Source organism: Phalacrocorax carbo, chromosome 2, assembly GCF_963921805.1.
Source record: "Phalacrocorax carbo chromosome 2, bPhaCar2.1, whole genome shotgun sequence".
Taxonomy (NCBI): Eukaryota; Metazoa; Chordata; class Aves; order Suliformes; family Phalacrocoracidae; genus Phalacrocorax; species Phalacrocorax carbo.
Genome location: NC_087514.1, coordinates 149,569,141 through 149,788,676, shown reverse-complemented (window position 1 = coordinate 149,788,676; position 219,536 = coordinate 149,569,141). Strand labels below are relative to the sequence as shown.

The following is a 219,536-nucleotide window of genomic DNA, read 5'->3' as shown; positions in this document are numbered from 1 at the left end:
TTATTTTTGTGCTCTCCAGCAGCTCAGGCTGCCTAGCAATGCCTGGCTGGCGTGTGCTGGCTCTGCTGCACAGAGCTTGCCGGCTGCCTAGCAACTGGCAGGGGGGTGCGATGGAGTCCCCGGACCAGGCTGGAGATGCAGCCCTACCCCAAACACCCCTGCTCCCGTGGAGAGCCGGGAGGGAGTATCTCCAGTTGTTACAACTGTGATGAAAACCTTAAAAATATTAATTGGAAAAAAAGGCACGCAGTGGTGCCCACAAGAGCACAGAGAGCTTGACAAATTGTCTTTGAGAAGTGGGAACAGACCCATTCATCTCTGCAGTACTCAGGCACCCCATGATGATAACTGAAATATCAATATGGTTAATTATTCTGGTTCTCAAGCAAGGGCTAGATCTCTGTGGATTAGATCTAAAGCACAAGAAGGCAAACCAACACAGCTAGGTAGCTTCTTGGGTGGCTACTTCTAATTTGGTACAGGAAATAGCAAAAAGGTGACTTTTGCTCCCAGAAAAAAAAAAAAAAAGCATTAAATATTCACACAGGATTGTCCCAGTACAGCCACACCTTTGTAAATATATTGCTGTAATCAACAAAAATCTTCTTACAAGAGCATGAGACTTGGCATTTGGCAGAGAGCTGATGGGCTGATCTGAACAGCCCCTATGTCCTCTGTGTTTCCAGCTGCCCCCTCAGATCCCTCATCAACCTTTCCATTGCACCGTCAAAAATGCTTGTGCGGCTAAACAACTGAATCAGGAACTGATCCTGCTGAGAAACAGTCCCACAAAAAATAATGGGTTATTTTGCAATCGACACTACCGAAGCAAGTAATGTTCCCAAGGGAAAATAAAAGACATTTTTCAATCCATGGCCTAGAAAAGGGAATAGTCAGTTACAGAGCTACAGAAATTACAGTGCAGGACAAGTTGCTTTGATGCTGCTACTTTTATGCTGTTCTAAACAGGTGCATTTAGAATATAGTCATGTTTTTCTCTTCTGGTCAAAAATGGGCTATGTCCCAGAAGGACAGTATTGCCCCTGGAGAGCATCATACCTCACTGAGGAGGAGCAAATCTCAGACAGACAGTTGAGGCACTGAGAGGTGTACAAGCATGTTTTACCCTGGATTTTTTTTCATTCAGGTGGTCTTCTGGGTGAAGCTTGAAGAGCATTACTACATTTTTCTCCTCTACCAGTTCAGCTGCCCCAGCCAGGAAAATTTTCATTCCCAGCTCTCTTGTACACTTGGAGTGTCTTAAGTTAGTTAACTTTTCTTATTAATCAGCAGTTTATTGTCTGGTGCAATGGGGAAGTGTGAGAATTAAAAAAAAACCCCAAAACACCAGAATAAAACAGTTTCTGAAGAAAACCCCAATGAATGCAGTTCAGATGCACACTAGTGTGTTCAGCAAAGGTCAGTTTAAGTCCAAGTTTTATTGGCTCTGGCTCAGTGCTGATTCTGCTAGATTTGGCCAGCACTTGCACAGCTACCCGAATGTCTCTGTGCTTTCAGGTGCTTTGGAATCGCTTGGTGTACACACCACGCACACTAATGGAGCCAGCTTGGGTCTATTGCATCTGAATCAATAAACTCTCCAAGAACCTCAGACACAAGGAACACACTGCAAAGACACTCAAGTGACCCTGCAGAGAGTCATTATGAAAGCAGGAGGGCTACCGTGCAGTAGGAGCTAATAAGGCCTGCTGATCTAACTAGTTGAGCATGTCTGCAGCACAATTCCCAGCGCATCTTGCATTGCTTTGCCCTTGCAGCAGCACTGCCCTGGTTGGATGGCACTAAGTGAAAAAGTCCTGCTGGAGCTGACCAGTGTGGGTGTTTCTGTGTCTACAACAGGACAATCTACCAGGTATGGGGATAACGCCCGGCTGCGGCAGGAAGGCTGAAGAAAAGTCACAACGCAGATGTCACAAGGTGGCGCTCTTTGACGCGGGCTTCCAAGGTCTTCTTGCGTTGGAAGCGCATTTTGACGTGGAGTTGGTAGGTGTTTTGGCTTGTGCAAGGCCTTTTGGGTTGAGATCCCGTGGCGGGAAAGGGGCTGTAAGCCCTCCTGGAGCATCTGCTCTACTGCCTGAGGTAGGTGGGTTTCCTGGGAGCCAGCACTGTCCCGCTCAGTTGCTGTCCTGCCATCTGCTTGTAGGACAAGGTTGCTGGCCAAAGTGAAGCACAATACATTTAGCAAAACACACACCACTGATTTTTCTCATAATGGAAAAAGGTGACATGCAAGGCCCCACACATTTGCTGTCTCTTGGTACAGGGGCAGCAATAACATTTTAAGAAGAGTTGACCACTGTTGTGCTACATTTGAGGAGGTTAACAGCTTCCAGGAATCACACAGAATCACAGGTTGGAAGGGACCTCAGGGATCACCTACTCTAACCTTTCTGGGAAGAGCAGAGTCTAAACAAGATGGCCCAGCACCCTGTCCAGACGACTCTTAAAGGTGTTGTCCAGTGTGGAAGTCAGTCTGTGATCTGTGGACAATTACAAACTCATCCAAGCCAATGGGTGTTAAGCAGTTTGCAGCCAAACTGAAGAAATCAAATTTGGCTTTGTATTACAACAGCTGGAAACAAGGAGAAGCCAGTGCTCAAGATGGTTTCTGATCACACTTGCCCTGGGACACATTAAAACCTTGTCTATACATCAATACTGTTGCAGATCAAATTTAATTATTTTACATTAAAGGGGTACTTGGAATCCAAAACAAAACGTTATATTGGAAATTACATGCTATCCTAAAGAGAGTTATTGAAGCCACTTTGGAAATGATTTTGCTAAGCTGCCAAATGAATTAACCATCAGAAGACAGCAACGTAGATGCATTTCTAACCCACAGCAAGCGCTGCGAATGTACCAGCTCTTTCCTCTGCTGTCCCACAGCACTCAAATGTCTCTCTCAGCACCTGCCTAGCTGTTCCCAGGCAGAGGACAGTTTTTTGTAGCTCCAGCCACAAAGACCTTCCCAGGCCCACCAGTCCCAGGCTCCTTACCGTTCACCCTCATTTCCATGGTTCTAGACCAAGATGCTGGACTTTGCTGACCTCAGAGAGGGAGAGAGATCTATTTTTTCTCTCTGCACTTTGATTTAGAGACATCAGCAGCTATTCCAAAGGATCCTGACCAGAACGGTTGCCAGTGCTGCAAACATAAGACAGACTCCAGAGGACATGCAAAATACCACATTAACATGCAGAGATGAGGCAGTCTGCTCTTACTATAATGTGCTTGAGAATATTTTTTTCTGAAATGCACAGACTTTTCACCGCTGTGGGTTTCTCTGGAACAACTACTAAAATGCAAGGACTAATACCAGTTGCATTTGTAACTGCGTACACACAGCACACAAAGCCAAGGCATGAGTAACGGGCCTTGGAAACAGCTTCGTCTGGGCTTGTTACTCATTGGACCGGCAGGCTTGGACATCCCAGCATAGAAGCCACCTGCTGTTATTGGCTTTTCTTCTGGTATGATCACAGAAAACAGGATTTTGCTTACAAAAAACAACACATGCAAGAAAGATTGTACTAAATAATCACCAGACCCTTATCTTCCATACCTTTGCAACAACCAGAGGAGGCCCTGAACGACGATTAACAACTGAGGTAAAAGAGTGGCAGGTATAATGTATTTACCTCAGCCAAATATTTAAGTTCTTCTTACAAAACTCTAACTAGAAAAATGCTAATTGTCAATTATTTTCCTGGGCAGGACTTCACAAAGATCTACACAGCTTAGATTCAGTGTTTCTCCCTCGGGATAACCCGATGGGAAGGAACTAATTGCCCCTAATAACAATGCTCCTGTCGTTTTACCAATTTTGTTGTCATCTTACAAATTTCTAGCCTGACAGGAGGCTGGATAACCAGGCCAGCCCTTCCCCCCCACACCCTCTGGGCGTCTCCTGAAGAGAGGCGCTGCCTCAGGGCAGCACTGGTGGGGCTGGGACTACTTTTTGAGGGGGGGCGGGTGAAGGTCACAAGCGTTTCCCCTCGCCTTCAGGCGCCCAGAAGGCCGGTCCGACAGCCCTCCCGCTACTCTCAGCAGCGCCCGAGCAGGGCGGGCAGCCCCGGGCACCGCCATCTCCCCGCGGCGGCTGTCGGGCGGCGGCCACACCCAGCGCCCGCCTCGCCCCGCGCATGCGCCCTGCACGGCGCGGCGCTGCCTACAGCTCCCGGCTTGCTTTGCGAAGCGGGGGCGGTTTTACTTTTTTCTTTTTTTTTTTTCCCTTTTTTTTTTTTTTTTTTCCCTCCCCTCGGAGGGGGAAGGATGGGTGGGGAAAGCGCGAGCTCACGAAAGCGAGGCGAGGAGGAATCCCACAATACCAGGCGGGCTGCGAGTCCGGCGCTGCCGCTGTCTCTTTAATGCAAGAGGAAGCGATGCGGAGGGGTGGAAAATGGCAGAGTTGCAGATGTTGCTAGAGGAGGAAATCCCTTCTGGCAAGCGGGCTCTGCTCGAGAGCTACCAGAACCTCACTCGAGTCGCCGACTACTGCGAAAACAATTACATCCAGGTGAGGGGTGGCGGGGCAGCGCACTGGGGCCGGCGGTGGGGCGGGGTGGCCGGGCTCGGCTCGGCTCGGCTGGGCTCGGCTCTCCGGTGCGGGCGGCGGGGCCGGAGCCTCCCGAGGGTCAGCGCGGCGTCCGCCTGCCCCGGCCGCCGCCCCCCGCCCCGCCGCCGTTCCCCTGGCTTTGCCTTTTCTTTCAACTTTTCCAGCCGAACAACCGGGCTTCCCTCCCCCCGCTCCGGAGGGGAAGGGAGGGGGTAATTATGTCAGTCCGGCTCGGAGGGTGTGTCTTTTTCTTTTTTTCTCTCTTTATTTATTATGAGTCACATCCCGGAGACCTCTCTGGGCTGGGGTGGGGGGTGAGCGGGGCGTGAGGGCCGTCTCGCAGCCGGCGCCTCAGGTTTCCCCCGGCTCCCTCCGGGGCAGCCGGTAGCCCCGGGGCGGCGGTCGGTGGCGGCTGCTGAGGCGGGCAGGGCAGCGCCGCGCCTCACGTGGAGCGCGGTGCCGGGCGGCCCCTCCGCCGGGGCCGCCATCCGCAGCGTTTGGGAGCGGAAGGGGCCCCGCACACGGGTGACATCACGTAATTCGGTCATCCGGGGGGGGATCCACGGTGGGGACCGTGCGGCGGTTCCGCGGCGCCCGCCGCTCGGCCAGGCCGAGGCAGCGGCGCTCCTGGCGCGGCGCGCCGAGGGGCCGCAGCGCCGCAGCGGGCGGGGGCGGGCGGCTGCCCCCGTGCAGGCACCGATGTGCGGGCCTGAGGTGCCGCTCCAAAATGGCAATCGGTGCCTCTCGCAGGCTTCAGGCACCCTGCAGCAGTCGTTTCAGAGCGGGGCTCCGGTGCTGGAGGAGGCTCCGTGGACGGTAGCGTGCCTCCGCCAGTCGCTGTGGATGGGGTGTTTTTCCCCCTAGATTGCCAGTGCTTCTTGGCTTTCCTTTAAGTCTTATTTTTGTGAAGCTACTTTAAACACAATTTACTATTATTATTTTTTCAGGATTTGTAGCACATCACTCCGCAAGTCTGTACGTTTAGTCATGCTGATGTGGATACAGAGCCATCTGCAGATGCTTAAATTCAACTTTATTTGCTTTTCCCCTTCATTTTTTTAACTGAAAAAATAAAACTCTTCTCTTTTTACTAGACAGTTTATAAAGCGAACTTGTTGCATCTAATACTAGACTACCTGTGATGAGTATTTAATACAGGTTATAAAATCTCTGGTATCCATCGTTGTTGGTAAGCTGTCTTACTGCTTTTAGTAATGGAGCAGCAAATTTGAAAACACAGCCTTAATAGTATGAAGTGAAATAACTTTTTTAAAATGAGCTACTTGGATTAAAACTGCGCTAACAAGCCATATTTTTAAGAATTTTTTTTAATGCTTTGTGAGGTAGTATGAGTTAATGTCTATTTACTCTTCCGAGTTGTTGACTCCACCCAAAGAAAGCTGCTGATATAAATGCTTCTGAGAGGCGAGGTTCATTTGGTTTTACTCATGGGAAATATGACAAATCTATGAGCATGGTAATTACGCCACAAGTTTTGACCTGTCTCCTGCTCCTGACTTTTTCCCTATGTCAGAAAGTTACAGAGAATCTTCAGTTACATCACTTTCTTCAGAGTCCCAAATCTTGTCATTTCTTTCTTCAAGCAAACAAACCAAAAAACCCAACACTTGAGCTAGTTCCCATCCAGTCATTTGGGGAGGTGGGTTTTTGTTTGTTTGTTTTTTTTTTTCTCTTTTATTTGGTAGCTTAGTTTCACCTCAAGGATCAAGGTCAGCTGGATGTAAGATTGGTATGGTCTGTTTTATCTGTGTACACTGTGTTTACCCCCTTTGAAAGGAAGTCAGAGTTCTAAAATTCCTAATGAGGACTTGCACAGTAACTTTGAAAAATGTATATCTTACTTGTATTGTACGTGCATTGTACACTTTGTAAAAATGGCAAATATATTGATAAAATTACAGGTATTTTTTTAATGTATGATGGAGGTGGGTTTTTAAATCAGCACTTTATACACAAAGCCATCTGCTCTCCAGTTGGACTACTGAACAGATTATACTTCCAGTGCCTGTGGTGGGGCTGCTGCAGGATTAGGCAGTATGACACAGGGCAGTGGGTTATGAGATCTGAGAGTGTGTGTGTGTTGTGGGATGGGAAGGGGGGAAAGGAGAGGAAGAGGCTTAACCGCTGCATAATATGAAGGGTTTGTATTTGATGTAATTGAGCATTTTATTAAAAAGGCAGGCCAGAACAGAGAACCTGGCTGTGAGGTGAGTGTTCAAATAGTTCAGAAGTGGCTACTCATTGTGACTTATCCTGTAGCATGTAATAGATTCAGTCTGGCCTCTTTGAGTGTGAATAGCTTTGAATTTGGAGAGTGTTCCCTCTCTCTGTGCAAAGGCTATGTGCTCCTTAGTAGAATTTACTGTGTGTTGTCAGCCACTCTGTGTTGTGGCATTGAGGTGGAACAAGTTTGCCTGACTATTCTGAGTGCTGGTGCTAACAATTTATAGTAATTGTAATAGCACTCAGATATTTATTTAGAACTCTTGATGTTCTCAGTCTTGTTTTGTGTTCTTTGCTCACTTAAGCAGGAAAGTAATTTCCCACCCCGAGTATTGTTGTATGCAAACTATCTGTATTTTTGGATGTGAAAACACGAAACTTGTATTGTCTCTTTCACTTAGTCTGGGAATAATTCCGGCAAAATTTCTGTTGTGCTAATTTTTTGAAGAGAACTTGTCTTCAATGTCTTTAGGCATTCCTCAAAAAAACCAAACCTGACCAAAAAGAAAGGGGTGGGGGGAAGAACTCACCTGGGTGGAACTTGGCTCCCTAACAGTGAATATAGTTCTATTGACAGTAAGCATCCTTTTACTAAAGCATTTAGGAAAGGTTACTACCTTTGTGACTCTTGCATGGAAAACTGCTGTTCTTAGGAAAGTGGGAGGTGGTTTCTTGCTAAGGCAAATTGTGAATAAATCAGAATGCCAGGCAGTAACATGTTTGCCCTCCAGACCATGTGTATTCTGGTTATCTGTAAGGTTTATCTGATAGGAAGGGAAAAGAATTTGGGAGAAGCAGAGCAAATAAATTTCTAAGGAAGGTCTGCAGTGTTAAAATGAAAGTACAGTCTGGCTGCAGTCTGGGGGGGATGGGAGGGAGAGGGGAGACAGAAAAAAGGGAAAGGAAACCAAACATAGAAATAGTAATTGAAGGAAGTTGTGATGTTATTGGTGGGGATTTTGGCTTTGACTAGAAAGAAAAATGCATTTTAAATACGTTACTCTATTTAATATGTGACAGGATTTAAAACCTGTTAAGTTTCTGTTTGGAAGCTTCAGCAACAAGCAGGTAGAAAATTAAATTCCTATTTTCTTTTAGGTCAGAGACTTAAACTCTGAACAGTTTTAAGAACAGGTTTTGAACCTTGCATCTTTAACTGGAAGCATGTTTTTGTCTCCTGCAGTAAGCTTTCTCAAATATTAAGAAAATGTAATTTCTCTATATTTTTCTAATTTTTTTTTGGCACTCTTTAGGATACTGGTATGACTCTGCTCTCTTATGATGGAGACATTTGCTTGTGAGTTGGCATAACTTTGTAATAATGTACAGGGAAATTAAGTGAGGAAGGAGTGGTGAAACTGTCTTATGATGGAAAAAAATGAAACCTCTTCCTAGATGCCATATAAGTTCCATTGCCTGATGCCTTCCCCAAATCCTTCTGCCCACAAATAAAATCTGCATCTAGCATCTTTCAGTGTGCATGCAACTGTGAAAGATAATCTGAAAATCTGTAGCATAAAGCTGAACATAGTATTGAGGAATTTCATCAGTATCCTAAACAGTACCAACTTTATCAGTACTTATACAGAAATAACATACGGACTTAAAGCACTTAACAGTTGTCATTATGATTCTTCAGCTGAAGGTATTAACTTCCAGAGAGATTCTCCAGTCACTTTCCTGGCTGGATCAAATTATATTCAGTTTTTAATGAACTTATTTACAGTAACTAGCTTATGAAGTGTTAGAATGACACAGGAAACCAGTGTCTCCAGTGTTACTTCACTGATGACTTCCTTTTGAACAACTTCAGTTGACTGGTGTAGCACAGAGAGGCCTCTCTGCTATAAAACACTGCTGACAACTCTCCCCTACTGTCTATATTGGATGTTTCTTGTAGTTTTGTTTATGCATAAGCAGATACAGTTTTTGTCAGTCTCTTTACCTCTAGACCACTTCAGAAGATCCATTTGTAATATTTTTTAAAGATCAAGTATGATTTTAATATCTCTGAGAACCCCTAAATGAATAGCTTGGAATATGTACTACTTGTGTAAATTCTGATCTTGATGGTCTCTAGTGGGTAGAACCAGCAGCTTTAGAAAATAAAGTGAAAGACCTTTTAAGGAAGTAAGGGCTGTGTTGCCTAAATGTGTGGGGTTTTTTGTTGTCATGTTATTTCCTTCTGTAGCTTCCAAATAGTATGTGGAAACTGAACAGTGAGTTAACAAGCGGTTCTGGGTAAGACAGAGAAAAGTAGGGACAGACTTCAGTTTGACTTCTATTACAGAAAATTTAATGTGTCTTTCCAGTTGGTGGAAAACCAGATGTGTGAGGTAGAGCAGAAGCATTGCATGCAAGAAGCTTCACAAATCCTGATGATGTCTTTCAGTATGCATATGGGAATCCTTTCTGCTTGATAGATTGCATGTTCTATGCTTCCTATACAGTAGATGGTATGTATAGGAAAGGAAATAACTTTTTTTTTTTAGTGTTGTTTCTTTTTCCTTAAATGTTGGTAACTGATCTAATGCTCAGTTTTCTTGCCTGGTGTACAGAAAGTGGCTTAGCTTAGTTCAGTACAAAGAAGTTCACTCAGAATGTCTAATTCAGGAAATGATCTGCTTTAAAAGGATAAACTTCTTAAATTGTCACTAACAAATCTTTTACATGCTGTGAGATCTTGCACGCTTTTATGTTCATAGGTTAATGAGTTTGTATTGAGAGTAAATACAGTGTGGTTTTTTTTTTTCTGGTTTCATTGCTAAACTTGGAACATTTTACCAAAAAAAAACCCCAACACCCAGATTTAGCCAGTTCACTTACTGTAACACCAAAATATAATTCAAAATTAGAGAGCTTGAGAGCAATGGGAAAACGTGGATGTAGCATCCACTACCCTTTGTAGGTTTAAATCATATTATTTAAGAAAAGGTTTTAGCGTATACTTTTAAACACTGTTCTTTTTTTAAGGTAGTTTAAGCAAATGCTTGCCATCAGTATAAAAGGCACTGGCTGTTAAGTGTGTGTGTTTTTTTTCTATAAAGAATAATTTGGGTGCAAGTTAGTGGGCTAGGCTTGTAGCTCTTCTGTGCCTTGTGTAGGTCTTCTGTGCCAGTGCATTGTCTGTGTTTTGGAAAATACAGCTGTATATTTAGTTCAAAACCAGCAATGAGACAATAGTGTAACTTCACTGAATCAGCAAGCAATTACCCCGCATATACAGGAAACAAATCCTAGAGTGTTCTATGTCTGTTTTGTGTCCAAAGGAGGTAGATAATACAAGACCAGCTTTTTCAAATGTGAAATGTTTCCATTAATTTCTGTAGATTTGGTTTAAGAAGCCAGCAATATGTCAGCTGCTCTCCCTGCTCCATTTTTCATTAGTATTTCAGCAGATATGTCAGCACTGTGCTGCCTTAATCAGGTGGAGTAAAGTGGATTGGGATAACCTTTTACAGGTGCATACTGCTTCTTCCATGAAGGAAGTGCTGTCCGCTGCCTTCCGTTTGCACATACGTTGGAAGGAAGAAGCTTGCGGGTTGTCTGTTTTCAGTGTTTGTGAAGTGTGATCCTTGCTCTCTGTGTTGCACTCACTGTGCCCAGCCCTGTGGAATTGCTGGAAGGGAGGAAGAAGGCATGAGTAGGAGGGGCAACTGTCTAATACTTACCACCTCTGGATCTCTGGGAGCTTGTTGCAGTAAATAGCTCGTATGGTAAAGAAAAAATATATAGGCCTTGAGGAGGGCTCATAAAGTGGATCGCACTGTAATGAAGGTGAGAGTACAGGAGCAGGCTATGTACAAGTAGGAAGCAATGTACCTCTGAGGGCAAAGTTCCTGTTAGTATCTGTGCTAGTGATCTAAGTTCAACAACTAAAAACCCCAGACTCTGAAACAAAAAAGCTGATGCAACTTCCCAATATCTTTGTTTAGTATTTTGAACTGTCTTAATTTTGCAGAAGCATAAATGGAGGCATAGAATTTATAACTGACTCGTGGAAGGTCATATAGGGACGTGCTGTCAGTTTGGGAACAGAACCTGATTGTTTGGATTTCCAGTGCTGTGCACAAGGGTTTCCCCCACCCTTCCCGAATTGCCTCTGTTTTACTACAACGCAGCAAAAAGTGTGTATTTGCAGAAATGCAGAGACAGTGCAATGAACCTTTTGGGAAAAGGTGCACCTGAAACCATCATTGAACTCATTAGTAGCAATTACTTTAAGAGTTTTACATATGTCCTTTCATAAGAACCTTGAGATTCTAATTTTTGGCTTTGCAAACTTCTGGAGTTACATAATGCTCGTGGTACTCTCTGTCTGCATGTTGGTGGGTCTCTCGGTCTTGGCAGAGGCACTAGAAGATACCGTTCTCTTTCTCGTTAGTGAAAGCAGTCTGTGTTTGGCAGTTCTGGTGACTGAAATCTTATTTATCTGCAGAACAACAGGGTGGCAGCTGTGTGGATGAAGTGTCAGTTCTGGTGTAGCAAGACATCCTTGATGGATAAGAGGGTATCTTGCTCTTTCTGTGCCTGTGTTGGGTCCTTAATTAGTAACTTGGCATCAAAAAGAGCATGGTGTGGTTTTTATTTGTTGTTACTCAGTAGGAAGTTGCTTGTGGGCCCTCGGTTACTCAGTGTCCAGGCTTGTTCATAATTATCTAAGTGTTCTTGCTCTCTTTAGTATTTGTGCTGCCCAGAGCAGTGTTCTTCTGATGCTATTCCTTCCGCCACCACCCCTCACAATCTGGTCCCCCCTCCCTTCCCCCCCACCGCCCCCCCCCCCCCCCCCCCCCAAAAAAAAAATAAAAAAAAAATCTGAGCACTGGTGACAGAGGCAGGTGGGCTTGGTCACAGGGATCCTCCCTTCCCTCCATCCCTAAGTAAACGGAAGTAACTGCTGAATTTGTAATAGTAGATACTGTGCCTCAATGTGGTTCCTCCCTTTTCCTGACCTTGCTGGTGAGGCAGCTGTTGCAGACAGTGCCTTGATCTCTCCTGTGGGTTGTAGAAGTAACCCGTTGCAGCTCAAAACTTGCACAGAGGCCTTGGGGGCCATGACCAGGGTGCTGTGGAGCTTAACTGACAATGTGCTCCTGAACAGAGCTCTGTAAGCATGATGGTATCTGCAGGTGCCTTTCCACCTTCACCCTCAGCATGTCAGCATGCCCCTCTGACTGGAGGGACTTAGTCAAGTGTTTCACCGGCTTAGGGCCAGGTAGTGAACTAAAAGATACAGCACTTCTAACAGGTGGGTTCTTTGAGGAATCCATTTATTGTACAGCAAATGAAAGGCAAATTCCAAACTCCTTGTCTTGGTATTAGAGGGAATGCCTTTTTTTCCTTGGATTATTCAATAAGAGTGTAGATCCCACCTTTGCCTGAAACTGTTCAAATAGCGTTACTCATTACTTATGTAGGCTCTTACTGCTGTTGACAGGAGCTGTGTTTGCTTTGCAAAGTATAGGTTTATTACTATGATGCTGATAGTTTAGAAGAAAATGGGCAGGGGGGACAATCTGTAGGAGAATTTCAGCTTGGAATGAAACATGAGTGCAGCATTTTTAGATATAACTTGTTAATAGTGATCACTGAACTTTACACGAGATTAAATGGGTAGCCAACCTGCTGGCTAAGCTGACAAAACAAATTAGTTTTAATCTGAAGATCGACTGCTTACATAAGGTGAGCTTATTTTTAATAATATTGTTGTCTAAGATTCCAGATCAAATATGTTTAGTTTAGTTTTAGTTGGTAAATGTTGGGTTTGGCAAACTGAAAAAAGGCTCTGAAATTCAACACTTCTCTTGGTTTAGGCCTCTCCTACGATGAAGTCTCTTCATAACAGATGCAGATGATGTGTGCCATACTGTATCTTCTGCCATGGTAGAATATTCTGAAAGAATAGTAAAGGTTGTCTAATCTGCAATGAGATACAGCTTTCTTATGTTTCTTATGTTAAGATGGCAAGATATATTTGTGATAGTGTCTTCCCTCCCTCTTCCTTCCTCCCTTCCTCTCTGAAGAGCCCAAAACAATCAACTCTGTACTCTTTCAACAGCAGAAGTTAAAGAGCAAGCATGCTGCTCTGCCTGTGAGGAGGCTCTGGTACTGTACTGATGAGCAGTTGAAGAACTCATGGGGAAGAGACTCTGCATTGCTTTCCTAATTATATTGTAACCTGAAGGACAAATAGGAGTAAAATGTGGTAGTGTTCCTACTTCTGCTAAGAAAGCAGGGAGGCCTCTCGGAACCCGGGCAGAGGAGGCTTACTAAAACAAATGCTGGTTTGACATCCTTAGAGTTGAATGTAATGTTCTTGCTGGGTGGTCTTAAGGTTATAAATAGTTCCAAGCAAAAAAGAAATTGTTTGTTTACTACTTGAAACATAGCAATTCTTTGATATTATTGGAAAAAAAAAAAAAGATTAAGTGTAGACTCTTCTGGCTACTTTCACACCAGTGTTTCACAAGATAATGTTTTTTGTAAGCTGTACTTTATCAAGCAAGCATGGGGTTTTTTGTTGGCTGGTTTTTTTTCCAGCTAATCTTTCATCAGATGCATATCTTCACTTTCATCCTCTGATCTCCTTGTTGTACTTTGGGGTCAGCAAATCCGCCAACCAGTATTTGTCCTGCAGCAATGATTGTCAGTTTAGCATCTTATTTGACTTTATTGTAGCAGGTGTGCTACAAATTAATACTTGAACTGTGGGCCGCGTGCAATAATCGTGTTCTCTGGAGTCCAAGATAAGAAAATGTCTGCATTAAACAAACAGACGAGAAGAGCAAGGTGTCCAGGCAGTTGCATCAGACTACGGCAGTAACATCTGAGCTGCAGAACGCCATGCCATGGCTTCTGTTTTCACATTTGTACGCCTAATCAAGTTAGTCACTATTATGTTACTAGTGACGTTTTTCTCTTTCTAGGTGCTTCTCCTAGCCTGTGATCTTGATGTGAATTTGCTGATTTCTCTTTCGTTGTTGAAGTCTCCTGTCTGCTTGCTGCAGGCCGTTTCCTAGACTGGTTGTCTCACTCTTGTCCTGCTGCCAAATACTGTGGACTTTCTCTTTTGCTGCCATTGACTGCAGGAGTGCTCTCATCACAGCATCTGCCTCTGAAACACTCACGTGCTCACACTCCACCTCATTGACTTTCAGTCTCATTTCAGATCTCATCTGAAAACCTCTTCTCCCTTGCCTATTTATTTTAATTAATCTCTTTCTATTATTTAACTGCATATTTTATTGCCTTGTAGCTTAAATTATGCAGCGTTTTTTCATTATACCTTTCAGACAAACAGCTTCTACTAGCATGGATTTCAATAATTTGAAACCTGCAGCTACTGAAGGCATTTATATGCACTTCTTTTTTAGATTATCTTTATTGGCACAGAGTTGAGGCTAAGGCCTTGGCTGTGAAGTGGTCTGTAACCACTTAGGGCAGCCATGATGCGCAGTATATAGAAGAAACAGAAGGCAGATGAGGAGGGGTGGTATGCAGTGGGACTGACATGATTGTGTCTACTAGTAAAACTCTTAAGAGGCCTCTCAGATATATGCAGCCAGGCCTTTCCTTTATGAGAAATCTGTCCTGTTTAGGAGGCTGGTCCTCTTGTTACTCTTGAGACCAAGGAGTAGAAAGGGCTTAATAAAAGGTCTCTGCTTTGGTGGGCTTTGGATCTCTTAACAGTGAGGGAAAGGTGGACCTGTCGGGGAAATGGTGTTCTGTTAACATATGTTAGTAGGTATGCATCCACAAAGCAAAGCTGGACCTGATCCTGAAGGGGTTTTATAAAATATGATTATAGCCTCCAGGATTCTCACTGTGATGCCTTGTGACAGGTGGCTTGGATGATGTTTCAGTCAAAGTCCAGAGAGTATCAGACTAACAAATAGAGATGCGGTGGATCAGTGCACTTATGTTGGCAAGATCCTTGGAGACCTAGCTGGGGACTGTTTGGCTTCTGATTTGCTGGCTGACTTGCAGGATTTCTAAATCTCTGGGAGGAGCTATTGTTTCTGTGATGTAAATTCCTGGCTTTAGCTGTGTAGATAAAATGTGTGTCTGGTTTGGAAGTGCTTGGCTCTGCAAGGACTCTCTTCAAATACCGTGGGCGTGTTTCCTGCTGCAACATACTGTATGTTCTCCCAGCACTGAAATGATCTGGTTGCTGCAGGAGTCCTGAGACTTGTCTGGGAGCATTGCAAGTACATGTTGTCTTAAATGGCAACATATTTTGTATCTGATTTCTAAGGCGTCTGTAGCTTTGAATGTTAGAGGAAAATGTTGTTGCCATAGATATAATTGAAGCTTGGGCTCATAGAATGCTGCTTACTTTGTAAGAAGTCCTGGATCACTTGAGTAGTGACTGTGTCACTTCTTAGTGTGTACTTCTTTCCTCTTTAGCAGTCTGTCCTTTAAACCAATGGAAAAGGATAACGGTCAATGGAAAGCTTTCTAGCACACGTTCCCTGCTTGGAAACCTACTGTCCATGAACAAGAACTGTAAAATTGGCTCCTGTCAGTACTCTGCAGTGAATATTGACCATTCAGAGACCAAGGGAAATGTTGTAATTATGAGAGGCTCATTTACTGGGGATAGGAGCCAAGTATGCAGGGGTATGTTACCTGTGGGCTGCTACCCCTCTGCTGAGGGAAGAGAAGTTGCTGGTTTTGGTCCTGAATGTGGGATGTGTGGGGGATTTGAGCATGTTCCTCAGGTATGGAAAGGGCTTAAGAGTTGATTAAAAAAAAATAAATCTCTGCCTTGCTGACAGAAAATGGGAATGGTTTGAAGGATGATTGAAGAGCAAGCTGAGGGTCTTGAGCAACTCTAAGTTTCTGATAGGAATAAAAGCACAGGAGGAATGAGGGAGAGTGTGTGACCCTCCTTCACTGTGTGCCTCTCTTCAGCCACTCTTGCTAACTGTGATGTGGTAGAAGGACAACATTAAAAGTAAATATTATTTGCTTCCTACCTACAGCAGACAGCTAAAGAGAGAGCTTTACTTTTTCTCCAGATTGCTGTAAGGGGTTACTGCAACAGCACTGGGAGTGGGGGAGTATGAACTGAAGCAGGTACTTACTGGCTGTGTAGCATCCCACGAGGCCTGGGGGAATGAATGTGGGGAATACTGTGAGTCACGCTTGTCAGTCTCATAAAGCAGGAGGCTTTTTAAAATTGGCCTTGGAGGGGAAGAGGTGTTTAATGGAGCAGTTGTGAAGGAGTTATGCAAATAGAGAACACAAATAATGAGCAAAAGACACTCATTTAAGCTTCTTGCCTCCTCAGAAAATTACTAAAGGCAAACTAACCACTGCGAAAGCTAAGAAAAATGCATCATCGTTAAGTATAATGGGTAAAAAAATGTGGCCATTCATAATGGTAAGAAAAGTGTCTTTTTGTGACTAGGAAAATGAATTTCTCTGGTGGTTGAACAGAAAAGTTTTGTTGTTTTTTTTTCTTTCCAATTTCCTTTTAAAAAAAAAAAGACTAGGTGGGAAGCTGGAAAGCAATTCTTCTTGTAAGAGCTGGTTAGGAGCGGAGGTGGTAAAAAGACCAGTCTCCAGTTTTGCTTTGGACATATCTTTAGTGTTTAGGCTGTTTTTGTATAAAGAAGTCCTTCCTTTTCCATCCCCTTATTCATGCAGGACTTTATTTGCTTGTAAATACTGTATATTCTTTGGTAAAAATGAGAGCCTGTTTGTAGGGTATAACTTTTTTGCTACTGACACAGCCACTTCTTGCTGGTTTAAATTAGAGTTTCAAACAGAGCTTGTGAAATGTAATTGTTCCAGTCTTGGGCTTGATTGCATCTGCTTGCATCACAGTAGGAATCTTATCTCTGGTAGCTAAGCCTTGCCAGCAGACTTAATTGGCATATAATTTGCTTGGACTACTGCTTCTGTGTCTCTTGCAGCATAGAGAGGCCATCCCAAGCTTTGAAGCAGTTGGATATGCCAGATATGCTGTCCCACATGCCACTCCATGGTTGTGTGAGTCCTCCCTCGGCCTCCCGTGTTTTAACTAGATAGGGGCAGGTGATCAGCCTCCTCTGGGGTGCACAGATATGCAGATAGACAGCAGTGTGGGTATGGGTGGATGCCCAATAGTGCCTGACTCGTTCCTGTTGTGAAAGGACTGTTTCTCAAAACACAGCTCCTCTGTGGTTGTAATAAGGCCAGTCATCTGTCAAGCTGATTGCAGCTGAGATAGTAGCAAGGTGTCCTGGTGGCTCTACTACAAGTGCTGAAATAGAATAGTTCATGGGTTGTGTTACTACTGGGGACGGGGAGTGATGTGGATGTGACTATTCTTATGCGTCTGGTTTTATGGAAGTGCAAGCATTGCTGTCACCTGTATGCCTCACTGCACCTCCTGCATCTGCCTAAAGCTGCCCTCCTCAACATTGTACATGAAAGGGATGCAGTCTTTAAAATCATGTGAAGGAGCAGCATCAAAACACCAGCAGAACTTCAACATGCATTAGAAAACTTAGTTGTAATTGTGTCCTCCAGGGGCATTGCAGCTGTATTTCTAGGTGCTTCATTTGAACTACTGTTGAGCTAACTAACACCACAGGAACAGTGTCTCCAAGGGCTTTGTTTAAAAAAAACAAAACAACCCACTCACTCCTGAGTTTGACACTCTATTTCCTATTAAAGAACTTGCTTTCTCTCATCTGCTGGTTTGTGTAAGTTAAGTTTTATCTGTTGGTGGATGTGGAGATTACCATATTTATTTACTTTTTGTTACCTACTGTCCTGTTCACTTTTTTGGGGGGAAAGAAACAATGGTATATTATTGCTTGCCATTCCTCTCTCCCTCTCCTCCATTCTCCTGAGCCGTCTGTCTTGTCCTGTTGTGTGTGTTTGGTTTTTTGAGGAGCTGAATTCCTACTTGCTGCAGTTGAAATAACCCAGCATTCAAATGAGCTTATGTATGTACTATTTTGGAATGCTGTTGCTAACTATAGGCTCAAATTTTAACATAATAAAAAGTAATTATTTAAAAAAACCTGGATGTAGTGTGCTTACAACCACTACCAGATAAAAATTTTACAGTTGGGTCCAGGAGTACGTAAAAGTCTAAGCAATATTAGCACCTGTTTATGTGATCACAGAAACTAGGCAGATTTTCTTCACTTACATGCAAGTTCTTTTAAAAACAATCAGTCCTTGTATTGCAGTCCATTACTTTATTGCCACGAGATCACTGCGTAGTCTGAGTGCCATGTGAGAGTATGCCTTGTGCTGGGAAGCAAGCGATTACAAAACTGGGAACCACTGATTTCTGGTCTAAGTGTGTTCCACCAGTGTTGTGAGATACATGCAAGCCCTTGGATGGTTTCCTGGTGGAGTGAGTATATCGATCTTTAAGATGCTAACTAGTCAGTAGTGTAGTGCTACATGGTATGAGAAAAGAATTTGACCCTGTAATGGCCATTTTCGTCATCTTTGCTTTAAAAATACTGCGATGTTTGGGAGCTGCCTGAACTGTAAAATCTGGGCAGCGGCTGTGTGTTGGAAGTAACTTTCCTAAACATGAGAACTCTTCCTGAATTCAGAACATTTGCAGTCCAGATATTTGCTGGATGTCAAAAGGCCCGTGTAACTCTTGGCTCTACATTTTCATGCCTTGAGAATCTTCCTGGGGCTGGACAGGGCTCCTTCCCCACTTCCCTCCCTGCTTTGCTGTCCTGTGACATCTCTGACGTCTCCATGTGGAGAAAGCTGTTGCAGTGCAGAGCATAGCTTTGGGCCTCCTTGCTTTTGGACCAACCCTTTTGCAGATGCTGACATTCAGCGTGCAGCTGTCTTGCAAACAGCAGTTGAGGTTACCCCATCCTATGGTATCAGAGCACTGTTGACATGTAATCTGTCATACCAGGACATGCTGAGGTGACACTGTAATTTGATCATTTATGCTAAATCTTGTTGTCTTAATCTTACTTGCTCAATGCTGTCTGGTATGATTCTAGGCCTGCCTAGAGAGGGTAGGGAGGGCTAGAGAGTAAGCATCTGGAAAGAAAGGTAGTCTTGGAAGCTCACCTATAAAAGGTCATCAAATTTTAGCATGTTGCTTGTCTTTAGATGTAGGACTATTGTAGTATTCTGGGCTTATTCCTTCAGTTTGATTTGTCAACAATTAGATTAAAAAAACCATTTGACTGTGTGAGCACTCACCAGTCCTTGAGAGTAGACTGAAGAGGTAAATAAAATCCATAGAAGGACCCATTGTTACTGATGTTATGAAAATAAACTTTTTCATACAGTATGAGCTGAAGACCTTTGCCCCAAAATAGGTACTCTGAGCTGTCTCGATTCAAAGGCTTGTATGGCATGAAAATCTACCCAGTTCCAGATTTTCACTCCAGTTAGGTTCTGTGTTACTGCCACTGTATTACGAAGAGCATTTATTAGTTACCTTAATATCCTAAAGTGTCTCCTTCCTATTACCACAAAAAAAAAGGTGTAGTCTGTGACTTATCAGTGAGAATGTCCTTCCTAGATCAGCTAAAATTTGTGGGTGGGTGCTGGCACTTCAGAAAGTAAGCAGAAAGCCGTTTTAATTTCAAGCCCCATTACAAACAGAAAGCAAAAGATCAATATTTGAGACACAGCATATAAAGAAACAAATGGAATGTGGGTTCTCTAATTCCCTATTTTCTGCTGTCTAGCGTGCTGAAATAGTCATATGCACCAAAGCCTTGGGTAGCTTTCTTAGTATTGAAGAATGAAGACTGTTGTGGAAGTGTCAAGGGTTTCTTTTCCTGGCTGACAGTCTGAGGGTGGCATTAGTCTGTATTTGGAGCTCTGGCTGATGTCTCTGATGCCAGAGCCTGCTTTGTGTCAGCTCTGAAGAAATTTGTGTGTTTGATGTCATAAGGCAAATCATAGGCACCGCAAGGAAGTTAAAAGTAATTTTGAAGCAACTGTACCTGCTAATACTGTGCAATACTTTACAGGAATGGAAGATGTGGTTTCTGTCCGGGAGCTTGTGTTGTCTAAATCACATTAATCACAGAAAATATCTTGGGCCAAATTTCTTAACATCTGTGCATATGCAGTCTTGAAGTCTTACTAATTCAGTGTACAAGGGTTCTATGAAAATGACATGTGGGCATGTCTGCTTCTGTCACCTTAGTTCAATGTCGCATGTTATTTTGGTTGTATACACAGGCTATAACAACTGACACTAACAATGTATTGTGCCAACATATATGTTTGCTGTGACATCTCTGTTGGATTTGGCAGCAGAACTGAAAATTGTGCTTTCAACAATATTTATATATATTTTGTTTTTTAATAAGGGGAGTGGTCTAGTCTAGAGCCAACATGAATGCTGTTTGCTCCATTGGGCAGAAAATGCTGCTAACAGAGCAGCTGGCGCTATCTTCCCAGGCTCCATCTGTCAGTGTCGGCATTGCTTTGTAAATCACTCTCCTATTGGATAGATTTGTTTCTTGCTATAATGTTCACAGCCTGGATTAAAATGGAATTCCAAAGTTTGTGCTTTTATTTTTTGTCATTTACTTTTTTTTTTTTTAAAAAAGGTGGTTTTATAGGCTACCTCTGCCCTCCTTTACAGACCTGTTAAAGTCTGTGTCAGAGTGGTGTGAATGCTACATCTTGTGGACTTGTCTTAGCTTAAGTAACAAACATGTATGAGTGTAAGGTAGTTATTGGAAGCTTAAACTCAAAGACATGGTTCTCTGCTGTGTACACAGGTTGGAACAGGATGGCACCTGATGATAACCTGTATCAGTGTATCTGAGAAAGGGAATCTTTTTTTAAGAAACATCAATATGCATATTCGTCTTGCATTTTTTGTTATCAAGACTCATACACTTTTACTGCTCTTGGGTGTGTATATGTGTGTGTATTTATATAAATGTAGGCATGTCCCTTAAACTCGCCTTTGGAATTAATTTCTCCCCTTAATGAAGAAACCTTGCTCCTTCTGCCTTCTCCAAAAGATATAACTATTAGGAAAACTGAAACTCTTAATCAACAGAATGAACAGCAACTTTCAAGTAAAAGAAAATCTGCAAGGACGCAGGCAGATTGGCTAAATTGGTCTTGGCCCATAGAAATGCTAATATGCTATCAAAGCTATTCAGGACTGGTCAGGGGAATCTTATTGATGGAAATGAAGGATTTGCTTCTAGCTGATTGTCTAACATGTACAGGATTTGGGGGAAGGGCCTGCTGGAAACAGAGCTTGTGAATTATAGGCAGTGCTTGTTATGCTGTCCTATGTGTTTTGTTAAACTACAGTAATCTGGTACGTGTCTTGCTCCCTGAGACAGAACAGTCAGTGATTTTTGTCAAGATAGTGTTTCTAAAAAGAAACAGACTGAAATCTTGCTTGTGGGCTGTGGTGTGGTGGTTGCTGTGGTGGTGATCACCTTATCTGGTGCCTTGAATGAATGCCAGCTTTATTGTGCAAGGTCTTTACCTGGGGAGAAGAGATTTCAAGTTCTACCTGTTCCTCTGCATTTAGTATAGCTGAGTTACTGTACCTTATCTTGGAGAAACTCAACAGACATGGTATTATTTCATACCAATGGGCCTTTTTGTTGTGGATGCTGGAAGGAAGTTCACTTGAGTTGAATTGCAGATGCTAGCCTGGCTGTGTTCGTTGAGGATTTCTGCCTAAGTAGATGGGGAGAATTACTATTTACTGCATGGGCTTGAAAGAATGTCATCATCCCAGTTTTAATTTGGTGTTAATGTAGTGAGAGGGATCTTGGGTTTTAGAACTATTCTGAATGGTTAGGCATCCCTTTGTGCCTCCCCCATCTTTAAATTCCTTCATGCTCCTGGATCAACCAGTTATTTAAGTGGTTCAGAGCTTTGATACTTCTATTTGACACCACCTCTCACTGTGTAGAGAGAGGTGTGTTGGATAGTCTGTAGTATTTCTTGTTTTCATTGTCAGTGAGGGCTCGACTGCCAGTCCCCTGGAGGGAAGGCCTTGGACAGGAGGTGGACATGTTCAGTGACTGCAATATGTTGCTATTAATAGCTCGTAAGCTATTGGGTAGTTAAAATCTTGAGCTTTCAACCTCCCACACAAATTCAGCAATGGTAGAAGAGTACAACAAAATGACAGGTTATGGCAACTCACTTCAGTAAAACACGAACATTTTTCTACGGCGCATATTGTAGTACTGATCTTTGTGATGCAGAATTTTAGTTGAGATTTGCCTGTGCTCTGGAACTTGTGGGTTTTTGGCTTTACCTCCCCTTAGTATGGAGGCTGGGTTTGCCCTGTTTTCAGGCTGTGCTTGTACTAGGTCCCTTCCTGTTCCTTGTCCCCAGGTAAATGCTTTCTTTTTAAATTTCCCACAGTTGTTTTTACCGATGATGGTAAGGATATGAATGGTAAAGCAGGTGGTTCCAGTAACAGGAATGCTGCTGGGGGCTGATCTGGGGCTGATGGGGCAGAAGACAGACATTAGATGAAGTGTACTGGTGACCCTCTGAAGTTTTATCTGTGGTGCTATGGGAGCACTTAAACTACTGAACTAACTTTCCCGATGGCTTACTTTGCTTTCCAGTGGGGGGATTGAGGTGCTGATCAGCAAGGAACAGTCTGTAACTGATAGGCAGGTAAATACCAGGCCGAGTATAGCTCTGTGGATGTTGGGAAATACTCAGTGCATCATTCTCTTGAAGTAAACTCTAGCCTAATGCATTGCAGAGAGAGTTTCTTCAATTCGATTACGGTATGGCATGAGCATGGTAAGCCTGTTCCAGGAGAAAGTTGACAATTCTGATTCATACTCTGTCCTTACCTGGGTGGCATATGTAGTGTAAGCAACCCCTATTTGTAAATTTTGAAGCCTTGGCTTCCCCTGCCACTCTGGAATGATACATATCCCTTAAGGCTGTATCTGTGTTGAGAGAAATCCTGAATGCTCCTTGCTGAACACCTGCTAGTAATAACCACAGTCTGTTTAGATCTCCTTGGATGGCTTCCAGGTAGGTAGTTGGCTCCTGAAACTTCTTCAGAATATAGGAACTTGTGGCACTTACTGCTGTGACTTGCCAGTTTTACTTTCTTCTCTCATTTAGAACTGATATTCTGATGTAATAAGTATCAGTAACAGCCAAGGAGTCTACCATGGTGCAGCGTGTTTATAAAGCAGTCTAACAAGCTTCATGAGCTATGCATAAGGGGGAATCTGTATCCATGGGCTACCTACTTATTTCAGTACATAGCTCCTTAGTTATTTACAGTGATCTCAGATTTACTGTTCTTGATATTCAATGTAAATTAGACTTTTGGCTTAGTAGGTGAACATTATCTAGCATGTATGGCATATTTAAACCATTGAAACACACTACTGTGGCTTGGATGTGGAATACTTGGTCTAAGCTGAACAGACATTGTGAATAGTTTAGAAATGCCCAAGCCTTTTGCCATTAGCAGTCAGAAGTAACAAATAAGCCCTTAAGACCAGGTTTGAGTTTTTAAAAGCCTTATCAGATCAGTGAACCAGCAATTTCAAGCTTGTCCAGAAGTTCCACATAATGTTACAAGCTCTTGCTTTAGGGAGGTTTGAGTGCTCCTGTTTCCTGAGTGGGGAAGCCACTTCTCAGAAATCTGTTCTTTCCATCTTGGAGAGTCCCTAGCTAGTTCTCAGGGAGATTGAGTGCTGATACCTAGGAGTCTCCAAGCCACTGCCTGGATGTACATCTTCAGCATTCTATAAAAGTATTTCCAGTTGACTTGAAAAAGGAGGTGCTGTAGATAGTGGCAAACTTAAGCTGAGTTTTGGATGAGTGTTTTTTGTTTGGGGTTTTTGTTGTTGTTGGGTGGTTTGGGGTTTTTGGTGGTGTGGGTTTTTTTAGGTTGGTGTGGGTTTTTTTGTTTTTACATTTCATTTCTGAGTTTGGGACCAGATCTCTGAGCTGAAATAGCAAGACCTTAGTGAAGGAGGCAGAACTTCGAAACCTAAGATGTAGTGTCTGTCTTATCAGGAAGTATGCATTCTGTAAATATCAAAGATAGGTAAATGACAACATGAACAAAAGAGAATACAAATGGATGTATTGATGACTTTGGCATAGTTGCATTCTCTGGTGATATGTGATAGAGATTGCTAAATCTAATTGGCAACTGATTGTAGTAACCCTCATTTTCTTTTTAACCAATTAATGAAAGGTGGAAGTCTTTTTCGAAAAGACAACCAAGATGTAAAACTAAACAATTATCTTGTGTTTATTTGTGAAGCAAACATAAATGTTGAATTTATTAAATGTGCATTAGCAGTAACACCAAAGGCGTATAAAACTGAGTGTAAAGCTGTTCCTGTAGCTTGATTGCTGAGAGTGATCAAGCCCTTGAACAGAATGCCAAGCATCTGAACAGGTATTGGACACTGAATAATTAACAGCTCTGTTTAGCTTAGTGATTATTGGGATCCTTTAGGACAGTGCTCTGTTGGTAGTTTATCCTGGGTGGGTTTTTCTGTGCTTGACTTTACAAATATTCCAACAGCTGAAGATGAAAAATGTGGAGCAACATACTGAAGAGGCAAATTAATTTGTTTCTGCTAGACCAGCCAGTCTTGGTGTGATCTGATGAGCTGCTTTCTGACCTTTGTCAAATGGAGCCAGTTCTGGTGGGGCATTTATCTTACAGGGAGTGTCAAGCACAGTGAATGGAACTGAAGTGGAAAGAGGGAGAACAGGTAATAAGGGTATGGATTGGTGTGCTTGCAACAGAAGGTTTGCCTTCCAAAGATGCTTTGCAGTGTGAGCTGATGTGGTTTTTGGAGGAAGGTTGTATGTGTAATTGCATGCTGTATGAACCAGAAGATTTTTGGAAATGAGCTGAGAGAGAGAAAGCTGGGAGAGCAGATGGCTTGAACACTGCACAGACCCTGTTGTGAGGGTGTGCCTATGCGGGTGACAGTTTGCAGAGGTAAAGAAAAAGATGATTGACTGCAACTTGTAAAGATCAGCTGCCAAGTGATGGACAGGTTTCTCATCATTTGACCTTGGCATGTTACTGAACTGAAGAATCAGTAAATAAGCTCCTACTCTCTTTTTACTGTGGCAGTTGCTTGGGTGATGAATCAATTTTGACTTAACTATAATAATTATGTATAATAAAGCTTCCTTAAAAAGTTTACAAGTTTGCATTTGACAAAAGTACATGATACTTAGTGTGGAATACCATGCAAGTTTAACTTTCTCTTTATGTATCCTCTAGGATTATAGGAGCAGTTTTCTTTTTTTAGTATTAAACCTAGTTATGCGAAAGCAATTTTGAACTGCAGTTTTGCCATAGTAACATGACTGTTAAGGGTGAACTGGAAATACAGGTGGGAGCTTACTTTGATAGTGAAACTTCAAAAGCTGTGATGTTCTGGATTTAAAGAATATTCACTTTGCTACTAAAGGACACTCAAACTTCCATGTATATCAAGAACTACTAGAGAAACAACAGTATCTTTGAAGCTTTTAATATGAGATCATAAAGTAATTCTGAACTCTTAGGAAAACAATTCTGTTGAGAGCCTTCGTGTTGTCTTTTAAACTTGAATAGTTAACAGGTGCTCATGTATTATACTAAAGTATGCGAAGGTATGTTAACATGTGCATTATCTTCTACACTGCTTTTAGGTTTTGTTTAGAGGGAGATGAAAGTAACAGTTGAAGAACATTGGAAATCCCTGCTTCCTCCTGTTGCTGCTACATAGCTCTTGGCTTGCTCTTGGCTTCTCTCCTCTCCCTCTTTTGCTGGCTATGAAGCCTTTAGCTTATACCTTGAAGATGCCAGCAGGTCTGATTAAAAAATGCAAAAGGCTATATGTCAAGTTAGTTCTAATCTAAACTGTTAAACTGAAATTGCCTGGATTGTCTGCAAAGCTTGAAAATGTTTGTAACCTTGTTTTGCTAGGAAATAAATACATTCCACATCACAACTATGGTAATCTAATCCTGCTGCCAAACTAGTCATATGAGCAAATAACTAAAATGTTAGGTGCTTAAGAAAATGAGGGCAAGGCATTTGGTCAACAAATCATTAGAGAAGAAGCGTTTTATACACTGAAGTTTTCTCATTTGACAACACTATTACTGAGTGCTGTGGCCTTGTAACCTGTTAGTGTTCAGTCTAACATTATTTAGTTGGAACTTTGTCATAAGAAAACTGCTTGAGTAAAGACTACAGATCTACACTTGCGTTTACATATAGTTAGAATTGTGTTGACTGCTGCTTTATTGGCTGTGTCTAGTTCAGTAAAACTTTTATTTCAGATATCACTGAAGTGGCTACCTTAATTTTCACCATTGTCCAGAGTGGTAGAAGTTCAAGTATAAATCATCAGTTGTTTTCTTTAAGCTCCAGCTCAGTAGGACAGTATTTTTAAAGTCACTGCTAGTGATGGTTTGAAGTTTAAAATGCCTCTTTGGAAAGCCAGGATGCTTTTGGAAACTTGCTTCTTGAACGTTTAGTAGTTGTTTTACACATCTTCTACCACTAAAGTTTGTTTTCTGAAGAAGCAAAATGTCTCTTACTAATGTTTTCTGACAGCTAGAAATGTCAATATTCTTTTTAGGTGAAAGGTAGCTTTGTTTGCATTTGGAAATACTAAAAAGTGGAGTCTTGCATTGTGTGGCCGTAGCACATGCAATAGCTGTTTTACCTTTTAGCAACAGATTGCGTTAAACTGTTCTTGCTGCTTCGCATTATAGAAGGCATCTGTATGTGAATCCGCTTGAAGGATGGCATCAACCAAGTGTTCTAGTAAGTGTCAAAACACTGCTAGGAACACTATTCATACATATGAACATCTTTCCTGGACTGGGGGGAATTCACCTTTGTTTAAAAAAATCTGTAATTAAAAGGTAGCCTAGCATAGCTTGTGTTGCAGTGTTTAGGTCATACTGCAACTTTATGATGTATATGAATAGCTTGCTCTTTGGTTTTCTCCTTAATGAAAGAGACACAAGAAGGATTCATTACTAGCGGTTACATCTTTTTGTACTTTAACTCAGGTAGATTTAACACTTGTGAATGTTAAACTAAAATATTGAGGTGAAGAAATAAGAGGTGGGATTTAAGAATGAATGAATGCATGGAAACTGGAAAACACAGGGCTCAGTTGAATGCTAATGGAATTTCTTTGTTTCCTGACTCTGTGTTTAATATTTTAACTGCTGTATATGCAATGTGTGTCAAGTGTTATTCCAAGAAACTAACAACAAAAACAGACAGAGGTCTAGTGGGAAGGGACTACTAATATGAACCTTTCCTTTTGGTTGTGGAGATCAACTGACCATTCCACAAATAAATAAAATGAGGAAGAAACTATGCCAGCACTGAGTCATCATGTACTGCAAATCCTTATGCAGTGCACCTTTCCTACAAAGGGAAGAAAAGAGAATTCTGGATAGCTGCACGTTGCAAGTTGGGTAATATATGAAGTACATGGCCTCCACTGCCAGCTCCTGAGCTGTGATACAGAGAGCCCTTCAGGGTGGGGTGCATGTGTGTTTTCCAGGTGGAGGTGGTGTTGGTACCTCCCATCCTGCCAGTGAGAAGGGACTTATTTGGGCCATGCGATTCAAGTCATGTAAGCGCTTGCTGATCTTGGACAGTAACCTGCCCTCTGACTAGGCAGCAGTGCCTCAGGGCAGATTGAGGACTTTACCACAGCAAAGTGTGATTTCAGTAGGAAAGCGATCCTTTCGTTATATTTTTGCCCTTCAGTGGGGTAGAAGCTGTGCTCCTTTCTGACACCTCAAAATATGTGTCTTCTCAGTCAATGATGAACTTTCTCAGCTGTCAAGGAAAGTTTATTAAGATTTTGTATGAGACGGGATAATTTCAGAAACACTCCAGTATGCAGGAGGAGCCCTCTGTGCATGCCATCCTGATGCTCTACTCGCCCTTCTCCTGGGCTGTGGGAGTAGTAGTCAGCGTAGCAGGAGGGTTGGCTTTGTAGGTGGCATGTGCAGTAGAGGATGCCCAACTGTGGGAAAATACTTTTTCTGTCTTTAATTGGCCTGTGCTGTATGACCTCCTAAGAGATGGCAAAAGCTGTGTTTCAGTGTTTCTGGGGAACTGGAAGCTTTTTCGGAAATGAAGGATTGGACAGGCTTTAGGAACTCCAACGAATCACAATAGTGTAGGTTTTTCTACTGAATGAATTGTTTCTTGGCATGTAACTTTATTATGGTTGAATATTTTTCAAGTTCTTTATCTGTTCCTTATTACTGAGAAATTTTTAAACGTAAATGCAGATCGAGTACTTTGACTGCACAGTCAAATCTTCTTGACTACAGATTCTTGTGAATATAGGTTTGTGGGGTTTTTTTTGTTGTTCCTGTCTTTCTCCCACCCCCACTCTTTACCTGGCCATAAGAAAATGTCTTGTTCTTTTGCTTTACAGGCTCCAGATAAAAGGAAAGCATTAGAAGAGACCAAAGCCTACACAACTCAATCTCTAGCCAGTGTTGCTTACCAGATCAATGCACTGGCCAACAATGTCTTACAACTGCTGGACATCCAAGCATCCCAGCTACGGAGGATGGAGTCCTCCATCAACCATATCTCCCAGGTAATCTTTTTTTATCTTTTTAAAATAGAGGACTGACAACATCGGAAGAAACATTATCTTGTCTCTTATATTATTGAGCTGGATAGTTTATGTTGAGCTCTTGGAATTCTCTGAGTAATGTTATAGAAAATGGTAATGCTTTTTCCTTTTAATATTTATGAAAGCTACTTTATGATGGAGGTTATGACTGAAATAAAACAATTCCTTTATCAAGAAGTGCTGGGATTATGTTTGGTTTCAAGCAAGAGTTAATTATTAAGATTCCAAGATCTGAAGCTGCAGTTCAGGGAGGGGTAGAGAGGAGGATTCTGTTTCTGAAGGAAATCCAGATGGAAGTACTGTATGAGCAGTGGTATTTTATTTAACTTTGCAACAAATGCAGTAATGTCACTTGATTTCATACCCTTGCAGGACGTAATTTCGTGAGCTGTGTGGAGAGGGAGAGGGGTTCACGTGCTGCCAAACTTGCTCAAGCCAAACTCTTTCCAAGCCAAGGCAGTTGTATGACTGAGCTGACCTAACTTGTACTGTGACTGCAGTATTGCTAGAGTTGGTGCAGGGAGGACATGGAAATAGATGATGGGAAAGAACAGGCCTGTTCCTGTCAGTGGCAGCCTGTGTTCCTTGGCTGAAGCTTCAAATTAGCTGGCTGCTGCTGAGGGGGGGAAAGTTGTTGCTGCTGCCTGCCTTGTATCTGATCTGGGGCTGGTCTGATTGTGTGGTAACTCAGCCAAAAAATGTCTTCTGTGTTGAACCTGGAAGTGGCTTATTGCATAATCAGCTGTGTGCCATAGTAGTGCCAAGGAAGGGAGGGACAGAATCCAGTCAGTTATTTCACCCTTACATTGCTGTTCTGAAGTAGGCTTGAGGGAGTTGTTGAGGTCCCAGTGCCTGCTCTGTCATGTGCTCCTATTGAAATTCAGTTGGATCTTTGCTGGGCTTTATGTCCTATGCCTGAGACATTTCATAAACAAATTTCAGAGGGTTCAACCCCAAATGTTCTTCAGTGCAGCTGGTGAATCTGAAACCTTAATTAGTCAGCCAGTACCCTGTTAGTAGTACACCTTAGACCAAATACTTGAAAGAAAATGCTTCTCGTGGCCTCTGCTGTCTGTCTCCCTCTAGGCCCTGCTGACCCCTGTTTACTGTTCTTTCAGAGTAATTATGGCTTCTAAAATCTTTCTGTTAAAGGGCAGCACAGTGTTTCACTGAAAGCATGTCAGCAGGGGGAAGATTCCAGTGCATGTGAAAGAGCCCTCCTAGTAACAAACCTTTCGAAAAGGCTTGACAAGTTAGTATGTGCTTAGAGCTGCATAGCGTTAAAAGCTGTATCAAATATTTAAAAAGTACCTGCCACTGGAACAGGAAAGTAGGAGGAAGTGCAATTGCTGTAGATAAGTTTCTTGTTCTGTCAAGTATTCGGAGGTTTCTTGATGCTAGAATTATGATACCTCTGAAGAAATGACTGGATAAAGGACTGAACCTACAGGCTTTCTCAAGCATTGGATGCCCTTTTGCACTGAGCACATCTTTCCTTATGTGTTTGAGAGCTGCAGTGTGTGTGAAGCAATTATTAAATTATCATTGGCCCACTGATATAACCATGGAAAAAGCCAAATTTTTTGATACTAGCACAAAAGGTGTTAACCCTCTGTACTACTTTGCTGCTTGAATTGAAGGCACTATGCTGAAAGCTGTTGAGTCACCTGATACATGAACTGTTTGCTAAAGACCGTGAACAATCAGTGCTTTGTAGAGCTTTTGAGGAGTGTTTAGCAAGGTCAGTTGCTTGTAGTTTCTATCCTGGTTGGTCTTCCCTGAAACTAATCCTTGCTTCTAAATGAACCTCTGCAGACTAATTTTGTAGAGTTAAACTGGATACAGGTAATGCGCACACACCAGCTTAGCTATTTGCTTTGAAATGTTTCAGTTCAAATGCTTCAGCTGTGTATCTTAAATCTGCTGTGCAGTTGCTTTGATAGGCTGTTTCTAAATTCTCTGAGGTCTCCAGAGTGTCTTTCCCTATGCTTGTATCAGTCATGAATATTTTCATGCCACTAAAGCATGAAGATGAACATATTCTCAGAATGGAATTCCTCTCCATGAAATAAATATTGCCTAGAAAACAGACCTGAGGCATTGCCAGTCAATTACTCAATTCGGGGTTTTGCAACGTAGAACAGATATCTGTGAAATAAGGTACAATTTGATAGTTTTTCTGGTTAAAACACCTTTCTTTATGGAAGAAAGTCCTGTGAGTTTTCTGATCTGCAGACAGTGTCTGTTCCCTTACTGTGTTTCAGTTCTCTGTGCATGTTTTCCAGAATGACTCTAGGCTAAATAGCTGGATAGCTAATCTTGATTAGTAGCCACTCAGTATTTTTCCTAGCTGTGTACCTTCTTCACTGGAAAAAGCACTTATGAAAAGTTAAGTGATGGAGTGGAGTGTTATATTCTTGTACTGGAGCTTAATTTTGCAGATGCAAAGTTTGCTTGCTTTTATAGGAAAAAATTAATTCAACTTTGGTTCCTTCTTGAGAGCAGAGAGGCTTCACATGAGTAATCACACACTGTGGTGAGGGAGCACTGCTCTGAGCACACGGAGGCAGTGAGCAGCTCCAGGAATGGCTTTTACATAGCAGCCAGAGCAAAAACCTGCCCAGCTGCATCTATATTTTCTACAGTCATAGCTGTCTTTCAGCTCTAATTTGTGGGTCTGGAGTGACCTGCCACATAATTGTTTACCACACTCCAGAGCTGTCCACATACAGCTCAGCTTTTTGACTTAAACCCTTGATATTGACTTTGAGTTTTGCCTAGCTGACTTGACCTTTCCAAGCTTCTCTGACATGGCAGAGCGGAGACTTGACACTGTTCTGGAGAAGTTTGCAAACCCTTCCAGAATAAGAGATCCTATTCGTCCTCTTAGTCAAGATCTGGGGGGGAAGATAAGTCTATACTTTGGACCAACACGAGTGTCAAGGTTTCACTAAAGGCATTAAGGTTCACAAATGTGATGCCCATCTACAAGAAGGGCCAGGAGGAGGATCAAGGGAACTACAGGCCTGTCAGTCTGACCTCAGTGCCAGGGAAGGTTATGGAGCCGATCATCCTGAGTGTCATCACATGGCACATACAGGACAACCAGGTGATCAGGCCCAGTCACCATGGGTTTATGAAAGGCAGGTCCTGCTTGACTAACCTGATCTCCTCCTATGACAAGGTGACCTGCCTGGTGGATGAGGAAGAGGCTGTGGATGTTGTCTACCTAGACTTTAGTAAAGCCTTTGACACTGTCTCCCACAGCATTGTCCTAGAGAAACTGGCTTGCACGTGGCTTGGACAGGCGTGCTTTTCACTGGGTAAAAAACTGGCTAGGCGGCTGGGCCCAGAGAGTGGTGGTGATTGGAGTTAAGTTCAGTTGGTGGCCAGTCACAAGTGGTGTTCCCCAGGGCTCACTGTTGGGGCTGATTCTGCTTAATATCATTCAGTGATCTGGACAAGGGGATCGAGTGCACCCTCCGTAAGTTTGTAGATGATGCCAAGTTGGGCGGGAGTGTTGATCTGCTTGACGGTAGGAAGGTTCTGCAGAGGGACCTGGACAGGCTGGTTCGATGGGCCAAGGCCAATTGTATGAGGTTCAACAAGGCCAAGTACCGGCTCCTGCACTTGGGCCACAACAACCCCATGCAACATCTCAAGCTTGGGGAAAAGTGGCTGGAACCTGCCTGACAGAAAAGGACCTGGAGGTGTTGGTAGACAGCTGGCTGAACATGAGCCGTCAGTGTACCCACGTGGCCAAGAAGGCCAAAAGCATCTTGGCTTGTATCAGAAATAGTGTGGCCAGCAGGAGTGGGGAAGTGATCGTGCCCTTGTACTCGAGGTGCGGCCTCGCCAGTGCCAAGTACTGTGTTCAGTTTTGGGCCCTTCACTGCAAGAAGGACACGAAGTTGCTGAAGTGCATCCGGAGAAGAGCAACAAATTTGGTGAAGGGTCTAGAGAACAAGTCTTCTGAGGAGCAGTTGAGGGAACTGGAATTGTTTAGTCTGGAGAAAAGGAGGCTGAGGGGAGACTTCATCGCTCTCTATAACTGCCTGGAAAGAGGTTGTGGCAAAGTGGGTGTTGGTCTCTTCTCCTTGGTCACTAGTAATTGGACAAGAGGAAATCACCTCAAGCTGCATCAGGGGGATTTAGATTGGATATTAGGAAAAAATTCTTCACCACCAGGGTTGTCAAGCATTGGAACAGGCTTCCTGGGAAAGTGGTTGAGTGACCATCCCTTGAGGTATTTAAGACATGCAGTCATGGCACTTAGGGATATAGTTTAGTGGTGGATTTGGCAGTGTTAAGTTGGACTTGATCTTAGAGGTCTTTTCCAACCTAAATGATTCTATATATACCTCTAGACTCCCTACTACAAACTTTCTCTGGCAGTCATAGTTATATTGCATATTTCTGTCAGTTCCTATTCGGTGCTTTAGTTTGTTTTTTTATTTGCCTTGAGAATGGCCATACTTAGAAGGGAAATTGCAGGTAGGAGTTGAGTTAGTTTTGACGTAAGGTGTGAAAGCAGCCGGCCCAAGTGCCGTGCTGTTACGGTGTGCCATCTCAACTTTCCTTATGGGACACTGGTGTAAAAAGGCAATGGAGGAAGGACTTGAGCCACATGTGGTTCCTAGCGATCACTGCTGACTTGTCCATCCACAAATGCGAGGTAGCAGCAGAGCAGCAGTTCTGCTATAGTATAGATTGCCTTCGATTGCAGTGACCAAAAAGAAATTTTCCTTGAAGAAGACTAAACAGCAATAGCCAGGTGTTTTGCTTTCTTCATAGCATATGAAGGCTAAGGTGCCTGGAATATGTAGTATTTTCTTTTGTAGCAATTTTAGGGAAGACAACTAAATCCATGGACTGGGCAGTGAAAGGGGAAAGGAGAAGCTGAGGGTCAGCCTGCAATGTGAGCCACCAGGAAGGACCTTGCATGTTGAGGAGGGGAAGGAATGAAGACCTTAAAATTCAGCATCTGTAAAGGTGTGCTGCAACAAAATAAACTCAGGATTTTTTTTTGTGTGCCCTGATGACAAAGCAAGACATTGTATATTTGTGCTCTGAATGCAGTTTATGCTTCATTATGTTTCTTTCCTGTGTGTATTAAATGAAATTCTAGTTTGCTGTTTAAACTCCTGTTGTTCATTTGTATCATTCTTGCATGGCTCCCTGAGCCAATGAGTTAATTCTTTAAAAAATAAAATTAAAAAATCTTCTCATATACCTCCCTTCATTCTGAAAACCAGTGTCTTTTAGCAGAGAAGTTAAAAATTCAGCTCTTCATAGCTTGAATATTTGACAAGAGAAAACTGCTTCTCTAGAAATTTGGGCCTATGTTATTTTGCTCTTTTGACAAACTGTTTCTCGGTTGTTCTCCCCTCTTTCCCTCCTCCTCTTGGAAATGAGCATACTTAAACATGTACTTTAAGATAATTTTTTTTGCTGCTTCACTCCCACAAATTTCAAGAGAGTGAAGATGGGACAGCCAGATTCGTCAGAGGAGAGAGAGGTCGACAGGGACATTCTTGTTTACTGTGTCAAAACTGAAAAATGTAGCAGATCAGGGCTCACATTAATGTCAGAGCAGCTGCAGTACTGGGTGTAGCAACTACTTTTTTTTTCCCTAGGCATAAACAGTTTTTAAATAGCTCAGTATTTAAATCCATGACTCTTGAGGCATGGAGCAAGCAATAGACTCCTTTTTAAGAAACGATGACTTGCACCAGGAAACACTGCACCCCTTAAACATTCAGTGTTAAGGTATTCTTCTGCATCTGAAGCTCTCCTCTAATGCGAAATAGGGAGTAGTACAAAATTGTGTTCTGAAAGCATAACCCTCAGCAAAACAAAGTGCATCTTTTGTCACCATTAAAAGTTAGAAACTTCTAGAACTAAAAAAAAAATAATCCATGAATTAGTTTGGAAGAATCTTGCTTGTCACCATCCATGTCTAATTCATTGCATGTGTAATTCAAATACTGCATGCAAGCAGAAAGCCAAATGCCTTCTGTTTCTATGGTGTGGTTGTCTAGCTAAAGTCAGGGGAAATAATGAAATAAACAGATGTTATCTTTTCTTGTAGGACTTGAAACTTACAGCTGTAGCCTGTATTGAATCTCACACACACACCACCCCCATCCCCAAATACTGAGGCCTCTTCATCTGGGTGAGCAACTAGTCAGGGCTGATGTGGATTAGATTTCAGAGAAGCTCTGCTGAAGATGTTATGTGGTTTGAAGGGACGAGCTCCTAAGTAGTAGCAAGCTGAGGACACAATATCTGGTGTTTGGTGCCAGGGAAGAAGAGCACAGAGCTGTTAGGTGCTCAGCAGGTCTCTGATGTTTGAAGAGTCATAAGGCAGTGCACATACAGTGGGGACTCTGTGTTTGAGTTTGTGGGAAAGAGCTTTCTCTGAGTGTGTGTGTGTGTACCGTCCTTTGAATTAATGTGATATTGCATTCATGGATTGTGGTATATGGTCACAATACAGTTCAGATAAATGTTTGAAAGCCAAGAAGTAGAAAGAGGGTAGAAAATGTGACAAATCACCTGCTGATCAATGTGGGTGGTCATGCCTAGGAACAAGCAATTATGTGAAGGACTTTATTACACTTACAGATGGGAGCGAAAGACTTATCCAGATGCTCTTAGTGATGACTGTGCTTCCAAAGGACAGCTGTCCAGGTGTCTCTACTCTGAATTTCCCTCTTTAAAAAGAAGAGGATGCTTAAAACTCTGATCTTGTTCTCTGACATGAAGAACATATGGGCTGGACAAAAGGACTGTTAACTGGAAAGAAAATCAGCCAGAACTAGCAAATGGTTGATGGCTGCTAATAAACAAGGTCGATACTAGAGCCCACGCTGTTCAGAATATTCTTTGGTGACCGTCAGGGCATAAAGCATGTCCTCAGCAAATCTGGGAGTAACTCTAAATTAGGAAAGATGGTTCATATACTGAATTGCAGAGCTTCAGTGCAGAGGAACCTTGGGAAACACAAGGATTGAGCCAGCAAAAACCTTGGGAAACCGGGCAAGGTGCAAGGCCCTACACTTGAGGTGGGATAACCCCATGCATTTTTATGTGCCGGGGGGTGACTGTGAGTAGCTGTCCTGCTGAAAAGGAGCTGGTGTGCTGGTGGATGCTGTGCAGAGCATGAGCCAACAACACAAGGCCATCTGAATAAGAGAAACAGCGTGGCAGGGCTGCGTTGGGAAGGGTGTGGCTGGCAGATGAAGGGCAGTGATTATCATCTGCTCTGCAGTGATGAGGCTTCACCTGGAGTGATGTCCTTTTTTTTTTTTTTAAATTTGTGTCACCCCTGCTTTGTTCAAGAGTGATTTAGGAAAACTGGAGATAGTCCAGTAGAGGGATGCTGACATGCTCAGTGGCATGGAGCATGCAGCCCATGAGGAGAGGTTGAAGGAGTTGTGCTTGTTTAGTCTGATAAAGAGGAAGCAAAGCAGTGGTGTAATGGTAGCCTACAAATACTTAAGTCTGGCTCTGTCATCTTTGCAGTTAGTCTTTCTCTTGGTGTAGTGACAGTGTGATGTTGAATAGTTAGCCACAAATTGAAGCTGTACAGGTTAGTGCATGGAGTTGGGAAACTCCTTTTTATTTTGGAGTGTGGTGCAGCACTGGAATGGGTTACCCTCTGGCATGACTCTTCTCAGTGTTACACTGCAGTAGCTGGATATATCCTAAAACCTGACTTTGTATCCTTGCAAGGTACATCATAAGCTATAGGAACTAAATGGTGAGGGGGTGACAATTACAAAGTCAGGGGAGAAACCGCCACTCCATGCCTACAAATCCTTGTAAACTCCACTTCCGTAGAAACTTTCCTTTCTGTATGTCCACAAGTGTGTGAAGAGATGAAGTATTTCTGCAGGAGCTAGAGCATCCATCTAATGTTATATATGTTAGAAAGATAATGTCTTCTCTCTGGTTCTCTTGGAATGCCCTTGCTTATCAGCAGACGCAAATATTCTACATATGGTGAAGTAACTTATACCTTTTGTTTAGATTAACCTTGCCTTGGGGATGGTCCCTCTCCTAATAAAGTGCTGACAGTTATCTCTGTGGCCTTTGCTTCACATCCTGTTCTTCCTGTACTTTCTGTGATAGAAGCCAAGGCTCCAAGAAGTCGTACTGTGCTTGCTCTGGTTATCTATCTGCTTATTAAAATTGTTTTTATCTTTGTGCATATAAGCTTCTACATGATATGTGTAAATTGCTCAGGATGTAGTATAATGTGTAAGGGTTACCTTGTCAGCTGTTCTGTTGAGAAACTCCCTTCAGGACCACAAATGAATAGACATAGGATCTGTCTGCAATTCCTGTACAGTTCAGCTGATGTAGTCAAAAAAACCCAATGCATGGCCAACAAAAAAACCCCCTATGATAATTATGTACACCTATGAGAGAGCAACCACAGCTGTCAGCCTTTCTGTGATGGGGAAGGTCAGTTGCTTTGATGGAGAAGAAGGAACTGAGCAAGAAACTTTTTTCCTGCCATTCTTTATTCCCACTTCTTTTTTGTGAATGCAGGGTTTGAACAGGTTTTGGGGGAATGGGTGAAGTTGGTAACTTTAATAGTTGCTGACTGTAATGAGTTCCTTCAGCTGCTGATTCCCATTCCACGGTCTGGTGGAAGGGCAGTCTGAATGCATGTTTGTCAATGTGTTTTAGATCATTAAAACCTCCTTTCTGCTGAATGTGTATTTGGCCATAAGCTCTAGATACCTCATTAAATACTAAATTAAGAGGCCTGATACAGTCTCTTGTTTTCTGAAATCAAAGCCAAAAATCCCAGAACTGTGAACATTACTCTGGAAGGCCTTTTTGATAATTTTGTGCAACAAAGGAGTCAGGGATGTTTGTGCAAACTTTCTTTTTTAATGAAAACATCTCATATCTGGAAGATATAACGCATAAATGAAATGCATTACTAACCTGCTTGAAAGTCACATATTGGACTTTTCAAGGAGTCTTTTAAAATTATTATTTATTTCAGATATATCTGATTAGATTGCCTGAAATTAAATTTTCCTTCTGTTTCAAGTCTCAGTAAACCAGCAGTCTTCACATCTGAATAGCTCCTGTTTGACATGGACAGAGATAAGAAAACCCTAATTCAATGTTTTAGTGGCATAAGGGCAAAGCAAAAAGGAAATGCAGTGTATGAGGTGGTGGTTGTAAGAATATTGTGTCTGGTATAGCAGCAGGTAAGAAGCTACCAAAGCTTTAAGTCAGTCACCTTGTCAGTGCCATCCATTGCAGCTATTTGGGATGTCGGTTTTCATCATAGCTGGGTAGTGTTATGCTTGAGTTGACTATATTTAGGGAAAAAGAGGGGAAAAGCAAGTATAAGAAGCTTATTGCGGAGCAGAGGAGTCTTGGTTGTACTGCATCACTGAAGCTACCCCTCTTCACGATGTACCACTCAAACGCATGAGCATGTGCTGCTGGGTGCTTGTGGCTGGACTTCTTGTACTGTTCACAAGGGAAATGCGTGGTGCTTTCTGCTGGCTCGTTTTATTGGGGGGCACATAAGTTTTGATCTGCAGATGAAAAACCCAGTAATGATTGACAGGAGTGTTTTATAAGCCAGCAGCAACATTCTGCCACTCTGTATACTGCTGCTGGTTTGACTTTAGTCTCTGGCTAGCAACCTTTTGGTATGTTATGCTGGTCTTGTAAAAGCCACCTTACAGTTATATATGTGTAGTGAATGATCTTTTTTATTAGTTCATGGGAGGTATATGAATGACTTATTAGTTATTCTTCTAAAGCTGGGACAACTTCTGTTTTTATTTAGCTTTGAAAAAGTGTGTACAAAGTGTGGAAATCTACCCAACCGTGTTAATCTATCAAACACTTGTCAAGTGGCTGCTGTGCCCCAGTGTGTATTCTTTTCCCAACATCACCTGGGACAGTGTGACCTCTGCATCACTGGGGCAGTTGCAGAGCACAAAGTGAAAAGTTTCCCTTCACTGTAAGGGAAAAATGTGTGTGAAACTGTATCAATTGATATAACTTATGGCTAAACACCTAAATAGAAATAGGTTACAATTAATATTATTTTTTCAGAATTACGTATTCCACTGGAGAATATTCCTGATTCTTAACTGATCCTGCTGCTAGTGCCATCACAGAAGGGGCATTGTGGTGGTAGTGGAAATAAAATAGTACATTTGTTTGGTTAAAAGCTGTACTGTATGTAAGGGTTTTTCTTTTTTTGAGAAAAATCGGAATATATTTTGGACTAGCACAGTTTCAGCAACAGCTAGTGAGGGCCGTGATTTGCTTTTTCAGCAATTCCCATTTGGACCACGGGCTGTGCATGTGGAAGTAACCACCATCAAAGTATGTCTGCCTCTTACTCAATTTCAAAAAATAGATTACTAAAGCTGTCATTTTCCTTTCTAATGTTCTTTCCTGGTTCCAGCAAGTAGCTATATTACTAAATAATTTTGCCTAATATTGTGCCTAGTTATATCTTATGGGCATGAAAATATGAATAGTACATGACCGTAGAATCACAGATCTTATACTTTGCTTCCTCTTTTAGAATTTGTTAAATAGCTATGACTTCTTCCTGAATGTACCCTTGTATTAATGCTAATGTGCAGTGATTTTGTAGCTTCACCTGTTCATGCCTAAAAGCACTTGCTTTTTCCCCCTCACATGTTGCCCTGAGATGGTTATTTACAATGGATCCTTCAGTACAATTCAGTGTGGTGCCATGTGAGGATTGAAGCATAGCTTGTTGTTTTTCTAACAGGCTTCTCTGTTCCTTGCTTGCGAGAGAAAAATAATGTCTTGTCAACCTTATCTTATCACGCTATCTCAAATACCTGTATGTGGCAAAACCAGGAGCAACAAGGGTGTGATTAAAAGCTATCAGGCTTCTATACAAAGTGAGAACAAGTAGGATGGGGACCTTAGAATTAAGAGGGGTCACGATGGAAATAGTAAAACATATCATTGCTTCAGGAAAGGTCAGTTGGGCCATCTTTTGAAAATAGAAGAACAAGGAAATGTTTAATGATGACTGAAAGGCTTGTTTTCATCATCAGAAATTCTGCTTTCTTGTTGAACTTGGTGTTTTATGGGATTGCTTTTTATTTAAGTTATATTTTTGAACTGTGTTCAAAACTAGGCTGTATAAGATTGCAGGATAAGCCTTCAAACCGCAAATCAACCTTTATCTGACCAAAAAGGGGATAAATGTTGTCTTTGGGATGCTGATCCTTCTTTGTCCATTTATAGGATTTTCTTACGTGTGTTGTTAAATCAAATATTGGGCGAGATGCAGCAAGGCCAGATGTAGTACGGGACTAAAACAGATGAGTTGTACTGTGGATAGGGCTTGTCTCCTAAACTAGGTTGGAAAAGGTGTTACTGAAGTTTTTGAGCAGTGTACATATTTTTGCTCTCTAATAGCTGATAAGTAGTGTATGGTAAGCTAATAATATGCCAGCTCATGTGGGCCAGCAAATTTTTATTCCTCTTAATTAGCAGAAATTAAATTACTATTTAAACCTGGATTTTTATTTTTTTAAAAATAAATTTAGTTTGAAATTATGCAGTTGACCTGCATGTGTGTCTTGGCAGATGAAACATGGCATTTGAGAGTGGTGACCAGTAGAAATATTGTGTTTTACCAGTGCTCCAACTTGGCACTTTTTGCCTCCTGTGGTGACGAGAGAGACATTGAAGCAGCTGAGGATGATCTCCATTTAGGAGGTGAAACCTGTAAATCATTCCAGAAATGTGCTACCTTCATGTAATTATGGGTCATTAAGGTAGAGAGAGAAGTCAAATCAAACAGCCTGAAACGAGTTAGACTTTCTCAACTCTGTAATGTCTGACCTGTGCCACTGTGTTTGGATTTAGTTTCCTCATACACCCTAAATCTCATGTTAAGAGACAGCACTGACAGGGTTATAAGTGTAAGTTGATAGGAGCTAGACCATCCTTTATTTTATTTGTTCCTCTCTGCACACTGAGGACGATCTGCCCGCCCATTATATACCACTGTTTTAGTGTCCTCCTAAATTGATGTATAGTTAAGCATATCTGTTTCTGTGCTATATGAATGGTGTTCATCCATGTGACCTGTAGACATGTCTGTTAGTGCCCTGTTTTGACAGTAGCATGACAGCAGAGCACAGAAGTACTTGTCCTTCATATATGACAGTTTTGAAACATCCCTGATACAGTGGTAGCGTTTGCTACTCTGGCATCTGGATGCTAAAACCAGAGGAGAGAACTTCTGGGGTGTTTATGGTGTTTTGGTTAAAACAACATCTTTCCCTTTCCTTAGTACAGGCTGTGGCACATTAACAAATAATAAAATTTCAGGAAGTGGGGGATGGTTTCCGTAAGCTCTCACTGAGATAAATCCAGGTTCAATTACTTGGGATTTTGCTGCTTTAAGCATTCTTCCTTCAGTGCAGCATGCCTCTTGGCTGGCAGAGAGAATATCAAGCTTCAGTCCCAGTTAGCTTGCGTCTTACTTCTAGACCTCCAGACCTGGGAGCAAAAGGAGCTTGGTGAGACAACTCCAGGTTATTTGCATCTTATTTTCAACTCAACTTCTTTATGAAACTGTTTCCCTGGGCTGCATTAAATGTGTAGTCCTTCAGTCGATGCAGAAACTTTCAGAGATGCTCTCTACTAAAGTCAGCTGAATTACTTGGAATAAATGTATCGAATGCATTTATTCTTTTGGAAATTATTGAAAAACTTTTTAAAGACTGTTTCAATGTGAAATGTTTGCCTGAAATAAGATTGAGAGAACACTGCTGACTGGTCATGATTGGATAATGATAGGTCACCTAGTTAGATAATATTTAGAAGCATCATCCAGTCAGTAGAAATGGAATAAAGAAAATGTGGTGTGAATTTTTCCAAATATGTTTTTAGAAAGCAGAGGTTCTGCAAACAATTATGTGACTTAAGCAAGCATCCTGGAAAAACAGATCGTGAGCAGTGTGCAGATCTTGTTTGAATAAAAGTACTTTTCCTGTGTACTCTTCCCTCCTGCCCATTTGCCTAGATTTCTTCATTGTGGTAGTTCTTAAAACAAATGCATAGTTGTTTACATTAGCTATATACTTCTGGGAGTAAACACTGTCTTTATTGCTGAATGGTTATACACAACCTAAATCCAAAAAGTACATTGACCTCACTTAGGAAAGCCAGGCTTTACCAAAGCAGTGGGGAGGAGGCAGGCCACAGAAGTTTGCACAGCTGTCTTTATAGTACATTAAATTGTGTCCTGACATACCCCTTTAGCTCTCAGGGAAATATTTTACTCCCCACTGACAGATCCCTCCCTGATTAAGGTGACTGTAGCAGTATATTAATCCCAGCCACCTTCCCACGCAGTTAGGTTTCTTGCAGAAGTTCAGTAACTCCAGCATATGTTTAGCTGTCCAGTATTGCACAGGTCAGTGACCAGTCATGCATGAGTCCATGGTGGTGGTTGTTGTGGAACTGTAAGGCCTTCTTTTGAAAGGCTGATTTTTGAAATCAGCTCCTGTGAGTGCTGAGGGAGCTGGCTGATATTCTTGCTGAGCCATTCTCCATCATCTTTGAAAGGTTGTGGAGGACAGGAGAGGTGCCCAAGGACTGGAGGAAAGCAAATGTGACTCCAGTCTTCAAAAAGGGCAAGAAAGAGGACCTGGGAAGCTATAGGCCATTCAGCCTCACCTCCATCCCCAGAAAGGTGATGGAGCAGTTCATCCTGGAGGTCATCTCCAGTCATGTAGAGGATAAGAAGGTTATCAGAAGTAGTCAACATGGATTCACCAAGGGAAGATCATGCTTGACCAACCTGATAGCCTATAGCCTTCTATGATGGCGTGACTGGCCATCCGCTGCTCTCTCTTGACTTCAGTAAGGCATTCAACACTGTCTCCCATAGCATCCTCACAGGCAAGCTAAGGAAGTGTGGGTTGGATGAGTGGACAGTGAGGTGGATTGAAAACTGGGTCAACAACAGAACTCAGAGGGTTGTGATCAATGGAGCAGAGTCTGGATGGAGGCCTGTCACTAGTGGTGTTCCCCAGGGGTCTGTGCTGGGGAACTGTTTAATAGTCCTGTTTAATATATTCATCAATGACATAGATGATGGGATAGAGTGTAACCTCAGCAAGTTTGCTGATGATACCACGCTGGGAGGAGTGGCTGATACACCAGAAGGCTGTGCTGCCATCCAACGAGACCTGCACAGGCTGGAGAGCTGGGCCAAGGGGAACCTCATGAAATTAAACAAAAGCAAGTGCAAGGTCCTGCACCTGGGGAGGAACAACCCCAGGCACCAGTACAGGCTGGGGGTTGACCTGCTGGAAAGCAGCTCTGCTGAGAAGGACCTGAGAGTGCTGGTGGACAGCAAGCTGATCCTGAGCCAGCACTGTGCCCTTGTGGCCAAGAAGGCCAGTGGTATTCTGGGATGCATTCAAAGGAGTGTGGCCAGCAGGCTGAGGGAGGTTATCCTCCCCCTCTACTCTGCCCTAGTGAGACCACATTTGGAGCGCTGTGTCCAGTTCTGGGCCCCCCAGTTTAAGAAGAACGTGGAACTGCTTGAGCAAGTCCAGCAGAGAGCTACCAAGATGGTCAGGGGGCTGGAGCATCTGCCTTATGGGGAAAGGCTGAGAATCTTGGGTTTGTTTAGCCTGGACAAGAGAAGACTGAGGGGGGATTTCTTCAGTACTTATCCTGACACCCACCCTTTAGATATTTATGATGGGACTAGACTCTTCTCAGTGGTGCCCAACGACAGGACAAGGGTCAATGGGCACAAGTTGGAAGACAGGAAGTTCCACCTAAACATAAGAAGAAACTTTTTTACTGTGAGGGTGCCAGAGCAGTGGCACAGGCTGCCCAGGGAGGTTGTGGAGTCTCCTTCCCTGGAGACATTGAAAACTTGCCTGGATGCATTCCTGTGCCCCCTGCTCTGGGTGTGCCTGCTCAAGCAGGGGGGTTGGACAAGATGATCTCCAGAGGTCCCTTCCAACCCCTACCATTCTGTGATTCTGTGAAATGCTGTGGTACAGTTCTGAGGCTTTAACCCACCATGCTGTTTGGAACACATTTACCAGGGCACCAGTGTACCTTCCTTAGTTATCTTTGAACAATTCACTGGTCAATATTTGTCTAGTGTATGTCTAACTTTTGCCTAAAGCAACATTAAGAGAATGCCAGTCTCTCTCACCCCCCCCCCCCCCATTTTATTGTGCCAGGCAGTGTTTTGTTCTCTGCCTGTCCTGTCCTGTCCTCCCCCTGCCCTCCCCCCCACCCCCGAATTGTGGGCTCAGTTATCCTGGAGACGAGATCTTGAGAACTACAGACTTCTGATTGCATCTTTCTACAGGCTCTTTCTGTGTGTCATCCCCAACAGCTGACACTTCTTCTCAAGCATTTGCAATCAAGTTTAATCATTATGCTAATAATGGCACAGTGGAAATGTCTAATTTCTGAACACATGATCAGTCTGACTAATGAATTTGCTGTAATGGCAGTGGGATAACGCATTCGACAGCAGGGATGTAGGTGTCCTCCTCTCTGTGCCTATGCACAAGACTTCTTTTCTAGGCTTGTACTGCCTCTCAACCTGCCATCAGGCTGCAGTGTTTGTGTTCAGGTGTATGCACAGGACAGAGCCAAGAACTCGCTGTTGGGTGCATGCGTGTAGAAGTCTGAGGGGTGGTCCTGGAGGAAGAGTTGACTGGTGGCTTGGTTTCTTGGCCAGGGTCCTCTGCCAAAGTGCCCAGCCTTAGTCCAGAAAAGTTTTGGCTGGGGAAGGTTCTGCCTCAGTATGGAGTAAGTGCTACTAGGACTGTTGAGGCCACATGGATGTTCCCAGCAGATATAATTACAGTATTTCATATCAGTCGTAGCCAAGAGTAGGAGGCTAAGGGAAATCCATTTACAGAAACAATGTGCAACTTCCTGTTTTAGTTGTGTGTAGAAATTAAAACAGCAATGGAGAAGTAGAGCAGCCTTAGCAATTCCATCTCTGCCCTGTACCTACCTCCCCACCCTATTAAACTGGTAAACGTCATACATGCTTGTGATTTGGTTGTCTGTCTTCTGCTTTTACTTAATATATCCCAAATTACAAGAAGTCTGTATGACTCAGTCCACAATAGTAATGGAGTCCTAAGAAACATGTGAGGACATTTTTTGCTAACTCTCCTTTTTTGCTAGAATATCTTAATAGGCTTTCATGCGCAATGCTGTCGAAACTGGCATTTCAGAAGCTTGAGCTGAGTGAAGTTCATGATGCTTCTAAGCTTGTCCGCTGTTGGTATAACTTCAGATAGCTGGTTACTGAAGGGGGTCTGAGAAAGGGGACACTGGGTCAGAAAGTTGAACTGTCATGTTCTGTATTTGTCTTTGAAAACAAAAGTGAGGACCTTCTCTTGTCCTTGTTTTGATATTAAAGTGATGTGGAAAAGCTCTTTGCTGTAATAATATGCTGAAGGTAGTAGTATGAGTAGTACGTTAACTGCAGAGTGGAGTAATTACACTGAAAATTTTTAAGTGGGATCTATAGTGACTAGGGGTTGTTCCCGCCATCTTATTTTACTGATAAGACTCAGTAGCAATGGGGATAAGAGTAAAAACTGGCCGTTGCTGGTTATCCTCCCATAGTATTAGCACCTCAGTGTTGCAACAAAGTTGTTTGCCACAGAGACTTGCTTCCTTTGTGCAAAACCTTGAAAAAAAAATCCAAAACTTTAATAGTTCTTTTCTGGAGAAAATGCAGTCTTCAACCTTTGAACATATAGGAAACAAAGTGAGAAAGAAATTTCATGTGTGGTAAGCTGTTTTTGTGGCACTAAGCCAAGAGGGTTTGTGGTGTAGATAGTACGGCCTTTAGCCATCTGATGGCTGTTTAATTAATACTCCTGAGTTACTGTAGGTGCCGTGCTGACCCAACTGAAAACCAGCAGGTTTCCCACTAGCTTTTAGCACTGCCATCAAATCAGATATGATCAGAGAGATATAGAAATAACATTGTGCCTTGGATGATTTGTAAGCAGAACTATGTTGGCAGGTGGCTAAAGGATACTCAGCATTGTTTCTACTTATATTGTCCCTGTTTTATATCTTAGGGAAACAATCTGTCCAAGATTGTCCATCTTAAGATACCTCACAGGCACTGAATTCATATGGAGAAGGGGGGTCCCTGGGAGAGGAATTTGTGTGTGTTTTATTTGTGTGGCTTTTGCTTGTGTTTTTTTTTGCTTTTGGGTTGTTTGGTGGTTTTTTTTGTTTGTTTGTTGTTATTTTAAGAAAAGTATGTGTCTGAAAATTAATTCAGAAAACTTTAGAGTAAGTACATGTGACAAATCAGAGTAGGTTCTATGTGGGAGTTTTGTTATTCTTCAGCATAATTATTATTTTGAGATACACAATAAATCCACGATCCCAACCATGTAACATAACGTTTATTATTGGAAAATATTTTATTTCTGCTGTTAGACATGATAAACTAAAGTACTAAAGAGGTGATAAATTAAAGCTAAGACAATGTTAGCTCACTTCTTTTGGTGTGGTGTCATGTGTCCCCCCTCCCAGTTTGAAATGCCAAGTTACAACTAGATGTGAGGGGTTTGGCTTTGGGTTTTGGTTTTGTGTTTTGTTTTTTTTTTTGTTTAGGCAAGAGCACTCTGGCTTATCCTTATTCTAGCTTTATCAGTTCTTTACCTCAGACAAACTTTCACAAAGCTCGAACTTGTTCTGTTGGGTTTATTTTTTTATAGGCTTTTTTTAGATGGCTTCCTTTTCAGCCACCTGCAGTGCTTTTTGCAATTGCACACGTTCATCTCGTATGAAGTTGCTTTTTTTGGCACGTAAAATGCTTTTCATTCAACATACAATTTTGTTCTACTCCCATGGTGGTTCTTTAGTGAGTCCAAACTACTGAAGAAGCTGTTTAATTTTTCCTTTCTGTCCTTGTGCATTCCTTCAGTCAAGAACATATTCAGATTTGTATGTTTTGTTTAATTCTAGACAAGGGCATTGCTTCCAGTAAGGAAAAGAGGGACTCATTCAGCCACTTAAAAATGCTGAAACTCCCATGTGGGAGCTTGCATAAGCATATTTTGTTTCTTCTATTTTTTTTTTTTTCTAAATAAGCCTACCCATGCATGCATATCTTTAGGAATACCCAGCAAAAAAGAAATTTGAAATTACTGAAATCTAATTTCAGGTACTGAAATAATCACACGTACAGTTGGGATTTTGACTTTGCATAATCAAAAGCATTTATCTGCTTTTTGTGCTTTTTAAGACTGAATACAAATGTAACGTTATGACTGCAGATCCCAAATGTTGTTCTGTCAAAATCAATCAGTAGGATTGTACACTTGAAACACTTCTCTTTTGAAGTGTCTGCTATTTTAAAGACTGTTTTTAATCAGCAGATTTTTGCATTTCTGGCTTGGCTTCAAATAAAATTAATAAGCATTTGGTTCCATTTAGATAGTTTTTTCCTCTGGAAACTTGTATTAGCAATACAACTGGTGTTAGTTAATCTTTGAAATGTCTATTCAGTTGACTGACTAGACCATCTACAGCACACTAGAGGAGGGGGAATGTACCTTGGTACTTCCCTTATCAGAATCCTGTCTTGGTGAAGGGAAGATGAGGGAGAACTGAGTAAGAGAGCTATCCTTCAAAAAGGTGTTTGTCATACAGCATGAAACTCAAGTGGATGGTTAGCAATCGTTAATTTGCCACGTGCTGTGGTTTTGATCTGATGCAGAGCTGTATCTGTACTGCCTGTCATACAATGGCTGTGAAGTGGTGGTGTGTAGTGTTCAGCCACAGCTGAATCTCCAGAAAATACTGGAAAGTGTATTCCAGAGTGAGTGGGGATTTTGTGCTACAAGAGGGAATAACACCATGGAAGCTACTTCTCTCTCCCCTGCTCCCAGCTTTTGATGCTGAAACACCAAAGACTTGAGGAGGCAGGTAGAAGATAATTGCAAATAATCTCCCCATCTTCCCTTCTCTGTGTCCTCCCACAGCGATCTACATTAGTGATGCAGTTTTTTCTACCTATTTATTATGCTCAGACTGTTGAAGAGGGAATTCAACTAGCAGTTAAATTTGCAAGACCAAAAAAAAAAGCTAGCTAGAATGCAAAAATTCATGTTGTACTCCACATAAAGATGTATTAGAGGTCACTGGAGGACTTTATTTTTTTTAAATGAGTGATGTTCACAATGCACTTCTTATTGAAGTATATGCACATTTGTTTTGCTCAAACAGTTAAAATCAGCAGTAGGGTTTGCCAAAGCACAAGAAGTATGATTCATAACTCACTTCTGCATTTTCACTAGCAATTAAAAACACTGGTGGAAGCTGTTTTACAGAGAAATATTGGGTATCTTTGTCGCTGTGCTCCACTGTGCTCAGAGCAGACAGCTATGGCAGCGCTGCCTATACCTGTGCCCACCTACACTCTGTCTATGTCTATTCTCAAAGCTGCTGCAGGTGGGCAGCTCAGAGAAGCTGGCCCAAGCAGCAAAGCGACTTGCTTGGCGTAACACAGGAAGTCTGGCAGAGCCAGGAATAGAGCTTCAATCTGCCGTTTTCCAGGCTCTTGCTCTTAGCCACAGACCCATCCCACCTCTTCCCTTCACTTGACTGACGTCCCAGCAGACAGCCGCCTCCTGTGTGCAGGGCCAGCTGCTTCTGCAGCACTGCCTGACCTCCATACTCCAGATGTTTGAAGTTCCATTTCCCCTATACTTATGTGAACTTTAGCAAAGTGCTTCTGGCATTTCACCAATGCAACGGGTAAGAGAGAGAACTGTTGTCTTAACTGTTTTCTTTCCTTAATTGAGGGCCTCTGTAGAGCTGCTAAAAATCTCTTCCTCTGTAGGACTTCAACTCCATTTGCCTTCAGTTGCCATCTGCCAGTCTTCCTTTCCACATCCCTCTCCCTGTTCCCAAAGACACTCCTGCAGACCTCCCTTCCTTATGCTCTGTGTTGACATCATCTTCCTTTCAGATGGAGAAGGGGGGAGGGGCAGGAGGTGAGGGTGTGATGAGACACCCTTGTATCTCTCCATAGATGCTTTTCATTTACAGAGCCTGATTCTGTGAGGTGGCTTTTCACAGGCGAGACTTAACTGATTTCCTTCAGCTGCACCATTTTATGTTCTCAGCATCTTGCTGAACATGCTCTGAAGTAGCTGTTATAGAATAATGTGAGAAGCTTCTTTAAGTTCTGTCCTGTCTGAAGGATAAATACCCGTCCTCCATAGCAGTCCTCCCATTTCCAGTTGGCACCAGGAAAGAAAAATCAGGCAGGAACTCAAGTCTGGCTCTTGGACAAGTGGACTGGTTTCTTTGCTCTGATTCTTGTCTTAGAATGTCATGCACCTGCTCCCAGCACCTCTGGTCTGTCCTTGCCCCGTATCCCCTTTGTGTGTTGCCTCTTTCTGCTCAGTTTCTCCAGCAGAATGTGTGACTGGATTTGCCAATGGGATACTCTGAAAAACGTCTACATACATAATCCTTTAGCTGAACAGACCTCTCTTCCCTCTCCTTTTCAGTGCTGTTGTATAGGTGTACGTGCCACTTCAGACTGTGTTTTGGAAACTGGGGTCTTGGAGTCCAATTCTCAGTGAATCCGAGTTTTCCTTTTGGAAGAATGGCTTCCAGTTTCATAACAGTAAGAGGGCTAAAGGTGTGGCTATTTGTCTATGGCCAGTAAGCTTTACGCCTGTTTCTGTAGCTCTTGTTTTGAGCTTCTTGATTTTAATGAGGCTTATCAGTGCTCCACCTTCCCCCTATCCTCCCACCCCCACCCCCCCACCCCCCCCCAACATATGAGTGTTTTGACACTTGTAAGCACATGTTCTGTTGGTCAGGAATCAATTTTATGTTAGGTATGCCTTGCATAGCAATTGGTACTGCTTAGGACACATAATTGTGGAGCAGGACATGCTGTGGACTATGTGCATTATTGTTTTATGTTCTGTGCTTCTGAATTCTAAAACCATACAGCAAGCAAACTATCCTGAGTAAATGGGATGCCTATAGTACACTTCCTTCCCTGGCACCCCCCGCCAACTGTCCTGATATCTCAGGAAAAATACTTAATGTAAAAGGTAGAAGATATCTTCAAACCTTTGCTGAAATCTGGTCTGCTTTATGCCAATGGTGATTGCTTGGAGAATCTGAGAAAATCTGAAAATCTGCTAGTGTATATAAAGAAAAAGATTTAAACTCGTAAATAAAGGGCCAGCTCCATAAGATTAAACTGGCCTATAATCTATGTCCAGACATAATAGAAGCAGTCCAATAATGTTAAAATTAAAAACACACCACACCTTTTTAAGCCTCCCTGAGATTGGATGATATTAGCAAAATGTGTTTTAGCATTGTTGGTTTTATATATATATCTGTAGGTTTTATATATATATATATATAAAATATATATTTACATATAAACTATATATGGAAGTGTGTGCATTTACATATCTGTTCCCTCTGGAAATAGGACTTAGTATTTCTTTCATTATTTTACCTTTGTTCTGTCTAGTGCCTTTACCCCTCTGATGGCAGACATTTTATATAGACTGTGCAAGTTGCTGTATATGTATTGCTGGCCTTAGTTCATTGTGTTAATCTGTAAAAGCTCTTGATTGTGAATCCCCTCTGCAGGAGGAGGCAGGTGACAATCAGATTACATGAGACATGGTTTATCTGGCTCTTCTAGCCTTTTACCTTAAGAGGCCTGGGTTTACTGGTACTTCAGGACATGAAGCTTTCTGGAGAGCCTGTCCTACTATTGTAATTTTTCTGTATGCTGAAGGGCACATGTGAGAAACTTCTATCTGTAAAACTACAAGAAAACACTGCTGGATTTGCACCTCTGGAAACAGAACTCTTAAATCTGTTTCAGTTGCCTCCTACATAGCCAGCACCATATTCAAAGCAAACACACAAGGTGAAGCTTAGATGTCTAAATAGTTCAGAGGTGACAGGAGACCTGTCTTTCATGGTGCAGCTTCAGAAGGCATGGCAGGATATTCTGAGGTTTCTCAGATGACATCAGATACTGGTGTTCAGGCAACTGACTTTTAGCCTTAGTGAAAATTGGATTGAAGGATTGTATATGTGAAATAGTAAAGCCTTGAAATCCTTATATGCTGAAAATAATTTGAGGAACTGAAAAAAAGCACCTCTTTTTCTTCTGCACTAGTAACTCTTGCTTGTTGCTAGCGCTGGCTTTCTTCTGTGGATTGACTGGTAAACTGACAGTACTTTAGCACTCTTGATTCTGCTGACTGTCCAAGGGGTGGCTAAAGATGTCTTGAATTCATCTCCTGTGGGGGGGAGAGGGGTGGTAAGGAGGACCTTTCCTTTTTTTTACTGTGGAAGTGAAAGCATACCAGTATAAAGCTTCTAGTGTGGTACCTTTAGATGAAGAGTTGTTCAAATCCAACTAGGGGCTTGAATTTCACACAACTGATGGCTAACTGGGCATGATAAAAGGTTGCATCAGTCTTCTACTTTAGGAATAGGCTTGGGCCCACCAGTCACTGATAACAGGGCAGTGCTTCTGTCAAAGTTTCTTTCAAGTTTTTTAATGTGCTTCTCAGATATTGCTTAACTTAACCAGATGTCTGTGCCGAAGAACTGAGAATAGGCAGGTGCCCACCAAACGGCCCGGTTTTGGTCTCTGAGTTGGTGCAGACACAGCTGAGGTGTTCAAACTATTTCTAGTCAATGGAATTGAGTTATAATTCCCAATGCCAGTAAAGCCTCATACCTTGGAGAAGATCCCCATGGGATAAATGAGTGTGTGCATAATGATAAACAAGGCTGATGGTGCCAGTCCCACTGGGGCTCTGCGCTTTGCATCTCCAGGGAGGCCAGGCTTGCTCAGCACTCGGACTCTGCTGGACAAGAGATGGAAATAAATTATTTTATTTTGGTAGGTAGATTCTTGAGTTTCTTGAACACCATCTTGACCAGACAATATATAAGCAATAGTAATCAGCAAATACTTGTTACTTGCACTTTCATCAAGAGTTATTGAAAGATATAATTTGTAAATTGTGTAGACATCTGATTGTACGTGATGTCTTAAAAACGTCAAACTACTCACACTTCTTCATACCTCATGTGCCTTGAACCTGTAATTGATTTTTTTCTGTAGAATATTTCTCTTGCAGTGTCAATATGTTCATGTTTCCCTGTGTTGAATATACTGAATTTTCTTTTGAATTTCCTTCAAGAAATAACAGCATAAATTGGTGCTCTCCCTGAAGAAGTTAGCTGTCTAGCTGAGCTCAGTAAAGCTGGGGGTTTTATTGTCCTTTTTGTAGGTCAAACTGACTTCCTTGCAGGTAACCTGTACTATGTGCATTGTCCAGGATTCCTTCGGTGCCATTCTTCCATGAACCATAACTTACTTTTTAAAAACTCATATTAAATACGATTTCTTTACAGAAGTAGCAGTGGGATAAATCTGTAGTTCTAAAATAAGACAGGTTAATGTTCTTAGTCTCATCAGATTATTATTTTTTTTTAATTTCAAGGAAGCTTATTGTATAAACTATATAGCAAGACAATGAAATCTGCAGTTTTGGAGAATGACATTAAGGGCTAATATTAAAGCTGGGTCTAGGAACAAATTGTAAAGTGAGAGTTTGGGTTGTTTTTTTTTTTTCCTTTATTAAGGGATGCTGAAGGCACCCTGGTGTTTGTTTCCTTTGGTTGACACTACAGCCTATGGTCTGGATGTATGAACTTGTAGTACTTCATGTAAAATGTGTATTTACTAGAAAATGTTTGTTGGTGTTTGTTGGTGTTTGTTACAATGTTTGTAACATTCAACTATCTATGTATTTTACTGCTATGAGCAACTAAATCTGAAGCTGTGGCATATTTTTACAGGTAGTGGAGCAGATCTTACCTTCTGTATTCAAGCATAAACAAGTAAGCTTGGAATCTAGACAGTTGTCCCAGAGGCTGAGGAAGGAAACTAACCTCTCACTGTGCCATGTATTGCATAGTTTTATTGAATAGGTTCAATCTGAGAGCTGTGTCTTTGCTCAGTGTTGTGTGTAACATCAGGCACAGTTTCTGCTGAAAGCAGATACCATATTTGATGGATTGCTAGCCTGACTTAATCTGTCAAATCTAGTGTTCCAATTGGCTTGTCTTTGACTAGAAATTTTACTACTTTTTTTTTCTCCTTATGCCATTCTTTTATACTGCCAGCAGTGCCCTTTGGTTAAGGGAATTTCACTGCTCTCAGGTATGGAATGAATGAACTGTGGTTCTTTCCATTAACCTGCCTTTCAATAATACTGCCTTTAGCATGGAGTCATCTCAAGTTGGAAGGAACCCATAAGGATCATCGAGTCCAACTCCCTACTCCTCACAGGACTACCTAAAATGAAACCATAAGAGCATCATCCAGATGCTGTTCGAATTCTGGCAGATTTGGTGCCGTGACTCTTTCCCTGGGGAGCCTGTTCCAGCAACCCACCACCCTCTCAGTGAAGAATCTCTTCCCAATGTTCAGTCTGAACTTCCCCTGATGCAGCTTCATTCCATTTCGTTGTGTCCTATCACTGCTCACCAGAGAGAGATCAGCAGCTCTCCCTCCATTGCCTCCCTTGAGGAAGGTGCAGACTGCGATGAGGGCACCCCTCAACCTCCTCTTCTCCAAGCTGAACAGGCCCAGTGACTTCAGCTGCTCCTTGTAAGCCTTGCCCTGGAGACCTTTAACTATCTTGGTTGCCCTCCTCTGGACACACTCTAATAGTTTGATGTCCTTATGTTGCGGCTCCCAAAACTGCACACAGTACTTGAGGTGTGGAACAGATTACTTTTGGGAACTACAGCACCAGCTTTGTGCAGAACAGGTTACTGAGAATCAGCAAGCGTGATTACGCCAAGTATGCTGTGAAGATGGGGGTGGGAGGTGGTAACAGGTCATGCTCAGTGCGTGACGATGTCTTATGTCTGTGGTTTTGCTTGGATAAAGTAATTCTGTTCTATTCTGCTAGATATGTATAACACTGATTACTCTGTAACCAGGGCTTTTACTTACTTGAAATAAAGTGTTAGTAACAGACCCAACCCTATATTCAACCACAGACTGAAAAAGTGAAAAAGGGAAACCATCAGAATTACAGAAGGCTGTTGCTAATAACAAGCTGTTCAGCTTTGCTTTTCTCCTCGCTTTCTGTAAAGTAGCAGCTTGAGGAAGCCTGTGGAGTCAGAGCCTGTGTTCCTTCTTGTCTAAGCCTAGGGACAAATTGAAAAGTTACTGACTTGCAGCTCTCAGCAGCACAGGACATTTGTTTGAAGGATGTTCATGATGTGAAAATAAAAGTTCTTAAAACCATTGGGTGAAATGGTGTGAAAAACCGTCAGTAAAAATGGCAGTGTAATTTTAAGATTTTTTTTTTGTCTAATGTGATTTGGATGTTAGATTTTTAAACCTAGGAAATGCCCTTGAAGTGACTTCTCACTCATCCTCAATTTCATGTGTGAAAGTGTGTGGTGGTTTGAGTTTTTTTGAGGGGTTTGGTGGAGGGTTTTTTTATTTTTTAATTTGTAGCTTCCTACATTGTATCTTATAACCTCATTTGGGGGGTTGATTTGTCTACTGTTTTTACCTGATAGCCACCATTTTCACTGTTAAGGACTGGGCAGCTGTTCTTCTCTCCCCTAACTGTTACTTCACTCCTCCCACAAGCCTGGCAGCTTTTCGCAGCTTGCTGATATGATAGCTGTGCAGCACCACACAATGCTTCTCCTGTCCCCTCTGCCAGGTGTGTGTGCTGTTACAGCTTCATTCTTGAGGAGCTGGGGAGAAGTGGAGTAGGAAGCCTGAAGTGGAGTTTTCCTGCACAATGCTTCTTGAGTATCCGTTAATTTAACACAAATCTAAAGGGTATTTACATGGTGTGAGTCTGTGATATATTAGTGTAGTGAGTTGTCTTGTCCTTCAGGACAGCCTGAAGTTGGCAGTGCCTGGTTAGCTGAGTTGATTTGATAGCTTTGGTTTTTTTCTTTTTTACCCTGCTCTTCACCAGCTATGTGTGCATTCAGTGAGAGAAGAGGTGGCTGTGTGAGTATCTGGCTCATAAATTTGAGTTGCAGTGGTTTAGGATTAAAGATTGTCAAAACCTGAAGTTGTTTTTCCCTTTTTAAAACATATCCCTGTGTATGTGGGCTTTATTAAAATAGTTAGATATCCTCAAATTGGCTTGAGCAAATGTACTGCAGTCTCTATTTCTTGTGAAGTGTCTTGAGATTGCACCTCATAGCACATGGGCAGAGCAGTATCTGCAGCACAGAAAAAGAAAAGAACAACTATTTGCTGTATCATTGCTATGCTGCACTTGGCCTTGAGGCTACTTCTGAGGAAGCAAGCAGTTAAAATTTAACTCTACATCCTGTTGATCAACTGGGATTTTTTTCATAGGGTTTGAAGCAGACAGATAGCGGAGGTCACTAATCATTAACAAGTTCCTTCAACCTCCAAACTTAACTTTGCTTCTGGGATGAGCTGGCATGGTCCCTAGCACCCAATTATAATGGCAAATGCATTTGTTTGATGGCTTAATTTAAATTTGCTTCCTAAAGGAAACATGTTGTGCCTTTGGAAGGGCTGTCTTCTCCCTCTTCTGCAGATCAGTGCAATTCTGGACTCTTTTTCCTGCTGGATTTTGTTGTCTAGGAGTGAGAATCCCATCCCTGTTCCCCAGGTTTTAAATTATGCTATGTGTTTGTTTCAGCCAAGCATATTTGAAGCTGGTTCGACTGTTTGCTAGTGCTTGTTAACCTGTATCTACCCAAGCCAGTTTGCCATACTTTCCTTCTCTTCATCTTCAATATTTAAAAGTAGGTTTTGTGAATGAAATCACAAACTAACTACTGTTTAGCTGTCTTGTTACCATAGCAGAGCGGATACTTGCTCATAGCTACAGGTGCCAAGTGTGGCCAGACCTTTGAACATGGTTTGGTTTGGCTGTTACGTGGTATATGTGGCTTGTCTCTCTTGGGAATTAACTGTTGTCTGGCTGAATAGCTATGCTATCCTGCTAAAAATCGCTTGTTTTTTGGGTTTTTCCTCTTCTGGAAGTGAAAAACATTGCCTGTGACTAAACAATATTTCCACATCAACATCAAGCAAATAGACATAAATAAAAAAACAGACATGAACAACTTGTGTGCTTTGTTTTGCCTAATGCTCACATAGCAATAACATACGGTCTTTATAGATCTAGAAAAAGTAATTTCTTCTTGAAGCAAGATGCTTTCTAGGTAGGTGATGGGCGGCACATTGCTCTGGACAAAGCATATGCTGGAAGCCTTTGCTCTGCATAGGAGCAAAATGCCACCTCGCTTTTCCAGTGTACCAGATGTGGTAAGAGTTGCAGTCTCATTTGCTCTAACAGCAATTTAATGTCTTGCATAGGCATGCCTGCATGCCAGTCAGGATTTACATACATGCCGTGAGTTGCTGGCTCTGCACTGTGATACAGATAGTTTTCTCTTTGCTTGGTTTATGTTACTGAAATCCATGGGAAGATGTTACAAATCTGCTGCTCTATCTTTAATTTTGGATAAGCTGTCTGATTTAATTAAGATATGCTCTTTTCTTGTTCTAAGGTTGTGGGGTTTTTTTGTTAACAGAAGATTACTTAAGTCATTTTCCAAAGCATGTATGGTACAGCATCTGTTCCTGGAATTTCTTATCCACTGCTCTGGTAATTTATGGAATTTTCATTGTTCATTGCAGGGAGGAAAAGTCAGTCTTCATGGACTACCTGATAGGAGAAGACACATCTTTTTGTACTGTGAAGGGCTTTGTTTTGTTTTGTTTCTCATTTCTTTTGACAAAGACATTAAGAAATTGTTAGTATAAAGATGCATTTTTGTCCATCCACTGGATGAATTTATTAGTAATGACAGATTTTGTTTATGAGAATTAAGTAGAAGCATGGATTTATTTCAAGGGGCATAGCATTTTAAAATACCCTCTTTCAAAACATTGTAGTATATGCTTTAAATTTTATGTTCTCCTCAGCCTCCTGTATTGCTAAGTTGTTTAGATGACTCGAAATAGAGGGGGTTTTATGCAGTGCTCATGTATTACAAAATATGAAGAGTTGCGTATTATTAAAGAGTTCTGTAAGATAATTTGAGACCTGGTAGTATTGTTGAACAAAAAGGTTCAGGTTGTATGGAGGAGCTGGAAGAGAGATGATGTAAGAACATGTAGCACAGCGCTGAGGTAACGTTTCTTGATCTTGCTGAAAGCAAACTAAAAGGCAGAACTAACATGTATATTTTAATCTCTAAAAGGAAATTAACAAATAATAGCTGGAGTTGAAGAAATATGGGTAGTCTTTTTCTTAAGTCTTTGCTCTGTCATCTGTGAAATTGACTGCCAGAGCAAATGTGGGTACAGTGGCTGATATCTGATACTGATGTAGTGGTAAATGCATGATGTATAGGATTGTCTCTTTTGGAAAGGTGCTTTTTATTCCCGACTTTGGGATTTTTTAGAGCATGAGTATTTGGAACAATAAAGCTTGCTCCAAAGCTTTATTGAGATATTTAATTAACTTATTCCAAATAAGCTCATGCAGACATACACATTTAATATCTTGCATTGCTCTGGGAAATCACAACTCTTACTTCAATTAAGATTCCCTGCGCTTCCAAACTAAAAGAGCCTTTTGTGATGTTACAAGTTGTCTGTTATTTAGCTTAATGCTAAATGAAAACAAGGTTGCTTGATATCACTGCTTTTAGGTGCTTCTCTGCTTGTGTTCCCACTTGTAATCTGCAATGCCATGTATCAGAGCTATTAAGGAGGATTTTGTTTGTATTTAGGAGAATTCAAGATTACTTGAGCATGTGCACCAGTTAATGAAAAAACCAGTTCAACTGAAGGCATTTCATAATGAACTCTGAACACTAAATGCTGGCTTTCCTAGAAATGGTCATTTCCTGAATGCTTACCTTGCTTTTTTTTCATCTTGCCTCATACAGCAGCAGAGTGTAATATAAATTAATTTTGTGCTTCATCAAAACCTTGCACATCACAATATCCATTTTAGATTAGGCCATTTGTAGACACGTACCTAAACAACAAGGATTTTTCTTTCTTTCTGAACCTTTACTCTGTTTCTATGAAAGTCTCTCCAGGAGGAATTGATGCTTGCAGAATTATTTTCTATAGTGGAAAAAGTGGTGGCTGGATCGGTTTTGTTCAAGGACACTTGGAGTGGTATTTTTTTGTCAGATAACATCTCCTGCAGTGAGATTCTGAGGCTCTAGTAGGTGCTTAAACTGGTAAATTCAGTCCCTGAATCTTGAAATAGGCTTCCTAGAGGTGGGACTTCCTATGGCATCAGATGCTTGATTTGTACTTGTTCTTCTTCAGCTAGGGTTTAAGCAGTGGTTGTATTGCATGTAGAAGCATGTGTCTGTTATGTGAAGCTTAGTTTGATCCTTCACAGACTGCTGAACTGACCTTTCTTTGTCTGTAGGTATTTCCTAATAAAATGATGGAGCTCAGCATATTTTATATTCCTTTACTTGCATCTTTAAGGCTCTGTTTTATTCTGTTAGTAAAGCTGCTATAAACACTATGACTGAAACTAGCCTGAGTGCTGAAATTAGTCTTTCCTTATGCAGACTCTTACTCTGATACACACTGATGGCTTTGCTGAAAGAAATTAGTGCATAAACTTCCCAAACTTAGTCCTTCTCTGGGATAGTGGGCAAATTGCTTAGCTTGTCTGTCCTGGTTTCCCAGCTGTGAAGTTGGAGTAATTTATTGCTAGTGTCAGTCAGAAGAACATTGAGGGTTAATCTGCAAGTACTGTATCTGCATAGTGTCTTTAGAGTGTCAAAGCCATAATGTATAATTGTAATTTTATTACTAATATTGGTTACTTCATTAAAGTGTAATTTTCAAACAATGTTCATGTAGATTAAATTCATTCCGTCAATAAACTGCCATCCTTCCAGCAGACTCTGTCTTACAGTGAAGCCTAATTGTGTAGATAGCTCTGTAAAGAAACAGCAAATGCCTAAAGAAACCCCTACTTTCTTGTTTTTAATCTAGACTGTGGACATCCATAAAGAAAAGGTCGCTCGCAGAGAGATAGGCATTTTGACGACCAATAAGAACACATCGAGAACTCACAAAATTATAGCACCAGCGAACATGGAACGTCCCGTAAGGTATATTCGAAAACCTATAGACTACACAGTGCTGGATGATGTTGGCCATGGCGTAAAGGTAAGAATACCTGGACAATTTAGGACTCCCAAGTAACACAGACCAGGAGATAGTGTTAGGGCATAATGTTACTGACGTTAAAATGTTTAGTTCATTTATGGTAGGAAGGATTATGGGTTTCATATGCTCCCTTGTACAAACATTTCAATAACAAAATGGATTGTTTTACAGTGAGGGTTTTTGGAGCAACGTTTGCCATAACCTTGTGACTGTCAGTGATAGTCACAGTGTCTGGAAATAATGGTTCGTGACCGTAGGCTAATAACTTGTCAAAAAAGCCATGACTGATTGTTAAAATTATCACTCTTTCTTCCTCTAATGAAGTTATTTCTTCAGTTATTGAGAAAAAATAAGTCATCTGTTATGGGAAAACTGGCTGGTGGGCTGGGGTTGTTTTGTTGGGGTTTTTAGAGGGTGGTCAGGAGAAGGGGGGTGAGCTAGTTGAAATTTTGATCTCACTGGCATTTGATGTCTCACTCCCATTTGTGCTTTTGGATGGTCTCGTTTTCCTTTTCTTTAAATAAATGCCTTGATAAATTAATGTCTACCTCCCTTGAAATGGTCATAGTTGAAGTGAATTAACTTTGCTCTCTGGACATCTTTTTATAAAAAACAGCTTTGTGTCCCCCTAGAGCAGGCCTTCCAGGTGTATTTAGTTCACAACAATGTTCCCATGAATGGCACTAAAAAGCTTTTATTCAACACCCATCCTCTAAAGCTTGATGTGCTGTGGTCAGTCAGTTGTGCAGCTAGATCAGCCCATCGCGTGCCCTTTGAATCACTGAGCTCTTGAGGAACAGATCTTTCAGAATTACTTGACACAAGAGTGCCAGGGTACCTCCTCGTTCGTAGTAACCCTCTGTATGCCCAGAGGAGTCTAATTCCAACACAAGTTAGAAAGTAGCTCTGTACCATGACAGCTCGTGGCTATGAATTAAGTTAGTGATTTTGGACTACCTGCTTTTGTTTTGTTTTGTTTGTAGCTAAACCTGTAACTCTTAAGGTTATTTTACACTGATAATTTAAGACGGACTGGATGAAGCACAATCCTACGTAGAAGCCTGAAGGACGTGCCCTGAATTGCTGTAAAATAGAAAGACTGGGGTCAGAGAAGTTGGTAATTTTTCAGTACAGTCTCTGCATTTGAAGAGAGAGCTCTATGAATGGAGAATACAGGAATCCACAAATTCAATGTCAGGATATTGGTTTCTGCATTTAAGTGCTCCAGGGATCAAGTGCTATAGAAGGCTTTTTAAAAGTAAAGTAATTACTGTTAGTCTCTGAAGTTGATGCTTTGCTGAACTACTTGTTTTGTGCAGGCTCAAAACAGGTTGCTTGATCCGTAAACGTTGAAGTTGTTAAGGTGTAACAGTTGCGTTTTCCAATATGACTATTTGCTTTTAGGGGTATTAGTGTCTTTATTTTTATTAATGTGACCCTGTTTGTTTAGAGGGTGGAAACAAGGTGCTGTTCACCTATTTCTAAGCAGCTTTTAGGGAACATTTTTAGTGAAGGTTTTTTTAACTGATAGTGATTTAATTCTATATTAAAAACTTGGTCTGTTCAGAGGAAAAATAGCTTCCAGTAATAACCAAATTAGCAACTCATAAAAGTCATCTACAAATTATATCTTGCTATTGTTTGAGTGATTTGCCTAAGTCTGTTTTACGAATGTGGAAGGCACAAAACACTTAGTAGGAAAACAATGTTGGTATTTTATATGTAGACTTGTTAACACAAATGAAATAATCTGGCAGCCAGGCCTCAGGTAAATAGTTCAAGATGGCTGTCATGCATTTAACACCTTCACCAGTGTTGACATCCACTGGACACATTGTTGAGAAGAGTGGGCTGAGGTAGTGAATGACATGATCATATGTTTTTAGCCATCATATTACTGGGATTCCAAGAGTGTGACATAGATCTTAGCTCGGAAGGATGTAGCTTGCTTTGTCTGCAAACCTAGATGTAGGCTACTGCTGTTGTACGAAAAACCAAAACAACTTAAGAAACTGGATCAGGTCCTGTTGGAAGTCAGATTCTCGGCATCATCTGTTATTTGTGCTGAGTTGCCTCTTGAACATCCAAATTAGAGGGAAGCATACAGTAAATTGAACTAAAACTTTGTTTTATCCAGAATGGTCTCAGAAGATGCTTCAGATTCTGTTAAGTCTTATTTTCTTGACCAAAGATTTAGCCCCAAGGTGGACAGCAACACGTCCAATAAGGACTTAGAAACCATGTTTTTTCTAGAGGAAAAGAAGTTTGAGTTCTGCCTAGAGCAGTTGTCAATTTGACTAACTTGCAGGTCCTTGAGCGTCTTCTACTGTGACAACTGCCAATAAAATACAGTACAACACATACATGGACGTTTTAGAATTAAATAAAGATTATGCAACACTTTGAAATCTGTGGATGAGTTTATTGCTGTTAATGAGACTCTCTGTGTTCTAGTGCAGGATTTGATAAAGAAACAGAAAGGAAAAACAGAAGGAAGAGAAATCAAAGGCTGGATTATAGCCTGTTTTTGCTTTTATTTATTTCATGAAATACTGATCCTGTCATTAAAATATGGGGTGTATTTTAGGGGGTGGTCCTGAATTGTTTTATATAAAAAGTGTAAATAAAAATACTGTTTCACAGAATTTAAAAAAAATAGGAAGATGCGTAATCCTCAGTAAATACCGTCTTCCCTAGTACACTTTCCATCTGAGCAAATACAGAAGCACATCTTACACATACTCACTGCTCATTTTCTTTGTGTGTGTCTGATGCTTCTCGTGGCTGTGTAGAAGGGATGCAAAAGCAGATGCCTATGCTTGGAGCAAGGCAAAGGGCTCTACACATCCCCCCCCGTCTCACATGCATGCAGCAATTTTTGTGGGGGCAGGTGATGAGGGTCAGTGTGGCAGTGATGGTAAGCAGCTGCTCTTATAGCAGATTTCCTCCCTAATGGTTGACACCTCCTTGTAAGGCAGTGTTGTTTCCTCCTCCAGCAGCTTCTTGGTAGAAAAGCTTTTGTAGAGCATCCTGGAATCACAGAGGTGCTTTCTCCGTTGGCCTGAAAGCTCCTTAGCAGTCCTAAGCTGCCCCAGCTGCTCCACTCCCTGCCCCTTCCCTTTGCAGGGGTAGATACAAAGTCTCCAAAAGAAGTTGCTTTTTCTTTTTTTTTCTTCATACACATGCCTGTGAAGCAAAGGCTAGCATCAGTCAAAATCAGGAGGGCTTTTAAAGTTGGTTTGCTAGTGAGGAGGCTTTCCCTTGCAACACACATTATGTGTAGATGGCTTCAACAAATACACAGGCAAGCATTTTTGCCAGTCTGTTAAGTAGTTGCTCAGCTGTCACCCTCTGGGGATAGGGGAATGTAGCTGAAGTCATTCTTAGTAAATAAGAGTGACTGTCATGATGTGAAAGCCTACCTTCCTGTGTAGAGCTTGGTTTAAAATTATTAGGCAGAGGCTACTTTAACATTTCCTTCTTTCTCTTCCCCTTCTTTTGTGAAAGGAAGAAAAAAAAAAAGTAGTGTGCCAGCAAATAAATAGGTCAAATACAGTTACTCATACAGAAAATCCTCAGTTTAAGAGGGGGGAGAAGGAGGAGGAAGCTTGGAAGCTGCCTTAAAAGCCCTGAAGTTGGCCTTTGAATTTATTATAAATTTTTTTTCCCAAAATAGGAGGCAGGTGGAATTGCAGCAATTTGCAAAATGGCAACTAAGTAGGAAATAGAAATGATGCCTTATGCTAAAGCCAGATAAAATGTTTAATACATCCTAAATTGAAATGCCTAATAGCTGTAATTGGATCGAGTTTGTTTTATGGATCTAATAGTTCTTCAAAACCAAACTTGAATTGTATATGAAGATTAATCACATTTCAACTTTAAGAAAAAATCCAGCATTTCATCACTGTAAAACATTTGCATTTTAGTGCATTAAAACTGTAAGAGCTTTCTAGCCCAGGAAGTCAAATAGGAGTTAAGCATTCAGAAATCTCTCAAGCAAATGGAATTTGGAAGGACTCCCTTAAAGTAGTAGGGATTGGGACAAAACTTACCAAATACTAAGCTTAGAGAAGGGAGCCTTGCTCTAATCCTTGTTATGATTCTCAGCCTGCCCTACTCACCTGCAGTCCTCATGCTTACATCTGTGTCGGTGCAAACAAAAATGAAGATGAGGTTCTGATGGGAGGGTGGAAGGCTACCTAATCATGCCTGCTTCCCCGCTAGGATAAGACCTTTTATGTGCTAGCCACTCATAATGACTATTAAATAATTCAGTGTAATAAAAACAAAGTGAGACAGGGATCTTGAACTCTGCCTCTGCTGCCTTTGTCCCTGTATTAGCCTCTGTCAGACACTCACGCTTCAAAGGATGTCATATTGCCAACATCATTGATGTCACATCATCCCTCTGGGGTCATGGCCAAACAGTAAATATTGCTGTGGGGTAAAAACTGCTTCTCGGGGGGGAAAAAGTAACACTTCCTGTTGCCAACTCTAATGACTCTGTTGTGAGTGTTGACGCTGTATGGTTTTCAGAGGGCTGGTGGAAATTCAGAAGTGTGTGTATTGTCATTTGATACAGCGTAGGTTTCAAGCCTTTCTGTTTGCAAAGAAAACTCAAAACTGTGAGGTCTGTTTATTTTCTAATTTTGAAAAGAATTTTTTTTACATTAACCTTATTGTATTTTAGCTAGTTTCAAAGTTACTAACTCAAAGGATTCAAAAAGCGTGAAGTATTTAAAGGCAAGAATCTAGGTATCTTTCTCTGAACAAGACCACTGAGTGCTGAAGGAACATTGTCTATCATCCTCAAGCAGGTTTTTGTATGTTAATAGCAGTTTAATATGTAAAAACATCTTAATTTCAAATATGACTTGAAAATTTTTGGCTGCTCAGTTTGGAAGCAAAAAAAAGGAGAGGCTACATCTGGCTGGTTACAGTTAACAGAAGACTATGTAATTACTAGGTGGCAAATAATACTGGGAGAGGTTACAGTTAAAAGATAAAGGTAAAATGTCACTGGAGAGAGACTTACCTGCTCATTCAATTTTGAAAGAAGAATTGATTTGGAACCTATGATTTCTCAAAATAATCTGCCTTATAAGAGATTTTAAGGAAATAAAGAACAAAAACAGGCTTTGACCCATTCTGATAAGGAAATTGAGACACAGAAATGATTTCTTTAAAACTGCACAGAACTGGTGGCAGAAGTGTGTTACCCTGAGAGTCTGACACCCACGTACAGTCTGCCTTCTGAAAAGCATCTACGATTACACATTTTCCCTAAGTCCATATCTTGGTTTCTGTAAGGAAACCATGGTCTAGGCTTGATGCTTTACTGTATCCTTTTCTCAGCCATCCCATACATTTGTGTACAAGTACCCTTCCAGCTGCTTTTCCTGCTCTGACTGTGTCATCCTGTGGTACTCCAAAACTGTTCCACTGATGAGACAGGAGACAATCTTGTGCAAAAATCTATGAGGATGCCTGTAGGGCAATTGAATTGCCTAGCTGCAGGTGCATTATAGCACTTCAAAAGGTCTTATGGCCAGCTGCCTTTCTGTAGGGATGTCTCAAATAATTCTTCCTGAACTAATAAAGGAAATGCCTCTTTAAGTAAAAGGGGAGGTTGACCAAAGAGTCATCAAGAGCAGTCATATGGTTTTTTTCTATTGCAGCTGATGACTGTGATTACTGGTCAAAGGTAATGGGTCTAAGGCTGGTTATTGCTTTTACAAAGTATACATATTAAAGTTCTGAGTTTGCCAGACACTCAGTATTAATCCAGTTTAGACTGGTGCAGTGTTTGTTTCCATTGATCAGCATTTATACTGGATGGTCTTTAATGATGGCTTTCAGTGATCCTAGGTATGGCGGGATATAGAGTGACATTGGCTCTTTAAATTCAGGATTTGGAGAAGTAGTGAGTAATGTACAGCAGGGGAGTACAATGAACCCGCACGGAGATTTGAAGTTACTGTAATCCAAAATTGGAGAGTTCATAGCTGAAACGTGCAGGAGAAATTTGCCGGACATCAGTGTGATAAGGATTTTGCTCCTGTGTGCAAGTGGCCTTTGTATTTCTGTGCTTATAGATACCTTTGCTCATATAAATGACTTGTGTGCAATGTCCCTAGCTCTGGTTTTCTAAACACAGTTTATAACTCAAATAATAGCTTTCTGGTTCCCTGGATCATGACTAATGTTCCTCCACGACTTGTTACTTGGCATGGAAACTTAAAAACAGTTAGATGGCTGCCTCCTGAGGCCAGCCGGCAGTCCCTCAAATGCCTGGACACCCTTTGGCTACTAGTAGATACTTCTGATTGCCTCATATCCTGCCCTTTCATGCCGTTCTCGGTCTTGTCTCTTTAGCCTCAGCTACGGAAACCTGTAGTACTGCCTTTGTTGGCAGGTATTTTTGTACTGTTTAGACTACCAGAACCGAACACACTGGAATCGCTGAAATAGTTGCCTTAAGCAAGTAAGCGTCTTATTTGGTACTTACCGTCAATGCCTGACTCTCCCAAAACATTGCTTGTCATGTCCAAACCAACAGCTAAAATTCTCAGTCCAGGTGCTCTGAATTCCTGGCATCAGTTACAGAAGCAGCCTCGCTTCTGGCTTTGATAAATGCCTTGCATGGCTGTTACAAACACCTGCTTTGCCCATTGCCTTAATTGCATTACACCTTGCCAGCCCTCTGCTGGCTCTCAGTCCTCAGCCAGCCTGCTCTTCCACACTGACAAAACCCTGCGGATGTGCTACTGCCCTAGCTGTAATCTTTTGGAAATGCAGCGAGGTTGACTCCTATTTCTTGAGCCTGAGACTGTAGTTTCTTTCTCTTAATTTTGTGACAATCCTTAAAACTTTACCCAAGACTGCTACATGTTTGGTGTGTTTTCCCTGGGAAGGAAAAATTGTTCTGCTTGCTTCTTTAGAACATTTCTCTGCTACGATGCTTTCAAGAAACCCCAACCAATACTGCTGCTTACTATGCTGTCTTATTTCTGGGAACATCCTGATCTGTCTAGTTCTCTGCCTTGGCATCACAAGCATCCCCAGCAAGCCTACACGCTGTGTTTTTGTTCTGATGTGTACATCACCCAGGATGCTGGTATCTGGCTGAAAACTCTCCTGTGTGTACAGTAATACAACTAGAGGGAGGAGAAGGGAGTTGTGCTCCTTACAGCTTCTGCAGGAGTTGTCAGTGCTGCTCTTTATTTGACTATGCTTTCTTCCTTTTGCACGTCCTATCTTTTATTTTATCTATCTCTCTCAGAACAGTCTCTTTCCTCTTAAAGCTGTGAACCTTATGCATACTGCTGCTTCTCTTCCTCATGCCCTGCAATTCCTTTCTTCAGGACTCTGACCTTCTCAGTACTGATCAGGCAGTTGGTGATGGTCATGTTCTGCCAACTGGTTGGCTGGTCTAGAGGCATTTGCAGAGAGGTGCTTGAAGATATGTTAAATACTTACATGCTTTCCTATTGGTTTTCTGCTGCCTTTTTTTCCCATTTTTCTTAAAATCGTGATGAGTCTAGACCCTGCTGCTTAAACTGTTCCCAGTTTCAAGCAATTTTTAATTGCTTAGAAAGTATTACATTTGGTTTTCAGACCAAGAAGTGCAGCAAGTTTGATCTCATAAGCTCAGCCAATAAATACAAGAAAATGTCTCCTCCTAATTAATTAAATTATTAACTGTGATTAAATAGCCATATGGTCATCTCGCTTTAGTTCATTTGCTTTCTTCCCTTACTTCTGTCTTTTGGATCAGGAGCTCCTCTCCCGTAAGAATCCCTGTTCCCTTTGTGTTCCTTCCTTCTGTGTTTTCCTGCCCATATGACTCTTGTTTATACTGACAGTAACAGAGGGAACAGGTACAGAGCTTTTTAGTTTTAAAGAAGTGTGTGTATCTGACTGTATATTGTTCAACTGGTAGCAAAAGAGATGAAACTCGCCTGATGTAGAGGTAGACAGGAATAAAGGTCAAGAGCTTTTGGACTTCAGATATATGTTTAGTATGCTATACAGTACTTAGCAGTAGAAATGTTTGAAATAAGATGAAGGTTCCTGAATCATTGCTAGATGTTGATATTCATATTGTCGCTGCAGCAGAGGCAGAATGTAACAGTGATTGAGGAGGTGGAAAGACTCGCGATAAGTGCTGAGTAACACTGCATAAGGGAAGGAAAGAGAGGAAGCTTTTTGATTTTATATTTTTGAGGCAGGCAAATTCAGTAGTAGAGCCTGGGTAAGAAACCATGCCACCCTTCCTTTTAAGCCTTTAAAAGGTTTCAATCTATGGGTCTCTTTTAAAAAATGCCTTGTGCTATGCTATTGCCCTTGGCAACTGGGGGAGAAAGGGGAAGGGTCACATACTCCTGTGAGAGGGGAAAGCAAATTTCATTGCTAGAAGCCTGTTTTAAAAATATAATACTTGGAAGACTGCACTGGCATCCTGGAAATTGAGCCTTCGTTGGACTAGATGACCTCTAAAGGTCCCTTCCAACCCAAACCATTCTATGATTCTATGAAATAAGTATGTGGGGACAGAGTGGTTTAAATGCCTTAATTCTGCCACTCTGCTGATGAACCTCTGCTTGGACTGGGAGTGAACAGGGTGACCTTCAAATTGACTTACCACAGCTAAACTTTTTCATTTGAATTTGGAGTGGGTTTTGTGTTTCTGTCTGTGTAATATGAATAACTTAAGGACAGTGGCTTTCGACCTCTTCTGATTTGTAAACCCCAGCTGTTTTTCAGTGGTTTTGCAGACCCTGTCAGAAATCTCACAGAAGCACGTTGCTGTATAGCATGTTTTAATATTTTTTTCTGAGTTCATGGATGCCTCTAAACTCGTCTTTGTTTCTTGGAGGAGGAGGAGAAGATGACGGTACAAATGGCAGTTTGAAAAGCTGTCCATTAGGAGGCTTGTTCTGGAAGTGACAGTTTATTTCCAAACATCATCAAAAATAGCACTGGGATTATTTTATGTTTTGGGGGTTTTGTGTTTGGTTGGTTTTCTTAAATTGGTGAAACTAACCCTTTTCCCCATTCAAAACCATAAGTCTTCCCCCTCTCCCCAAATAAAATTAGAGAACTCAGCTTGAATTTATTTAAAATTTTATATTAGTTTTCTTATGAGGCCAAGTTTTCATAATGTTTTTTTCCCCTCTGCAATCATGGAGGCTGTAAAAGTGATATAGTGGTATCATATAATGACTTGGTTCTAAGAGCTAAAATTTCAGAATAACAATAATTAGGGCACTGCCAATACAGTTTTGAGCAGCCAGCACTGTGCTGGCTTGAATCAGATTTCAATCAATAAAACAGAGGTGAAAGGTGCTGCTGCTCATCCTGTTTGACAACTCCCTTTTCTTTATTTACCATTCAATGCAGCAGCTAGGATTTCTTCAAAACACATGAAGGTTAAGTGTCAAAACAACAGGCAAGTCTATTCTGCGCCATATAGCTGAAACTGTGGTTTTGTGAATGAATTCTTAAGTGCATGTTGCCACTGAAATAGCATTGATTTGGGTTTGGACTTGAATGGTCAGCAAAGAGCTTTTCAACCCTTTACCGCCCATGAGGAGCCTGGCAAACAAATCTGGCAAAGCCTAGCTAAACTTAATTTTGACACAAGTGTTTCTCCTATGGTCACTTAATCAGAAACAGAATTTTCAATGGCTAAGTGAGCCAGTAAAATCTCTTTTAGTGTACTGGGATGTAGCTAATTATCAGTAGACAAATGATATTTTAAAAATGTGATTATCTGTAGTTTAACCTGTCCTATCAGTTGTGATGGATCTGCCATTAATTTCTACCTTTTCCCCCCTTTTTTTGCCAACGTTAAGTGGCTAAAAGCCAAGGTAAGAAGTGTTATTTCTCCTTTGACCCACAGTGCCTCATGTGACTGATAGTAGAGGCTGCAGAGCCATTAAAACTGAAAACTAGCGCTCTCTTATGCTCTCCTCTGCTTTCCATAGGATATTTAGATTAAACACGCTATACTTGATTTTTTTATTTACAGCGTTTAGCGTGTGTCAATGTATCTGTGATACATTGACATCTGCATTTATACATAGATACATTAATTTCTCTAACACGTGTAGTGCTTCGCTCTGAATTCAGTAGATGCCTTGACTCCCTCCACTTACATTTTTTGCAGGAGACTTCCCAGACAACCGGAATGACTCTGCTAGTCAAATAGCAGGGGCAAATTGAGAAATTCTGGGCCCATGCTGACTGTATTGTACTGTCAGTGTTAGAGTTTGATTTAAATTATTAATACCTGAATGGAGATGAACACAAATGTGGCTTCCCGTTAAAAAAAAAGAGGATATAAGAGGTTTGTGCATGAACCTGTCAATTGCCTACCTTTCTGATGTCTGTTGTAAATTAATAGCAAAAATAACATTAAGCTTGTATTTAGACTTTTTGTATTTCTGGTGTCTGTCTTGCGTGTAGCTGAAAACTTGCTGTTTGACAGCTGTCTGGGAATTCTCACTTCATATTCTTACACTTAAAAAAAAAACCAAGCTGTCAATAATAGAGCTGCTCTGTTATAAAAATAAAATCATGTTTTCCCTTATTTCAGCATGGAAATAACCAGCCTGCAAGAACTGGCACCTTGTCAAGAACAAATCCGCCTACACAAAAACCACCAAGTCCTCCCATGTCAGGCCGGGGAACTCTGGGGTAAGAATGAAGATTGCTTGGTCCTGCCTGTGAAATAGAAAGTTTTTAAATTGTGCCGGCATTGGTGTTTCTTAAGTATGTGGATAGATGGCAATTCTGATCGCATTTAGCAAAAAATACAATTACTTTGTCTGTATAAACCCTTTCAGCTGCACTACCTCTGATTTTCATTATGACCTTTTGAAAGAATGTTTTTTCATGGGAGATGGATTTATTATAGATATGGGTAAATGAGGAAGCTATTGTTATTCCCAATTTTGAGGGAGAAATCCTTAGTAATGCAAAAGAATATAAATAAGGTTTTAAATTTAGTGGAGGAAAGACTTCATTGTCAAAGTTTTTGTCTACTCATTTCTCAATATTATAAGAGGTACGAAATGGCCGTTGGTGCCATATTTGTTGCATCATCTAAGCAAAGTTCATGGCACAGTGAACACATTGATTCTCACAGGCTTGCACATTTTTATTTTTATGCTTAAATAAGGAAGGATTTTGCTATTTCTGAGTCCCACTGTGACCAGAGTTCCTTGCCGTAGCATCTGTTTTGCTGTTGTGGGCCTGTGGGGAGTGAAATTTGCTTATCTTGGTGTGCCAGCAAGTAGCTTTTGTTAGGCACCAAAACATGAATACTTCAGAAGCTCAGAGCACGTGCCATATGGTTTGGTTGATGCAATATCTTCCAAAAGACATCCTAAACAAGACCTACCTATTTGTCACTCTGTCTTTCCTTTGTGCTGTCGGGACTGAGGCACTGTAAAGCTGGCTGGCATGGTTCTGTTGGCTTCAGGTGTGCTGTCTGGGAAGCTGGAAAAATGACAAATAATGAGATGGAACAGGATGGGTATCAGGAGCAATATCCAAGGAAAATTAGGAGCAGCAATTCCTTTTGCTGAAGACTTAATGATTATTTTTTTTTTAATCCTGATTTGATGCTTTGCTGCTTCATGATGGCAGTGTTTGTTGTTTATTCTGCAGAGAAATTACCCTAGAGGCTTCTTCGGCATGTTTTGTGAAAATTCCCATTGCCTAAGGGCATGCAATCAGTATTCCAATTGCCTCTCTTATCCCAGCTGAGAAAGAGTTGTTTATCAGCCCTGGGAAGCTGGGTAGTGCTTTCATGTCCTCTTGGACGTTTGCTAGTGAAACAGCAGTGTTGATGTACTGGTTAGCTGCCTTGCTCTAATGCTCCCCCCTGAACAAGCCAGAACTGTTTGGTTGCCTTAGCTGATGCCTGATAAAGATTAATCAGCTGAACGTCATTTCCAGATGAGCTTGACAAGAGGCAGCAGTTGGCTGAGGGGGAGGAATTATGTGGGTTCATAACAGATTTCTATCTGCCCTTCTTGTTCAGGAAGTACATCTCTTGTATTGAGCAGCCGCGTTCTGCCAAAGCATGAAATATCATAGGCATGACTGTTTCCCTAATATATGCAGAAAAATTGCTAGAAACCACAAGGATATTACTCTTCACTCTTTGATCCAGAAAACAGAGATAAGCGTGTAAAATCAGGATGAGCGTGGTGTGTAACACGGGCCTTTAAGTACATGCTGCCTATTGTGCAGCTTGTCCCTCCAAGGCAGGACTGTCTGAAGGAATATGCTGGGGAGGAATCGCTCAGGCTGAAAAGGGAAAGGGGCTGTAAGAAGCAGGGGTCTCTTCACCAGACCAGGGAGAGGCTGTAGAAAACCTTGGATGCTCAGGTTGGAAGCACCACAGGAGATTGAGTATGAATTGCTGGAGCTGGATGGAGGGAGTAGTTGCAGTCGTGCCTTTTGAGGGTCCTGGAGCAGAGCAAGGCTTTGGACTCACTGTAGCTCTCCCTGGTGGCAATGGGCATCAGCACTGCACTGAAGCGCCAGGGGACAGTGATATGGGGAGTGCTGGGCAGTGTCAGGAAATAGTGTTTTCCTCTGTGTAAGGTTGGCAGAAAAGCAAAGGGAAGGATTGGACTTGAGTGATGGAAAGAAATTATTTTTTACTTCACTGGTGCTTGGGAGTTTGAGTTCTCTCATGACGCTGAGAAGAGCAAAGAGGAAACTTGAGGCGTGGCTGAACGTGAGGATGTAGTCAGGGTTTGCTTTTTGACAGTATTTTTAAATTATACAGGCAAAATAAATAGTACTACAGAGCGGTGTAGTAGTTCCTATTGCCAGTGCATTCCGAGGTAGAATATTTTAGAACATGAATTTTCAAGGTTATTTCTGTTGGAAGTGCATTTCAAATCTTCCCTGCTTATTTGTTTGGAGGTATTTAGAGCTCTTTCTGGAATACAAAGTTTCTTTATTTTTCCCACGACTGATCCCTTTTGGCAGATCTATAGGTGGTGGCAGTCTGCATATTAAAATCACTTGGAGTTCTTTATATAGACAAACTAATCTACAAACATTACAGTGCATGCAAACAATTATGGTATTTCCGCTTTTCTCTTCGAGAGGCTTTAGTAATAAAATGTTGTAGTTAAAATTTAGTACTGTTCATTCCGTATTATAAAAAGGAAGTCAATAAGTTTCTTAAAATACCAGGAAGCCACATAACTTACCAACTCAGTTATAACCAGTAATTGAACAAATGATTAAATGCCAGTAGTTTAGTATTTTTGTTTTTGTTTAGCTGGTACATTGCCAAATTCCACGTCTTGCAAGGGATCTCTTAGTTACTGGTGAGAACTGAAGAGCTCTGCAATTCAGTACAATAAACACTATTTTTAAGGCAGTAATGGGTCTGGTAAATAGATCACGAAAGATCTGTGTTATATTTCAGACTTGATGCAGTCTGCTAGGTGACCTTGGAAGTCTCTGGGCTTTTCTTTCTTGGGCTGCAAAATGGAGTCAATGAAGCTCATCTGTGAAGCACTTTAAGATCTGCTTAAGTGATATGAGATTGCTTGATTATTATGTGAAACAATGCTACTAGGAAGAGCAATGGTGATTGCAAATGTATCTTGTTCTGTGAATCTTTCAGCCTTACTCCTGCCTTAATGAGGTGAATACCTTTAGCCAAGAATGCTTTTAGGACAGTTAAGCATTTGGAGGGGAAAGAGGAAATTGTTACTGTTGAAAAGTTTGTCGTGCATGACAAACTGAAAGGTAACCCTGGAATATTACGCAGCTGTAACTATTGTATGTTATGTAGTTCAAAGAATGTATTTTTGGGTGATAAATGTAGTTTAGGCTTTTTTTATCAGTTTGTGCTGTAGGCTAACTTTTATGGATCTACCTACGTAAGAGCACTTTAGAGAGCTGAATGTGATCTGCCTACCCTGCCCAGTAGAATTTGTTTAATATACTGTAATGTGGGTCACTGTGCAGCGATCTCTCGTGAAAACTGAAGAACACACATGGCTTCACTATGTCATTTATTCTTTTGATCATCTGATCCTTTATCTTTCTGTCTTCAAATCTTTTTTCGTTGACCAGACGAAATACTCCTTACAAAACCCTGGAGCCAGTCAAACCGCCAACAGTCCCCAATGATTATATGACCAGTCCTGCTAGACTGGGCAGTCAGCACAGTCCAGGAAGGACGGCTTCCTTGAACCAGAGACCAAGAACACACAGGTAGAGTGTTTTCTCACTGTAACTCTTTCCTGCCTGGCATGCTGATGCTTTCTAAAGTCACAGAAAAGCTTTGAAACTTCATGCCTGTTGGCTTTTTGTTGAAAGGCAAAAGGTGAGTTATTCTACCAGTCTGCATTAACAGAACTTCACTGTATTATTGACTTCTCTAACACACAGAAGTGTCTTCATACTTTACAGAAGTCTCATTGTATCTAGCAACTTACTTCCATAACCACAGGCCTCATTTCATATAATCAGTTTATTTTGTTCTATGGTATTTGTTTCTCAAAAATAAGCAAAACTTCAAAATTTATGCAGTTGCAAGGTAGGGTAGTGATGGGTCCTAATGGGTTTAAAACTGCATTATTAACCTTAGCCTAAAATACACTTAGGCTTTTTTTTTCCTTTTTCTGTTCAAGACCACTAATTGCAAAGGGAAATTTCTGTTGATTAGAAACTGTGTGATGAAGGTAGTCTGAACAAGCTGATTGCTTTCTTTTGGCTAATACTTAATGCTCATAATTAGTGCCAGCATGATAGAAGTAGAAAATAAAACCTATTCACAGAGCATATATTAGCATCAGCCAGTTGTTTCCACATGCTTAAGACCTTTTATGAGAGTAGAGTGTGTTTTGGGGAGAAGTGTGTTCCAAGTGGACCCTTTTTTTTTTTAATGTAATTTTTTTCTTGAATTGCAAAGCTAGGTCTTTCTCTGAGCCTCTTGAGTGAATCCAGTTTTTTCACTTTGATTTTTTATCATAGGCTTCAAACTGCAGGGAAAAAACAGAAGAATTCAATGTAGCTAGAAGTAAGACATTAGCTTACTTTTTAGAGAACTTCTCTCAATTTTTTTTTAACTCCCAGTAGGCCATTAAACATCGTAGGTCACTAACGGGGGTTAAGAGAGTATTTTGGACACAGTTGATCATGAAATACTGTCAGAATGAAATACCTTCTAAATCTGGCTGCAGTGATGATCTTGTTAATCTGTTTAGTTGGCTACTGTAAATGCTCTCTACTCTTGTCTCACAAGATCATCTTTTATGTAGACTGCAGTTAGAAATTCAGCTGCAACCATGGTGACAAGATCAAGGTCTTCAGCAGACAGAACACTAATTTTGAAGGAATTATCTTAGCTTCCATTTCAGATCACTGACTTTCTTTTTTGTAACAGTCTTATTTTTCTAAGATATATTTGAATGATTTGTGCTTGACTCCTGACAGCACTGATCTGTAGCTACCCAGGAATGGTAAATAAGCTATAACATCACTGAGTACTCTTTAATTAGCATGGGTGGGTTAAAGTGGTGTTTTGGCTTCAAAACATCTTGACTACTTAGCTCCCTTTATATTATCCATTTAATCCATGTAAATTGAAGCCTTGGCCTAAGGAGAGCTCTTGGATAAGAATAAGGACAGATTCCACCTGAATCTTTGTTCTTTTTCAGCTCCCTCAGTGAAAAAAGTGTTATGGCCTCCAAAGGCATGTGTAGAAATGTTATCCACTAGTTCACTAAAAGTATGTTCTGTAAAAATCTGTATTGCTGACCTCTAATTTGTATACCACATAACGGTACTTAGACAAATTGTTACCTGCTGTACTGTTACCTTTCAGACTATCTTAGAAACAAACTTCTTGCACACAAAAAATGTGGGCACGTGCAGGTGGGCAGTGATACAGAAAATTATCCACACCATAACTCACGCCACACCCCCACCAAAAGTGGTTTATTGTGGCCATTCTCAGTTAAAACATTCTCAATCTAAACTTCTGCTCTGAGATGAGGAAATGTTCCTTCAGCCGACAGCATAAATAATCTTAAATAATTATTTATAGTTTAGGCATGAACTCTTCCAGCCCCAGCTTATTTCTTTCAATTATTACAAGGCCCCTGACCTATTTCTACAGTTGTTACTCCATTACCTAGAACTGGTATGGTTGCTTACCTTTCTATTTTTTAAAGCATTTAATTAGACATTGTATGCATGGTGATGTTTATCAGCTTAGCTAATTCCATTTATTAGGACTGTAATGCATCCAGACCTGATGAGCTATATGCAATTAAAGGTAGAGACAGAGGCATTTTATAGGGGATTTTTCAACAGTATGTAATTGAGTTAGGCTAGCAGAGCTCGCACAAGAAGTGTGACTGTTGATAGGCCTTTGTAGGAAATGCTGTGCTAATACTCGTGGGTTTCTTTTTGTAGCGGTAGTAGTGGAGGAAGTGGCAGTCGGGAGAATAGTGGAAGCAGCAGTATTGGCATTCCCATTGCTGTGCCTACACCTTCACCGCCAACCATTGGACCAGGTATGTGGGACTCTTCCCATGTTAACTTAAGGCTTGTAATGTCAGTTGCTTGTATTCGCAGAAGGGTTTTGACTGAATATGATGGGGTAGAAACCGTCCTGAAGCACAGTCCGAGTCAAGAAATCTCTTATGAGGGCTGAGGGACATCTAAACTTTTGATTCTTTACCAAAAGTACTTGCAGAACAATCGCTTATAGAATAGGGGATGGTTAAAACACTTTTGTCAGTCCATGTTTTTACAAGATAATCAAGTTGGGGAGGGGATAGAAGGGAAGAGGTGTATCCTTTTAAAGCTTAAGTATATTTTAAAATGTCTATCTACAATTTGGTGTTTCTGGATGCCCTTGAGAAGCAGCAGCAACTGTGTACATGTTTGATAGGAAATATTGTCTTCTGAAATAGCCTACTGACTTTACCATCTGCCAATTATGGTATATACATAATTTTTTAAATTAAATAGAAGTCTTTACTTTAGATAAAACACAGATGATGACCTACAAAAACACTGCTAGTAGTAGTATTCAGACTTATCTGCCAGTGTTGTGTATGCTACTATTACAGTCTGAAGTTGCTAAGCTATGATGGAGATCATTAAGAGAGGCAGGAGAACTAGTGTGTATAAGACAGCACTGCAATAAGAGAACTGTGCAGGGTCTCTCAGCAGCGAAAGCATACTTGCTTGTCTTTAAGGGACATTCATGTCTTTAAGAACGATGAATGGTGAGAATGTGTAGGATCCTTCTTTATTATAAGCCAGAAGGATTATTATCTTGGTAATAAACCAACTCAGTCACTTATTATCTGTGTGCTTTGTAAGCACATAAAGCTAACTTGGACAAGAAAACAGCGGTGTTTTGGTGTTATGTAATTTTGCTATTGCACCTCTTGTCATCTAAGGAAGAGAGATTTAAGTCTTCACTTTCTTATGCACATGTACACTTTCCTTTCCCAGGTGTTTCTGATCCTGCAGTGGTACAAATAGACATGAAACCTTATTGTCATTTGGCATCCCATAAAAATCAATGGGAATAAAGGTCTACAGATGTAGAATCCTGTGTGTAGGATCAGGGCCTGAGTTTGTATCAGTTGACTGAAGTTGAATTTCTGTATTTATCTGGGAAGCCTAACAAGTGCCCATGGTTTCTTATTTGGTGCTTTTTTTAAAAAAAAAAAACAAACACGGCCTAATTGGGAATATAAACTATTTTATTAGCATACATTTCTGTTCCTCCTCCTCCTGGAGCCCCGCCAGCACCACCACTGCCACCACCTCTCCCGATGGGCAGTCTGATAGGTGAGCCTTGTGTCAATGCTGAAGTGATTGCAGTCACGCTGCATAATCAATAATCATCTCTTCCTAATGGATTAGTGAGGGTGTTTTTTCTTCTGTAGTGGGGTCTACATGATTTTAAAGTAAAAATCAGTTCTGGGATTTTTTTTTGTTTAATTTTAAACAAATTAATCACTAATTTCCTGTGGTTAAAGCCTCTGAAGGTAAATGCACAAGGTGTGGGGAAAAGGCTGCCAGTTGCTTGAAATCTCTCTTCCCAATAAAGCTAAGATCCAGTTAGTCTGACGTATAAGAACTCCAAACCTCCAAAGAACTCCAAATGAATATCACTCCTGCAGCAGAAATGAAGCTGCAACAGTTGCATTCTGGTTAAAAACCGTAGCTGATGTGTAAGGTGATGTATGTATTTTACCAAGTGGGTGTACAGTGACTGAAAAGCAGAAGTGTCTGTCACAGTGGCTTCAGTTTGATTCTGTAGTGCTACAGGCGGGTGGCAAACTGGAATACTTGATACAAACTAACAGTTCTTGAAAAACTGCTTCAAGCATTACATAGAGCTGTTAGGATGGGATCTAAAAGTAGTGCTTTTTAAAACAGGCAGGAGAAAATACCCCACCCTTTCTTATCACGTGACTGATGACAAAATTAATTGATTGTGTTATGCAACTAGCTTTGGAGGCTTTGACCCACATAACCCTTTGCACTTTCCCTTACTGAAGTGTTAAGTGAAAGTGACTTTGGATAGTGTTACAGGACTGCAAACTTCTGATCGCACACTGTTTGTGTATATATTTGTGTGTCTGTGCATTTTTGTATATATTTATATATATTTATATAAGATATATACATATGTATGTAAAAGCACAAAAAATTTTATTGCAAAACAATTTTTGCATTTAAAAATTGCATTGATCCATGTGACCTCAACGTGTGAGATTCATTAGTTTGCAAGGTGTGATTGTTTTCTCTCTCTGTCAGAGGTTAATCCAAAAGAGAACTTAAATTGTTTTATTAACCTTGAAATTTGTGCAGCAAGCATGTGGAAGGTAAAAATGGATGTTCATCCTGAAGAGTGAGTGACATGGCTTTCTGTCAGCTGGCAATGGCGATTCTGATTTGTTAGTGCAAATTCCATCAATTTAAAAGCACAACTAGCAAATATGATCAATTAAATGTGCCAAGTGTCCGAAGCTCATGACATTTGTTTTGCTGTTTTGTTAGAGTGTCTTTTTATATTAGATTGGAGACAAGTTCTGGTTCACCATGGAAAACATTTGCTTTGAGCACAATGTGAATTTTTTTCTGTGTGCTTTTTAATAAAGGGTATTGCATGTAGAATAATTGAGATATGCTTAGGAGTTGGAAGCTGACTCAATTTTCCTGTCCAATCCAGTCTCTCAAAGTAGTTCTCAGCATTTCTCAAATGCCCTTTATATGAATGTTGGTTTATGTGCTGTATGTTTTTTCTTATTATTAATTATAACAGGGATGTTTGTTTTCTGTTAATCTCCTGTCACTGGTCTTAAGTTATTGGAGACCTGTAATCAAGTATTTCCCATGTTCTGGGCTTTTTTCTGTTTTCTGCGTTCTGTCACAAGTAATGCTCTGCTTAAGTCTTTTCCTTGGTTCCTCTGGCTAATGCTTTTCAGCTGCTCCGGGTTCAGCTCCTGGTTCCCAGTATGGCACAATGACCAGGCAAATCTCGCGACACAACTCTACCACTTCTTCAACATCTTCTGGTGGATACAGACGGAATCCTTCTGTGACTGCCCCATTTTCTGCTCAACCTCATGTTAATGGCGGGCCTCTCTATTCTCAAAATTCAAGTAAGCTTCTGAGCTCCGAAATCACAAACTGTTTTGAGCAAAATGATTGTAAAAGCATGCATGGCATTTTAATTCATTTATGAAGAGCATCAATCAAATTACTGCTTTCTCTCCTAAAATAGAAGGAAAAACAAACAAGAAAAACCATGTTGAAGTTGTACAGTGATTGCGCTATATGCAATTATACTGTTTTCCCCTCTGACTTGTTTGCTGTTACTCATGACAGGAAATTATTATGATTGCCTATCTAATTATAGGCACATTATCCTTAGCATTTCAGGTGTGCTTGGAGAACATAAACTAAAACCAGATTTTATTTTGCAGGAGACCTAATATGGTTGTAGTACGGTCCCTCCACTACTGGGCTAGTGGCAAGAGAGTGCTGTCAGAGCACAGTGCTCATGTATCAAACTTTCCCCATTACACAGTTCCTCTCTGTCTCTTTCCCAAATCCTCTCCTGATTCTGTGTTTCTCCTTTGTTCTTAGTTTTAAGCTTGACTGTTAAAGAAGAGCTCAGCCTCTCTCTTTTTATCAGACTCCTCTGTGCTTCCACACTGGTAGTAGTATTAGGTGGAAATGAATGAGGGAAGGGATGGATGCTGTGGGCAAGTTAGCACATTTCAGTCAGCAGCCTCCTGCCTACCTACCCAACAGGGCAAACAAGGTTCATTGCAGAGGATCTGCAAAATAAGGATCTATGTGAGTGTTGGTAGAAAGCTGTTTCTATGATGAAACTTCTTCCTTGCCATTTCCATAGATTTTGACCAGATACACGTGGAGTGATAGTCCTCTAATGGTCTCTGGTGGTGTTTTTCAGCATGCCAACTCTTTAAACTTCAGAGTGATATTTCTTTCAAAAAGAAATGTTGATGTTTGGGCTGAAGATCACTTTGGACCAGTGTTTGCTGTTGTGTACTTAAGGAAAGAATGCATATAAAATATTTGAGGCACTGAGGTGAAGAGCTTTCTCAGTGGTTTAGAAGTGTTATGTCTATCAGAAAGCTTTTTTATATTCAGACAGTACCTATCCTTTTTTTTTCAATCCTGATTTTCCTCCCACTCTCTCACTCATACTGGCCCTTTATTTTCCTTTGCACTTTTGTTCCCCCAAATTAATTCACCATAACAACAGAAACTCCTTCCTGTTTGAACAGTTGCGTTCTCTTGAATAAACAGGGCTTTACTTCTGGAAGTAGTTCAGTTGTCTTAAATGCTATGCACACCACTGTTTCTGAACATTTACATTTGTCCAAAGCAATTTTTTGCTCAAATGCAGGTGCTGTTCCTTAATCTAGCCTCTCTGGTGTTTTCAAAATACTGATTGTCAGCATTTTTTAAACAGTATTTTGATGGGTGTGTTTTTCTACTTCAAACTGTTTTCCTCTGTTTCTATCACTGGTGATTTTTTAAAAAAAATTAATGCTGTCTTGACATTAAATCCAGGTCCCATGTTTCCTTGAGGTTTTACTTTTCATGCTAACAAATACTCTGTTTTTCTTAGACATTTACTTCAATTTTGTGAGAAATCTGTTTGTTCTCCCTTTTTTATTGATCATTTCTCCCATACAGTTTATTTGGTTATTGGTTTTGTAATGAACTAAATGCTCCATTTTTATTCATCAAACATTAATCTTAGTTATGGCTTTATTTAAAACTGTTCCTTACTTGAAGTATAGCATAGAACCTCTTTCAAATTTGGTTCCAACTATATTACCCTGCTGAATTCCCACCTTCACAGGAATTTCTTTGCTTCAATGCAAGAGAAATTCCACTGTGAAGGGGCACGGTATAAACAAATGAGTTGATGTTTTGTTGGATTTTTCCTTTTTTTCTTTCCCCCTGCTTCACGGGGAGACGTCCTGCCAGAGGTGATACTTTGAATGGCATGCTTCTGCTACCATGCCTCCTTCCTACTTGCAGAAGGAAGAGTTGAACATCTTGGGTGTCAGCCCAGCATCTCTGGGCGCTGGTGCCGTGTGTCTCATATCTCATTACTCACCAAAGAGGTGCATAGGTCAGCGAAGATGAGCTTGCAAATGCTTCCGGGGGAGCTCTGTGCACTAGCATGGCCAGTTGTAGCTGTTGAAGCCTTTGCCAGCCTCTTAGGTTGCCGAGTGCCTCTAACCACAGAAGACTTAGTAATTCAAAATAAAGCTCCATTCTGCTCTAAACCCACCTGGTTATCCTACCAACAAGCAACAAGGTCCCTTTTTCTATGTAAAACAAAAATATAGTAAGCCAACCCAGTGTCCCCCACCCCAGCAGAAACAAAATTACAGGAGTTGCTCTGTATGAACATTAAGTATTGATGTTGCAGCATTGTTTCCCTTGTAAAGTAGTTGTCTTTGCCCTGGGTCAGTGCTGCTTCGCTGCACTTGATGTAGTGCTCTACTCTTATTTTGGAGGAGGAGTCCAGAATCCTGCAAAACATCACCTCTACTTCTAGTACCATACTTTTAAAAAATAACTCCTAAATTTGAGTAATCCTTATTTGGCAGCAAGATGAAAAGCTTGGTTCTGTGTGCTCGCCAAGTGAAGCAGAGCAAGTCCCTTCAAACACGTACCCTGTGAGCTTCCAGACACACAGCCTGTGCTCAGCTTTTTGTTCAGCTAAACAGAGGGGCATGCTTTGCTTTTTTGATCCTCAATTGGCTAACCAGAAACTCAGCCGTGTTGGAAACACAAGCTTGAAGGAGGCTCTTCTGTGTATGTGTTCTTGTTGTTCTTTACATACTTTGTTTTGTGGTCCTCGTTACTGATGGCTGCTTTTGTTTGTTTCCTTTTTTTTTTGTCCCCCTTTTGTCTGTTTGACTTTCCCCAATATGGTGTGTGTGTGTGTGTGTTGCTACCAGTTTCTATTGCTCCACCCCCTCCCCCTATGCCCCAGTTGACTCCACAGATACCTCTCACAGGCTTCGTGGCCAGGGTGCAGGAAAACAGTAAGTTTGGACAAGCTGAGCTGTTAAAGGGTAGAGCCTACTTTCTTCTAGCATGCATGGCTGGCAAGTCAGACTCTATTTTGTTTCCTTTTCCAGAAGCTAATACCATCTTGCATTCTAGTGTCAATATGCTATTGGAGCTGAAGGGCACACTCTTCAATATTCTATAACGTGCATTTTTATTAATGACCCATTTAAGTTCTGAACTGCAAATTTATTATGGAAATACAGTGTGAAATATGTGGCATCTGCTTGGTGTGAATATAGACATGTATCTTAACGAAAAATATTAATTTGATGTTGAATCATCCTGCCTGAGGCTTTTTCACTAGGGATAATTGATTAGTTTTTATTAGAAAGGCTTATGTGGACTGTCAAAATATGTACTGTGTAACCATTGACTCTCATACTCTAGTAGTTTTCAGGAAGATGTACGGTCAATTGAAAATGTGCAGTCTTATGTTCTAATGCCATTACAAAGGAGCTTGTAAGGTATTTCCCCTCTCGTCAGCCTTTCATTATCCATTTTTTTGTGTTCTTTAGCCAAGTTTCCCTACTGAGCTTCTTGCAGCATAGCTCTGCTTGTTAGGTTTGCAGGAGATGTGCTCCCTGACTATGACCTGTGCTGCAAGGTGTTTTATGCTGGTAACTCTGCTTTTACCATTACCGTTTGATTCATTTCAGGTCAGTGTTACTGTCCCAAATGCTAGTGCAGGTGTAAAGCCATTTGCCTGATCTGGGGACATCTTTGCTGTAGGATTACAGTGCCGTTCTGTAAACAGCAGAATGAATGCAATGTAGATAGGGCATGAAGTAAGTATAAAATGTTTTTAAAGTGTTTGGGAGCCATAGCGAAGTCTGCTAGCATCTCAGGGGCTACTACTACACAGTAGCGACGTAGCTCCAGCATACATTTAGGGGCCCCCAGATCTGACTAGCACTGCTGTTCAGCTTCTCATTAGAGCTTTCAAGTGGTCATGTTCTGAGCATTCCCCTAGAGATAGGAGGCATCTCTCTGGTTCTCGTTCAAAAGAAGGGTATTTCGGTGTTGTGCTAGGTAAATAATAAGAATCATGTTGATGTAGAATAGTATGCCACAACATTCTGTTGACAAACCTTTCCAAAATTCGAAGTGTAGAGGTAAACCTACTGAAGATAAAGGTTACAGAATGTCTTCACTTGCAGATAAACTTGAGAAAATTGACACCTGCTTCTGAATTGTTCCAAGTATTGTCCTCCTGGAGATAACACAGCCCTCGGGAGAGCAGAGGTGAAACGGACAGACTTATTCGTGTGTGCAACAAAAAGCAAGCTGACTTGTGAATGAGATTGCAGCAAAAATAGCTGAAGCTTGAAATCTGGTCTTAGGAATTGTTCTTTTTATTTTCTTTCTTTTAACACTCCCTTGGGTTTGAAAGTCATATAACGAGTATGGCTTTGAGCTGCTGCTGCCTCGTTTCGGAGGCAGGGGAGCGTGTGGCAGTCTGCGCATATGCGCCGCAAAACTGGCTGTAGAGGCTGTTGTTGACTTTTGGCATTGTGTGCTAGACTTTCATCTGCCTCATTTTCTGCAGTAAGTCTACAGGGGAGTGGAGTTAGGGAGATGTTGAAGGCTTGCCTTTTCCTTATCATAAAGACCTCTGGGTTTGGACAGCAACGTCCTCTGCTCTGTGGACTTCGAAGCCCTCTGTCCTTGTCCTCTGAAAGAAGCTATGCAACACCTATTCTTTTTTCCTGCGCCCTGTGCCCAAACTATGGGTATTTCCTTCAGAGAGGTTTTGTGTCCAGTGCCCAGGGACAGCTGATTGGATGTAAATCGCTGTACTGTCACACCCCATCCTTTCAAAAGGAATCTGCTTGTCCCCATTTAAAGAACAGGGGTGTGAATACATACAAGAGAAGGTGTCTCAATTTTGAGCTGCGTAAATACTGATCCTTTTACCCTTTCTCATTTAGTGTGGTTTTCTGTACGCTTCCTCTGCCCCTACCCCCAGGAAAAGTAATGCTATTCTAGAGTCTGCCTGCTTTAAGTTCTGAACCAGGAAAAGTCTAGGTTAAAATCCAAGACGTGGCGGGGGGGATACTTCCATGGGCTGGCACTTGTCTAATTTTCTGTTCCATTCTCTCTCCTTGTTTAAATGTGAAGTTGAATTGTCTTAAATGTTTCACATAAAGCATGCAGTTTCTGCACTGCAGAACACAGTCAGGGTATGTGTTGGTGCTTTCACACTTGCATTTCCTGCCCTCTTTTCTTCTTTTCAAATAAGCAACTTCACTGTTGAATAAATACAACTTTTTGCATTTAGTAAGGTAAGGATTTCTCAAGATCTCAAAGGATTGTTGTTTCAATACTGTTTGTTTTTTGTTTTTTTCATGGCTGCAGATGGAAGTTAAGGGGAGAAATACATTTTGTGAAAGCTGTGCTGAAACTACTGCACAAACCCAATCCATTCATAAACAGTGTTGTCATGTGTCTGTAGTGGATTAATGAAGCCTGCCTGTGAGTGCTTTCAGTAACACAGGCAAGACAAGCGTTCACTTAGCCAAAGACTTTGTTAGCCTGTCTCCAAGTGACATAAATGGGCTTATGTATGGGAGACGAATTACTAACACAGTGGCAGCCAGTCTTACTGCTGGAGAGAGCTGTGGGGTAGCTATACAGCTCAACTGGTCAAGTTGAAGAGGAGCTGGGCTCACAGGTGAAGAACAGCATTAGCTTTTCAAGGGGTAGAGAATGGGCTGGGTGGCAGGGCTGAGGCAGCTTCTGCCCCCATGCAGCAGCAGATTTGGCTTCGCCTATACCTGCACAGTGCTCTGACTGAGCCAGGACGTGGGAGCTGTGCTCAAGCCCCGTGTCAGGGGCATGTGGCTGAAGAGCTGAAGTTAGTCACTGCTGGAGAAGTGGCCAGGCAAAAGTAAAGAGCATTAAAGCAAACATAAACCTTATTTCTAATCTCCAGTGCCATTGTAACTCAGTGTTCTTTCCTTGCCCTGCAGCTTGGCTTTCTTCTCAAAATTAGTGTAGTGTGCTGGAGCTACATGTTCTGGAGCACATGCACAGCCTGATGGCTCCTTGCAGTCAAACCCCTTCTAGAGCAGTGGTTTTCAGCCTGTTTTTTCAATGCACAGACTCCCAAATCCCTTGTAATTAAATCTGTATTGCTATATAACAAAGTTGAGTTTAGTGACCGTAGCTTCCTTTCAGTAACTTCTGGCTTCGTACTGCTTACACCTAGGTCCATGTGTACTGGACCACAGTTCCTAAGGAATAGGATAAGTGACTTGATGTCTTGCTCTCTCTCCTTTGCTGCCAGCTGCTGCGAACATTACTGAAAACTAATTTGATGAACTGTTTTTCAGAGTGATTTGTACCATAATGCCTTTCTCTTTTTCCCTTTCCCAAAGCGACTTGTAATGGTGCTGATTGGAGAATCTCAGGGCAGGGATTTGACATTTTGGATTATACACTTAATTCCTTGAGCACTTTTTCCCCAAGAGCAGCAGCTGCCTGTTGTAGTTTTACATTATTAATTGAATCCTGGATATGTGCACACACACAAGCTAGTCTGCAAGATAAGGATCAGTACAAAGCTTTTCTTCTGCAGAAGGATTAGTTGGCATTCTCTTACCTGGTTAAATCTTAAACACTAGCCTCTTCCCTTTTTTTTATGATCCACACCAGATCTTTTTGTCCCCTTAATGCTAGCTCTGAGAGAAAAGGAATCCAAAGAAGCAGTGTTCAGACATAAATTAAAGTGATCGTTATAGACAAAGGATTTGTTAAAAAATAATCAAGCTGCTGGTCCAGTCCAGAGGCCTGTTGCTGCCTGGCTCAGAGGGTGCCACTCGGAGTCCTCCCATAGCTAACCGCTGCAGCTAGCCCCTCAGCGCATGGACGGCGGAGCAGGAAGCTTTCCTTTCTGCTGGTGTTCAGCTTATGCCCTGCAGCATGTGCTTTGACTCTAGTAGCATTTATACATAGATTTGACCACTAATAACAAATGTAGTTGTATGTTGTAGCTGTTAATACAGAGCCTCTGTTTCTAATCAGTGCATGGTATTATAGTGCATGCTATGTGTGTTGTCCCCCCACCCCTTTTATTTACAGTGTACAGCCTCAGGTTTGTTTGCAACTCCACACTGTTTTGATTTAAGAAAAAAATAATCTCCAAACATTTCTAGTTGCTGATAGCCCGACTCCTCCCCCACCACCGCCTCCTGATGAGATGCCGATGTTTGATGACTCTCCTCCTCCTCCACCTCCACCCCCTGTGGATTATGAGGATGAGGAGGCTGCAGTTGTGCAGTACAGCGATCCCTACGCAGATGGAGATCCTGCTTGGGCACCTAAAAATTATATAGAGAAAGGTAAGAGAAGCGCTGCAACTCTGTGTTGTTGCAGTATCAGAGGATTAATGGTATCCGAAGGGAACAAAGGATTTAGCTTGGGTCTGATGAAAACAATCATTGTCCCTGCTGAATCAGAACTCAAACCTTTCTTTTATTAGTTTGTCTGTGGCAACACCTAATGTGATTAAATATCATTCTTTGGAAGGATTATAAAACACCTTCAAGCATTCTAGAATGGATAAAAAAATCCTTTCTGAGAAGCAGATCTAAGTCGGATGGCTTTCGTCTTTGCTGAGCTGCTGGACTGTGTCTGTAGCTACCTCAGGATTGCTGGGCAATCTAGAAATAGTGTGGCAAGAAGGCCAGAAAGCCCAAGCTCTATTTATCCCATCAAACTCAATAGATAGAATGGATCATTAGGTGTTCAACTTCAAAATGTAGTGAGGCTACCTTGGAGACTTACCAGTGACTGTAGATCAGCAGGCTATAAACTGTGCTTAGGTATGAACTCATATAGTAAATGCCTCTTCCCATGAATAATTGAGGTGCTGATTTCTGGCCTGTAGAGTTGTCCGTGTTCTGATGATGACGACCATTTTGTCAACAGCAATGTTGCAAGTTTTCTCATTATCTGGCTGGTACTGTAGCACATAGGAAATGGGGTAGGGTACCTGTGACGCCTGTCTTGGCAGAACTGCTGTGTTCCATCTTCACTCCTAACTGGACTGTGTGCAGGACATGCCCACAGGATGAGAATAACTGATACAGCGCATCATTAGTCGCTAGGCATTAAGACATCAGATTTCTGAGAATACATATATGTAAAATAGTAGGTTCTTGGAATTCATAAAACTGATCAGTTGCATAAATCCTTGTTAACTGTTTTGAAGGATAAAGCTGTGATGTCCAAAGTTTGTGTATTCATAGCGGTGGTTTTTAATTCCAACATTATTGGTGGCAACATTTACTTTCCTTAGGGAAATCTCTGCACACAATGAGTTGGATGTTGGTAAGATTAATGTATTCACCGAGCAGGTGTTGAAAAATAGCTGATGTTGCTGTAAATTCGCTTCTACTTTTTTCCTATGGTGACTTTTATGCCTGCATTCATTGCAGCTCCTTGAAAAGTAATGCTGAAACTTATTACATAGAAGCTCTGTAGCAAAGACCATCCATTTCGGTACAGTCAGTGGCTTAAGCAGCTGTGTTCCAAGAGCATTCCTGAAGTACATGCTCTATGGCTGCAGGGGCCACAGTGCAGGATTTTTTTTTTTCCTGTTGTTGGGCCATTTCTACAATTATTTTTTTTTTTCTTTGGTAAGGCTTTCTCTAATCAAGAGATCCCTATACAGGGATCCATACCAGAAGTGACTGCCATGCTCGTGGAGCCAGTTATTTCGTAGTTCAGCTTTGAAGTGTCCATGTGGTCCGCTTTACTGTGTTGTGGTCAACCGTACCTCTCTGTCAATAGTTTAACTGAGCGTTCAGTGTAGTCACCACCCACTTCTTACGGTAGCTAATGTTGCAAGAAGAGTGACATTTCATTTTCTGGTCTTAATGTTCAACAGGGAAAGCATGTGAATTCATTTATGGAAAAACCCAGGATAGCAAACCCGCCTTTTAAAAAATAATTGTATTTCAAAAAATGTTTAATACTGGTGCTATTAATAAAATGCTAAACGTGTCCCTGTTCAATCCACAGTTGTTGCTATATATGACTATACAAAGGACAAAGATGATGAGCTGTCGTTTATGGAGGGTGCAATCATTTACGTGATCAAGAAGAATGATGATGGCTGGTATGAAGGAGTTTGCAATCGAGTAACTGGCTTGTTTCCTGGGAATTATGTTGAATCAATCATGCACTATGCCGATTAAAATCCTTTGCTTTTCAAAGCTGGGTCTTGTATTCAGTCATGCCATGGTTATTTACAAGGGGTAATTAAAAGCTAACAGAATTGTCTTAATATACTTTCAAGAAAAATGTGCCCGTTTCTTCTGTTTTAATGGTATGATTGAATGTCCACCTCTCTAAGTCTCTGGAGACGGTATGTCTTACCTGATGGCAATTTGTAAAACAAGCAGCTGTCTATAACTGGTTATACTTATTTACTTATGCATTGTTAATTTTATGACCAGCCTAAATATTCTGGGGAAGTAGGGTATAATATTTAATGAACCATGATCAGATTGTGCCATTACATTTTTCAGTACAGCATGGTAACTAACACTACGTTAGACTAACATATTAAAATCTGGTTGAGAAGTTTAATGTTAGTGCTGGTCATATTACTTTTTGTTTAGACTCTTTGCTCATTCTTGAACTCTATTTGTTTAAAGCATGCATACAAACTTATGTATTGAAATATACTTTTTTAAAAATCCAAGATGCTTCCAATTGTTGTAATCTTTACCTGGAGTATTCTCATTGAAGTCTATTACAATGAGTTGTTTGGGTCTAAGGTGTCCATGTGAATCAAAAAATGGGTGGTCTTATGTATGTGTAATTTGTACCCAATTTTTTTTAATGAGTAAATTTACATTATGACTTTTTCCATTCATAAATATATAAGTGAACCAAAGGTCTTGTCCATTACTTTGTTGGTTGGCTTGGCAAAGAAGTTTGGAATGCTAACTTAGCAAAATCATGGCTGTGTTATCACAGGCAATGTACTAAAAAAGCAAATGTTTGTAACATGACTTTATCACTCACAGAGGGCAAATAAATTAGGTATGAAACCTGAATTACACCCTTATACATACTCTTAAAAGTTCTTTTCTTCCAAAATTAGTTTTAGCAAGGATTCTTGACTGAATCTAGTTATCTAGGTGTAGTAAGTTGGACGCTATCTGCTTCTGACATTTCTCAGTGGAAACTCGCTGGCTTGGTGAGCTGAGCAGAGACGGCAGGCTCTCCTGAAGATACAACAAAGGGGGAACAAACATGAGGGGAACGTAGCCATTGTGTTAAGGGACGGAGGGCAGAGAGGGGTAGAGATGAGGTACTTCCCTGTTCTACACATTCTGTGGCTTAAATAACCTCAAAAGGAATGTGGTACTACTGGATAATTACTGTAAGAGGAATGTGTCTGGGACTTCAAAGTGGACCTTGGGGGAGGGTATTGAATATACTCGGTAATGAGTGATGGAAGGTGATGGAGTTGAAGCTTTGGCTGTTGAATCATTCATGTTTAGTGTGACTTAGGAATACTGAGCATTTCGGGTTTTTAACTGTAGCAATCTCAAATTCTGCATCATGTTAACTGCTAGCAAGTAGCAACCGCTAGCATACATGAACTTCATTATGAATTGGAAAATGTCTCATTGATGTACATAACCAATGAAAGTCTACATACAGTCTTTTATAGTAAATCAATTTCCCTATATACAATTCCAGGTACTTCTGTAGTTTAAGTCAGGAACGCATTCAAACCACCTCCCTTCACAGTTCACCAGATTGTGACACGCGTGCTCTGTTTATTAGTGTGAACAAGTGAAATGTGGGACAACTTCAGTTCTCATACACTGATTGATGTTTATTCTCATTGTGGCCTTTGAGCATCAACATGTAAACATCTCTCCCACCCCCCACAATTAATAGCCCCCACTAAAACAATTGTACAGCACAGTTTGATTTGCTCTGAATTGTACGGCTTCCCATGATAAAACACTTTAAATCTTCATTAAAAAAAAAAAGGTATAACTTCCCCCCCAAAAAAAGTTTTTTAAAAAAATAATTTTTGGTAGCCTGTGTTGGAAGCAAGTAACTTGAAGTAAATTTAGGCACAGTCTGGTAAGTAGCTGCCAGAATGAGTAGAAGGAGTTCTCTCACTTGTCTCGCATCAGTACCATTTCCGTCAGCTGAATGAGGGCTTCTCTTTCAGGGGATGGCCGTAGTTTACTGATCTCTCGTGTAGCTTCATGGCAGTAGCGCTGGGCGAGGTAGGTTGTTTGCTGCACACCATCACTCTTATGTGAGAAGACAGTTAAAGGTAATGGATAACTGGTCAGCCTCCCTCCTGCCTTTTGCCTCTCCCAGTTACGAGGGGATGTTTTAAGGTCAGTAAGGACCCTGAATGCTTAATTATATTCTGAAGGGAAAGGAAGAGGATTCATTCTGTATTCACAGAATCCTACGTCTCTTGCCCAAAATGTCAAACTACTAAAACTCATTCATGCTAAAGTTAAGTATACTTACAAAACAGCGCTGCTATTAATAGCATACTATTCAGTAGGATTAGAAAGTATTGGTTTAACCCCTTCCCACCTGCCCTCAATGAGATGCACTGCACTGCAGTTACTCAACTGACTGGTAATTCCATGCTGCTTACACCAGCTGTTGGATACAGCTACTCTTCAGCTGAAGGAACTGAGTTCACACATGAGCTTTTCACTTTCATGATGGGGATTTTTATGCTGTTAAAGGCAGGGAAAAAGGCTTTTCGGTACCTAGCATTTCTGCTAAAACACTGCACCAGCTGAAGAGTACTGACTTGGTATTGTACATAGCATGCTACTTGATGTGCCTTTGAAAATGCAGCCCTGCTACTTTACTTCTGAGGCAATTAATTTCAGACTGACTTCAGCAAGGACAGTACTTCAGGAAGGAAATATTTGGTACCAGTCCTACCTGCAACACATATTTCCGAGCACGTTCGACGTCTCCTGGCTTACTGAATCGTCTCATTATCATAGCATTCATTTCTGGAAACTAAGCACAAAGGAGGAAGGTTTTGTACTGCATATGAGCTGTTTTCCGTGTAGCTGCCTGCCATGCTAAGGTCAAAAAGAAACCAAAGGATAGACTTCTTCCCCTGCCACTGTTGTTACTGCAGCTATATCTATAGGTTAACACCTGCCATCTGCATAGGACTGCAATATAGCGAAGTCCAAGCATTTAAAACTTAAACTGACTGGCTCTGTTGGCTGTAGCAAAAGTTAGCACCTGCCATTTCATCGTGTTGAGCTGATGATCCAGTGTGGTAATTCCTGATGTGGCTACTTCCAGGTGTATAATCTGGTTGAGGTAGTGTTATATCACAACTGACGGTTAGTGTTGGCACACCTAGAAGAAGCACCGCTTCCCTGCACGTACAACAGAGAACCCAGGAGCTTTGTTATATCTGTGTTGCCCAGTTCAACCTGTAAAACCCTTTGTGGAACCTTTGACTGTTAGATCCACTTATGCTTTCCATTGCTCTGGTACTTTACATACACAGGCTCTGCCTGGGGAAAGCGCAGGACAAATTTTTATAAGAAAAATGACAAGCATAATTGATTTTGTTCTCAGTCATGTAGAATTTGTAGTTAGCACTGCACACTCACATCCCTACAGATGAGGTAGCTAACTGAAGTCAGTTGTCTGAGAAAGTCACCGCATCACTTACTTACCTAACCATGCAGGCACTTTCTTCAGACAGTACAGAAACAGAAAAATCTGGCACTGAACGAACTAAGGCCACAACTCAAGGCAGCTACTCTGCAGAACAACTGTTTTTAATGGGAAGAGGTGTTTGTTCACGTTGTCTGAAAGGTTTATAGGCAAACAAAGATTATTTTGTTGCCGTACACTTGTAAACAATGATCTGCTTTCCTTACACACCCTTGATCCTGAAACTGTAGTTCTACAAACTTGTTAAGGAACAAGCATGTAGCATCCCTCGTTGTTGTGACATTTCCCTATTGCTCAGAGGTAGTCTTCCTGGAAGATACATTTGGAAGTTTAACGGTGACTCATACTTGGCTTTCTCAGGATCCTAGCTTTCTTCCCATGTAATGACAATTTAATTGCCATGTTCACATACTCCATTTTCATATTATTCATATTTACAATGATAAAGGATGCACATGCTTTCACTTTTTATATTTAAGCACTAAAGGATCTAATGCACTAAATCTGCAGATATAACGGGCAGTATATAAGCATTTGACAGGAACACTTCTAATAAAAATGAACCCTCATGCTTCAGCTGTACTAGTTTAAGAGTGGCTTTAGCCTTAGTGTATCCTAGTGTATTTCCTTAAAAAATACATATTGGGGTTTTTTTACTGAGTGAACTAACTGTAAATACTGAATAAATAGGTCTCACATCAAGCTAAACATTCCTTAATATTCTAATGCACAACGATGTATTTCAGAGGGAGGGGAGAGGACAAGAAGAAAAGGTGGCTGTCACTGAAGAGCCGGAGCATGTTAAGAACTAAAGTATGTTTGTCAAGAAGACAACATGAGGATTACCAGATATATTAAAGGGTATGCAGGATAGCAGTAATATTAATTTCAAGAGAAGAGACAGCTTATAACTAACAATTACATTTTGGACTATCTTCAAGTCCTGGCTCAGGAGTTTTTCTTCTCAGATACAAATAGATGAAACATCTTTCAGTAGCAGCACAGGTAAATGCTGAAGCTCCAAGTTTTTTTTAGCACTTATGTTTATGTATCACTTCAGACTTAAATGCTGTTCTTCCTGTTCCTTGAAAACAGCAGGAAATTTTCTGCAAAGAAGCCTTCTGGTTAATGCAGAAAACTTTGCAAGCTGGTGAAGTTATCTTTCAATGCAAAAACGTACACTTCCCATCTATTAAAGATATAAACGAGGAAAAACGTTTGAAAGTGACCTACAAAGGACAAGTAAGATTTTAAAATAGAACTGACAGCTTTTCTTTTCTTGTGTTTCCATATTATGAACTCATCTATCTTATAAAGCTAATTAAATGATAGATGAAGTTCGAAGTCAGAGACAGCCAACCCAAACAAATGAATAATAGTTTTAATTTAAAAAAAGGAATATTCAGCACCCACAAGACAATCGGTGTCACCATTCTTTGCCAAAATCAGAGTATTTGAAACATGTCCTTGTTTCTACAGGTAGCTTTAACACACAAACCAACCAACCATTTCACAGTTGCACCCTCTTTCTGTACCTAAGTCTCTCACTGTTATTTAGACAACTCCAGTTACTGATTAACAAGATCCTGCCAATTATCAACAAATTCAGAAACAATGACTGAAGAACAAGTTTGTGAATCTCCCAGAACCTGTTGGGAGGAACTGAGAACATGGAGGAGGTTGTTCTCAGCGTGCATCCATCTGCATTCTTGAGTGGCTGATGCTCTTTGCTTTCCTGTCTCTTCTGAGATACATGTCCTTGTAAATGCCCAAAGGATGAGGAAACACACACATACATATGTTCCCTCTCCGCCCACCCAGGCTCTTTAAGAAAGAGGGGGAAGTAAATGAAAGTTGTATATGGTTTGAAATCATTTGAAACTTTCCCATGTCAAGCTCTGAGCAAGTCCAATGAGAGATTACAGCCTAGCGTTCTACTGGAACTAGTTGTGCCAGTTGTTTTTGTATCATGCTGTGAAGTTTGGTAGGAAGGACTAGTTTCTAAGTCCCCAATCTTCTTTCCTCAGGTGAACCAAAAGCTTGAGCAAGGTGCATTAATCCAGTTTCTTCCCCTTTCATGGATTAGCACCAATTTTAATGTTTCTTTTGGTGCTGCTAGCACTTCTGTTTTCCTTGTATGCCTCAAAATCATTTTTAAGCTACTACAAATCTTGATCAATTTTAAGCATGATACTCCTTTTTCTCTTATACAAAATGTCTATTACATTTACCTCTGGAAGGGAAAGCTTCCCACATTTGTAACTGTGTAAGACTTGAGGACAAAGAGATGAAGAGATCAAATCCAACACATAGAGGTGCCCACCTAAAAGCTAGGCAGAGATTGAAGTTCTTGGCCCCAGGATGGATACAAAGCCCAGAACTTGGCAAAAAGCCTACATAAATAGTCAAGCCTGGGGAGAAGATGATGTCTCGGGAAAGAACATAAGCAAGAATCTACTTAGGAATAACCTGCAGAAAACATGCAAAAACGCTCTGATACCTGCCCCTTTGCGAAGGTTCAGCACTTGAACTGGGGCAGCAAAAGACTAGTCCTGCTTTTGATACCAGGGCCTAATGGTAAAAGGGCTTGTGTAGGAAGGTGTTTCTCAGTCTGGAAGAACATGCATGTGCACACTAAATCCAGCTGGTTTTGAATGCGCTGGTTTTTCACGAGTCTCACAAGTTATGCTGTAGACTTGATGTGTTCAAGCTGTGAAGGGCAGTGGACACTTTTTGTTTTGTTTGCTGGCTTACCTGTCGACAAGCAAACAAGACAGGGCCTGTGGCTAATCCGAGCTTGAGATCGGCTGCTGCTGGTTTCCCCAGACGGTCAGCACACGATGTAAAATCCAGCACATCATCTATTAGCTGGAAAGAGATAAGCATACAGTTTATTCTAAAACTTTGGGTTTTTTAAATGAGAACTAAATACATAATAAACTTTGTTAAGAAAAGGATTGTTAGAAATCCTTGTTAGAAAGGATTGACAGCCCAAGTTGATTTCTAAGGCAGTTTGGAAAAGTTTAAATTTTAGATTCCATTTAGTTCAACAAATGCACTACCTGAAAAGCTATGCCAACATTTTTTCCATACTGGTATGCAATCTCATGAACTTTGGGATCAGGGCAGCCTAGAATTGAAACCTGAAAATAAAGAAAACCCAAGTAAATAGAAAGCTTTAGTTAACATCCACTTTTAGTCTCTGACCATAGGTGTGACATTGCAAGCACAGACAGTAGGGATCTGGGAAAGGAAAAACAGCTGACCTGGTAGCACATTCTTGCTTATCTCTGTTCATGGATACACACAAATAGCCAAGCTTATTAGAAGACACAGCTGAACAGCAGTGCAGTATTAAAAATATATTCAAGTCTGGAAAGAGATTAGCTTTATTAAATATTTATCGGACTTAGAAATAATAATGCAAGGATGAAGAGAGAGGAAATGTGGTTGCACTGCACATGCAGGCTAGCAGCCATATACAGTGCAGTGACAGGAATTAAATTTATTACATACATAAATCAGCCAGGGGATAATTGGAGGTCAGACAACAGATAAAGGGACATTACATGTCTCATAAAAGATCCACAAAACTGGATGTGTTGCACCCAAATTAGGAAGGACAATTGAGATAAGGAAGACTATTTTTAAGAGTGATGTTAACTATAACTGAATTGCTCAGGAAGATGAACTGATTAGCTTGCAGACAAAGGTATCAAGGGATAATTAGTTGCAAAGAGAAGACAGTGAATGAAGAAAGTGCACCAAGCTAGACAAAATTATCACTGAGATTAAAAAAAATAATAATTTTAATTGAGTACAGATAAAGGAATTGACTACTTGAGAGACAGAAGTTTGCTGAATCAACTCTACAAAGCTAAAACATAGGACACAGACTAAGATCTGAGAATTAATATCTTGCCTCAAACTAACGGCACTTATGCTTTTGCATTTATATATTGATTATAGACTTTGCAAAATGAGGTTGGTTATGTTTAAATACTCAGATTTATTTCAGCCTTCAATAAAGCAATTAGGAACGGGGCAAAAATCCATCCTGGTTTACTGCAGACATTCCAAATCTGCTGTGACTAATGAAAGGAGTGAAGATATGTTTTACTTGATGTATGACTAAAAATACATGCTAGGAAAACCACATGACATAAAAATGTGTGTGTGTATGTGCGTGTGTATATGTATATAAATTCTTTAAGACTATGTAAGATAGGATCATTAAAAAAAAACAACAAACAAACCCCAAACCCAAAAAACAACCCCAAACTAAAAGAGAATCTAGTAGTAGCTTTGAAGATGAACGTGAAGATGGAAATAAGAAACAACATTATATCCTAATAAATGTGATGCAACTCGCACAAGATTAGAGACTATTTCATGTATCAGTGCATTTCGTAACTGAGCATCAGAACACTTCCCATTCATAACCTGCATCCGTGGATAACAGTTAAAACCCAGAGGAATCTGGATGCCTGAGGCATTAACAGCATCTCACATTTCCCAACTGTCTTTAAAAGAGGAGGGTAGCATAGCAGGTAAATAATGCTATTTATGTCTAATCGTACAAAATTCTGAATGCTGTTAAAACAGAGCAAGCTGCAAATAGGAGATATTTAAATAGATATTGTTAGGGACTATCAACCCAGAACATTTTGCCCTTTTATCCTCCTTTTGATGCTTTTCTCTTAAATAGCAGTATTTGCCCCAAAGAGCTAACGTTTTCTACTGCAAACTTCTGGTTGCTTCTGTAATATAAATCAAATATCAGCAAGGCAGGGGGAAACTATCTACCCTGTTTCAATGAAATCTTTACCCACTACCACATTTCACATTATGAACTACAATATGGGATTCAGTAGAACAGTGACAAAATCCGGGTTGATGGCAAAGGGCCAGAGTGGGCACAGGTTGAGAGATGGGGGCAGGAAGTGCTGTGTAAAGAGAAGAGCTTTCTCAATTGATCTGAAAGGTCAGACTATTCCTGTAGGTGGGTGGTTTTCTGGGGACGCAGACATTACCTATATAAAGAATCACAGCAGTATATGTACAATTAAAAAACAGAAGCATGAGATACAGAATGTAACACAAGCAAAATTCATCAATGCAAAATTAATTCTTGCACCTTTGAAGAGACCACCTTCATAGTTCCTATTCAGGTTATGAACGTTTCTGAAGACAAAAAAAACACCCCAAAAAAGCCAGGAAATTGATAGGCGTATCGCGCCTCAAGTGGGCAAATCTCTGACCATGGCCACCTCATAAACCTGCAACATGACTGGGCCTTGTCTCCCAGGCGTTCCTTCAGGAGCCAATTTCTCAAACTGCTTTTGTGGATTATTGCCCCCACCCGGACACTCACTGGGATGCAGGCAGGCTGCCTTGTCGCAGTCAGCCTGTCACTCGGAGAGGGATGAAGTTTACCTGAAGCCATACTGGGATAACAGCATGCATTTAAAAACACAAATCAGGATAACAATGTCAATATATTGACATATGCTTAGATGATAAAGCTCACCCTTTGAAAACATCCTATAGCTCCCCTGATATGACTCGTTGATTACAAATTTAATCTTGCATGAATTCAGACTTGTCCTCCACTAAATCCTGATGAAAAGTCCTTCCTAATAACAAGTGGAACAAATTCTTTAGAAAAGTTCCTGAATTCAATAAAGCAAGTAAATCTGTTTAGCATTTTTTTCAAACACACTTTTTTAAAATACAAAAAATGTTTCTATTCTTTTACGTTACATGAGAGACTGTAAACAATCTTGCCTCTTTACTGAATTTCACATCCATGAAATATTCTATCATCAGATGTGGGCAGATAAATCCTGCTCTGTTATTTATCATGTGAGAATACAGCAGCTGGAGTTGAAAGCACTCGCACATCTATTCCAGTGCCCTGTAGGTCAGCGAGGAAAACCTGCTGCTGGGCCGGGATACACTTGTATAAACAGTACAAGAGATGTTTGCTCTCACATTCCTGGATTTGTGGACACCACGGAAATGAAGAGGCTCTAAATTCCTCCCCTTTTCTAGCCTTTCTCCTCCACACACATCTCCTGAAGCAGTCAGGATCCTGCCTTCTCATTCATGGCTCATCCACCGCTGTTTTTCCAGTGGAATCACAGAACAGTTTAGGTTGGAAAGGAACTCTGAAAGTTACTTGGTCCAGTCACCTGCTCAAAGCAGAGCTTACTTCAGTTATATCAGGTTGCTCAGGGCTGTGTCGAGCTGAGCTCGGAGCCTCTCCAAGGATGAAGATCCCACACCCTGTCTGGGCAACCTGTTCCAGTGTTCGAGCAACCTCACTGAGAAATTTCTCCTAATAGCTAGTTGAATTTTTCCATGGTACAACTTGCCCTTTCACTGCACATCTCTCCATCCTCTTTAGACCGTCCCCATTACATAGCTGAAGGCAGCAAGAGGATTCTCCCTCAGCCTTCTCTACTCCAGAAGAAAACCAGCTTTTGGCATATCATGTGCTCCAGCCCCCAGCCATCATGGTGGCCTTTCACTGAACTTGCCCCACAATGTGAATGTCTGCCTTGCTGGAGGGAGCCCAGCCTTGAGCTCTTACGTGCTGAATAGAGGAAAACAGTCCCTTCCCTTGATGTGCTGGCTATGCTGGTAGCGAGGCAGCCCAGTATGTGTTTATCCTTCACGGCTGCAGGGCATGCTGCTGACTTTTCCTCCAGGCTCTTCAAATCCTTTTGGGTAACTATTCGTGGAAGGGGGTTATGAAGGCCTCCCTGGGAGAGGAAGATACCTACCTAGCAGGAGCCCCCTGCCACAGCAGACAACTATCTTGTCCTGAGTCTTCACATTCATGTACTTGACCTTTTCTCAATTAATTTTTTAATATGTTAACCAAGTACTTGTTTATGAAGAATTGTACTTTTACAGAAGTGAAGATTATCTGCCTGATTATCTGTGATATATTTATGCTAATCTTCATAGCAAATATGATGAAGAAACAGTAGCTCTTTTGGGGGTATTTCATTTTAAACTATAAATAAGGCAATTTACTGGCTGACCATAATATGTGATGCTACTGATGTTATTACCCTGCATCTGTCATTGGACTTCATTGTAGTCCGCATGCCTGGCTGGACTGGGGGGATCAGTTTTGCTGGTGGTGGTCAGAGGTCTTCTTTTCCTAGACAGTTCCACACCCTGGTAGGTTTTTTTTGAGCCCTGCGCACACACCAAACTATGAACTAGTTAAAGCAGGAGCTCACAGGTAGATCCAGAGCTGCAGATATTCCTTTTCTTGAGTCCTTAAGGCAGACCTTCCATACACAGCCTTGCCTTACTTGTGGAGGCGGCATGCTTTCTTCTAATACAGAAATCAAGAATCTCTATTGCAACTTTACACTTATCTCAAAACAAGCATGATTTAATCCCTCTTCTGAAAGTATGCTATGCAAAATATAAACAGCTTAATGAGTGTTAGGAATTCACATTACAGCAGGATAAAAAAAAGACAGGAAGAGAACCTGCTCAGCTTATTTTGCCATCTCCAGCTTGCTTGATGACTCATAGAAATTCCAGTTCAGCTTTATTGTTTCTGAATTCTTGAACCAAAGTCACCTCTCATGTTTCTCTGAAAAATGCCTTTCAGTAACTAAGGCTTCAGTTGACCCTCTGGGCCATATGCCACCATTTCCTTTTGCAATGTATTACTCTGCACCTTCGGTAACCATTCCCCCACGCAGAACTACTGCAGACATAAACTGGAGTTTGGAATGGCTCTAACATCTTGAACAGACTGCTCTGTCCAGAAAAAAAATTATTTTGCTAACTTAAAGAACTTTTGATTTAAATGCAGTTATGCTTTGGTGATGCAGAAGGTATCTAGTACAGTGACTAGACCAGTACTGACAGACTGTTTATTATCTCATTTAGATGTTTTTCCAGGAATACCCTACTCTTCCATCTCTAAGGCGTGACGCTGTAGAATTCTAAGATGCCACCTGAACTTATCTGACATCTCCTTTCCAGTTAATACATTTATCTTATTTATGTACAGAAACAAACCATTGTTTTTTCCCTATCATTAACAGGAACGGAACTGTTTCTAATGACACACAAGCCTGGTTGTAACAGATGCTCTGAAAACCAATAATCTCTCTCCTTAGCTTTGTCCCTGAAAACAAGATGTGAATTGCCCAACTGAATTTCTTTTCCAGCTAGAACTGATGATCCTGCTTATCATTTTTGCTACAGAAAACAGAACTCCCTCCTGATTCCATCCTTTTCCTTAGTAGCCAAAATGACCTAACAAAAAAACCCCCCAACATTCACACACCACCACCACCACCCCCACAAAAAAAATACCAAATCCCAAACAAAAAAATGCCTGTTTCACCGCTGTCAGTAGAGTTCTCCTAATCCATGCAGAAAGAAACTGAGGGAGACATGTATACACAAGTCATTGCTACTGTGTGCAGTAAATATAGTTTTGCCATAAAGGCAGACCCCTCTCTTGTTTTTCCTTTATAACACAAATTTTACTGCATATAAAATTCCAGCAATTCGGCAATGGAACAACTCAGAACAACCACTACAAGAAAAGCAGCTGAACACCCCCTTCACCAGCATCACAGCCACAATCTGAGGGAAGTACTTCAATCCTTAACTCTTGCAAGTTATGAAAAGATTCAAAACAGCACTTTTGCAAGCAGAATCCACCCAATGGGAAGGCGATTTCTTCTTCTATCTGTGAAGGTTCTTTCAGGAAGACTGTCAAAGTGAATATAAAAACTTACATGTTTTCATTTGGGTAGCAGAATAACGTGATACTCCTTACTAGTCCAATTGCCCACTAATATAAATGAAGACTTGCAAAGGGAAATTCTTGCCAGGGTCATATTGTCATTAATATGAGCAATCCAAAAGACTTCATTTCTTTCCTCCAACTAGAATGAAAGGTATTTGCCCTCCTCACAAAATCTGTCTCTCATTCTAGGTGATCCTTTTCATTTAAGCAATTTTCAACTGTTGTCTATTGCACGAGCGTACCAGTTCTCTGAGAACAGAGGAGGATGAATAACACTAGCACAGATTTTTAGTCTAATTCTCTTAGAACTCCTTTTGCTATAGCATACACCAGCTATTCCACCTTTAATAAAAAAAACAAACAAACCAAAATTTATAACTCTCTTTTGGGGTGAGATTATTGCCCACCTTCCCAATTTTCTGCACTAAAACTAAACATGTTCTTTGATTAAGAACATCGTCTTGAATCAGATCTTTTTGTAATGAAGTAACAGAACTGAATGACAGATAGGGTTGGATATAGCAATTGATAATTAAAAACCCCCAAACAAAGCAGTAAGTACATGCTTCTGTTCTTTTACAGTGTAACGTAGAGTACACACAATTAGTTGTTTCCTCCCGCTGTTATCATTTAAGGTCCCACTCTGCACCAATGAGTGGGACCAGATGTTAAAGACGACTTAAAATCAAATTACAGGCTCTAGAATTATCAACTGAGATTGAAAGCAGGGTCTCAAAGTTGCAGAATTTAATAAATTAAAGGCTGCCACTGTGAACCTTATTTTGATTCAAGTGAGGATAACAATAGATCTGTGTATGAAAAAACAGAAAAGAAAGCGCGAAAACCAATAATGGAGGCTACACAGCTGAACTGTGATAAAATGCACAATCTCAAACCCATTAACATTCTGGCAGAATACCATTTAGAGTTTGCTTTGGAGGGTTCTCTAGAGAAAAGAACAGTAACTAGGAGTTTAGCTGTGAAGCTTACAGTATGGTATGTTAACTTTAGAAGAGACAGACGTACATACTGCTTTACAACTGTTTGCTATAAGACTCGCAGTTTTCTTGAAAGTCTTCTCGAGGTAGTGAGCAAATCTCTCATTCTCATTTTCCTTGGAACCCAACTGGAGGAATTCCCCTAAAAAGTTGCACAAATAGGAGTTTTTATTTGTGGGTATACTGCTTAGGCAAGCAAATCTGAAGATAAAAATAGAAAAAGACCTTACCGCGCACCAGATCTTCAATCACCTGAGTTAGAACAGAGATGATAGTAGTGTTTCCAATTCGTGCTAAAGCTACGGAAGCAGCTGAGAGGATGAAGTCACCAGCTAGAACAGCCTAAGAATATTAAAAAAAAAATAAATCTTTTAAGTCTTTTCCTGTAAGTGTTACAGACAATACAATTTCCTTTATTTGGCAGGTCTACTCACATTACATAATTTTCCTACATAAATCACACATATCTCATTGTAACAGAGAGAAAACAGAAGATAACCAAATATCAAAATTGGAACCATTTTTGAATCTGTATCTTATAGTGCTCTCTGTATCTTTCTATATAAGCACTGTCCTCCCTGTATGCAATATCTGAACACGTTTGCCTGTGAAGTTCTTTTGAATGTTACTTTTCTGTTTGACCATTCTGTTGTGACTGTTATGCCATGTCAGCTCTGAATTGCCGTGATAAGTTCTGATGCATCAGCAGCATACTTCTTTCCTTGCATATTCTGATTTAAGACCTTCCTTTTAATGCTTTATGAAGGAACACCTCTCAAAAAAACATTAAAAAAATGTTCATGCTGACTGAAAACCTTTTTGTGTTTACTACTGAATGAGGGTAACCTATAGTGTTCTGGATGAAGTACAAGTTCAAAGTATTCCAACAGCACAGCAGAGAATGGCATAGGGAATGTAAAATCAGTACGAATCACACTACAATCATACATTATCTAATGCTTCCAACAGTTCAGAAAAGGAACACACATTTGTTTTACCCACAGTCTGCACACACCTCTTCATGCTTTTTCTGGCATACCCCAAGACTGTGCCTAAGGACAGTAATGTGACAAAAACACTAGGTATTTGTGCTCTGCTGAAACTTGAAGGCAAGTCTTGCACATAAAAGCAAACTCACCTTCCTCTCTCCCCAGATTTGATTGACTGTCATTTTTCCTCTGCGAGAATTTGCATCGTCAATAACATCATCATGAACTAGGCTAGCTGTGTGGATCATCTCAGCAATTATGGCCACAGAGCGCTGGCTTGCTTGCACCTCCCTAAAATGAAAAACAAGAACTGTCAAATAATTCAATCAATTATATGTGCTGCAATACACTAGAAGAAATCTCAACTAAAATCAAACAAAAAAGTGTTTCTCTGAAAACAGCTGTTGCAGCTTTTCCATGGTCTGAACCCCATCTTTCAAACCTGGAATTAGGAAGACAGAAAAAGTAAGGTCACATTAGTACAGTAAGTGCAATGGGACATTTCCATCCCTATTAGGCCTTGCTGCATTAACAGTACTGCAAAACTCCTGAGTTACTGACTCTAATCCCTCTAAATCCAGACTGCAATAAATAGCACAGCATGATTGTTCCAAGGAGACAGAAATCTGGAAAACAGCTGAGCAAAAATTAGAGGTAGTTTCGTAAGAGTTTTAAGTTTTCCTTATTTCTGTGTTGCTCAACCTGTAAAAGGCAGCATCACAAACTCTCCAAAGCTGGCTAATTCTACTAACCAGCAAGCTGGAGATCAGCAGGCATAGAAACCTGCATTCTACATTTGAAAGACATAACTGGTGGATCTTATCCGTTATCTAATTACCTTAAGACCTCAGAGGGTCTTCAAAAGCCTGAGGAATTAACTGGACTTATACTGCAACCATTTTAGGATTGTAAATGCTAACTACCCAACACTTGCTGAAATTCAGCCTTTGGGAAGATCTAACACTGAGGATTCAATCCTCAGTAGTTCACACCTACTTTATTTCTTAAATTATGTGAAAAAAAGGGTAATGGAAGAGCATAGAAACAATTATCTAGGGATCAAGGTTGGAAAAATGAACATAAAAGAGCCACTCAAAGGATTGTCTACCCTAGTAGTATCCAACTGCCACTGCCGTGTTCTAGTATCTCTTTTTCTCTTCTTCTACCTGTTTTGATCATGGGTTGCTTGCAGGATCCAGAAATGGCAATCCCAGTCAGCCATGCCTTAAAGCTGTAATAAGCCCACATGGATGCAAAAAAAACCAACCCACAACAAAAAACCAACAAACAAACCAAACCAAAGGAAAAAACCCACACCAATAACCAAAAAACCCCAAAAGAAAAAATCACTTCTGATATACAGATACCTTACTTCTGGTATACAGATAACAGAGCAAATCACACTATTTTCCAGCAGAACAAAACAAGAACTGAGAGAAACAGAAGCTAATCGTTCCAGATCAGCTGAAGGGAATTTACAATCTTCTTGCATTGACTATGTCTATTAAAATCCAGTGATTAATCACAAACTGAAAGAACATCTTGCAGTCTGCTGACGTAACATTGCATTCTGACACCTACCTCTATGCAGAGCTCTGCACTGCTGTCAGTGGGAGTTCTACATCCTGAACAATAGCAGGATGTACGGCTCATAGGCTGTGAAAACGTGGCTTTTAAACAACAGAAAATAAGAGCTGGAAACCTTCACGGTTGTTTGAAGGTAAGTTTTATTGTGGACTACTAATTTAGTCAAATGCTAGTTCAGTGTAAGTAGTTTTCCAAAATAAACTATTGTTACTAAGTAGGAGAACTTACCTTCAAAAAACTGTAAAGGTCTCCAGCCTCTTTCATGCACTGGTCTCCTTTTGGGGACTCCCTTTTTCATTAACTATGTCAGCAGACTGGACTTCCTGCTGGGAGGTAGCAGTAAATGGCAACACTCACCAACACACCAAAATCTTTCAGTAGTATGAAGACAGCACAAGGACAGACATTTCAAAAGCGGGTTTTGAAAAGTTCTGCATTACAGTGCATTTCATCTCTGACAATGACTAAAAATGGCATAGGAATGCTCATGGTTCATGTGTCTGCTTCCCAGAATGTTATATCAAACATGGTAATTTAACCTGAAGGGTTTTTTTCAAACTACTATTTCTGCAAGGTCTCAGGACAGGTTCTTCCCACCGCTGGCAAAAAAATTTGCAATAGTTTCCTACAAACATCTTGTGAGAGTAATTCTGAAGCAGAGCATGCCTATTTTAGGGAAAACACACAAGAAACAGGATCCTTCTCACTCCCTGCTATTTTTCATTCTGCTTCTCCTGCAAAACAAAAGCAAAAAGTAGCAGTAACTTAAGTCAATAGATAACTGGGTCCCCACAAGTCCAGTAAGTGGAAAGATGCCATTTTTGTCATTCTCAAAGTAAAGGCACCCCAGGATTACATATATTTACACTATTTTTAAATACAACTATAAGTTTATATTTTTACACATGCATTATATTAATTTTTAAGTCCTTAATCATGTTCTAATCTTCAGTAGGACCCCCTGCTTGATTCTGTGAGAAGCTTTTATGGACCTACAGTACCCTGAGGTCTGAGAGTCACAGAACTTGTTATACTCTGAACAAGACCAAGGCTGATCTTGCAGGTTAAAAAACCCAACCAAACACACCTGTCTCTCCAAATATCCCTCTTAAAAAAAAAAAAAAAAAAAAAAAGAAGTGGGGGCAGAACTTAACATCACAAAGCAATATTTACAGTCTGCAACAAAGAGCTTTGCAATGTGTTTGCCAGTAAAGTAAATATTGCCAATTTAAAGACAGGAAACATGCAAAAACACTTGGAGAATTCCCGTGTTAGAACCACACACCTCAAAGTACACTTTTGCTGTTAAGACCCCATGGCTGAGGGAAATGAACATTTCAGCACAAAAGGCACTGCAAACTAGGGGAAGCATAGAGAAGGGATGTGTTAACACAGGAGCAAATTACAGAACAGCTGAAAGATAGTGTACAGTACAGGTATCTGACAACCATGGTTTGGAGGAATGAAAGAAAAGACCACCAAGGTTGCTGGCAAGGCCTTATATCTTTAGGAAATATTATTCTATTGAGTTTAGCCAGGTCATTATATTTAAGTGTTTCTTACACTATTTTGATGGATTTATTTCCCTTTTGCCCCCCTAAATCCTTTGTGCTCACTACTTTCCCTACTAAGATGTCTCTGCACTTCTCTGGCCTTCTCTTATTTGTCTGTCTCTCTCATTTTGACTGCAGAAATAGAAATAAAAACTCCTATTTGCAAACACCTCGGGAGAATACACACTAAACAGAAACATTAGGTCCAGTCAGGCTAAGTGATAATTCTGTGAAATTCTGCACACAGGTATGTGAAGAAATGCCAGAGAATGTGTGATATTGAGGGTTTGCATGACTTCAGCTTAAACTCTTTACAATTCTCACTCTCACACAAAAGTTGCTATTGTTAAGCAAAAAGCCACTGCCCAAGGGACCTAAGGACTCAGGTTGGACTTCTGCTGGAGAGCAGCTCAGTGGAAAGGGACCTGGGAGTCCTGGTGGACAGAAAGCTCAACATGAGCGAACAGTGTGCTGCTGCAGTCAAGGCGGCCAACAGGATGCTGGGTTGCATCAAAAAGGGCATCGCCAGCAGAGAGAAAGAAGTCATCATCCCGCTCTACTCAGCGCTTGTCAGGCCACACCTGGAGTACTGTGTACAGTTCTGGTCCCCGCTATACAAAAAGGATGTGGACAGGCTGGAAGGGGTCCAGAGAAGGGCCGCCAAGATGATCAGAGGACTGGGACGCCTGCCATATGAGGATAGGCTGGGAGAACTGGGTTTGTTCAGCCTTGAGAAAAGGAGGCTCAGAGGGGATCTCATCACCGTGTACCAGTACTTAAGGGGCAGCTACAAAGAAGATGGAGACTCCCTTTTTGGAAGGAGTCACATGGAGAGGACAAGGGGGGATGGACACAAGTTGCTCTTGGGGAGATTCCGACTGGACACAAGAGGAAAATTTTTCACAGTGAGGAGAGTCAACCATTGGAATAATCTCCTCAGGGAAGTGGTTGACTCGGCCACGTTGGATATCTTCAAGAGTCGTCTGGACAGGGTGCTGGGCCATCTTGTCTAGACTGTGCTCCTCCCAGAAAGGTTGGACTAGATGATCCCTGAGGTCCCTTCCAACCTGGGATTCTGTGATTCTGACACTTGGATCTTCAAGGCAAAAAAACCCGCAACATACCAGCACAGAACAACTGGAATGCTTCAGACACTTATCTTTTTGATAGTAGTTCAGATTCTTTATACAACTGTCATTCTCCTTGTTATGACTACAATGAAGTGACCTCACTCCAGAAAGACAGTTAACCTGCTGAGGGCAGTCTAAATACCTAGCCTTCCTCAAATCTAAACATAAACGATGTTGTCACCTAACCTGTAAGCAGAGCTACCTGGGTGTTCCCCTCCATTCACTTGAGAAGTCTCAGCTATTCTGGTAGGGCTCTGTGCTGTGAAGACAGAGAGGTCTGTGTGGACTCCCTCATAAGATGAGGACCTATAACCTTACAAAGTTGTGTCCTGTTATTTTAACTGCCAAACAAGGAAGAATATTACTTCCTTTTCTACTAGTATTGCACCACAGACACACAAAAAAAATCAAAACAAAAGAACGGGCAAAAGCTTGCTGAGTCCCGCAAGTTACATGACCATTGAGAATGGCAACAAGATGAAGGAGAAACTCAACATCAGTAACACAAACCCCAGAGGCAGAATTAAAAAAAAAAATGCTAGGGATGAACAGCACAGGATATTGGCTCACCCCACAGGTCTACAGACGTTCTGGCCAGTTTCTCTGATTACCTGTGTGAGAACCAAAGCTTCAAACAAGTCTGGGAGAAGAATCAATATTAACTGAGGAAAAGAACGATAAAATGCTTTAAGGGAAATGACAAGTTGGAAGGAAAACATCTTAAAGAAAATACTGGAAGAAGCAGAATGGAAAGCAAGTTTTTTTTTCCCCCTCGGGTCTATAGCAGAGTAGCCGAGTTACAAATATGCAGTGTTTCCTTTCCTATGTATACAATTTTCTTCACAAACAGTAAAAAGTTGGAAGAACAATTTGTCACCTGGAAGCAACGCTGCTTTAAGAAGCAACAATAATGAAACCAGTGTCAGTGTGAACTGGAAGTATATGTATATACAAAGCAGGTGTAACACAGCCTGCTTCAAGAAGCTTAAAAGCAAAAGAAAAGAAAATGCCCACAATACTTCACCAACTCACAGTAAGCAGGTATCCAAAATATAAAAGTATATTCTTTTAGCATGGCCTACCCAACCCTCAAAACATGGTGGTCACCATGCATGAACCAAAAAAGACTTGTATAAACATATGTGAATTTTAATTACAATCATAGGCTAAGAGAAAAGTGTCACAAGGCAAAGAACAGGAAGGAAAATACCATGGGACTTCATTCTCTTCCTTTGCTGAAACAATTCTGTTCTCTCTACTCAGGATTTCATTCTAAAAACAACATGACAGAGATAGTGAATCAGTCTGTCCTTATAAAAGGAACATTCAGATTATTGAGGAGGCTTTTAAACATCAAACAGTTTGGAAGTGCTGACAAAAAGTGCAACAGATGTACAAAAGCTGCCAAATGACACAGAGGCTTATGCTGAGGATTGGCAAGCATTTGCTTTGCAGTAGCCACGGGCATATGTGGCACTTGGACTCTGAGATCACACTTTCTCACTGGTATAGGGCAGGTCTCAAAACTGGTCCTGATGGTTTCAAGACAGCATAACACATGGACAAGAATATGTCCATGAGCATATACATATGTCAAAAAGCAGCAAATATGCTTTGAGCTTATAAAGGCAAATTCAGTTCTTTCTACATCTACTTATCTTTGATTCACTGCTCACCTCCTACACTATATGACATCAATTCCAGCCTTACTATTGCATGTGCACTATGTAATTTTGTTCATAAGCTTCTCATGCTACACACTACAATGAGATAAAACTACTTTTTCCATTATTCTGTCTAGAAGGATGCTCCAAAAACTCACTGCACCACTTGTTAGAAGTCTTCTCCTAAGTTTCCACCCTCTTAGCAACATTCGTCATTTGTCTTAAACAGCTTTTTCACCCCTGTTCCTGACAAACTTGTAGACTACAAGTCCTTCATTCTCCCTGATTTATCTTTGCAGTCCATCCCAGAACCTAGCTGGACTTATCTTTTTTTGAACACAGGATCAGATATGCTGATGATTTCACAAAGCACTATACAAGCGCTACAAGGTTTTTCATAGAGAAGGTGGCTGCAAATCACATTGGGGTTACACCCTAATAGGAAACTCATAAGCATTCAAGCTCAAGCAGAAATTTTACATTTATTGTGCTTCCTTTCCTACCACCACAGATGGCCAGTCATCAAGAATGATTTCGTCATCAAAAAGTACCATCATCATACTCCTGTTTCTCACGTCAAGGTCACTCATGAAAATATTAAGCCAGTCAGCACTGTGACAAAGGACATCCCTGACGAGTTTCACAACCAATATTGTTCCCTTTGCTACCTCTAAGACAATGACAGGGAGCAGTACTGAATGGAGAACAGAATCAGGCTGGAGTGAAGTTCATTAATTCTGGACAATGTTTTCCTAAAGCAAGAGGAATTTGGCACACACAGGACAGGACACTGCCAACTAGGTTTTGCTTTCTCCTTCAAATTATATTCACATAGGAGGGGGTATACTGGGAGAGGTGCCATATCAAGGAGCAAAATATATGCCATGCTCTGAGGTAGAAACCAAGTCCAACAAGGCATTTATCTACAACTAAGGGAAAAAAATTATGCAAGAGTCGAGAGAAATCCCTTAAGACTGATAAATTAGTCTAGAAACACTTCTGGGAAGGGACCAAAGATTTCATATTTGAAATTCTATACAAGGGAAGACTGGAAGCATAGCTGGAAGGCACAGAACACTCCAGCCAACATCCTTCCTCAGAATGCAAACATAACAACTGACAAGAATGTGTGGAGAGAAGCGCTTGCCATCAGCCAGAGCAAGGAGTGACAGAGAGTACAGGGAGAGCATGAGGTTCTGCTCAGTTAAAACTGCTTTCAAAAGGCAAGTAACTTGAAGAACATGAGGATTACGTGAGCTCTAAGCTTAGAATCTTACATTAAAGTGTAGAAACTTGCTCTTTAGGGGGTGACAGACAGACGGAAATCTATGTTTTGAATGTCTCACAGCTTTGAATACAATCATACCACCTGCTCAATGGCTTTTCTGCATAATTACAAAAAAAAAGCTATGAAAGTCTCTTCTTGCAGCAAAGTTCTTACCTGTGACAAGAGTTTAATAGCTACAGGAGTGGTTACAAATGAAACATATTTTTAATCAACTTCATATAGTTTCAAGGATTATTACAGGTTCTAATAAAGCATTTATGTAAGAAGCTAAAATTGACTAAAAGCCTGACAAATGTCGCAATTTGGCAACATTATTTATCCATCACCAGTTACAGCTGCACTGTAGTCCACAAATTTACACAGGGAAGCATGTAATAAACCCAGTAGTTCCTTTTGCACTGCTAACTACAAAAATACAGCTTCATGACAGAACTTGAATTCAGGTTTTACTGAGGAGCTTTTTATTTTTATGAAGTTTCTAGGCATATTTTTCAGGAACACAAGAATGATAAATTTCAAGTACAATATATGTCCATATATCTAAAAGCGACCAACTCACCTGGAATTATTATGGTGAATGTTGCAAGCCCTTGCCATTAGCACCACAATCATTGGTCGAAAGGCCTTTCCTTTTCCATCAAAGTAATAATCACACATTTCCTTAAGTTCTGCTGTAGATACAAGTAATTCCTATAAAAAGAACATATTAGCATACAAGTCACAAAGCCAATCTGTTTAGTGTAAGCAAAACAGTATGCCTGTATAAGGTTATTGCCTGTATTCATTCCACCCAAAGTAAGCTGAAGCTGTTTTTAAAATTACTATGAGTAATCTGAAACTAAATGATACATTCCAGCAGTACAAATCAGGAGGAAAAAAAATTGCATTCTGGTTCTATATATATTTTTTTTTTCTGGATCTCTCTTTGCCTTCAGTTTAACAATGAACAGCTCTTTGTAAAGAATATCCTTTCAAAAACTATCCTCCAAAGCAATGGTTGCTTTTGAAATCAGATCATCGCAACATCACAGAACAGTCACCAAAATCCCTTACCTTTTTAATATCTTCATAGAGGTTCTTCAAGTCTTTTCTACCAAGCTGAAAAGGGTCTTGGTATTTTTCATCACTAACTGTCTTACTGCAGCTGCACAAGTGGGATGTACTTGTACGATGAAACCTGGTGACAGTGTTTTTCAAGAGAGTAACATTGTCAGAAGCAACCTTTTCCTGATTACACAAACAGAAACATTTCAAAGAATTTCCTCCTCCTCCTCTCCCTGGACACAAAATTTAACTAAACGGCTAAAACATAAACAGAAGGCATCAAAACACACTTTCTATAGAACTACTAAGGTGCAAGGACAGCACAGCTACATGTTAATGATCATAGACTTTTAGGAGCTGGCAAAGTGCAGCATTTGGCAAACAATAACACCCCTGCCCCCGCCCTTAAAAGACTACAGGAGTCTTCTGAGACACGCAAAACTACATTGCTCTCAGTGTAATCCTTTTGAATACAGGATTAATAGTATAGCATACATTTGGAAATGAAGGCTTTATCTTCCAGTAATAGAATTATTCTGTTACTTTCTTCCCTCTCCTGTATACTCCTGGAAAAATATTCCTGACTTGGATTTGAAAATTCTCTGTTGCGCCCCTAGCTACATTATAAATTATAACTTAAATCAATACTTCCAGGTAGCATGATGATGCTATGAAAATTCATCAGTAAAGGGTGAAAGCTCCAGCCAGATGCATTAAGATGCATTAGGCTTAGGCCTGATTTTTCTATGTTCCCTGGAGTTGAAGTTTAAGCTTCTTACTATGCTTCCTTTTTCAAAGTGAACCATATGGGTTTTCTTGGGTCATTCTTGCTTTGCCTATTGCTCTCCAGGATGGAGGACTTAGATTCAGACTCAGCACCATAGCAGCAGCCTACACAGAATTATCCAAATTTGTACTAGAGTGAACAACCTTATTTTCAAAGTTTACAGCTCACAGGTGTAACTACCCAGTTCACCCAATAACTATGTCTTTACTCATTACACAACAATATGAATCTCCAACTTACCGCCAAAATACATTACATATTTTTGGAAATGACAAAGTTAATCTTCTTTGGGTAAAGTGACACATCTGCACAAAGAAGAAACAGGATTAATGTAATAGAACTTTAAACTGACAGAAAACATGATTACAAAAAACAAGTGTCTGTTCATCAGCATGGCTCTACATCTCCATTTTAATCACGCAGCAGCAAAGGTAGTCTCATAATCTCCTTCCATATCAGGTGAGACATAGCTGCCAATATGTACATTAACTGACTTTTCTGCTCAGGAGTGTTGGACTTTCTCCCCACACAGGACCAGCCCAGAAGGCGTATCAGTTAATTACTCAGAACTGCTCTAATGAACCCTTGCTTTTGCACTCGTGGAGAGTGCAACTTTCAAACGTTCCCTGTCTTGCAGACAAATCTGGACTGCACCAGTCAAGGCACAGAGAAAAGGAAAAGAGCTGTTTCTGTAAACTCTACACTAACAGAAGAAGAACATGTCCTCGTTTTCCCCTGAAGCAAGGAAATGCACCTTTTGCTCTGCTCCTGGCATCGCTGCCAAGGTCTACCCAGCCCTGCCCTGGAGTGCATGCTGACTCAGGAGCCTAGGCGGGCTGACCCAGCCTGAAATCACCGTAATCCACATGTTCACCAAACCGCCTCTCCAAAAGCCTGAACAGAAACATTCAAGGAGACCTAGAACTGGAGAAAAGTTCCCTGAACTTGCTCCTCATGCCTCAGTGTCTCCTTGTAAGCGACTTGAAGTCTCTCTCTCCTTGGATGCAGGGAAAGAAATAAGAGCAACACACAGGCTCCAGGGCACCCTTCCATCTTCCTAGTGTACAGGATGAAAAGAGGCCAGGCAAAGAGGCAAGGGAAGGAGAGAAAGAAGAGGAACCCTAACTTATCATAGATTTGCAACTCTCTGATGCCTGACTTCCGTGCCCAGCCTTATGGCGAAGGCTTTCATAGTTTTGCTCTCTCATACCTCTCACCGTTTTCTGCTGTTAAAATATAGTTGATCTCTTCCTATTCTTCCTTCGGTGAGGGCACAGACAGACCCCCTCTTTTACAGGGCTGCTTAACACCATAAGCCTGGCTCATGCATGATGCCGGACACATCGCAGCCAGAACGCTTCGCTGCAGGTCAGAGCAGCAGCTTGGCCTTTTGAGGAAGGTGTGAAGGAATGCATTGGGAGAACTGCCCCCCGTTACAACTCTTAACGCTACCTTACACACGGACACGTCGAAGATCTCGCACTAACGCGAAAATCGCTTCCCCTGCTCCCACCTAGAGCAGAGTCTTCCCACCACAGTAACCAGCCCTGCCCTGACAACCCTTAAGCCAGTTGTTTAACCTTGCACCCAGAGCGCTCCAGGCGCCCGCGAGCCCCCACCGCGGGCGGGGCGCAGCTGCCGCCCGCCGCACACCGGGACCGCGTCCGGGCCTTCCTTCCCGCTCCCCGGGCGGGCGGGCAGGGGTGGGCCGAGAAGGGCCGAAGGAGCGGCGGCCCCGAAGCGGGGCGGCCGTGACTGCCCGACCTCCCCCCCCCCGGGCACCCATTCATTCCCGGTGACCTCCATTCGCCCGCCGCCGCACCTCACTCACCGCCGCGCTGGGGGCCGGGGGCGGCGGGGCGCGGGAGCCGGGCCCCGGCGGGCTGAGGCGCGGCAGGAAGCCGAGCGGCGGCGCCCGGCGGGAGGAGGCGCCGCACCGCCACCACCAGCGCAAGGCCATGGTGTCCCCCAGCCCCGCCGCGCCCGCACCGCCTTCCGGCACCGCCGCGACCCGGACGCGGAAGCCCCACCGCCCAGCCCGCAGGGTGTGCGGAGGACATCCGGGCGGGCGGGCGGGCGAGGGACACCCCACCCCCTCGCTTCGCCCCGCCGCTCCCGCGGGGCGCAGGGTGTGGCTGAGGGCCGGGTGGGGAGCGGAGCCGCCTGGCAGGAAGCGGCCCGGCCACCGCACCCGCCTGCGGTGTGGCAGCGCTCGGGCTGCCGCCACCCTTCACCGGGGACCCGGCTCTGCCTGCCTGCCCGCCCGGCGGGCGTGTGGCGGCGGCCCGCCCGGCCCGCCCCCGGCAGTGCCGGGAGGGCGGCGGCCGCCCTGCCCTTCCCGCTCGGAGGAGCTACCAGCTCTACCCTGAGACCTCTGTGAAGAGGCCAGAGAGGAGAGCTTTCGCGAGGGGAGGGAGACTTCGAGCCGTTTTCTTGCGTGGTTTGGTGCAGGCGAGCTGCGGGGGACATGCGGTGGCCGCCCTGGCTGGCCGCCTGGCTGGCCTGCGCCTGCGGGGCCTGCGCGGCCGGGCGGCCGGCCGCCCTGTGCGCCTCCCGCGGGCTCTGCCCGGCCCCTCGCGGCACCAACGCCTCGCAGCCCGCCCCGGGGCACTGCCTGCGGCGGCGGGGGGCGGCCGGGCTCTGCGCATGGCCCCTCGCCTCCGACAGCCTCCTCGGTACGCCCCGCTCTGCCCGCGGGCGCTTGTCGGCCCCGGCTCTGCTCTGCTGATGGGTTGTAGCAGCTACAAAAGCAGTAACCAAGTGAAGACCTTATGTCCCCAGTCGAATACTTACTACGTTTAAAATTGAAGTTCAATTGACCATAAGGAGCTTTTTTTTTAATCTGTATATTGGTAAATGATTGTAATGCAGAGATGCATATGTCCCAATTATGCGTTAATGCAACATTGATAACCTGATGCCTGATATGAAGTACACAATGCTGTGTAGCTCTCAGGCATACAGAATTGCCTGTAACAATAAAGGTAATTTATAGATAACATTACAGAAATAGTTTCTTTGAGTGATATAATTACTTGTGAGCGTTAAGAAATAATCAGCAATAAATCTTGTGGCAGCTGGCCATAACAGGATTTGTCGTTAGAGGTATAGAGAAACATGGCTAACAGCAAATCTCCAGAGATGCTGTTACATCTTAATGTACGTTAAAAACATGTATGTTAAAAAACGTGTTAAAAACTTAAAATTTGTACAAAACGGTGACTATGAGGTACTTAGATTTTATAACTAACATGAAATCGTAAGATTGTTGCAAGCAAAAATCCGTAAAGATGTTAAAACACAAAGTCCGATGTTTTAAAACAATTTTTGCCCTCTGTTACCATGGATCAGGGCATGGAGTAGGTCTGGGGGAAGAATGAAGAATATCTTTTGAGTACGTACGTTATGCTGCGGCAAGAACTGCGTCTTCTGACCCTTTCATTAGCTGTTTACTCAGAGAAGGCTTCAAGCTGGTCCCTTAGGTTCCTTGGTGATCGTCGCTGCACAGGGGCTGCGTACCACAGTTACCAGTGCACGGTGGCTTAGCCCGTTGCGCTATGTCGCTCAGCTGTGGGGTAGCTGAGCTTTTCTGTCTCATGCAAATATCTTTTAGGGTTGCATGTAACAGTGCAATATGAAACTGCCCCGAGGCTTGTCATCACAGTTAACTGAATCTACGCTTAAATATGTTTTATATCTTAAAGCTGGCATGCCCTGCAAGTTTCTTTAACTGCAGAATTCAGTCCTTCTTTTCAAAATTCCCGAACAGGAAAAAATCCTGAATTTATCTGGGCTGCCTTTTCATGCAGGCTTAATATATATTGTGGGTTCTAATTGCTTCTGAAGTCTTTTGATTAAAGAGGAAAGGTATTAAGAATAATATGATTTAAAAAAAACACATATTTTGTTTGTTTCATGTGTACAGATTCTTTTCCAATTGATGGGATCCAGGAAAATTATGTCCGTAATGTGAGAAACTGCATTTTTTCAATTGTCTATCCTACACCTTTTAAATCTAGAGTTCGTCTTGTAGTTGTTTCAAAGGTTGGCTATTATTTTTTCTTACTTTCTAAGTAGCAGAGATTGTTAATACATGTACTAAAATATATTTTAATATTTATATACTATTTATTGTGAAAACATCAATATATACTTTAAACAAATGGAACATTTAAAACATATTGTGAGTTGTCTTTTAATAACGAAATCTGTAAAGAAAACATATTAATTACCACTGAAAACTTGATCAAATTCAAGTGTCATCTGTATTATTTTTTTTTCTCCAGGAAGTTCTTGAAAATATTTTGGATCTTGATATATCTGTCAAAGAAACATCTGATTTTCTTCAGTTCGTCAGTGGTGGGAACGTGATAGTCGGGTCTGTTCCATTGGCCCATAGGTATGGGGGTCATCAGGTAACTATGCCACTCATTCCTCCAGGTAGAATTATGTCGGGCGTTTCATGTGAATTGTACCTTGATAATACCTGTAAGCGTATGAGTACATGCCTGTAAGTATATGAACATTTATGAACATTTTGATTGCAGATGTATTCTTCATAAGAAGCTGCAGGTGGAAGCGAACTATAATATTCTTTCATGCTACCATGTCTACTTTCTGTGCTTCTGTTGGTGCCAGAAGCAAATTATCTTTTTAACTTCTGTTAGCTGCGGAGTCTGCTTAGCACCCCTGCAGCCTGACAAGCTGATTCATGATAGGTATTATCAGCTCAGAGGAGTGAAGAAGGGCAGAGCCTCACTGCAGTACCATCATTACTAAGAGTTAAGTTTCATTGAAATGGGTAAGATTATTAATGGAAGAGTAGAACTTGATTTGTAATTTCCAATTAAAAAAAACAATTACAAGCTGTGTCAGCTTAAAGGCTCATTACAAAAAAAAGAGTCAGGGCTGTAGCTCTATGTCATAGCTGGAAGGTAGAGAAAATAAATGGGGATTACTGGCATTATTATTTTTCTGTGGTTTTCTGATTCATTACTGGTGTGAGCGTGGAAATACAGCTTTAGGGATCAATACCTTAATGACTACCTGAACAAACGTGTCATTATATTGTGTAGATCACAGAGAGCCTACATGTAATTTGTACTGTTTCAAGAAAACTGCTATAAATAATAGAAGACAATAACTTGATTTTCATCTTTGTCAGTTTGGTAGCTGGGCGGGTCAGCTGGGTGATGGAAGAGCCCACTTGATCGGAGTATATACAAACAGGTGTGACTGTTTTTTTAAGCAACTGATTCAACTATGTATTCTATTTAGCTGATTTCATGCATAGCCCAAGGTGTACCGTTAGAAATGCTAATGGTATTTTTGCAGGCATGGTGAGAGGTGGGAACTACAGTTAAAAGGGTCAGGAAGAACCCCATACTCCAGGTAAGTTGAAGTTAATCTATGTACACCAAAACTGGATGTCTTCTTTTTGAAATTTGATTTGATTTTATGACCTATTCCTTATTTCTCTGTTCTCCATAGGAATGGCGATGGAAGAGCTGTGCTTCGCTCTTCTGTGCGAGAATTTTTGTGTAGTGAGGCCATGCATTACCTTGGAATTCCTACAAGCAGAGCTGCTAGGTATTTTTCTTTTCTTTTTCACAGCATCCTAATTTACAGGTAATTTTGTGACTGAGTTTCACTGAGCATCTGTAAAGCAGGACAATTAATTTCCAAGAGGATAGCTCTTTCTTTTCATATGTATGCAATCAGAGCAAAGTATATCCCTCCAGTTTCATAGATTTTGGATAAAACTTTCCAGTAATAATGAGCTCCAGCAATTAATCCATTCACTTTTGTCTTTGGTATGCTTTTAAGTACTCCTTTGTTTGAATACAATACTGTGTGCTGTCTGTGTCTTGTGGTGAACAGCTGTTGCTCACTTTTAAGACTGTCTTAACTAAATTACTTTACTTTGAAATCTGGTTCATTTTGTAGAGAAAGTAAAAAATGGAAGTTAGATTGAGTGATTATATCTGACACTAGCTCCAGCTTTTACGATACTGCAGTCAAGAGATTCTTCTCTTTAAAATTGTTCTCTCCCTTGTTGCTCACCAGAAGATTTGAAAAAAGAGCAGGACTAGATTCCTGCCCTGTAAATAATAATAATACCTTTAGTGTATGTGGGTGTTCAGTGAGTCTATTAATACATTTTACATGGTTAATAAGTGAGTCTTCTATTACACTGAAGTTGAGCATTTGGATTAATTTTTCTAGAATTATGCCAAGTAGGAAAATATTGAAAATGGCTATTTCTGTATTGCCATAGTCACCTAGTTGCAATTTTTAAGATTGGTAGGAAAAATTGTCAGATGAATAGACATTAATATTGGAGGGAGTACTGAATGTAGGTAATTGCTCTCAATTCCTTATTTGTGCAAATACCCCTTGAGCAGAGAGGGAGTTTTCTTAAAAAAATAATTTAAAACTAATTCTGTTTGAACCAAAGAAGGCTAATACATTCAGTCATTTGGATGATTTTCTCAAGATTCAGTAAACTGAATTTTTCAGATGATTGTGTTTCAAATGTCAAGTTCATTTTGGGTTCCCAGTAGTCTCATATCTGTACTCTGGCATTTCAGGCTTTAAAGAAAGTAAATGTTCTGCAGAAAAGGCCTGTACTGAGCTGCCACATGGCTAGGTGTCTGTATTTGCAGAGTGTCTGCAAATCTCTCTAGCATTAATTCTAACACATTAGCTTTGTTGAAGTGCAGTGTTTGTAAATGACATTTTTGATGGTTTATTTACTGACTTCACCTTGAGACCATTTGCTGTTGGCTGTTAATGCAAAACTTTAAATCTGTCTGAATATCAGCAGGAAAGCATCTGGCAAGGTTATAGCCTTTCTTTGCTGTCCTCTCAACAAATTGTTCAGTGGAAAACCAATATGAAATTACTCCTTAACTGTGCACAATTCTACTGAGTACACAGTGTGCTTTAGTTCTCTGCTGGCAAATTTGTTAAATGCTTGGCTCTCTTAACTGCTGTACAAGCTCTCCAGACTGTTTACAAGACTTCATTTTGAAAAACCCCAGCTGATATGCATATTCTTCCCAATGGGGAGCTGTTGTACTGAGGCTGGTGGGATGCACTTGCAGAGGTCTCGTCAAGTCTTGGCAGAAGTGTGGGGAAAAGCCTTACGGCTTATTCCAGAACACCCAGCAGGTTGGTTTGCTCTGTTAATTTTAAGTACTGTGTTCCCAATGGGGTGCAACAGTTGATGACTGTACTGTCAGATAAAGAACACTTCTTCATATGGTACCATTTTAGTCACATACTGGGACTACCAGTGAGCAGTGTTATGCATTAGGTCAAAAAAGTGAGCCAATATGCATAGTTTTCAGAGTGGCCCTTACTTGCATAGGGTTTGGTGTTTATGCAAAACAGCAAGCAGAGCACTCAGGTGTGTAAAGTCAGGCCCTTAAGCTAGAGCGAGGGGTAAGGAGGGATATAATCCGTCTGTCCTTCTGTAAGTGCTGTTCCAGCTCCTCTGGTGTAAGAGCAATTTCAGTGCCCTGTTTCCTGTGGTGGAGTGTACGTCTGGTCTCCTGCTGCCTTCTCACAAGTAATGGTACTTACCAGCTACAGGGACCGTTTGAAAACTCTTTTTATAATGGGGGTGTGGGCATCTTTATGTGGCTGCTCAGCTATCTGGCCAGCTCTTAAGTGTTCCACATCCATTAACTTTTATTAGTAACTAACCAAATGTTGATGCCCCATGGATTTTTTGTCAGTGATAAGAGAAGTGCTGGTATACTGCAGGAATTTTGCAGAGAGCCTGCTAAGAGTAACATAGCCAGAAAGAAACAACCCTTCTGGCAGAGGTCTGTTCAAAACAGTAACATTTAGTAGCTTTATTATCCTGACTCCTGTCCCCTAGTGCTGTGATACACACAGTATTTTGTTAGTGTCTGGGGTTCATTCCCTGGTTTTGAAAATTTTTGTTTTTCTTGAAGGATTAAGATTTTCTTCTTCCTTCTCATCTATGTCAGCGCTTTTTGTACTTAATCCTACAGACATACCAATCATATATGATTCTTTCCAAAAGAGTCTTTTTTTAAAAAAAAAAAATTTCCTAATGTTGTTTGTATCAGTACAGCTCCAGTAACAGGCGCAGATTGATTTCTAGATACTTTTTCCCTCCTTCTGGAACAATTCACTGCCTGTTCTTTGCAGTTAACAGAAAACATTCAGTTTGGATAGCTACTAAACACCTTCAAAATACCAAATATAATAATAATAATTTCGTTCCAAAGCCACTGTTACTGTTGCAAGCAACTGCGCTGTGTAAGAATTCAGACAAATCATTGCTTTTCATGACTTTTTGTACATATTTCTATTTTTATGCATACCGCACATTTTTGGTCCAACTAAAATCTTTCTAAAATTTTTATGCCAAAGTATGTAAAACCAGAATCGAGGGTACTCTCAAAATTTAACACTTGGGAGTTGTTTTAACTCTGTGACTGCCTTTAGTCATATTTATGAATGGAATAATAGGTTTACATCTCGTCCTTTTCTGTGTACCTCCAAGGAAAGTTTGGTTCTGTCTTCTGTGCAGTCTTCAACTACCTAATAGAGAGCAGCTATAAGTAGCTGCATTACATTTCAAATAGCATGCCCCCCCCAGCTATTTTGAATCATAGAACCATATAATGGTTTGGGATGGAAGGGACCTTCAGAGGCCATCCAGTCCAACCCCCCTGCAGTGAGCAGGGACATCTTCAACTAGGTCAGGCTGCTCAGAGGCCCGTCCGACCTGGCCTTGAATGTTTCCAGAGATGGGGCATCTACCACCTCCCCAGGTAACCTGTGCCAGTGTGTCACCACCCTCATTGTAAAAAATTTCGTCCTTATATCTAGTCTGATTCTACCATCTTTTAGTTTAAAACTGTTACCCCTTCTCCTATTGTTACAGGCCCTGCTAAAAAGTCTGTCCCCATCTTTCTTATAGTCCCCCTTTAAGTACTGAAAGGCTGCAATAAGGTCTCCCCGCAGCCTTCTCCTCTCCAGGCTGAACAACCCCAATTCTCTCAGCCTGTCCTCGCAGGAGAGGTGCTCCAGCCCTCAGATCATTTTTATGGCCTCCTCTGGCCCCACTCCAACAGGTCCATGTCTCTCCTGAATAGAAGAATGTTTTCCAATTATCGGCAAGCAAAGATAAAGAAGAATTATACAAATTGAGCTAAATTTTCCTGCTGCTAGACTCTTGAACAGAAGCCTTCTGTACCTATTGAGGGGACAATGCCTCTTTCAGAAGATAGCACCAAGCATTACTTCTGCTGAATTGTCAGCGTAATCCCAGCTGCTTTGGAGAGGAAACTTTCTACACATTACCTTAGGGGAATAGGATGCCCTTACATAGTTTGTGAGGATTGATTCAATTTTATTTTTCCCTCATATAACAGAAAACACAGTGAAATCGCATATTTTATTTCATAAAATTAAGTTGTGAAATATTTTACATCACACAAAGTTGTTCCAAGCACTCACAAATCTCAATATTTGGATAAACATGAAAATTTATGGGATGTGCAGCATTTTAAGGCAAATGAAAGGAAGAAATTGTTTTTAAAAATCCAAGTACAAGTAACAGTGAGGAAGAAAGGGATAATTATAATGTATCATCAAAATTATGCCTTTTTTGTGTGTTGATACTATTTGAAGAGTTCCTGATTGCTAAGGGTCCCAGATCTCTCCCCGAAGTTCCTGAGACAACATGAAGGGAAACCTCCATCTAATGCAACAATTTATTTTCTAATTTCTCTGTCCTCCTCATTTTGCTCTTGTCCCCTGAGAAATTGTGACTTATTTAATGTTATCATCACACTAATCAGTCACTGAGGTTCCAAATAAATGCAGTACTTTTTTGAATGCAAACCCTTCCCCAAGAGCAGCGTAAGTAATGGAAATTGGACAACATTGTAGAAATACAAAATAAATGCATCTTTCTAATGAAGCTTGGTAAGCCTTGACTTATTGTTTGCCTGTGCCATTTGCAAATACAAAGCAATGCCAGCAAAAAGATCTTTCTTTTTATGAAAGAAATAAAGTTATATAAAATATTACTTGATCTTTACTGTAAGTTATTTTTCCTGAGATAACTTTTTAATGTTCATTTCTTGTTTGTTACAGCTTAGTTGTTAGTGATGATGATGTGTGGAGAGACCAGTTTTACAATGGAAATATTAAGACAGAAAGAGGTAATTAACACATTTCAAAATAATATGTTGCAACATTGTAACTTAATTCTCCATTGCAAAGATTAATTTTACTATGTCATACATGTGTAATCAAACCTCTCCTCAGAAAATCAGTCTGAAACATATCTTAATTAAAGAAATGAAGCCCTATGAACAGGTCTGCTATGATTATTGCATATGTGTTTGTAGGGGTATAATTTTTATTTTCACTTTCCATTACAAAAATGATATTGCAAACTAGGGAAGTTTCCTATTGTTCCAATACCAATACTAGCGCAGCAGGAACGCCACTGTGGCTGTGCCATTGCTACATCGTCTACACCTGCTCTGTAAAAGAGTGGAATGGCATAGTATGGGGGAAAATCTATTTATGATGATTCTTTCTTTGTTGCTAGCATCTCTGGAGTAATTCTAGTATTAATACAGTACTGGAATTTTGCCTGTGTTTGCTGGTATAGCAAATGAAGCTTTATCGTTAAAATGTATGTGTAGTCAAATAATAGTATACACATTCATCTGTTATACGTTGAGCATACTTAGAAAAATACCAGCTTAACTATGCATATGTAAATTCTGTGTCTATAGAAACAGCACATGATGGCTGTTCCTAGCGAACTATTTTATTTTGCTGATACTCTGTTTACATTTAAACACATGTGTCTATATTTAAGGTGCAATAGTGCTACGTCTTGCCAAATCGTGGTTTCGTATAGGATCCTTAGAAATCTTAGCTCATTCGGGGGAACTGGACTTACAAAGGTTTGAATTTAATCTTCATAGTAACTGTATTAGTTTTGTTAACAATCAAATATATATTAGAATGTTAGAATTTAGACATAAATTATTTAGAAAGGAAGATTGCATAATTTAGAAAGATAACCTGCTATTTTTTACAAGCGCACAAAAGATCTTTCCTCATAAGTGTAAAACCCCCTAGATGTTTTTGAAGGCCTGGATCTTCCAAAATGAGAAAGGTTTTATAGCTGAAGTAGTTCTGGTAACAAAGCACTAGGGAGGAGTTGTTTGTTTTGGAAAGATTTGTAAATTTAAAGTGTAAGTTCCTACATTTTTCATAGTTATCTGTGAAGCTAAGCTAACAGAAATATTAAATAAATCACTAGCATAAGTATGATGTATAAAATATGCTTTCCAGAAACATGCAGAACCAAAGAAGTATGCTAGGTGAGAAATTATTGCACAGTTTTAAGCCTCTTAGCAATATTAATATGTGTCAAAAAATTAGCATGACAAATTTTTAGGTCTACTGTAAATATTTAGAAGTTGGTCATTTCTCCTCAGGAGCAATGGAAATTGTTCTGGGGTGCTTGAAAACGGGCAAGAGCTCATAGCAGTAGTCGTACGTTGTAGTAACTGATAATTCAATTTAACTTCCCGCATTGCTCTATTCTGTCTTTGTTTCCTTTTATTTGAAATCTCACAGCAGATTTTAGTTGTAAAACTAAAAGACTGAATTAAGGAACTGTTTTTAAGTTTTGTTTTGGTTTTTTTTTTGGTTAAAGTGTTCGTGACCAATTGGATTTAAGGAGCGTGTAAAGATCACTTGCATTCATGCAAAATAGACAACTCTTCCCTGCCTGTTTTGGAGGGGGCCTCAGAAAGAGTGGGAAGGAGCAGGCCAAGGCTAGTGTGACTGTCTGTGTGTCCTCCTCAGAGAAGGTCCTCCTGAAAGAGGATGACCTGGAGCAACCAGCTAAAATTCAGAGGCAGTAGGTTGGACAGCCTTCTAAAGGTCAGGTTGCTAGATACTCTGATAAAATCATCACAGGTTGAGGAGAGTTCAGTGATTTGCTCCAACAATAGATGGTAAAATCGAGATCTTTGTGTGTGCAGCTACACAGCCCTTGCCCAGGCTGCCTGCCCCACGTGTAGATGGTGCTTACAGCTTCCTGTGCCAGTGGCCCTGGCTGGCTCTGACCACAAAAGAGCCACGGAGCAATTAAATGTAATAAATGCCAGCTGCTCTACTTTAAAAGCTTTAGATCTGCAAAGACGTGCATCTGACAGGCGCTGCAATTTTTAATGCATGTATCCCCACTGTTTTGGGAAGGGCTAGTTACTATGGCAAATAACCCTACTTCATAAGAATTCAGCCATAAAATTGTCTTAGTGAGAATTCTGATGTAGAAGTATTCCTTGTAATCATATACTGTTTTTCAGATGTACAAACTTTTTTTTTTCCTAAAAAATTGATATTATTGCATGCAAAACCAGATCCTGGTGTGCTCTGGAAGTTTAACATGTGGCCATAATTTTAACTCTACATGGCAGTCTCCAGTCGTATTTATGACTGGGACCTTAGGTTTTATCTCTAAGCATTTGGAAGGCTAATGTAATAAGGACTAAGCATAATCCAAGACTCGCTGGCATAAATAGATTGAGTTTTCTAGTAACTGTTTGCAGCAAGCTGTAGATCAGCATTTAGCTGTTTGAAAACAAGAATGTTGAATGATCAGTTCTAAAAGTACCAGTTTTGTTTAAAGAATTCTGGCTCTCCTATTACAGAAGATTGCTAGACTTTATCATCCAAGAACATTTTCCATCAATAGCCATGAATGATTCAGATAGATATCTGGTAAGTCTTCTTTAAAATTTATTTTTATTTTCTACAAGAATGTGAACAAAAATTACATAAAGCTTTTCAAAGTTTCAAGTTTTAAAAGATTTTAAAATTTAAAGTAAGCTTTTAGGTTTTATTACTGAAAATTTGTTAATTCTCTTCAATAAAAACCTACTGCTTGAAGTTTTTTGTCCTCAAAGTCAAATATGAACATTCTTCACCACTTTATATTAGGAAAATGTTTATTGGGAAGCTTCCATTTTCTGTTATTTTTTGTTCTCTTACTGCTCAGGTTTTAAGTGAGCAATGGTCACTTGAAGTGATGAATTATGTTTTTAATAGTAGAAATGTAGTATATGTAGTATATACTAGTATATAGACTCGTGTATATATAGTGCCTTTGTTTCTTTTTTTGACTTTTTACTTTCTGTTAGGGCATCTGCATGTACTTAACAATAGCCTTTGCTGGGTAAGGTTATTGTGCAGTCACGTCATTTAGAATGTGAATGAGAAGTCTTGACAGAGAAACACATTTAAAAATAGAATGTATGACATATTTCTAAAGTGAATCAATTGTTTATGTTGTTTTGTATTCCATATTTTTGATTCAGAGGACTTGAAGTAAAAGATGTATTTGATTTTAGGAATTTTTCTCTACAGTCGTGTCAGAGACTGCAGATCTGATTGCATTGTGGATGTCTGTGGGGTTTGCACATGGTAAGCTGCAGTAGATGGCATTGGCTTTACAGGAGTGACTCTATAGTCATATACTTAAAGATGGCTTTATTTGTCACTTTGTTCTTCAGTTCTTCTGATGTCTTCGCGTACAGCAGTATCTGTTATGCATTAATATACAAGTTTTTTTTGTAACAGTTAGGACCGCTTTCTGATCTTTCAAAGCATGACTGTATCTGACAGAAGCAAGAATATGGGAGCAAGGATTTTCAGAATTGTTGTAATTGTCTGATGTACAAAGACCACATATTGATGTCATATATAATTTTAATTGTGCTGAATTTGATGCATCTACATAAAAGCCTGGCCTTTTGTAGTGCATAGGATACTGTGCTGTCCACCTTTGTTTCAGATTTATATTATGAAAAATAAAATAGCATAGTCTTGCTAATATAGCACCCATTCAACTTGCAAGGAAGCGGCTAATGACCAATTTGCAAGATGCTGTTTCAATACTGTGTAGCACTGAAAGGAAAAGGAAACAGTGCCATCTAGGTCCAGAAACCAGATACAAGGTAATGTAGCAGTTTGTCATTTTCATACCTAAAATGCATGCCAGGTCAAGAGTAAGAGAGAAAAGTTTGTTTTCCAGAGTCTGATTTCTGAAAGATAACTGCTCTGAGGTTCTCTAGATTCAGTGGGTCTACTTCACAACAAATTTTCTAGAGACTACAGGGTTCCGGTAGAATTTTAACTTTTGTTTCTCCTTGTTTTGTTGTAGGTGTGTGCAATACAGATAATTTCAGTTTATTATCCATAACAATAGATTATGGTCCATTTGGATTTATGGACTCCTATGACCCAAGTGAGTGTAGCACCTGTTTTTAAATAGAATTTTTTAACTTAATATAAAGAATTTATTTTATGTAGTTTCTGTGTGCATGAAAACTCCTAACATTATGAGCAGAAAGATCCCAAGCATGTGTATTGCTTGCAGTTTTAAGGAGAAAAATTGTATCAGAGGCCAGTTCTCTGATACACTATAAAGGTTGCATTTCAAGTGCTAAAAGTCTTGTTAATGAAATATTACTATTAAACCCATTTTCAGGAGAACGTTTCCAGTTGAACTTCATCAGTTGAGCAGAAGCTACAACAGAAGCCTAGAAAACTAAAATTTGTGTATTGCTGTAAGCAGCCAAAAGCAAAAGTGGTGTCCAGTAACTTTGCATGCATCATGCTCTGGCTTTATAGTCGCAGAATTATATGTTGGAAGAAAATAAATAAAACTTACCCAGTCATGTCAACCTTTCTGTGAAAGTATGATCTCAGTCAGTCTGGGATTGGTAGATACAGGTCCAGTATGTCCATAAATGCATATTATTGGATTATTGTTCAGAGGTTGATGTGAGAAGCTTCAGAACAGCAGTGGTTATCTCACTATCTGTTTTCATAAGACTGCAGCCTCAAATTAAGGAAATCTCATGAGAATAAATGTCATATCATTTCTATTGTATTGAAAAGGTGGGGCTTTTCTGGTTTTAGATCTTCCTCTACATGGTGGGTTGAACGCAGCCAGCAATTACAGACCCACCTGTTCAGTCCTCCCTGCTGTGGGCTGGGGAAGACAATTAGAAGAACAAAGATGAGAAAAAGCTCATGGGTCAAGATAAAGACAGTTGAATAAGTGAAGGGGGAAAAAGGGGGCAGAGATGACTGAAAAGTGATGCAAAGGCAAGCACTCGCCACCTCCCATCACCAGACTGATGCCCAGTCAGTCCCCAGGCAACAACTGCTTTGTAAAAACTACTCCCACTTTTTACCACTGAACATGAATGACATCATATGGTATGGAATATCCCTTTGGTCAGTTGGCATCAGCTGTGTCCCCTCCCAGCCCCTTGCCCACCCCTAGCCTAACTTTCTGGGGTTGCAGAGTGAGAACAGACAACGCCTTTGTGCCGTGCAAGCACTATTCAGCAGTAGCTAAAACATTGGCATGTTATCAACACTGTTTTAGTCACAAGTCTAAAACACAGCATCATATAGGCTGCCAGGAAGAAAGTTAACTCCATCCCAGCCAGAGCCAGTACACCCTAGAACCAGTTGAACTGCTTTAGACTTAAAATTCAGGTTTGAACCACTCACCAGATCTGAGAGATGTGTCACAGGTCTCCTCCTTAATGCTTCATGTGTTATTCAAGTCCTCTGAGGACTCGGGCAATGCTGTGTGCATTGATCAGCTTATCTGCATTTGATCTGAGCAAGGGGCTCATACTGCATCCATTCAGAGACTGGTGCTGTACATATGCATACATTTTACTTCTGGATGCCTGTAACTTGCATAGCAGATATTTATTATCTCCCAGGTAATGGATTTGCATCTTGGAACACATTAGCCCTAATTTTAATGTGACTACATAAAGCTTGCTTGCACAACTGAAAAAAAATCTTGCTTAGGTGGCCTATTTATTTAAATACATGTTTGTACATGTTACTTTTCCAGAAATGCTTATAAATCTTGAGTCTGGCTGTCCAGTTGTTTGCTTAGTCTCTGTGCCCTAAAGAGTAGTGCTATATGTAGTAAAAACATTGAATAAGTTTTTAGTGTAAAAATGGTCTTTTTCTATTTAAACATTTGAATTTAGTTTGTACCTTCAATTAGGAAAATGTCACTTGTGACACATGGGAACTTACCTGTGAAGGATGTATTCCTTAGATTTGCAAGTAATAGAACTTGAGTTAATTCACTGTAAATAAGTGTCCTTGTGATCTGATTTTAAATATTTGTTAACTTTAGAGCTTTTATTAGTTTCCTGTATAAAAATGAATGCACTTCAGTATTTTTACGTTGATTCTTTATTGTAATTACTTTGTCATGGAAAAGTAATGTTTTGTTTGAAACAGATTTTGTTCCAAACACATCTGATGATGAAAGGAGGTACAAAATAGGAAACCAGGCAAATGTTGGGCTGTTTAATCTGAGCAAGCTGTTACAAGCTCTAAACCCCTTACTGGATCCCAGGCAAAAGCAGCTGTAAGTAACACTTAAAATATCTTAACACTTAAAAGAACTAGGGAGGTGGGAGTCCCTCTAATCACCATATGCATAAGAAAGAAAGGATTAACTTTTAAAATCTTTTTTTCTAAGTGGAAATTGATTCTGGATCCGTATTGGCCAGAATAAGGTTGGAGGGAGGGGAAAAAGGTTTTAATTGGTCATAAATAATAGCAAAATATGACTGGAAGGCAGTCCTAGATGTTGTGTGGTCCATTCCGCTCTCACTAAGGTAGGACCTTTGCCTGTAATTTTCTATTCTATCTTGTTCTTTAAGATGCTTACTTATAAGGACCATACATCTTTCTGAAGTAATAAGGGAGTATTTTAATATCCTATTGTAAAGATTCCTAGTATGAATCTTCTTTTGTGTGGTTTAAACTCATGACTTCTTAGTATGAAAATGAAGAACATGGTATTTTTGTTCTCTGCAGCAAATATTTATGTATTTGAAGCCTGTTAAAGTGCTTCCCCTCAGTCTTTTTCCCACTGTAGATCCTAGTTGATTCAGAATATCAATGTTTGTGAGATATCAGACAGAGGAAGGTTTCATTGTTTAGTGTACAGTAGGATTGTACCCACAGTAGTATTTTAGTTCCATAGAATTTGTAATTTCTTTTGTTTTTGCAGAGCTTCCCAGATTTTGGAGGGGTATGGTGAGCACTATTACAGCCGGTATGCACTTCCAGAACTCAGACCTTCTAGTCACAATACTATAAATTATACTGTGTAACAATTTCCTTACTTTGTTACTATTTTCAGTTTCACAGAACTATTCAGAACAAAATTGGGTCTTCTTGGGGAGAATAAGAATGATAACTATTTGATTGCTTTCCTCCTAAAAGTGAGTTTGCTTTGCTAATTTTGTTGGCAAACATCTGAATTGATACCCTATACTTTAAAAACACTGATAGAAGTACCTTTATTTCACTAGCTTATGGAAGATACAAAGGCTGATTTTACAATGACATTTCGACAGCTCAGTGAAATTACTGAAGACCAGTTAAAGGAGCTCTGTATTCCTGAGGTACTAATACAAGCACCCAGTTTTAGAAGTACTTAATATAAAATGAGTAAATCAAGTTGGACATAACTCAGGTATTATAGAGGATGTCTCGAGACGTGATTTGTCTGGGAAATGTGTCATTGTAGAATTATTAAGGGACAAGGAGACTAACATCTGTGTCATGCTACCACCCCATGTTAAGCCTATGTCTGGTAATGAAGGATGCATTAACAAAGAGTGCTAATGAAAGATATATTAATGAAGAGTGCTGAAGTCGGGTTTTCAGCCTCTGGTACAGGTCCAATATGAGTAGTCATAAATATTCATACACAGGTGGGAATGTGATTTTTTCACATTTAAGATGGGCCTGCTAGGAAGAACTTTCCTCCTTCTCCCCCCACTCTTTTTTTTTTTTTTCTTCTGCTTAAGAATACCTTCTTATAGTATTTCATAAGACCCAAGTGAAGTTGGACAGGGCTCATACGGAAATTTTCAGCCACGGGTCAATCAAACAATTCCTAACATGGTTTTACCAGGTGGCCTAAACCTCTGCTCTCAGGCCCATCAGCACCTAATGATAAGTGAGATCGCATCTCATCATAAATTCTTGCTAGAATCTCAGCCCATAGTGGCCTCTGCCCTTCCTTGGGCCCAAGATTGGTTCTAAATGTAGCTTAAAGCATAAGAATACATTTTGTTATTTTGTCCTGCTCAGCCTGCCATCCCATCCTGTGTTGCTGCTAACTCAGCCTAAACTTATTCTTCAGGACCAAGAATAACCATAAAAGAGATGAGAGCATTAAAAGAAAAGAGATAAACTTCTTACCTGGATATAGTGCATTCTTTAGAAGTAGAAATACAGCTGAAAAGTTTGAACTGGAGTGAGATGCTAGGCAAGTAGTAATTGGATAAAAATGCAGGGGGCAAATTCTGAAAAGAAAGCTTGTAAGTAGCTGATCTGGAAAGAAAAGTAGGAAGCCTTTTTGCAAGAGCCAAAATGTTTTCCTTTTTTTCTTTAATACAGTGCCTTTTCCATGTGAGGAATATTGTTCACTTTGCCTGGGAAACTTCATTGCCTTTCACTAACTTCTGACTTATTTCCATTTGTCTTTAATTTAAAATGAAAGCAGGCGGACTTAGGAGGTTGTTTCATGGAGCAGAATGACTGTACGTAAAGCATAGACTGAAAATGAGGGGTTGCTGTTGCTTTCTCCAATTGTGTCCTAGATAATTAAGTGGTTTTGACCAAATTCTCTGTTTCTCCTTGTTTTCTTCTGTTAACTAAGAACACGAAAAGGTCTAACCTGACTTTTTCTATAAGCTTGAGGTCATTAATAGTTAAAAAGTTGAGATTTTCTAGTGGTAAGCAACAAAAATACAATGAGGTGTAGCTTTGGAATTAATCATTTGTACACAGGGAGTGACAAGAGAGTGGGTACGTTTGTAAGGGAAGGTATTTTTGTCATAGAATTACAGGGATTTTTCCATTTCTTAGTGGCCCATGTATGATAGGAAGAACAGAAGCCACCCTCGTGCAGTACGGAGCCACTCCCAGACTACTGCAGTAGTGTCATTTATGGCAACTCCATCTCCCCTTCTTTGAAGGTGCAGGCTGAGGAACTAACAATCGTGGTGTAGTTGTGACCCTGCTACTACACCGAGGGTCACTTCCAGCCTTCACTTGGTAGCAGCTGACCTTTTTCTTCACACAGTGAAATGATTTAGCCCCCAAGTTCTGAGTCTCAAAACTGATGTGGTAAAGCAGGTATAATTTTATGGTGGTAGAAAGTTGTGGGGTTTTTAAAGTATTTTTTTTTATATTAAAGTAATTTCACCTCCTATTCATTCACACACTAATACTTTGTTAGTAGCACAGTAAGTTCTCGTATTGGTTTGTAGATCACTTATGTTTTTTCAGCTGCCCACCAAAATTGACCTAAAAATGCCATAATCCTTTGGGAACACCGCAGGAGTTTGTACATTTAATAATAATTGGAAACATTCTGAGATTTCTCCTAAAGCAGCCTAACCGTGCACACCTTTGAACAAATGCTTGACTCCCACACTCACCTGTTTTCCACCTGCCTGAGCCCCAGCTCTTAGTCACTTCTGTAATTTTAACTCATTTTTATACTCAAATGCGGTTTTCATTATATTTTTTTTACTCCCGTTCCTTTAAAAAACCACAGATGTGATCAAAACTTTGTTTTGTTCTTGCTTTTAATTTCCCTTTCTTAATTCCTCCCCTTTTTTTTTTGGTATATCTTCTGTTTACCTTCTTTTATATATGTCCATTTCTTTCTGATCTGTTCTTTTTCTGAAGTTAATTTTATGTCTGTGAGCTTTGGCTACTTTCTCTCAGCTGAGCAATACGAAGCAGCTGTTAGCTCAGTGTAGTCAGCCAGGGAAGCCTAGTTTGTGGTTGTTGTCCAACACTGGAGGCAGCAACCCAAAGCTCTGGTTTCTCTGTTTGCCTTTTCCAAGTTCTGTCTCCTCTCCCTTCCTCCTCTCCTACTGTCTCTATTCTTCTCCTCAGTCTTTTCCTATCCCTGTACCCTTAAGTTTCCCTTTCTCTCCACACCTTATCTTTCTTTATCAATATATTTTCCTTATTCCACAATTTTGGAAAAATCCCTTCTCTGCAAATACATCTGATCCATGTATAAAACTCAGAAGATTTACGTAGCCTAAAAAAATAAAATAGGTCAGACAATAAGCCAAGGAAAAATAGGGGTGAAATGCTGGAGGCATTTAGGTAGAATTTGCCATAACAGAGATGGATTAATATAGATGCATCGTGCCAGCAAAAGAAATAATTTAAATACCAAGGAAAAGATACTAGTAGGATTTTGGGGGAGAAAACTCCTTGATCATATGTTTCCCTCTTAAATCCTTTTAATATTCATTTGCTTACTTTGTTTTTTTCTTAACAGGAACAAAATTCTGATTACCTGCCATTAACTGTTTCTTTCTCTTTAGGAGTTCTGGGCTCTTCAGGATCTGGGTAAACACAAGTTATTTTCAGAATGGGTTACTATGTACCTCTTGAGATTAAATCGGTAAGTCTGATCCAGTTTCAAGTGTAAAAATAACACCGGATGTGTGTTTGCCAGAAGCAGGCAACTTTAATCTGCAACAATTTTCCATAATCTTTAGCAGGTCTGGTAAATTGGCCCAAACATGGTTTCATATGCCTTTTTTTCGTCTTTATGGTTCTAGATTGTGCTAGATTCTATAATAATTACTATTGTAGTTCTGTTCTGACACACAGCTACATAAAAATGACATGGGAGGAGCGGTGTGTGGGTTTTGTCCTTCATCGAGCAACCGATCAGATTTCTTTGGTTAATAATTTTTGTTAAAATACCAGTCCTACAGATTCAGTCCAAGAATCACAAACAGGCTTTGCAAATACATCGGGATGAATAGTGTTTCATTACTGGTAATACATATATTGTTTACTATGTAATAACATTACTTTAGGATGACAGGGGTGGAAGTTGAAGAGTTGTGAATACACAGGCTGTGTTTGGAATCCGCTGGTGTTACATACATAGGGACATGCATGTTAGAACTTCCTACTAATTCTTTTGTATTGACTCAATAAAAAATAATGTGTTTTTCTTAGTCATCTATGGTATGCATGGCTGATAATAGTGAAAAGAAGTACGTATCAGGTACTTGGAATTTTAGTCAGTAAATACAATTCTTAAGGAAAAAAAGCAATACAAGATACAAAACCTACAAGAAACTGTTCAGTTTTTTCCCAGTCTAATAATTCTTAGAGATTCACACCCACTTCCACTGAACACAAAAGCAGAACACTTAATGATTTTAATGAAAGTAAAATGAAATATTTCTAAAAATAAATAAGCATAGCCCTCATTAGCTAAAGCACGTTCTTTTTTCTCCTTTTGCTTTGTTTTTCATATATAGCAACAAGGGTGATTCAGACACAAAGAGAAGAACAAGAATGACAAGTGAGTAAAACAATCCAAAGGAATCATATGCTTGGAGATGGCAACTATCTGTTTGCATAGGTTTCTTTAGTGTTATTTTTCCCTTTGAGGAGAACTAAAATGTGCTGTTTTGCTGAAGAGGAGAAACTCTCATTACACTGCTTCAAATCTTGTACTATACATTCACTGTGGCGATCTCTGGTTTCACCCACTCTTGTGATTAGGATCTAGCCACGTGTGTATGGCTAGACCTGTGAATATGTACTTTTTACAGAAGCTAGATGATCAACAAGTTCCTTGGCCACAGTGAGGCTCGCTTCCTCCTTAGGGAGCCTCCCTTTCCCCTCCCTAAAAAAAATTCCTTAATTTAACTGTGTTTTGAAGAAATTGGTCTGGCCCAAACCCCTTCTGTTGTGAATGCAGTCGTAGTCATATCAGTTTACGGAGGCCTAAGAGCCTGAGATAATGGAAATGTACCACAACTACTAGTCCAAGTTGCTCTTCTCTAGATTCTGCTAGTTTGGAGTGACAAAGCACATGTCTGTTCATATTTCGGATGATTGAAATCACAAGTGATGAAGACCTCATGACCTCATGAAGAAGGCTTTTTCCTATCAGTATCCACAAAGGCTGCTCTCACCTTTGTCACACCAGATGTGAATATGAAGCAATCCAACTCAGCTGTCCAGCTATGGTCTATTCCATATCAATGCTCATTTACCTACTTGTTTATTTTTCTTTCCTTTATTTTTTGTTTACCTTTTTATATTTCTTTTTTCTCTTAATTTTTCTTTTACCCCCTTTTTCACAGTTTCTATTTGGGGGTTCAGGAGATGAAAGCTTGTTCCATGCTTTGGTGCATGCGGACTTAATTCCCCCCCCCCTTTTGATTCTCTTTAAGAACTTAAGGATTATTGGCCCTTGGGAACATGGTTGTCTGTATCTTGTCATGTTCAAGTGGGGCTTCACCTTCGTGTCCTGAAATGCTGTGGCTGCTCCCCAAGCTGTAACTCCTAATTGCAGAGTAGGGTGTTCCCCGAAAGGGCCCCCAGGGTTTTATTTCCTTGTGAGAGATGCTATTCCTCTTCTGCTGTTTCTGCTTTTCCTGAGTGCAAGCAACATCTTTTCCTTGATCTGTACTTCCTTCCTTTATCAGTCTGTGAATGTGTCAGTTTGCATTGCTCAGAAGTACATTGTTATTCTCTGGTGATGAGCCTTTGATAACATCAGGAAAGATTCTGGTAGGCATCCTGTGCAGGCTCAGTGGACTAAGATTTGTCAAGGTGTTCAAATATGTCCATATGCTTTCTACATGTTATAAACAATTCAGGTTTCTGATAGACAATGCTTTTTTTTTTTCCCTTGCACCTGAGGAAAAAAAACCTTACTTTTGAAAGGACTATATAGTCATGGAAGTCAAAGGAAGGTACTTTGATTCTCCCAGTTATTCTAAATACAAAATGGTAGAGGTACTGCATTTAGCTGTCTATCACAGCAGAAACAGCAGGTATGAAATTCTAAGACTTGCTCAGGGAGAGATTTTTTTGGATCTGCAGTAGGCTGTGGTAAAACTGTGAAATTTGCCTGTAAAAGACAATAAGCAACTGAAAATCTCTGGCCAAAAGGGAATGAAGGGAATGCAGGATCTGATCAAATTCTGCACAGGAGATAAAAGCTTCAGTGTTAGGCTGCTTTGCAGGGTGTTTTGTTTTAATTTCAAATGGAAATGGCTGTTCTCTTTTGTTAGATATTGATTGGCTGCTTTCTTTAAAAGCTTTATATTGATTTAGTAGGAAAATGGAAGGAGATAGCACTGACTTTCAGTAATAGTAAAAACTACATAGGGCACAGTTTATCATCACATGGATTTTCAAGTTTGCATCCAAATTTTCTAACCAAGGCTCTATCCAGTTTTAAGAACACATCTTAGAATTTTGCATGTATTTTAAGAAAGCTAATATGAAAACAGTTACCAAGAAGAAAGGTTTGTTTTATTATGTGTATTTTGGTAGGGTTAAGAAGTTTCAACTGTGGGACTCTAAGGCTCTTAACTACTATTTCGAGGGTTTGAGCTCCCCTGTTTTCCTCAGCTAAAATGTAATGCTGATAACTGTCTAAACACACTTATTTTACTACGGTTTTTTAATCTGCTTTTAGAGAAAATAATGACATTCTGAGTTTTTATTCCAAATCAGAAAGGATCCTAGTTTAGGGATGATCTTCTGCAAACCAGCATCGTATTTTTCCACATGCACCTCAGAGGATCTTATAGTACATGAGACAGATGAAACAAGTAAAAGGCTTTGCCTGCAGGATCACACTTGTGCGAGTGGTCTCAGTTTGGTAGCAGCCCAAAACTTGATATGCAAAGATTCATGGTTAAGTTAGTTTTCTTCCATATTATCTGTCATCACTCTGTATTTATACAGCAGAGCTGCAGAAATTTGTAACAGGCTACTGATGTTAATTTGTTATGGTTTTATTTAAAATTACATTTTCTTTTTAAATTTAACAAATCTCATTACACTTCTGCTAGCTGCTCCACATTACAGTATGACTGAAGTTTCTTACAGTGTTTTTTTTGTTGTTGTTCTCTTTTACATCTATACATTTAAATAGATCTCCTAGAAGCCCCTTGTGGCCTCTTTAAAATTGGGGGTTTTTTTTAAGTACTTGCTTGTTAACAGCTGTCCCTTGTCAGTACAACTTGCAGCACAAATCTGGCTCAACTCAGTCAAGTGTGCATTTTTACCCAGCACTTCATGTTAAAGACAAAACTGCCATGGCTCCCTAGAGTTTTATATGGGCTGGTAAGTCCCACTAAATTTCATATTGCTGTCTTTAGTATTGACTGACCTTGAATATAGTGCCATTAACACCTCATTATTCATCACCTTTCCCTCATCATTAGTAAGTGTAGTAAAATAGCTCACTTCTCCAAGTGCATTACCTTGAAGCATCTGAAGCTGATCACTTGTTCGTTATCTTTATTTTTTTCTCTTCATATAGTTTTTAGTTCTTAGTAGCACTTGAGGTTGTACTACCTAAAATTAGTTCCTTAGGAGCTGATCAAAAAGTTTTGACAATGCAAATCCCAATGCAAGTCTATAACTGTATTCCTTTACAAAGGAAACATGTGAAAAAAAATTGTAGACCAGATCACAAAATGCTTATAAGGGCACAGAATTTCTTCTGCTTTGTCCTTTTCTTATCTGGCTTGTCTTACTCTTTCATAATTATCTTGTCACTTGTGTTAATTACAGATATTTTTAATGCCACTGTGAAACTTGTCAATTTGCAATTGTTAAGAATATATTTCTGGGACAAATATTCTGCTGCTAATATGAGTCACGGTTTTAATGTGAACTATCATTTTTTGTATGAGTCATATGCTAACTTCTCTACCTTTAAAATATTCTTTTCATATTGTTATCACACTTTACTGTTGAAAACTCATTTACTGGATTAAATCAAATACTTGGCCGCAGCAAATTATTTTAGCAAGTGGGAAACCACGATTTTCTTAGCAGTTAGGGCAGGGTGTTGCTATGACTATGTGAAGGTTATCAAGGTTCCAGATAGCTAGTCGTATTTATTGGCTTTTGTTTAAGATATGTAAATACGTGCCGAGCAACGGTAATGTGAAAAAGAATGTCTGTATCTGGGCCGATTGCATCTCAGCCTTCGTTCTCACCGAAGTCAGCACCTGGACCTTGTGCCAGAATGTTGTTCTCTTACCTGGGCAGCTTCTGTAAAGGAGGGAGTGGCTGTGCCACCTGAGATGCTTCTGGCTTCAGCCCATGTTCTGATTTTGTAAGAGGGCTTCACCTTCTCTCTTCGGGTGGGAACGTGAGTGGCCAGAGTTCAGCACTTAGAGCAGAGAGTGATTTTTTTGTCCTTTGCTTTTGTAAAGAGCATAAAGACCCTTTATGTAATGCTGCTGTATGTCAAATCTTGTGGCTTAAAATGGCTATCATTCAGTGTTGCGATACATAAAATAATCAAGCAAGTGTTGTTTCACTGATTACACAGCTTCAGTAAATTCTGGTTTGTTAGCTGGTTAAATGGTGCTATTTAGAAGCAGTACTTATTACAGAGAAGTCTGTTCACTGCACTGGGCACTAATTCTGTGCAGGGAGCTATTAAATATGAATATCCTGCGATTGTCTGACCACAGAACCTTAGGAGGAGCCAGTCATCGCTCTTCTCAAAGACATCAATTGTCTTTGGACCAGCTAGGATAAACAAGTTATGTTTGCAAGCTGAAGCAGCAGTGCAAGGAGATGCAAGAAGAGACTGAATTGGGAAATGGAAATAGATTAAGTTTAATCCTTTCATCCAAAATGCCGTTTCTGATCATCCCTCTCCTAATATAATTAACTATTTGTAAATAAAATAACGTCATAACTAATTGACTAGAGGAACTGAGTAGAGAGAAATTTGGGACTGGTTTTGATGAATACTCTGCTTTCTCTAATGCCCTCTTTTCAAACATGCTTTAAGAGTATTTATAAGAATGTTTTATAAAGCTACATTGATTTTTTAAGAGGAATATATAATATAAAATATGGGGTTTGAACTAAGATTTATTTGTATAAAACCTACTGGGACATTAATGGAAGGGGAAGGAACAGATAAAGTTTGTGTACATCCATAAATCACAGACTTTTAGTTTCAAGGCCGTGGGTGATAATGCCTTTGGTATCACTGATTAATCTCTTCAGGCAATAATCAGCCACTGAATCTGGGAAAAAATATGCAGACCAATGTGAAATTAGGATATACAGTGCAAGCTTGAAATGTTTGTTACAGTTAATCTGTACCATTGTTTTGATCATTATTTAAAGGGAAACCTCTCTGAAGCAGAATCCTAGGCTTTAATTGCAGAGCAAAAAGAGAGAGTTGTGTTGACATTTTCTGCTAAAAAATTGGCAATAAAAGCCATGTGTGCTTATGAGAATTTTCCTCGGCATAGAGTTCAAGTGAACTCCTTTTATGAGTTGTTAGTTGCTGTCCTATAAGATACAGCCTGGGTCACTAATTCAGCAGCTTCATTTGCAACATTTCTACAATCTCCCTACCACTAATTAGACAGCATCAGCCTGGAAGATGCCAGAGAAGCAGTGCAGCTCTCATGGGTGTTTCCAAGAAGATACAGCAGACAGTTGTGGAAAACACTGTGGACCTCCTCCACCTCCCTGGAAACTACAAGGAATGACAAAGTTGAAAAGTAGTTTCTAAAAAACACAGCGGAAATCCAACATTAAAGGCTTTTATGGCCAAACTTTTTACAGATGATAGTGAAGAAGGAATATCTAAGTACATATACTTGAATGACTATCTCAACAATTCCTTTTTACATTAAATAATATAATATTCATTCATGTATTGGCAACATTGAAATATGCTTTCCAACAATGTAGCAAGAACATAGGCCATGGTAAACTAATCTCATTTGAAAAGTCCGCTGATGTTCGTAACAGGAAATCCTTCGTGTATCAATGTGATGTTCTATACGATTCTGATTTTTGTTTGGCACTGCGGCATTACTGATTGTGAAATTTAAAAAAATCCTTCCAGCAGCTCATAAAAAGAAATAGACTGATTCATGCCTTTTTAATGCATTTTTTTTCTTGATCTGCACATTAAACCTTGAAGATTTCAATGACATGTTTCAATGACTGTGTTTTGCTTTTGTTGAATGTGTCTAAATCTAACATGATTTACTTTTGGTTTCAGCTGTTAATCCTAGATACATACTTAGGAATTGGATGGCAGAATCAGCAGTGCAAAAAGCTGATTTGAATGATTTCTCGGAGGTAAAATTCTTTCTTTCTTTCTTGACATATTTATTAATAACTGGCGTAATTGTTAATGAAAGAGTTGTTGCGTTTACACTTTGAACCTCTGCTACACTTGAACCAACACTGTACTATATAATAGCAATCATTTAAAATATTAACAAAACTATTAATACTGTTAATTATAACATAAACAGTAGTGACTATGTTAATAGTAGTACTAATAACAGTAAGCAACTCATGGCATAGTTTCTGGAGCCAGGAGGGTGCTTAATACGAAGCAGCAGAGACTTCTCGTTTGCAGGAAAACATCTTGTGTAAAAACTTACCCATTTTAATTGCTTCCAGGTTCATCTCCTACAGCAGGTTTTACAACATCCCTTTCAGAGACAGCAGGCTGCAGAGAAAGCAGGCTACTCCCTGCGCCCCCCAGCTTGGGCCAAGGACCTTAAAGTAAGCTGTTCATCCTGAGAGCAATTTGAACAAGCAAGAAAAATGATCAAGGTCAAAGCTCAGCCCTTCAAGTAGGATTGATGGATCAAGCCACAGGAGCTTCTTTCCCTTCTGCTTTGTGCATTGGAATCTGCCACTCTGCTAGGCAAGAGAAGGTCTTGACCAACTTTATAAAGTCTAAAGAAATGGACCGCTATGTATGGTTGCATCAGTAAATTCTATTGGCATTTATGACTCTGCCCCTTCGTATTCAGCTGTGCGTTAATTTTGAGTCGCAATATTTAAGTTCTGCCAAACCGTCACACTTAACCACTCAGAATTCATGGCTGATCAGGTGGGTCTCAATAACTTCTAATGGCTGGTCAATTTAAAATCCATCTATGCTAGGTTTATTCATACAGTATTTTGATGAATGTCCTCCTTGCTGTTACACGCTGTTCAAATATAATTGTATTCCAAAGACATAAATGTTCTTAAGTCTTTTGCTGAGTTGGAACAGAGGATGATCTTACCCTTATACCTCACCACCTTTTCTCTTTTTGACCTTGTTTTGTCCCATCCAGATATATCTTTGTTTTGTCCCAACAAAGATTTAAAGGAAATTCAATTAAATAGTGAGCAAAGATGTCTGTCTTGGGAGTGACTTGCCCAAAAAGAAGTTCTGGTGTCTTTGCTGATGTCAGGTGACTATCAAGCCTGGCTCCCCGCTCTTTTGAAAAGGTACCTTTTGATAGTAGTAGAAAGATTGTTGGTGCATGGATTTAATGCCTCAGGAAATTTTCACTGGCTGGACATGGAAAAGGACTTTCTTGGAAGTATCTCGCTACATACGTAGGCAGTTCAATATACCTTTTGTGTCCAGCCACCTGATGCTGTAAGGCACAAACGAAAACCTTGCAAGGAAAGTATTTAAAATTGAACTGAAGCTGTGGCATAGAAATCCTTTGAGTAACAGAGACTAGTCTTTGAGCCCTGGGTCTTGTTATTTATCCTTGTTTGATACTCCAGTCCCACATCACAAAACTTAGTGTGTAATTAAGCCAAAATTCATCCATAAGCGAGCAGTTCCAATGTTATGGTGGAAAATTTACAGCAAAAATCATTTGTCTGGGGGCTTTGTTACTTCTTGACATTACCTCATCTCTTCCCAAATCCAGAATGGCTTGTTTTAGACTCTCCAAATTTCTTGAGTGCCACTTGATTCTAAATAGAGGCTATTAAGTGGTATAATTAACAATTCACAAATCTATTTCTGGGTATATAATTAGTGTGGGAAAAAAGTTTATATCATTAGAAATCTTTCAGTGACTAAAAAATATTTGAATACCTTTACTTCTTAACTCTAATTCAGGATGGTTTCCCCTCAGATATGCAGCTGTTCAAATATACAGTTGTTCAAATGCAAATGTGAGTATCATAATGTGAGGAACAATATAGATATTCAAATACAGTTTTCTGAAAGTCCAGTCTGAAGCTCAAGCAACTTAGGCAAGTTCAACCTGGGTTAACATTCCTTTTGCAAGTAGTAAGTGCTCTTCTGCAACTGTTGGGGTGTTTGAGCTGGCAATGCCTCCAGGTAAGAGGAGCGGGCTGCTGGCGGGTGTCTGTACAAGCCCTTCAGCGGCAGGCTACGCGCCCAACCTATCGAAACATTGGCGTTGGTGTCTCTTCTCGGATAATTACAAGCAAAATGGCATGTTGTGATGAAATGTGTGAACATCAACATTACCAACTGCAGCGGAATGAGGTAGACTGCAAATAAGGGATGATCTGAAGATGACCGTGTTTGTGCCCACAAGGTAAATACAGGGGCACTGCAACTTGGGCCCTGGTGTCCAGTTACATGAAAGGAAAGAACTCTAATTTATTCTGAACCAAACATCCGGTAAGTTGCTTTTGTGTGGGGTCCAAACACGGCTGCCTGTATATCTTTACCTTATGGAGTAACTGCATAAATACAAAACATTTTTGTATCACTTTTATCTTCAAAGTGTTTTATAAGTGTTAAATCTTACTAGTAACAGTAGCAAGTGGCCTTCTGAGTCACCCGTAGTTCGAGCTGAAGAAAGCCTCCAGAATCATGGTATAAAACTGGAATATCCCAAATGGGAGCTGTTTTGCAAGCAGTGATACTTTCCGCCCACTGTGTTCACTGTGAGGCTTTTCTCAGGCTCTTGAAAAACATCTGAAAGAATGAAGCCAGCCCTGAAAATTGGTTTCACATATTCCTCTGGATGCAGCACGCAGGTCAGCTACTTTTCCAGTTCATTCACAGACGCAGTCACGTCCTCTCTCCTTGATTTATGTGAAAGCAGATCTCCATTATTTTTTTCCCCTAGTTTTACCATGCAGTTTATATCACCTGTTTTTAGTGACTACTCTGATTTCATGATAGTCAGCACTGCCTGTTAATGGTGATCAAACTGCCATAGACTATTCCTCAAGATCATAAGAATTTATAAGTTTTAACAATACTGAATCTCTTCTGCATTTCTCCCCTTAACAATATGCATGTTTCCCAGTTGCTGTGAGACTGTCAATGATAACCCAAAAATAATAGTTCTGACCTATAATTTTGCCACACGATCCATTTAAATTTCCACTCTCAAGGTGCCTGACAGAGTGCATGAAAAACACATGAGGAATACAGGTATCTCAGCACTACCTTTTACCTGTGTTTTGTAAAAGTCGAGAAATGAGCCCACATCGTGCTCAGCATTTTGTACCACCTCCCTTTCCACACCTAGATTTTAATCATTATGGTTTATTATGACAACATAAGCATTAATACTGTGTTTCACTGTATATGTCCTAGGATCCTTGGCTTCCACCTGTGATTCTGAAGCTGCCTTTTCCTTCACATTACATAAACACAGCAGTAATGCAAGAGCAGACTGGGTATAAAAATACCGTGGCTGGTAATCAAAGAGGTGTTTCTTTGTCCTGTTGTCCTCTTTCTGTAGCAGAGGACAGTTAGGAGGGTCTGCAGTGGTCATCCCCCACATGTGGACTTTTCCACGCCTCTACCTTTCTAGTCCTAAGGACTGATGGAAACTGGTCGCTTGAAGTAGGTCCTTCTTCCCTGTCAGTGAGGTAAGAGCCCAAAGGAGACGGCACCTGCTGAGACTGCTTCCATTTGAGGTATGGAGAAAGGTTAAAAATAACACGCTGCAATTTCAGATCTTTTCAGACTAAAATACCACACTCTCTAGTAATGTACACACTACCGCGATGTAGAGGAATATGACCATTTCATATTGCAATAGGTTAGATAGACGTGGACGGCTTAATTTCTTTTTTTACAAATGGTTTAATTTACGGTCTTGGAAAGGAAGATCTTTTTGTATTTTGCAGCATCTTTTTTGCACCAAATAGACCCAGATAATTGTGTATCATTAAGATGGTCTTTGAATGGAGAGTTTGAATACTTACGTTTAAGAAATTCAATGCAACTATGTACATACACAAAATAGTTGATAGAGGTCTAATCATCGCAGCATTTGAATTGATTTCTGAAGTTTTCTGTAGGCTTTGATTCTCTTTGTTTGGAAGAAAGCTCAAATTTTGTGTAAGACTAAGTGCCTGAGTTATGACTGACTGCAGATGTAAAATGTATAAAATTGAGTTTATTGTGCTGTAACAAAAGAGAAGGGAGGAAACAGGCCAGGAGGCTGAGCGTTCTGGTGAGAAGAATGAATGCTAGGAAAGCCGTGTAGAAGCTTTAGTGCTTTGTGAATTTGGAGAAACTAGCTTATTGTGCAGCACTTTTCTAAGGACATGTGCTGCTTTGTTTTGATGCTGGGTGTATATTCCATTAAAGAAAATTAACTTGATTTAAAAATAGTTGGATAGCAGACAGCTGTTGTCACCTGTGTCGAAGATGTGCACTCCTAATACCTTGTCAGAAAATGACACCCAGCTCTTCAGCATTCAATGATTCTGCGTAATGCGTACACCAGTTACATATGGGAAGCAATTAGGAAACATTAATTTTTTCTTTTTTTTAACCCCTAGTTTTAACCCACCTACTTTTAGCTAGTTAGTATTTTTCTTCCTGTACTTGGAACTAAAGCTTGTACTAAGCTTATGAGCCTTGCACTGGTCTTGAGAGCACTTCTCGGCTTGGCTGTTTGGAGATGAGGCGACACCTTTTGAATGTTCTAGCATGTCAGTTCAAAACTTCTAGGTAATGTGTGTTACTGGTGAACACAGTTCCCTTGGAGAGAGCTTTTTGCTCAGTTCAGTGAAAGCGAGGGAGCTAGAAGACCACTAAGAGTTGCATGGGCTCTGTCTATATTGGTAAGTAAGAGGGCCAGGAACTAGTCCCTTGGCCCATGAACTGGTACCCTAACTGGCCATATCCACACCCCAGGGGATCGCTGTACAGGGAGTGAAACCTGCTTTTAAGCTTGCCTATGTTGTCTCCCAGGAATAGTGCCTGGCCTGGGAAGTTCCTTGAATTGCACCTGGGACTGTGCTTAGGCCCACTTTGGCAGTATGGGCAAGCATTAGGACAGCACTCAAGCTTGCATCCTTGTCCTCTTCTATTCAGCAGTAGAGACACAGGTGTACAAGCTGTAGCACCTCACCAGTGATGCCAACTCCTCAACCATAGGCTGCAGAACAAAGAAATGGTTAACAGCAGTCATGAGACATCCCCCATCCCCATGTCCCTGATGCGAGCTTTACTTCATCTTCCAGTGCTTACGCTGCTGACAAACCAAAGAGAAGGAGGAAAGGGTGCGTGGCTGTCCCATGGCTATACCTGAGTAACCCTTCAGGAAAAACATCCCTTAGCTCCAGCTTGTCTCAGCTGAAACCAGATTAAGGTGCAGGCTGTCGCACACACTTTTTTAGTGACTCATCTGGTGCTTCCCTGTCTGAAGCATCCCTGTTCTGAAACACCCGCTGTGCATCCCCAAGCTCTTATATTGTGTCCATCACCACCCTCTGCACCAGCTCCTTCTGAGAGCCTGTCCTTTCACTCCCACAGCTTTGACCAGGTACTGCCCTCTCCTCCTAGCGCTAACACGGGCACATTTTGCCTCACACTGCTCCAGCTTGACCCCTGATACTGAGTGCTCACGGCCGGTGCTTTATCATAGCAAAGTCCTGGTCTTGTCTGTCTTGTGGAGGAATACGCTCATGCAGCCACCAACATGTGCAAAGACAGCAGGAGCCAATGAGGAACAAATGAGAGAGGGGCCAACCAGCACTGCTGTCCGTGCTCAGATAAAATACCGAAATACATAATTTATGGAATCTTAAAAGATCATGTGCATGAGAAGAGCCAAAGACTTTAGAATTTAGAAGGCAGAGGCAAAAACTCTTTAAAATATTTGAAGCGGTACCAATTGCCAGTGAAATGCCTGTTCATTAACTGTGACACTTTGTGCAGATATAAAAAAGAAGCTATTTTTATTTCAGAATAATGAATGCTGCCTAAATGAACAACAGAGAATTAAATTTTGAGAACACGTTAAAAAAAAAAAAAACCTAGGAGGAGACATTCATATGAAGTACAGGATAATCATGAAGGCTTTCAGAAGACAGACTATTTCTAGGTATAGTTTGAAGTCAAACGTTAACCATCAGGGAAAAAAATAAATCCCTGTTTACCACGGGAAGCATACAATGTTTTGAAATAAAGATTTTTTTCTTTGTCTAAGATTAGCCAAATAAGATTTAAGGGCAGTCCTGGCAGGTATGATGGGAGTTGCATATGGAAACAGGAGTGCATACCGTTTGGGGTGACACCATCTGGAAATGGCCGTGGTCCTGCCTTGCATCTCAGAATAATCTAGCTGAGGTTTTACTTTTTAAGACAGGCTATTTTTGAAGAAGAAAAAGAACGAAAAAAAAATTTTGTCCTTTTATTACCCCCCCGCCACCAATTTAGGGTTTTCTGATAAAGAACCTTTAAGGGGAAATCTGTGAAAAGGGATCTTCGCACTTCTCAAAATTCACATGAGAACACGTATGTTTTTCCTTCAGCTCCAATTCTACTAGAGAGGCAGCCACAGAAGATGCATTTCACTCGCTGGCTGGCTCTGCAAGTGCTGCTCCACCGTCCCTGGCTGTCCTGATGGAGTGAAGCAAGACTCCTGAGCCAATTTCTTACCTCAGCCTGGTGCTGGAGTGGTTGTTAATGCAGGTGGGGAGAGGAAGGAGCAGGTCATAGAGGCAACATGAGGGACAGAAGGCACCGCACCTTACTTCTTGGGACCCCCAGGAGGAGCTCTGCTGAAGGAGAGTTCCTCCTGGTGGGGCCTGATCCAGCACAACCTCCCATGACGCCTCACAAAACCAGCTGTGTCTTGAAGTCCACCTGCTCCCAGAGTTTAGGAGCTGCTGCCCCTTTTCTTCTCAAGAGCTTTCATTAGGTCAGACATGAAATCTGCTTGCCTGCCTCCACCCCCAGTCGGAGGTGGCCCAGCTGACCGTGGCTCTCCAGCTTGTCCTGTGCTTTCTAGCCTTTTTGAAGGAAGTGGCACAGGTTTCTTTGTCGGAGGTGGAGGCTTACAGGAGACAGGTGGAGGTGGAGGTGGAGGGGGTAATGGCAGGTCTTCGTTACCGCTGCTGGAGGCTGGTGGTGGTGGAGGCACAAAATCGGGAGGAGGTTCACAGAAATCAGATGGTGGTGGTGGAAAATCCATCTTCAATGCAGGTGGCGGTGCTGGAAAGCTTTCTGAATCTGTTACGAAAATGCCGCTGTCTCGTTTGACTTTGGAGGGTAGGATTGGTGAAACAGAAATAGCAGATGACCGCCTTTCAGGCGGTGGAGGAGGCTGCAGTGAGTTGCTCTTACTCTGGTATTTCTGTGGCCTCATCACTGCCTGTGCCAGGCCGGGCGCACTGATGTTATTTGGCTTAGCCTTTAATAAGTGGAAGGAATAAAAGGACAAGACAGAGTCAGTGCACATGTAAACTAATGCCACTGCTGAAGTACAGTGAAAAGATAGGAAAATACATGACAAGAGCGCAGTAGACGGTGAAATGAAGTAGAGTATGTTTTGCCTGAGGAGTGCAAATAATATTTTGTTTTCTTTCTGGAGCTGCCCACAGAGCTTTGATAGTGGAAATCTCCCTGTCGAAAGTATTCATAGTGCTTCTTCAAGTGCTGTCCTCAGAAAATGAGTGCTTTTAAAATTTCAGATAATTCCAGTTAGTAAGACATATAAAGATACTTTCTTGATGTTCCACCCTGCTGTTCATTCCCTGAGAACATGAAGACTTTTGGAAAAAAAAAAAAAAAAAAAGTCCGTGCCATGTTTTTACATCCAAAAATACCAAACAAGATTTGATAACATAAAAAGCAGATGTAGTTCTGGCTCTCATCTCTACTACATCTCTATCTCCCATTCTAGCTGTGACTGCTGGATCTCTGGATAAAGCTAAAATAATTAAGTCACCTGTCCCTGCCAAACTCATTCACCAGAGCAGCAGTGGACCGCGAAGAAGGTGGAGAGATCTGGGAATTTAAAGTTTACGTGCTCGGATTCACTGTCCCCAGCACCCTGCAGCGTGGTGTGGCATGCATTCACCCGCAGGGTGGTGCACTGTGCCCCCTCTGTGCGGGAGGGAGAGCACTGCAAAGCACTGGGGAGAGAGGCACCTGGGAAAGCCATCGGTCACGATTCTGTGTGGTGCACAGCAGGGGAAAGATACTCCACCGGTGATCTGGCAAGGGCCACTGATAAGCCCGGGGAAGGGGGTCTTCTGCCTGCTGGGCAAGGCACGTGCACGCACCTCCTCCACTTCTGAATCAATAGTGCGACAAACAGGTCTTTGAAGCCACTAAGTCCTACCCATGTTTGCCAGGTCACGAGACCTTTGAACCCTCTGACAGGTTTTTTGAAGGAAAATGGATCAAAGCATCCATCATACAAGTTAAGAAAAATAAAATGTAGGATAGCAGTTCATTATGGAGATGTTTATTTTGACAATATTTTAGGTGGCTTTTCTTTTGTGTTTGCTAGTCGACACTTTGAAGATAAATAAAGCCCATTTGGTGACATCTGAATATAATTTGCCTTTTTTTTTTTTTCAGGTAGCAACTGGCAGCTGTTGACAATTACTACACAAACACACTATCTATTCCTGTAAACCTGTGGAGAAGTCTGCTGTCCTGAAAACAAAGCTCTGTAACACATTCATTTCTAGTTATGCTAATTTATCAGTTTAGATCCAGCTACCTCAGTGCTCTAACTGTAGCACAGTGCACCCTGAAAGATGTCAGCTTGATCCTTTGGTCCCAGGCTTGCAGAAACTGTGAGATGAAGGAGCAACATGTTTGCTTCTGCTAGAGAAAACTGCTTCTGCAGCCCCACAGCCAGCAGTACTAATTCTGGCATTAGCTAAGTATAGCACGTTTGCCGCCTTCTTTCCACTCTCCTTGCCTACAAAGATGGAAGTAAATGAGACATAGGAGGAGGGAACCACTGGCTGAGTTCTGGGAACATGATCCATTCCAGAGGAAGTGAGGTTCAGAACAGAGAAACAGACCTTTTCAAAGGAGGAACTCAAAGACAGAAACAAGAAGCATAGGACACGTAATGCAGGTGACAGAAAATTCCTAGGAATTTCATTTCACTTGTCCTGTGCACTTTGTGCACAACAGAGGGATTTTTCTGCAGGATGTTTTTGAAGTCCTCATAGTGTACCCTGCTGATATTTTTACAGCCAGAGATGGAGCAAGTAGACAGAACTGGAGCTTAACCAAGGAATGCATTTAGAGCCTAATGAAAACAGGTGATGTTTTCCCTTACCTCTTCACAGTTTCTCCTTTCTTACACACTCATCATCGGCTGTGCAGAGTGTTACCTGCTGAAAACACTACTGTATCCTTTGTGTTACTAAGGCAAGACCTGTTTTCTGGCAGAGACCTAAAACAGCACCAGGTTCTGGCAGCATAGACCCTTTCAGACTGTCCCTATTGGCACATTCCTATTTCTGCTACTTGAACTCACACCTATTTGTTCTGAAGAACAAAAGTGGCAGATGGCTGTGCTTTCACCTCCCGTCGGTGGCTCCTTGCTTCTGTGCAACAAGCACACTGTTTGCAGTGTGTAAAGCATGAGGAGGGGCAGGAAGGAACCAGCCACTTTGCCCAGGAGCCACATCCTTGTCACAGCAGTACACTGGCAGTTTGAGGGGGGAAGGCAGCAAGTGAAGAAAAACAGACTTGGAGCGCTGGTTCACAGGTAACATTTAACTAGTGCATGACTAGTAACTGCTGACCTGTACCTCTGATGTGTCCACTTTCTTCTGAGTCTCTGGAAATTCTGCACTGGAACGACGAACAACCTGGGGAACCTGTCCATTTGCCTGAATAGCACCTGTGACAAGGAGAGGAGACAGAGGGAAAAGCGTGTTACGTTTTTGTGATATTAATCAGATCAGGGAATACCAAACTAAGAATAAGGCTATAAAAACGTCTTTACAACTTCCACCAAGGAACCACTCATTACATTTTCTACTTCAGGCTTATTTTGTGACTTTTCATATTCAGTTCATTACATAAGGAAAATAAACATAATGCCTCACATTAAAACTAATACCCGTCCACATGCCTCCATGGCTGTGGCTGACAATCTTACAGGAAGAGCAAGTGGCAGAATTATGAAGACATAGGACAGAAAGCATCAAAGTGTGGAAAGGTGGTTACAAATGAAGAGCTTTTTCTTCTGACTATTGTAAATGGTGATTACAGAAGGGGACCGTTAAGGTAGACATGAGAATAGAGATGGGGAGCTGGCTTTGGAAGGGGAACTAAGCAGAAATCAAACTGGCATAGTTAAGCCCACCCTCTGGCCTTCCGCTGTTTAAATACCCATCTTTCATAACAGCATTTTTAAGTTTGTAGTGTGCTGTAGTATTACTACATTTTTTTCCTTTAGTTTAGCCTAAAGACTAAGAGTGCCATAGTTTCATATCAGTAACAGTCAGGAGAACTGAAGGTTTGAAATCCTACAGAGGGGCTTTAGTGCATGAACTAACAGCTCTGAAACTTCTCCCCATCTGGAATCACAGAAGATTTGTGAACCATATTGTATTCTCAGATTAGTGAAGATCTGCTAGCTGGCTAAGTTAAAGCTCTGCAAAACGTCTGCCCACCATTACAGTGTTTGTAAGGGATATACATAAAAAACCCAGTCCTGTCAAATGGAGTAAGTGAATGTGAAATCAAAGGACAAATTTGGGGTTTTAATTAGGAAAAAATCCCCTACCCCTGTATGGTCTGATGAAGATTAAATAAACTCTCCAGTTTAGTCTAGGATTTTTGGAAGCTGTACATGTCAAAGTAGTAAATAGTATTTGGTGCCTACATACACACACCTGTAAACCTTAATGACTGCCTTGGCTCTATTATAATTTACAGTTCTGACATCGAGTAAAGTTCCACTCGTGTACTTCTTGGATGCAAGTGAACCCTTGGCTGTCCACAATGTAACTCTAAGCACAACGCTGGTTTTAATCCTTATGTGTACTTCTCTGGTGAGCAAAGAGGTTCCATGAAGAAGATAACAACTAGAATAAATTATTTTTATTGCCATACCTGAACTGATAGAGAAGTAAGACAAACTCTGCAGTGTACTGTATTTACTAAGGCTATTTAGGCTTCAAGGGATGACAGAAGATGGTCCGAAGTGCTTGTGTTTTATGCCCGTGCCTGCATATCATTCAGCATATTTAATCCAAAGTTCTGTTTTGATCATTCAGACTACAGGCTGTGTTTGTTGAAGGACTAATATGGAAGTTCAATAAAGAGATAAAACCAATCTTGTGGCTGTATACATACTTTATAATGCCATGTCCAGTACAGACTGCAGCACCAGCATGGAGCCCCACTGGCAGCCGCCTCTCTACTGCCATCAACACTAGAACACAAAACGCTCCACAACTGTCCCACCCACCCTTGCTAAAGTACCTGCTATGCACAACCATCAGAAAGTCTCCTATCTTGAAACAGGCTCTTACTGGAACTCCCCACTCCAAATGTGCATTTATTACCATGATTTGACTCCAAGGAATAGTAGAAAGACCACCCTCTTCTCACATGTACTGAGAAAAGGCAAACTGAAGCCTTGGAAAGGTGTCTGGAAAATTTTGAGTTGCCTACGTGAGAAGGCAGAATATTATCTGCCAACACTGATTTTGACTTTGCCTGTCTTATGACAGTAAGTACTTGGCCAGCATGTCCTTTCTAATAAATAAGGCATACCTTAAGCATGTAAACTAAAAACATTCATGTAAGTTGCAGCTAGTATCATGCACTGTTGTATCTGTAAAATGACAAAATAGGTAACAGCAGTATGATGAAGCTACTGGAAAAGTAAAGTTAGAAAATAACCCAATCCTTTCTTCTCCTGTGTCCTTTTTCTAACACCCACACTGCTATCATGCAGATAATTGAAAGGCTAGGAAAGAGAGCGTCTCACCCTATAATAATCTCTTTCTGAAATGATCGTTCTCAGAATACCCCACTCATCTCTCTTACTTATTGGAAGAAAAGCCAATACAGCCAGTATAGACATGGGCAAACAGAAAACTTCAAGACATGGACCATCAGCCCATAAAATGTAGATAAAAATACCTTATTAAATTATGCAGATTTAAACTGACCTCTGGTGGGCTGTCTTTGTATTCTTCAATGTCTAACTTTAAAGTGAGAGCTATGCTGCTAGCTTAGCTATAGATCAGAGCTACGCTGGGCTGTCTAGAACAAGATATTTTCTTGCTGAATCAATGGGATAGTTTTCTGAACAAAGACTATGTGCAACACTGGTGATGACAGAAGAGGGCAATAAATGCAATTTCAACTGCTGTGACAACATCAGTACCTGCTGATAAGGATCCTGCAGGGGCAGCTGGTTCCACCGTTCCTTGATTTGTCCACCGAGAGGACAAGCCAGCTTTCTTCACTGCACATTTGTAATTATCATATAGCGTCTTGCCATACTGCAAACAATCAAAACAACACAATAACCATGGTGATAAGCTTGACATACGCCAAGCATTCATTTTGCTCTTGGACAACTCTTCTGACCCTGTTACCTCCTACCCAGTTTTGTTAAAAAGTAGCTATCTACAAGTGGCATGCCTACTTCTGTATAGGGCCGGATGGAAAGTACTCCGTAACAGCACAATAAAACGTGAATCCCTGTGATCAAACACAGTCTTACTGATATAATTCTCACACTTTATGTTCGTTTCAGTATCTGTAAACATCTTGAAACTTGACTTTAAAACTAACTGTTCTCAATAAATATCTTTTTCCAACACTTTCCAAATATCACATTTTCAGACTAGAGACTTGGGACGCTGAATCTTGGGCTCTAGAGCAAACAGCTGTCAGTGTAAGACACAAAATGATTTGATGTTCACCCTACAGCTTTATTAGATGTCACCCTGCAGCAGAACTGCCAGAAAATAATATGTACCTAACACAAGCAGGTCTGTATATCCAGGCATAGGCAGTATATTGGGCTATGTATAATCCACCTCCCTTTTGTTTTGTACAAAACAAAATGGGCTGTAAATTAGGATCTTTTTGAGGAGGATGAGGCAGACAATTTGAGCAGAACTATCTGAAGAATGTCACAGCTGGACTGACTAGAGCTTGCACACCTTTAGCCACAGTGTATTATTATTGTGCCAGATAACTCTACCTGAGTTTTACAGCTACAGAATTCACCCCCCATGTTTATGAGAAAAACACACTGATAACTAGGGTACAGGAAAATTCAGCAAATCCATTCTGGTTATGCCCTTCTACACTTTCTTTCTAAGGTAATTAGCATGAATGGCCATTCTTGTCACAATATTTCCTTCCAGTTGAGGTGATGACAGTCAGTAACCTGAGGAAGACAGGATTTTACAGAAAACATATTTAACTAAATTTACTTTTAATCTCACCTTGGCAATTCTTATTCCTGTTACCCACTGATGCAAGGTTGTTTGATCATCGCAGCATAAGTACTTGATATATTGTGACTCCTTTTGAATCTGGGGGTGCTGAAAGATATTAATTCATAAAATAAGACAAATACAGAAATCAAATCACTATACAAAAGTATGAGGGCACTGCACAGTGACCTTGGTAAGAACACTGCCTATAGATATCATACTAACATCAAGAGGATCTGGGGAAAAAAAAAAAGCAGCAGCGAAAACAGAGTACAAGAAAATATAAAAAAGATGGTGATCATGAACTATACATTACTTGCCACTGGCAGCACTTGCTTGAAATAATTTTAATGCATTGTAATATGAACTCAAGGGCTCCAGAACTCTAATAGTGATCTAGAGTTTAATGAAGTCTTCAAATGCTATGGTTCAGGGTCTAACACTCAATGTGTAAATACTGGAAGGAAGTCTGTTTCTCATTGTGGTTTGTCATATGTAAGGCATCCAGACTGAACACTGAACATATTTAGTTTTCAAAGAGTATGTTAAATTTGTTCAAGCATAAACTCTCAGCCGAAACAGATTTTTCATTCTAACTGGCTGCCTTTCTTTGGGCCAAGTTCTAGCTTTCTTCCTATACATTTTTATTCTGCTTTACTCTTGCTGTTGTTGCCAACAGTTATGTAAAACTGCCATATGTTCTACATAGAGGATCATTCAAAATGCAACACCATCAGAAGAAAACTTTAAAATTTGTTTGTACCAGAAACCTTTACAAATTTTAAACCTTTTTTGTTCTTTTGGACAAAATTTAGGATCTCTTCCCCTTACTGATCAACGTAGTACTGGTATGTGGTGAGGTACCATTCCAACTCAAAGACACCAAAATGCCAGGCTGCCTACTTGCCTGAGACTGAACATCCTCTCTAAGACTCTGAAGGAATTTGGTTCCCCTGCTACAGCAGAGAAGACTAAGTCTTTAGTAGCTTGGATGGAATAATATACTGCCATCTCTTGATACACAAGGAAAAGAATGAAACCAAAGTAAAGGCTTCATTATCCCTGATTTATGTGTTCATTTCTATTTATATTCTTATAAATTATAGGTGCACAGTTAGGGAAATATTATGAACACACAAAAGAGCAGCCAAATATGCTCCAAGGATTCACTGTTGTCAAACCACTCTCCATTCAGCCTGTGCAGCTGCAAGTTCAAAGCATAACTCCACCTAGTAGCAAGGACCCTGGTTTTATACATATCATTAAGCCCCCAAAACAAAGCAGCGCTGGGTGAGGGGAACTCAGCAGGATCCCTGGCAGCAGAGAGTGCTGTGAGCAGCCCTCCAGCCCAGGGCTGAGGTAGGTGCCAGATGTCTCCTCACAGATGCCTGCTCATGGCTGGGACATCCTGGCACGGAGGCCAAACCCTGGCCACAGCTGGGTGATCCAGGGGTTCAAAAGCAGAGCTGAATACAGAGGTCTTGCTCCTCATCCATGTGTCCCTGCTACCCCCTCAGCGCTGTGGACACCAGGCTTCTCTTGCTTGTGCTGACCCAACTGTTTATAAGGCCACATTGAGATTGAAAAGAAAAAGGAACTGGTCTGGGTTAAATATAACCCATTTCATCATGCTGTAGTTTTGGTTTATTCTTTTAAAACCCAGCAGTACACAGCAGGGCCTCAAACACAGCATGGGGATAAGGGGCACTGTGGCTTGGGGAGAGAACAAGTAGCAAGGGATGGATGAGAGGATGGACCATGCAAGCCAGTATTGCTGCCAAAGTGCTGTATTATTCAATTACAGAGTGAGAGTGAACGCACCAGAGAGGTAACTGTGAGGAAGAAAAAAACAAAGGGATATTACTCTTGAGGGGTCTCACAAGGACAAATGTGTCCCAAGGCAATGCTGTGGGTAACTGTGTTACAGCTCCCTGTTAATTCGAGCTCAGCTGCTCACACAGGCCATGCAGTTCACCATTCTTCTGCAAACACATCGCTGGCCATCTCCCCTGAATGATCAATATGCAAAGTCCGCTTCAGCCCTCAGGAAGGGCCCACGGCTACCTTATTCTATTTTCTTGCTCTTGGGCACTCCCAAGGTGAGAGTTAGGGACACCTCACATTGCAAGCCCAGAGATGCCAGCTCACTGTCACCAGGTACCTTAACTGCAGAGCAGGCACCATGCCTGTCCCATGGACCTGTACCTCACGCACCTGGTACACTCACACACCGCCCCTGCACATAGTTCAACATGCAAGGCTGTATCTTGCTGCTATACACCTGTGCCACGTATCAAACACAGGTAGTAACCAAGGCCCCCGGACAAACAGCCTTCTCCAGCTCCCCAGCACCTGCCCGTCCCCGTCTCCAGCAGCCTCAGGCAGCCTGAATGCTGCTCAGAGGGGGCTCTGCTACTGCAATAGCAGTCCTGTGGCCAGGACACAATGCCTTTTCAATCCTTATTTCCTTCCACCATTTCTCCATTATGTGACCAAACACAGTGAAAACCATTAGAGAATTCAGTCTGAATGGTATCTTTAAAAGTGAACTATAAGCAGGCACTTGTACCATGTGGCAGAGTCAATCCCATAGACCTGGGTTACATTATCACCAACAAGCCAAAAGAAGTAAGAAGTTCAAACAAATACACTGCAACCCTGAGTAAACTCAATTCTTCAAGCACTTTTAAACCAGCAACTAGCAATTTTGCTCCAGTGTGTAAGGACCTACTGAACCCAGCAGATGGCACCCAAAGCTTTCAACAATGAAAAAAAGCATGGATTTTTTTTTTTCTCCTCCTTTTTCATGACAACGAAGTCCAATGCGTCTACACATCTCCCCCCATTTTCAAACACCACACCTATTAACAGTTTTTTATTCCAAGAAAAAAAATAGACTTCTATAATTTAACAGATAATTCATGCAAACATCTGGAAATGCTGCTCATAGACCCAGCTCTGCCACAAGGATCTGCTGCAGGAGACCTCAGAGGGGCTGCTGCAGATCTCTCCTCTGCAGCACCCTACAGAAATACCAGTTTCACAAGAGCACCCGTACTGTGTCAGATCAAAGGTCCCAGAACCCATTTTCTGGACTTTTGACAGTGGCCACAAATGGATACTGAGGGAAGAGAAAGAACAAGACAAGCATTTGTGATACTTCCTTCTCTGTACTCAGAAAACTAACAGTAGTTCCTGCCTGCAACTATTTTCAGGTCAGGGGATTTTCTGAGCCAGATGGGGCTTCTCTGTATTTAGGTTCTTCAACTGATTTCTCCTCCAGGTACTTCTTCAGCTTTTTATTGAACCCAGAGAGTGTTCTGGCATCCACAACATCTTTTAGCAACAATTTCCCCAGGTCTGCTACACACTCTATGAACAACCACCAGCTTTTGCTCTGAACCTGACTGCTTCTAGCTTTGGGCAACTGTCTTTGCTTTAGAATATACATTGAATGGCTGATCCCTATCCACACCTCTCCATGCCACTCCTGAGCCCAGAGATCTGCATCATACTCCTGGCAAGTTGACTCTTCTCCAGCCTACAGGCTTCTAGTGTCTGCAGTCGTTCCTCAAGTCAAAGTAATTCCTTACCTTTGTTTATCCTTGTTGCTCCTCCTTGATCCTTTTCCAAGTTTATTATATCACCTTTGAGATGAGAGGACCAGAACTGCCCAGGGGAAACTGAGGGGAAACCATAGACTTGTGCCATGGCATGGCAACGTTTGCTGTTTTATCATCTATGTCTTTCCTAATCATTCCTAATGCTTGACTTATGTATCTGACCACTACTGAGCACTGAAACAAAGCTTTCGTCAAGTTATACGCCGTATCAGCATCTTGCTCCTGAATGGTATAGGTCAGCTCAAAGTTAGTAATTTCACAGGTGAAGGTCTGATTGCTTTTGTCCCTCTGCACATTACTGTGTGTATACCTAGACTGTACGTTAGTTATGATTCTATTGTCCAGAACCTCAGCCTCACAAGGCCCTTCCGGAATTCCTCAGTCTGCCCTTTCCTCAATAATCTGAATAATGCAACATCATTAGCAAGCTTCCTCATCTCACTGCTTACCCTGTCTATGAATATTTTGAGGCTGTCGTTCTCACCATCCTGAGAAGCTGAGAGGGAACTATCAGTGGGCAAGGCTACTGTCTCGTGCCAGACAGCACGGGAGTTATTTACTGCCTACTCTTTACCTTATCTTTTACTAGGTATTGTCTCCACTAGGCAATCCATCTTAACTACTGACATTCACCAGTGGGGCCTATTCCAAATTACCCCAATCAGCTCCTTGATTAAATTACTCCAATCAGCAACCATGATTAAATGCAGAGTCACAAGTATATTCTGTCAATTAAGGTCCAAACTAGCAAGCTGCTGAACACCCAGCTCTCATAAGGAAGGTTAAACACCTCAAAGCCGTGCAGGGAGTCTGTATCTTTGCTTTGTAACAGCTAAGAACTGTACTGTCTCTCACTTTCCAAGAAGCAGCAGCACTGGCTCTCTTTAGTTTATCAATGACACATAAAACATAACTTTGTACTGGACCCATAGCCCACTGAGGTTGACTGGAAATATCCTCATCACCTTTCCTGGGCTCTGGATCAGGTCTAAGGAGGACTGTTGCATGCTGCCAGTGCAGAGGCTGCCTACTGCAGCTGTGTGCAAGGCCAGTCCACAGGACCAAACACCAGCAGCACCAAGCTTAATACTGGAGGTTTATACCTGTAAAAGATTATTAGAAAGTGGCTCAGATGGAGGTATTTGGCTTCCTGTGGTCTCCAGATGCATGAAACATGCTACTTTGGATAGGGCGATATGTTTCACCCAAGAACTGTCACACCCCCACCCCAGCAGCTTGCTCACTTGGGAAGAACTGTACCATAGTAAAATTACTTTGGCAGTACAAATGGCAGAAGTCTCTGCTGTCAACAGTGACCTTTACAAGGTTGACTCTCCACTAAAAATTTCAGGACACATGCAAAATCTACCAGATAGTATGTAGAAATGCTGACTCTGGACAATCAATTCAGAGAAGGATCTGGACAGCTGAAAGTCCCTGGAAATGATGACTTGGTGTGAAGATCCATGTGAACCGATTTCCTCCTTTCACAGCTCCTGCGTCTCAGGATAGTTACTTGGTACAGCACACAGACATAAAGGAGCTGTAGTTACTCTGCAAGTGCGTAGTGCTAAACTAGATTCATAGTCCCTGCAATAACCTCTCTATGAGGCTAACAGAGGTCATAACAATATCAGTCAGGACAGTCATGTAAGAATACTATATTTTTAGGCAAAGTAACTCTAACCTCAGTATGCCACAGCTTACATATCTCACACATAGAGACAGATAAATTATTTTTTTAACATGGCGCATACCGTGTCCTGGAAAGGTCATTAAAATCGTCTGACAGAAAAGCGAAAACATCTCCTCTGGAAATGTTTATCACCTTTGCCTCAAACATGCAGCACCAAAATGAATTATGAAAGACAACTGTTTAAAAAGCAACCACCCCAGAATTCATAGTTGGAATGAAAAGTGGTAATATGCAAGTAGACAGGGATTCCAGAATTTTTCTCACAGAAAAAAAAATCCCATGGAACAGTGCTTTGAAAATAATACAGTATATTGAAATGCAACGTAATTTGACTACAGTGAACTTTTTTTCTCTATGTCAAAACTCTTAATAATGATGATGAATTAGTAGCATCATCAGGCCTGATTTTTGGAAGAGTTGGACACCTGTCCAGTTACTTATTAAGGCCTGAGCATCTCAAATGTCAGACTGCAAAAGGATGTGCTGTGTTCCACCGAGAAAAGCACTGAAAAGGTTTGGAACAGAATCTAGCGTTCCCCTCTGACCCACTGTCTCCTCTACAAGTATCAACTGTCTAAAGATAAAGAACACAGAAGCACTTAGATATAAAGAGCTTATTTTCTGGAGAGATTTAAAAAAATATTTGTGCACAGATTACGTTTTCAGATATAAAGTAAACTCTGCCTAAGGAAAAAAAAAAGAACACATTGAAAACCTAAAGAAATGGGAACTGAAGGAAGACGTGTGAACTGTACAGATAAAACAGTAACTGTCCTATTATAAGGAAATTATTCTTTTGACCTACATTTCTCTAATGACTGAGGCAAAATTTTTAGGTCATTAAAAATATATGTAATAGCCATCATCATCAGAGAGAACTTCCTTATGCAGTAAATAATAATTTCCACATTTATTATATTCTATTTCTCTGTCCATTCTGTCCTTATTCTCCCCATGGTTTATGCATTAATCTTGAACAACTGTGTGCATGTACTATGACTGCAATCCCACATATCTGAAAGTGTTCTCTAATAAGGAGTATTTCTGCTTTTGCTTTTTCAGTTTATCTAGCAGTGAATTTTACTCTGAAATATTTATCTGAAGCATTCATGCTACCACAACCATTTTCAAATCTTTTACATAAAGAAATAGAAAACCTCCTCTTTTCTATCCTCATTTCCTGCATTAGCCATTTGTTCTACTTATTTATTGTACCATTTCCTATCTCAAACACTGCTAATTCCCACCTTCTACCTTCTTAACTGTCTTGTGTTGAACGCATTATGTATATGACTCAGTCTGCGCCAGAGCATACTGGGTGTGAGGGAGGAGGGAATCAGGAGCAGAGCGACTCAATACCAAATTACCTGCTAGAATGATGCCACTGTTGCAAACAGAAGCTATTCTTCTTGAAAATTTAGTCCTGAAATTGTTTGGATCATTAGAAATTTAAAAAAAACCAAAACGTAGTTTCCAAATGACACCAGGAAAACTTAGCTGTTTAGACTGCACAGGAAAATGTACCCAGCTGTGGAAATACAGGATGATTTGCCTTTGTCTCAGTTTATCCCCAGGAAACCATTTTTTTTATCCTAGATTAATTCAGCATTATGCACCATTACCTCCAGATTACTCAAGCACAACCAGCACCAATAAACTATAATTAAATCCACTCTTTGTCACAGGCACATCAGACTGACTAAAACAGGAAATTTGCATATAGATTACCTTGCTATTTGTCTGCTTTGAAAGATTTTTCAACATGGTGTGACAAAACCAGCTCTTGGACTAGCACACGCGTGCGCACGCACACACACTCTTATGCACAAAAAGCATCATGTTCACAATTTCTGCTCAGTGGAATGGATGCTGTTGCTAGCACGATGAACAGATCCCTTCCTCCACAGTGGAATCTCTTGGTTTTGAGGGCTTTCAGCTTTAGAATATGAAATAAATCACAAAAGGTCTCATCCATTTCCACAATTCCCCATGTAATGTAGTAAACGGTGAAACAGAAGATCTACAGGGAATGTATGCATAAAAATTCACATTTGTAAATGCAAAGGTGACTGTGAGGAACCAAACCACTTCAACTTGCTCACTTGCTGTGTATGACACTATTTTTTCTGTGAAGGAGAGAGATTTTTGTTCCCTTGCTGTTCCTCTCCCAGGAGTGGCCCGCACTCTCCCCAGGGTGGCAGGGGGAGCTGTGCTCCTACCCTCTCCCGCCTCCTCTGCTTGGAACAGAGGGGCAGATCTGACCTTGACAGTTGCAGGTTTGAGTGAGGGTCGTCTTTCATACTTGGCTGTCCTTTCCTTTTCTCCTTTCTGCATATGGAGGACTGTATTACGAAAAGATTTTACCTGATGTCAAGGTGAAGGGTGGGATCTTTACATTTTTGTAAGCATTACATTTAGGCTGAATAGAAAGTAGGAAGACTCTGCATGTTTACAAAAGCAGATGCCCCAAAAGTATTTATTTTATTCAGAGACTCTATTTTTAATATGTTGAGTGTTCTTTGTCTTGCTTTTCGTTTTTCAAATGAGGGAGGAAAGCTTGTTTAGCACTGGTATAGAACAATTCAATTTAAGAAGGTTATAGCTCAGCACAGACCAAGTAGCTACCGGGAAACAAAACAGTTCTTCAAGATTTATAGTTGTCCCAAAGCCTAAGGATTCCTGAAAGCCAACTGCATCAGAGCCCCTGTGCCATGCTGCACTCTCATCCTCAGGACCCAGCCACATTAGGTGTTCCTGTGCAGCAAGCCAGAACCAAAGGTGACCGTGCTGTCTAACACCAACCAGCCAACCGTGCTCTTTTCAGTTGGTCCCAGCTGGGCTTTCTGCTGCCTGACAGGAGCTGATGGAGGAAGCAGCTGCTTTGTTCAGTTACTGCAGTGGTGTCCTGAATCATCCTGAAAGAAAACTCCTGTGTAAGCTCAGCAAAGTATTCTCTCTTTTGCTGGTAGACACTGTGATGTGCGTTTGAACTGCCTCTGGCACACCACCCTTTTCCCCATTATCTCCTCAGTGTCTTGATGGTTAGCAAATAAGCAAAACACTTCTCATTTTTGATCTGAGCTACAGTATATCCAAGGGGGTGCTGATGTAATAGGAAGAAATGATAGGCAAGAAGCACATCATGCTTCTCTAGCTGTAAGAGGGACATCCTACAGGATGGATCCACAGCTGACAACATTTTTATTTGAGCTAGTTTAAAATAGCTAGTCTGGTGCAACTCCAACATCACAGGCTGCAAAACCTATCCCATCTTCTGACTAACTGTGAAAACAACCTGCCCATGATGTGCATGATCAAAAGTGAAGGAACATTCAGAAAAATGTCATGGAGACGCAAAAGCCCATATAGTTCAGGGCAGTGTCAGACAACCTGAGAAATCTCATTGTTCTAGCTAAAATCAAGTTGCCAGGCTTGTGATTAACATTAGTTATAGGGTGCCTCCTTCCCATAAGTTCTTGGTTACGCCTGGCACATAGACACAAAAATGGCAGGAATGCTCTACTCATAATACCTCTTGAGGGCTCCTCCCTCCTTAAAGATGACCAAGGCTGAGGGGAGGCAAAAAGAAGCGTTCTATCTTTTCTCTCTGCTAATATGAGACAGGACCTTTGAAAGCAGGTACGAATGTTACTGTTTTTAGCCTAGTTATTTGTTTAGAAGACTCAGCATTCAAATAGGGACTAGAAGAAGGGAAGCTTCCTTTAAGCATGAGGCCATATTCAACTCCAAATCAGCCCACCTAACAGGCCATTTGCTTCCATTTGGATGAAAAAAGGGCATTTCCCCTGTTCTTGAAGGAAGAAGACAAAGCAAAAGAACATTGTATTGGGATAATCTCTAATTTCGTGCACACAGGGCCTTTAGTAATTTGTTTTGGCACAACTCATAGAAACCACATCGTTCAGTTCAGTTCTTGAAGGTTCTTGAAGGAAGGATGCCAATTAGCTTAACCAGTCAGAAATAAATACAACTCAATGTGCAAAGCTGGGAAATTACGTCTGGTTTTCAACTCATCAGGATTCTCCACCTAGCACAGAAGCAAGATACTGCCGAAGCTGCTAAGTCACGATAAGAGTTCCATTTCTCCTGCACTATAAAGTACAAGCTGGTCTCCTGCCTCTGAGCTGGGCAGTTTCTTCGGTTAAGTTTGAAACACAGTAGAGCAAGTAACTCGGCTGACAACTGCTCACTGTTTTGAGACAGCTGTTCCTAAGGGGGTCCTCAGAAAGCAACAATTCTTTTAAAAAATGTAGTGGTATGCTATTATTCAAAAACTTTCCAAGTGGCGTTACAGCTTGCTGGAACTAATAAGGGCTGCAGACTAACCTATTTTCCAAAATGTGAAAACCCTCCTTGATTTAAAGTCATCCTCAGTGAACAGCTAACACTGGCTATGGCTGCTACTCTTCCAATTACTTTCCCCCATTTGCTTTAAAGACAGATAATCTTCTCCTGTAGCCAACACAAACAAGTAACTGGAAGAGAACCTCCGCAAAGTTCATTGTCCCGAGACACACTCAAGGGATGGAAGAGCTGTGAAGACACAGCAATACAGCCTTGGCTGTGGAGAAATTTCCATCTGGCTTGGACTGAGCTGGACATCCAAATTCCTTCAAAATTACTAGGTTACCAGTATAATACAGACAAATGTTTACTTGTTTAATCTATTACCTTCTGCTCACTGCACCTGTCTGCAAAAGTACTGTCATTTCATCTTGAGGACTTTATTCTCAAAATATGGCAGGATGAGAAATATCTCAAGGATGATGGTTCGTTTTCTCTCAACATCTCAGAACAAGCGTCTCCCAGCAAGAGAGAGATTTTCTTCTGGGAGACTTCCATAAAAAAACCAGACAGGAACAAAATGTAACTAAGCGTAATAAATGGCTCTGTATTCCTGTCCACACACTTTTGTGTCACCAAGCATCCAAACAGAGAGACCAACATCTAACTCTGCTCTTTCCCTCAGCCCACAGATTTCAAGATGTATTACATCCTCAGATCCAGCCTGCAAAGGTAAGAGGATACAACAGAATTCATCTCAGCTGCATGCCTTCAAAAAGGTATATACAGAATTCAAATCAATGTACAGAAATTATAATAAATACTAAACTTTCCATCACCCTCAGAAAGCCACCCTAAGTGGGAGGCTTTCACTTCTGAAACATCAGAAGACTTGAAGATATCAATGCTTGCCCATACTTCCTTACCAACTCCAGCCACCACAAGAGCCAGCTGTTAAAAGAAGCCAAGTCTGAAACTGAGCTGGTCGGGAACCTACCAAATGCTGATTTGTGGGAATGAAAATGAAGAACAATCACTGTAACATAATCTATTAATCACTAAGTAGTGTTGCTGGGATATAATGATCTTATTAATATGATGTTTACTCTACTATACCGCAAACGCATTTTAGGAGCATCAGAGCAAACAGTTTTGCTAAATAGCTTTCATACATTTTTAAGCCTATTACACATAAAGCTTTCCCTAGTGGGCTTTTGGTCTTGTTCTTCACATTTCACGTTGAGGGTACAGTGCTAACATCACACATCCAATAAAGCAAGTATTTTAGTCAAATTTTGACTTTTTTTTTTTGGTGTAAGTTCTTATTTATAGCATACCTCTTTTCAGAAAAGATCGTAGTAAGTACAGAAAGTTTTCCTAATAATTGTGAACAGTTAAACACATTGCTACATACACTTCAAAAATCATGCTTTTATTATAATCTGAACAGAATGTAAATAACTAATATTACATTAGTCAGATACTTCTTTGACTAGTCATCTGTTTAGAAAATCAATTTCCCCATATTTTTTAAATCAGGGTCCCTTTTCCTTTTTTTTCATTAGAAGCTGCATTTTTCAGAAATAACGCTTGCCTGTTAAATGCAGAAGGCTCACTCATTTTACAAAAAAGGATTAAGTGTTTTTTGTATTTTGCAGAGAACTATAGTATTAAAACTGCTCATCTGTGTTAATTAGATACATCTGCTTCAGAAAATAAGCCTGGGTCTATAAACCACTTCTGCTTGGCTGTGTGTAAAGTAGGCTAGCAGACATTTTGAAACTGAATGAAAAAGTGCTCTAAGTGTGCAGCCACAGCCAGAAATACGGTATTGTAAGTGATCTCTGATGCAAATGCTTCCCATACTTTTTTCCTGAGATGGCAAGATACTGTGTTTTCTAACAGCTTGTTTGCACTGCAGGCCTTTAAATAGAGAAGCAGCAACAAGATTATATTCTGCCTTGTACACAGTAATCACACTGTATTCTGAAATCTGTATTGATAGATAGCAAGCAAAACCTAATTACTGCAACCTCAAAGCTTCATTTCTGCTCTCTGAACTATGTGAAAAGCATGGGCTTCTCTTCCTTTTCTGGGAAGAATGCAGAATTCCTAACCTATTTGCAGCAAGTGCTATTACCTGGAGAGGCAGCAATGGGATACTTCAACTGTAAGCACTGATCTCCATGAGTGGGGGAACAATGTCTTTTGCCCTCCTGCCACAAACAGCTGTGCAACAAAATATGCCATCTGAGATGTCTATTCCTGCAAGATTCTGCATCTCAGTTCAACAAACCACTCAACATGTATGACTACACTGCAGATAAAAAGGGGACATACTTTTTAGTGTATAGTCCACAGTGCTCGTAACATCAACATTAGGGACTGCCAGCCTTCTCATCATACATCTGCCTCGGGTGCCGTTTGCCCACATGTGTCCAGTCACCTAAACAGTCAGTCACTGAAAGCATGTCCAGCCTTGTTTTGAAGACAACTTTATTGATGCAGTGTAGACATAAATCATTAAGGTTCTAAAGGTATGTTGCTGATCAACAATGAAGCAAAGAACCTAGATGTGATTTTGCAGGGGGTATTCTATCTCATCAGCATCCCTGGAGCTTCAAAATTAAACATTTTTACATATGAAAGAAGCTGTATGACATTTGCAGAACTTATTTTTCTTGTACATTACCTTTAAGACAAAGCAGTGATCTGTAGGTGCCTTATATTTCACTTTGTGTTGAGAACCATAATAAACATTCATATTCTCAAACTGAATGAAGCATGCCAGATCCCGTGATGTCTACAAATGAAAACCAAGCACATCATTGTTAGAACAAATCGAATTTTGATGTGAAACTCATTAACAGGACTTCTTTCAAGTGCATGAATGCCAATGCTTTTTATTAACTGTCATCAAGTTGGCTGAAGAAAAATGAATTTTAAGTGTGTGCATTCTTAAACTAACAACTGAAAGAGGGTCAGTGCATATTAGGAATAATATATAACACAGTGCAACATTTTGATGTTGTTCTGGTTTTGCTGTCCTTTATTGCTTTGTGTAGAGATTTTGGCTTATGGCTAATAAGACCAAACAGAACACCGTAGTAAGAAATAGCTTTTGTAAAATAGATATAGGCCTTGCAACCACACCCATCTGAGTGGAGAAAGAAGGTTTGGGGTTCTAAACTGCTTTGGGAGCTTGTTTTTCTCTGGTATATGTATCAAACAAACTCTCACTGGAAATAAGCACACATTCCATCTGTTTTGCTTTGAATTTTCTCAAATTTCCTGGCATCATTCCTTTTCTGTTTATCCCAATATTTGCTTGTTCAAAATATGTTGCTAAAGTAACAAGGTTTCTGTTGCAGGCACACTTCTCAGTGCAGAATTCCATATACAAAGCAGTACTTTTGCAATCCTTTGAGTGGAAATGAAAAAATGGCCATGTCACATGGTCACTGTTGGCTAAACTGAGAAATCAGGAAATCATCAAAAAAAGAAAAAAGAAAATAACAAGCCACAAACCCTCTCTACCCCTAAGAATAGGGTTATGTTTCCCCGTATGATAGTTCTTCTATGCTGTTCTCCTCCTTACTGACACTTTCATTACAATGAGCCCTTGAGTTGGGTTTATTTACAAATCAAGTTTGCAAGTAAGATTTGTGAGGAGAGGAAACACTCCATACTGTATGTAGGTAGGGCTTCTGTCTCTAACATGTCTTCCCTGAAGCTGATGTCAGGTATTTTGTCATTGACTGCGTGGACCTAGGACTTTCGAACACTGTAAGTTCCTAAACATGCTCAAATCCATGCAGTATAATTAGTTGTTCCTTTCCTTTACGAACCAGGTAATGGCAATTAAAACCAATATGTATGTACTTTTTATTTTCTTCTAAGTCAGGAACAAATTTTTATGCAAGGGACAAAGGCACTTACTACTAGTATTTCTACAATGTTAATATGACAAAGCAACATAATTAACAAAACAAATTGAAAAATTTTATCTGCAGTTATGATTCTGTTGTTTTGTGACCCTGTCCATTAACAGCATGTTTTTGAATGGGGTATAAGTAGAGTAATGCTGAAGACAGAAATTAAGACAGCAGTGCTGACTGGTGCCTGGCTTGTTAACTAAAAAAAACCCAAACAAGAAAAAACAACAAATGCACGTGTGTAAAATTACCTGATCATGTCCCTGTATTTTCAAGTTTGCAATACATTTTAGAGCCAACATGAAGTGTCAAAGGTACACCAGACTTCTTTGCTTTTTTATAACAAGTGAGAACATGATTACGTGACGAATTTCAAAACAGCTGCAGCAGCTGAAGATATTATTGTCCGCCAACTGTTTGTTTCTGTACCTCAGTGAAAGATCCCTCTACACACAACTGAATGACTGCAGCAAGACACATGTGCTGTCTTCATACCACCCTAACATGGATGAACTCTCATAATTTAACAGCTTTGACTGAAGAGCTCTACTGAACTCTGCTGCGGTGTTTTAAGATGTTTAGCACCCTCACTGCACCCTGCTCGTCTACCAGAGATTACTGTCTCCACAAAAGACATGTGTACCTGAGCCTCAGCTGTTCCAATACAGAGTTCAGTAACTAACTTAAATCACCATTAAACACAGATTTGAGCTAAGAGACTTGAGTTTCTCTGCAATGGTTGAGGCATGGACATATGCATCCTTTTGCTGAAGGCTGTTACAGAAGCAGGAGCAAACAGTTGACTGTGGTACCATTTTAAAGAGTTGTGACTGTCTCCTAAAGAACTAGATTCAAGGTCCTCAGTCTCTGTGAGTGGCTGAGTCGGTAATATATTGAGTTTGAAGCACACACAGAGTTCCTTAAAGTGGTTCAGTTATAGGCCGGGCGGTATACAGTCTGTAATGACTAACAGGCAATAAAGTGTTAAACTAAAACAGCTGTAACAAGGCGACCACATGGCTCTACCCTGAGCCTGTTTGCAGTCTATCACCTGGAATAAAAAACCCAACACTTTCTTCATTTGCACTATGATGGAAAGTCACTGAAACAGGTATCACTGGATGATGAGAAAAGGCTGGGTAACTATCAGTATATGCTTGCCCTGCTTTGGCACTGTGCTACTGGCCATTCACTGGAGACAGCCTACAAGGAAATGTCAAAGATGGACTTTTCATTTGACTATTCTTATATTCTTTCCACCTTAAGTGCCTTCCAAATATCATTTTAGTTCCTAATTGATAGGACGTCATGTGGGTGCAACATCATTTGAGAACTAAAAGCCGTTATCTCAGGGTTGGGTGAAGTCAAAATAAATTGCTGTGAAAGCAGCAAGGTAATCTAGGTCTGTGTTTCACTGAGATTTGATTATAAACACAGGTCAGTGGAGCAGTAGCACAGCATTCCTTTACAAGCTATCAATTTTTTTTCCTTTTTAATTTACTCAGGGAATAGCAGAACAGTTAAGTTTCACAGCACAAATCGTAAGTGAAGCTCCAGCAGCAGCACCAGAATTTTCTACTATGAAGCATTAGCAGAGCTGTAAGTGGTAACAGAAGTGGTTTTCTCAATGAAAAAAAATAATCCACCAGTCCCAGAAGCCATCATTCTACCTTGTCACTGTGGAAATGAGAAGCCAGCTGCCCTTATCTGCAACATGTCCAGGACCCCTTTGCTTCTCCAGTGCTGGCAATTCAGACTCTTTAAATATTTTGCAATACTAAATGTCAGTGCATTTGATTCGGTCAGGCAGATGCTTCCGTCTCACTTCTTTCTACACAAAGTGCAGCCTTAAAAAGCCTTAAAAGGCACAATGCATTCTCTAGGTAATGATCACTGTAGGAAAAAATGCATAGCATTTCTGCATGCTGGTTGCTGGTGCAGAAAGTCAGTATCAAAGAAAGTAAAATTCCACCTTTTCCGTGATAAGAAATTAGTTTACTTGAGAACTTTTTAAATATTCCACCACAGGGAACCCATATAACAGTGAAGCGTTTGGCAGCATAACCAGCTGAAGGCTGCTGTGCTATTTTTCTTTCCCCTACTGACTTCCGAAGGAGTGCTATTTCATTAATGCTTTTATGTATCCATAGAAATCAAAAGGAGAGAAACGTGACAGGATTCAGTGACTACATTCTAATATTTGCACAAGTGGTATAGTCAAAGTTAAACCAAAAAAACCCCAACCCTCTGAGATGCACCAGACAGTGCTCTTAAAATGTCACCTTGGGAGTTCTTCACTTTCACCTCCATGAATTGTTTTATTGCTAAAAGGATTATTTGGCTTCCTGACCTTGGTTTTTCCTTTGGGTACATAATAAATTCCAGAAGCTCGTAGAAGAAAATAACGCCTCTTCCAGGATTTCTTTCCATCTTCTTTTAAATAAAGGGCCCCTTCAAGCTCTGGCACAATGACAGATGTCCCACAGAAGCTTTCCTGTGCAACAAGAATAATACACGAAATACACTGATTTAAGCACAACCTTATTAACAAATAGCAGAAAAATGTTCCCTTGAAAAAGACAGACGTTTCCAGTGACAGTGAACATATGAACATGAGGAATGCAGTTACCAGGGAGATGAACACCTTAGACAAAGGAAACTTTTCCAAGCTAATGTGGTAACTCAGCTGTGCAAGTTGGGTGCTCACACTGGAAAAGGTGGCTCGCAAGACCTCCATTCTCTAAAGGCTTAAGCAAAAACCTCCAAAAGTTTTTAACTAGATGTGCTCAGTGAAGGCAATAAAACAGAATGGTTGGTACTGCTGCTGTTGGTTTTTCTCTCTTGCTGTACCTATAGGTTCTGCAGAGAAATATTTCTGTAGAGGGAGTCTTTGGAGACTGCTTAAAGTTCTAAAAACAGCTTAAGAAAAAAATTCCCCTCCATCTCTGCTTTCACTTTGGAATACATGCTAGCATTTAAAACACTGTTTGAACAAATATACTTCATTGTTTGCTTGAAGAACTTATCGTCAGGTAATTTTTAATGCCAACACACTTATCACTTAATGTTTTCATCCAGAATTTACCAGGACTTCTGCTGATTGACATCTGGTGCCTTCATAAGATGCACTAATTTTGAAATGGGAACTCTCAGTCACCTGAGAGCAGCATTTCCTTTGTTAACTTTCACCAAAGTCAAAATCCTTGCCAGGAGAACTGTGATAATCTCTTTCATACAGTTCTGGATTTTTCTCTCTCATACAACTGAAGTAAAACTTGAGCAGGAAAGGCAATAGGCTAAACAGACTGTCATGGTTTTAGCTGGGATAGAGTTAATCTTCTTCACTGCAGCTGGCAGAGTGCTGTGTTTTGGACTTAGTATGAAAATAATGTTGATAACACACAGATGTTTTAGTTGTTGCTGGGTAGTGCTTGTACTAGTCAAGGACTTCTCCAGCTTCTCCAGCTTCCCATGCTCTGCCGGGTGCACAAGAAGCTGGGAGGGGAAGGGGCACAACCCAGACAGCTGATCCAAACTGACCAAAGGGATATTCCATATCATATGACACCATGCCCAGTATATTAACTGGGGGGAGCTGGCCAGCAGAAGCAGCGATCGTGGCTTGGGGACAGGCAGTGTCAGTCGGCAGATGGTGAGCGGTTGCATCACTTGTGTCTTTTTCCTCTTCGCCTGGGTTTCATTTCTCTCTCCTTATTTTCCTTTTCATTATATTATTATCATTCTTAGTAGTAACATAATAATTATTTTTATCATTACCATTATTACTATTATTACTATTCTAATTATTAAACTGTTCTTATCTCAAACCACAATTTTTCTTGCTTTTGCCCTTCCAGTTCTCTTTCCCATGCATGGTGCTTAGTTGCTGACTGGGGCTAAACCATGGCACAGACTTTACGGAAAAGCGTGAAGGATCTTGATCAGTGGTCGTGATCAATGGAGCAGAGTCTGGATGGAGGCCTGTCACTAGTGGTGACACCCAGGGGTCTGTGCTGGGTCCAGTCCTGTTCAACATATTCATCAATGACCTGGATGATGGGATAGAGTGTAACCTCAGCAAGTTCGCTGATGATACCAAGCTGGGAGGAGTGGCTGATACACCAGAAGGCTGTGCTGCCATCCAACGAGACCTGCACAGGCTGGAGAGCTGGGCCGAGGGGAACCTGATGAAATTAAACAAAAGCAAGTGCAAGGTCCTGCACCTGGGGAGGAACAACCCCAGGCACCAGTACAGGCTGGGGGTGACCTGCTGGAAAGCAGCTCTGCTGAGAAGGACCTGGGAGTGCTGGTGGACAGCAAGCTGAGCCTGAGCCAGCACTGTGCCCTTGTGGCCAAGAAGGCCAATGGTATTCTGGGATGCATTCAAAGGAGTGTGGCCAGCAGGCTGAGGGAGGTTATCCTCCCCCTCTACTCTGCCCTAGTGGGGCCACATTTGGAGTGCTGTGTCCAGTTCTGGGCCCCCTAGTTTAAGAAGAACATGGAACTGCTTGAGCAAGTCCAGCAGAGAGCTACCAAGATGGTATGGGGACTAGAGCATCTGCCTTATGGGGAAAGGCTGAGAGACTTGGGTTTGTTCAGCCTGGACAAGAGAAGACTGAGGGGGGATTTCATCAATACCTATAAATATCTAAAGGGTGGGTGTCAGGACGATAGGACTGGACTCTTTTCAGTAGTGCCCAACAACAGGACAAGGGGCAATGGGCACAAGTTGGAAGACAGGAAGTTCCACCTAAACATAAGAAGAAACTTTTTTACTGTGAGGGTGCCAGAGCAGTGGAACAGGCTGCCCAGGGAGGTTGTGGAGTCTCTTTCACTGGAAATATCCAAAACCCGCCTGGATGCATTCCTGTGCCCCCTGCTCTAGGTATGCCTGCTCAAGCAGAGGGGTTGGACAAGATGATCTCCAGAGGTCCCTTCCAACCCCTACCATTCTGTGATTCTGTGATTCTGTGATCTTCTTTTGTAGTACAGCTAATAATTTGAGGTAGTGAGAAGTACATCTATTTCTAACCCAAACGATAATTGTTTGCTACTGATCAAACAGTAAGTCGCAAGGGCTGGCCTAAGGGTGTGGCACAGCTGCTTCTGTTATTCATATTTGTATAACTGCTTTTAATGTTATCACAGCATTACTCTTCATAGAAACCTAAGTTAAAATATTTCATGGCATTGGGTTCTATAACAACACAATAATTCTCTGTCGTTTAATTTCTCTGATAGGGGATATAATCTGCATTTTTAATAGTGAGCAGCAGATGCAGAGGAAAATCCACATATTAAACCTTAGACACAAAGACACCAACCATCACAGAATTTCCTGTTGTTACTCATTTGCCCACAAAGAACTAAACACTCTTATTGCAGAGCAGAGTTTTGGTGACGTTTGCATCATCAGCCTAGAAAGTTGGCTTACCTCCAGTAAAGCCTCTTTGTTTTTATCATTCATTTCTTTGCTTTCATTCTTCCCTTTGTTTGCCAGGTAGAAATTCTGATTAAGACACAAAAGAAATTGATGTTCATTATAAAGACAGCAATATAAGTAACTAGATCGCTACAAACCCATTCAATAGTTACTCAGTCTTTCAATTTTGAGAACCCAAGCCAGCAGATGCTAGAGGCAGATGCTTATGGACTCTTCTTACAGAAGGCTTTAATCACAGCTGCCTGCTCATGAGTTTTAATTCTTTACTTTGAATATAATTCAAAAGTAATAAAAAATTAATTTATATACAGCCTTGCAAAATTTTAAAAAACTTGCTTATGTGTTTGGCTGTTTTTTTCTGGATCAATAGATTTGATTTTATCATTCTAGTTTTCACCACTTCATATACTATTACAGGCAGTAGAGGACATAACACTCTATTGCATGCTGATATATGATGAATGCAATGCAGTATCAAAACGCTAGGAAGCATTTTTCCTAACAACTCACTTTGGTAATTTGCACGCTTCATATCTGGCACTCTGGATATAACTCAGCTCTTAATTTTTAACGTAAGTGCTTATATGCCAAAGCCATTATCCAAAGTTACTACTTTCTACTTTTAAACCCCTGCTCATGCTCTGCAAAGTATTTTTATGCAATGGAGAAGTTATTAAAAAATCTAGAAGAAGTCAGAAGAAATTATCACCATGATATCTTGACACATGTGCTCCAGCCTACTGAAACAAAAGCCTACACTTTGACATGACCTTCTGCTTCTGTGGCAGAGGGTTGTAAAGCTGCAGCTGCCCTCAGAGGACCCAGTGCCTTTCTGCCCTGCAAACAAAGAACCACAGCACCTCATACACACAGGTACCAGGAAAAGTAAATTCACCCACTGTTAAACAGCAAAACCAATTTTGCATCCATCTGCATTGTACAGATGGACAAAAGGACAGCACTTGGATATATGTGCAAATGCAGGCAGTGGGAAGGTAGCTCAGGAGTGTGCACGGTGGGTTTGCTCAACAGGAAGCACAGCCAGATAGCAGAGCCCAGCTGCCTGCTGACAGTGAGGCAGCTGGGCCTGAAGGAAGCAGGTAGTTCAAGGAGCTATGCCATGCACCATGGGCCAGAGACCAGAATGATAACACTCAAAGTTCTCTTGTTTTATCATTTTCTAAATAAAAGCACATATAGAAGAGGAGCTTGGGTTTGGAAAATACCTGATGCATGTGATAGTCTTACTGATTTCCCTATAATTGGTCAAAAAGCTAAGTTTGCAAAACAAAGGGCATAAAACAAACACCATTGTCTAGGAAATATAAAAAAAAACACGTAAAAACCCAATAAATTTTGAAAGCTATCTACTTAAAAATTACTCCTAATTCTGTAATTCTTCGGCAATTCTGTAGGAAGAAAACTAAGAGTTTATCTGACTTTTCATCTCTCCCCATTTTTTCACGTCTCAAGGCTATGAGAACATGGCAATATATTCACGTGCCTAGAACTCCACAACTAAACTGCAACACAAATGCAACCGTTACCAAAAGACAAATGAGAAGTTTGTAAATGAAGGAACATGCTATTGCTACAGCATAAGAAAGAAACAAGCAGCAAATCTGCCCTGCCAGCGTACCATGTCTACAGCAACAAGGTTTACCCGAAGTGAACCCTGCTCTTCCACACAACCACATCTTCTTTTTCAAGCAGTGCTGTGAACAGCTGTCTGCCAGAACGCAAGCCTCACAGCAGATGGTTTTTGTAGGGGCACCAGAAGAGGAAGAGGAAGACGTGTGGATGATCTCAAAAACAGTTCTTTAAAAACTGCTTTCTTAAAAGTTCACATTAAATCAGACAGGGGACATCAGAAACACAGCCACCTGCAATTTGGCCTATGCTGATGCCAAGTCTGTGGTATGAACATAAGAAAAGAAACTTTAACATTCAATACAATAGACAGTTATGCTTAGAAATACAGCAGTCTTCTTCCCTAGGTTATGCAGCAGCACATAGCTGGCTCCAGACTGCCTGAGCACATTTTTAGTCCATGGATGAACATAAGCAAACACTAAGGACCACAGCTTCATGACTACATCTGAAGACAGTATTCATAGCGGGGAAAAACCCAAACCAGCTCAAAACAAAACCTGCTTAGAAGTCTGTTCTCAGTATAACCCATACAGCGATGCCTGCCTATGCAGTCCAAAACCATAGGTCTGACTGAGTGATAATACTCCACTCATCCCACTGGAAAAAAAGATGCTGTTCTGAGCAGCTGTAGCCAAGTTCTCTGTACATGTGCCACAGCTTTTCTTGACAGGGAGCACTATCCCAGCACTGCTGGTTTGATGTTGGCACATGCACTTTTGCATTGATGAAAGTATGAAGAGAAACCTCAGAGGGCACCGTTAGGCTGGGTTTGGCCTCCAGACTTGGGGATAGATTTAGAAAGTAGAGGGACATGCAAGCTTTAAGCCTTCTTCTTCTACAGATCCTTATAAAGACATAGTACAACCCCAAAAATACACAATGAAGGTCTATCAAGGTAAGTACACCTCATCACTGTCTCATCAGCTTTACTACTGGTTGGGACAGTATTCATCCGGCTCAGTCAGCCTTCAGTGCACTGATAATAAGAAAACAAAGCTCCTCTGATTACAACTGATTAACTGATTCACATTCAGGCATCTGGCATTTATTTAGCAGAAACACAGGCCACCTTGTACTGACATAATCAATGGTAAAGACAGAAAGTTTGTAATGATGTCCATGCTGGATCTCTAACAACGCAGCTTTTTCATTAGGGAAGCAGGGCTCTGTCACCTAAACCAACATTACATAGCTATACACTGTCATCTTTCACCTGTCAACACACATTTAATTTATTGCTGATACCTCGTTTATGACTCTGCCCTGAAATCTGGAAGTACATGGTACTTATTATTTGTCAATGGCTAAAAACCTGGGGAGCAGACTGTACACTGTACTTGTTTTATCACTGTGTGGTCTCCTATTTTTGATCAGCATTCATCCTATTGGAGGCAAACCACATGTGTCCACAAGAGGTCATTCCAAGTCCAGTAGTCAAAGGTCATGATAAAAGACAAGCTTTCCTGTCTGAGGACACCACTGGGAAACGCATATTTGGTTTGGGATGTCAGGTCATCAATGGGACAAGATGCGGCTACAGGGCAGCCCTCTGCATCTGTCTACAGATTTGAGAATTAACTATTTCTTACGTTCAAAAGCCAGTGTCTTTCTCCTGATAGAGAGCTGAGCCTACTTAACAGGACAGATTCATCCGCTTGGGCTAATAACATAAGAAAGCATATATAAAGGGTTATTTTAACAAAAAAAAAAACAAACAACAAAGCATGCTGGCACACTTTGTCATTGGGTTTGCTTTGTTTGCATGGTTTGGGTTATTTGCTGTAGAGATGAGCAGTTGAGCATTTTTGCTGAATTATTCCCTGTGCCTACACACCCCAGACCAGCTGAAGCTGACACAAAGCCAGTTGATCTCCCATGCCATTCTGCCTGACTCAGACTAATGCAGAGCTACAACTGCAGTTTTGATATGTACTGCTAGCCAGGCATGACATCCTTAAGAGACGTAACGCCAGCATTTTGTCCTGTGCTTATGCAGGACAGTGGCAAAACTAGCTGATGACCCGTCTATGGCCTTACATTAGCTGGAAATTCCATATGCACAAAAGAAAATCCTGTAAAGATTATATAGCTATCTTAAGTTAATTTTGTCCTTTATACTGCAAAGTACCACTAAGTCTATGCATACAACCTTTCCACTTAGGGATACAGCCACCTCCTTTTGTGTGGAAAGACAGGTAAGAAAATTCAGGCTGCATCTCTCTCCACTGTATAATCCTCAAACAGTGGAAGACAGAAGGTGTTTTCAATAGTTTCAAAGAACATCTCTGGTGGCACGTAAGCAAACCAAACCTGGATCATGGTAGAAACAGTAGCTTTAACTACTGCACTGCCAAACTCTCTAATTGGTGTTCCCTCCCTCTATATTTGTAAAAAAAGAATTTCCTAAGTGAAACAGCACCTCTCACATACCCTTCATCTTTTTTCATACACAGCCTCATCTAAGCTGGAATGCAGCAGCTACTTGTCAGTGCATAGCAAAAAAACAGGTGTTCAAGGCAGCATCCTCCCTCTGCTTCCCCTTCCGCTTAGGTTGTATTTTTGCTTTCAAGCTATTGAAACTGTTTTTCCAGAAGATCTGCAAGGTCCACAACCGTGCAGATCATGCACCAACCAAGGCAGCTGTTCCATACTCATGACTATCTTCTTTGTGCGGTTAGCTGCCTGTTTATGCTCATCCAAACTGCACCAGCAGCAAGGCAAGAACTGGCCAGCTCACATTCCATTTCAGCCCATTGCAACTGCGTACTGAATGCAGCACAGTTTGTGTAGGAAAATAAAAAAGAACGCGGTCATATCTGCAACCCGTATCATGATGTCTCCCCTAAAAAAATGCATGTTAAAAACATCAGAAGATACCTATAATTGCTCTGAAGATCTCAAAAGTAAATAAATAAATGAAGGTAACAGCAAAGTACTTTGAAGCCTCAAAAAACTTATTTTCAACTGTTTACTTGATTTTGTAATGTTTGAAGAAATCACTACAGCTGACTCTTCAAGCCTTGAGGACGACGGTCTTTATCATCAAAGAGGGGGGGAATATGGAACAGTTGAAAGACATAAACTAGGATGCAGCTAACAGCAAAGCACTTAATAGGCTGATTAAAAGTCACCTGCAAAATGGCTCAAATGTGTAAGGACTGTTTCTGTGTTACAGTTCCAAGGCAGAAAACGAAAAATATTTATTGAACTAGTATCTTCAACTTGAAACTATAGCATGATCAGAGATACACTAACAGAGAGAGAAATTAAGATTACTATACAGTGGGAGTACGATGAAAAACACTTCCCTTTTCTCGCTCCTATTTCTTTGTGCATTTGCCAGCACACCCAATAATCAGGTTCCCTGACACCTTTCTGTTTCCAGCACTGGGTAACAGTGAAGACAGAAGAAAAACACTGATTCATAAAGGTAGCTAAAGTGGTGAAAAACAAAAGTATGACCTAGTGAATAGTAGCCCAATATCACTGACTTCAAAATAAGTATTCAAGTGTGAAACTCTATTATGAAAGACATTACAAATTCTCACTCCACCTCCTTCTCACACTGTTTATTACTCTTGCTTTTTAGAAGCAATAAAATGTCAATTCAGTGGATGGGTTCTCCATTAGGGGGTATAGCTCTTGCTTTTGGCTTACATGAGGGAGCAAAAGCATAAAGTACTCACTGTACAGATTTTCATTAATTTTCACTAATACTGTCCAAAAATAATAAAAACAAAAAACCCCACATGCATGCGGTGTCACCTGCACTGTTTGAATTTATCCTGTCTGCTTGCATCGGCAAAAGAGAAACACAGGAAATCAAAATCCATGTAAGCAAAAATCAAATATAGTGTTCTAAGACTGTGACCAGCATTTACAGTCAGGAGCCCCTTACAGCTGCCCCTTACAAATAACTCTGTTTAAATGAAGAAAAAGCATTTCCTACATTTTTCTTTTTTTTAGTCTCTTTTAGCTGAGAATTATTCTTTGAGCTTTTTGAAAAGTGGTGTTGAGACCTGACAACCTTTCCTTTCAAGAGTCAAGCACAGCATCACTCAACCGCACGTCAAAGCATCACCTTTCTATGCTATAAAGGTTTTCTTTATTTGCACATGTACCAGTATGTATTTTTGTTTTACTCTTTAGTCATAGACTCGTGACACTCCATCTCTGTAGGTGAGTCACTGATGCCATTCATGGAATGGTCTTTTACTGTGAGTTCCCTGCAGGCTAAATTATACCACGGTGAAGAAAGGGCAAAAGTGTGCCTGTCTTCATGAAGAGGCAGACACCTGAGGATTTTGCAGATGCTTTTCCTAAAATGTGTTCCAAACACTTTAAAGAAATTTTTTCAGAAACAAAGCTGCAGAAAAATATTATAAAGTACCACATGACAAGAATGACAATCTTCAAAAAAAGCCACTGGCATCAGCTGAGCAGCATGTTTCTAACACAGACAGAGGACAAACCATGCATTTCAAAACCTCAGTTCCTCCTTATAAAATGAAACACGTTTAATAATTTGTTGTTTAGTCTATACTAGGTATATAACTAGTTCATTGAAAGAAACAATGAATATGGGCACAGATCCCAGACCTTCTCCAGAGGTCCACTTGTTTTAGCAATGCATCTGGACATATTTATAATAAGATTTTTTTGAAGTGTTTAATTGCATCAAACCCCTGTAATGAAAATTCTGTATTACTAATTTGTCTAAGAATAAATTGTAGGCACCTGGCCTTCTCTGGAATTTGCCTCTTTTCTTCCAGAAAAATATCTGCAAGTTACAAAACTCTGAGATCTCCACAGAGATCTGACAGAATGAACATTAAATAAGACCAACAAGGAATCCAACTGCTGCTACATTACCACCACTGGCTGCGTCAAAAAAAGCATTCTACAATTTCTGTACTCACAAAATGAGTTTGTGGGGCAGCCTTGACTGAGCTAGGAGGAGGAGGCCGAATATACTGAGAATACAGTATCAGAGCACTGGATTTCAGTTTCCCATTGGTTACCCCATAATTTCCATTAGCAGTTAGTTTAGTAATCATACACCCTGCCCCCCACCAACTCAGCATTTCCACTTGGTTCAGCCTTTGAAGGACTTACTCCAGATCATGTATTTTACCAGCTTTCATTATCTAGCATGAGCTCTGTCTGTGCAATACCAACTATTTTCTGCCAAAAAGACAAACCGCAATACAACTGTACTATTCTGCCTGTCTCAACGTTTGAATTTACTAAGCCTGACAGATCGTTAGACTTCATTACTGGCAAAATATTTCAATAGCGTGATAGCCACAACTGAAGCAGTTTCCTTAGGCTGTTCATTTTAGAGCTTATCACAGAGGGGCTGAAGCTCAAGGACTGCAGACGTGTCCAGATCAAGCTCAGCATGTCCTGAGATGGGAAGACAGAACTACACTCTTATTCCTGTTTTGGTTTAAGTCATGTTTATTTCTAAAGTTCACTGTACTCAAAATGCCCAGAATTTTCATCAAAGATCTATGTCCTGCAGGAGGTTCACAGCCTTGCCCTAAGCCACTTGCCCAAATAAGAACTACTAGTTTATGAAGCAATTGTACAATTGAACTTCTGCTGCTAGATATGTTTATCTACATTAGAAGGTATGACATCTAGAGCCACAATGTGATTTAGTTCCAAACTTGACTTTGCTGTCTCCTATTAAAAATCAACAATAATCCATCTACAATGCAGGATAAGTTTTCTTTCCCTGATGGCGGATAGTTGTTATGTCAATGAAGGAAACTTCTTCTCTGCAGGTTTCACTTAAAACACTGGCTCATAAAAAAAAAAAAAAAAACAAACAAAAAACCCCAAAAAAACCCCAACCACAACAAACAAAAAACCCTCCAACAAACCACTTCCTAATGAGCAGCTTACTGATATTTGTTGCCAAATTATATATTTTACTCATTTTTTCGGCAAGGCTGAATTGCTCACTTTTCTCTTGCTGCCCTCAGGAACAAACAGGATGCTCAGTAAGCTAACAGACTGCTGACAAGGGGAAAAAGATCTAGTGCCCCAGAATCCATCAACTGTATGTGCTAGGGTGTTTGTAAGTATGGTTCTGACCATATATCACAAGAAATAAATCATTTGTGTATACACCTATCCTGAATAATTTGATGCAATTCAGCGTGCAGACCCTCTTTTCACAAAGTTAGTGTGCACAAGTTCATCCAATTCTTCTGTCCAGTCTAAATGAAATCCAGAAACTCTCTGTAGTGCTCAGCATACTCTTTATGAACTTTCACACGCAACTGGCAAAAACTAGACCTTCAAGGAAATGTTGATTTTTATCAGTGAAGAAACTGTAGTAATGACAAAGACCAGGTGTTTACGGCTGTGGCATCTCACCCCAGTTCTGAGAGCTGTGCCTAAGCAACAGCTTGTACCAGCAGAGAACTACATGCTTAATCTTTTACCACTGCAGATGGGACTTAAAAATAGTATCAGAAAAGAATAGAAAGCACTAATTTTCAAATCCTTGCATTCAACATTCTGGCTTTTTTTTTTTTTTTTTTAAAAAGTACAAGTTTTGCTTTCTCTAATTCCAAACTGACAGAGCTGAGAGCAAATTAATAACGCAATAGGCAGCACACAGACTAAATTATATCATTTTAGACTCTTATCCAAATACCATGTTAGCTTACCTGGGGATTTTTAAATAAAGCGTATTTTTCACTTTTTTCCAAAAACAGAATCTTATTCTCAGTGTCTCGAGTCCAGTCTGATAACACTTCAACAACATTTTCATGGTCTTCAAAAAACCTTTCTGGAGAGACAGAAAAGATAATGTAAGACTGTTCTGGTTTCGGCTGGGATAGAGTTAATCTTCTTCCTAGTAGCCAGTACAGTGCTGTGTTTTGGATTTAGTATGAGAATAATGTTGATAACAGACTGATGTTTGAGTTGTTGCTAAGTAGTGTTTACACTACGTCAAGGACTTTTCAGCTTCCCATGCCCTGCCAGGTGCACAAGAAGCTCGAAGGAGCACAGCCAGAACAGCTGACCCGAACTGGCCAAAGGGATATTCCGTACTGTATGACGTCACGTTCAGTATATAAACTGGGGGGAGTTGGCTGGGGCATTGGTCAGCGGGTGGTGAGTGTTTGCATCACTTGTTTTTCCTGGGTTTTGTTCCTTTCTCTTTTTTGTTGTTTCCATTTTCACTACAATTTTTAGTAGTATTATTATTATCACTAGTAGTGCCTTCTGCAGCTCTGGCAGGCTCCTGAATTCCTCCTGCATCTCTGGGCTGTTGCCCAAAGACTGCAAAGGATGGAAATGGTGACCCCCTAGGAGTAGATGGTTACATCCATGTCTCTCAATGGCTTCCTGCTTTTGTTGGCTTTTGGTTTTTTAAGGTTTGCAGTATCGCTGGAGGGAGTTACATATTCACTTTGGCTACTGTATTAGAAAAAATAGTAGAAAACTTATTTCATGTCTTTTTACTTATTGGAATAAGTGGAAAATTGCTTTTTGTCAGCAGGAAGAATTCTATACACTGAAAAGAAAATGTTTTGTTTCAAGCAAATGTATTTAAACACAGAAATGGCAAAACAGAGGAAATAGGAAGACAGACTGAGAACTGATGTGAAGTTTCATTCAGCATCTCTGTAGTTAAAAACCTCACCAGAGATGTGGGAGACCTAGTGTCAGTTCTCTCTCTTCCTGAGCTAATCTGAACCTGGATCCTCCACCCAGGAAAGCCACAGGGTATGCTGAGGTTAGGTAAGCCTTCCCTCTTCTTCAGTTACACTTGTATAAAGTAGCTGAACAATCACATAAATCCACTTTGGAAGGAAAAGGAATTGAGCAAAATTTGACAGGTAATTTTGGAAGGACCCAAACTGCATTCTTCTACAAATTCAATCTTGGGGAAGGGAATTGACCCAGCTCCAATTTTCAGTATGATTTTGGCAGTCCTCTGGGAACAGCTGTACTCCCATTTCAGTGGTCTGTGGTGATCACAACTTTTAATGGCCTACATTGGCCTACATTTGTAGTGTTAAAGAAATAACACTACTTGTTACTTTTGACAAGGGTTCAGTGTGTCCCATCAAAATGAAATTTTGTTAATGAATTAAATTCACAAAATGAGATTAGCTTCAGGGCCAGTTCACATGTACACAGTAACTTTTAACAGCACAAGCAACGTAACACTTTTCATTTAGCAGATGATACTTCTGCAATATACTGGAAATATAAAGCACTTTATAGAACCCAATTAACATTTTGAAGGGTAAAACAGTATCTTATAGTCCAGGATAAACGTAAAATAATTTTCAGGTCATAACACTACTTATTTAACACTGATTTTTGCCACATATATTTTGTTTGTTCGTTTCCAGTACCAGGCTCTTCTTGTATAAAAGGTATGATCTTACCATCCTCAGGAGGGTCTTTTTGGTAATTATTGTTACAAAAAAGCCTGTCAAATCTGGATGTCTATTAAAAGACAATACGCTTTTTTGCAAAATACATGGTGGTATGTACAGCCCAGTATTATATCACCACCTTGCTATTGAGATTATCTGTGATATTTAACATTCAATTAATCTAAAACTGTAGTTTATTCTATTTGCAATGATCATCTTTCAAAATAACAGTATATATAAAGATACTCTGTCAAGGATCTTCTGATATAAAACTAGCTTGGACTTTCAGTTCAGCCTGAAATATTTGCTGCTCAGATTTTCTTGTTAAAGTAAATGTGATTTTATTCTCTTGAATACTAACATGGAAAGCAGGCAGAAAAGGAGAGAACAGGAAAGTCTGTCTTCTAAGCACACTGATAGTAATAGAGCTATCTAGAACTGCCAAGAAGTATACTGACAAGAATAAATAATAGTTCACATTGTTTTGATTTTGAACAATATTTACTGCATGTTGCTGTGCACTGGAAGCAGAAGAAGGAATATGCACCATTCCATCCGCATTGAAATTCCCTTCTGCAAACAAAGCCTCCATTCCCAGCTGATTTGGACCTGGTGATAGACCTCTGCATCAGGTGTTCATAGACTTTTTCTTTTTTCCTGAGCCAACTAATGATTTATTTCCTTTCCTTCTTTTCTTCTGTCATGGCTTTTACAATAGTTTTTATTTTTTATGAGAACAATTTCCTAATTGCTAATCCAAACCCAAACCAACCTAACCCAACCCAAAGCATCTATCATTAGCTGGGACTGAAGCAGCACAAGTAATTTTTACATACCAAAAAAAAAGTCTAACCATTAACCCCAATGTTTGTAGCATATGATCTCCCTGATGCCTTCAGTTTTAATTTTGTAATGGGGAATTCAAAATGTCTATCCAGATTATGAAGAAACACAAGTACATTCTCTTTAATGATTATGGAGACTCAGAAAACAGTCTGCTTATATGCTGTCATCCTAACACTCAGAAATGTTTGTGCAAGTCACACTAGACCAGAGGGAACAATTTTCCAAGACAAGAAAACACTCTAAAATTATTCAAAATGACATTTGTGACATTTCTAGGGTCTAATGACATTTCCAATCTTTCCTTAGTTGAGATCAGCAGGTATAAAAGAATGCAGCAACATTGTTTCATGTACCATCTTAATAGAGTGGAAAAAACAGATTGGCAGTTAAAGTGTCTGCCACTCTTGCAAGCAGGTGAATACCTCCTTGCTCATGAGCAGTCAGGCTTTTTCCAGCTATTTTTACATTTCTTTGTTTTAGTTTAGCAGGATGATTATTCCTGGGCTCTTTTAAAGTGCAATACTGATATTTAACTTTTGTTGTGCATTTTTACATCTCTGCTGGGAGTCTGTAAACTGAAAATGCTAACGGCTGTTTGACAGTTTCCCATTTCTCTAGGTCAAATGCAACCCTGGAAGAAAGTTGTGGCAATTCTCCTTTTCCTTTTGATGTAAATACCTTCGCAGCCTGGACAATAAAAAGATTCTGAAATAACTCACAATTAGAGAATACTCCATTCTTAATTAGGCCTTGAAGCCTTTTTGAAACAAACCCCATTAAGTTGCACCAAACAATACATAAGTTTTGTACAGCTGTTTCCTAGGGACCTAGAAGCCCGGTTAGTTACTTCCTGAACCATAAGGTACCACCAGAACCAGTGGTACCACCATAAGGTACCACTGCAGCCCCATCAGAGAGCAATACTCCGTTCACAAATACACTTAAGAAAATGTCTGTCACAAGTAAGAAGCATTAGAAATTACTGTAATGCTCTCAGTCAGTCTTGTTTAATTACAACATTTGTTTGGCCAGTATGTAATAGCCTGCCGACAGCACTTCGGCACTGCATCCTCTCTTCAAAGAGTAGAGTACTGGTGTGTTTGGGTCTGTCACTGCCTTAACAAACACAGTGAAATTCACATGGCCCCTTCATTCTGTGTAAAATAATGGAAATGGTGGTGGGCAAGGAGCCTTCTGCAGCTTACGTCACAGATGAATGGAAGACTTGCTTCTACAGCAAGAACAGCCCAAAGACTCCTGCGGCATCCCTCAGCTTAGAGACTGTGATGTTCCAAAACCAGTGGACGCACAGGCAGCAGAAATGTTATTATTGTTTCAAGACTACCAATAGCACAGGATGCACTGTATCTATTTGCTGTTTGCTCTGTCACTACGCCACTTACCAATTTGCAGCTCTGGGTACATTTCATACAGACACCAGTCAACGTTGCAGTCGCAATGGGTTTTCTCAAAGAGATTGTCTAAAACATCCCGTGTCACCTGACGCTCATCCACCATTAGTGACTTTGTGCTGTTATCGTACATGTGCACCTTGACAACAAGCTGGGTACAGAGTCACAGAAGAGTCAGTTAATTTCAGAAGCAAGTAAAAGGCTAGTCTGAATCTGCTAACACAGATAAGAAAGATTAAGGCTGAAGGTTATTACTGATTCAAAGGCACCCTGTCCCACAGTGAGCTGAGGGAATAAAATAGCTTGGAAGGTTTTACATTATATCGTCACCAAAATAAAGACCTTTTCTCAAAAAAGGAAATTCAACCTTGTCCTGTGCACAACTTCAGGAAATGTGAAATTACTATGAAAAAAAAAAAGCAGAAGTTACTCTTCTCTAAATCTACTAGATGCGCGATTAAGGAAAATGCTTGATAGGGAAGCCAAGTACAAAAGGACAGTCTGTCCTTAATGCAAGCTAGAAATGCCCAAAGTTTCGTTTTAAATTAGAAAAAGAATGGAAGAATCTTGCCATGCCAACAGACTAACCTGAAATCAGATTGTAATAAGAAGGGCAGTAGTCCAACACCCATCAATAAGCAAACAGATGAGTTACTTATATTGACCACATTAACCTAAGACACTCATTATTTCTTCATATTGTGAAGGATTTGTTACAGAAACAATGCACACTTTTTTTCAGAGAGGAACAATGCAAGAAAACGCTGAAGTATATAAAATGGGATAAAGAACTGCAAATACTTAAAAAGGAAAATCCTTAAAATGTTGTATTGGTACTGAAAACAGAAGAAAAATTGTCTGCAGGATCTGCACATGGAAACTGGAACTAAACTGGTGAATTGGAAGACTTCTCCATATAGTCTTGTTTAAATAGCTTCTTATTTTTAAATGCTTGCATAAGAAGCTTTCATGCTACAGAGAAAACCTCTGTTAAAGATCAGGAAGAAGCAGAGACTGATGATCGCCAAGAGAAAATCTATGCCATCTCTGAAAAGTAAAAGCAAATGTAACAAAAAAGTGAACTTGCTTTTATTCCAACACTTGTATCTTCCTTTCTAAAATAAGCAACTGAGCTCTAGTGCAGATTATAGAGAAAAAGAAATGTACATGCATAACCTACAGCATGTCTGGGGAAAAAAGGTATTTTTGTCTGGTTATAGTTGACTGCTCAGAAACGTGCATGCAGCTTCCTTCTTCACAGAACCACAGAATGTTTGAGATTGGAAGGCACCTCTGGAGGTCGTCCAGTCCGATCTCCTGCTCAAGCAGGGCCACCTACAGTCCACTGTCCAGGACCCTGTCCAGATGGCTTTTGAGTATCTCCAAGGAGGGAGACTCCACAACCTCCCTGGGAAATCTGTGCCAGTGCTCACCCACCCTCACCTTGAAAAAGTGATTCCTGATGTTCAGATAGAATCTCCTGTGTTTCAGTTTGTGCCCATTCCCTCTGGCCCTGTCACTGGGCACCACTGAAAAGTGCCTGGCTCCATCCTCTTTGCACCCTCCCTTCAGCTATTTCTACAGATTGACAAGATCCCTCTGGAGCCTTCTCTTCTCTAGGTTACATAGTCCCAGCTGTCTCAGCCTTTCCTCACAGGAGAGATTATCCAGTTCCTTAATCATCTTTGTGGACCTTCATTCATTGGGATGGAACTCTTGGAGCTTGGAGAAGGTGATCCTTGAATATTAATCAGCTTTCTGGGGTCCCTCTTCCCTCCAGGGCCTTATCCCATGGGATCCCAAGAGACTTGGGACTCTCCCCAAGCAGATCTTTGAAGAAGCCAAAGTCTGCTTTCCTGAAGTCCAGGGCTGTAAGCTTGCTTTTCATCATCCTCCCCCGCTTCTGCCCTCCACTTTCAGTAACAGAGAGAAGACCAGTTTTCTTGACAATTATTTAGTCAATTTAGAATTCAAGAATGACACAGTAATTTCATTACAGTGACACAGCCACAAGAAGATTAAGCCTTAATTCCAGCCTATGGTTCCAAATATTTAGGGTGGAAAAAAGAATTCTTCAAAATAAATGTTTCTTCCCAAAGGAGCATTGCTAACATTGCAAGGAAAAGAGGGTGCTCATTGAGCAGCCATAAGTTATAGAGCTTTCCAAAGACAACGTTGGTGAAACTCTCCCAACACATTCTCTCAGAAGTAGCATTTGTGCATGAATGTAAAGCATTCTGTGGGAACCATCTCATGTCTGGACACTCCCAAGTTTATTGGAAGCTTCAGTACTTTTTGGAAGCCCTGCAGACTTCCATCTCCAGCACTTCCCATCTCCTATTTGAGCATGACCGAAAGGTCATTATTGTGTTTTCTTCCCATCCATTTTTCAGAGTTACTGAACATCTGCAGCTTCTGTTGAGTTCCACTGGAACACTAGCTGAGGATGAGTGTTGTAATTACATGACACACTGTAGCACTGTGCAGGCACTGACTGGAAGGTTTCTGATTTGTTGGTCTAAAATAATTTTTATTACCCTTGTACATTGCTACACTGTTGTGAAAAGATTTAGCAAGAATACCCTCATTAATTTAATTGGGATTAACTAAATCCACATCCACTGTAGAAGAAAAGTTTAATACTTCTGGAATCAGCACAGCATAAATAAGCAACATTTTAATGTACATTCCACTTTCTCTAAAGCAACCTATCAGAATAGCGGGCTTTGCTCCAACATTGGAAAAAAAGAGGCAGAGTCTTTCAAGTCCCTCAGAGGTAGCATTCTCCCTGAGACTTCTCTTCAGATGGAAGACAAGACAGCTCCACAGAACATCTTTAGATGTCCCAAGTTACAGACAAAATATGAAAAAGCCCAGCGATTTTACTAAGAACTTTATTATTGAGAAGAATGATAATAGATACTTAGCTGGTAGCTCTTATGGTAGCATTTTACTATTTTAAGGCTCACCTTTTTAACTTTGGCTTCCTTCAGTTTCTCCAGTGCAAGTTTAATCTTGTCAGCTTTAGCCTGTGCCTCTTGTTCTTCCTGAAAAGACACAAGATATTTGGTATGCTTCTTTTTATGTAAGACCAGCAATTTATATTTACTTGAAAAGAGTTGCTTCTTGTTATTTATATCCAGAACATAAGGCTTGTCATGGGAACCTTCATAGTTACAGGGAATCCTTGAGCTAATACCCTCCAGCCAAAGCTTTGATTCACAAGTCCAGCGCTTCCTTTTGTTGCCCAGTCATACAACTCTTACATGATCTGTTTCTCAAATACTACACCTGAAAACTGGACTCTTCTATGTTTCCATATAGGTTGCAGCTGATACAAAAGAAAAGATGAAGGAAGATCTAGCCTGAATGAGACAGCATTGTGGATGCAGCTGCTTGGAAGAGAACTCACCTCTCAATAGGGTTAAGAGAACTAGAGTTTTTAGGATCTTACTGAAAACTGGGCTTGCAATCATACCACTTATAATTTCACGCTTTCTGTTAAGTACATTAATTTACTTGAATTCTTTCACTTGCCACATATGAGCTTTTACTGCACATATACTTACTGAGAGGAACACCTTAAATTGGATATCATGGCTTTTTATTCTAGTAATAGACCTATTCGTATTAACACAGATACAGATAGAACACTCAAGTTCGTGCCAGCTTTTGCTGAATGCCACAGTAAGATTCCTAAAAATCTCAGTATCACCAAGCTCTTCTTTTACAAAGCAGCTGTAGCAATACCATGCCTCTCTCTTAATATTAGTGAGCTTTGTGATCCAAGAAGACTCTGGATCCCCAGCTGCTGAGCGTTTTAGGTACACACAGCAGATGTATAGATTGTGACCATTTCTTTTTGCCATCTGTCTTCCAGTAGTCTCCCCATGTCATATAAAAAGTTAGAAAAGTACATTTTGGACAGTAGGTAATTGTGGTTCCTGTGGCTGCCTTGTACTGTTAGCACTACTGCAGGGTTCAGTTTCTTTCCAACTTTAAATCCTTGCTCCCCTTATTGAAAACTGTCTTGACTTTGCTTTCTTGCCTCTTTGCTGACTTTTGCTGTCCCTGTTGGTCTCTCATTTTTGCAGTTTCATTTGTTTTAAAGGGGTAGGGTTTTGTGCTATGGTACTCACAGGCACACCCAACTTCCAGTCAATGACTACAGGAGAAAGTTCCTGCCCTGCTTCCACACAAGATTTTTCTCTGTGTTACCGTCAGCCTCCATTTTCTACCCTAAAGGCATAATTTTAGTGGTCTTCAGACTAAGAGAAACCCAGGAAGGCTGCAACTCATGGGAGATGCACCTTTGCAAGAAACTAGGCCTAACTGAGTATTGCCACCACTTCCTTCTTACAGAGATATCATAGTATCATAGCAAAAAGAGAGCTAAGAAGGTTATCTTATTCATCCCAAGCTTTGAGGCAGGTTCAACCATAACCAAAGTACTCCTGACTAACATCCCTCTTGCTGAACTAAACATCTTTTGTTTTATCACTGCTTCCCCTGGATACTAGCATCCTTTAGGAAGTCAAAAATACAAGGTGAGGTGCAACCTGAAAGAGACGGCTCAAGGCAGTTCACTGTTGCCAAATTCTCCACTATAAATACCAGGCATTCAGTTAAAAAATGTCTTTTTTTTTTTGTCTCCACAGGTATGGAAATTTGCATTGCTACAGCTCAGAGATGCTTAACTTAGAGAATCAAAAAATAGCTTCTGTAGCTGACCAGAAGCTGTTGGACAAAAGAGGCTTTTGCAGTAAGGCTGACTGCTCTACAGAGGCACGCAGCCGCCTCTGCAAAGCAGGAAAAGCATCTTAACCAAAGCGGTTGAGCATTGTGTGGGCAGGCTTTCTGCTGAAAATTTTAGGCAGGTATAACTCAGGCTTCGCCTGCAGGTGACCTGTGTTGAACAGAGATCACACATTGTACAAATCTGTGCAAAAGAGCTCTCACCTGAGAGCCTTCATGTTTTCATCACCTTTGTCTGTCTTAATGTAGAAAAAGGAAATGATACAAAGTAAATAAACTATCAGATGCAAAATTTTAGCACAGTTCAAGAAATGCTTTGACGGGCTAAAAGGTTTGTTTTCCCACTACAGTATCATCACCGTGTTTCTGGATCTTCAAACAGAGCACATAAAAGTCATCCAGATGATGTCATAGAAAATGTAGAAGCATTATTTAGCTTAAGGACAGTTTCAAAAAGAAGTCTAATAGTTGATGGAAACTTATGAGACAGCTCTATGCTTCCCTGAAAGAAAAGCTGTACTTCTTAATTTTGGCACACTTAAAGGTTAGAGAATAGAGTCTTAGTATCACAGGTGCATTGGGAATAATTAATACTTCTCTTATTTGACTACAGACAAACAGAAGTGTTAAACAAAATGTCAGCCTTGACTGGCTCAAGAACCACTTATCAATAATCCCGGCTAACAGGAATGTGGATTTTGATGAAACAAAATACATTCCATTTACAGCTGCATTTCATTCTACTGAGCAGAAATGTCATGTCAAAGCAAATATTAACCAAGACAGTAAATACTAATTTGAAATCAGTTCTTTCCATACTAATTTTAAATGGTTATTACCTCCATCACTCACACTGCAACTTCTGTAATAGCCCTATAGGCAATTTTGTGGACAGTAAGCCACACAGTGGATAAGCCATCAGTATCTGGATACAACCTGTATCAGAAAATGAGACATGGGCTGCAGGAGAAAGCAGAACCAGTGCCTTAATGAAGAAATCAACTACTGCAGAAAGGTTCCTTAGAACTGCCTCTAACTCCTGTTCCCATCCTCCTCTGCCCTCTCCCTCTATCTGGAAAGAGACCAGAGACAGAGATTTAACTCAGCACACAAACTCAAAGGAACACTTTGAGAGAGACAGAAGTGACCTCCGGCTATGTTTTTGCATATAGAATTCCAATTGCATTTAGCAAGTATATCCTCTTTTCACTCTGAAGTCTTGCCTGACCCTCAAATAATGCAGGATGGCAGCTAGTAGAGAATTAGCTCAGTACAAGACGCAGGGGAAAGAACTGTGCAGTACTGTTGATTTCTGTGAGCTTTAGATCACAGCATCATAAAAGCACTAGTTAGAAGAGAGGTCTGGAGGTATGTAGTCTGGCTCCCTACCCAAAGCAGGAGTGTCACCAACGCTAGGTCAGGTCAGCCATGATTTTTCCTGGCAAATCTTGGAAAACCTCCAAAGAAAGAGAATCTGTGATCTGTCTGGGTCACCTGTTCCTGTGTTACACCACTGCCTGAAACAGAAAAGTTTTTCCTAATGTCCTGTCCGAAACTACAGAGCTACAACATATAGCTGTTGCCCCTCTTTATATGACCTAATAGTACCATGGAAGAATTTGGTTCTACCAGCTTTGTAGCTACCCTTCAGGTATTTTTAGGCTGTCATTACATCACTCCCCAGCGTCCTCTGTCAGACTAAACAAGCCCAGCTCCCTCAGCCTATCCTTGCTGGCCCCTGACCACTACATGCCCCTGGCCATCCCAGTAGCTCTGCTGGACACTCTCCAGTATCTCCACATCCAGAATGGACTGCAGTATTACAGGTGTGGCTTCACACAAGAGTGCCAAGAGAAAGAAACAATGGCTCCTTCAGTCTGCTGGCCGTGCCCCTCCCGACACAGGCCAGTTTCCCATACTGAGATGACCTTGGACTCATGGTTCTTATTCAGAGTGGCATCCACCAGGATGCCACCTCCTTCTCAGCAGGGTTGCTGCTCAGCCTGTCACCTCCCAGACTGTACAAATGCATGGGGTTATATGCAGGACCTTGTACCTTGCTGGGTTTCTGAGGGTTTTGCTGGCCCAGTCCTCATGTTTCCCAAGGTCCCCTGTACTGAAGTTCTGCCATTCATCTTGTCAGTCAGTGCCCTTAACTAAAAGCATTTTCAGCACATCCGCAGATGATTTTTTATGTTGTCACTCAGGTCACAGATGAAAATGTTAAAGAATACAATCCCCAGTGTTGATCCCACTTGTTATCAGCCAGCAAACCATTTATTACTACCGGTTGAGTCTGGCAGTTTGGCCAACAGCTCACCTGACCAGCTATCCCTCCAGACCATACTTCCTCAGCTTCCAAACCAGACTATTTAGAAGCTTGGCACTGCCGTTAAGGTCATGAGTCTAAATCAAGATGGGGACATGTTTGTAGGGCAATGGATAGAACTTACCGTGATAGCATCTCTTCTATATCAATTATACTATTTATACGAAAGCCTTCAGCTTCTGAAGCTGTCTAGCTGTTTTTTTCAAATGTTGATATTCCTTTAAGATAGGAAGTTAACTATTATCTTTGAGATACAGAAAAATGGTGAAGTTCCTCCCACATGTTTACGACTTTCACTATTCAAACAGCACTGAAAGCTCCTACGCACCAAATGAAGCTTTATCCAGTGAATCACTTTTTGTATAATCAGAAAGGTCCTCTTCCTACCAAATTTTCTGTTCCTTTTTCTAAGTATGTCTGCCGTATGCAGCAGTTATGTTGAGGTGATTCATATTGAATTTGTGTGGGCTTTTAAACTGCAATGAATTCCCCATGGTTTTAAGCAAAACTGACCAGTAGAGTTGTACATGGGCCTACAGAGCACTTTTCATGTTCCCTAAATGTATACATCTTCTCTCCGTCAGAGTTACTATGCATATGAATACCGAAGGAGATACTTTTAGATCTTTCATGATTTCAGATTCATGTTTTTTGGGCTGCATCACTCTTCTAATGCATGTACTCTCCCCACAGGGCTGTACCATGGCAGAATTCTTATGCTATTCTTCCTCTCCACAACCTCATGTCAAAGAAATGAACTTCTAATGCTTCTACTGGAAACATCACATTTCATTTCAGTTGTTAAAACAGCTCTGCAAGAAACACAAACATGGAAGAGGTTGTGGTAAGTCTGAAATTTTACTGTACAGGTAAGCCAATTGTTTATAAATAGTACCTACTGATAACTTTGGCACCTCCTAAATAAAGAGCATTTGTCCCATGTTACAGATAGTCTTCATTACTTCCTTTCAAAGGCAAGACCAAGAAGAGCAGAGAGATTCTGTGTTTGGATTAGGAGAAGTACTCTTGTGTTCAGCCTTACACACAGTCTCCTATAAAATGTTGAGTTTTACCCAACTGAACAGCAAGAACTGATTTCTTGCTTTTCCTATTGCAAGAAATCAGTTAGGCCAGGGACGGATGTGGGAAACATCCACAGAACCATCTCATCAGTACCGATAGCACAGACTACAACGAACACAGTGACAGCTTCACAAAACGGTGGGATCTTTGGCCATGCTTTGCACTGATGCCAAAGCCAAGTTCTCTGTGAGAAGCTATTAACTTATCAGTGCTTATTTAAAAAGTGACAAGTTTTCCATTGCAGTAAACCATTTGCAATGATTTATGTCTGTCTTAGGCTATCAAAGTAATGATTAGAAAGGCGAAGGAATGGGCAAGAGGTCAAGGAACAGGCAGAAATTGCTGAGCCCACAATAATAGAAAACACTCACTCCACAGTTCATACAGGTTTCATCATTGCAGAACCTTCCCAAGATGTTTCTTCCTGGGATATCCACTGTTGTTCCAATGCCATATACTACTTGCAAAATTACAAGAACTATTGAATGTGTAGAACAAGGTTCTACCCAGGCTTACCTGGGTTAGTGGCTCAGGAGGAGGTGGTGGTGGTGGTGGTGGAAGGTCTAAATCAGGGTCTGCAGGTGGAGGGGGCAAGTCATCCCCAAACCGTCCCGTAATGGTAACATAGGCACTTGTTTTAGAATAAGTGTCACTATCCAAGCCTTTGCCTGTTGAAGGCTGAGTGACCGTACTTTGCTGGTTCCCAGAAGTTTTCTGGGCTTGTAAAGTTCTTTGTTCAACATCATTTATGTCTGCTACAAGATCAGCCATTAAAGCATCCAGGTCTTTGTCCTCTAGGGCACTTAGGGATTCTGTAAAGAAAACCACAAAATGTGTCAGAGTGAGTGCAATACAGAAAACTGTTTCCGGTTCAGTGGAGATTAAATTGCAGAAGGTATGGTTAGTGTAAGATAGAAGGGTTATGGGAAAGGAGACATTTTAAATTGGTTCAAGAAACAAACATGTTTTAGGTACAGCCATTAATCTGGTCATGCTGAAGTTCACAGTACAAGGAACTCTATGAATACAAATTAAACAGGACAGGAAGCTTCACTTTCAGTGATACGGTCTCATGCCCTTATGATGTTATGAAACCTGGCCCTGATCCAGCCAGGTTTCTGGGCACATGCTTAGTGATACGGATGCAAGAAATTCCATTAGCTTCCGTTAGGCTATTTACTTATTTTTAAGTAAAGTACATATATAAATGCTTAGCAAGTTTTGGTATAGTAGACCAAGAATACCTTCATATGTTACTACTATTCTACAACTCTAAAATTAAGCAGAATCAGAGAGTTCTAAGACACAAGAAATTATATGGTATCACTTGTAGCACATCAGTAATTTTGTGATCAACGTCTGTGACATACCTTATGTAACATGCAGGGTTTGAGGATCCTTTAAACAAAGAACAAACAACACGGTCTCTTTTCAAAAGCATCTTATCAACCACATGACTTTTGCTCTCTGTCTTCTACTCTGTCAGAGTAGAAGATAAAATCCTACACTGGAACTTGATACACAATCTCTTCTTTGGTTGTTTGAACTAGTCATGGTATTACAGTTCCTGTGGAATATCATCCTGCAGGATGATTTAGCTTTCTAGAAGAGAAGGGTTCTTTAAGAACCAACAGATTCAATGGTTTAAATCTCTTTGAAGAGTCCAGTTAATAGAAAAGAAATCACAAATTGGGAAAGCTTTAAGCAGGATTTTGGAAAGGGATGGAGAGCGCTGAACTAGATACTCAAAAATGCTAATATAGTCCAACAAAGAATAGATCATTCATCAGACTAAGTGTGAACATGTCACTAGACTGTCTCAATTTACTCTGCTTTACCTGTTATGCTAATAGAGTATTTTCATAAGCTTTTCTTTTCAGTGGGAAAGTTGGCTTATGATCCTCTCTATTTATATACCTCTACCCACTTTGCTGGTAAAGGCATTAGGTAGCTTAATAGTGAATTGATTCTGGGACAAAAACACAGGTTAAAACCAACTCAGGCAAATGCAACCAACCAGCCCCCAGTAAAAAGCAAAAACCCACAAACAAAACCAAAAGGAGGGTTCTTTTACTAAACTTGGATAAATTCCCTCATTTAATTCATCACACAGCCTCAACAAGCAGCTGTAAATGCAGAAGTGACAGGGCAAACCAGAATGAGAATAAACAATTTAAAGTGGAAGCAGCTGAAGCCAATACTTCCACTGGACAAAAATGCTTATGCAGCTCTGACCTCACACTGAGGAACTTCATCTTTTATTAAGTTAAATCTTTACATAAAAAAGGTTGCACTTTAGAAGGTTATTTGGGGGACTTCTCATTTTTCTTTTCCTCTACACTCAGACATTTAAAAAGTCTAACTCATTTTATAAGACTGAGCAATATCCCTTTAAAAAATGTTGCACCCTTTTGAATTTCCTATATTGAGACACACAAATATACCTTCTCCTCCAGCAAAACAGGGTTTTTTTTGGTTTGGGTTTTTTTTCTTTATCAAGGGTGTTTAGAGTTTTTCTTCTGATTTGTTGTTGTGAGGTGTTTTAAATAAGCATTGAAAGGACAAAAGAGTCCGCTCAGCTACTTACCGTTTAAATCTTTAAAACCAACTGTAAAGCTAAATTCATTGTTGGACACTTTGGGGGACGGAGGTTGTGCAGTCTCCACACCTAAACTCTGTTAAAGTAGAAGAAAAAAACATGTATCTGATGACATAATTTTTATTACAGACATTGACATTTGTAAATCAATTACCTGAATTTGTCTAATGAAATCAATTCTTCTTCAAGGAATAGAATGACACTCCCACATTTCTGGGGTTATGCCTAGCCTGGTAAACTAAACAGGGCCAGAACAAGGGTGCAAGCACTGTCTCACAATCATGCCAAGCGCTTCATGGTTTGCATGCTTCTCAACACAATGCTGACCCAAACCAACTGCAACACTTGTCAGGCAACACCTGGGCTTGGTGTGGGGAGCAGCAGAGGCTAGGGCTGTTTCTAATAGAGACAGTGGATAAAGCCCAGGCAGATTTTTAGGTTTTGGTGGTTTTTTTTAAGGGGAGCAGTGGGAGCGTGTTGAAATAATTTAGCTGTGTAACACATTTGAGCTCCGCAGTGCCATTTACTCTAGAGTGCTTTATTTACTAATATAAATGTAACCTAGCTGTTGCTTTTCATGCTGTTGGAAAAAAAAACCCCAAACACAACAAACAACAAAACTTGCTGCTGTTTGCAATGTAAACTGCAAATCTGCATAGTTAAATAGAGAATTCCTAGTTTGTAACTTGTTGTTTAGGAAGCACAGGCGTGTTTAGGAAGTGCAGGGAACCAGCGCTTCACAAGTTAGGAAAAGTGCATACAGGGGAGATAGATAAAGACACATTCTCCCTTCCACAGTAAGGATGATGATAGCTCTAATAAGCAATCACTGTAGACAAGACTGGAAGGAATTTCAAGGGTCTGTCTAGACCATGCACCTGTCCTAAGGCATAACAGTTATATCTGGGTCATACTGGAAAAATGTAAACCTAACCTGATTTGAAAAGCTTCCTAATAGATAAATTCCATCACCGCCTCTGGCAATCTGTTCCGCTGCTTCACTACTGAGATTGCTATTCCTGCCATCAAACCTTTCTTGTGATGTTCATCCTAAACTTCCTTTGCTGCAGCTGAAGACTATTCCCTGTTGTCCTGCTCTCTCTGGACATGAAGAACCAAGTACTTCTTTCTGCTCCAATGCTGCCTTGTATTTTAAGATTGTTATCAGTCTCCTCTAGACTAAACAACCTTGTACAATCTTTTCTTATAGCTCATGTTTCTTTTCCTCCTTGTCATTCCCACTGCTTTCCTCTGGATTTTCTCCTCCTCAAAATGCAGTGCTAACACTGGAGTTTCCCTGTTGAGGACTTATCAGTGCTGCACAGAATGGAAGGATTACTTCCTATATCCTACAAGCTATACCCTTGTTCATACATCCCTGTGAGATGTTTGTCTAATGGTGCTTATACTCAATTTGTACCAGAGGCATTTACATTTCTTAGAGTTGCCTGAAACCAACAGGCATTTTCCATGAAAATTAATGCAAACGTTTTTCTTGGCAGCTCTTTTCACCTATTTCCAACCCAGGACATGTTGACTTCTTCTGAAGTTATACAGAGCTGGAAACCAAAGCAGTGATAACTTTAAACACTGTTTCTGTGTTAATACTCACTCTCATAAAAACAGACATGGTATAAATAGGGGAAGAGGGATAAATGAAGCACATGTGAGTGTTTTACAGTGCCTGAGGAAAAAAAAAATAAGAAAAAGGGAGGCCACAAAATGTATTGATGAAACAGACTGTAAGAACATAAAGGAAATAAAGTTCAACAAGGAAAAGTGTAAGATCATGCACCTGGGAAAACAATCTGGGAGTACATTACAGACTGGGATCACCTGGCTGGAGAGCAGCTCTATGGAAAGGGACCTGGGGGTCCTGGTGGACAGAAAGCTCAACATGAGCGAACAGTGTGCTGCTGCAGTCAAGGCGGCCAACAGGGTGCTGGGTTGCATCAAAAAGGGCATCGCCAGCAGAGATAAAGTAGTCATTATCCTGCTCTACTCAGCGCTTGTCAGGCCACACCTGGAGCACTGCGTACAGTTCTGGTCCCCGCTATACAAAAAGGATGTGGACAGGCTGGAAGGGGTCCAGAGAAGGGCCACCAAGATGATCAAAGGACTGGGACGCCTGCCATATGAGGATAGGCTGGGAGAGCTGGGTTTGTTCAGCCTTGAGAAAAGGAGGCTTAGAGGAGATCTCATCACCGTGTACCAGTACTTAAGGGGTAGCTACAAAGAGGATGGAGACTCCCTTTTTACATGGAGTCACATGGAGAGGATGAGGGGGAATGCACACAAATTGCTCTTGGGGAGATTCCAATTGGACATGAGAGGGAAGTTTTTCACAGTGAGGAGAGTCAACCACTGGATATTAGGAAAAACTTCTTCACCGAAAGGGTTGTCAAACATTGGAACAGGCTGCCCAGGGAGGTGGTTGGGTCTCCATCCCTGGAGGTATTTAAAAGAAGGGTAGATGTGGTGCTTGAGGACCTGGTTTAGTGGTGGACTTGGCAGTGATAGGTTAGTGGCTAGACTTGATGATCTTAAGGGTCTTTTCCAACCTTAACAATTCTATGATTCTATGATTCTCATAACACCCACAGAAGTACAGAAAAAAATGAAAGTACATGCAAAGGGAAATTAAAGAGAAAACAATCTAAATGCTAAAAAACGTTTAAAATTAAGTACACAGAAATAGCAGAAAAGCCCAATTCTGAATTTGCATTTATTTTTCAGCCTTGTTATGCAATGTGAAGGCATCTCTGCATGCTCCTATCATTTACACTTACTTTAGGAACAGATTTGTGAAAAAGGGTGAAAAACTATCTATAGTCTCATTTTGGAAATTAAGAGTCTAAAGGAATTAACAGATGCAAGTCTGTTAACTGAACATCTTCAGGCCTTCAGATATGCCTGTCTCCTACCATACGATGTTAAGGTAAGAGATGATGCCAGCACTTCAAAGAGGAAGAACAATCAGTCCCCATCTTAGCAACGCATCCCATCCCACCTGGTATTGCACCAATGAGCAGGGAGAGAAGAGGCTCACTCTTACTCTCTTCCCATCACCTGCACTCGTAACAGCGCTGTGTCCAATCTGAGGAGGTGAAATTTATCGCAAAGTCTTTTGTTCATTTTCAAGTCATAATAAAGAAATGAAGTGACCCTAAAACCCTCACTCTTTATCTACATATATATATATTTTATATATGCATAAAATAAATATGCATGGTTATAAAGAGCCCTTAAAAAGCAGAAAGGCTACCAGAGGGCAAAGTATTGTGATTTGACAGCTAAGAATGTCATGTGAAATCTTGGCTTTCTTAGAATTTAAGCACAATTCCTAACCTGTGGCTCATAATTATTGGTATTTAATTTGGCAAGCACTGGGCTTCACCAAGAGGAAAGACCCCTCAAACAGAGGCTCTAAGCAACGAAACTCACACAGAATCCAAGATGACAGCTTAATTGTCTTCAAGCATGCATGTATTAAAAAGTAACAAATTTATTGACTTTGTGGGTTTTTTTTCTCCTTCCATCAGCTTTTGCAGGAAGTATTCCATAACTATAGGTTTAGAAATAGGCTCATGCTGTTTCATAGTTTCCTCTCCAGAGGTGTATTCTACACTGGCAATAATGTCTCTCTAAATTCTTGAATGCCACCCTAGCTGTAACTTAGTATTTTATTTTGCCATATCTGAAGATTAATCTTATGCATATATTCAAAATGTTGCTTTCCTTTCCAAAGTTTACATTTGACATTCAGGCTACATCCCATTTACCCACGTATGTAAAGCATTCATACCTGAAAATTCTGTCTCAAACTCTTCCTGTTTTGACAGAACCTTTCAATTTCTTGGGACCAAGTCCAGACGAATTTAAATTACTTATTTGTTTTTCCTTTGAGAAAGCATCTTTCATAATCAGTCAGCTCTCTTTAACAATCTAGCCTGCACTAATATCACTTTATTATTCAGACCACTTGTTTTAAATGTCAAGCAAAGAAATTTAGTTGAAGGTTTTTCAAAATAATGTATCCATATTTATTCAGAGTGGGGGTATACGAAAAATGTAGAAAAGTTGCCTCTTATCTAACACATAATACCAATTTTCTAATCTTGATGGAAAAAAGAATTATTTACCTGGGTCAGCATGTCCATCTCCCCAAGTAAATTGCTGAACATTTCATCTATATCATCACATGTTTGCTCCATCTGAAAGAAAAAAAAATCCACAGACAAGGAATCATCACAAGTTCATTTCAAAGCCAGCAATGGTCAAAACCAGAAGATATGCAACATTCTCTTATGCTGTGTTCCCAATTAACTTTAAAACAACTGTTCATGACTTGCAAAAACCTGTCTATATTTTAGAAATAAATACTAACAGATCAGAATCTCAATCCTATATATGTTTAAACACACCCTTGGGCTCTACACTCATTAGAAGTTCCAACAACCTCCTTGTATTTTTTACATTTCATAGGACGTCACTAGCTAGTAAACCATGGTTGCATCTTAAATATCAAAGAAATGTAGCTAGTGAGAAATGGAGAGGGAAACAAAACTTGAGGTTGAGAAATTCCTGAATGCTTCATCTTGAAAGCTTCCTTTCTTTGGCTTAGACGACTAACACAACAAGAGTTTCTTAGGTGTTATCTAGTGCAGGACCTGGTTATGGTTAGGTACATGACCAACTTTTTGTCTCAGTATTTCTCCCTATTTTCTTTCAAATACTAGCGCACTGAGAGGACTCCAGTCTTACCTAACCTCAAGACATCTGAGGGAGAGCACTGAGGAAAGGAAAATGGGTACATGCTGCATGACAGTAAACAGTGGCTCTTGTTGCAAGAGTGGGTGTAAGGACAGCACCACACGCTGGTGGTACTGAGATACTGGGCATATACAGCTTCTGTAATAAAACCCTTCCTCTTTCTCATAAATTTGTTCCTTTGCAGGGAGACAAGTAGTGTAAAAGGATGTCTGACATGGAACACTGCCAGAAACAAGAACCATAAACATAATTTTCTTAAGATGCTCAAGTCTGCAAGGGATTGAGAACTCTAGTACTGATCACATAAAACTAGAGCTCAAACTGGGTTCAAACTTTAAACATGTAAGTAGTCCTATTGGTTCACTGGGTTGTGTGCACCTGTACTGGGTTTATGTGGCAAGGTTTTGGTAGTGGGGGTGCTGCAGGTGTGGCTTCTGTGAGAAGACACCAGGAGCTGCTCCCACATCAAAGAGAGACAGTAGTTCCAGCTGGTTCCATGATGGACTTGGTACTGGCCAAAGCTGAGCCTGTCAGCGACACTGGTGACACCTCTGCAACAACATATTTAAGAAAGGGTAAAAAATGCTGCACAGCAGCTGTAAGAGAGAAGTGAAAAAATGTGTCAGAAATAGCCTTGTGGACACCAAGGTCAGTGAAGGAGGGGGAAGAGGTTCTCCAAGCACCGGAGCACAGATTCCCATGAAGCCCATGGTGAGGCAGGCTGTTCCCCTGCAGCCCATGGAGGACAACACCGGAGCAGATATCCACACTGCAGTCTGTCAAGGAACTCACACTGGACCAGGTGGACATGCCCCAAAGGAAGTTGCACGCCATGGTGCGCCCACACTGGACCAGGCTCCTGGCAGGAACTGCAGTCTGTGGGAAGGTCCCACGTTGAAGAAGTTCATGAAAGACTCTCTCCCATGGGAGGGCCCCCACACTGGAGCAGGGCAACAGCATGAGGAGGAAGGAGCAGAAGAGACACAGCATTATGAACTGGCCGTAATCCCCGTTCCCTGTCCCCATATGCTGCTTGAGGGGGAAGAGGTAGAAGAGTTGGGAGCGAAGCTGAGCCTGGGAAGAAAGAAGGGGTGAGGTGAAGAGGTTTTAGTTTTGTTCTTATTTCTCATTTTCCTACTGTCTTATTAATTGCCAATAAATTAAATTAATTTCGCTATGTTCAGCTGTTTTGCTCAATGGTAATTGGTAAATGATCTCCCTGTCTGTATCTCAACCCATGAGCTTTTCCATCTTATTTTCTCCCCATTCTGCTGGGGAGAGGGAGTGATAAAATGGCTTGGTGGGCACCTGGTGACTTGTCAAGATCAACTCACCACAGCACCTTACATGACGAGGACCAACATGATGCAAGAAAGCAACCACTGAGGACAGGAACGACTCTAATGACTATAGACTGGCAAGAAAAGAGGACCAGCAAGTATCCCGTTCTTCAGTCTTAATGTTTTCCCTTTAATACAGCATCTTGAGTCACATTAACTATTCCATAGTTAAAAGGCCACTGAACCACTAAAGTCAGAATCCATTGTTTGAGAATTACTTGGTAGCATGTCTTTAATATGATAGTTAATACTAGAGCAATCTGAGCTGCTCTGCCTCCTTTGGACCTGGTCTTTCTGGCACCTACATAAGCAAGACCGGCCTAATTTCCACTTGGCCACTTACCACCTGTGTTATCCCTGACACCAGAATTCACTAGGATTAGGCATGTACAGCTTTCATGAGTCAGGCTCAGGGTATATTCCATCTGCTTTAGACTTTTTTTGTAGCTGGTATAACTGAACAAGGCACAGACAACGAGGAACTGGTCTTTGAGCTTCCACAGTTCTCTCAGATCCCAGAAATCAAAGACAAAGATTTGGGAACTAGATGCTGTTAAAGACATTTTAATAGGATGTAGTTGGCAGGGCTGAGGGTAACCCTAGCCCAACAGTGGAGACGACACAGGTACGCTCATGTAACAGGGAACACACGTCACACATGACTGAGCAAATGGAGAGCTAAAGTCATCTTATCTGCCACATTTCCAGCTGACAAACCCACATTGGATGTCTCACTCTCTCAGTATGCATCATAGCTATCATACAGAGCTTTCTACATAAAATTCCATTTCTGTAGATTCAGCAGTATACTGGTTGGGTAAATGACGACTCAATCTTAATTCATTTATCTGAATCAACAGCTGTGTAACTTCCTACACACCTGGCACTTGGAGGATCAATTTTCATAAAAAGGATCAATAAAATGGCACTCATTTGATCAGGCAGAGTAACGTCAGATTTGTTATGTGATAAAAATGGAGCTGCAGTTCATACTGACAAGTATCTCATCAGTGCTTAAATAATACTGAATAATTTTACGTTTTCCTGTTTTCTGATTTAGGAGAACAAAATATCTGCTGGGGAAATCTTACCAGCTCTAGCCATTTGAATGTTTTTCTGTTTTTTTTTAAGCACTGGCTAGATCTGCTTTCAGGAAAAAGTCTTCATACTGGTTCCTTTGATAAACTGAAACTCTGCTTTGCTATATTTTTCCAGAATAGAACTATAAAAATGGCAAAAAAATTTACAAATTACTTTTGGGTTACAACCAGGAAACCTTATCAAGAGGAAGAGTAAGAACTGTCTAAAAAGGGAAAAAAATATCCTTAAAAACTCTCTTCAGTAGTTAACAAAAAAAAAAAAAAGGCAAGAGAACTGAATATTGGATTATCCAACGTTTTCAGATTACAGGATTTTTACAGGTTCTAGTAAATTTAGAGCTTCTTTCTTCGCAATTATGTGATTTTCTGAATCTTCAGACACATTATATTCATAAGGAAAATAATGTAATCCTAGAAAAAAAGCCATGTGCAAAGAATTCTGTAAGAACTTCCACTGTAAACTGGAGCTGAGTTAGTCACTGATGATTTTTCCTTATCAATTAAATTACATTTAATACTAGGGATTTTTTTTGACCTTAAGCACATGGGGGAAGGGAGAAGGCCTGAACATATATTTTGAGAAGGAACTACATCAGTGTCCCTTTCAAGTGTCACTTTCAATGAACAGATATCCATCATCATCACCAGACCAATAAAGCCATGTTGTCACAAAGCCATTGCCCGTACTGTAATCTTTCTTTTTCTCTTCAATTTTTATTGATTTAGTTTAGGAAGACAGAGTTAACGTCATAATCAACAAATGCCCGGAAAATATTCTTATGTTAAAATACACTGAATGATTTATTAAACTGATATGAGAACTTTCCAAATTTATTAGGGATTTTGTCAGGAGCTGGAAACGCAAAAGGTAGTAAAATGGGTACCCATGGAACTGCAAAAGAGTGTCCATCCACCCTCCTCCTCTTTGACTCCTCTCCACAGCCACTTCCATTTCTTTTATTTGGTTGCCACAGTAGGAACAGACAAAACAATACGCAGATTTGGGAACTATCCCATTCAAGGAAGATGTTGGTGCATTTTTGACCAGTAAATTCTTTTGACTTTTATAAATAGCCTTGAACTTATTCAAACCAGAAACTCAAAGTGAAACCTGCAGGTGTGTGAGTTATTATTATCAAAAAAGGGGAAAAGATTTACCAAAGTCCGCAGAAGAACATTGAGTTTCATACTTGGTCCTCTTCTATATCCACTAAACAGTAACTTTTCTGTCAGGTTTTTCTGTATATAGTACTAATACTAGGCACTCTTAAAATGACTATCAACTACAATAAACTGAAAAGACAAAAAAATATAGTACTTTTACAATAAATTTCCCATGTTAAGCATAAGATTTTAAGCAGATAAAAAACCAGAATTAAAATAAAAAGGGGAAATTGCAGTTGTCAAGAATAAACATGCTAAGGAGGGGCTTGTGGGAAGGCATACATGTGACACCTAACCTATTTTTTAAGTGATTGATTTTCAAACTGATGTCTTCTAGACCACTTTTTGAGGTAACACCAAGCATGCAGACAAGTGTATTCCTTGTCTTGTACTTCCACCAAATTTTACATTCTCAAATCTTCACTGTGCTCTCATTGAAACCTCTTTTTTTATTTATTTACATTTATATTTTACCCCTACATTTCTCATACTGTCTATCTAAGGGGTTGGGGCATTTTCTCTTCAGCTTGCTATTCTAACCACCAAGTCTCACTATTTGGTTTATGCATATTAAATTTTCACAGGTTTATACAGTACATAAATATCGACTCATTGTATTTTGACTCACCAACATGCTTATTCACCCCACCATTTACCAGAAGTCCCCCACACCTGCTAGACCTATTTTTTTATCTTCCCAATTTCAGATTTAGCAGCCTCTTTGCTGACAAAAGTAATTTAAATCTAAATTGAGACATGAATAATAAAACTCTTGTATTTTATTGTACTCTCTGTACTGCTAGCATCTTTGTATTTCAGCTCACCCAATGAAAAAATATGGTTTCTGCGTATTCGTTCCTACTTCTCCATACCTTTTAGTGTCTGTCTTTTATCTGTCACATGCTTTGTTGCCATTTCCAGAGACCTACTTGCATCCAATTCAGGTACCCCTGTGACGGGGCCTCCAACCATTTGCTTTCACAAAAAACAGCCCTGCTGCCCTGGATGACAATACAAAACTCCGGTGCACTTCAAACCATAAAAACTGGACACAAAAACCCGTGTATTTCTGAACTTGGCAACAGACCCACACAACACCTCTTTCCTCTCCTAATTATCGACTCCATTTATATTTATACCCTTATTTTGAAATTGAGATGCAAATTTCTACATTTTTCTGAGCTATGGGCTAGGAAGTTGGAATTAAGTTACCTCACTTCTAACACCAGAGGAATTTGGCAGATGCACAGAAAGCAAGCTAGCCCACAGAGGCGGACGGGAAACACTGCCTGGTCCAACTTGTTGCATTTGCATGAGCAACGTACACTGTTTTCCCATGGGGGCGGTCCAGTATTCAAGGGCACCAAAGAAAAACAGTGACTGAGAAATTTCTTGCTCAGACGCAAGAATGGACAAGCAGTCCTTGCACTCACTCTCAACATGCACAATCTTACATGGGTTAAGTAGAACCTCACCTATGTTATTTACTGTCATGCACTTACAGGTACAGCAGGAACTGCCTTTCCTGGCCTATAATATGACCTCTGTAATTAAAATCAGGATATGATTTATCCGTGGTTGCATACATTTTGATGTGTTAAGATACTAGACAGAATAATAAAACAACTTTATTTTTGTAAGAACGAAGAAAGTTTTCTGATTTGCACACTTACATAAGACAACAGCACTATGTCTATGAACAGTACATAGGAAATGGAATTGTTTGATAGAATCATTATCATTTGACAGGAAGCTAACAGAACAAGTAGTAAAACAATGTCAAAAAATTCACCCTGCTTCAGAAAGAAACTATTAAAAATATCATGAAACCTGACAGGGTAATCGTATGGCATAGCTCAAAAAAACCAAAACAGGCGTGGTACTATACTAAGCAGAGTTTCAACTGTTAGCATCTGACAGCTCTGAGAATTACTGAAAACCAGTCCCTTTCAACAGGAAGAGTGGCCTAAGTCACGTGGTAACAAGGCTTCTGCACTTGCAATCTGAAAACAAGCTCAAAACCCTCCTGCAATACCGAACAGGAAACACCAACGGTATTGCGCATCAGATTACCATCTCTGCAACTCAGTCTCAGTTGAGTTGATGCACTTTAATCAACCTAAGGGCTGCAAACAAAAATGGAATGAGGAACAGCATGGTATCAGTAGAACAAAGACATATAGCGGATTCATGCTACGAACAGTATTAGGAACCAGTCCACTTAGTGATCTGGAGAACAGTTACAGATCATTAAATTCAAAGCATTGTTATTATTTTTAAACTGTTACATATGCAAACAGCAAGGATACAAACACATGAAATATATTTTCAGAAGTCACACAGAAAGAGCAAAAGCACGCCTTCACCTCCTAGTCCCTGCACTACAGTGTGTGTCAGAGTACCAAGTCCACCAAAATGAACGCTAGCTGTTTGACTATCCACATAACCACTACCAGCACTGTAACTCCCTGCTAACGCTTAATGCTTGAATGCTTTCTGGAGTGGGATGAAGAAATCTTTAATGTTTTAGGGAGACCCACCAGCAGCCCAATGGTTAAATCATGCAAATCCGAGATTCACCCTTACCTATGGCAGACTATGCAAATTAGATCATTCCATATCAAAGACAGAATCCCATATCAAAGATAGGAAGAAAGATGAAAGTGACAGAGGCCCCACCACAAAGAGCAAAGCTGGAAAAAGGTAACTGACTGTCATAGGAAACAGATGTGAAAGTAGCATGATAAAAAAAATGCATCAAATCCTAGAGGAAAGTTACTGAGGCATCATTTTGTCCTGGCTTGTAACACAAAATCAATGGGATGGTAAATGAAACTGCAAGTCTGCACAACTGTTCCAGGGAAACATGCACAGTGTAACCGTGAAACTCATCGTCAAAACTGGTGAGTTAGCAAGCTGAGGAGTCGGTTTTCACTACTAGCAGTTATAGCTAGAAGTGTTAGTATTTCAGAGAGTTTCAGGCAAGGACAATGAACCTTGTGTTTCAAGACCTAAAACAAAGGCTCCCTCAGTTTTTAATCAGAGTAAAGCTTTCATGATAGACACGTTACACGATACCTTCCAACACAGGATTTCTTGTACCTCCTTCTGAAGCACATGATGCTAGCCACTGTTGGAGACCACCTGCTGGCCAAATTGACTGCAGGTCTGAAACAGATCTAACTAGGTTTCTTACAATTATTTTACAGTTAGGTGTCAAGAAAAGCTCTGACTACTCAAATGTCTCTCATACACTTAAGTGAGACACAATGGAAGTTCCTTAACCAGCTATTGAATCATGTCTAGTAAAAAGTCCCTAACAGACATTTAGGTCTATTTTTATGAAGTAGAATACAAAAGAACATCTATCTCTGCAGAACCCAGCCTAGAAGAATAATCCAATTAGTTACTAATTCTAGCAGATACTAAGAAAGGAAATTGAAGTTTTGGAGTGATAAAGTAGAAACAGCAGCTGCCCCCAAGCTTTCAAAATCACAATCAGATTTGGCAATTAGTATGTTGACTTTTCTCTTTCTTACCTACATAACATGACCCTGTAACTCTCTCCTGTTTTAATCCTAACTCATGCTTTGAAAAGGATAGATCAAAAGCAATTAGCCTGCTTCCAGCACTGCACTTACCTAACACTGGTAAGCACGGCATCTTCCAAGAAAAAGCCTGCACACATAGATATAACTCTGAAAGCAGTTTCTTACTCATATCACCTATTCTTCTGGGAAATCTGGTGTAGCAATGGCTGTAGATTTATCTGCAGCTCAAATTACATTGCATATTTATCTCACAGATGGGTCTGACATGTCACAAGTCTGCTCATGAGCAACACTAAAACACTAGGAGCTGCAGGAAGATTGATGTAACTGCAATGTATCGTTCCTAGTTTAAAAGTAAGTCACATTCGGCTTTGGATTAAAATAAAAAAGGCAGATAAATACAATCACATGAGAGAATCCTTTTCTAATGTTAACCTGGGGCACTAGAGTATCTTCAGGTGAGCATGCCACAAAAAACACTTCTAGCATTTTCCACTGATTGCTCCAGACACATTTTTACATACACTGTGGAACTGATTTTGACTCCAATTGCTGTGTTATCTTGTACCTCGTTGCTCAAACTGAGTCTAGCAAGACTAAAAGTACACCTGATAATTATAGTTCACACTCTACTAACTCCAGAATCATCCACCCTGATGTAAGCACAAACATCTTTAAATAAGAGCACCCCAAACTCACAGATCCTACTTCTGTTTCACAGAAATTGTAACTATGCCATTCTTGAAAGCTTGTTCCCTTTTTTGCTGGTTTGGAAATTCACAGTTAACTCACTTGTATTACAGGAACAAGCCTGCAGTTAGGACTGAATTTGGAAGAAGTCTTTATTAGTCAAAAAGACCCAGATTTCATAGACCTGAAAGCTACACTGCTGCACTTCAATGACGACAGCAGTTGTATTTTACCCTTGTTTTGCCAAGATGATAATGGTAATTTAAACACCACAGGAACTCCTATGCATGAGTACACAACTGGGCACAAGTACACCGCCATCTTTTGCACTGATAAATATTTGGGTACTTCATTTTCCATTGGTGAGAGAGAAAGAGTTTTAGTATGTTTGTAAAACACCATGGGACACTGAGCCTGGAACCATCCTTCAGATGTCACTGCCTCAGCATCCATCACCTCTGTGCTGCCCAGCCTTCCCCTCTCCCCCATGCACTGCCCCAAACAGTTCTTGCTGAGAGAGGTGTTTGGGAGAAGCACCTGTGGGTCCTGTTCTTAGGGTGAGGTGGGACAGCAAGATTATTGAATGGTCCCAGAGGCTCAGTTAAGAGAGGCTGAGAGGAGCAAGGGACTACCTAAAAGCTTGCCCACAGTGTGTCAGGAGGAAGTTACTCAAGGCCAGAGGAGGGGGTTAGCAAAAGGCTCTTGTGTTGAGAGAAGACAGGAAGAACATTTAAGCAGCATATGCTATGGCTACTGAAAGGAGTGCAGAGGGATATGGCATGCAGGCTGGGTGCAAGACAGCTCATTCACCAAGCTCCTCTCCAGAATCACTCCCAGGCACAGACACAAAGTCTGTATCCTGAGCTCCAGAAAATGTATCCCAAATGTACTCGAGCAGCTGGGGACTGTGAGTTAAAAGCATCTTATGCAAGGGGAAAAAGAAACCCCAGTGTAAAGCACAAACTCAGGGAGGAGAAAGCTGGGAAGAAATTTCTATGTACCAGAACTTCACTTTGTGGCATCCTGTCAGCTCCCAAATAGGACTGCTTTTATGGAGGTCGAAAGCAGTGCCACTTCTGTTCATTTTTATATAGTTATTCTCCCAGCAGACAATGTGCTTCAGTCTGGCCTGTTGGTCTAAGAACATTACAGAAATGCTGTACGGCTACAGATTCGGTCATCTTTTTCCTTTGTCACATAACTATTTACTGCAGAATGGCCCAGTTTGGGGGCTTTCTCCCCATGAGCCATACAGGCAGCACAAACCCTCTGTGTGGAATGAAATGGTAGGAGGAGATGTATTTGCAGTCCTTCATCTTCACACAGATTGGCAGAAGAAATAATTCCCTATTCTGTGCCAGATTACTGGCACACAAGAACAAGATCTCCATTCCCCCAACTTAACTTCTCCTGGGAAAGGCAGAAAGCTGGATGGAAGTGTGTCCCCTGAGTTGGATTCAGCTCATGAACCACCAGCTGATCTAGGCTCATTTGTCTTCTGTTGATAACACATCTACTTCAGCTCTACACAGGTATAAACAACTGTAGACATACAAGTTACCAGAAAATACAAATCTCAGTTCTAGGTTCCTCCCATTCCCTGCCTTGATGGGAGAGCAGAATAGTGAAGGAGTACTGTAAGTCTGAGTAGCACAAACGTCTCTTGTTTCCACATTCCTTCCCATAATCTGTAGTTTGCTGATGTTGGTGTAACGTTTTCCTTCCTGTTTCTTCCAGTTACCCAACATTGCTGTACGGAACTTACATGACAAGAGACTGTCTTGTACTTTAAAAAATTGCCAGCAAATGAGAATAGTGCAATTACTAATAATTTTTGGATCCAGCAGAATACTCAGCCTAACTCCATCCTGCAATGAAGCAGATGGGCTATAAGCATTTCATGCCCATTTGCTACTTTCGAACTATTCACAGAATTCCCTTATCCTCCGGTCACTGAGCTATGGGAAGTGTGTCTTGTGGCTCTCTACTAAATGGAGATTCTGATATTTAGCTTCACAATCCATAAGGTAGGCTGATCCCACATGAATAGATTGTCTAACAAGAAGAAAATGGTAGACAAGGAAGCCCACAGATTAGAGAGGAAGGCATACAGGGATCCACAATGGGGGAAAGTCCTTCCCCTCCCCAATGCTCTATAGAATCAAGAGATGTTAAGCGTAGAATAATGAAAATAATAGCACGAACTTAGGAAGAGAGAAAAATGAATGAGAAGTTACAGTACAAAATTTAAGTGCAGGAGCTGCTATGTTGAATAATCAATGGCTCATCATTTCCAACATTGACTCCCTCCTACAACAAGCTGTCAGAGGTAAGTGCAAGATATGCTATCAGGGTCCATGACATAACTGTCTACCCATACAAATAACTTATTCCTAGCCTTGGTCATTGGCAAAAGCTCTAAGTCACCATCTTAGCTCTTATAATCACATGTTCTTATTACTGCCAGAAATATTTAAGGGAGGGCACACACGGTATGGGAAAGGAAGACTGAAAGAGAAAAAGACACTAGCATAAAATACTCTAACAGGTAAGAGCGAAGCGAAAGGGTGAAAACAAATCTGTAAAAATTTTATTGAACCCATCTGTGTGTTTCATACACAGTTCATATATTAAAATCAAATTAAGCAAGTAATGCTTTAATATGAACTTACAGATATTTCACCAAAGTACAGTGCTCAGTACCATAATGAGCGGTATTAAATTAAATGAAGATTTTTTTCTAAACCTTTTTCTCAGCTTTACTACTGACTGAAGAGTCAGGTACAATTTCAAGGCCCATTATTAACTTTCCACTTTAAAAAGCTGTTTCTTTCAGTCTATATAGCGCACAGTGATCACGTAACAGCGATAAGCGGTGGTTTTCAGACAGAGATCTGTAAGGGAGGAGGAAGCCTGGAGTCACCACAGATGGGCTGTTACATTGCTATGGCTGTGGCTGCTTTGCCACAGCCCAGCAAGCCCTGAACTGCACAAAGGAAACAGTTATGGGAAGAAAATGCAGCAAGAGAAGAACCTTGTGACATTTCCAGTGTAATTCTTCCATTTCTGTAAGGTTTTCCATGAGAAGAAAATGCCGCTGCCTCCGTCTCTTTTTTCCTTACCAAGTGGAGGAGGGATGGAACAACTGATCTGGTCAGAGATACCAACTCCATCACGACACAACGGAGACAAAGGAGCTCAATCTAGTGACAGATATGAAAGGCTTTGCTGAACTTCATGGAAGAACATGGTCCCATGGGACAAAACTGCAGTTAGGTTTATGCTGAATCTCTTCCTAGGACTGGCACCCAAAACCACTGGCTCATTTGTGTTTGCTCTCTCAAACATTAGGTCTGCTGACTTCCCTTCAGTCACAAAGATGCGGTCATCAAAGTACAAAACTAAGTTGTAACCACAACAAGTATTTGGGAATGTTATCTGTGTTCATGTTTTCAGCATGTATTCTCACTTGCTCAGGGTTATCTCAGCAACTTAGGCCCCCCAAGCCACATGTACAGCAGATCTTCCAAATATTAGATTTCATCAAAAAGCACGGAGAACAGTAATGCAGACTTGGCTGTTATTTAAATAATTTTTTTAAAAATTTGCAATCAGAGACAAAAACCACATCAACTATCAAAAACACTTTATGGACTGACAGATCCTTCTTATTTCTGTGCTTCAGTGAAATTCCCATAGGGAGTGAGAGAATGGGGCCTTCTAGTACTGTTAGAAAGTACTAGAAAATCTTCAAAAGTACATCAAAATCTTGCTCTAAAGCGGAAGAAAAATAATCATGTGTCTGCAGTCTGGGCTACCTGAAGATACAATGAGACTACCAAAGCAGATCAGCTAAGGCCCCTGAGGAGCAAGTTTCCATTTGCTGCCTAAATAGACTTGACGCCAGCAGGTGACAATTCTGTACAGCTTGACCACTCTCTTGGTGAGCTGCCTTCTAGGCAGACACATTATTTTGCCTAAAACTGGGGACTCAGAAGGTCATTTGCAATTTTTCCCAGTAAAAGCATCCGGTGAGCGCCCCTGATTTTGGCTCCTGCCTGTTGTCTCTATGCTTGATGGGCTAGCAATGCTGCTAGAAGCAGATTTGCTCCCCATACATCCCCACTCTCCCTGATAGGTGTAGGTAAAATGACAAGATTTTCACCAAAATTTTTATTATATCAGTTGGATTGTCTCAGGACAACTGAGAACTTTCCGTTGTTAGTGGTACCAGCCATGTAGGGTCTGCCCATCAATGATAGCAGATACACAGGGAGTTTCATCCTTTAACGTTAGTGTTACATGTCACACTTTTACATCCGCTGCTATAGATTACAAGCAAATATATAGTGAAAGTAAAAATGGAAATGGACTGAGGACATGCATCCAGCGCAAAACTTCTATCAGAAATGTCTCTGTATGCATTTCTAAACAGAGTATCAAAAAAAATTTTGGTTCATACATACTGGAGCTTCTTTTTCTTCTACAATATATAATGCATGTAATCCCCAAAATACTCCTAATACTCCTAATAACTGTGGTGCTAATTTATTCGAGCCTAAACTCATGGCATGCCAGATCGATGCTCAACAAGAAGAAACAGTGCTATGTGCAGGCTAATGTAGCTTCTGGTAGCAAAAATCACACAAGCAATTAGCTAGCTCCAGATCTAAAAGGTCACTTTATTGGAAGAAAGGCTTTGAAACTAATTACAAACTTTTTAAACACTCATTATCAAACTAGATTGTGAATTCCCACATTAAAGCTGTAAGTCAGATCAAAGTCACTTGTGTTTCCTTTTCATTCACAACCCAGGAGCAATGCTATAAATTAATATTGAGGGGTGGTGAGGAACACATGTTCATGTATCCTCATGCAGATGTTCAAAAGTCTCTTACAGAAACTTAAGAACATGGCACCCTAGCTTCTTTCTTTCACAGTGCAACATACTACCTTCTACACTGCCAGCTGTACTGTTAGTATCTATGGTAGCCATGAATCAATAGGCTGGATGATAAGGAAAGCTGCCCAAAATGCCTGCTTCTCCAAGAGCAATTTTACTGTATCATGGATCACTCCTTATCAAGAAAAGACATACAGTGGAGTTTCTACGACATCTGCATCTGACCTGGTCACCCCAGGCTCTTTTTAGTCAATAAAGGGAAAGAAAGGCAAATTTGTAGAGCATGATTCATGGTGGCTGTCTAAAACTGGGCAGCTGAACCAGGTTTTAGCAGTATCTGTCTCTCTCTGTTGACTGTAAAAGTAACTCAGAACCTCAGGTGACTAACTAAATGTCTGAAGTTGGTTGAGGAGGATCATGCCAATAAAGTCCAAGAAGGCTTTGGAAGGTCCATATGGATGCAAGTCACCATTGTCAATAGAGATCTTCCAAAAGAAACAAGCTAAAGCTTCCATATTGCTGCAGGCAAATAAGAGGTCTTATTTTCACTTTCACCCCAGATCAGCACCTGAAAATGTGAAGTCATCATGACAACAGGTCAGATGGGCCTATAACAAAACAAGTCAAGACATATAGAAATTAAATGTGAAAAAAAGGTCTGTGGGGAAAAAAAACACGTGTAGTTTGCACAGGGAGCAGGAGAGGATAGGGGCCTAGGTATCTGAACGACATGCAGGAAAACCAAATTCAGCTGCATTCCTGTAAAGCCACCTCTGAAACAAACACTCTTTCAAGAAAATCCACATTCCCACATCATCTTCTCAAAGGACAGATGTTCATGAATCTGTAAACAAGACAGGTCCTCTCTTGAATAAGAAAACCTCTCCTCTCAGCTCCAGCAGTACTCCAGACCGGTAGTTTTCTCAGACATTTTTCAGCACCAAAGAGATACAATAGCTGATCCCTCCAACCACAGGTTACCCAAGTCCTACCTTTCCCTTCACCACATACTGCGGAGCAAGAGAAGGAAAGCTTTCTGCCTCTTGGCAGCAAAAGCAAAATCTTAGTCGGTTAGGTAAATTCTTTACTAGCTAAGAAATCTCAGGCCACAGTACTGAGTTAAGCTATTAAAACATCCAGAAGGCCCCTCTGTTCATAATGTTGCTGTCTTTGTGCAAATTGTTAGCCTCCCAAATGTATTAGTCTATAAAGTTCTATAAATTTTTAAAAAATCAAGTTTACAGCATGATTCACAGGTGCAGGAGTTATAGTGTGTGATCTAGTAGACGCTGCTCCAGTATAGTGAGAATCAGACCTTTGATCTGTAAAAATAAAACTTAGTTGATAACAAAATAAACAGCACTTCAAAGGCATCATAGCCTGCTTGAAGATACTGCACATCAAATAATCACAAATTCCAGCGTGAACAATTAAAACATAATTTACTCAATAATTACTTTGAGCCTTCAGTCGTATTTGACTCCAAACACCAGAAGAGTCTGTAGTACCCACAGGAGGTATTTAAAGAAGAAAGAGAAGACACAGGCAAAGATTAAAAGTACCCTTTCAGAGGCAGTACATTTTTCCAGTTATGTGTACTCCCAGACGGATCAGAATTCTCTGAGAATATAAACCAAGGATCGCTTAGCTATCTGCAATGCTCCATTGATTAAAACTCACAAAGACATTTGTAATCCATATTTCAAACCAAATTATCTCAATTTTTGCACAAAGCATGAAGTACAATTAAATGTAATCGTTTCTTTAGAAAGCCCACAGGGGAGAACAGAACTGAACAGGTTCAGCAAAAGTTAAACATTCTCTTTTAAACAAAGTTTTAACCTGAATTCATATTTTTTACAAAGTTTCTAGAAAAAAGACTTTGTAAAATTAGTGAAGACAAATGAGTAGGAGCCTACACAGGCAGGTCATCTAGTATAGCTCTCTCAAGCACTGAGGCTTACCTATTTGTCTCTAATGAAACAGATGTACTGAACTGAGTCTTGGAAACACTACATTTACACCACTGTTGTGCAGCAGCGGGTAATTAATTAACAGTGACATCAACAGAGTCATATGTGAAGTGAGGATTTTTCAGAAGCAAGTCAGAAACAGATGACAAAACATGCATGTCATATAATTCACGGAAGGGGAACTAGAACCAAAGAGGAAAAATATCTGCCAAAATCCTGAAGCCAGAAGTTTTGAGGGTATAGTCAAGCTGGAGCCATGTTAACCACAGAATCAGAATAATCTGGGGCAGTAAGGGACCTCAAAAAGTCAAGTGGTCTGTCCCAGTTTGGTGCCACCCTGCATATTTTGTTTGTAGGCTGTATTCCTGTACCCAAATTTTTAATGAAAGTCAAGGCAGGCAGGGTACGCTACACAAAAGACCCTACCGGACACATCTTCCCAGTGCGACGATGAATGGATTTAATAACTTCTGTTTTGGTGCACAAGGGATTGAAAAGCCACCCCCAGCTTCTGGAGACTGTATTTATGTTACTTCTCCATGGTATTCAGATGAGGGCATCATGCAGGATGGGCCTTCTCAAACTCATGAGACATGTCTATTTCTTCCCTAAACCACATGGACAAAGACGTGGAAGTCTCTGTACTGGTTTTTTTGCCATAACCACACCACATTCTTACGTGCTTAGTTAAAGACTGATAGATTAACACATTCACATGGTGTGTTTTTTGGCCGCTGGTGCCAGGCAGCTTGGTCTGCACTTTCTCCCGCCTGCCTTCACTTCCCCAACGCAGCCACCTAAAACAGGGCACTGGGCGTCCCCGGGACCTCACCTGCCTCACGAGGCTGCAGGGAAGCTTTTGCAACCCTGCCTTGCAAATGATCAACCTCCTTCTCGCCCCCTCAGGGTCTGAGCACAGTGACGGTCTGACTCAGGTTAACCCTACCGAAAAGAACAACTAACACAGAGACCCAGCACCGCAGCACTACATCCCGTTATCCCATCTACGCCCACCGAGGCCACGTCTGCCGTCGGAAGGCTCCCTGCCCCGAGGAGGGAGGCCCGAGTGTGAGAGGTGGCTCTCGCCACAGGCCGCCGGGGCGGCACGGCGGGGCTGGCAGGCTCCCCTCAGCGGGCACCCCCGCTGCCAATCCCAGGCTGCCGCCCTCCACAAGCTGTGCCTGCAGCGGGGCTTGCCGTAGCTCCCCACCCCGAGCACCGCTACTTGCCGGCACGATTTCTCACCACAGCCAGTAGGACACCCCGCGCCCCCCGCCACGCCACAGCCCGACGCCTCACGCTTCCCGCGGCGGCCGCACCTCCGCCCTCCCGCCCCGTCGGGGTCCGGGCTGGCGCTGAGAGCCCTTGGGGTCCGGCTAACCCCTCCCTGCCCGGCTTACCTTGGCGGGCGGGCGGGCGGCGAGGGCCGCCGGCTCCCGGAGGCGCTGCGAGCAGGAGGCGCGGGGCGGCGGGGCGGTTCGGCGGCAGCCCTGCACGGCGGGAGCTCGCCCGCTGGCTCGCCCGCCCTCTGCCTGTGGGGAAGTAGGGCCGCCCCGCGGGCTGTCGGGCACCTCAGGCAGCCACCTCCGCGGGAGCCGCCCCGGTGCGGGCAGCGCCGCCCTCCGCCTTGTACCCGGGGTCAGGCCCGGGCAGGCGAGGCGCTCATGCGAATCGCGGTGGCCTCTCCGCGGGGGCAGGAGGAGCCGGGCGGCTCCCTGCTACCCCTGCCGCTCGCGGGGACGCGCTGCTCCGGGCCGACCCGAGGGCTGTGGAGAGCCGGGGCGGCCGCGTCCCCGCCGCGCTGCGGGGAGGCCTCCTCCTCCCCGGGGCCTTCGGGGCACCCGGGCTGCCCGCAGATCGGGGCCTGAGGCTCGCCCTACCAAGGCTTGAGGGGCTGGCGGGGCAGGTGAGGAAGCGGAACCCCCCGCCGGGGGAGCCCCGGGCCCTCCAGGGCAGCCCAGCAGTGCTCCTCCGCTCGTCTCCCGCCGCCTCGCCGGGGTCGCCCCTGCGGGGCCGGGCGGCTTTCGGCTGGGCCGCACTCACAGGTCCTCCCTGCTTCTCACACAGAAACGTGTTTTTTCACCCACTCCGTTTAGTGACTCTTACTTTGCATCTAAATAATGCTACCAAAAGGCAGCACGTTGCTTTTAGGGCATTTTTATGTCATTCGGTAGCATTGCGAAGCGCTGCATTGAAGCGTACTTAGATTTCATTTGCTGAGTAGGACTAATTTTATAACACGTTAAATTACATAAAAAGAAAGAAAAAAAATATTTTCAGGGTTTTCCACCTGAAGATAAAAAGGCAAACATCAGAAAATCCAGTGTGGCCATGGCAAGGTTAAGGTCAAGATAAAAAGATCAGTGCTGCAGGTGGCATGCAAGTAGACCCCTCTCTTGATTTAAAATCCTGTTTTCATTATCCATAACTTTGCCAAACCAATGCTTTTAGTTACATTTTTCTTCGATACCTGAGGCACTGACAATGTAGTGAGTGAAGGTGAAGATGTTGCTATCTCCTACTTCTGTTACTTTAGTTTAGGAAAATCATCAGGTAGTTCAGCTTAATCTTACATTTACAAGCAATTTATACAAAAACACCAGGTTTTTCTCCAAAGCAGCCAAGAAATCCCATGTTCCATTCCTGCAACACTGCTGGAGTTAAAATAATTATAGCAGAAGGGTGGTAGCATTTTAAATTACCACCATGTTTTGCACAGCAAATGTGTTTCAATGCTTTAAGGGGTAATTGCTTTGAAAAATTTCAGCTGAGACAGCTCAGCCGTATTTAAGAATGCTTTCAGGGAATAGTACGTTGTTCTACTCATGTTATTTTAAAAAAACCAAGTTATTTCACTGAGAAGCTGGCTAAAATTTACCAGAGACTTTGCTGAGGTCAGAACTGTGCCTTTGGCCAGGCATGTGAAAATACATCTAAATTCAGCAAACTTCTTAGCGATTGAAAAATCGTGCACATAGATAATAAACAGTTATTAGTTCGGCAGCTTGGGAATCTGAAATTCCATGGACACTGCATATTCTCCTTGCCAACTTTCTTTGCAGTTGCTCCTTTTGGCTTTTGGGATCATTATGGTGCCAAGGAAAGAGGTAATTTCAAAAGATTGATTGGCAATTTTTTTTTAAATCATTCTAAAGTCTATTTTCAGATCAGTACTTTTGTGCTGGTTTTGTCTGGGATAGAGTTCATTTTCTTCACTGTAGCATAGTATGTGTGGTTTTGATTTGGAATGATAATAGTATTGATGACACATTGCTGGTTTAGTTGTTAAGTAGTGGCTGTGTGTTGCTAAGTAGTGCTTACACTAGTCAAGGACTTTTCCAGCTTCCCATGCTCTGCAGGGTGCACAAGAAGCTGGGAGGGGAGGGGGCACAGCCAAGGCAGATAACCCCAACTGACCAAAGGGATATTCCACATCATATGACATCATGCTCTGTGGATAAAGCTGGGGAAAGAAGAAGCGGGGGCGGGTTTGGAGTGATGATGCTTGGCTTCCCCAGTAACTGTTATATGCAATGGAGCCCTGCTGTCCCGGGGATGGCTGAACACCTGCTGCCGATGGGCAGTAGTGAATGAATTCCTTGGTTTGTTTTGCTCATGTGCGCAGCTTTTGCTTTTCCTTTTCATTATATTATTATTATTATTACTGTTTTGCTTTTCTTATTAAACTGTCTTTATCTCAACCCACGCGTTTTCTCACTTTTACCCTTCTGGTTCTCTGCCTCATCCCACCGTAGGGGCATAAGCAAGCGAGCGGCTGGGTGGTGCTTAGTTGCTGACTGGGGCTAAACCACGACAACTTTACAGTGAACGCTTTGCATGTATTAAAAGGATAATAATTTGATGATGCATTTTGTTCTCAAAAAAGTGTTATTTCACTTCTGTATGTGACCTATGGGGAACATGGCCACACCCTGATTATACTAGTGGTTTCACACTTATTTTGCTGTTTTGAAATACATGGCCAAGAGATTAGTTACAGTAATGTAGAAAGTATCCATTCTGCTTGTACAAAGGAGCCTTTGCTTTCTCTGTAGCTAGATTTGTTCCTGTCCTCTCCGAGTATCCTGAAACAAGGCTGAGAATGTTGAACAGCTGTATTTTCCTGCTCTCCTTGTACCTGGCTGTAACAGATAGGCATCTTTCTCTCTAAGAGGAATAGTGGAGATGAGAATGGCACATCTCTAGAAAGCAAAGAGAAAATCATATAAATCCCAGAAAACCTTGGATGTTATCTGAGTAGTTTTTGGGCTGCATTCAGGAGCATGAGCATTGTGCTCCAGTGGGATGGGTGGAGGCCATTGTGTATTCATAAGGAAGAAATGTGGTGAGGGAAACGCTGTGGCAGATACAGACTTGATTAATAGTGTGTGTCCTAATGTTAGAGAGGCAAAGTTTGTGGCAAGATTAGGTGGAACTATGTAATGCTTCCTAATTTGTTTCCTCCTCTCTCAGCTAAAATGAATGTGCGGCAGAATCATTCCCCTGAATTCCAGCCCTCCATTCTGCTCTTCTCCAAAAGCTTTTCCTTTTCTAATGGAAAGAAGAGGCACGCGCCCCACCCACGTTACAGTTGTGTGTTTCACAGTGGTTGCATGACTCAAGATCTAACACATGCAATTACAAACTGTTCTTTTCCTTTTCTTATCATGGGAGAGTAGATCACTGGGTAGATATGCTGTCATTATACACCCTCAGCTGGGGAGGGGCAGGGAGCTTTATTAACCTCCACAACCCTTGGGGATTGCATTTCATTGTAATGTAAGTTTCTATAAAGCAGCAGATAATTCAGAGTTAGAGCAGAACATCTGTTTTCAAAAGGGAGCAAGCAGATATGTTTCTAGTGTCAGGAAACCAGTGCTTAGTTGGCAAAAAAAGTAATGTTTTACCATATATGCACTCCCTTAAGTTTAACTGATATCACTTTAGACACTGATAATGACATGACTTTAGAGACTGACCTTCATTTTCATTTCCAGAAACCTTAAAGAGGTTGCAATTAGTGTGAAGTGAATCACAGCACTACATCGGACTGTGATGTCAGGGCATTCTGGAAATATTTGTATCTCTGCACCTTCCTAGATGATAAGGCCAAGAGCAGAAAGTATAGGGATAAACAAACAACAACCATATGTCTTATATTCTTCCAGTAAGAATTAGTTCTATTTAAGGTTGGGGGTTTTTTTAATATTCTTTTGTGATTGTGCAATACCATAGAAGACCTATAAACTATAAAACTTCCTATGAGAAAGATGGAAAGCTCTCATTTGAGAGTTTATATGGAAGAAATTACCAAAAGTAGCTTTTGAAAAATCACAGAAAGCCAAATTTAAGTGCATTGAATACAGAAGCTATTTAACAAGCACATCACATATAATTCTTTAGAACAAACAAAGAAACAAAAACTAAATGTGCTAAAGAGCAGGTGGGTGGCCAGATCAGAGCTTTCTGCTCTTCTGTCCTTCCATCCTTTTGATGGCAACTTTCAGCAACTCAGAACTGAGAATAAAATTCTTTCTCCATAACCATTTGTAGGAACGCCTATTTGCATTGGTTCTTACAGTGGAAAACCAAAACCAAAACAAAGCTTCAACCTGGATGAAAAGCTGAAGAAGAAGTTTGGAGTCTCTCTGAAAATGGCAGCAGTGAAGCTAGCAAATTCACACTTTTAAGTGCAGGAAATTAGGAAAGAAGTACTTCTGAAAAGTTTATGATCAAAGCTTACTTACTAGAGTTCTGCCTACTAGGATGATTTGAAGATGGATTTCCACTTTTTTTTCCTCTGTGTATGGTAAGGCCTCAGGTTAGTCAATGGATTCCGTTTCTACGTACAGAATATGTTCAGGCAACAATTTACATGCCCAGGCTTTACACTGTTAAAATTTCAAAGGCCTTGATTCAAAAGCCAGAGGGACCCTTTTTCCCTGGGTTCAGTGAGTTTTAGGTCGGAGCCTAAGTTTTCCAGCTCTCACATATAAATACCACTCTGTGTACATCCATATTTCTTGTGACTGTTCATACGTAGCGGATATATATATCCCTTTCTGTTCCTCGAAAACATCTGTTCAAGTCAGCCCACTTCTTCACTGTGAGAGCTGAGCATCTAACACAAATGGCAGCTGAGGTAGGAAAAGCCTGACTACCACCATGTCTTGTTTATTAGCTCTATTAATCTTATGATAAAATGAAATTGTCTGCGCCCCTAAAAGGAAACCTGTAAATGTTGTGAAATGGAGTATTGAAATCTCATCTAATTTATTTAGAATGGTACTTGTTATTAACTAGAAAATTGCAACC

At 40.9% G+C, this 219,536-nt stretch overlaps 4 protein-coding genes across 20 annotated transcripts; 2 read left to right on the top strand and 2 right to left on the bottom strand.

Annotated features, from left to right (window-relative positions):
• Positions 1-4,272: 4,272 nt before the first annotated feature.
• ABI1 (abl interactor 1) lies at positions 4,273-88,343 on the top strand. Of its 11 annotated transcripts, XM_064444841.1 has the most exons (12): positions 4,273-4,540; positions 28,240-28,407; positions 58,607-58,783; positions 68,644-68,658; positions 69,387-69,487; positions 72,905-73,045; positions 75,254-75,354; positions 76,568-76,648; positions 78,295-78,471; positions 81,325-81,411; positions 85,594-85,779; positions 87,464-88,343. In XM_064444841.1, the coding sequence occupies exons 1-12, from the start codon at positions 4,424-4,426 to the stop codon at positions 87,637-87,639; spliced, it is 1,527 nt and encodes a 508-aa protein (XP_064300911.1). In that variant the 5' UTR covers positions 4,273-4,423; the 3' UTR covers positions 87,640-88,343. The 11 variants fall into 11 exon arrangements, with proteins under 11 accessions (XP_064300911.1, XP_064300904.1, XP_064300905.1 ...); XM_064444834.1 differs by lacking the exon at positions 68,644-68,658 and having other exon boundaries at positions 4,284-4,540; XM_064444835.1 differs by lacking the exon at positions 76,568-76,648 and having other exon boundaries at positions 4,284-4,540.
• An 875-nt stretch (positions 88,344-89,218) lies between these two features.
• Positions 89,219-113,025, bottom strand: PDSS1 (decaprenyl diphosphate synthase subunit 1). 5 transcript variants are annotated; one of them, XM_064444849.1, is made up of 11 exons: positions 112,813-113,025; positions 111,231-111,295; positions 110,213-110,336; positions 109,719-109,849; positions 102,087-102,228; positions 101,179-101,290; positions 100,981-101,090; positions 94,216-94,296; positions 93,908-94,021; positions 90,392-90,472; positions 89,219-89,730 (listed from the first exon to the last, which is right to left on the bottom strand). In XM_064444849.1, exons 1-11 carry the CDS (start codon positions 112,948-112,950, stop codon positions 89,590-89,592), a joined length of 1,239 nt encoding a protein of 412 aa, XP_064300919.1. In that variant the 5' UTR covers positions 112,951-113,025; the 3' UTR covers positions 89,219-89,589. The 5 variants fall into 5 exon arrangements, with proteins under 5 accessions (XP_064300919.1, XP_064300916.1, XP_064300920.1 ...); XM_064444846.1 differs by having other exon boundaries at positions 112,822-113,018; XM_064444847.1 differs by lacking the exon at positions 89,219-89,730 and adding an exon at positions 89,737-89,852 and having other exon boundaries at positions 112,813-113,020.
• Positions 113,026-113,029: 4 nt separating this feature from the next.
• LOC104049512 (protein adenylyltransferase SelO) lies at positions 113,030-139,353 on the top strand. Of its 2 annotated transcripts, none has more exons than XM_064444832.1 (19): positions 113,030-113,665; positions 114,916-115,034; positions 115,277-115,405; positions 116,155-116,219; positions 116,325-116,381; positions 116,481-116,579; positions 121,134-121,201; positions 121,873-121,960; positions 123,725-123,794; positions 124,424-124,496; positions 125,236-125,319; positions 127,359-127,488; positions 128,140-128,184; positions 128,272-128,353; positions 128,444-128,536; positions 131,495-131,574; positions 132,452-132,495; positions 138,214-138,293; positions 138,624-139,353. In XM_064444832.1, the coding sequence occupies exons 1-19, from the start codon at positions 113,458-113,460 to the stop codon at positions 138,744-138,746; spliced, it is 1,737 nt and encodes a 578-aa protein (XP_064300902.1). In that variant the 5' UTR covers positions 113,030-113,457; the 3' UTR covers positions 138,747-139,353. The 2 variants fall into 2 exon arrangements, with proteins under 2 accessions (XP_064300902.1, XP_064300903.1); XM_064444833.1 differs by having other exon boundaries at positions 113,572-113,974.
• Positions 139,354-144,129: 4,776 nt separating this feature from the next.
• On the bottom strand, positions 144,130-215,117 carry APBB1IP (amyloid beta precursor protein binding family B member 1 interacting protein). Of its 2 annotated transcripts, none has more exons than XM_064444856.1 (14): positions 214,622-215,117; positions 197,870-197,941; positions 193,716-193,803; positions 191,645-191,940; positions 185,931-186,008; positions 182,953-183,112; positions 178,976-179,097; positions 170,631-170,705; positions 167,547-167,690; positions 163,954-164,064; positions 151,647-151,745; positions 150,572-150,689; positions 147,975-148,066; positions 144,130-145,603 (listed from the first exon to the last, which is right to left on the bottom strand). In XM_064444856.1, the coding sequence occupies exons 2-14, from the start codon at positions 197,939-197,941 to the stop codon at positions 145,070-145,072; spliced, it is 1,989 nt and encodes a 662-aa protein (XP_064300926.1). In that variant the 5' UTR covers positions 214,622-215,117; the 3' UTR covers positions 144,130-145,069. The 2 variants fall into 2 exon arrangements, with proteins under 2 accessions (XP_064300926.1, XP_064300925.1); XM_064444855.1 differs by having other exon boundaries at positions 147,969-148,066; positions 214,622-215,116.
• Positions 215,118-219,536: the final 4,419 nt, after the last annotated feature.

Bases quoted from the DNA above. Each gene is read 5' to 3' on its own strand.
- LOC104049512 (XM_064444832.1), top strand. From the start codon at position 113,458: ATGCGGTGGCCGCCCTGGCTGGCCGCCTGGCTGGCCTGCGCCTGCGGG. The intron at 113,666-114,915 runs GTACGCCCCGCT...TCATGTGTACAG, and splicing joins CGCCTCCGACAGCCTCCTCG to ATTCTTTTCCAATTGATGGG. The intron at 132,496-138,213 runs GTGAGTAAAACA...TTTTGGTTTCAG, and splicing joins GAGAAGAACAAGAATGACAA to CTGTTAATCCTAGATACATA.
- PDSS1 (XM_064444849.1), bottom strand. From the start codon at position 112,950: ATGGCCTTGCGCTGGTGGTGGCGGTGCGGCGCCTCCTCCCGCCGGGCG. The intron at 109,850-110,212 runs GTAAGGGATTTT...TTCTTTTTATAG, and splicing joins TCTATGAAGATATTAAAAAG to GAATTACTTGTATCTACAGC. The intron at 94,022-94,215 runs GTAGTGCATTTG...ATCTCTTTCCAG, and splicing joins ATGTTGGCATAGCTTTTCAG to CTAATAGATGATGTGCTGGA.
- APBB1IP (XM_064444855.1), bottom strand. From the start codon at position 197,941: ATGGAGCAAACATGTGATGATATAGATGAAATGTTCAGCAATTTACTT. The intron at 191,941-193,715 runs GTAAGTAGCTGA...TTTTCTTTACAG, and splicing joins TGGTTTTAAAGATTTAAACG to AATCCCTAAGTGCCCTAGAG. The intron at 186,009-191,644 runs GTAAGCCTGGGT...GTGTCTTTTCAG, and splicing joins CTCCTGAGCCACTAACCCAG to GAAGAACAAGAGGCACAGGC.
- ABI1 (XM_064444841.1), top strand. From the start codon at position 4,424: ATGGCAGAGTTGCAGATGTTGCTAGAGGAGGAAATCCCTTCTGGCAAG. The intron at 69,488-72,904 runs GTAAGAATGAAG...TTCGTTGACCAG, and splicing joins TCAGGCCGGGGAACTCTGGG to ACGAAATACTCCTTACAAAA. The intron at 75,355-76,567 runs GTATGTGGGACT...CTATTTTATTAG, and splicing joins ACCGCCAACCATTGGACCAG to CATACATTTCTGTTCCTCCT.